The 230,867-nt window shown below is 43.0% G+C and overlaps 8 protein-coding genes and 1 non-coding gene across 24 annotated transcripts; 3 read left to right on the top strand and 6 right to left on the bottom strand.

Annotated features, from left to right (window-relative positions):
• Positions 1-12,695: 12,695 nt before the first annotated feature.
• Positions 12,696-28,847, bottom strand: DERL1 (derlin 1). The gene is made up of 8 exons (XM_066176611.1): positions 28,546-28,847; positions 26,398-26,509; positions 23,128-23,192; positions 20,539-20,565; positions 18,475-18,570; positions 17,713-17,765; positions 16,415-16,525; positions 12,696-15,333 (listed from the first exon to the last, which is right to left on the bottom strand). Exons 1-8 carry the CDS (start codon positions 28,696-28,698, stop codon positions 15,195-15,197), a joined length of 756 nt encoding a protein of 251 aa, XP_066032708.1. The 5' UTR covers positions 28,699-28,847; the 3' UTR covers positions 12,696-15,194.
• A 482-nt stretch (positions 28,848-29,329) lies between these two features.
• On the top strand, positions 29,330-52,961 carry TBC1D31 (TBC1 domain family member 31). 2 transcript variants are annotated; one of them, XM_066176589.1, is made up of 22 exons: positions 29,330-29,438; positions 31,747-31,893; positions 32,479-32,594; positions 34,443-34,621; positions 36,983-37,134; positions 37,553-37,712; positions 37,949-38,149; positions 39,325-39,501; positions 40,459-40,538; positions 40,642-40,788; positions 41,054-41,187; positions 42,195-42,328; positions 42,909-43,088; positions 44,063-44,295; positions 44,904-45,056; positions 46,206-46,341; positions 47,263-47,355; positions 49,052-49,192; positions 50,032-50,226; positions 50,643-50,793; positions 51,803-51,919; positions 52,609-52,961. In XM_066176589.1, the coding sequence occupies exons 1-22, from the start codon at positions 29,362-29,364 to the stop codon at positions 52,743-52,745; spliced, it is 3,240 nt and encodes a 1,079-aa protein (XP_066032686.1). In that variant the 5' UTR covers positions 29,330-29,361; the 3' UTR covers positions 52,746-52,961. The 2 variants fall into 2 exon arrangements, with proteins under 2 accessions (XP_066032686.1, XP_066032694.1); XM_066176597.1 differs by lacking the exons at positions 29,330-29,438; positions 31,747-31,893; positions 32,479-32,594; positions 36,983-37,134 and having other exon boundaries at positions 34,512-34,621.
• Positions 52,962-55,035: 2,074 nt separating this feature from the next.
• Positions 55,036-55,108, bottom strand: TRNAM-CAU (transfer RNA methionine (anticodon CAU)). Its single transcript has one exon. It is a non-coding gene; the product is annotated as a tRNA-Met (tRNA).
• A 488-nt stretch (positions 55,109-55,596) lies between these two features.
• Positions 55,597-68,952, top strand: FAM83A (family with sequence similarity 83 member A). 2 transcript variants are annotated; one of them, XM_066176575.1, is made up of 6 exons: positions 55,597-56,727; positions 56,829-56,870; positions 56,956-57,565; positions 60,364-60,531; positions 61,992-62,116; positions 66,807-68,952. In XM_066176575.1, exons 3-6 carry the CDS (start codon positions 56,990-56,992, stop codon positions 67,351-67,353), a joined length of 1,416 nt encoding a protein of 471 aa, XP_066032672.1. In that variant the 5' UTR covers positions 55,597-56,727; positions 56,829-56,870; positions 56,956-56,989; the 3' UTR covers positions 67,354-68,952. The 2 variants fall into 2 exon arrangements, with proteins under 2 accessions (XP_066032672.1, XP_066032664.1); XM_066176567.1 differs by having other exon boundaries at positions 55,597-56,870.
• Positions 68,953-76,041: 7,089 nt separating this feature from the next.
• CUNH8orf76 (chromosome unknown C8orf76 homolog) lies at positions 76,042-85,023 on the bottom strand. 3 transcript variants are annotated; one of them, XM_066176534.1, is made up of 6 exons: positions 84,879-85,023; positions 84,316-84,411; positions 81,753-81,896; positions 80,437-80,954; positions 77,448-77,580; positions 76,042-76,331 (listed from the first exon to the last, which is right to left on the bottom strand). In XM_066176534.1, the coding sequence occupies exons 1-6, from the start codon at positions 84,990-84,992 to the stop codon at positions 76,155-76,157; spliced, it is 1,182 nt and encodes a 393-aa protein (XP_066032631.1). In that variant the 5' UTR covers positions 84,993-85,023; the 3' UTR covers positions 76,042-76,154. The 3 variants fall into 3 exon arrangements, with proteins under 3 accessions (XP_066032631.1, XP_066032640.1, XP_066032648.1); XM_066176543.1 differs by having other exon boundaries at positions 80,437-80,888; XM_066176551.1 differs by lacking the exon at positions 84,879-85,023 and adding an exon at positions 84,628-84,758.
• A 2,697-nt stretch (positions 85,024-87,720) lies between these two features.
• ZHX1 (zinc fingers and homeoboxes 1) lies at positions 87,721-119,218 on the bottom strand. Of its 6 annotated transcripts, XR_010719444.1 has the most exons (5): positions 118,934-119,218; positions 118,007-118,112; positions 98,740-101,904; positions 90,043-90,163; positions 87,721-88,118 (listed from the first exon to the last, which is right to left on the bottom strand). XR_010719444.1 is itself a non-coding variant. In XM_066176524.1 (4 exons), exon 4 carries the CDS (start codon positions 101,894-101,896, stop codon positions 99,272-99,274), a length of 2,625 nt encoding a protein of 874 aa, XP_066032621.1. In that variant the 5' UTR covers positions 101,897-101,904; positions 102,025-102,152; positions 118,007-118,112; positions 118,934-119,218; the 3' UTR covers positions 91,478-99,271. The 6 variants fall into 6 exon arrangements, 2 of the variants coding, with proteins under 2 accessions (XP_066032621.1, XP_066032594.1); XR_010719442.1 differs by lacking the exon at positions 87,721-88,118 and having other exon boundaries at positions 90,026-90,163; positions 91,307-101,904; XR_010719443.1 differs by lacking the exons at positions 87,721-88,118; positions 90,043-90,163 and adding an exon at positions 91,478-92,337.
• Positions 119,219-120,354: 1,136 nt separating this feature from the next.
• On the bottom strand, positions 120,355-151,377 carry ATAD2 (ATPase family AAA domain containing 2). 4 transcript variants are annotated; one of them, XM_066176452.1, is made up of 29 exons: positions 151,299-151,377; positions 146,590-146,729; positions 146,022-146,071; positions 144,541-144,694; positions 143,417-143,513; positions 142,931-142,979; positions 142,482-142,592; positions 141,933-142,011; positions 140,899-140,991; positions 139,856-139,964; positions 139,498-139,613; positions 138,608-138,782; positions 137,885-137,973; positions 137,382-137,541; positions 136,011-136,101; positions 135,267-135,581; positions 134,215-134,320; positions 132,748-132,931; positions 130,785-130,970; positions 129,366-129,501; positions 129,018-129,214; positions 127,570-127,729; positions 127,089-127,211; positions 126,852-126,992; positions 126,179-126,277; positions 125,337-125,684; positions 124,530-124,654; positions 122,713-122,841; positions 120,355-121,273 (listed from the first exon to the last, which is right to left on the bottom strand). In XM_066176452.1, exons 2-29 carry the CDS (start codon positions 146,676-146,678, stop codon positions 121,235-121,237), a joined length of 3,750 nt encoding a protein of 1,249 aa, XP_066032549.1. In that variant the 5' UTR covers positions 146,679-146,729; positions 151,299-151,377; the 3' UTR covers positions 120,355-121,234. The 4 variants fall into 4 exon arrangements, with proteins under 4 accessions (XP_066032549.1, XP_066032532.1, XP_066032539.1 ...); XM_066176435.1 differs by lacking the exon at positions 151,299-151,377 and adding an exon at positions 150,808-151,048; XM_066176442.1 differs by lacking the exons at positions 126,179-126,277; positions 151,299-151,377 and adding an exon at positions 150,808-151,048.
• Positions 151,217-162,947, top strand: NTAQ1 (N-terminal glutamine amidase 1). 3 transcript variants are annotated; one of them, XM_066176472.1, is made up of 6 exons: positions 151,217-151,488; positions 151,660-151,759; positions 152,419-152,469; positions 154,438-154,586; positions 154,910-155,034; positions 162,658-162,947. In XM_066176472.1, the coding sequence occupies exons 1-6, from the start codon at positions 151,415-151,417 to the stop codon at positions 162,789-162,791; spliced, it is 633 nt and encodes a 210-aa protein (XP_066032569.1). In that variant the 5' UTR covers positions 151,217-151,414; the 3' UTR covers positions 162,792-162,947. The 3 variants fall into 3 exon arrangements, with proteins under 3 accessions (XP_066032569.1, XP_066032576.1, XP_066032584.1); XM_066176479.1 differs by lacking the exon at positions 162,658-162,947 and adding an exon at positions 156,809-159,333; XM_066176487.1 differs by lacking the exon at positions 151,217-151,488 and adding an exon at positions 153,938-153,995 and having other exon boundaries at positions 151,543-151,759.
• Positions 162,948-176,668: 13,721 nt separating this feature from the next.
• FBXO32 (F-box protein 32) lies at positions 176,669-200,792 on the bottom strand. Of its 2 annotated transcripts, XM_066176415.1 has the most exons (9): positions 200,456-200,789; positions 197,296-197,405; positions 195,554-195,603; positions 194,791-194,883; positions 187,879-187,972; positions 186,861-187,045; positions 183,742-183,924; positions 182,413-182,556; positions 176,669-181,741 (listed from the first exon to the last, which is right to left on the bottom strand). In XM_066176415.1, exons 1-9 carry the CDS (start codon positions 200,569-200,571, stop codon positions 181,652-181,654), a joined length of 1,065 nt encoding a protein of 354 aa, XP_066032512.1. In that variant the 5' UTR covers positions 200,572-200,789; the 3' UTR covers positions 176,669-181,651. The 2 variants fall into 2 exon arrangements, with proteins under 2 accessions (XP_066032512.1, XP_066032521.1); XM_066176424.1 differs by lacking the exons at positions 176,669-181,741; positions 182,413-182,556; positions 183,742-183,924 and adding an exon at positions 183,942-185,375 and having other exon boundaries at positions 200,456-200,792.
• Positions 200,793-230,867: the final 30,075 nt, after the last annotated feature.

Here is a 230,867-nt window from a genome sequence, read left to right as displayed (position 1 = left end):
GCCTTTCCTGGGCACGGGCCCCAGCACCTACAGTCCCTGGTGCTCAGGTGGTGTTCGATGTCTTCCACTATGCATTTTAAACCTAAGTGTTGAAATTTTTGAATCAGAAGAAACGTAGTTAAAGACAAAATAAAAATAAATCCGATTTTTAAACAAGACTAAAAGGCAGCGTGTAGAAAAATCCGTCACTGGGAAGTCGGTAACGAATTAGGTGGCCTCTGCTTTTTTAATTTTTTAATTCTGATTTTTGCTGACAAGAGGATGGATTTTCATTATAAACACACATTACTCTGCTCGATCCATAAGATGCTGGGAAGCTCTTTACTGGTGTTAGAGATCTGGGGGCTCCAAGTGCGTAATGACGCACAATTTAGACACGTCAGACGTCAGAAGCCTTATTAAATGTGAATAGTGAGAGACCACTCAGACAACAGAGAAGAGCGTCACAGAATGGTTTGGATCACAAGGAACCTTTAAGGATCATCTCATTCATCACAGCTGCACTGGGCAGGGACATCTTTCACTAGATCATGTGGCTCAAAGCCCAATTTAACCAAGTCTTGGGAACTTTTGGGGCAGCAACTTAAACAACTATAAACTCCCTGCAGTCCAAATAATTCAGTTTGATTTTCACAAATACTATTTTTTTAAGGAAAAAAAAAAGAGAAAAAAACCCTTTTCAATCACAATTCTGCAGTTGCACCATTTCTAACCTCAAATCTCTAATTCTGACCTTTGGGAATTTCATTTAATGTATCACTCTGAAAGTCAGCCAGTGAGTAGTGCAAGAAACCTGCACCTGCAAGGTGAAACTCAGCAGTTGCAGGGATGACTCTGTGAAGAGGGAGTGTCCCAGCACCATGTGGACCAGTACAAACTGGAAGGAAAGTTCTGGGTTATACAAGAAATCTGAGTGATTATGAGCATAATGATAATTATGTGACGATAACTTAAAAATCTAGAGAAATAAACACACAGGTAAAATGGTAACCAAGGTAAGTAATATTTATGCATTCTATTTGCTATCAGCAGAAATTTTATCACTTAAACATTCTTCATGTTCTTGTAGCCCTCGGATATTCTTAGGTAGCAAAAAGATGCATCATGAAATTTTACCAGTTTACAGAAGGAGGAAAAGAATAAACTTCAGAAGCACATAAGGCAACATTGTAGGAAGTCTGTTTGGCATCTTGTTAGCAAGGCAAGAGCACGCGAGCGATAGAAAGGAGCATCTTGCTGTCTGCTGGGTAAAAAGAGAAACGTGAGTGGGAAATCTTCTATACTCATTTGGTCAGAGACTCTTGGAAAGCAGTTATGAACGGGGCCTGTGGCTCTTGAGCATAACTCTGAAAATATCAACAATACAGCAGGAAAAGTGAATGTATTCAGGTGAAAGTAAGGGAATGTGAGATATACAGTGAAGGAATGAAAAGCAGCGTACAAAGCACCAGGCAGGGTTTCTCTGGTGTTACGCAGTTGAACCATGTCCCAATCAGATTATTGCAAGCTCTGGCTAGGACAGAGGTGAGAGCTGAGTGACCGGGTAATTGTCACAGCAAATCACACAGCATGCCTTGAGCACAGCAGGCAAAGGAGGGGGGAGGCGGGGGGGGAGGGTGGTCTGTGGTTTTCTTTTTTCCCTCAAACTGATGCACCAAAATGGTAATTTCAATTATATTAAATATCTCATCATTTACATGTACTCCTACACATCCAACAAGCTGGCTCAGGCACAGTTAAATGGGACATCTTTGTAGTTTCCTCAGTACACAAAATCACCCTCACCTTCCTCTTTTTTTAAAAAATCTTTCTTAAAAGTCTGGATCATCCCAGAGCAATATATCATGCAAAAATTAGTGTGCAGCAATTTTAATCTAAAAAATAATTAGTTTTGCAAACATCTATAAGACAGCTAAAGGAATAATAACATTAACCCAAGTTTATGGACAGAGAAACTGAGATGTATGTAGGTATTCATAAGACTGCTGAATAAATGTGTTAAAGGCAAGAGCTGAGTTCAGCTTGGCTAGTCTTGACTTTCCAGCAAGGAAGCGTCATTTTATATTTGTATCAAATCATTGCTGTTTCATTGGCATTTCTAAGCCTTTCACCCAAAGCCTTTCCCTCTACAAGGGGCAAAGGCACAAGGGCAGAAATGAGCAGCCTGGGACTGGGGATTCTCAGAGACCCTCATCCCACACAATCCTGCCAGGACATAATGTCTTTTCCAGCCCAACTCTCCAGGCAAAGATTTCACCTTCCTGCCTTAATTCCTTCCACCTTTAAGTGTCTTCCTGAACATCCTCCATCCATCTTCCTTTCCCAGAGACCCATTTTTGGCAGTGGTGTGATTTAACCCCAGCTGGCACCTCTACCCTACACAGCTGCTCCCTCACTCCCCCTCAGCTGGATGGGGAAGAGAATTGGGAGGGTAAAAGTGGGAAAACTCGTGGGTTGAGATAAAGACAGTTTAAGAGAGAAAACTAAAGCCACGTACACAAGCAAAGCTAAAAAGGAATTCATTAACCACATCCCATGGGCAGGGAGGTGTTAAGCCATCTCCAGGAGAACAGGGTCCCCCCACATGTTAACAGTGACTTGGGAAAACAAACACCATCACTGAGCATCCCACTCTTCCTCCTTCTCCAACTTTTATTGCTGAGGATGGCCAAGGGTTTGGGATATTACAGAATCATAGAGTAGTTTGAGTTGGAAGGGAGCTTGCCATATTCAACACAAATCCAAAACATACCCCCAAACCAGCTACTGTAAAGAAAATTAACTCTACCACAACCAAAACCAGCACAGGGGACCCCAGGGGGAGGTGCCAGGTGCTCCCCCAAGCCTGGGTAGCATTTCTGGCCATTGCTGCCACTGCTGTCTTATTCCCACACAGAGGGAATTCCCTTTTTCATTATAGTAGGAAGTCACAGCATGCCAAGGGGTGCTTTATAAACACATCAGCACATGCAATTAAACCCCTCATGGTTTAAGGAGCATGGTTATCTCCTCAGACCAAGAAGCCAGTCAGGTTCTTTGGTCTCCCTGAACCACTCACACAAATCCTTAATACCAAAAGGCATTTTGCCACACAGTGGCACGTAACAAATACCTGTACCGAAATGTTCAGATTTGACATATTTTACTTTTTAAGTCCTCCCATAATGCCAGCAGTGATGTCATCTCAGCGCTGGGGCAGGGATTTAAATCAGCACTAACTTTGATTGATTGGTATAGTTATTCATTATTGTTTGTGACACATTTAGAGATGGCCACTGCACATGCTAAGAGCAAGGGGACACAACTGGAGCATCTGCAACAGAAACAGGATGCCAGAGGTTTTGGCACTGTCAGCCCCATTATACAAAAGGTGAGTAGAAATACCCCAGGTTGAGCAGCACAGCTCCGAACCTCTTCTACAGCCCTCTTCTTCAGCTACCACCATTCTTTAACCACAACTGAGCAAACAGCAGGCAAAGAGCACTTGTGTTGGGGTGAGGGTCCAGAGGTTTCACCCAGCATGGCCCAGGTGAAGAGTCCAGAGCCAGAAGTGCAAGCCAAGACCTATCCCTGCATCATCTGATGGCTGGCATGCTCTAAGGCTCCCTTATTAGGGATTTAAACAAAAGGAATTTTAATCTTTTTCTTTTTAATGCCAGCATTTAAATAGGGAGGGTGAATGGAAATTTTAACACAAAGCACAAACACTGAAGGTCATGGAAAGGCAAGGAAGACATTGTCTCCATTAATATTAAAAGGAAGACCAACCCTGCTGTATCAGAGCAAAAAAAAAATGAATACTTCTTTTGATTGGGAAGAAAGTTTCTCCATGCCTGGTTGCAGTGAAGCACTGCACATCGGAGACTGCTGTGGCTGAGAGCAAGGAGAATTAATTACTTTGCTTTTTGAAGCATGGACTGTTTCACTCTGCTGTGCCAGCTTCAAGAATGATAAGCACTTATCCAGAGAGCAGAGTTTTGTCCTCTGGTGTGGGAGTTTTACCCACCTAAATCACAGGAGGCTGCTGAATCTTTGTTTTGTTGTCTTCATACTTGGCCTGCACTTGAACCTGGACATCACTGCTCTCTTTTCAGACTCACAGGGCAATTGTGTGGCATCTGAGGGAGGGACACTGGACCGAGCACTCTGCTGGCCACAAAGTGCTGTGGTATCACTGTTCTCAGCACTGTCCTAGGTTGGGGCTGCTGCCACCACCAGCCCACCACGGCCCCACAGCCCAGACAAGGCTTTGCCAAATGTGAATGTGTCTCCAAATCACCTCCTCTCAGAGGATTTTGCTTTTGTAGGATCATAGAATGCATTGAGTTGGAAGGGACCCATCAGGATCATTGAGTCAAATTCCTGGCCCTGCCTGGGACACCTAAGAATCACACCCTGTGGCTGAGTTTCAAGGGCATTTCAGCATCTAAACAAATGTGAAGTACACCTCTCTCTGAGGGAGCAGGTGGTGGCAATGAACAATGGCTTCAGCACTTTGTCCTCAACTAGGCAGCAGCAGAATAGGCTTGTTGATAATGTGTTTGGGCTTTTGGCCTATTTTGTTGAGTCTGTTACACTTACCACTCCTACTTATTAATTTAGATTATTTTTTTATACAAGTGGCTTGAGAACTGAAGTCATACAGGTTGATGAAGCTTTCCTCCTGTTGACACCCCTCCTGAAAAAGAGCAGTTCCCACCTCTCCCAAAGCCACTGTTTGTGGCTATCTGAAGCTTCAGCTTTCCAGAATCATAACTCCTAGTACTCTTCCTCATCCCAGCTTTTTGGCAAAAGCTGTTGATTTACCTAAGCAATTGCAAAAGCACCTAAGGACACAGACATGTGGCATTTTTTAAATGAACAGCTCCTGCTGGCCTATTTTAAACAGACTCTTCCAGCAATACTCAGTGAACCTCATTTTCTGTACAGCCAAAACCAGTGTCTCCTCAGCATTCTGCACACTGAAGTTCTTAACTCTTCTTCGCAGCTACAGCATTAATAATTTTTAAAAAGAATCCAACATCCAAACATAAGACTACATGCTACTTGGAGCTTATCAGGTTTTATCATCCATTTCTTGATGCCAGCTAGGACTGCCTGATTTCCATACCTTGCCGAACTTATATTAATTTGATACTACTGAAACATGGTCACCAGCACCTCAGCAAGTCAAGGATCAAGCTGACAGGCAAGAAAAATCACCATTTCTTTTCAATCATGTTCTCCCTGAACTATCTTACACAGGTAACCATTTCTTAATTGACACTCATACTGGTTCAGCACTAGATCAGTCCTTCAAATGTGACCCCAGGTTAAGAGCTTCTTAAACCCATTCCCATTCAGGCTGCAAGACAGATGTACAGGCATGGGTAAAAAAACCCAGTTATTCCCAAAGGGTCTCTGTTGTAACTGCTATTCAAAAAGAGGGAGTCCAGGTCTAAGGCACCAATATAATTTTTCTTGTATTTTATATATATATATATATATATATATATATATAAAATAAATAAATAAACAAATAAATAATTTTCCCTTCCCACCCTTATTCCCCAGCTCTTTACCAGGGCTGCAGTGCCAGTCAGCGGCTTTTTTTCTGGCAAACACATAGCAAAGCTGAAGCCTGACACACAGTGGTATACTCAGAAAAAAAATGCAAATCTACAAAATTGCCCTCATTTATTGGCTTTACAATTCCTCTCTGCCTGGAAGCACCTAAAAGCAAGCTTACCTTTTGGCATATACTTAACAAATCTTGCAATTTCAAGATACTACTCTGAAAGGGAAAAAGATTAAATTTGCATAGGTCAAAGAGTGAGTGATTTGGCCCATAGATTAATTTACACCTCAAAATCAAAGGGGAAAAAGAAAAAAGGAAAGCAGTGATACAGCGAGGTATGTATCCAGCATAAATGATCTTGGCAGTGGTGACAGTGCTGAGTTAAAGAACACCGAATGTGAGGGAGATGCCATGTGCTGTCCTGCCCCTTCCCTGGCGGATGGGGACCCACAGCCCTACAGCCCTGCCCCCTGTCCCACACCGTTGCCCAACTGGTACCTCCAGGGCAGGGTGTTCCACCAAAGTCCCCAGAAAGCAAGCAGGAATGAGCCCTTCTTCGTGCATTTAAAACCAGATCCGACCATAGAGTGTGACTGAATTCCCTCTTGACTTTTCAGCCATGAGGACAATAGGACTAAACTACTCTTAGACAGCCTTCCCCGGGGTCAGAGTGCTGCCTTCATGGTCACAGAGGAACAATCACTTTCCTGCTACCTACTCTTTTCGTCGATTCCTCCTGCTTTCCCTCCCCTTCAGTAACATGTCCATGCATCCTCTTCAGCAGGGTTTTTCCTCTAAACAATGCAGCCAGGGGTCATGATTAATCACAGAGTTTTCCATACTCCATTTCCCTGCTCATCGTCCCATGCCACTTGTTGGGAACTTTATCTTTTTTACCTGGTCTTATCCTGACTCAATTACACATTAACAGAAAGTCTCCTTACTCAGCAGGATTTCCTTGTGGCAGCTCTGTGGAATGAGCCACCCCACTAGAGCCAGCCTTGGAAGTCATTGATCTCATTCAAGATGCAGGAGGGGACACGGAAAAGTCAAGGAGAACTTTGAGGAACTGGCAAGCGCATATTTAAAGGACAAAGACTTTCTATAGGGGAGCAGACACGTTAGCTTTTGTTGTTTGTATTAAATTATACAGTAAATATTTGGGCCCAATGAGCTGTGCTCTAAAAGCAGCTACAGAGCTGTCTGAGATCCATTGGCACAGAAACTGCATCCAGCTAAAACATCCCCCTGCCCACTTAGCTACTTAACCAGATAATACTGCCCTAGGGCCTGTTGTCATCTGTCTGCTTTCAAGAAATTAGATTGATACAGTTCCTAGAGATTTACCAGACCTTCAAGGTGCAGTATCATCACACCTACACCTCCAATAGAAGATTTTCTCCTTTAATTCTACTATCACCTTGCCCAGGAAGGTTAAATGACATCAACTCATATCCATGTCTCTTACTACTTTTTCTTTTCTTAAAAGATAAATTATACAGAGGAATTTGCTATTTGAAAATGACAGACAAATGGGTGCAAGGTGGGGGGGCATGCTTTGTTAGAGGTGAGAAAAGTAATTCCTTAATGAGTGGATCTGTGAACTCCACGAATCCATTTCTTGTGAAGGCAATGGCTCATCCAAGGAGTTACAGCCTGGTGAGATCTCCCAGTGTCAGACAGTCCAGGTGAGAAGCAAGCAGAGCTCACCATTTGGGTAATCACAGCTTCCCTTCTGTTTGGGAAGAGTGACGTGTCTGCAATGACTGCACACTCGCCTCTGCTTCCAGAACAGTGCGTGAACATCTCCATGGGATGGCTCTGAAGTACAGAAACAAAGATACGGTTTGGAGAAACCATTAGATGCTCAGTTACAACAGCTAGAAAAAGATTGGGTAAGACACCACAAAAAATCTTCTTCTGAAGTAGCAATTCCAAAACCTTGTGTGGAGTTGCTATTTAAGTTGCTATTTAAATTTAAGGACAAGAATTCTTGAGTTAAACTAGTTACATTTGTTAGATCATCCGAGAGAAAAGCAGCTGATATCTGGAAAACAGAGATGGATGTAAACAAAGGAAGAGGTATTAAACCGGTTATCACCTAAAGAGGTGAAAAAAAAATAGAGACTGTAATTTACTGCCTGCATGACAGCCAGCAGAAGAGGCAAGAAAGATCATAAGTTTTTGTAAGAACAGTATTGCTATTGGGAACATGATTTTAAGTTGCAAGGCTCAAATTCTGACAATGGTTTGGAGTTCTTTATATATGATGGCTGTCACAACAGGCAATGGGTGAAGAGTCCCTGTTACAGCCTGGCCAGGCTCTCTAAGCTAATAGGATTTGCATTCTGCAACTGCATCTGATGGCCCTGTCAGTCTTGTCTGCTTCTGCAAAATGCAGGCAGCGGGTGTGGGTTCAATGCAGTAGAACTGAGGATATCCCTCCTCTTCCTCCTGTGCTATTGTGAAACGTTAAATTTGGCCCTAATGTTTTGAGTGCAGGTTCAGATGAAAAAGAAGGTAGGTAGGTTTAAATGAAATAATGCTGCTCTAACTATTATACACAAGAAAACTGAAAATCAGGTTGTAACTACCCCAGTGAGAGCAACAGACACGCTAGGAAGCTTTCACCATGAATGCGGAAACTGCCCAGAAGCTCAGGTTCTTAAACCCCTTCAGGTACTCCCGGCTCAGGGAGCAAAGGAGATAGAAACCCACCGACCCAATAGTTCAAGTGAGGCCTTTTTCCAACATGCAAGTCTCATCTCAGACAAGAATCTTTTCCTATTTTAAATTTTATTGCAGTGAAAAGCCACCACCACCATAACAGTTCTGGAAACAAAGGCTGCAGAAATGTTCTGCCCCAATCAAAAAGGTTGGCTCTCATTTCAGCTTTTAAGGGTTGACTTGAAATTTAAAAGCAAAACAGAAAGCCCATTATACCTCCTAAGATAACTGAAATGTCATTTTAGAAATAAAAACCTGAAGCATTTCATCCTCATCAGTATCACCCAAATAAAATACTCTCATGGTGCAACCTCACCTCCCCCCATACACAATTTCTTTGCAATCCTGTTCCAGTGAAACCTGTAGATGTTGCAGGCACACACAGTTCTGATCTCCAGCTAAGAACCTCCCTTCTGCACACACCGAGGCTCTTCCCCTTTATTTTCAGATTAGGAGCCTTCCCTTCTACAGCCTTCAGGAACAGCAGTTTCCATTTCAAGAGGCTTTCTTGAAATACCCTGGGAAAGGCTGTACCCAAGAGATGCCAAACCACGACCTCCTCAAAATGATACAGCCACTTCCTCCTCCTTGTCTGTCCTATTCCCTCCGGGGTTGTAAATCCCTCCCAGTTCAACCCAGCCAACTAAGGAAAGTCAAATAAATCAAGCTTACTGTCAGCTCACACCTCCCACTGTTCCCATTCCTCTTAGCTGCTCTGGATTTTTTTGGCACACTGAGGTGTGCTGGTCTCCCTGCCCTTGGCTATATTCATCTTGTACTACCAAAGCCAAAGTCGATGTTAATACAGCTAGAAAGGAATCTCTGTCCCTGTGAATGAGCAAGAGCTCCACTTCAGTTTGAATATTGCTAAGACAGAGCTGTAGAGTAGAAAAAGCGCCAAATATTGCTGTGCTGGATGATCCAGAGCACTTCTAATTACAGCAGAAGTTTGAACTCTTATAAACCTTTTGCACTCCTGCTTGTAGATCTTGACCAAGTTCTTCTAAGAACATCAATCCCTAAAGATGTAATCTGGTTCCTGAATTTACACAAGTGCTGAAAGAGCAATAAAAGCTCTTTATGCCATCAGCTGCATAAAGCTTTGGGGTCTTCAAGCTTCTTGAAGCTGCCCCAGAATCTTTGCCTTCCTTTTTCAACATTAATTGGATTTTGATCTTACACACCTTGGGGAAGAAAAGCAAGAAAGAACAGAAAACATGACAAGATTAACTTTCCTAGACGTTTATACATTCAAAACCCCAAACCCTCTAGCAGCTGAGCTTTGAATCACGTTTTAAGAAAATTATTCCATATGTAAAAGCTCCAGAGTGAAAACACCAAAACATTAACATAGTTAAAGTTGCTCCTTAGCTTAAGCCCCTAAAACAAATAGGGCCAATGCCCAAGGCACACACATGCCATTTTCTTTTTGAAGTTGCTTATATTCTTAACAGCAGTAAGCACAGGCAGTTCAGAGTCAATGGACAACTGCTTAGAAAGACAGGTAAAGGGGAGTAACAGGCACATGATCAAGGCTTCCTTCCAGTCAAAAGGTGCACCCCTGAGACCAGCTGGGGGCACAAATACCATATATTTGTATTGTAAGCAGTGTCTCTCGTTGCCCCTTCACCTTCTGTGGGGTTAAGGATTCAGTAGATGAAGACAGAGACAGGTGCTGCTTTTCTTTGCAGTCTGAATGGAAACTGCCACTTTCTGAGCCCATATTGCAGATAAAGCACTTTGAAAAACATTCTCTGATCAATGAATACAATCCCTAATTAATGTTTTTCTTTCCCATTCTCAAGTCCAGTTAAAAACACAACTTCTCAGCAACTCTAGATCCCTTCCTGATTAAAAATATTTCCTCACCTGGCAAACAGTACCTTGGGCTTCTCTACCTCACTCATACACCAACACCACAATACTTTCCCAAAAAATAAAAAGAAGTCAAGATGTAACCCAAATTGCATTTCTCCATCACAGTACCTGTTCCCCAAAGCTTGGGGCTATGAGCACACCTGCACAAGCACCAGGAACTGAAGCAGTTTGGATTACACTGATCGAGATCCTCTGTTCTATAGGAACCACACTGTGCAGGAGGGGCACTCTACAGACTGCAGAAGGAGGCAGCAGCCCCTGCAGCCTAACTCTTCATGTCCCTTCTGGGAACTCCATACCCCATGGCCTGAGGGAGGTTTCACAGCACCAACACTGAGCAGTGCCAGGCCAGTCAGTCTTACTGAAGACAAGTGCTACAAAAAGCCTTTCCCCTTGGAGTAGGTGAGGGAGCTTTGATTTTAAGAGGCTGAGGGGTCTGTTAGGGTTAACCACTAACTAGCCTGGGGTTCTTTAGGAAGGGCTAACTGATACACTAACTTGAAACCAAAGAAACTTTCTCCATTTAACTAAAGGCCACAGGGTGACCTGGACTCTAGTGTGAAGAGATCTACCAAGCAGCTTGACAAGCCCAAGGGTTGGTAGAGGCATCCTCACACCTCCAGGGGCAAAGACAAGTCAATCAAACCATTAACAGAGGGATCCACCTGCTGTCCTTTAATCCATGCCCTGCCAAGGACTAAATACACACACCCTCTTAGGAAATACTTGTAAATATTCAGATGCAAGAGGACTACTTCCACTGGTTTTGAATCTGAACACACCTCCAGTGGCCATGATCCTCATCACAAAGGGCTAGGATTGGTCTGCCAGTCACAGAAACGTGGCATTAAAATCTGATTTGATTCTAATGGCATTTTGGAAGTGCTTTGTCCTTTGGAGAAGGACATTTAAAAAAAAAAAAAAACACCACCAGAATTAAGGTTTCATCATCACTTTCCCCCTCCCCCCCCACCCAACATCAACAAGATCCTGCAGAGGCCTTGCCAGCATCCCACAGCTACAGCTCGTTCACGCACTTTTGCTCCCAAGTAGCGCAATCACGCCTAGATCCTGTTCCAGATGATGAAAGGGTGAGCCATGGCTGCAAATGAAATTCCTTTCATCACCTGAACAGTGTGCTTGAAAAACACAAGCAGCTGAAGGGTTCTCACCTTTCCATTTCCAGAGAACAGCACATCATCACCTCTTAGATGTAAGTACTTCTGCTTAATATGCACACATTACAGTATTTAGCTTAATTAATCAAATCATGACAACAGACTCAATTCTGAACTTCACACTGTTACTATCATCCATGGCAAAATAAGAATCTAGGGATGCTTAGAACAAGAAAATCCATTTACTAGTGCAGGTGATAGCAATGCTAAGAACATCTTCACCAAAATTAGTGTTCTGCCACACTGGCAAGTACAGATGGATCCATCATCCTAAATCTAGCACAGAACAAGGGAGAGTATAAATCATCCTAATTTATGGATGCAGAACAGGATTACAAAGTCATTACAAAGTGGCTTGTTGTATCAGAAGCTCCAGATTGTAAATTGGAGTGTATCTCTCCAGCTCACTACGTGAACCACCAAGACAAAGCAATCTTTCTCCCTGGTAAGGTACACAGCAATACATAAACACAGAAAGAATCTTATGTTGCAGTGCAAACAATATGCTCCCCTAAAAATGAAAGGCTCAGTTTTCCTAGTGCAACCATTGGATGACAACAGATAATTTCTTATAAAGTCACTGGAACACCACATCACTAGTTGTGCTGAGAGAGAAGCTGTTGCCAAGACTGACAGGAATAACAGATGAAGCATTTGATTTCACGTTCTTGGCTCTTCTGCTGACTCTTTATGCAGCTGGAGTAAAATCAAAAGGCACACACTTGCCACGCTCTTCTATTTAGTATGGACCCAGTACAAGGAGCACAGCTAATCCATACAGTGCTTTAGGTACCAAGTCCATGATTTTCTTCGATGCCACTGTGGTAACAAACAGGAAAAGTGCAGTCAGATGAACGCTGAGGGCTGGAAGAGTCAGAGGATGCCCAATATTTCCATCTCCAAATCAGTTATGGGAAGAGCCTCAAAAGGAATTCTGGTAGCAGAGCACATCAGTCTGGACAGAGAGGGTATTGCAGAATTCCAAGCTTACCTCTGGAAAAGTAAGTGATCTGTATCAATCGCACAAAGTTTGAGGGTAAGTAGAACGATGCTTTCTCCCAGATGACAAAGGATTAGTAACTAAGTATATAAAAAACAATGGTAAAATGGTAATAGCCCAGGAAGGACACAATCTGTCAAAACTCATGATGTAAATAGAGACAACGAAAATGCCTTCATGATTTTGCAACTGATCAGAGAAGACAAAACTCCCACCCAAAAGCAGGTCATTTTCGTGAACACTTTTATCAACAGCAGGAGATGGTGTCACAGTGCAGCTGTCAGACAATACCCACAGACCTGCAGATCACAAGGCTTGTCTTAAGCTGAAATATGATTTAGCAAAACAAAGACAGTAACAGAGATTAAAATTTTAATTTAAAACTTTGCCAACAAAAATTGATTACAAAAAGGGAAATTATCTGTACAAAATAAGAAAGGAGGTACTCATTTTAACAAGAGACTGCCATTATCAATGTATGTGGGAGGACAAACAGCAGTTCAGGTCAAGTGACAAACTGAGGAACAAAGTAAGCTTGTAATATGGAGTTATGAAGTGAATTTTCCATAAACAAAGTAAATTGACCTGAAGCAGCTCAGAAGCTCATCAAGGTTCATAAGAAGTCTATTTTCCTCGCAAACCTTTTCCTCTTAATTCAGAGAAGGAGGACATACTAGAAAGCAAGACCCCATGTAGTGCAGTAAGGCCAGTACAATGCCTTTTGCTGTGCTTTCTCTCACTGAAGCCTTCCTTTGGGCCTTCTGTACAGAGACAGTCTGCAGTTCGAGTGTGCCAGGGGTTTAATTGAGTCACAAACTATGGCATCTTCACTTAAAAGTTGGGTCCTGACTCAAAATGAAGACAAATGCTTTGGAGATTGTGATATTCCTATGACTAAAAAAGGCTCCTATCAAAATGATGATTCGCAGACCATTCAAGTCCACATCAAATAACAGCTGTCGGTCAACAATAAACCTGTATTTACAGCACTGCACTCCTCTTTTCTATCTAGCATTTTACACAAAGAAAGAGACAAGAACGTCTTTAAAACTCATCACCAAATAGACAAAAATGGCAGCTGATTTCTAAACTCCACGTTCCTGTAAAACCTAAGCACACAGTGTGATCATTGCCAGTTTTCTACATTTCTCCATGAGCCGAATCAACATAACTGAGTTGCAGTGAAGACACTGAACATGCATTTTTAAAAATTTCCAGTCTAACTGCTTATTTTCCACTCAGCTTTTCATCACCTAGTATTTACAAGTTTTCACACCCTCAGAACCCAAGTTTAGTGAAGAAACAAAGAAGTAATAAAAATGTATCAGCCCAGATTCACTTCACCTACTTATAGTTACCTGAGATACCTAAGTTGGGGCAGAACAGCATTCTGTGCCCCACCTACCCAGTAAAACAACAAACAAATGCTAAAGGTCAATTCAGTCAGACTTGAAACTTGTCCTAGTCACAATGCTCTTCCTCCTCCAACTACAAAATAAAAGTGAGCAACTACGTTCTGACTTACAAGTCTTAGATAAGCTTAGAGTAATTGTGTTCCTAGCCAAAGTGTTGGATTTATGTAAACCTAAGCCTTACTTGCTCACTAGCAGCTCCCAGCTAGGGAGGTCAGGGACAGCTGTCTTGTAAGAATGCCGTGAGACATGCACGAGTCCTCCTTACAGCTGGGAAAACTGAGATAAGTAAGAAGTTTGCTCAAGAGCATGCAGTGAGTCAGTAACAAGCTGGCATTACAGCTTCCTGGATCTTAGCCACGTGCTCTGCCCATGGGAACCCAATGCAAGGAAAACTACTGTACAGAATCATTCCCTTTTTCATGTCAAAAATTTTTACCAAAAAAAAGTACAGATACTAATAAACAGTGTATGCAACTTCTTATTTGACAATGAAAGAGTCCTGCAGTAACCTGTTATATTGTATCTTCACCCTGCAAAAGATTATTTCCAGCTTTGATTCTTAGACGTCTTAAAGCTTTTAAGATAAAGTTGAAGATTCAGTTAAACAATGCTGCAGTCAGTACCCTTAACCACAACAGTGTTACATTTGCTAGTTTAAGCAGTATTTATGCTACCCAATTTGGCAATCAAAAGAGAAACCTTGAAGCCAAGAATTCACAGATCTGGAAGGGGAAAACACATGCCAGACTTCAGTTTCACCAGAACAAGCTTTCAGAGATTTCAGTTCTGTGAGGATCGGTTATTGCCATTTCAAACAAAAGCCTTCTAATCTTTAGACCTGCCCAGCCCATGATGTAGCAGGTAGGACAAATGCTGCATGGCTAGAAACAGCTCTGCTCAAAACACAGCTTAATAATGGAAATGAAACATTTGCAATTTGCTTTACGAATGCAGCAGAGAGATAACACTTAAATCACATTTCCGAAGACCCTGCGACTTAAGCACAGCTATGGAAAAAGTCAGCTTCCTAAACTTGGGGGCTTGTTTGAGACATCTGCCTCACACTAGATTCTTCTTTACTGTGGTCAACAAAGCTTTTAACATACCAGGCAAGACTGAACATCACTAGCTTGTTCCATCACATCATGGAACAGGACAGCCAATGGATCCTGTTGCGACAGACAATACTGTAAAAAGAAGGCTTATTTTTAATGGCAGAATCACACTGGACACTACTGGCTAACCTGGAGCAAGATCTACATTTTTTCCTTCTGGAGTTTTTAATTTGCTCTTGAACTAGAAACATTCTTTCTTTCTAATCAGTTAAATCCAAGAGTACTACAGAGAGCTCAGTTCTTAAGCATGCTCTGCACCAGGAACGGTCGGTTCTACGTCCAATTGAAACCAAAGAGTTGCTGTTTTCCAAGCGGAGGAATTCTTCACTGGTCCCCTAGCCGGAAACCTTGGCCCCAGTTGTGTCTTCCACCACCCTGCTGATCTTCTGCGGCTCTCCTCATGCTGGCAGGAGGGACACCAAAGCCTGACACTCCTCCTCTTCTATTTGGCAGCCAGCGGTAACTAGGACAAACCAGAGGAGGAGTTAGAGAAACAACTGTACCTTGTGGGTCAATGCCAAGGCTGTGCTTTCTACTTTTCCATGCACTTCCTCTTAGCTGATACCCTTTGTAATAAAGCTGACTTTTCCCAGTAGAACTTCGGAGAATCCTTTCCAAATCTAAGCCCTCAGCACACTAACAAACAGAAATACTGGGAAATTTCCATCTCTGGGATGTGTATGGTAACAAGAGGATTGCACAAAACCAACAAGATTGGGGCAGTTTCAGAGTCGTTACCACCTTGAAAGACATTTTTAAAAACAACTTTGTCTTCTAATCTTTATGGAAAATTAGGTTTACCAGGTGGGCTTGCAAGCACAGAATTAGAATAGCAAGCTTCCCTATTCATTGAAACTTGCACAGAAAGTATAACTGTAATTCAACACTTTATGCTACAAAAAGTGTTAACTGAGTTACTAACGGAAGTTTGATAGAGGAGGAATATTTGCTGCCCAAAACAAGGCAGACAAGGGCAACTGAACTACAGACTTTGGCTTCTGATCATATGATTTCAATGCCAAAACAATGAACATATCTCAAGAAAAAGCACTTCAAAAACCAAGACCTGCAGTCCCTGTGAGGGTGACTGGTACAGACTGTGAAACAGAATCATTTATAGCCCAGAACAAGTCTAAAACTGACTATTATTGTTAAACAGAACTGGTAGCTACTATAACTATACATGGGGATACAGAAAACAGATCATTTACAGAATAAAACTTTCTTAAACAACATCTGATAATTGTCACGGAGTTCTCTTTACTGCAGCTCAATTCAACAGCAGAACTATGACATTTACTCTCACTCTTAAGAGTGGGTAAAGACAAAAGCCATCCCAATGGGCAACAAAGAACTCTCACATGGGCCATTTAAAAGTAACTCTACCTTATTTATGACTCTCCAGCTCAGTCAATACGAGAGTCTGAAGAAGGTTGACTTAGCAAAGTATTTTACACTGTATGATCCCACCAAATACATGTCTGACAAACCATACAAAAAACTGGATCAAACAAATAGTGAGGTAAAGAATCAAGTCAGCTTACAGGAACTGAGGTGTGGACAGAAAATTCCTTCCTCCCAAATCCATTGGATATTTAAACATTAAGAAGAAATACAGGTGTCCAACCAGATTTCCTATCAGCTCATTGATGACTCTGTAAAGCAAAAGAAAAAGAATGGTTTCATATGCTGTCTTCTCTGAAAATAAATGAGTGACAATCTTCTGTTCACCTGCCACCAGGCTCGGCCAGGGTCGTGACATGGAAAATATCCCTTCCCTCAGCAATTTGCAGCCACTTCTTTAGAAGGGCCAACCTCCTGTGCCAACACATCAGTAGTCTGTTCCACCCACCCTTCCAAGCCTTCTCTACATTCTGTATTGAAAACACAATTAAATACTTGCTTACACTGGGGAATTAGACCGTATAGCGATTAGTGCACAAAATAATCATCTGTAGAGCTACAGAAGTTACTGCTGTTTTCACTGGACAATCCCTGTCTCCTGCTGTACTGAACTGTTTTGTTCCGAGTTCTGTAAAGGCACCGCTGACTGGAGGCCCTTGAGTATCTTCTGTCATGCATAGAAACAGCAGGTATCTAACAGCACGCAGTTTTCACAAGTGACAGATGAGTCAGTAGGAGGCACAGCCAGAAAAGGGAATTTGGTTTTGCTGTACTATCTCCTCCTTTTATAACTCAACCACAAACTTGTTATTGTCACTAATTATGTTACAGCGGCACCAAGAGGCCCCAGTCAATGCAGGGCCCCAATGAAGGGGTGCACACTCTGCACAGAGGGGACTTCTGCATCACGGGGTTTGGTCAAAAAAAAACCCAAGAGAGACCAAAAAATTCAACAAGTACTAGTATGGCATGCTGTGGGCTTATTGCCATTTTCCCTTGTTTAATAAACTGAAAAAAAAGATCAGGTTGGACAAGTCTGTGAGGGAAAGAAATAACAGCACTATCAAAGTCAAGCTAAATTTGTTTCTAAAACCAGTAATAACAGCTGGTTCCAAGGGATGACATCTTTCTCTAGTGTGTGTTACTTTCTCAGTATGGAGAAGGCCTAATGCATAGAGAAAATACACCAAAGGCCTAATGCATACTAGAAAATACACCAAAATCTCATTACTCTCGCCTACCTTCTATTTCCTAGTTCCGACATGCACATCTCCTCTTTGCTTTTATGTTTCATTACCACCATGTGACACTGAGCATTATCAGTCAGATGATATGGTTTTCAGCTACTTATTTTAATATTACTCCTAAATTCAGCAGCAAGTTAAATAACTGTAAAAGCTTTTTTAACTTCAAATTGGCCATATAAGTAAATACATACGATCCACCAATGATGTAGTTGAATCCCAGAATAACCCATGGAAGGTAACAGGCCTGAAAAAGAATGCAGTGGAGAGAGTAAGTACAAGTTAAGGATGTAAATATGCTCTCAACTTCCCACTGCACTAATAAGCATGATCATAATCTCAATGCTTTAGGCATTACACAGGTCCTGATCTATTAACTTAAGCAGATTCAACCTAAAAGGGTTACTCTAAACTGAGCAACTGCTAACATTTTTAGACAAAACATACTCATTCAAACATTATAAGCAAAACTTGTAATTTTTGAATGAATAATTCAAAATGCCATATAATGCCTTTTGCACCCTATGTTCCACAGCAAGTTTGCATCTGGAACAAGGTCCTAAAGTTTTTGCTTTTGAAAAGGTCTAGAAATTATCAAAAGAGTCTTGTCTACAAGATCTGATAGAAAGAACCAAGGTTACACAGAAAAAAAAAAAAAAATTAAAACACCAGCATTTTGTCACTATATTCAGCTTTTATCCAGGCTAACTAATCTTTATCGGAATTTTTTTCCTTTTTTTCAGAACGATGAATTGTCAGGACATCTTTTCAGAAGAGACACACACTGAGTGATACCACGTGGAAGACTATGAATTTTGTCTTTGCTGCATCTCAAGGAGTATTCTGTGTGAGAGTACAGGACACCTTTAACATGAGAAAATATTTGTATTTTGCCCCTCACCCACTACACATGCACCTTATCGGCAGAAATCTTTCCAATATACTGTCTGACATACCTTAAATCTTGTTCCAAACCAAAATGATACAATCATGTCTCTGTTCAGCTGGGCCCACACATACAGTACTGACATGATGAGTGGAATCATCAGCAACTGCAATGTTTAAAAAAGAAAAAGTTACCATTACTTTCACAGAAGCACAAGAAACTCAAACAGGCAGGAGGAGCTATGTTTCAGAAGTTGTTTGTAAGCATAGTACATCACTTAAAGTCTTTACAGACTGCCCCAGAATCTCTTCCAATCCGTGCCCTGGATCTGTTCAAAAACCATTGAGAAAGTTAAGGAGAACCTACTTGGTCATTCTCCTTTGCACGGCCATGCCAAAGCAAAGGGCTCCAACTTGTACTAAGTGAAAGAGCAGCTGCAGGGAACTCCTCTGCTCATACCTACACCGACAGCAGTGAGCCCTGCACCTGTGCCTCAACCATTTCAGGGCACTAACCCCAACACTCTCATCTGGGGGCAGGCTAACATGCCAGATGAAGTGTTATCCATCCAACTGCCACCTATGTCCCCATCCTCCTGACAGCACCACAGGGGGAAGGAGCTCCAGTCAATCCCCATTTCAGGGTATCACAGCCACCCTTGGCAGCGCTTGGAGTTAACCTGTGCTCCACACCAGGAGCTGAGGTTGTTTCAAACACTTCCTTACATTTGACTCCATATTAGCTGATTGGACTATTTCTAGTGAAAGCAATATGAAGCACTGCTTTAGCTATCTGCTGATTTCTGAACTGAAGGCAGGCTGCACCAGCAACCTTTCCATGAACTGGTTGAATTCCATAACCAGCTCCTGTGTTTGGAAAAGAGATTAAAACTCATCCCTTCAGGAGTGCTGCTATTTAACAGATTCCACATTAAAGCTGGCATCCAGACATCAGTCCAGCCTTTCACAAGCCCCACAGCACACTGACTCCCCACACAAGAACCTTAGGGTCTTTATTAAAACCCTTTTTATTTGACTGAAAAAAAAAGCAATATCTAAAATCTGAACACATTTGACTTAGGAATAGAGGCCTAGCTATCCTGTTCTTCTGAATTTCAACAAAGGCCACTCAAGACAAGTAAAAACACCCTTATTTTTAAGAAAAACCACACTTTTACATCAAAAAACTGATTCTTCTTTAATCAATACTTTGTATGCAGATAAAAAAAAGTAAGTACCTCTTTAAAAATATACAAATCAACACAATCAGTCTAAAATTTGTACAATGTGTGCGTAACTCCAGCACACTTCTCAAAAATTTGTGGTATCTTCCCCACAGAAAAGTTCGAGTATAAAGTTATGGACAGCCCTTAACACAACTCACTCCAGACCAGAGACGCACGATCACTGGCTTTGTCTACCAGGGAACCAGAGAAATGATTTAATAAATGCTAAGATAATTCTGTATGGGATACTACAGATATTGGTGCAGGCTTTTGGTGGAGACAGATGAAGATGAGAATAGCAGAGGCAGACTGAAGATATGCAGTTATCTGACACTCACTGTGTCCAAAACACACTTCCCAATTTTCACCCTTAGTATTTGGGGAGATCTGAATTATTTCCCTAGACCACTATCTTAATCATCCCTGTGAGGGGTTTGTACTTCACAGTTCTGGTTTCAAACTGAAGCTGTGTTTTTCACCAAAAGAATCTTCTGTTGGCAAATAAAAGGCATACTGGACTAAATTTGAGATTAATAAACCCAAGAATCATTTTTAAATACAAAAGTAAGAAAGCAGATCCACATTCATTAAAGGAACTAGTGCATAGGTGACATCTTGTGTCCATTTTAGTAAAAGTCTGAACACTTCCTGACTGTACAAAGACACAATTTTTACTTCTTGGCTTGCTAACTAGGTTAGGTGTGGCAGTCAGATCCATGCTTATGCCTTCCGCTGAGGCTAACCCAATCTGAAAAACTAACAATACACACACAGCAGTTCATTCTGATATAATCTTAACAGCCTAGCTTAACTATGTTCTGCAGTTAAGTCAATAATGCTCTCTATAAAGTCATTAAGTAGTCATAAAGTTTTGTAAAATTATCATCTAAGAAACTGCACCACACTTACCTGCATGTCCATTACCAAACCAGTTATCTGTCATCGCACCATGAAGGAAAATGCAGAAAAACCTGACAGACTACAACAATAAAAAGCTGCAGACACACAGAACACACATGCAAAGATCTTTAATATTCAAGACTAATATTTTTAGGTTAAATTTCCAATGATCCAATTTCCAATGATGTACAAACTTTGTTTCAATAACTGCTTTTTGGCAGCCTTTAAGGTTCCCACTTCAAGTCATTAACACAAGGGCTGACAGGCGCACTGGCTTTTCCTCCCTGATGAAACTGGCTAGCTACAGACCCAATCAGTCCTTGCATAAAGGCACATTAAAGTTTAACAACTGGATTCTTTCATTAGTTTAACACTGACATTCTAACTAAAGAAATACCAGAAAATTTAAAAATACCAATATATTGCCAATGAGTCATAGAAAAGAAACAACTTCTTAAAGTGCATCAATGCAGGCTTTTAATACTCCTCTCCCACCCTGGAGCTTAAAGAACCTGTTATAGTAACTGCTGAGTAGAGATAATCACTGAATGATTTTAATACAATCAAGATGCTTTTAACAGTTCATAAATACATATCAAATGACACCCAGCATCTTCCCAGATCGTGCATCCAGGTTGGTCCTTACATCACACAGGGAACAAGCAACTAGCTTTTATATGACAAGTTCGAAAGTCGCGTCACAATTAGATTAATTAAATGCTCACAGCCAACAGCCTGCAATCATAAAACCTTCATCATCATAACAACGTAACTAAATGCACCTTGTTTCAGTGTGGCTGGACAGGACTAGCAGGAACAGCAATTCCCTCCACATAGTGGAATGCAACTAGAGATAATGTATTGATAAAGCATTTCTACACACCAGCTCTCCTGGTTCACACCAATGTCACCGCTCCCTTTTTTCCACCTGCTGTGCCACTGCAAATTGCTACAAAGAGGCAGCAACAGCACAGACAGAATGGGAGCATTTCCAAGGATGGAGGTTCCACACCCTGTCTTACCAATCATGCCAGTAGTTCACTGCCCTTACAGTAAATGGAATTTCTTACACTTAAATGGAATTTCCTGTGCTTTGTTTTGTGGAATTGAATGTCCAGCTCCAGAGCCCTCAGCACAAAAAAGACATGAACCTGTTGGAGTTTGGAGTGGGACCAGAAGGCGGCCACACAAATTACTGGAGGAATGGAACATCTCTCTTTCAGAGAAAAGCTGAGAGAGTTGGGGGACAAACTTTTTAGTAGGGCCTTTTGCAAAAGGAGAAGTGTTAATGGTTTAAACTAAAAAAAGGTTGATCCAGACTACGTGTAACAAAGAAATTTTTTACTATGAGGGTGGTGAAATGCTGGCACAGGTTACCTGGAGAGATGGTGGATGCTTCACCCCTAGGAACAATCAAGGTCAGGTTGAAAGGGGCTCTGAGCAACCTGATTTAGTTGAAGGTGTCCCTGCTCATTGCGGGGGGGGGGTTGATAACCTTTCAAGGTCCCTTCCAATTCAAACTACTCTATGATTCTATGACCACACCACAGGCTGCACAATCCCAGCTCTCCCAGCTTCTCATGTGACAGATGCTCCAACCCTTTAATCATCTTCATGACCCTTCACTGGACTCTCTTCAGTATATCCACGTCTCTCTTGTACTTGGGAATCCAGAGCTGGGTGCAGCCCCCAAGCATCTCTCAAAGGCTGAGCATAGAGGAGCAATCACCAGCCTCAACCTGCAGGCAATCCTGTGCCTAGGGCAGCCCAGGGGGCTGGTGGCCACTTTGGCCATAATGGCACATTGCTGGTTCATGGTCAACTTTGTGTCTCAGCTGGACACCCAGGGCCTTTTCTGGAAGATGCTTTGCTTTGTCAGTCCCTGGCCTGTCCTGTGCCTGAGGCTGCTTCATGCCAAGAGCAGGACTCTGCACTACCTTTTGCTGCGCTTCATTCCTGGCCAGCCCATTTATCCAGCCTCTAAAGATCCCTCTGAACCAGGTACAACCACCTGGTTTATCAACTCCTCCTAGTTTTGGATTCAAGATGTAAAAGAAAGTTCAGGCAGTAGAGCACAGCTCACAGAAATGTTTCCCAGCATTCCCAAACCAACAAGCCCAGCTTCTTCAGGAAGTTGTCTCAGTGAAGATATCACAAGACTGCTTTCACAGACTCAAATGACTTGTACCCAGCAGGTAAAGGATCTCTCCATGAATTCCAGGGAATAGCAGTGATCAGTCCTTTTTGCACACGGCAGCTTGAACACACTAAATTCAGTGCTAGCCCACACAAGAGCAGCTCAGCCAAGCAACCCAGCCAGCACCAGGGACACTCACCCAGCAGGTGCTCAGCTCTGTGTAGGCAGAGCTGGAGTCCCTCCAGGCTGCACATCCCTGTGAGCACATTATTAAGTGTTCTCCCTGCAAGCCACTCACTACCTTTTCACAAAGGTTACACACTTACAAACTCCATAAACTCGGCTGGGAACATTTGCTACATTTTAAAACTGTTCCTTGATAAAACCTGGTCTTTGAACATATTTCAGGCAGAAACAGGAGAACCAAAAGATTTCTCAAAGTTTGATGATGAGAAGGATACAACAATGCAGATCCAGTTAAACAGGAGCATGAACATGTAATCTGCCGGCCTTCCATCAAAAGCCCCTGAAAAGAAAAAGAATCATTATGAAAGGCACTGAAATTTTGATTAAAAACTAGGACAAGTTTAATTTTTCAGAGTCTAAGAAAGCTCAGTTAATAACAGTTGCTTTGCATGCAGTCTGTGGTCTGTGAATTTTTTTTTCATTAAAAAACCTTAGAATAGAACAACCTACAGACTGAAAAATAAGACATTCAGCCTACTACATTAGAGCACAAGCAGTGTCTATACTTTAAAAAGAACACTCTGGAGACAAGTAGTTCTAACTACATAAGACTTCAAAAATGGAGCTGGACCCCATCATTCATATGAAACTGTGGGTTAGAAGCACAAAATAAGGAAACACACATGCACAGCAAAAGCAGAAATACCAAGTTTGATGACTGAGTCACATGAAAACCAGCCTTCACTTAGGCAAATTGCATCCTCTTTGCATCATCTCATCAGACTCGAGAGAAGCAATGGTTTTTATACTCCAGAAAAAATTAACACACATGACAAGGAGGGTACCCATGTGCAGCACATTCTGTTCCTTCTAAGCTGTACTGCTTGTCTAATTCACCATTCCAAATATGTGTCAATTTTTTCAGGACACTGAAAACAAAAATAACGGAGTAACATTCCCTGTAGATCATATTAAATGAAATGCCCATATTAAATGAAATGATCTTTAGCTGCTCAGTTGAGTTTGGGACCTGACAGAGACAAAAACTAAAAAAATAGTTTAGCAACTCCTTGCAAACATGAAAAGCTGAAGCTCTCACTCTTGTTAACTGTGGCAAAAGGCTGATAGAGACCTCAGCATCTATGCAAGACTCCCATCAACTTTCATATAAACCCAGGCGGGAAAGGAAGGCCTGAGAATATTGCTGAGAAAGAGCCAGACCAGTAGGGGAGACACACGATGACAGTGGGAATGACAGTGACACACACAGCACATCACAGACAACCTGAATCACATGCTCCTAAACATCAAAATACCACAGAAAGAATGTCACGGCTTAATGTGAGCACTGCTCAGCTTCATACAAGTATTCTTAAAGGAAGAAAATCTACTTTTAAGGATTAGCTTTTTAGAATAGCCTATGTAAAGCAAAATTACTAAAATACTAGCTTTATTGTTTAAATTCAGCCATGCAAATTGCATGACAGGAAAAAAAAAAACCCTCTTTGAAAAATATATCAGAAAGTTTTAAAGCTGTAAAACTACCAAAACTGAAGGGTTTTTTCCCTACTGTTGCCATACAACAAATAAAAACAAATAAAGAGAAGAAGCTGACTAAGGCTGCAGAAATGCCAGCTCAGGAAACCTTCCAAAACAGAAAGAAATCAAAGCTATTATTATTCTTCTAAATTCTTTTGGTTCTTATTATCTACGAGATTGCTAACGAGAATATTGGACAAACCATTTAAGTTGACTTTTAGATGAACATCTAAGCAAACTGGACTACAAACTGCCAGAAAGCTCAGCACAGGTATGGGGTGAGCTCTATCCCATGGGGCCATCCACAACGCCTGGGGTATAATCCTGATATCTGGGAAGAGCTGCAGACCCATAATCTCCTCATTCATACAGCTGGGGACTGAACTCTGCATATTCTGCTTACTCTGTTGATATTTGTTACGTCCTTTTCCAACCAAAGCAAAACAAAACCACATCAATCTCCCTTTCCTTTGAAGCTATACAGTAAGCCTGTTAGGAAAGCACAAGCACAGTACAAAACCATACAGATATTTCTGACAGCTAAATCTGAAGCTGGCAGCAGCAGCAGTGTATGCTCAAAAACCATGCACAATGCTGAAAACAGAAGTTTCCCTTTCTCAGTTTCACAGACAACAGAAGGCATAGACCAATGCAGACCTCCATCTGCAAACATTATCAACAATTCATACACCTTCCAGCTACAGAAGGACTCAGGCCTTTTTCACAGAAAGAAGAGCCAGCCTAACCAAAGACTTCATTTATACCCAGAAAAATGACTATAATATAAAAGAAATGCATTGGTTCAAACAACACAGATGACTTCCCAGTTTCAAAATCTGGATCTGCCGTACAGCAGAAATTTACTCCCTTTCATGAGATTTGTGCCACAGCAGAGACAACTAGAGCATTTTGTAATTATATCTACAAGAAGTGAGATCTTTTAGTTTTCATAATTAACCAGGAACTCTTACTACACCTACCTTTGCCTGGACAGCACTGCCAGCACTCTCATGTGCTCATAAACTATTGCAGAAAGGGTTAAAAGGAAGCAGGAACCATTTCTAGCTATTAAACTAGTATTTAACTTTCACTAAGCTATTACTAGCTATTAAACTAGTATTTAACTTTCACTAAGAAAAACAACCAAATATAATCTGGCACCACTCCTCCCTTTCTCTGCTACTCTTCTTAAGACTTAAATGTGATTTCACAATACTCTCTGGATGGGAATCCTCTCTAGTGGGACTTTCCAAACATCACCCTCCAAGGTATTCCCCTTTACACCAACACTTCTAAGACTCCATTAGAACTACACTGAAAGTCTTGTTCACAAAGGCTTTCAGGAGTCATCAGGCTTTGCAAATACTTTAATTATTTATGGCAATTGAACCAATTTTTGTCTAGGTTTAATGAACTGGGCAGTGCAAACGGAAACCAGTTTTGAAGCTACCTTGTACCCAACAATCCCTTTTTTTGAGAGAAATTGTCTATTATATGACCTCCTTTTTTTGCACTTCATTTTCCCCCTTAACTGAAAATCCTTCTAGTCTCTTAACTTTTGCACGTATCTGTTAGGCCGAGGGGTAGAGGGGTACCTTTACAGGAGGTATCTCTCAATTCAACACAGACAACAGAATAACACAAATAAGCATCCCTACAAAACAAGAAAAAAACATCTTATTTTCTCACAATGGAAAAACCCATTCTTACATTATGCTCTATCATCCTTCTCTGATAAAAAACATCAGATACAAAAAAACAGAGTTCAACATCATCTTTTAATCTGTCTCACTTCCTTAAATTCAGCAACCAAAAGCATCAGGCCCTCCTACTGAAACAAGTATCAAGTTCAGATCCTAAATGTCCAAAGGGAAGGAGCCAGTCACAGATAATCAGTTTTCAGAGCAGTTTCACATTGACCAGCACAGGCTGGCACAGAGATGAGCAATCTCTTGTCAGCTCCAGGCAGGGTTCACCAGGTGCATACAATTTAATGGTCAACATACCTGTTTCTAATCGTGAGGAATATTGATACAAGAAATACAAATTGACCAAGTAGAGAAATCCTGTTCCGGGTCCCACTGGGAAGAAGAAAGTTGCTGTTATTGGCCGCCAGATCTGTCCAGATCAAAAGAGAAAGACGTTTATAAATTGCAGAATGAACTCATATGCACAGGCTTTTTATTTACATTCATTACTTGCTAATGAATGAAGACTTGGAACATCAAGAAGAAGATTAAAAATACCCCAAGTATCAATTGCTGCTGCTTCAGCAGCTTTGATAGTTGTGGTGTTTTTTCCTATCTAGTAAGCAAAGCTATTAAGACTACACCAGAAATAACTTTTCAAACACAACTTTTCAAACTGCTTTCCATCACATCTTTGCAGCAGTGAGTCTTCAATACAGTGCAAAAGAGACTCACTGGCAAGGATGCTACCCTGTTTAAAAAACAGCCATGCAAAACCCATTCTTCCCTGTTGAACAGAGGCCAAGGAATTCACAGCCTTCAGTGTACCATTCCACACAGCATGTGCTTCTCTGAGCATTTGGGATCTGCTCTGGGACAGTCTCCCAGCTAGGAATACTGGGCATAGCCAGCTGCATGGCAGCACTTAGCAAGGACAGTAAATGTCTGGTCACTCATGAACGAGCTCTTTAAGTAGCAACATTTCCAAACTGAGTATTAGGATCCTGGACATCACAGTTCAAGAAATAACAGAACTAGAGTAAAACCCAGTCATTTATCCTACTAAATTTTGGAAACAATACACGAATCAAGGTACAGAGAGCCATGGCCTTAGGTGTTTTTTCTTCATTGAAGATATAAAGATGTAAGACAATATAATGGAAATTTAAAAATTGAAATTCCTTCTCCTTCATTTTCAGCTCCTCCAATGAGTGCTCTCCCTCAACACTGAACCTGTAACATCACAGTGCAAGGAAAAATATGTCTAGTTTGAGCCCACTTTTGATATTGCTGTTGCACCCAGAAACACTGCATGTCTGACACCCCAAGGCATTAGTTATTAGTTTACATGGACCACATCCAAGCACAGAAGTTGACAATCCCAAACAGAAGTTTTTTTCAAATTCCAAACCAGAAGGTGCAAAAGATGCACTCCGTTACAGAGTCATGAAGTAGGTCATGTTAAAAGGGACCACAGTGGGTGATCTGGGCCAACCTCCCTGCTCAAGCAGTCATTCTAGAGCACGACACAGGATTTCACTCAGACAGTTCTTGAATAACTCCAGTGAGGGAGATTCCACAGCCTCGTTGGTCAGTCTGTTCCAGTGCATGGTCACCCAGTTCAGGTGGAACTTCCCGTGCACCAGTTTCTGCCCGTTGGCATTTGTCCATCCTCTGCCACCTCCCTTCTGGTACTTAAGAGAAACTCATGAGGTCCACTCTCAGTCCTCACTCCTTGAGGCTGCACATGCCCAGCTCCCTCAGCCATTCCTCATTAGAGAGATGCTCCAGTTCCTCGATCACCTCTGTTGCCTCCGCTGTACCCACCCCAGGAGCTCCACGTCTCTCTTGTAGCTCAGCCTCAAAACCTCCTGGGCCAGCTGCAGTCTGGGATGTTTGCACACCCTGTAAGCCCAAAGTTACAGCTCCCAAAGTCACGGCCACACGATGACACAGAGCTGGGCAAGCCACCTAGAGCCACAGCCATAGAGCTCCTTGGCGCAAGAACCAGCATCCACCAGAACGATTCCCACAGAAAATGTTATAAAAACCACACCAGAATGAAGCATAAGACGAACCACAGGGCTGCCAGGGGCAACAGCCCTCCTGTCACCCTGGCAGGGACGCGCAGCCCGTCACCGGGGTGGGGGCCCTGAGCCTGCGGGCAGAGCACCGGGTAAACCCAGGCCCAGCCCGCAGGCCCTGGACAGGTTGAGCGGGAAGGCGGCTCCGCTCCCGCGAGAGGGGCTCTGGTCCCCCCGGTCACCCCTGGGCGCTGTCTCGGTGCGCGGCGCCTGCAGCGCGGCCGCGGAGCCGGGGGAGCAGCCGGCCCCGCGCGCAGCCCCAGCGAGGCCCCGCAGCGCGGCCGTGCACTACAACTCCCAGAAGGCCACGCGCGCAGCGAGCCACAGTGAGCAACTGTGCGGGCGCCGCGAGGCACGCCGGGAGCGGTAGTGCGGCCCGTACCTGGAAGCGGTGGATGAAGGCGTCAGGCCAGAGGAAAAGATTGACGGGGCTGACGAGGCCCAGTTTGCCCACGAGCGGCACCGCGATGGAGCCGGCGAACCAGTAGCGCGTGATCAGAGGGATGCTTCGGAACCAGTCCCCCAGGTCCGACATGCTGCAGCCGCGCCTGGAGGCCGCCGAGGCCTCGCCACGAGCCGACCGCCGAAGAAGAGACGAGACGACGGCGCAGCCGCTCCCGCCGCCCGGTCACGGAGGGGGCCTCGAGCCAGACGTGGCGCCACCAAATTCGGCCGAGCCGCTGCCGCGACTTCCGGCCCCGCCCCGGTCGCTGGGAGTCCCGCCCCGGGGGCGGAGCGGGGAGAGAGCCGCCGCTGGTGGGCGATGGGGCTGCCCGGTCATGCTGCGTTCTGTTCCTCGAGAGACGCTTGTAATGCGGGGGCGCGGGGCAACCGGCAGCAAGTCCTGCGCCTGCGACAGTCTGAAAGAACCATGTTCTGAGTGGCACTGAGTTATAAACGTATTTTCCTGCGAGGACGCGACGTTTTTATTCGCTTTTACTTCTCTGCCCGGCTCTGGCCGCGCTTCGCTCTCTCGTTCCCACCCAGGCCCGCGAGGGAAACTACAACTCCCAGCAGCCCGCGGGAGGCCGCAGTTGGAGCGGTTCCATACCCCGATATCTGGGGGGAGCGCTCGCCCCCCTTCCGGCTCCTCCCCATTGGCGAAGCGGCTGCGGGCTGTACCACGCGTGCGGCGCCCCCGGCGCGGAGCGGGGGCGGAGCTCTGAGGGCAGCGCGGGAGCGGCGGCGCCGGGCGGGGATGGAGCGCTGCGATCTGGGCGAGCGGCCGCGGGGGCCCATCTGGACCCGCAGGGCCGGGGCGGCCGCACCGCGGGGGTAACGGGGCCGGGCCGGGGGGAGCGGCTGCCCGAGAGAAGCGGGCGGACGGGGCAGGGCCGGCCCGGGCCCACCTGAGCCTCTGCAGGGTGGTTGAAGGGGCAGCCCGGGGTCGCCCGATTAGATAACGGAAGGAGCACGTTCCCCATGAATTAGAGAATCGCTGCGGTTGGAAGGGGCCTCTGGAAATCATCCAGTCCAACCCCGCTGCCAAGGCAGAGTCACCTACAGCAGGTTGCATAGGAGAGCGTCCAGGTGGGCTTGGAATGTCTCCAGAGGGAGACTCCACGACCTCCATTGGACAGCCTGTTTGGTGCTCTGCCATCCTCAACGTCAAATTCTTCCTACTGTTGAGGTTAAACTTTTGTGTTTTAGTTTAGGGCCGTAGCTCCTCGTCCTGTCGCTGGGCGCCACCGAAAAGAGTCTGGCACCATCCTCTTGGCACCCGCCTTTGAGATACTTACATGTATTAATGAGATGCCTTCTTGAAGGCGGAGCAGGTCCCCAAGGAGACTGTGAGACCTCCGTGCCCAGGCTGCTCAGCTTGGCTGGGCACTTTCCCCAGTTCAGTGCTTCCGTTTTAGTTGCATTGAATAAAATGCCATGGGGGAATTCTAAGAGATTAATCGCAGTGTGATATGCTGTGTAAATACTGCCTGGTCTAAGCTGAAGAGCAGCAGCACAAATGCTGCTTTGGGGGCCTCTGCCCTGTGAACTCCCAGCTGTGTTCTCCTGGCTTAGTTTAGTGGCAGGGAAACTTTTGAAAGGCAGAGAGTGACATTGAGAAGATCTTGGAAGGTGGTGTAGCTGCAGTGATAAGTATTTGTGTTTCAGGGTGGTTTTAGAAGCAGAAGTCATACTTCATTTGTTAGGGTCTTTAATGTCATAATCCCACAAACATCATTGGATTTCAAATACAGTTTAAAATATTTTATCTTTCTAGTTTTGTTTTTGTGGCCTTTTTATTGAAGAAAACAATGGGCTTAGTGAGGTGCACTTCGTTTTATCAGTAGTCTGCACCATGGCTGAATGACCTTCTGGTGTTCACTCAGACTTTGTAATATACCCCCACAGCCCCATGAAGGTGCTGGGTAGCATATTCTGTGTCTCAGAGAGCTATCAGCATCTCGTATAACCGTGCTCAGAGCATTCTGAAAGTGCTCTGCAGTCTTTAATCAACCTGCCAATATCTGACACAGTTTTAGGTGTTTAGTTTAATTGTGAACTTACATCCAAGTGATAATACAAAATGATTGGCTTGCTTAGTGTTAGGCAATAAATCCAGGATAGGCAGATCTTCCAAATCTTGATGTCCTGCTTCCTGGAAGAACATTCCTCTTACAGCTGATTCTGCACATTTCTGCATCTGGCTCCATTTTATGTGGACAGCATGGTACAAGGATGGAAGTGGAAACCTGTTCTATAATAGCTCAGATGAAGAGTAATAAATAAGGCTTTCTTCATAGAATCATGGAGTGGTTTGGAGTGGAAGGGGCCTTAAAGATCATCTAGTTCTAACTCCCCTGCCATGGGCCTGAACACCTTCCCCTAGACCAGGCTGTTCAGAGCACCATCCAACCTGGCCTTGAACACTTCCAGGGATGGAACATCCAGAACTTCTCTAGGGAGCCTGGCTGTCTCACCACCTTCACAGTAAAGACTTTTTTTCCTAATGTCTAATGTAAACCTACTCTCTTTCAGTTTGAAGCCATTCATCCTTGTCCCAGAATTCCAGACCTTTGTAAAAAGTCTCTCTCCGCCTTTCTTGTAGGCTCCTTTCAGGCACTGGAAGGACACAATTAGGTCACCTCAGAGCCTTGTCTTTTCCAGGCTTAACAATCCCAATGCTTTTGAAGACTGTGAAAAGAAGTGATATTAAAACTTATTTTCACCACATCTAATCAGAGTGGTTTCTCACAGTAATGCACAGCTTCTCGGTTTTCTAGAATGTTTCTGTGCAGTGGTAATGATGAGCCAGGTTCCTTGCTGAGTGTTGAATTGGGCTTTCAGATACTTCAGCATATATTAGTGTTAATCATTAATAATGGAAATCAGGTAACCAGGAGCCGCACAAAAGGATCATGAATGGTGAATTTCCCCCATCTGCTTTACATGTCTCCTACCTGCCTTCCAACCCAGTGAATTACTGCCTTTGTAGTATATTTTTTATATTCGAAATACATGGGTTTCACGTGGAAAATCAGAATTGTAAAATCATAAGGTAGAAACATTTTAATCCTATGTCTTGCAGATGTAAATGGTAATAAAATTATTCTAAGCGTGGTTGTTTTGCTGGCTTTGTTCACAGACTTATAGTGAACATCATTCACAGTGTCCAAGGGTACCATTCAAAGACAATACATTTTCTGAATGTGGCTTTTGACAGTTCTGGGGATTCTCTCCTCGCTGGTGACCGCCAAGGGAATATATATGTTTTTGACTTGAATGGGAACAGGTAAGAATATTTCTATCAAGACTTTTTAGTTGTCTGAGACATCTGTAGCATTCAGGGGTGTGGAACTTGCGTGGACAGGATCCCACAGGTTGTGCTTTAACTAGATAGTTTTAAATAGGTAGTAGTTTGCTCAGGGCTGAAACTTCAACCCAGTGTCGTGCGTGGACTCCTTAAATGTTATTTCATTAGTTTAGCTGCTCAAAAAGATTAGAGGCTTGCAACTGTAAACTGAACAGCAATGCCATAGAACTTAAGTGCTACCACCGGAAGTTATCCTTGGGCCAATACAGATCAATGAGTGAGCTATGAACTACAGTAGACTAGACCTAGTGTTTTCATTTGCAGAAATACATCCATCAGTCTTTTAGCATTTTAGTTTTAAACTGAGTTTTAAAATACTAACAGTTTTAAAATATTAGCACTGATTTTAAGATCTATTATACTTGGATATGATTTACTTACTCCCTTCTTTTGAGTTTATTTTTTTTCTCTGTGAAATATATTGAAACCAGTTAAGTTACTACTTCAGTTGACATTAAATGAACCAAGTTTCCTAATACAATGAAAATGTGTATTTTTAAATAGGTTCAACCTTGTTCAGAGGACAATGCAGGCTTGCACTGCTTTGGCATTTAATCTTCACAGAAAGACAGAGTTCCTTGTGGCTTTGGCAGATTATTCTGTTAAGTGCTTTGATACAGGTAAGGAGAAATTTCAAGGCTTAAATGCTATCTGCACTGGCATGAAAACTTACATAATTTTAGTTTTAATCTTAAATTTTTGGATAGTTTGTTTTATGGAAATTATATGATGTATTTCATGCCAACTGCCTGAAAAAGAAAAGTTTGGGGCCATGTTGGTTATACTCCTTGGGTAATGAACCTAAATGAACCCTTCGAACCACCTCAGTCTTTATTCTGACTGAGTCACACGGGCATCTGTTTAACTGAAGTCCACCACAGGATTGTATTTAGGTATGTTACCTTTTTTTAAAGCAGTTTTTAATATGTTTACTTAGAATGAGGTACTCTATTAAAATAAAGCCAAAATAAAACCAGTTGACACTATGCTAGTTTGCAACTGAACAAGTTCTTAACTATATTTACAGTAAAATATTTGAACAAAGTGACAATATGCTTGAAAAGAAATGTTAATACTTTTGAGTATTCAAGTAGTTCTATATCCTTACTCAAAAGCAATATTAAAAATTAACATCACAGCTGTGTGTCTCTGTCTTGATTAGAAGCTAAATGGTGAAGGGCAGTGACAATTCATTCTTCATTAATTATTCTCTACTTATCAGAAAATGCAGTTGTAATATCTCCATTATATCCAAATATTATCTGGACTTAAATATTTTTGAAAAGCTGTAGGAATTACTCATTATCTGTGAAGATTTTAATGTAGCACAATGTTCCTCAAAACAGAGGTAGAGTCAGAGTTAAGGTCTGACATCCTCTGCACTTTTTCTCTTCCTTTCAACAACAGCAAGGCCAAACTTAGATGTTTGGATACACTTAGAGAAATCTTTATCACTCCAGATAGTACTGCATGTTTATATGGTGCTGTTTCCAGATATCAAGTCATATTGAAGAATGGTCTAAAATTTGAATGGTACTCACCCAAGTTGGCACAATTCCTAAGGGTGTTAGACAGTACTTACCTGATGGGCTCCATCCCCTCCTTTAGAAGACAAACTCCCTAATCCCATGTCACCTCTCTGGTGATGATAGTTTTAAACACTGCATTGTCTGTAAGCACAGCAGAAAGTTTGATTGTTAGTCTTTATGAGCTGCTTTATAGCCATTTCCTATCTTTGATGCCACAGCAGTAGCTGGAACCACCCCATGGGCTGCCAGGCAAACCACCCAATGTAAACAGTGTAATTGCCACCAGTGCAGTTTGGTTACTGAGGAAAGATTAGTGGTCATGCAGTCACAAGTGGGAGACATTGTAGTCAGAGGAACCATTTCCTTAGAATGCCGTGCACAGCATAAAAATGTTTGGGGTTCTAGAAGAATTAATGAGCTGCTGCTTTCTGACTCTGCCTTTCTATAGTCATAGCCCGTTGTCATTAAAACCTTTCTTCTTTGGACCTGTAAATAGTTGTGTAATCATTCACACATTCTGTCCACAAGTAAAAACAAGTGCAGAATTCTAACTAGAACATTCAGTTTCAGCTTCTGTGGGTGTTCATATCAGATACTCTATGAGGCATGCTGAGCTTAACTGATCACACTGACTTTTTAAAGATTGATTTTAGGCTAAATTAAACAAGTCTGTGCAAGCTGGCTTTCTGTGCAAAACTGAGCATAAACTATAAAGCTGGTTACTTGGAGATGAGGAGAAGGTTGTGCCTCTCTAAGGTATAATAGCTATGTGATGACTGATACCTTTGTTTCTTGTGTGTTGGGCTGTAATGGCAAATGGTTATATACTAGTTGTGCTTAAATGTCTCTTTCACAGCAGAGTGTTGACAATAAAGACTAAAGTAGTACTAGCAGTTCCACTTTGAATGACTTTCATATCTTTTTCATCAACTTCTGCAGGAACTCGGGAGCTTGTTAGTTGGATGAGAGGCCATGAATCTTCAGTGTCTTCCATCTCTGTCCATGGCTCAGGCAAGTATGCCATCACTACTTCCAATGATACAGCTCAACTGTGGGACTTGGACACCTTTCAAAGAATAAGAAAGCTGAATGTTCGTCAGTCTGTGGGTATACAAAAGGTGAGTAAAGAGCAATTGCTGAAGGGTGAACACGCACACCGCAGAAGGTATAACATCACATATTAAAATCACATTACTTGTTAATAGTCTTTAAAATACAGCTGAATCTTTTTTGTCATCTTTGGGTATCTCAGCTGTCATCCTATCACATCACCCAGACCACTGAAATCATGATTCACTAGTTGCAGAGATCTGCTGGGAACTTTTAAAGAGTCTCCGTCTTCAGAGATACTCAAAACTTGCTTGGACGTGACCTTGACTGACCCAATTTAACTTGAAAATTGGAGCTGTCTTCCAGGTTGACCTTTCTTTGGCCTAGAGTGGGCTCAGAGGACCTGTGTACATTGATTCCAGCCTGAATGATAGTGGGATTTAAGGGTGTTGTAATAAAAACAGTTTTGATGTCATAATGGTAACTTCAAACAGTCACCACCACCTGCCCCATTCAGCTTCTTATTCCAAAGCTCTTCTGTCTGTGCATGCAAAGCTCTGAATGTGGGAACAAATGAGGCTGAGAAGGAACTCAGCAAAAAGAAATCACTGCTTTTCAGCCTAGTGGTTTCTTTCCTTCTATTTGCTGCACAGACACAGGGGAACAGCATGGGATGAGAAGGATGACATATTTATGTCAGGGAGTGGTTAAAGTAGGTCTCCCTTAGCATTACACTGCTTTAAACAGGTCTGCCTGCGCCACCAAATGTCACACTTTGGTCTAAGTACTACAGAAAGTCCTGACCCAATGCCTGAGCATGGCTTGCACACGTGCTGCCCTGCAGTGAATAGTCTGACAAACACCACTTCAAACCAAGGTTCTCGTCAGGCTGGCCACTAAAAAGCAGTGATGCTTTTGCAGAGAACAAGGCTATTCATTTGAGTGTCCTCACCCAATTCTGGGTCAGGCAGAAATTCTGTCAGCTTAAAATAGTCACCCAGCAATTACTCTGTGAAAGATCATCCATAAATATTTGTTTGTTTGTTTTATTAAAACTGTTGTGTAGATCATGTTGCTAAAATAATCATAACATCTTCCCTCCAAAGATGGATGCATTTCTCTAGTGGAGACAAGATTTTTCTACTGCTCAGTATCTTTCTTTGTGTAGGCTATGTGTAGGGACTTCTTATTGGTAAGTGGCTCTTGGAATTTAGTAGAATCAGGATGTTGCAGTATGAAAACAATCTTTAAAGCCAAACACTAGTGATTATTTTTGACTTAATAGATCACATTTGGGAATCAAGAGCTTGCTCTCTTGCTTTGGTGGTACCATTTCTTACAAGATTATGCAAGTCATCTAGATTGCACTTTCCTGTTTTTAGAGTAATGGTATTTATTCTCATGCCATGATCTAAGACATACAAATAATAAGTGCTTTACTGAAGTTCAAATTAATTATCAGAGCACAGGCCTGACACTCAGTGTGCAAAGCTGGATTCTTGCTTGCTCTCTGAGCCAGTGTAGCAGTGTCACACCAATCATGTGTGCTTTTTGATGCCTCTTAAGCCCAGCTACACTCCAACACACACCTTCTGTTAGATTGGTATGGGGCAAAGCTAATTTAAAAAGATAGAGACTGAAGGGCAGAGTGAACAGACAGCAGGTGAGACAAATGAGAATACAACACATCTACAATGACCGTTTCCAAAGCATCACTGTTCAACAACTGCTTGTGACCATCCTGTGGTATTTTTCTGTAGCAAGGCAGAAAATTAGCAACTATTCAGTACTCCAGTTCACCAAAATTCATCTGCTCTCAATTCATTGTCTGGTCTTCCTCAGGGTCCCTGAAGGAGGACAGAACAGCTCTGTCTGTCTGAAGATAAATGACTCTGGTAGCTGAGATGACTCTTTTCCCCATAGGTTACTTTTGCTCACTGTCAAGTGACTCATTTGGCCTGAATGTCCAATTTTCAGTCACTAAAATGAAACCCAACCCACATATCCATATTTCCAGATTTTCAGGGCCCCAAGAGATCATTCAGACCAAAACTATGAACTTTGTAGCACTGACTTAATCTCAGCCAGTGATGTTCCCAGTGTTTGTATTGCGCCCTTTCTGCACTCATTGGAAACAGTAGAGTTTAAACAGTTATAAAAATAAGACACATAAAATTTAACAGTTATTTCAGTGAGCTGAGCTGGCTTAGCAAAGGGTACAACAAGTTTTTAACCAGTGCAAGGAGAGCACACCTGCTCCTCTCTAGGCTGTCACAGGGGACAGGAACTGGCTCCCTGTGGGATCTAAGCCTTGCACACTTACAGTAATAGCCACACCTGCCATGTTTTATTTTGTCATGCACTTTGGTTAATTTAAAATATACTTCCTTGACAACATCCCACTTTTTTTCTTTTCCATATTCTTCCAGGTTTTTTTTCTTCCATTGAGTAACACCATTCTCAGCTGTTTCAAAGATAATTCTGTTTTTGCATGGGAATTTGATACTCTTCACTGTAAATACCAGTTGCCAGCTCGTGTAGAAGGTTCTGTATTATTTTATAAGGTGTTTGCAGTTACCAGGTAAATTGCTATTTTAAACATTCTAAAGGCAGACTATAAAAATTGTTGTTTTAAACAGGTTTTCTTTCTTCATTTATAATATTTTGTGGAAGTACTGACCTATATACTATGATAAGCTTTTAAACTCTGCTATGACTGATACTTTCAGCAAAAATCAATAGCAGTTTTATTATAGTCCCATAACGGTTGAAAGAAATTAGGTTGATTTTTAGTGACCACTAAAATAAGGTTTAAACTATCCTTTACTAAAGCAAATTTTATTATTTAGGAGCTATTTTGTTCTTTCAGGGGAGTATCACAGGAATAATAACTGATTCAAAAGTGATTTGAGGGCATAGAACAAAATGAATAGTCTCTCTTTTTAGCTAACACTAATTTAAATCATAGTATACTGATGGAAACTTTACCTGTGATCCAGGGATAGTCGGACTTTGGTAGCTGGTGGGAAATCAAATCACCTTCACTTATGGTGTTTGGAATTAAAGCGGTTGATAAGAATAATCCAGATGCCCGAGAAAGTGCGAGCTGTCCGTCACCTGGAATTCCTCCCGGACAGTTTTGATGGGGGCTCCAATCAGGTCAGTTTTTCCATCAAGCTTAAGACAGGAGTATTTGGTTAGTGGATTCAACACCTACACTTGGAAGGCTTTTGGGAGGCACTGGGAGTACAGAGGTGTACGATACAAAAAGAAAGTTACTGTGCTGAATCTTTACTCAGTTGCTCCTTTAGCTTAATGGAATGTCGTTGCTGAATTGGGTATTCCACTTGGTTTTGCACTGGCAGCAGTAATGGATGAATCCTTTTAACTTATAGGTCCTTGGAGTGTTAAGTCAAGATAATATTATGAGATTTATCAACATAGAAACATGCAAACTTCTTTTTGATATTGGGAGTCCTGAAGAGGGAATTAGTACAGCAGTGATTAGCCCCAATGGACGGTATATTGCCTCAGTAATGGAAAATGGAAGCCTTAATTTATACAGTGTCCAAGCTTTGACTCAAGAAGGAAATAAGGTAGAGTATTTTACATTTCTTAAAACAGCAGTAAGTCCCCTTAAAGATGCTATTTGTCTGCATATGTTTTGCATCAGCAGTAGTTTGCAGACGTGTGTTGAGGTGCCGTATTTAACAAGACAAAAAAAAAAAAAAGTGATTTGTACAGTTTCCTTTACAGTCCCTCCAGCCTGTCAGGTAATCTGATGTTTTTAAGGTATATATATCACTGTGCTACTGGTGTTGAAAGGGGGAGATGGTATTTCTTTCTATACCAATTTTTAGGCATCAATTTCTTTTTGTAATGGTGTTTTGGAGGAGATGGAAACAGAATAATTGTGCCTCTTCTGGTCCATTTCCTATAGGAAATGTTTTGCAACTAATGCTCTCTTAAACTGTGGGCATGAAGGGTGTTTTTGTTACTGTGATTTTGTTCTTCTTACTGTGTTATTGGATACCAGGCATCATTTATGGCATAATCATACACTCCTAATCCTTCCTAAATAACAAACACTCTAAATACCAGTTCTTATTTTATTACATTAATTTATTAATGGGAGTGAGCTTTCTAAATGCAGAATTCCATATGTCTTTAATCACCATGTCTTTGAAGTAAACAGTAACCAGCTGTGGATAATGATGGAGCTGGTGCTGAGGGAGGTTATGTAAAGATGTCACACTCATTCCATTTGCACTTTTGCTGACGGTTTGACATGAACTGGGATATCCACTTTGTCACTTGCTTTCACAATCTCCAGCATTGAATTAATTAATACCTGCCTGACACTGAAGACTAATTAAAGTTAGTAAAGGTCTTCTGTATTCTTTTAACTGGTGCTATAGAAATGCAAAGTATTTTAATGACATTGAGAAACACAGTAAAGTAAATAACCTGAACAGTATGTGATACATATCCATACTATCCCCATTACATTTTTACTGTTTGTTAAGCAAGGAAATAACATGATGTTTGAGTTAGCTTGGGAGCTACATAAACCTCATTTTGTTCATGGACATTCTTTTTCAGAAGTATACAATCTATATCTGTTTATTTACAGTATAAATGTGTTTCTAGTCTTCTTTTTATGGCCATCAAACTCAAAAATGTGGCATGTAAAATAGAGTAAACAATAAATTATTTTTCTGTGTAATCTGTCTTACATGATTTTAACCAAGGTATTCATACTTAATACTAGCCTCCACCATTCATGTTCAAACTTGTAGAAGATGGGCCCAAGTACGCATCAGAGGCAAATAAACTGATCAAAAAAGTGACTTCAGAAAGGTCAGAGGGACCATGGAAATCCAAACAAAGCAAAATTCAAAGCAGATTGCTAAAACTGCAACCAAATACATCACTTGAAAATAAAGAGGTAGGCAGAAATTGAAAATATTTTGTCCTTCATTCTGCAGTGTTTATATTTCATTACCATTTGCTTTAAAAAATGAATTCAGGCACTGATGCACTTGGATATTTGAGCAGAGCAAGGATTAAGGAAATTTTAGTACCATTTTCTCTCTCTGTTTAGCCCATACTCCTACAGTATGTGACACAGCCAGAGCTGCCTCCAGTCTGGGATATCTCTGCAGTTGTTCAAGCAACTTGTGACACATTTGGTATTTGCTAGATCTGATCTGCTTCCCTGCAGAAAGCAGACTGCCACCTCTAAAATGTCTGCCTAGAATCCATTTCCTTTTTTTCTTAGCTGTTTAGAAGATGAATTACTGTTACATTTATTCCCCTCTGTCATCATAGGGCCATTTTCTCTCTCTGTCTTTATCTCATGGCTTTTATGTACATGTATATATATATATATATATATATATATATATATATATATATATATATATATATATATATATATATATAAATATCTGTATATATCTATATGTGTATGATGTGTATGTGTATATATATGTGTATATATATATGTGTGTGTATATATATATATATATATATATATATATATATATATATATATATATATATATATATATATATTTTCCTATTTACGTATCACCAAATGATCTATTTCTTATGTTAGTATTCCTTATGGTTTGCTATATCCATCATTTAAAGGTACATAGTCAGTTTGGGTCTGATTTGCTTCTGACTGAAATCAATGGCAGCTGTTCTTTGAGTTCAGGAGACAAATGATGTTTTGAATTATGTTTATTTTGTTGTTGAAGTTCCTAGGACAATGTAACATTTGTTGTTTTGGGGTTTTTTTTTGACACTGTGATAAACTTCAGTATTTAACCACTCCCATTGATTAGAGTGCAAAGAAAGAGAAAATGGTTACTTTTATTGTTGATCCCCTGTTTTGTAGAATGAACTGCCAGGTGGATTAAACAAGAAACGTCTGCGGGCCTTACTGAAAGGATTTGGAGAATATCCGGCTAAGTACAGGTGTTTTTTGTGTGCATGTTCATGCTTGTACAAAATAAAATTGCTAGTGTTTACTGGCCTGTGAGAAAGAATTTCCTTGACTAAGGCTGCATTTTAATTGCAGGATGTTTGTTTGGCGTTCCTTATTACAACTTCCTGAAAACCACTTGGCATTCAACAGCCTGATAGACAGGGGAATCCACAATGCATTCGTAAATATTCAGAAACAGTATCCTATCAAAAGTAGGAAACTGCTGAGAGTTCTACAGAGGTAAAATATATATTTGTATTTATTTAAAAATTACAGATTTTTATTTTCATATAGTCATCTGTATCCAGTAGCTGGAATCATCTGTAAGAAAAATTCTAAAATGACATAGTAATGCCCTTGTGCAATTTTGTTTTGGCAACTCATACAATCCTGCATCTGTCTTGAAGTTCACAATCTTTCTATGTTGTGGTTGCAAAATACACATTATATTTTTGTTTGGTTTTGTATCAATATTTTCTACACCTTTGTTTGCTTCTGTGTACAGGACCTTGTCAGCTCTAGCTCACTGGTCTGCTATCTTTGCTGAGACACCCTACTTGCCTTTGCTAGCATTCCCATTTGTAAAATTATTCCAGAACAACCAGCTGATCTGCTTTGAAGTTGTTGCTACAGTCGTAGGTAAGCAGTGATTTAAAAAACTCGAATATGCTGCAACATGTTTAAACTTTCCAATGCAAAAGAGCTTTTCCTGCTGAAATCACCAAGGTATTGCCTTATTTAGAGGTCACCAGGGTGTTGCCAGGAATTAATATGGAGCTTAAAACAAAAACCTCAAAATATGTGACTTCCTTTTGCAGTGTTCCTAGCAAAAAGTTAGCAGTTTTAACAGTGTTTGTAAAGTGTAATTGAAATATATCTAGCATTTGCAAACTCAAATGTATCTAGCATAATTATATCATGATAATTAAGTCTCTGAGACATGGGAAAAGAAATCACAGCCACCCAGCCCACCTGTCACCTGCTCCCAGTTAAAAGGGAATGATCTCTTTCAAGGTTTTACTCTGTTTAGTTGTCCTGAGCATGTGGTAACTCAAACCTAGACATTTGTCTGAATGCTGGCTGTGGCTGTCTTCTGAAGAAACATTCTAAATTAAGTGCTTTACACTTAAATTAGTTGTTGCAGCTGCTGCTAAGTCCACAGAGGATATGTGCTGCCAAACTACATACCCACTTTGCAACCACATGCTGTTGGTGAGCAAGTATCCAAGTTTACAGAAATTATCCTTAGTACATTGAAAATTACTTGATCCAGGCTGTAGTTTTGTGAGACAGAAATACTGGTTTAAGTATTGTCACCCTAGGACAAGTATTTCCATCTGCTTCCCATGCCTTAGTCCCGCAGCTCACAGATTTTTTTTCACTTTATATTTGAGCCAGATTAGTTCTTCAGTCTGGTTCACAGTGTACTGACACAAAAACTCATGCCAGTGCAGCTGGAGTAGTAGTGTACTGTGGGAATGTTTTAGGAGTACTTGGAGAGAGAAGAGATGGGAGTCTCTTAAATAGGTTTTGCTGCCTGAAACAACATCTTAAATGCATCAGCTTTATAACCAAACTTCAAGGTTGTCATGAGTCTTTCACTCTGGATTACAGTGGATTGTGTTCAGCTTCTTGTTCTCTTTCAGTTAATTTTTGTCAGCACTGGTTTGAGTACTTTCCCAATCCTCCACTTAATGTCCTTGGTATGATAGAAAATGTTTTGGCACATCATGACAAAGAACTACTTCAGCATTTAATGAAATACAATGTGACTTCACAGGTAATATTCTAGACAGCTTTTGTATACAAAAATATACTGCAGTGAATAATAGTGTGCTAGTCTTTTATTTTGATGTATTTCTAGTTCTGGGGAGTTTTCATTAAATAACAGTGAATTTTGTGGGAGTGTAAAGAATATATCATTGCTTTCCTGTTGTTTCTCCTTGTCCATGGTCAAATACATGCTACTTTAGTTCTTTAGAAGTTCTTTGCTTTCAAGTACACATTGCTTGAAAATCTGCACATCATTGTAAATGTACCCTTTTTTTAACAAGACATAAGTGTGATTAATTCATTTTGTAATCCCTCTTTATCATTAGGGATGATTGTAGCTTCACAAATCTAAGCAGAACATTTAGACATCCAGTGAAATAAGAAATGTATTTGTAATCACCCCAGATTAACTTTGACTATTTAGAGTGGGTGATGAAACTTACCTTGAAATGTTCTGGTTTATTTCCTCTTTCTTTCATAAATAATTAGATTCCTGGTATAAGGCAAGAAAAATCATATTGTTTCTTTTAAAGGGATGGTAAAATCATTCTAATGGATTATTTTGTCAATTTTCCCAAATAATTTAGGTTTATGCTTGGCCTCTCCTAGAAACACTATTATCTGAGGTTCTAACAAGAGAAGAATGGCTGAAAGTCTTCGACAATATTTTCTCCAACCATCCTTCATACTTTCTAATGATTGTCGTTGCCTATAGTATATGTTCCAGGGCTCCCTTGCTCCACTGTCATCAAGCTGCAGATTTTGAGGTAAACATCTTCATATTTAAGTCAATCATGTGGAAAAGATGTATAAAACACTTTATCTATTGTTAGACAGGTTACAAGGAAATCCATTTTCACATTAATATCTGGTACTTGACAAATGCACAATAAATGAGTAAAACGTTGAGCAATTTCCTCCTGTTTCATGCAAGGAGAACTTTAAAAGCTTTCATAAGCTTTCTAATGTCACTAAAACCATTTTTTAAATTTCAGTAGTTCATCGAGCACAAAATAATTGTCTCTGTTTTGAGGATCTGGTATGGACTTCTGCCTCTGGAGACAATAATTCTGTGATGTTGTTTCACTATCCTCTTGTCAGATTTTCAAAATTAGGCAGTATTATTGGATATTCTCTAAAGTGAAATTAAAGTGTTTCCTTATGTTTAGTGTTCCATGAAAGATTCTTTTTCTTATGAAAACATCTCTGTAGCCAAACAAAGGGTTCACCACTAAAATGTGTTTATGAGCAGTCGTTTGACTGACATCAAGAAGATAACATTACTGCTATGTTTAATAATGACCATTTAGAGATTTTCTTGGTGGAGAAGATTTTTGACAAGAAGAATAGTCCTCCAAGAGGAGAAACTTCCAAGCTTCATGGCTGACCACTGAAGGTCAAGGCAGGTTGATCCAGTGGTAGGAGTCACAGTTGGACACTCTAAATTGACACTCAGCTTCCCAAATCCCTTACACAGCTGCCATTTGAAGAGAAGGAAAAGAACCACAGCATCCTTTCCCACCTTGAAGAAGTTTGGCTCAAGTCACTTGAGCTGGTGATGTTTTATGAATTGGTAGGGAAAACTTTAAAAACTTTTTAAATTAACTGTTGAAATATAGATCTTGCTAATTTTCCGGATTATTCCCAAATATGTGTATTAAAAAGAAATATATATTTATGTAAAAATACATAAAAGTGCATAATCTTGTGTAGAATGTAAATGGCAGCATGTCTCTTACAGTATTTCTTTCATCATCGTAACAACGTGGACATCAATGTTGTGATTAAGGAAGCCTATCATCTTATGGAGGCTACACCACTGGATATCCATCCACAGCGTATGCTTGATGACTTCACACCACTTACAAAAGGACAGTACCCTGTATTTAATAAATATCCCACATTCATTGTGGATTATCAAGCTCAGGAATGGCAGAAGATCAGACAGGATGAAATTGAATACTTGCGAGAGAGGTATTAGTGGGAAATTGAAGACAGTCTAACACTGGGAGGGACAGGTGGACATAATTGCCTTTGTATATTGTAATGTGTATGCTTGTGAAGAGAGAGAAGAAAATTCAGGAAAAGGACTTGAAATAGCTGCTAAAGGTTGAGAGTTACTTGGTTTGATGTTTTTGCATTAAATCATTAGTCTTATCTTAAATAATTTTTTTTACTAATTAGCAGAAGATATTGGGCCACAGGTCACCAAACATGGAAGCTCATAGCCAGAGCCTAAACCCCAGCTGACCTTGTGAAGTCCAACTTTTGAAGGGCCAAGGAGTTCTTAGCTTGCTATTGAAATCAATGGATACCATGAAGCCAAGGCACCCTTAGAAACCAGTTTTTGTTAAGAATGTGAGGAATAAAGTACCTGCACTCATCTGTAATGCCCTGTTGTCTCTAACAGTCAATATGGTAACTCGTCCTCATGTACTTTGTCACTACGAAGGGGATGCCATACTCTTTCATGTCGTCTCATTTCAACCGTTCTTTGCTAGTACTGTCATCAATTTCAAAGTAATCAAGTAATTTCTTGATATTTGGTTTGAATGATTAACATGTGACTTCCTTCCATGTAGACAATTAGCACATGAATCAGAAGCCAAAGCACAGCAACAGAAAGCAGAAGATGAAGCCTGGTATAGAAAGCAGAAATTACTTCGAGAAGCTGAAGAACAGAGGCGAAAAATCCTACTGGAAGAAGAAGAGAAGCTGGCAGAACAGAGGCAGAGGTATTAGAATATAGGAAGCATTAGGGGTCTGGCTACTGTAGCCTGCTATTCAATTTCAACCACGAGTAAAGGAGAAATAACCACTAATTTGTATAAATTGTAATGTGGGCTAACTGTGGTCTAGTGGGTCATGTTTTGGTGTGGGAATTAAGTGATCTGGATTGTGTTACTACTTCACTCCCTGGAGGGAATACAGCAGATTAGAGGTCAAGTCACTTCATATTTTTGTCTCAGCTCCCAGCCATTTGTCTGGTTCCTTCTGATTGGGAAGTCTCTTAAACAGTCAATTGCTGTGTGTGTGCACACTGAGACTTCAGACTTGCATTGTGGGCAGACCCACACTGCAGATATGAGTCAGTTATAGGATCAATGACTGTACACAGTCTTGGATTTCTAGTGGATCTAGAAAAACGACTGCTTTGTGTATCAGTTGATAAGCAAAGAGTTGTAACAGAAATGAAGCTGAACTCTAAGTTTGTATATTTTGCAGTTGTGAAAAAGGTTTAAGCTTCAACGTCTCCACAGTTTCTTAGATGAACTACAGGTAATCATGGAATCATTTAAGTTGGAATTTAACTTTAAGATCATCAAGTCTAGCAGTTAACCCAGCACTGCCAAGTTCACCACTAAACCATGTCCCTAACCACCATGTTTTTGAGCACATCTCCTAAACCTCTGTAACCAACAGAGCTTTTTTTAAAGAGGACAGCAAGCCTTTATTTACAAACTAATCCCTGAGTTTGTGGTTTTGTTCCTTGAAAGAGTTTGATATTTACCAAATGAACTTGGGACTAATTTTGTGCAGCAAGAGGTACCAGGACACTGGCAGTTATTCTAAGGAGTAGTTTCCAGTTTTGGATCATAGCAACATTAAACTAGTACTTATTAAAGTGGAGCAGAAACAGGACACAAGACTTCAAAGCTTAACAGGAGATATTGCCATTAGAAGATTTGTGTCCGTGAATTTAATTTTGTCTCCTAAATGAAAACTGGTCAATTTACAGGAATGAAAGCAACTCTCCTAAGCTTTGTTAAGCTGGAGATGAGCTCATAGTGATTAATAGCTAACTGCATTGCATATTTGTGCTCTTTGGTATTGCCCTTTTTATTTCTATTATTTGCTTATTTCTGTTTATTTTGGCTTTGAAGGCTTGCTGCTTGGAAAAGAGAACTGAAAGTAAAGGAACTGCAACTTTTAGATGCTTCAAGAAGGCGTTTTCAGAACTATCAGCAAGATCAGCTTCAAATGAAACTGAAACATCTCGATGATGAAATTGCAAGAAAGGTTGAGTATTGCTCAAGCAATTCTTTTCTATAAGGTTTAAGAGGGAAAGTAAACAAGGAGAAAATGCATAACTAAAGGTTTAGCTGATAGACTGTGATTTGTGAGCCCAGAGATGTATTTAGCATGAGGTGAACTGCTTTAAGTGGTAAATGCGTAATTTAACAGTTTTATTTGGCACTTAGTATGTACCACTGGCTTGCTTTAACTGGCAAAATTCCTGAGAAAAGCCAGATTCACCTGACTAGTGGCAGTGTTGAAAAATGTAATGAGCTCCTTAAAGAGCTAGTGAATTCTCAGCTGTCTGTGGGCTCTATGTCCAGATTGCAAATTAACTCTGCCATTGAGAGGCTCTGCAGTGGCCTCTGGCCAGGCCTGCTCTACTTCCAAATCACTAACCCGGGCACCATGGCATGCAGGTGCTGAGAATGGAAGCTTTTGCAACTCATGGGCGCAAACTGAGCCTTTGCAGGGCTATTCCTTGTGTCTGAGCAACACACTTTGCAGAGCACAGTGCAGCTGGGTGGTTGTTTCTGCAGCCAGGGCACTGTAACACTCCGTAGCTTCAGCTCAGCTCAGGTTCTGCCAGGTGCAAAGCAGCCACTTCCCCTTCTGCCTTACTGTCCTCCACAGCATTCTGGCTTCACAGACTTCTTACTTGATTGAGAGCTGCATCTGGCAGGTTTTTAGAATTAGTTCAAGACTGGTATTTCCCTAACATAGCTTGGCGGGATGCAAAACTCTTCCTATGCCTCTTCTCCACCTCACCCTGTGCTTTTGTTATGCAGTATTTTCCATTCTTCGTGTGACAGAAAGTCAACCAGAACTTAGGGGCCTGGGGGTTTGGACATTCTTACTGATAACATTTTTTTAAAGCAGAAGAATTTCTTTACTCTATTTTCATGTGTTTCTCTTCCCTACAAGGCATCTATGAGAGAGCAGGAAAGAGCTGCTGCTGTTCAAGATATAGAACTACAATGGATGGAACTTGAATCACAAAAACAGCTTTTTGAACAGGTAATTATTGGGGAACTTTACTAAATACAAATATTTAATGGTTCTGCCTTTGAAGTTCTTGGATTTTTTTGTGTTCATTCAGCCAGACCATGTGAGGAGAAAGGTGAGCTCTTTCTTTTCTCTTTAATAACTTTTTTAGAACAAATCCTCTGTTGATAAAAGCATTAACACAACTCAGTGTGGGTTGTTTTGGATGAAAATACTCATATCCTCCCCATTTTATTCTTCTCCTGTGCTGAGGTATCATTTGGTTGCTGCAGGGTTTAGCTGTGGGCTCAGCTGCTTGAGGGAAGTGAGGAACATGTAAATAAGAAGGAAGTGTGTAACAATGTGCTCCTCATCCAGAAACTCCCCCTTTTCATCTGTGATATCCAGACATATCTGCATTTTCTAGAGAGAAAAGTATAGCAGATTGATGTAGGTGATGAAAAAATGTCTAGTTGCCAAAACATTAAGCAAAAAGGAGCGGATGGTTCATGGGGAATGTGCAGTTCCTTTCTGAAATGACTGATTTATTCAGAAATATGGCTATTCAGTAATAAACAGCTTTAATCAGTAATTCTATCTAAAGTTAAATTTTAGTTAATTAGAAATGACTGCAAAGCAAGGATGCCAATGGAAGGCTTTAAAAAGGTTCATTTTGATTAAATACTCATTTAAGTGTTTAGAAATTAAAGCTACATGTACCTATCTTGAGGTTGTGTAGATCCAGTAGAATAAAGGAGAAGTAGGCATCCAGCTCTCTGACCCTCATTTTGAAACATGTCAGCTCATATTTGGGTTTTTTAAAGCTTTTGGTCATAAACTTTTTATAATCCATACTAAGCATGACTGGGCTAAATTTCTGTTAGCATTTATTTATTCAATACGCAGCCAACTGTATTGTGGCTACATAACACAAACCAGGCTAAGCTCATTGGTATTCCAGTACATGTAAAGTCATCTCTCTAAGGGAACTAATTCTACAGTGATCATCCTCTCTAGGCTAGAAAGGTAGCAATTATTTAAGTAGCTGAGGATCTCTGTTTGCCCACAAGAGTCTATGCAGACAGTCTTTCCCTGCGCTGTTCACTGCCATCAGCGAGGGTCCCTACTCCAGCTTCAAAGGATGTTGACTTTGCCTCAGTTGCTCAATAGATTCCTACAGGCCTGGGAAGGGGTTATAACTTTTGCAGAAAATTGTGTAGATGTGCTCTGGTGAGTGTGAAGAAAAGGTGGTAAGCTCAAATGCTGTTTCTAGACCTGCTGCTGGGTTGTACTTCTTCGGCAAATCATCTCTGCGTTCCAGCTGCAGATGTGTTTATTACAAGTCCCAGGGCCACGAAACACAGTTTATAGCTGTGAAACATTTTGGGGTTTTGGCCAAAATTTGCCATAAATTGCAGAGTATTTTCATGATTAATCTAGTTCATTTAGGTTGGAATTCTGAGTTTATTCACCACAGTAATCTGGAGAATGGAATTACATCCCCTGTCAAAACTCAGGCCACTGTTATGACTCATGCTTCATCTAGTTCCAAGCAGATAAAACAGCAGGGTCTGTGACTTTCTTGGACAGTTACAATATATAGTGGGATGAGATCTGTGGATATATTCAAATACTAGTTTAATGAAATTTTAATAAATGTTAAAGAGATGGAATTACCAACGTGAGCTAGTAGCTTAGCAACAATAATTTTTGTTTGTGTGCTTGGCAGCATCTAATCAAAGACCAAGAGGCAGTTACAAAGGAAATGAAACAAGACATGGAAGCCCATCAAAGAAAGGTGGATCTGGAAGATCAACGTGTTCAGAGATTAATAGAAATAGATAGAGAAGAAATACAGAAAGCTCATAGAGTAAGATGATTGGATCTTAACATGTTCTGGGGAGTCAATATGCTAAGTTATACAAGTAGTACTGGTTAATAGTATTTTGACTGTAATTAACTAGTCCAAGTTCATATGTGAGAATTTTCTAAAGAAATCTAATTTCTAGATACCTATATTAATAGATTAAGATTCTGTGTTTAAAATTTTGAGATTTCCAAAAATCTGACTGAAGTGTCCAAACAGCCAAATAATACTGAAATTCTCTGGACCTGCCAGAAATACTACCTTTTTTTTGGTTGTTTTTTTTTTACTTCTCAAGACTTAGAAAGCGTTTAAGACTCAACAGTGCTTTTCAAAACAAGTTATCCTCCTGTTAAGGAACATGTTTTGTTTGTAACCATAACAAAATAAAAGATAGCCTCAAAGGAGATTTCAGTTGGTAGTGCTTGGCAGGAAATTCTGCTGTAGAAGCTGTCTTCTAGATCACAGTAATTAATGTGTGTAGCTTGACATTAGGAATTGCTCAGATTTTCAAGCTCAGAACTTATAACTGCACAGTTGGAATAATAGTTGCAGCTATCCCACTGCCCATATGCTTGGCATCTGCATTTGTATATTGTCTAGAAATAAACATATGGGTCTGAATTTTTGTAAACAGCATTTGATTTTTGGAAGCAGATGGATGTGGGTGAAAGTATTGGCATTCAGGTATCAATCTTATGTCAGCTGCACCTGTTAGTGAGTGGCTCTAGTAGGGACATCTGACAGGGATACTGGAGAACACCTCAGTTTGTCTTGCCTGCTCTGTAGGTAACGCTGTGCAGTTGGAATAGACTGAATTTCTGGTAAGAAAGGTGTTTTATTAGGTGGCTGAAGAAAATTTAGCCAAAGCTGAAAAGAAGCACATTGACGCCAACCGGAGGCTGCAAACGCAGCAGAGATTCAGGCATGATGACCAGGACAGGGAGAAGTGCTACAGAGACATTGTCAAGCTCCTGCAGGACAACAGGGTGAAAGAAGCTGAACTGCTGAAGGCCATGAGGGAGACAGAGGAAAAAAAGGTATTTGCATAATTTCTTTTTCTAAGTGAGCCTGGCAAAAATGTAACCGTCTTTTACCTGTAACAGGGAGTGCAGAAAGTTGAAATGTATTAAGAGAAATACTTTGTTAGAACTCTCCTTTCTGTTTTCACTGGAAGTTTCTGGAAGCACAAGAGTGAATTGGTAAGGATGTTTCAGCCTTAGGAAAGCATATTCCTATTTCTGTAAGTTCCTCTTATTTTTATTCTCTGACCCAAGACTTTTACCTTTCCCCAGATGTTTGAATGAGACACTTTTCAAAATGAAACCTTCACACAGCTGACTAACATATTTTGATTTTAGGGTGAAGTGTAATCTGTAATAATCCAGATGGTTTTATTTGTTGCTTTTTTCTTGCAACACATCTTTTGGAAACATTGAATATCTCTGTTGCACAGTGGGAAGATGTTCTACACAATAAAGCTCAACTGGAGGAAGAGCAGAAGATGGCTGCTGCTGCAGATGGGCACAGGAAGCAGTTCTTAGATGGCAAAATGAATGATGCATTAGAATTGGCTGAGAAGCTGCAAAGGGAAGATGGCTGTTTTGGTGAGCATGTAGATAATACAGTTCTGTGTGGATATTGGCATGAAGCATTCAATGACTGAATACAAATGAACTGCCCAATATTGGGGATAGACTTAGGCAAAACTCCTTTACTAAGCACTCCATAAGTGCTTTTTGGCAATATTCTTTCATGAAACAGATATATTTGTTTTCCAAGGCCAGACTTGGAAAGAAATCTCAGTTTAATATCTATCAAATGCAGCAATATAAATGGCATTTTTGGTAGGAGCACAGGTTTAGCTCATCTTAAAACAATTCTAAAATCGCATCCATTAGAAATTTTCTGTCAAATAATGTCTTATGATGACATACAGTATTAGACCAAGAAGTGGCTTTTCCAAGTGTTTTTTCAAAAAAAACCCCAAACGAACCCAAACATATTTATGTGCTTCCAGAATTGGCCAGTACATCCTTCTCAAGTGCTGCATTTGTATGGTTTTGCAAGTATTTCTCCTATCCCCCCACCATACTTCCAAGGCTCACATAAAGTTAGTGATTAATATTAGGGTTAGGTGATTAGTATTGCTTTGGGCAAACTTTTTCAGCCTTTGTCCTTATTTACCTAATGTTTTAGTATGGAGTAATTTGCAACTGTGCATAATTAAAATGGGTGGCTCCTAAAACTACAAGCATGAGTAGACATATTCCGTATGATCTTAGTGGCCTATTTGTCAGAAGATTAATTATATAGGAAGAAACAGCACATGTAATTTCTTAAAAAGCTGTAATTTCTTAAAGGGAATTTTAAGAAATTAATGAAATTACAGAGCTGTAATTCCTTAAAATGAAATGCAGTGATGCACAGCTTTGACCCAAAGAGTAGAAACATTGACCTCTAATTCTGAGCCAATTGTACTTGGCATTAACTGGAGTGGGTGACTGTTCTAGCTTTGCTTTCTAGAGAAAAACTGTTTTACCTCTAGGTAGAAAAATTCACTAGAAACTTCAATATTTTTAGTTTACAAAAAACCTTTCTTTCCTTTTCCCACAGAGAAACTGCATGATTTAAACACCAGGTGTACAGAGAGAGGGGTAGAAGTCCAGCAGGTGCCAAAGTCTGGAAGCATCTGTCTCGGTGATTTGTCTACATTAGCATCATCACCACACAGTAAGTTTCTAAGCTGGGAGTGAGTCTCTTTCACATTTAGTTTCAGAGCATTGCTGAAACACCTGGCTGTGTGATTGAGTCATTAGTTGTGTAGGTGTTTAGTGGATAGTAAACCAGTTTATTGTTGTGTTCTCTTTCACACCTGCAGAAAATGTCTTTGCTACCAGGGCTGGCACAGGTAGGAAGTGCCTGAAGTGTGTCACATTATGAGAGTGATCCTAGTAAACTTCAGCCTTGTTTAGTTGCATTCTGACCTGATCATCTTGCCCATGCTTTTCCTGTCTTCATAGCTGTTTATGATTTGGGAATGTTGAGAGGATGTAGAGCTGTCTTTCATCAAAATCTGACTGGGAGTTATAGTCAAGAATTAGTGTAATTTCCTCTGGTCTGTCCTAGCTACTCTGGCAGTGAAAGCACAGTTTAAATTCCAGTGCACCTTATGTACAAAAGTCTGCAGGCAATGGGAACCTCTGGACCTGTTGTAGCCCCCATTAGCATCTGACCTGGTAGCCAACAGAGGCACCGCTTTCAAACAACTTGCTCTTACCAGTCTGAGGGCTGCCTCATATCCAGTGGTACTGAAAACCAGCATTTCTCTGCCAGAGATGTCTGTTTTCCCACAGGTATTTGTAGTGTTTAGGGAAAACCACTGGTTGCAATGTTAAGTTTCTTGCATTCTGTGTCTTTAGGCAGAAGACAAGCGGAACTGGCCCGCCAGGAGCGGGAGCTGATGGCAGAAGTCCGGCGGCTCAGACAACGGCTCACCTCACAGGCCCGATCTAGGCACCCTCCAGCTCATGTCCCAGCTACAACCTCATCACCTTGACATGATTTGCTCTGGACTTTAGCTGTAATTTCAAATTATTAATCAGTGAAAAGCTAAATATGTATAGTGTGATTCAGGATGGATCATAGACTGTTTATTAAAGGCTTTTGGAGATATTTTTATATAAGAATAAAATCCTAGCTAGAAAATACGTCTTTTGTTTGTAGTCTTCTTGTTATTTTTTACTTCTGAAATAAACTCATTTTTTACCATTAAGTTACTGACTGTGCAGTATTTGTATGTTTAATTTTTTCTGGTGGCTCCCCTGACTTGAAGAAACAAACCACTGTAAAAATGTTGGTTTCGTCAATGATGAGTAAGTGGATTCTACAAGCTGCAGCAGGGAAATTTGCAATTAGAGAAAAAAATCCTTTCCACTGAGAGCCAAACATTGAAACCAAGGCCCAGAGAGGGAGTGAAGCACCTGCTGCTGGAAGTGTGGGTAGTTGTTACACATATTAGCAGGTTCATTTCATGAGAAAGAATGGGAGAGACAATCTAAACAAAAAACATTGCTCTTCATAGTGCTTGTGGTACTGATGGCTGTTGGGGAAGATGAAGCAGGGAAACCTTATAAATATGATTGCTTGGCAAAAGATTCTGAAAATATGAAACCGAAAATTGAAATAGAAATGAAAGCTAGCTTTGAGTTGTAGGATACTGAGCCTTAGTTACTATATAACCTGAAAACAATAGTCTAGCCACCTGAAGGAGAATCCCTCTTGATTGAACAATACCCTCCCTGCTGGCTGAGGGATCCAAAGGTCAAGGCAGCAAGAGAAAAGAGTCTAGAAAGTAACTTCTAGAGTTTAAAATGTAACACAGTATGGTAATGTAGTAGTTCTTATAGGCTGTATGGAAATTCCACAAAATTTGTGTCTTGTACTGGTTGGTTAGCGTAAATTAGAATATTCACCACAGAAAGAGATATAACATATTGTCACAGAAAGTGATACAATGTATTGTAACAAGAACTTAGCCCACTGGGCACACTCCTTCTCTCTTACCCTCGCTTTTTTAATCCTCCCCTCTTAGCCCGCTCTTTCCCTCTTGCCCCTGCCCTCCTAGCTCCCCCTCTCCCTCTCTCTCCCGCTCTCTCTCTCATTGGGCACGCTTATAGCTGTGGCTGGCAGCTTAAGCAGAGCTCTTGCACCCACGACCTGTGCAATAAACTGCATGATCAAGAGCTGCCCTGGGCTCCAGAGATCTCTCCTGTTGCCATCCCGTCCGTCCAACAGGCTCCTACAGATGGCTAAAGCTTTTGACCCGAGAGTCAAGAACATTATGTGGTGTTACAGTAAAAAAGAATAGGGCAAAGTAAATTAAAGTTAATCATCCATAATTTCTACACACACTGCTGATACAGGGGTAAACTTGGCCCCGTGAAAATACGAGGACTGGGATCTTAATTTGTTCTGTTTCCCCTGGGGTTTTGCTGATGCTCTGTGGGGCAGCAGTATTGGAGCAGGACTGTTCGTGCTGGCGCTGGGAGCTGAGGCACCAGGCAGACCCAGGATGATACCTCTAACAAGCAACTTTTTGTCACCTGGGGCTGGGAACAGCCTCTGCTTCTCGTTAAATTACATGAAAACCTCAAAGCACAAAGGTACTTGGTTATCCCTGCCTTAGCATCCACTGCACCTGGAAGTAGAAAGAGACACATGAGCAGCAACCAGGATCCATGGAAATCTCAATGCAGCCCCCAGCTCCGTGGAGAAGAGGCATCATTCCTTTTCAAAAGGGGGAAAATGAATCAGGCCATGATTATCTCAGAGGCAGAGGGAGTAGATGAGAAAATTTGTCTTTTTCTGATGATTGTCTTGGAGTTTACATATGATTATTTCTATATTTAAAGGGAAATAATAAACCCACTGAGGTTTTGGCCTGCACCGTGGGCTATATGAATATGTGCTTATGGTTTGTAAAAACGGTAAAGCTGTAAATGTGCATAAACTGGAGTGTTTCTCGCAGCAGCTCCTGGGCCCTGGCCACAGCCTGACCCCGGGTGTGCCCGCTTCCACCGCAGGGGGAATTTCCCCGTCCCCACAGCCCTGTACGAGCTCGCAGAGGGCCCAGGGGCTGAAAACCGGCTGCCAAAAGCTACAATTGCAGAAACCATTCCCGCGAGTTCTGCGCCGGGACAGACCCTTGACCTGGACCTGCCGCTTCGGAAATCACGACAAGCACGACTTGGAAGTCACCGACCGGCCCAGGGCGCAGCGTCGTGCGATATTGTCGCCGCTAAAATCGCGGGGGGAAGGCAGCCGAGAGCAAAAGAGCTGCCCGCCTTTGCCCCGTGTGAGGATCGAACTCACGACCTTCAGATTATGAGACTGACGCGCTACCTACTGCGCTAACGAGGCGGCTGTTTCGCTTTTCTCCGTGAGGGCACTCCACCCTGCCGGCGGCCTCGCTCCCCGCCGGGCCCACGGGACAACACGGCCGGGCCGAGCCCGTGTCCGCCCACAGCGCTCCCCTCGGGCGGCATCCTGTGCTGGCCGTGCGGGGGCTCGGAGTGATCCTGTGGGACCGCAGGGTGACAGCGGGGCCTCGCTACGGTGACAGTGTAAGGCCCCATAGTATAACCTGTGAGGAGCCCCGCCGTGCCCATGTATGGGACCGGGCTGACCATGAGAGATCCTGGCCGAGGAGGGAAGGGCCGTCCCTGGCCCCGATCGGCGTTGGCAGGGCACAGTCCTGCATGTCAGGGTAATTAGATGGCATCATTTTCGGCCTAATTGCGCAGAACAGGTCAGGAGATAATTAGTGACTTTCGGCCGCGTCTGGCAGCTGCGGGCGGATGTTGGGGGTGGAGGGAGGGACGGGGTAGTTTTTAAGATCACCCCAGAAACTCAGGACGGCCCCACCACCGCCCCTCCTCGGCCCCACGTGGTTGCTCCGGGATTAATATCCGAGCCACTTCATACTCTTCTGTGTTTCGTACATCTTTGTCTCGTCTTTACGTGCGATCATTTTTTTTTTTCCCCACCCCACCTGACATAGACCGAGAATCTGTGAAGCTGCCCTGAAAACCTATCCCTGTGCGTCCCTGAAGTAGCCGTGCTCCCGAGGCCAGGGCGGCGGGACCCTCTCCCTGCCCACGCACGGCCTCAGCAGCCCTCACAGGAGCCCAGGCCGGCTCATGCCCTCCATCCCGCACTCCCTCTGGAGTCGTGGCACAGGGGAGCACGGACCCGGAGCTGCCGGGGCGAGGGCCAACCCACCCGCGTGAGGGAAGTGTGTCACACGTGGCGCTGCACCCAGGCACGCACACAGGTATGGGCACCTCGGGCAGGTGCAGCCGCCCCGCCTCTGCTCTCCTCGGTCAGACCGGCCGGCCCGGCTGCCCCCGGGCTCTGCGCTGTCACCCCGCTGCAACCCGCGCCTCCATCCACCTAATGACACAGCACGGAGCTGCCACGGGGGCAACGTGACTCCAGAAGCTGCAGCCTGGGAAAAAAAAAAAAAAAAAAAAAAAAAAAAGCCCTAAATGTGCACAATCAAGTGATGAGTGTTTGTATTTCTGATGCTTTGAGGCCAGCTCACAACCCACCCTCCACGTAATATTCAGGATGTTTGGGAAGGGGTATTTTTCTTATAATAGGATGGCGTAGTCACAAAGCTTTAAAGAAATAAGAGAGTGAATCGTCTGTGGTAATAGCAACGTACTCTGGACGGGGCACAGTGACGAAGTTCACATCTATTTTTAAGCCTGCCTGGCAGCATGTAGGTGCAGAACAGAACCCATGTCTCTTTTCGCTGTTTTGAAGCCATGGACATGGCTGCTGTCTCTGTTCCAGTTCAACATCAGGGCTGTTTTTTCTCCCTAACGAATACTATGGGAAGACAGAGAAGCCTCAAGCTGTTTTGAAGATTGTGCAATGATGCTTGGGAGCCTACCTGCTTTTGCTTGAGTGTTTTCCTCACTCATATTTCACAGGATGCGACAGGAAGGGAAATACGATCGAATCCGACGGCCGTGGTAAATTTGGCTCGAATCCTTCGTATGCCCTGGGGCTGAGGTGGGTGCCTTTCAGATAAGCAATCTAATCAGCTTTGCACTTGTGTCCCATCTGGAAACAGATTGTTGCCGGAGTACACCACCACCTGAGAAACAAGCTTCAGGTTCGTTTTGAAGATAATTGTACAGACAAATCCAGGGAGTGTGAATTTGCCTGTGGTAATAAGATCTCTTTATTTTTATTCATAGTTAATTCGTTCAGCCGAGGCGATTTCATGCCAGAATGCAGTCCTCAAACAAGAAGGACGATTGCACTGCCCGTGGCACGCATATGCATGGTGCCTGCCCGGCAGATCGGCTGCTGCGACAAAGAGCCATGAACCACCCCAGACATATGGGCAAGATAAGGAAAAGGCTGGAGGATATCAAGAACCAGTCCCCGAAGTTGACAAAAGTGGATTTCAGCCACAACGAAAGCATAAGATTGGCCACCGACGCCTTCTTGGATGGTGGGACAGACTCTTACCTCGAAACTCTAAGCAAAGAGGGTGAGGTGGATTTCCTCTCCTCGGAGGAAGCTCAGTACATCAAGGATAACGCCAGGGAGTCTTACTATGCACAGGAGTCCCCAGGTGCCGACGGGGCAGCCGCGCCAAAGCAGAACGACGCCGGCTCACTCCCTTCAGGGACCTACTTCCCCACCATTTCTGACAGCAGCGAGCCAGCTCTGCTCCACACATGGATTACAGCTGAGAAGCCCTATTTAAAGGAAAAATCCACCGCCACTGTGTATTTCCAAACGGAGAAGAACAGCAACATTAGGGACATCATACGCCGGTACATCCACAAGACCACTCAGGTATGAGGAGAAAACTGCTGTTCCCTCTGCACTCACTTGTTTCTTGCTCTTACAAGCTCAGGTGAACGTGGTGTTCAATCCAAGCCCTGTGCATTGCAGTGTAGCTTTGCTCTAGAAAATGGCTGTGAAGAACCTGTTGTTGAACACAGGCAGTGCTTTTTAAAATTTCTTTTTTTTTAACTCACACCAACATTTTTTTTTTAATGTTGGTGGCTTAAAAAAAGCGTTCCCTCTTCCCTCTTGTAACCTCCCATTCACCCGGTGGATTAAATGTGCTGTGGAAAGGACAGCTTGGCTCTGTCCCTTCTCATGTACCCCCAGCAGGATAGTTTGATCTGTTCAGACCACTGCACCATTAATGAGAATTAATCCTAAGTGAGCTCTCAGCGATTAGGAATTGTTGGAGGGGATTTATGGGAGATGTGGGTGAAGGGGGGGCCAAAGAAAGGCAAGTATGTCTGGTATGTCAGCAGCCATCTGCAGAGGAAGGAAATTTTTCAGAAAATATACCTTCCATCCCTAATATGTTGCCTGTAGCAGTTAAAATATCATGTGGGTTCCATACAGAGACTCTGCAGCATAACTTGGCATGTGGGAAACGTGCAGATGCTGCCCCTGACTACATACAGGTGATGGAGGCCACAGAGGTGCCAGCCGCAAGCCAAAGCCAGGCTGCCCACACTCTGGGAAACCAAGAACTGAGTGGCTGGAGGGGGGGACAGAAAACTTATGTCATGTGTGTTCTAGCAGTTCTCTTGTTTTCCTGGAAAAAAAATAAAATATGATACTCCAGAGCTGTATTTAGCATCATCCAGGAGTTTTGCCCTTACATAAATTCAAAAGAGCAGCAGCAGTTTCACCCAGGAATGGTCAGGAGCCAAGCCAGGATGCACTAGTGCCGCCCAGCACAGACTCCCGAGCCCTCTGGAGCCAGAGGATTCCTCCCGCTTTGTGACTCCCCTGCAAGGGCAGGTGCTGGCCCTGAAAACACAGAGTGTAATGGCACAGAGAAGGATCCCCGTTGGCAACTGCTCTCTCAAAGCCTACAAGTGCTTACCACACCAGGGGAATTACAGATCACTCATTTTAAGTTGGAGGCATCAGAAAGATGCAGAAACAGATTAAATGTCTCTGGAATAATAAAAGAGGCATTAGATAAAATATCAACCCAGAACAATTTTCTGTCCCAACAAGAGAAAACTTGTAGGCAAAAAATTGGGAAATGTAGTATAAACCCATGGTTCACATGACCCTCTTAATCATCTAATTTACATTAAGAGAGTGTGCAGAAGCAATAGTATAAATTTGTCAACTGCTTTTTGAGCATGGTTTTCCAATGGCACCAGTTATTAATTAGCTTCTTGTAGGGGTCCGTCCTGGAGAGCCTAGTATTTGATATATGCATTACAAAATTAAAAAACAGAATAATGACTGTGTTAATGGATGGTCTCAAACTGCAAAGGATTGGCAAGTGATACTACATTTTTAAGACCTTTGTGGAATTGGTGCAAATCACAGAATGAAATTCGGGCAAAAGAAATGAGAAGTACTGCAAGTAAGAGACGAAAGTCAGGTGCAGAAATATAAATTGGGAACAGGTGGTGAAAAGCAGTACCAGAGAGAATGGTCTGGAGCTGGGGCATTAACAGGATGGGTGAATGGGAAATATTTGACATAATAGTGCTCACCTAGCCACGGCAAAGCTCTTTCTGAAGCACCAGGCTTTGGCAGCAGGAGGAAGGTGTGGGATCCTCACTGCTCCACAAATAGTTTGGCTGCCTGAAGAGGACGCTGGCTGCACAGGATGTGCCTGGTCTTGTAGGATATCCTCACGGTGGCAAGGGGAATAAGCTTGCTGTCAGGTGTGGGCATAGGCTTTGGAGTAAGATTCAGAAGAAGCTGGAAGCAATTAGTAAAACAGATCTACAGAGATGCTGTGAAGTTTGCTCTGATTGAAGTTGATATCCCATAAACACAGTTATCAAAGGTTCCCTCTCCAGTCAGTGGAGAAACAAGCAGCTCCTGAAGATAAGTCAGGTAGTAACTGGGCTGAATTGACCCTTTCCATGGGCAACAGCAGACATCAGACAAGACCAGCACTTTCTCGTATGGAACTGGTTTTATATCACATTTACAGTTCCCTTGATCCACACTGGCTGCAGGGTGTGCATTTAAATGGTTGTCAGGACTTTTATGCCCAGTTCTGAGACTTTTACACACTGTTCGGCTAGTTGTGAATTGGGGAGCATGGATGTGTGGTCAAATTGTAATAGTTAGTTTGTAAATCAGTGTTTTAAAAAAGATGGAGCTGTTGGAGTCTATCACCCCACCACCAACAATGGGGTGAGGCTTTTTAAAGCTAAGGCTATTCTGATGTAAATAATAAAAGAGAAAGCATCATCCAGGGGTTCTTGCTGAATGCCTGTGGCTTATGACATCTAGTGAGCTGTGTGGCAAGGGCTATGGTCTTTCATTTAGCTACATCCTTATCATTCTCTGATAAGTATTTCAATGTGTTTCCTAGTGCTGAAATTTCACCTACAAATTCATGGATCATTTTGGGCTTTATGTTGTGTGTTTTATTGGCTTTACATGAGCAATAAAACAATGAGGCAATGTGTTTCATCAGTTTAGTGATTCAGGCACTTAGGGAGAAAACCAGAAAAAATATCCACACATAACTGAATATGTGTTTATTGGAATATTGTTTTAAACAAATAAACTACATCACAATGTCCTCATCTCAACCTTAAGTCACGTAAATTGACTCTGCTAATGCCTCTGCTCTTTTTCTGAAGGTGTTAGCGATCGTGATGGATGTGTTCACAGACACTGAGATTCTCTGTGACCTCCTTGAGGCGGCGAATAAGCGCATGGTCTTTGTCTACCTGCTGCTCGATCACGGCAGTATAGATCTTTTCTCGGAGATGTGCGACAAGTTGCAAATTGCTGAGGATCTCTTCAAGGTACTGTGGCTCTGTGAAGCTCTTAGGCTGAGAGTTGTCTGTCTAACTGCAGGCACTCTGAGCTAGAAGCATGGTTATGCTACGGTCAATCCACCTTCTAATTAAAAGGAAACAAAAGATTTCCTGAGGTAATGTTAGCACACCCAGTTCCTCTTGGAAGATGCCTACATTTTCCCATGGATATTATAGGAAGGTAAGGTATTTCCATTAGGTCCCTAGATAAAACTTATCTTGGCCCTGAAGTCTTAAAACAGGACTTAAATTTCCCTTGTAGAGTTATCTAACATAGGCATTAGAGCTGCTTCTGTTTAATAGCTCTGCAGCAGCTGTGGTCTGGCAGCCACAGGGAGAAGGTGCACAAAACTCTTTTGCATGGCCACAGCTTGGTTGCACTGTGTGGTTTCTGTGTGTGTTAAAATGTGTTAAAGCTCTTTTAAAGATAACCCCTCAAATTTAGGTGGCTGTTAGTTTAATCTGCCTTCATCTCTGTCAGAGGGAACTGGCTTATAAAGAAGCCCTCCTAGGGATTATCTCAGTTGTTGCTTGAGATGGTGTAGAGCTCCTATGGCATCTCCCTGGGGATGAGTGATACTGCAGAGGCCACAGACCTCTGGAATGGCAGCTGTGGGCACACAAGAGACCTGAGGGCATCTTACATGCACCAGACACCTGGTATTCTACAGCTGAATTCCATCCCAAACATATAAAGAAGCTAAAATTAATAATGCATGTTCATAACTGTTTGCATGCCTGTAAACCCTCACTCCTAAGGAGAACAAGCCTTTGCTATTTGTTGTAAGTCTCCTGCTCCAGCACATGGGCTTCCACAACGTGAGTCAAATCCTTGGTGCCTCTCATTTACTAAGGCCTTGAATCTGCGAAGTGTGTATATATGGACAGCAGAATCAGGGCCTGAAAGGCACTTGCTGAGGTACAAGGACAGTGCAGAGCATCCCACAGGCCAAACTGACCTGCATCTGATCCCAAAGGACAGCATTTGTCTGGGCTGCTCCAGCAGAGCAGCATGTGTGTCCTTGCAGGCCCAGATGGATTGGAGAAGCAGAAGTTGTCATGTCACAGCCAATGTAACTCAGGGGAGTACAGCTACAGCAGACTGTGCCTGAGTGTCAGTAGAAGGCAACAGGCTGCTTCCAACTATGGACAGATCCATGCTCCTTTTGGCTGGGGTAGGGTCAGTTACTGTCCCACAGCACAGCTCCACCTGTGTGAGCTTCCATGCAGGTTTATGTCCCCAGTGAACTAAGTAACCCTGTGGCAAGTGAGAGACCTTGGCTAAGTTTCCTCTGGACACAAACCTTCAAATATCACATCAGGTAGTCCATGAAGAAATTTAAATTTAGGGCAATGAAGATCTAAAGGCAGTGGGGGAAAAGGGCCCTCCCTGTCTGATTTTTCGTTAAAAAGACATGTAATTCACTCAATTTTATTTTTATTTACAGAATATTTCAGTCCGGAGTGTTACTGGAGAGGTTTACTGTGCCAAGTCTGGCAGGAAATTTTCAGGACAAATTAAAGAAAAATTTCTTATCTCTGACTGGAGATATGTGCTCTCTGGATCTTACAGGTGAGATAAGCCATTGCACTTCATGTCTTGGTACTCCTTTATGATTTTTAATACTTCTTTCCCAAAAAGTGCCATGGAAATTTTTGTAAGGTAAGAAGCTTTTGTTTAACAAGAAACACCTCATGTTTTCAAATATGTGGCATTTTTCAAAAATGTACTTACCCTGCTTTAAAGCTGCTCTTGGTTCATTATGGAGCATGGGTTTTAATTTAAATGTTTAGAAACTAATGTAAACAACTTTGTCAGTGCAGCCCTAGGGCAAAACTAGAAATGTGTACAGCTTAACATTATGCTTTCCTCATTGTTTGGGTTCTCAAGTGTTGTGATCATGAGAAATGATACATTTCTGTCTCCCTGGGGATCCCTTAATGTAGAATATGTCACTCAGCGTATCTGAGGATTTGTTCTTCATATGACAAATTTAGTGATTAAAGGTAAAACAGAAATACTTCAGAGACTTACTGCTTTTCCCTGTGTTTCATTGACAAGTAGGCAGTATATATCTACATAACTGCTGTACCTTCATTTTTTCCCTTTCTTAAAATTTTGTTTGTTTGTTTGTTTGTTTGTTTTGTTTGTGCTGCTATAATTATTTCAGGTAGTGGATATAGCATCTCAAACAACTGGATTTTTAAGTAAGATCTTAGATCCTCTGGTCAGGGAATTTCAGGAGACTCTGGGCTTGCATCAAATAAATGAAGTTTCTGAGCATCATGGCTACATAGATATGTTTCACAAATGACCAGGTGTATCCTAGTAATCCAGATGCAAAAATACAAGAGGTGATTATTTAATTTAAAGGATGTGATTCTTTTTCTTAATCCCAGTTTACGATTTGGAAGAGTAAATGCCTCTGGTGTGATAAAACCGTGCCACTAGGAAGTTTACAGAACTATAGGAATGAAGGAGAAAGTGAATTTGTGGGGATGGGCTGCAGGAGCTCAGATGTACACTAACACAGGCACCCACTTTTCATTCCATTTCCAAATGAACATTTCCAAATGGTTATCAGACAAAATTCAGTGGACACTCAGGGTTGGGGGTTTTTTACTGACTTTTTTTTGTTTTGTTTTCTAGTTATTTTGGGCGTTTTTTAGTATCTTGCCAAAGATGTTTTGAAATCCAACAGCAGACTTGGACAGAGTAGAAGTGAAGGATGGGTGGGAGAAGGACAGAACAAGATTTATTTTCTTTGACCAGGAAGCTTCCTTTTGGCTTCTCTTCAATACCAAAAAAACCTAAAAACACCTGAAATCCTGTGCAGTCACTTCTGTCTTTCACTACTGCTGTCAAATATCTTCTAATTTCAAGTACCTTGTCAAACTATGTAATTTCATATCCAGCACACAGAGAGGCTGGTGAGAAACAAATGTATTTAAAACTATAAAGAAACTATTTAACTTCAGCACGTTCAGCACCAGTTTGCAATTAACACGGGTTATAACTGGCTACCAGTATGTGGCATTTCTTGCTAGCTCTCACTTTATTCATCTGAAAGATATTTTTTATTTTGCCTAAATCTTATCCACCAACCTCTTCAGGTATAAACAAGAATGATGTTGAGTGAAACAGACTCAAACTCTTCTGCTGTGCATTTGTTGGAAATCACATTGGAGTAGATCTTGAAACTGATACAAAGTTTTTAAAATACAACACCAAATTTCACCAAAGTGCTGAGCTCTGCATGATGTTGTAATAGTGGTGGGGGAAACAAGCTGAGGAAATAAAATAGCCCTTCAGGACATACTCTCTATTTTTATTGCCAGTGTCTATGGTGAGGGGTTAGAATGCAGTATTTCTTTTTGATGTCTCTGTGTCACTCTACCTCATCCTATAATAATTGTTATTCCACTTTTTAAAATAATTTGAAATTAGATAGTGCATGAACTTAGCATTCCAAAAGAAGGCAGAATGAAAACAGCAGACAGTACAGACCTTGATCCCCAGGGGCAGCTGAGTATCTCCCTGGCTGCCACTCTGAAAGCCACTGGCCTCTTCAGAGTCAGATCTAACAACTAACATGGACATGCTTTGCCAGGAGCATCAGTTCAGGTAGGGCAGGTTTCTCCCACACAGCTTATCCACCAGCAGGCAACATTAACATGCAGGGCAACCCAAACCTGTGCCCAGCTGAAAACCCCAGCCCGTCCTTCCTTCCACTTCAGATTCCATGTGTGTTGTGCTGCACGTTGCTGCAGCACTGCAAACACAGTGATGAGAACATCCCTGGTGAACTGCAGCTCCAGCAATGCAGAGAGGACACCCATTAGAAAATGAGTCCAGTGCTGAACAGGAGAGGTAGGATTTGATTGAGACAATCATAAGTGAGAGGGTCTGTAACAAGACATAGGACAAAGCCCTGGAAAGATGGCTGAGATCAGTGACTGAATTTGTCATACAGTGCTGGCCCCAAGTCAGGCATCACCTCTTCATGCTTTCTTTTCGTTTGATGGGCCTCAGCCAAAAAAGCCTGGGAGAAAAACAATCCCCCTGGGCAGGTGGTGACAATAACAGACTCCTCTGAGCTTGTCCCAAAAGAGCACTCAGAATTGTATACTAAGGAGCAAAACTAGGCCTAAACCCTAAACAATGCATTTTCTCTCAGAATGGAGCCAATGAAAACCTGTTAAGTCTTTTATGCCAAGTTCTGTTTTGTTCTTCAGAAAAGTGCACAGACTGTAAATTACTGTGACTGGCTACACAAGACCACAAGTGTTTGTCTAAAATCACAAAGATCTTACCTTGTAACTTCAAGCTCACCCATCTACCATCAGTTCTTGGAGAACCTCTAGGCTGTTCAATTGATCTAACTTTCTCTGTTTACAAGGGTTACAGGTAAAATAAATGATCTACAAACTGTAGTATCTGTCTGTCAGGTACTCCAGGAAGATACATGTGGGAATAAATTATCAAAATTGGAAAGAACAGTTTGGGGTTTTTTTTCCTCTGAATTTTTTGGGCTTTTAAAAGCCATTTACAAGTGTAACTGATTTTTATTTCTCTCTAAATTTTCTTCTACAAACTAGATGTATTTCTAGCATATAAAGTATAAACCTGATACTTCAATGTAGATGACCTCGAAAATTTGTGTGCATTTTTGTATTTATTCCTGACCTATTTAACAATTGGATGAAGGACATGAGAAAGTTTAGAGAGCACTCCTTAGTGAATAAAGGCAATATTGAGCTGGCACAGCAGATGTTACGCACCCAGCAGGGAGTTAGCTTGCTGTGCTCTTTACCTTGGCTCCGATGGTTTTGTCCATATTCAGAATGGTTAGAACACAGTGAATGAGAAGTACCTCTATTCTGGTAACTTATTGTGTGTCCTCGTGTCCAGTCATTAAATGTACAGTATAAATTGTGTGGGTGCCCGGTGGCATTGAACAACCAATTTCTTCACTCCTCCCCTTGCTCTTGAAGCAACAGTATAAAACCACAGTATACCTCAAACCCAAATCTCTTTAGGAATGCTCTGGACAAGCAGATGTAAATTGTCTGTCCTACTGCCTCAGTATCAGCTCAGGCTGTCAGTCCCACTGAGCTTCACAGGAGTTTTATCAAAACATGACAAGATTTTAAGTGCACACACCTACAGTCAAATCTGGCTCTCAGCAGCCCTTGTGCAAATCCAGCATAGCTAATAAAGTCACACAGGAATAACCATGGCAGAGTTTGGCCAACACAGAATAACCTCAGATTCAAATCCACCAGTGCTCTGTAACCTCTGCTGCACAGCTCAAGCCCTGGTCAGTTCAGGGAGTAATGACATTTCATTCTCTCAACTATGCTCATTTTATTGGTGCTGCTGCTGCTCAGACATGGCAGCCTGTGCAACACAAACAAGCTGGCTTGTGGTTTTACAGAAGCACAAATTTATGTTTGCTGAGTGGATTAGGGAAGCACATAAAAGAAAAATAATTAACAAACTGTGGGTTATCCTAAGGTGTCTCTCTGAAATACCAGAATTAAAACTATTGTGGTGTTTCTCCCTTACTTTATAGCAAAGTATTTGATTTATTTTTGGAAATGCTGTAGGAAATGTTTGTAATTTCATTTTCTCTGTAGTGAAGATAACAAGCATTTGTCAGGTGTGGTGGCTTTTTTTGTGGTGTGGGACGTGACAGGAAGGTTGGGGTTTTATGTGTTTCTCTTGACCAATGAAGAAAGATTATGGAAAAAATTAAAGTATGGTTCTTTTTTTCCTAGTCTTTTTGATGGCACTTAGAGTGACTGAGAATTACCAAGTGGCATAGCATGCTGCAGGGTACGAGGTACAATTTATGTGTGTGTAAGACGTGGCAATACCTGAATTTAAGCACTGTGCATGAAAGAGAGGTCCCCAAAAGAAGGGTCTAAACTCCTTTCCATGGAGTAGACAATACCTGGGGTATTTCATCTGACATTTATCCCTGAAGTGGATCTGGATCGCCACGCCCTTCAGGAGGTTGCATAACTTTACAAGGTTTCTTGAAGGTTTTTGAGGCAGCTGCAATAACAAAGATTGATCCAAGTCAAAGAGCGCTGATGTGAACTGACCTGAAATTCAACTGCGACACCATCTTCATCCTGTGTTTAGACAAGAAGCTTCAGCAGTAAAACACATTTGCCTTTCACATCACCCCTGCGGGGGATCCGCAGTTCCTGGTGGCCGGCGTTAACTCTAACCCTTCCCTTGTCTCTCCTTCCAGCTTCACGTGGCTGTGTGGCCAGGTTCACCGCAACCTCCTCTCCAAGTTCACGGGCCAGGTTGTGGAGCTGTTTGACGAGGAGTTCCGGCACCTGTACGCGCTGTCCAAGCCCGTGCGCGGCCCCAAGACCCCGCCGCGCAGCCTCCCGTTCCTGTTCAGCCGCAGCTGGGCCGCCCCGCGCAGCCTCCCCTACAGCGACGAGGGCAGCGCCAACACCCTCTCCGACTCCTTCAGCAGCCTCTCCGCCGGCAGCACCCACCACAGCAAGCAGACCCCAAGAACTCCCATGTTCAACAGCAACTTCTCCCCCCAGTCACCTCTCCACAGAGTCAATTCCTTCCACAGCTATGTCTCACTCACTCCCCCGCCTGCACAGAAGGCCATCCAGCCTAACTACTATCAGCCACACTACATGGCCGAAAACTCCACAGTTCCCTATAACAACATGAACATTTACAGACCTATGAGGCTCAGGCAAGAGGAACCGAACAGGACAGGGTTAAGCTCCTCCTGGAGATGCCTCCACAAAGCTAACCTGTTTGCATAATAACCACCTTGTTTAGAAATGCAAGTAAATGTAGTGAGGACCTGTTTAGCAATCGCTTGTGTACTGATGAATATAGAAGATCTGTATAATACAAATGAGGATGATTTCAAGCCTCTTGTTTTGTTGCTTATGGATGCTTCATTTCCCTGATTAAAAAACAGAGGCTGCTAATGTGTGAACCTCAGGTGCATCAGGATCCCAGGAAGAACACATGTGAATAATGCTGCTCACAGTGCAACACTGCTTCTACCTGTCACCTGCCCCTGGCAGTATATTCGTGTACCAGAGGGACAGTAACTGTGTTTCTTACGTCCAGGCAACTGAAAGGGGTAAGGCACAGTTTACTACTATGCATTTTATGCACTTGAATAAGGAGACTGAAGGCTGCTATTTCTGTGGCAAAGAGACCATGCTGGCAGCACCAGGCTACCTTTGTGCTCTCATCAAACCTTAATCTGGATTTAGGGGGACTGCCTTCAGGCTGGCAGTGAAGCACAAGTCCTGCCACAGCACTGTCTTAGAACTCTCTCTGCTTGAGCTGCACAGCAAGGACAGCTGTTCCCAAGGATTCCTAGGAAGGGGCCTGGTACCCTTGACATGGACTGAGACCAAGAGTTCCAGTTGTGCAAGATGCCTTACATTCACCGTACGTTCACTTCCACTGGTCAGCAACACGGGTGTGTGCCAGCACACTTGGTTACAAACCTCCAATCCTACCAGCTCAGGGCAACTTTCCTCTTGCAGAGCAGCTGTGAAGGTTCAGACTGAAAAATGAAGCTGAGTTAAAGAAGCCAAGTCCTACTAGTAACACACCAGGACTGAGTTCCAATTCATTTAATTGCACATGGATCTTTGAAATCCTTTCTGTGGTCATCTGATTGAACATGAAGTTAGAGATATTGCCGAGTTCTTCGTGGCCTCTAATTTTTAAAGATAAACTGGGTGTCTGTAGTACCCATGGACTACAGCTACAAAGGGAGTTACAGAGGTTCAGCAGCTTGAACCAAAACAGAAAAACTTTCTGCCAAATAATCCATGAAATCTAAGGAAGCTTTTGTAAGCCCTAGTAAGAAAATTCATGAAACAAAGGACTTCTATCCAGAGTTACCAAGATGCCTAACAGCTGTTGATTTATCAGTAGATTTTTTCCCCCACACCTGCTCTGTATAATCTTTTATCTGCCTCCTAACAGAAAACAGAACCCCAAACACACTTGAACTTCTCACCTGCCCAAAAAGGAATACAATTTAATTATGTAGACTGTGGACAATGATAATTGTATTCAGGTGATGAAGGTTTCTCATCCTTGGAAGAGCAATCCTTTTGGAAGCATACCTGTAAAGTTTAAAAAACATTATGAAAGTTAAAGGATGGACACATCCTGCTCTAGCTTCAGTATGGGTGTTTTAACCAGTAATACCAAATTTTGGAGTCCATAATAATAATCAACTATTGCATATAATTGTAAATTCTGTACATAGCAACATTTTTTGGATTCCTCAGGGAGAAGGGAAATTTGATTTTCATTCTTATGATAATTTTACTTAATTATCTGAATATAGCAACCATTCAAATAAAAGGCTTTTTTTTTTCTTCATATTCTCTTGTCCTGTACACCTTACTCTATTCTCTTTCAAAAGCTGAATGAGTCCCATGCAGTCAAAGCCCAGATGAAGAAGCAGTATATTTTATTTCTTTTGAAATCAACAGGAACAGAATTAAGGTGTCCTAACAGATTAATTAAGATTTTCCTTCTCAGTGTGGTTCATTTCACTGATCCTGTTGTGGCCCAGCTGGGGTGGTACAGAGGGGAATGTAGGGAGAAGTTTGTAGACCTTGATTTCCTCAGGCCATGACCTGTGAAGTGCATGAAGGAGCTCTTTTCACCTCTGTGGGGCAAGACAGTTTTCCTACAAAACTTTTGGAGAACATAGCTAGTGAAAAGTAGGTAAGGGTCAAGCTAGTAATCCAGAAGGACCACTGTGAGTTAAGAGTTCATTTCAGCTGGATCAGGAGAACAGCTTGTGTTGGTTCCGACAACATCTGAACTTGAACATCAAGTGAATGGAATTTCAGTTTTGATAGAAAACAGTCAGTTTACAATTTCAGCAATGAGTTATACTAAAAATCCTAACAGGCCCCCACAACTTAGTGATAAAGGACAACATTCATAGGCAGCTGCAGAAACTGTCACGAAGGCCATGGCAGGTGCTGACCTGCCCTGTCCATCTGCCTCTAGGGAAGGGCTCAGATAAACTCGGCTACCACGCCGTGCATCGTCCTCAAGTCTGAGGATGACAGCAAGCTGAGTGCTGCGGGTGAGTCACTTGAGGGAGGGGACGTTGTCCAGAGGGAGCTGGACAGGCTGGAGGCCCACGTGAACCCCTTGGTCAACAAGGCTGAGTGCAGGGCCCTGCACCTGGGCTGGGGCAATCCACAGGACCTGTGCAGGGTGGAGGATGAACGGCTTGAGAGCAGCCCAGAGGAGAACCTGGGAATACTGGATGGTTTATTGGAGGTGAGCTGTCACTGTGCACACACAGCCCAGAAGGCCAAATGTGCCCTGGGCTGTATCCAAAGCCCCATGGGCAGCAGGGCAGGGAGGGGATTCTGCCCCTCTGCTCTGCTCCGGTGAGACCCCACCTGCAGTGCTGCACCCAGCTCTGGGCACACAGCCTGCAAAGGCCACTAATTACCCTCCCTAGTGACTCAGCATCTCATCTGGGCTTTGCTGAGGCTTGTTGGATTCCCCTGCTGCCCTCCTATTTTGTTCCATTTTGAAGGAAGATGATCTAGGTGGGGCTAAAAATCTTAAATTAATGTAGCCTATGCCAACCTCCAGATTATCTGCAGAAGTGAATTTCTAATTAAAAGTGGGGGTTTTGGGGGTGTTTAGGCTTTCTGAGAATGGGAGGATTTGTGGAGGGCAGCATGGGCCTCCAACAGGTCCCAGCAAAGCCCAGATGAGGCCTTAGAGCATTCTGGAGGGCAGTGAAGTCCCCATGTGGGCCCCTGCAGAGCCTAAGAAAAGCCTCAGGGCTTCCTGGAGGGCAACTCTGCCATGTCAGAGCACCACTGGTGGTGGCAACGATGAGGACACTCTTGTCAGGGCTGGTTCTGTGCATGTCCTCACCACGGGGAACAGAGAGCAGGCAAGTGCCACTACCCAAGGGACCGTCATGCACCAGGAAAGGATGTTTTGCAGGGCGCCAGGAACCCACAGCTGCCCCTGCGTTCACACCCTGGAACTAAGCTGGATGAATAGGCTGGGTGTGGCCAGGGTTTTCCAGAGTGTCCTCATGTCCCCTCCCCAGCCAGAACTATCCCTGCAGGTCTTTCAGCTGGTGTCCTGTGAGCAAGCGCCATCCATTAAGATGGTTTGGAATGCGCATCCTGGTGCCCGGACATACAACTCCCAGCGGATCCCACTGGCAATTGCTCCCGCTAGAGGCACCCAGAGGAGCTTGTGCTCGAGGACCTTCCCTGTGCTTGCTGCCTGTGAACCTGAGAGCATTTCACTGGTTGTTTCTTCCACAGGCTGCTTCCAGTCACCTGGGACTTCACCTGACTTCCATGACTTCAAGTATCATGGAGAATGGCTTGGCAACTACAGCAATCAAATCCCTCAGGACTCTAGGACACGTCTCACCATGTCCCACAGACTTAGGGTATGTTCAGGTTCCTCAGGTGCTCTCGACCCTGATCTTCTCCTATGGTAGGAGGGACTTTGCTTCCCCAGTCCCTGCCTTGAGAGCCATCGACTCAGAAGGTGTGAGAGGAGAGGCTGCCAGTGAAAACTGAGGCAGAAAACATTGAGTACCTCGGCCTCCTCCATGTCCATCGTTAGCAGTTTGCCAGTTCTTCCACAGGCTGCTGCCTTTTTTTTTTTTTTCTTTGTGGGACAGACTGTTCCCTGGTCTTACCCAGTTCCCTGGTCTTACCCTGTTATTCCTCTGAAAACAAAGACCATCCAGGCGTTACTCCTCAACCATTGCACACCATACTTCTTTCTCCTTTTCTGGGACCCTCACTAGGCCTTCCAACTGCACCTCCATTCCTGGGGAGGTGATAGAGCAAGAGATCTTGGAAATAATTTCCAGCTTGTCCTGTGATGGACAAGAAGGTGATGGGGAATAGTGAGCAGGGATTTGCAGGCATGAGGCAATTCTGCCTTACAATGTATCACATAGGAGGCAGGAAGATCAACTGACTCAACAAAAGAACCTCCCCAGAGCCAGTGCTTGGAGGGTCTCCCCTCCAGCATTCCAGCCGCTCATCCTGACACAGAATTACATCCAGCCTGATGGGAGTCCTGAAGTATTGTCAATTTTCTTCTGGTTTTCCAGAATTTCTGTCACCGGTGAACCCCATTTTACCTTACCTATTGAACCCCCCAATGACTGATGCTGTCCCCAGTTTTAGTTACCTTCCCAGGGAGTGTGGATCCTGTAAGGACAGTCGGGTGAACTCACCCAGTACTGGCCGTGTCATACGCCATCACCACACTCACCAGGTGAGGAGCCCACAGAGTCCCACCTGGGTTCCCAGATTGCTCTCAAAATGGGTCTGCTTGCATTTTTCATCTAGCCTTGTGTATGTGTAGCAGAAAGAAGGCAGGAGAAGTTGGCACTACCTAAAACCCCTTTGCTACTGCCAGTAATAAAGGTGCCTCTAAGCTGGGAGCACAAGCAGGACTCCATGTTACAACCCTTGATTCCTCATTTTTACAATGCCTGCTGATGAAAATAGAGAATAAATAAATTTTTGTTTTCCTTTGTTTGCTTGTGCAGCCTTTGCCTTTTCTCGATTAATCTGTTTTTATTGTGAACCACAGGTCTTTTTTCTATCCATCTCATTTTCTCCTTCCCTGTGGTGCTGGGGGTGAGGGGGTGATAGAGCATTGGGGTGGGCACCTGGCAACAGGCCAAGATCAATACCCCACCCAGTGACAGGATGACAGGTTTTAAATTGAAAGAGGGTAGACTGAGACTGGACACAAGGAAGAATTTTTTTATGATTAGGGTGGTGAGGCACTGAACAGGTTGCCCAGAGAAGTTACAGATGCCCCATCACTGGCAAGGTCAAGGTCAGGTTGGATGGGGCTTTGAGCAACCTGGTCGAGTGGAAAGTTCCCTGCCAAGCCCCAGGCAGAAAGGTTGGAACTGGATGACCTTTGAAGTTCCCTTCCAACCCAAACCATTCCATGATTCTGTGATGAAAACTGTGTTAATGTTACTAATTACAGCACTAACACGTTTCCTCACCTCAAAGCCAGCAGCATTCAAACACTCAATAGTAAGGCACATCATGGTGTTTGCAGACAGCAGTCATTTCAGGAGCATCAGAACCAGCAGCAGAGGGTCCTTCCCAAAGCACCTGCACCACAAGCAAGTGTTAAAATAACAAAATCAAACCTCAGTAACTGTTAGTGGATTCCCATTTGCAATTTGCAATATTAAAATTTGCTGCTTAACTCAGAATGGAGTACTGATGCATGTACTAATACCAACAATAATATCATAAAAGCCAAATCATGAAGAAATCTATTACAGGCAGACGTAAAATTATGCAGGACGTAGAAGCAACAATGAAGCATTCAATGCAAAATGGGAATGCAAAACCTCTCTTGAGACATGATCAGAAACAGAAAACTGGAGTTAGAAGAGGCACAAGAAATGGAGAGGGAGGCCACAAAAGGAGGAACCAAAGTAGCTGAGATGAGAGATAGCCAGGCAAAAATGGGACAAAGGAACATTTTATAGCCCCAGTGCAGTAAGTGCTGGTTATTCGGAACGGCAACTATGTGACATATTCAGAACAGCATTCATCTTCTTTTCTTTGCAGTAGTTAAAACCAACATTGTTATGTTCTAGAAAATACTGCCTGTTCTTAAGAGCTACTACCACTTGTTTTTAACTCCTGGAGCCAGTTAACCTTTGAGTTCCCATCTTAAAAGACAATGTCAAGTCAGACAATCTGCACAGACAACAAAAAGTTTCCAAATCACCTTGGCTAGCTGCTGTGTATTTTGGACATCTAAGTCACAAAATGACAAGGTTTGGCAAGTATTTCATTTGCTGCTAAAACAGTTCCAATGCTATTTGTGAAGCCAAATAATTTAGTGAGTTTCCATTAAATGTCTGTACAGACCTGGCCCCACAAAAGCTGTGTTCTGATGTCCTAACAGATGAGACAAAGCAAATTACAGCCTTTTTATGTGGCTACGCATGACCTTCAGTTTAAGAAGAAAGTGGGAGATGTCCATGTTTCGTTTTTTTTGCTGACATATTTAGCATTAAGCTTTCTACATTTGCTGTCTTTGCTGTAAGATTCTCCTGTTGATGCCAACATTGTAATTAATTTACAACACATTGTGGACAGTCTCTTCTGAAGAATTACGACACCTCTTAGTCTTAAAAGCACCCCCAGCCCTTCAAGCAGGCTTCATTGCCACCTGACTATAGCGCTGCACAAACACACACAAAAGTTTCCACCTAGAAAAGCACACACATGACTAAACCAAATCTTCTGTGGTACATTATGAGTGCACTAATGCTCACCCAAGGATACTTGCCAAGTCATCATCTTTTGTAACCAGCTGACCAGGATGTGGTTTAATCGCATTAACTCACCAAACTATCAAAAGCAATTTGACATGGCTGAAGGCAGTATTCCATTTTTTCTGGAGAAGTTTCAGTCAACTTAGGAGAGGGCTAAACCACACCAAGGGTTCAATCTCTTCATCAGTCACACGGACGAAGGGATTGAGTGCACCCTCAGCAAGTTTGCAGATGACACCAAGCTGAGTGGTGCAGTTGAAACACCTGGAGGATGGGATGCCATCCAGAGGGACCTGGACAAGCTCAATAATCTCATGAGGTTTAACAAGACCAAGTGTAAGATGCTGCACCTGGGTCAGGGCAACCCCTGGTATCAATCCAGGCAAGGGGATGAACATACCAAGAGCAGCCCTGCTGAGACTTGGGAGTGCTGCTGCATGAAAGGCTGGAAGTAACCCAGCCAGGGGCACTTGCAGCCCAGAAAGCAAAACCTGTCCTGGCCTGCATCTAAAGCCTGGTGGGCAGCAGGTGAGGGAGGGGATCCTGCCTCTCTGCTCTGCAGGTGAGACGCCACCTGCAGTGCTGCATCCAGCTCTGGGCTCCCAGCACATGAAGGACATGACCCCGTTGAAGTGAGTCCAGAGGAGGCCACAAAGATTTTCAGAGGGATGGAGCACCTCTCCTATGGGGGAAGGCTGAGACAAGTGGTGCTCTGCAGCCTGGAGAAAGCTCTGGAGAGATCTCATTGGGGCTTTCCAGTACTTAAAGGAGGATACAAGAGAGCTGGAGAGGGACTTTTTAGAAGCGCCTGTAGTCACAGGGCAAGAGGGAATGGATTCAAACTTAAAGAGGGCAGATTTAGATTAGGTATTAGGAAGAAATTCTTCTTCTGTGAGAATGGTGAGACACTTGAACAGGATGCCCAGAGAGGTCTAGTGGAAGGTGTTTCTGCTTGTGGCAGTGGGGTTGGAACTAGATGATCTTTAATGTCCCTTCCAATCTAAACCATTCTGTGATTCACGATGGATTCCCTAATCAGTATCTTAAAGCTTTAAAAATCATCTAAAAGTAGCAGGTACAATTCACACATGGTGAATCATCATTCAATTGTGAATTATTTAAGGTTTTGGCACCCTTTAGTACTCCAGAAAGAAAACACAGGAACACATGATAAAAGGGGGCAGCAAAGTATGTCTAAAAGACTTCTAGGTTTAAATTACATCCATTACAGAGCACTTTTACAGAAAGCTACAGAAAAATTTAGTCTTACAGTTTAAGAGAAGATAAGGGAAGAGCACACCATGTATGTCTGAAACGTAAACTATTTCAAGTGAAGGAAACTAGAGGAGGATCTTTGCCCTCTTCTAGATGCCCAAAGCACACAGCGCCAGTGCTTGAGAAAGCAAAGCAAAATGTTGTCACTATCAGCTGAAAGCCCAACAGAAGGAGCTGGATGAGGCGGAAACAATGCTGCCAGTTTTCACAGCAACGATCTTCTTTGCAGGCTTTTACAAAGGATACGATCTGACTAAACGCTCTTCAGTACATATAAACAACCTTGTCAGTTTTTCTCCTTCTCATCCAAGCACACTGAACACAAGATTAGAGCTTGTTTGATGCCTGCAACGAACACTTGGCTTAAAAAAGAGAAAATTTCCTTGTTTTAAGTTAAATATTTATTTCCTTCCTAAAAGATATGGAATCATTGTTATTGACAATTTCTCAGCATAAGTGTATTTGAGATTTCTAGCTATCCATCTCTGAACAGGAAATCACTATATTGTTAATCAAGAAATATTAAAGGAATTACTTAAGAAAATGGCTAATTCCGTGGATCTAAATGCAACAACATCAAATTTGATACCAAGAAACTTTCAAATTGGACATCAGAAAGGAAGCTTCCATTCCACCATCACTGCAGGCCTCAAAAAAAAAAAAATCACAGGCACTTCAAGCACAAATTGGTGAGGATTATGATGGAAAGCTACCTCTGAAAGCTGAAAGCTTGATTATACACTGTGTTCCTTGTAATTTTTAATCAACAAATCAGTGAACAAAGAAAAGGATGCAAAGTTAAGTGGTTAAATAGAGGGATTTATACCTATTCTTGAAAGAAATACAGTAAGAATTCTTAAAAAATGTAATATGAACTTTATTGCAAGTATCATGCTGTAAACATTTGGAGATACAAGAATAAATAGAACAAAACATCTATGTTACTGAAGGTGGGAGATATATATCTCAATAAAATCGTCTGTCAAAGTAACATAAATCATCTTGGAGATTACCAAACCATTTGATTTCAAATTCCATGGCTGAAGCAGTTACCAGTGATGACAATGCTGAAGGGCCTATGCATTTTACTTCACCCTGAAACTCCTCTTTTAGTTTTTCTGGTACAAGATCCTGCCCCATAGCCTGCAAAAGAGTAAGAAAGAAGAGAATCAAGAAAATAGCTTGCAGAAAAAAACCCATCAAACATGGCATTAATAACAGATCTTTACAGGCCGTTGTCACATGAACCACACACCATCCTGGAGACATTTCTAAGACATGATGAAGTTGCCTGCCTTGGCATCCTGCATTCAGGGAGAGCTGAAACCAGAGCTCAGCACTGCACAATCCCTCCAGCTTCTGGCTGCACTTGCACAGGGGAGTTTCACTGTGAAGAGCAGCAGAAATCTCAATGCCAGCTGTGCATTCAGTGATCACCTTGCATCAGCATCAACACTGAACTCCTCCTGGGCATGTCCGAGCAAGGGAAGCAAAGAGAGGAGTTTCTTTTCCCAGCCTTTCCCAACCCTGAGGTAGCCTGTGTGCTACTGCCTGCTCATGAGTGCCATCCCTCCTGCCTGCAGCCCAGCAGTGGCTTGGATGTCACTAACTTAAAGCTGTAATGCTGACGGCAAAGTTAGAATCTCGCTGGCTTCATTTTGATCCTTAGGATAAAGGAAGCTCTTCAAATAGCACTAAAAATATTTAATCTCTATGAAGAGATTAAATGCAACACTGCTCTCCTCTGTTGTTTTTTTAAAACTAGAACCAAGTACATTAAACAAAACAAAGAAATGCAAAAGAAAGTCTTGACTTTTTCTGAAAATATTTAATACTTTTCATACAAATGTTTAATACTGCTGTGGCCATCAAAGTAATCTTCACTTCCACTTCAAACTAGTGATTCACTTTGGGGCATCTAAAACTCCTGAGATAAAATGTGCATCCCAGGAAATGCACAGTGCTGATGCCATCTGCAAATACAAGTCCAGTGAGAAACTTAGCAATGCTGCACATTCCTGAAAGCAGGAAAAAATTCCTCAGCAGATCAGAGATCCACCTGTGTGACGCAGGCCAGGGCTCTAGAGGCACCCGTCAGTTCCAGATAACACCCTGCCAGCAGCCCGCCCCAGCTCATTTCCCCAGCTAATTTCCCGTGCTTCCTGGCACAGTTAATTAGCTCAGGGGAGTGTCATGCTTTGAGGACAACCAGTCCACAAAAAGAACTGAGACCCTGCACACAATGAAACATCCTCTTACTTTGGTCATCCACAGCAAGGAGTTTTCATCGAAACCAAGTAGAGCCACTTTGTCATCAATTTCTTTTTGACCTTTTCTGTTATTATCTAGCACAAAGGACAACTGTTGTGACTGGGTAAGCTGAAGTAAAAGCCTGGAATGAGAGAGGCAGTTAAAAATTGGCACAGCTGGAAAAAGAGTAAGTCAGCAGACCTAAAAACAAGCAAAATGTTTAATACTTAAATTAACACTTTAAATACTCTAAAACAGCTCTTTCTCCTGACTTTTGTCTACTGCAAAGAAGTCAATACATGTGTATCAATCTACCATGGATATTGTGTATCTGTGCTACAGAACTCCTGAGAAGCATTTTTGAAAAACAATATGTCAACAGCTCTGGTTGCTATATGCAAATATTTTTGTCTCCATATATTCATACCATTCAAAAGTGAGGCTCAGACCTGTGAGTCATCAGGTGTCCCATGTCCTCACTATGGTCTAACAAAACAGCAGCACATTTTTGCCTATGGAACCTGAAAAGCTACAAATGGGAGGCTTTGGACAAGTATCAAACATACTCCCCACACAGGCCAACCCTGGATTATTTTCCAAAAGCATTCACCAGTTTTATGTTCCAGGCAGTGCCCCAGAAGTCACAACCATGAACTGGTGAAGGTTCCACACTCTGCTCACGACAGAGGCTGATGTCACGCAGGGCCCCAGCACCAACTGCTCCACCAGCAAGAACAGTGGCAGTTTCCAGAGTCCTCCTCATACAAGGACTGTAAAACAGGCTGGCAGAAGAAATATCCAGGTATCTATACATTTGTCTCAAATCCACTGTCAGACAGATTAACAGTATTACGCTTATTTTACACTTCTCAGAACATAGAAACATTTCCCAATGTCCGGTGAACTCATTGAAATTCACCATGGGCATTATTGCAGAGATAAATATCAGTTTTAGAGAATTCATAAGAGTCTAGAGAAGGGCCACAAAGGTGTTCAAAGGCCTGGGAAGCCTGCCATTTGGGAACAGGCTGAGAGAACTGGGTTTGCCCAGACTTGAGAAAAGAAGGCTTAGGGGAGACCTCCTCACCATGTTTCAGTATTTAAAGGGCAGCTACAAAGAAGATGGAGACTCCCTTTATACAGGGAACCACCTGGAAAAGATGAAGGACAATAGGTATAATGTTAATTCTGAGGACATTCCAACTGGACACAAGAGGAAAGTATTTTACAATGAGATCGGTCATTGGAATGATCTCCTCAAGAAAGGAGGATTTCCCAGTGTTGGACATTTTTAGGATTCGGCTAGACTGGGTGCTGGGCCACCTTGCCTAGATCATGTTTTTGCCAAAAAAGGGTGATCCTTGAGGTCCCTTCCAACCTGGCACTCTATCATTCTACAATATTTAACCGAGGGACCATTAACAGTGTTGTTACTGAAAATGTGTTTAATTCAAGCTTTATGCAAAAAGAAAAATTACAAACTTTTTTATCTCCCCCTTACTGAAGTGAAGTTGGTGTTATAATAATGGTGTGCGTTTTTAAGGAAAAGACTCAAGATCTGAGATGAAAACTTTCATTTGCACACTATAAAAATTTACAAATCTGAATTTCTCAGTTGAAACTTCACTGAATTTACAGATGGTTTTTTGGTTCCAAGTAAAAATGGAAAGTATTTTTAATTTACAAAGTATTTTTGTTCCAAAATTTGCATCAACATAGTATAAAAAAGAATGAAATTTCAATGAAAATTAAAGAAAAAGTACTCCAATTTTTTTTCAAAACCATGAGAGTCAATTATTAACAGAGATGTTTATTTCCTACAAAAAGCAATACTAACATCCCTTTTCCAGGTGCAACTTATCCTGCACATACATTTATACAATATCTACATCCCACCTAAAATCCAACAGACCTGAAAATATTCGACAACCTGCATAAGCCTTGGGCAGGGGAGAAGTTTATCCGGGACAAGGGTATCTGCAAACATAAGCCACAGTAACACTCTGTGAAACTGCAGCCAAGTAAGGAAATGCCACCAGTTATAGCTGTCTCAGTTCTGAACACTGAAACAAGCAACAAAAATTATTAATATAAATGTACTTTCAATATTCAATATCAGTACTAAATCAATGAACTTCTTCTGAGTAGCAATTGAAGTCTTCATCTCTTAGTCTGAGTACAGTTAAAAGCTACTATTTGGGCTTTTTTCATTTCGTAAATCTTGCCACAGTAGGGCAGTTATAAAGTGTTCTCTGTAACCATTTCTGGACATTCATAACATATCTTTAAAAACATTCACTGATACATCACTGAGAGGCAAAAGGGGGAAAAACCATCCAAGATTATTTTACAAAACCAGTTCCTAATTATCTCCTTGAAAGATTATGTTTTGGGGATTTTTGCTGTATGCAAGGGTTTTAGGAAGAGGGAAAAGAAAAGGAAAGAACATTTTAATGCAGCCCTGTCAATCAGTTGTCACGGAGTTCATTTTTCAGCCTCATCCATTATGCAGATTGGGGTATTATTATAAAATACATTTTCACTCAAGCATGAGGCTTCAAGCAAATAAGACAGGTGGCACTCACAGAAGGAAGACTGGCTATGCCTTCCCTTTGGGGCACTTCTGCTGCTGCATCTTTAATACCGGACCAGGGAACAGCAATGGTCTAGCAGGAGCATTTGTTGTAGAACAGACCCTTTTGTATATAATTACTTGAAAATATTCACATTATAAGCTCATTAAAACACTCCTTACTTCTCAACTGTGCGTGACACTGGTTTACTCTTTCCACTCAGATTCAAATTCTTCACAGTCACCACGCTAAGTAATTTTGCTTTTTAGACCTGAAGCAACACTAGGGTGCTTCTAAGTGTTGCTAACTCTGAAACAAACATTTAAATTGAAAATGCAAACTGAAAACAACAACTGAGAAAAACATGTTTTACATTGTTCTTGACGGAGAGAACTTAACATTATTCTAAGAATACATAGAGTTACCTTGCTCTAATAAATGAAGCACATGCTTTTATCCCAATTTTCTTTAACATGCTCTGCTTCCAGGTCTTGGAGTCTGCACATTTCTCTTTGTCTATCTGTTCCAGTTCTCCTGAAGTGCAGAGGAATTCTTTCACCACTTGGCTGCTGGGACAAGTCACTGCATTCTCTCCCTTTGTTTCTGCAGCAAGGCTGAAGCAAGGGCCTTCTTTCTGGCCATCTGATCTGCGAGGTTGCAAATTAATCTCTTCACCAGTTGACGTTTTGAAACTGCTGTTACTTACACAAATCTCTTCAGACTGATTTAGATTTGCTTCTGGAATGACCAATGGAGAGAACTTCTGTAAAAGGCTCATATAAGCTTCAGCAAGTAACTTCCAGAACCAGGGATTGAAAGGATGTAAGCAGATCAGTTGCTGCAGACACATCATCTTTTTTTCTACATTTTCCAGACCCTGGTAAATGGAAAACTGCAGGTTGAGAACTGTTGTTAAGTGATCTGTGTTAGTAGCGCTGTTTCTCTAGAAACAAAAAATAATAGATTAAAACCAGGAGTAGAACAGAATCATCCTTCAGAGCCTAAGAAAATGTCTCCCTAAATAATGACATACAAATATCACAAGGTAATTTTTAAACTGTACATACAAAATGGTGGTCTTAATTTAAAATGATAAAATGGGATACATATCTTGCACAATCAAGCTGACAGCATTCCCTCTAGCTGCCTTGTCCTGGTCTGAGAGGCAAGAGGGTCCTAAATGCTGTGATTTGTTTATTTGCCTTCAGAGTGTTCTACAGCTGCCTTTCTTTGCAGCATAAATACCTTTTATATAAAATAAAAAGCATCAACAATATTCTAACAGACTTCAGAGCCTCTGGACTTTTTCCTTTATGGGAAAAAGACTCAATTTGTGGCTAGATACTTTTCTTGGTGGCAGTTTGGCAGCAAGTATATGGAAATAAAAGGGAGTTTTGAACTGTCACTTGTATAGTGGAAAGATTTAAGCGCTCATTTATTCCCTTTCTTATAATTCCTATTACGTTGCATTAATTCTGCCTGGCAGAGCATGATATTTAGTCCCTTCCAGGACTACCAGTTTCCCTGCACAGGGAGCTCATTGTGGTACAGGGTGTTCCAGTTTCTAAAGAGTGATTATATCTACAGTGACAGTTACCCTCTGTTTACCAAATACTCTGAGCACTGAACATCCTGAAGGATTATACACATGAAAATTATTTTTCCAGAAAATGGTCTGTATAAAAGAACTGCTGGCAATGTTTTCATGTTCAAAGCCTAAAAGAAAGACTGCATTATTTACCATTTTTTCTGCAATATCCAGAGCCTCCTTGTGCCTTCCTAGGCGAGATAAACACCGAGCCTGGCCCTCCTGGACATCCCTTCTCATTGCAATGTTGCTGGCAGGTAAGAGTAGCAGGCACTCTGAGTATTCACACAGGGCTTTCTAGGAGTGTCAACAGGAAGAAAAGCCAACAAAACAGGGAGAGATTTGCATTTAAAAGCAGGGCTGACAGCACATTTTCTTCACTACTACAGTCACAAAGGGGATTCAGAACCTGAGGTCCACATTTGCATTTCTCCAGACTCAGCTGCTACCTGTGTGAGCTGAGACAAGGCCCCAGTACTACACAGCCAAGTCTGGATGGTGATGAGCAGCCTCAATTCTAACTCGTGTAGGCCCAAGCAGGAGTCACCACTCATCTGTCCACCTCTCTCCCACCATGCTTGATCCAGAAGGGATCACCTACTGACCTGGGTAATATGTGACACAAGGCACCTTTCTCTTCAGCTCAGTGATCTGAGTGCTCATCCTAAATCTGTGGGACCTTGTTTCAAAACCATGACATTCTCCATGGGAAGGTTTGAACCTCAAATAATCAGCAAGTCAGAGAACACCACAAGGAAGGTGGATCACCATTGTTCCTGTAGGCTGGTTTTAATGTACCTGAAATAAATATTAATTGGGCTAAGGAAAAAGGCAAGAATGAGCAACATTTCTGCAGCTTAATGCTCAGGGCACTCACCAGGACTCCAATTAACATTTAAATACATTAAATGAAGTATTCAGTGAAGCTAAGTCTGGAATCTTGATTTCTCTCCCTTTGTGTAAGTGCTCAGAGAGAAGACTAAAGAGCAGTGCTCATTCTCCCATCTCTCAAAATGACTATTTAATTATTCCTTGCAAACTTTAACGATTCTAACAGAAAGAGCTTCTAGAAGACACACCCTAAATACTTCCTAGCAAAACAGCTGAAATATTTTTCTTTCCTGATGCTGAACTCACATTCATTCTTAAGCAAAAGATGGAGCTCCCCTCTGCCCAGTGCACACAGCAGCCACTGGTGAAAATGGATCAGAGGGTTGAGGACAACCCTATTTGCCTTCTTATGTGATAAAGGGATATAACCTGGCAATGTTCAGGTATTATGAACCCCACGCTGATTCTACAGTCATCTATATCCTGAAAATAGGCACAGCTTATTTCACTGTTGCCCTTGACATTTCCTATCAAGTGGCCTATCCTGAAGTAAAAATCTGACAATGAAAGAAGAGATTACTACCCCTGTTTACATATTTCCATCCTCCTTTCTGAGGTCAGTGCTTCCAAATCAGTAATTTTATGTGCAATCAAACTCTGGTTCTTGTTCCACCAGTGATCTAGGTTAGCAGTAAAACTGAAAACATTTCTGACATGAATCACTGCAACAGAAAAGAATTAAGAAGCAATGATCTGTTTTATTTAGCAGATTTGAGGAGGTGGTTTTTTCTCCTGATTGGGAACCATAGCAAGGAGAACTTTGCTTTTCCTGGGGGTCAGCAACTAGGTCTGACCACAGCCTGAGGCAGCTCTGCTATCAGCACCCTTTTATGAATCCCTTCAGGGCATCTCAGCTGAGACTAGAAAATATCTGTCAGGTATACACAGGGTTGCAATGATGCTGAAACAACATTAGGATAAGTGCCAACTGAGGTACAAAAAGATCTACAAATCCAATGGGCAAGGCAAAAGGAGCAGAGTCAGAAGTCAGCTGGAGGGCTTTGAAATCAGGGAGCCTGTTATGCAAACCATAGGCTGAAAGAAGAAGCGACACCTGCAACAAGGCCTGGAGATGCTGATTTCAACAAGGAAACAAAGTAACGAAAGACTAGATCCTGCAACTAGGACTGCAAGAAGCAGGAGAGCATCGCTGATGAGAAATGCGGCTCAGGACCTACACAGTGATGAGAGGGCCGGGACCACCGCGGGCAGCGCAGACAGACACGGGCAACATTCACAGGCGGCGAAGGCACAACCGGCCTTCCGGAGCGAGCGGAGGCGGCAGAGACCCGGCACAAGTCCTACAGAGGCAGCTCCGCGACCGGCAGGAGCCTGACGGCCACAACAGCTTTCATCTGACAGCGGGGGGAGCTCTGAGAAAGGTGACCCGCAGCTACGTGGTGCCAGCGATGTGACAGCCTTAGTGCGACACGGCATCATCCCCGGGCGCTGAGGATCCCACACGCCGAACTCTGACCACGACTTCCGCGGCCACGGACACCGCTCTGCCCGCGGCTGGACTGCTGAGATGCGCCCGCCTGCCGGGGATCAGTTCCGGGGCAACGCCGCGTTCCTGCCCAGTTTGCTCCAGGCTGACTCCCGGAGGGATCGTGGCAGAACGCAGATCTCCGCGGCCCGGCCGCAGCCGGCCCTGCCCGGGGCTCAGCACGAACCAGGAGCGGGATTAACAGCGGCACGGCCGCCAGACCCGCAGGCCGCGGGTCCATGATGTACGTTCATTCTGGCGCAGCACATCGGGGACTTCAGGACCACCCCAGTCTGTGTCCCCACATTTTCCCGGCCCGTGCGAGCGCCCTGGAAATACCTCGAAGTCCCGCTGCCGGAACGCCCAGTCCGCCCGGAATTTGCTGCTCGTGATCCCGCCGGCGCCTTCCCCGCCGTCAGCCGCGCTGTGGAACCACTGTGGGCACAAAGAGCACACACAGGGCGTCACGGGCCGCGGAACCACCGCGGGCACACAGAGCACACACAGAGCACACACAGCACACACGGAACACACACAGCACACACACGGCCGTCACGGGCCGCGGAACCACCGCGGGCACACAGAACACACACAGAGCACACAGAGCACACAGAGCACACACAGAGCACACACAGCACACACGGAACACACACAGCACATCCAGGGCGCACACAGAGCACACAGAGTCCAGGGCCGCGGAACCACCGCGGGTACACAGCACACCCAGAGGACACCCACAGCACGCACGGAACATACCCAGAGCACACCCAGGTCCGTCACGGGCCGCGGGACCACTGCGGGCACACAGCACGCCCAGAGAACACACAGAGCACACACAGAGCCGCCACGGCCCGCCCCGCCCTCCCGCCGCCCCGGCTCCTCACGCCGCCCCGGCTCCTCACGCCAGGTTCGCAGTGCCTGGCGCCGCACGGAGCCCCGTCCCCGCCGCCCTCCCGCCGCTGCCGGCTCGGCGCGAACAGGGAATCCTCGAACTCCGGGCCCAGCGCCGGCTCCATCGCCGCCGCCGCTCCCGCCGGCCCCGCTCCCGCGGGGGGAGGAGTTCGGTCACCGCTCACCGAAAGGGAAGTGCTTCCAGTAAAGAGCTGAACTGGAGTCCCGAGCCTTGATAAATTAACTGCGTAATTGTGGAGGTGCTCTGTTAGCATCTCGGCCTGGTGACTGTGCATACGGTGAGTGGGAATGTGTTTTGGTAACTTTTCCAGTTGTTTTCAGTTCTGTCTCAAAGCAGAAGATGTGTAACCTGCTCTAGGTGACCCTAGATGGTGGTGGGACTAGATGATCTCGAGACATCCCTTCGAACCCTAAAAATTCAGTGATTCTGTGAAATGTCAGACTTTCCACGACAGGCTTTCCCAGAACATGACACTGCTATGGGAAACGGGGACACAACAAAGTGAAGACTGATCCTAGACCTCCTTCAGGATGTCAAGACTCAGGCACCCGGCTGCTCTTTGAGAGCTCTACATGCCCCGGCTGCCTGCCCTGCCTAGTGGCGCTACTGTGCACAGTTTTAAGGGTACTGCTGTGCTGTTTTCTCTCTCCAGTCCGTCCGTCCAGGAAGGTCCATTTTGTCCCATCTAATCACCACACAGGTTTGGAGAAGGTGAGCTGAAAAGTCCTCCTTGTACTTCCTTAGCCTGCAAAATGGACTAATGAACTTGTCTATACCAGAACAGCTTTGAAGCCAAAGCACTCCTTGTGTAGATGATTTTAAAGGTTTCCTTCTAGTCGGCATGTAAAACACGTGGTTTGCTATTGTTAGAGGGTTTTTTTTCTTCTTATGTGCTTAAAATACTCTTCCATGCCATGGATGTAGCATGACCTGGCATAAATGCCAGGGTAGAAACTCAACTTTGGTAGTTGGATTTGATCAGAAAAATAAAAGCAGATTGATGTTTCTTTTGCTTGTAAACCTGCTGTTTGGCAAACAAGCCCTCCAGCACAGAGGAAACTGTTCAGCAATTAAGTCTCGAGAGAACCAGGAGTTTGCTTGACATGTCAGCTTCAGTGTTTCTGTTAAAAGTATCAAGGTAGGTGAGGACAATCACTTGTATATGCACATCAAAACCATCTGGCTTCCTCCTGCCTGCAGACCAGGGTAGGCAAGGCACACGGGGGTCAGACTCTGGAGGCTGGCACAAGTGTCTGAACAGTTTCAGCACCTGTAGTGCTTTCTCACATACACTGGACACACGTTCCCTTTCCCCCTACTCCAGGTCACACTGCAACACACCGGTCTGATGAACAAGGCACAAAAATCCAGAAAGAAAAATAAGCACAAATCAAAAAGAACCCCCCCCCCCAAAAAAAAAAAAAAAAAAAAAAAAAAAAAAAAAGAAATATGAGTAATCAAAGTCAAATGTGGCCACAGCTCAAAGGAAAACACAAAAAGCAAGGCATCCCCAGGGGCAAATCCCACAGCAGCTGGTTGGCTGCCAGCTTTGGATTGCAGAGCCCTCCAGGGCTGGGGGTTTTGACCATCGATTCTTCTGAAGATACCAACATGGTCTACAAAAGGCTCTGTGTTGCAATGCAGAGAATGCCTTTGTCTGGTAAATCAGTGATAGGAGAGCCATGATTCCCGAGTGCCACACAGGGGGCCTAGCAGCTGACTGTGTGGTTTCAGTTGTAAGTCATGGGCAAAGTCTTGCCTCTCTTCATTTCTTCTTTGCCTGGCTCTCCCCTGATCCTGCCTCCCCTCAAGACATTTAAAAAGCTCCTCATATATTAGTTGCAGAAATGAAAAAATGCAAATTTAAGAAATCCCTCTGCCTCGTCAGCACTGGAGGTTTGCTCAGTTTCTCCCCTAAGATCCAAATCATCAGTGTAGCTGCCAGAAAAAAATTTCTCACTCTACTTAAGTAAAGCTGTTTGCTCAAGTTTGCATGGCATGATTTGCCTTGATGCTGTTAGCCTTGGCTTCACAGAGGAGAAAACATCATCCCTGGAAGAGGCAGCTTTGAGGGGGCTCAGATATATGAGCCCTACAAGAACCTGTGCTGCTGCATCTGCTCTGTGTAGGTGGCTTCAGGGATAAGAAGCAGCTATAGATGAATCTCTCCCTAAAGGCAGCCAAGGTCTTACTCCATTGCCAGCCACCAGCTTGGCACATGAACACTGGACCAATAAAAGTGGGCTCCAGTAAGTTGTGGCCTCCAAGCGAGTTCCTGTGCATCAGCAAAGCCATTGTGGCTGCTCACACGAGTGTGCCTCATTACAGCAGCAGTGAGGGGCTGTGACCCAAGTTCACCCTGGGTGAGCAGGGGCAGGCGAGCAGGGGAAGGCCAGTGTGCTTCATCTTGCAGTCAGGGTGAGCCCAGAGACAGCCCAGGTTGTGAACACAACTCCAGGGTTCGGATAGGCAGGGTTTTTCTACACTGTCCTATTGCCTGAATCTTCTGGCCAGGAAAAGAAAATGCAGCATGGAAGACAGTGTTTGTCTAAAGCCCCTCTTCTCACCATTTTCCTGTCTACTCTGAGGCAAAATTAATTCAGAAGAGTTCCCCTCCAGTGTTTCTTCAATTACTGATGTTGTTATTTGTATTGTAATAGCCTCCATGGGTCCTAGCCACAGTCCAGCCACTCTTACGCCAGCACACAGACACACCACAAAGGCTACAGAGACCATCAACCACACACAGCAGAAACAAGAAACCTCAGTCGGTAACCAGGGTCCTATCTTGGTAGGCACTACTCACACACATTGGCCAGCAATAATAAAGTTCACATGGCTTTATTAAAATACACTGGAAAGCAGCTGCCTTTGGAAAAAAAAGCAGGAGAGAGAGTAGTTTTCTCCTCAAAGAAAGAGAGGCCAAGTAAGGCCCACGGGCAGCATTCCACAAAGGATGGGGTGGCTCCTGAATTGTTAAGTGGATTCTTCCAGACATTGTGAAATATTCGTACCTTGAGGGAAGGTTCATTTTCTTGTTGGATAGTCACAACATACGCTCTTCCCTAAACACACCATGAAAAGAGAAGAAGAGCAGCTCTTTATTTGCTGACATTGTCTCACTGTGTCCTTGTCTCCTGCCTTTTATTTAGATTAAAAGTTCTTTACAGCAGAAACCATCTTTCATCTTCTTTGCATGGTGTCACACGTAAGGGGATATTGTCCACGACTGCTGGGAGGGTAATACAAATAACATTTAATGGTTTGGGGCAGAGAGACGTTATCACTACTACAAACTGCAAACAAAAAAAAGCTCTGATGAGCTCTGATGAACTCTAGTATAACTAGCATAACATGATGACAGTAAGTTCTGGTTCTAGACAGACACAACAAAAGTTGTGTGGGGAGGTGAGGGGTGCACTGTGGAAATCAAAGAGAGTGAACTGTTTATTGTTAATAGAAGTTAAAAGCTTCTTAGGGGTCCTTATGACAGACAGGAGAAGATGCATCCCCCAAAAGATGGTTCATTTGCCTGCTCTACCTTAAGATAGTGCATCCTTTCAAGCCCCTGGCAAGCCATATTAACTAGGCCATAATCCATCCCCCTCAAGCCTCATAAAACCCAATAAAGTTGTTATTGCCAAAAGGGTGCACTGCACACAGGTGTGTTCAGCTATTAATGGGTTTTGCAACTATTTTCTGTCTAGTAGGATAAATGATGAGCAGAATGAGTACACCCTTGGGTTTGACCAGAAAGCTGTCAAAAAGAGGAAAAAAGCTTTCTGGAAAGATAGAAGAAAGTGACCAAGTGCTAGAAAGAATCCTAAAACAGTGATCTTCACAGGCAAGCTTGCACATTTCCAGTACCGATGTGATCATGTGTCTGAACTGTTTCACTCAGCCACGTAGTACAAGCACTGAGGTTGTACCTTGATGATAGGTGAATACAAAAGTCATGGCAAAGGGTGGTATGTCCAATCTACTGCTCTAACTGGAAAAACAACCAACAGAGTCCCAGGGTTGAGCATGGTGAGGTTCGTATGCCTCCTTCTACACTTTTTTTTTTCACTTTTATCATTTTTTTCTGAAAACTCAGTAACTTGCCCTGGCCATTCTTATGCTTGTTGCTTAATTGCTACTTGTGATGAAACCAGGCCACAGAGACCACAGTGGATTCCTGACTTCTCTAGGTTAAAACTTTCCTACTGCAGTTTTCAGGACTGGGCAGCACCACGCAACATTGGTGGCAACTCCTCTAGGTCACAATTTAAGACCTTTTTTGTAACAACATTGAATAAACTGAGCTGACTGACTACAACATTGCTGTCCAGCAGGAACAAAGAGAAACAAATCAAAATAGTTAGAAAAAAATAAGCTACACTGAAGAAATACACCCAGGACTTTAGGCCTGCCCTTCAGTGACCCTCACAAATCACAGGCTTTTTCAGGCCTTGCTCAGTTTTTCCATATGGAGGCTGCCTCCACATTGGAAACAACCAAGCTGTTGATTCTGCAGTGCCTCGTTTCCCATACAGCTTTTGCACTGCTGGAGAGGACTAGTGGAAACTATTAAATTTAGCTTCTATGTCTTCTTACTGCTTTATACAAGTAGCAATGCCTGAAGAAAGTGTGAGTCACAGCAGAGGGAAAGCACTGCTCAATGAACACATGCAAACAAAATGCAAAAATCCAGAATGGAATTTGCTCACAATTGCTCCCTTCCCCCAATAATTGCACATCAAATGCCTTTAGAGCAAAGAAAACTGTAAAACATACATCAATGATGCAGATTTTTACTTTGTGGTATCTCTAGGAAAAATGAAGAACCCCTTCCATAACAGGGCATCTATGGGGCTCCAGCTCTGCATGTTGTGGGTGCCAGGTGTGATACTTGCACAGAAATTCTTGCAGCTGGACTTCATCTGGAGGCTCTGGCCAGCTGCTGGAAACTCCAGAACTGAGAGCAGTTACAATTGCAATATTATTTGTACCATCTCTGGTTCAGAACATGTCATTGTTACAGGCTATTTTGTGGGCTCTCATCCTTGTTAGTCCCTTAAGACAGGCTTTGCTGAAGTTATGTTTTTTTCCTCTTTGGCTCTCATTTAGGAAAACTGAAGATCACTAAGGGGAGAATTACTGCCAACACTGACCTTTATTTTCACCCAAAGACACAAATCAACTAGGTGTGACACACACTTTCATTCCCTTTTTCCATCTTTTCTTTCTTCTACCAAATATTTTAAGGTAATGAGGACCAGCCCAACACTGAACCTGTAAAGAAACACACATGGGAGAGAAATTAATCACAATGCTAGTAGTTCAATACAACAGCAGTAGAACCATATATTCAAGTATTTCATTTTACAGTATTTGAAGTGCAACAAGTCATTTAACCACCAAAAATGTTAGAAACCACCATCTATTTGAGACTAGGGACCTCCACCAGCAATATTTCAAAGCAACGCCAAGCCCACAGGGAACAATTTATAGAGGGGACTTTCTGGCATACAAAAGAAAAAAGGCATTATACAAAGTGGCTTGGTATTTTAAATTTGCAAAAATAGTAGTTGATAGTATTGTTACGAAAACAAATGCAAGTTGAAAGATGGTGGGAAGAAGGGGCTGGGAAGGGGGAAACAACCCACAAGGCCAGCTGATCTCGTGAAATTATCTACTGAATTACAGCATTTTGGAATTGATGATAACACTGTAAACAAAAAAGGTACATTTAAAAAAAGGTGACTGTAGGCATTATCTGGTGCTTCTTATAACTCCCTCATTTAGCTGATGGATTCTTGAATAAGCATTCCTTTTTTTTTACTCAACCGAGAAAACTATTTGGCTAAACACCAAGCTGTGGTGACGACTTGTGCTCATCTCCAGTCCTGTGCTTAGGTCACTACTTCAGCTAGAGATGCCATTTTTCAGACTAACATTACCTACAGCACAGGAATGACTCTCTCTCTTTAGGCATCTTTTTCTTTGCTGGGAATACATGTGTAGAGCACAATGCCAGGTCCTGCAGGAAAATCTCAGACTCAGGTTCCTCCAGTTGCGGCTCACCAGCTGGAACAGAGGGTGTGATGGATCACACCAAAGCAAGAGAGTGGCACTGCCTCCGGCAGGGAGCGGCTGTGAGCGTGTGCGCTCAGGGGATAAGGGCCCAGCTCAACAGCAGCTCTTTCCTCAGACCCTTCTCATCTCAGGAGAAGACACATGTTAAAGCAGCCTGTTCAACTGACAGGGACTTCAGTAAGGAGGTGGTTCCTATTCATCCCTACTCTCCCCACCCTGAATATTTAAAATAAAAAGCATCTGCCGTAATGAGAAAAATCACATGAATGGCCCTGGGCTGCTGACACAGCAGAACAGTTCAGCAACAAGCAGCTGTACTGACTCACACGTGCAGCTGACCTCACAATGCCTGTCCAGCCAAGTCAGTTCTCCAAATTCACTGCATCTGAGGAACTCGGGAAATTCTGTTTTGTGTAACAGGGAAAATGATATTTGAGAAGATTCAGTTTGTGACATCTTCATACAGACATGATTCCTGGTTTCCACACCACTTCTTTAAACCACACACACTCAGTAAGGAGACATTTATTCCATTATTTCTGTTCTCAAATTTTTGGTACAAAGTTTATTTTCAGAAGTTCTCACATGATCCTTTCTTCTACCAGCGTCTTTAGGATTTTTCTATCTCTGATTTATTTTCTTTATCTGTTGAAGCAAAAGCAATAATTGCTACAGAAAGAAATAATGGCAATATTACAAATATTTTACAGCAGCATCCATTCGTTTCTTTGCCTCAAAAAAAATAACAAAAATAAATCCAAAGACAAGATCCATACAGCCACAAAGGCTTAGGTTTGCAATATCCAGAAGTATGCTGCGTTCCCATATATGAGTTGTACAAGTCCAGCACAACTTCCCAAGTTTGTGCAGAGCCTGATAAATAAGACACAGAAATATCAGTTACATTATACTGTTTCTAAGAACTTTTACTCTGTAAAATGTTTGGTCACTCAAAGCTATAAGCTTAATCACATATCAAAGAACACAGGCAATAAAGCCCATCTTACTAAAACATATAGTATTAGGCCAAACAAAATATAAGAGGACAAAATCTAGTGGTCACTGAAGCCTCTTCAAAAAAGGTCTGAAACAGAATGTTTCCATCATGTATCAGAATAAAAATGTACTGTATTAAAATTTGAATTTTTTTTTTACAAGCTGTCTTTTAATCAGTCTTCTATTTACAGTGCAGAACTGCCAACTGCAGTAGTTTAACTTTGGCACAACACTAAGTTCCAATCCTTTTGAGTATTCAAGTCCCGTGTGTGTCCAAAAATTTTCTTGGTTTCACGAAAGATTAGGCCCATTCACAGTTAACCAGTTATCTTGAAATTTTTCAAGAATTGCTTCCCCTTCACCACACTGGGCAGCTACAAAGGAAAGACATTGTAAGCTATTGCATCATTCAAAAGAAACTCTTCATTCTAAACAGTGACAGTATTGTTGCTTCCTTTAATATCACGTACACCAGACAGTTCACACAGACGGCTACATACTGGACACCTTTCTAAAAACCTTGCTGGTCGTTAGTGAATCATCTTCCTCATACTTCAAATACATAACAATGCATTAACTTAATTTCATTTCACATGTCAAAGAGGACATTTAAATATATTGCAATATATTATAGAAAATTGCAAAGCGCCATCATTTCTGTAAACGAGACTGACACCTGTTAACTCTCCTGTGCACATGAAGAGCAGTACCTAGTGCCACATTTTCTATACAATATAAAGCCTTCCCAGGTAGGGGAACTCATTTTAGTGCATTTCTGTACAGACTGTAAGCATACATACAGATAGCCAACTATGCAGGGTTGGAAATACTTTTGTAAGGTGAAACTGGAAGATGGGGGGAACATTCTGAAATCACAGCAGAGCTGGTTGATCATTTCATAGCATAGATCAAGACTTGACTCTTCTGTCATTCTAGCAGATTCTTTAGGGACAGTTTCATGATAGATATCTAGTACTGAATAAGTAAAAGGAAATACTTCAATCAACTGGGACACAAATATTATGTGTCCTAACACATTCTAGGTTATGCACAGTCCAATGTTCACACAGTAACCTTATCTCTAAAACACTTGAGAAAACCCAAAGCATTTTTATGCCACAGTATTATAACCAAGGATCAGTTACTTTATCCACCACTGTAGTGCTACCTGCTCTAAAAAGAAGGAGGAAAAAAAAAAAGGGGCCTCATTTCCCAACAAACATCAAGTTGGAAGCAGAGGTCAGTACCATTGCTAACCACAACACAAAGATCAGTGCTGCAATCCAGCCAGAAGATCTCTCTCTACAATGCCACATGTCTGCAGTGTCAGCCGCTGCCTGCAAGTCAGGGTAAGTCAATGGATCTGGGGTGTAGTTCCTCTGAGCGACTCCAGGCATGCAGGATGAGCAGGTTTGCATTCCTTGCTGTGCTGACTACCTACAGTGTCTTACCCCAGTGCAGACATCAACATACATGAGACAAATCTCACCTTAATTCATGAAAAGTGCTACAGGATGCTCAGCTATCCCTCTACATTCTCAGTTATCCCTCCACATTTTATAATGTTGTGTGAGTTGGTATTGCAATGACTGGTCACTGAAAATGTGCAGATGCTCTTCCCCACAGAGAGAGAAAAATCCCCAAGAACTCCAACCATTAAACTTGGAAATACTGGCTATAACCCACCTGTGCTTCAAAATATCCCTTTTTAGAACTGGGGAAAAATGCAGAAATTTGAGTTATTGTGTGTTAGTAGCCAATAAGGGGATTTTTCACTTTCTGTTGAAATTCTGACTTCAAAATATTTTCCTACAGAATTTTAATACATCAGCAAACCTCGAGTAACTTGACCTGGTAAGTTTGTGTCATGCTTCCTGGTAAATCTACTTATCATAGGATACCACAAGCTGGATGGAGAATACATACGTAACCCAGCACTGTTCAGTGTAGAGAACTGAATCCTCTACTAGCCCTTTCCATCTTTAATTTACACCATCATTCCAGGTGTTATAAACAATTCTTAAAAGTTTTACTGTACTCTGGTCATTGATACTATCTCTCTATTACTACTGAATGCAAGCAAAATTGTTTTCAAAGAAAAAAATAAATTAAAGAAAATAGCTATATTTCATTGCACTCTACTTTTGTGCCTTCAGGTTAGGGCAGGGATATTTAACACTACAGAAGCTTAAAGATTATCTTCTCTCCTTGGGAGATATGAATATAGACAGGTATTAGACTCAGGTGGAGGATGCAAATCGATACTAACATATTTACAGAACCAAATACTGACATCCAGCCTGAATACACAGTACTCCATTAAGTGCAAAAGGGAAAACGCTCCCCACCTTAAACCACAGCCTGGTTACTCAGCAGCCAGAGATCAGCTGTCAGAGTTACTGCTGTGCTCTCATTTCAGAGGAAAACAGAGGAGGAGAATGTCTGCATCTTTGGGCTTTCTGGCCTATGGGGACCGTGTACAGCCATGAATCACTTTGCACGGGATCCAGAAATCCTTTCTGTGCTCTGTAGAGGGGAAGGGAGTGCATTTGCCTGCCTCAAGCATTTCTTGGAGAGCAAAAGAAAATCTGCTTTTGTTCAAGGTGAGCAGATCATCCATTAGAAAATTATTTCATGTGTAGACATTGCATGAGTTTCCCAATCAGCAAAGTTACAGACAGTAACTTTGAATTATGAATTACAGTTCATAATGTAATGAAAAAGCAGCTTTCAACATGGCAGCAGACAAGGTTAAAAAAAGGAATGGCCTCGTTTACTGTAGCGTATTAGAGATAATACACTAAATTCTAATAATCAGGTACTAGGAATCTTTTCTCTGCTTTCAAACAAGAGATTTCTATGTGCTAAAAAGGAGTGACTATAAAAATTTACTCTTTCTGTCAGAACAGAAGGAGTTAAACTTGTTTTGCTTATCAACTTCTAGAAAAGCAAATTCTGCAGGGCAGGCAAAAGTCAGAGCCTTCAAGCTTCTGTGTTTTCCCTTCTGTTCACTTCTTACAGGCCAGTACTTAGTTCATTCAAACCTCCAGGGGAATATAGGCCTGACTTTCTCTTTTCCAGCACTAACTTCGGGGTCATTGAGAGGTGATACTGGGAAAACAGCACTGTTTAAGATGGAACTGTGCTCTTTCACTGCACTTGAAAGTGAGGGCAAAACATGCCACGAAGAAGGACAATGCTGTGATGGTGGATGTTGTCCCTGGTTGTAACTGCTTTATTTCTTTTAGCTCTTTTCCCTCTCCATTCTGGCACAGGATTCTCTGTATTCTCTCTCTAGCTAAATTCCAGAGACAGCACAACTGCCATCATGAGAGCAGGAAGTCCTGGCAGAAACAGCAGATGAAGAGAAATGCACTAGCTTAGCTCTAAAGGAACTGATGCTCACAACTGAATTCTGATGTAGCAGTCCCAACAAAGACTGAGAAACCAGCCAGCCAGAGGTAACATCTAAGCAAGATTAGAGTTTCTTCATCTCAATGTCAGTGACAATCACTGAAGCCTGGCTCAAACCTACGAGGTGAAACTCCACAGAAGTACAGAACACATATCACAGGTTCATCTAGACACAGTCCTTACCATGCAGGAAAATCAAGAAAGTCACATGGACACTTACTCCTGGGCCAGATGTATTTTCTTTCCCCTTCCTTTCCCACTGCCAGTATATGGCTTCCAAAACAGTTTGCAGGTGTGCATAAACTGTAAGAGGCAGCCAGGCTTGCAGGGGTGCATTGCTCATGAGCATAGAAGTGCTTGGAATCATAATAAATTAAGACACTTGCTGATGTGCTTAAGTTCAGGGAGTTTCCTGGATGTGACTGGTAGAATGAGAAGGTGCCTTAATCCTTTCCACCCACCAGGCCGTTCCTGTTTCTCTCAGTGCCTGTACAGGGCCCACAGCAGCCTAAGGGTAGCTGAGATAGATCTGGGCTAAACCACTGTTACAAGTAGCTTTGAGTTCCCACCAGCCATGACCACAAATGAGAGATACAACTGACCACAGCACTTTCCAATGCTTCCCATGCCAGTCCTGATGTGGGAGGCCTCTGGAAGGAGTTTGCCTCTCTCCCAGTACACAGCACAAATATACACATGCTTTGAACATGAAACAGACTGGTAATTAATGGACTGTTCAAACAGGGATAACAGTCAGACTATGGGCAATAATGAATGCATACAATTTCTGTCTTCAGGCTGAACCCACCAAGATTTTCCTCATCCTTGGCAGAGCTGAAAGGCTTAAAATGCGCATGTAGCCCAACGTGCTATGTGTACACTCTGCATCTCTCATTAGCTGATCCACAGCACATGGTTTAGTTTATGTTATGCAAAGAGTTAATTTTCCCATCGGGCTGTAAATACTGGTATAACCACTGAATACAGGCAACTCTACTATTTACAACAACCGAAAATCTGGCCCAGTATGCATCAGCCACTGTCTCTGACCATTCTACTGAAAGAAGACCTCCAATCTAACTACATTTAGTCTGATAAACAATGTATTTCCTCTTCCTGTGTTTTTCATACCAGATGTGCTAAGGCCTACCACTGTAGCTGAGTGTTACTTAATAGAACACTGCCAAAGTGGAAAATATCCCAGTTTAATCACGTAATTAACTTGGATCTTTGTATTTTTCCTCATTTTTAAAGACAGGGTTCCTAGCTAACCTAAATAAGTCTCTGCTAACAAAAATGGAGATATTTATTTGGAGAGGCTGCTTGGTTGTTTTGGGTTTTTGAATTTTTTTAAAGAAAATTAATTCTGGGTCAACTTCAAGGATTAAGGCAACTCCAGATTTTGCTTGCTAGAGGCATATTCCCAAGGATTTGGTTTAATATTTTTGGAAACTTAAAAATAGCATGTTTTCCTTCTAGCTTTGTTCTTTCCTACTCAGCAAGCACAGATTTTTGACCCTGTATTCCCAACAGAGCTTGAAGCTAGCTTGAGTCTTTCTTTTATCTGCTGGCATGTACAACAGCACACTATTACTATCATCCACACTATGGCCAGACAAATGAGAATCCCTCCCAACCCCATGCTGAAAAGGCCATATCTTGATCTCTCTTGTACCACCTCACATGCAGAATCATAACCATGCCTGTGAAATATGCTGACAATATGGGTTTGCTTCTGCCCCCACTCCAAAGTTAAATTGAGGGATTCTTGGCTATTCCTCTCTAGCAATGCTGGCCGCTTTGTGTCTCACCAGCTTGAGCCTTGGAAGGCAGAGAGTAGTTTCATCATCAAAATCATGACATAAGCTATTGCCTTTTTCTCTCCAATAATCTTAAAACAGTCAGAAGAGGTCACCCAGTAAATGGCTTTCATATGAAACATCTTCCAGCAGATGAGGGAGCTAATTCAATCTGTGAGCAGAAGGGCAGCTACAAGAGTCCAGAGAAGAAGGTCTGGGAGGGTAACAGTATTTTTTGTCAGACACTATTCCCTTTCTTACCTTAGCCTGGGCTTCACCCACAATCAGACATGAAAATCAGATCTAACATGGACTCCTTTGCTTCAGAAAATGACTAAAAGGGCTTTCTTGGTTTTTTTGGCAGTTATCACAGCCCAGAAGAAAGACTAATTTTAAAATTCTAGAATAGGTTCTTGGAGATGGGGAGACATCAGGTCGCATTTTCGCTGCACTAATCTGTCCTCATTAGTCATCAGATGCAGAAGCCTACAGAGAAGATGCTGACAGACGAGCAAAAGGAGATTGCTAGTATCCATTCCATTAGTGCCAATGTAAAAGCAGACAATGATGGTGACAGCAGCACCAATTCATCACCATCTCTTGACATCTAAATATAAAGTAACTTATCCCTAAAAATGCAGGCTGGCAGTAGCAAGAATACCAACTACTCTTCCTCAGAGTACCAGTTCTCTAGGATGCCAAACATCTGCCAAAACTAATTTGTGGGAATTTGGCCCATTGTTTTAAGTTGCTAGTTTAAACTGCACCATGACTTCACCGTATTGAGACCAAATAGCTTTTTTTTTTTTTTTCTATTTTATATACACTTATTTAAGATGGGAATGTTTTATATCAGATTAAACTACTTCTGGAGTTCAGTTCAGGTAGATCAAACCACCTCCAGAAATAACTGTGTTCACCCAGCAGTCCTAGGAGCAATCAGCACAGTGGTGAGTTCAACAATTAGGATGTTTTACAGTTAAACCTGCACACAAATCACTTGACTGGGCAATCACTAACGAACAACTCAACACTAATGTGTTTGTAATTACTAAGCATCTAAAAGCCATATAACTTCATTTTGTTTGTGAATTAAACACCATGTCATTGCCACAACTTACTTGAAAACCTTTCTTACTAGCACCAAAAGATGCTTTTCATCTCTGTATCTGTGTATTCTTACAAATCCCTAAGCAACTCTGAACAACTTTTAGACAGTTTTTGTCTTATGTTAACCTTAAAACTCAGTGTCAGATTTCAAGAAATTATTCTCTTTTGCCAGAAATATAGATACTTCTTTTACCATTTCCAACAAAGGAAAGAATGCACAAGGTAGAAGTGTTACTATTAACTGCATCAAGTCTGTCAGGCATTTAAATTAGATTGATGTGGGATACACGGATTAACTGTAACAAAAAGCATCTTCTAGCATCAGACTCATTCAGTTAGCTCCTAATTATCAACAAGGAACATTTCAGTCCAAATTCTGTAAACCCAAGACACTCTGAAGATATGCAAAAGGTGCAGATATCACCTTATTTTCTTAAACCAATCAATCCTCACCCCTAGGTTCATTGGTTCCTTTTGTCACACTTTTCCCCTTCTGTTTTCAACGCTTTCCTTAAGAAATTAACCCAGGCCTTGAAACCTTTCAGATGAAGTGATGTTTGCAAAGAGACATCTAATGTTTTTGTGTTTTCCTCCTTCACAAGCAGGCAATGTTCTCTTACAGCAACAAAAAAAAGTGTCTGTGTTTTTTTGGAATTAAACAACATAAGGCAATTAAATATTGAGAAGCAGTCACATGTATGATGAACATGAACCTTCCCATCGGTAGTGTGGAAAAGGAGGAGCTGAACTTGATCTGATTTGTAACCCCCTGTCCCAGGCCAGGCCTGAGGATGTTCATCTCCTGTAGCAACAAAGCAAACAGTTCTTGCCTGCACAGGCAGCATCTTGCCCTTGTACTCTTAGGTGGAAGGAAGATGCTTAGCAGCTGCTTGCTGAACTGAAGGCCACGAAAAATCATTTGGCTCTTCACCATAACATCAAACCTAATTCGTAGGTTTTTGGCCCCCAAATTCCAAATTGTACATCAGTCTGTTTTTGAAAGTTTACGTTTAACATGTCTGGGGGGTTCCCAGGTATCACTATCATCTGTTTCTTCCTCATCCTCCTGATCATCCAGCATTTCATCTTCTTCCTCATTCTCATCAAACAGCTCTATTCCAAGTTCTAATCTTCTTTGCCTTTCTGCAAACCATTCTCTGACCTGCTCATATCCCATGTGAGATTTGGCTACCAGTTCATCAAGGTCTTGCTCATTAAGGAATTTGTGCTTCATATAATAGTCCTTCAGGATTGCTGTTCCAGTTTTAAATTTTATGACAGACACACCTCTGTCCCAGCAATTTACCCTCTTGCTTCCCCGAGGCCGCCCCCGAGGCCTCCCTCTCCCCCTCCCTTTTGGTCTTCCTCTCCCTCTCTTCCTTGCAAAGCCTTGGCCATTCAGACTGTTTGCATTGGCACTCTGGTAATAGTAATACCATTTCAATCCACCATTTTTCCAGGCATAGCGAGTATCTCCAAACCAGCTCACAATTTCTGATCTTGGAAGTCCAGTTTCTTCTGCCAGCTTGTTGTATTCTTGTGGAGATGGCCACTGAGTACGGACAAAGGAACTTTTGAGCATGTGCAACTGCTCTGGTGATTTTTTGCCTATTTTGCTTGAAGTGGAACACCCTGATTTTGTTCCTGCTGTTCCATCTCCCACAGATGTTTCTCCAGACTCCTCTTTTGAGCTGCCAGCATTGCTTTCATTCATGTCAGCTCCCTCTTCCTTCAAGACATTTGATTTCCTTTTTTCTGTAAACCAGGCATCAATTTCTCTCCTGGTCAGTTTTGTTTGAGCTCTTAACCTATTCATCTCTTCCTCAGTAAGGACAGGGTTATTAAGAAAACTTGCTTGGAGGACTTGCAGCTGTTCAGAAGTCTTCTCTTTGAATTTCTGAGGGGTGAAATCAGGAAAAGTACCCCAAGATGACTTGCTCTGTGGCATGACTCCAGTCGGAGATTCATTCATTTCATCACTAGAATCAATAACAATGGTGGCACATGAATCATTGTTGAGATGAATCCCATGATTATTCTTTGAGTTTCTCTGATTGTAGCGTGTATCACTGAACCACTTTTTGATCTCTCCTTTAGTGAGGCCTGTTATTTTCATAAGCCTAACAATTTCTGAGTCTTGAGGAAACTGGTTTTTAAGGTAGCTGACTTTCAATTCTGCCAGTTGTTCCTTAGTTTTTTTTGCTCGGATGCCAAAGGAGTCAGGATTCACCAGTGTGGATTCATTTTTGATAGGCTGCGGGGCTGGAATGGCAGCTACTTGTTTGGTTTCTGCAATAGGCTGAGCACTGTGAATCTGACTCTTCTGTAACTGTGTTTGGTTTGGGACTCCTGCTACAGTCAAAGCTATTGGGGCTGTTACTGGTAATGTATTTGTACCTGCAACTTGAGTGAGAACAAGTCCTGGCTGACCAACTATTTGGCATGTCTGTAAAATTGAAGGTAAACCATTGCTAGCGGCCGAAATGTGTGCTGGAATAACAGTAATTGTCTGTGGCACAGTATGCACTGTGCCATTAAATTGTTTCCTCCTTGCTTCCTCCACCTCCTCTGGCGTCCAACTCACTCCATGTTTCAGACGCTGGGCAGAAAACCATATTTTAATCTGTTCTTCTGTGTACTTAGCTTGGGAGGAAAGAACAGTGATTTCTGACATGGTTGGATATGGGAATTTGTTGTAGGTGTTAAGCAAAAGAGGATTGTTATCCAAAGCAGAGTTATAGGCTGGAATGCTATTTACAGGTATTAGTACTTTTGGAATCAGGTTTGAGTTCTGTGGAGCTGTAACAGCTGTTATAACCTGTGCCACCCCAGGCTGAAGCACTGGTGCTGGGGTCACTACTGCACCAGCCACATCTGCTGCACTGCAAACAACTGAATGGCTTGGTTTTGTCTCAGAAACTGCCGGTGGGGGGTTTTCTACTACCTCTTCAGAGTTTGGCTCATTTTCAGTTCCCTTTTCTTCACCAGGAATGTCATCAACTACATTGTGGAAAACAGCAATACGTTTAGCCTCGGTTTTGTTTTTCATCATTTTCATTATAGGAGTTTTGCTAATGGAGATCCCTGATGAGGGAACCTCAGAAGAGTCACCCTGTCCAGCATTTTCTTCTCTAACAAAACTCCCATCAAAAGTGAGATCATTTACTGTCTGTTCAAAGATTGTCTGGTTATTACGTTTCACCATAGTCAATTTAAAATTCTCCTCTCCAGGGTGGTGCTTCAAATTATGTTCTGAGAGGGCATCATATCTTTTGGTAAGGAAATTACATTCTAAACAAACGTAGGATGAATTTAGTACTACGTTGGGGTGTTCTGAATCCACATGAAAAGTAAACATATTGAGATCTGGAGTCTGAAAAGTACAGTATTTACACTCATAACCACCTTCTACTTTATTTGTGTTTTTCTTGTCGTCGGAATCCACATGCTCATGAACATCCTCATCACTTGTTACACTCTCTGCTGTAGGGTTATCTGCTGGTGTGAGCACAGGTGGTCCTTCCTCCAAGTCTGACACCATTTCTAGATCTGGATCCTGCTCATTGGCTAAGACCATGCAGGGTGTTGTTGATTTTCGTTTACTTGCCATGACTGTTACTGTAAAAATGATAACAACTGGTCAGACACAGACTTAGCTTCAAGCTCTTCTTGATTAATAACAGTAATAATATTAAAAATAATAATAATAATAATAATAATAATAATGGCTTTCGGTACTTCAAGTCAGTTCTTGTAAAGTCTCAACATTTATCCCATTAGCAGCTTTTCTTTCGTAGTGCAATCAGATTAGAAATAGTTGAGGATGAGATGTTGAGACACACTGTTTTAAAGTCCACATCCACCACCTGTAGTAAAGAAGAGACAGTGGAATTAGTTTAATTTAAATAATAACTTCTATTTTGCTAAATATTATGGTTTAAGTTAATTCAGTCCTTAGGGGTTTAGTGTGCCACTGCTCATACCCTGAAGCCAGGAGACCCATTCCAAGAAGAGATAGTTGAAGCAAAGATAAGAAAGGCAAAATCCAATCCACTTATTATAGGTTGAAATTTGTTTCAGTTCATGTCAATACAGTGACAGAACTAAACAACAGAATGGTGTGAAACAGGTAACTTCCTGACCGTTTCCCTTGCTTCAGAAGCCTTTTTCCTGGGACAGTGCTGAGGTCAGTCCTGCCCTTGGACTGCTTTGCCTAAGCTATGACAACTTCTCTCAACTGTTTTGTGAGCTCAAGTCCTTCCTATCACTAACTTGAGCCCAGTACAACATCTCCACTACTGGCTCTGTCATGTCTTTCATGTCAGAGGCTGTGAAGTGTCCCAGAAAAGGCAGGTTTAGAGTATTTTTCTACTGCATTATACAAACAAGCACAATCATGTGCAAGGTCTTTCTTCCGTGTCTGAAAGCAGGCAAAACAATGTTTTTTTAAGGCACTCTGACAGACAAAAGACAATTATCCTTTCTTCCTAGCTTCCCAAATGTCATTCTCCAATTGAAGACCAATCCCAAACCAATAGAGGTTGATTGCTAGCATGTGGCAATTAACTAAAATCTGTTTTCATGCCTCTATGCATTAACAGAGACATGACTGATTGTGTAAACTGTAACAGAGAGAGAGAAAAAGCATTGAAGACAGATATCCCAAGCAGAAGCCTTAGCTTCAGATTTTTTCTTTAGGCAAAAGGCAAAAGTGTTCATCCATAGTTGCCATGCAGTGCTGCCCCATATGCTCTGTTTTTGAAGCTGTGTGTCACCTTACTGCTTCATAAACATCCTTCTTAAATGTTTTTAACAGTCACCCTCTGCCCTACATCTGTGACTACATCCAAAGTGCAGAGCCTCACATGATCTGCTTTTTATGCAAGGATATGGCTGCATAGCATTATGGACACTGAAAATGCTCAGTAAATCTTGGGTAACCATCATTCCAGGATGACAATTATTTAATGGTACTGGAGTAGAAAGATATCCTTCTTCCACAGGTTAATAGTGGCAGTCTGTAAAAGTGAGCACACAAGTGCAAAAGATATTTATTTTCATGCATGTACAAAGGACCTATTGCAGGCCATCTCATTTCTCTTTGCAGCAAGAGAACTATGAAGGAAAGCTAAATAGATCCATTTGTCTCAGTGCCCCAAGGGACAAGAGGTAGAGCATTATTAACTGTGCTGCTTTACTGCGGGGCTGGAGGGCTCTTGACAAAAGGGAAGACAACTGCCAAGGCAAAGCTGAGCAATGCTCTGGGGGAAGAGCTGGGTGGTATTACCTGATGTTTCTGCAATTTTGAGTAAAATTTCAGAAATGCCAGAAATGCCTATTTTATAAAGCAACTTAACAGCTAGTTTTGCTGACTGAAGTTGCATTTTGAGAAGTGACTGTGTTATTCTGCAGTGCCTCATCCCTAGTACAGCACATGGGATGTGTACACAGGGCAGTCTGAGAGAGTTTAGGCACCTGCCAAGGGTCCCATTCTGGGATGGTGTGAAGCCCAAGTGAAAACATTTGATCTGACATGTAGTACTGAAGCATGCTGAAGGCAAGGCTGGAGATAAGGAATAAAATGGGAAACCTGTTCAGAAACCAATAAATGTTCTTCTCCAGTCTCCTCATGTACCCAGTAGTGTTCACAGTGCCTGTAAGCAAACGGGTTTATGTGCAATTGCAGCACCTGCAGGCTTTTAGCTAAATCTGTATCACATCTCTGCTGTGCTTCAGTTTTGCTATGGTGCATAGGCAGATTATCATGTCCCTCTTCTGTTTACCAAGACAGCAACATGTTTTTTTGATGCACACAGGACTAAGAAAAAGAAAGCTGCATCTGTGCTCTTCTGACTACACTGTGTAAAATGTTGTGGTTTTTTTTTTTTTTTCTTTTAAAGGTTGTTGTGATGTCAAAACCCTGTTTAATTCATGGCTATGAAGTGCTATGACAGCATTCAGTAAAATCTCAATAAAGTGAGATGCCTGCAACCCTTTCCAGCCTTCTTTCCTCTACAGACTTTACAGAAACCTCCATTCCCTCCTCCCTGGAGCTAAAGTGACTATTCCACCTGTAGCGCCCTGCTTGACAGGGGTGTATGTAGCAGGGGATTATGAAAACTCACAGTTGCGTAGTTTACCCAACCAATTATGCATCATCCTTGGAATCTTCACCTCCTTTAGAACACCCCTCCTGCTTACAGGACTGTGTAGGACCTTGCATGACTTCAGTAAGGCCTGCAACATTCTGAAAGCATTTCCCTTGGTTAAGACTGGGCAGTCTTCTGCCCAATCTTGTGCTTGCCTGTCTCAAGGCCACTGAGATCTCCCTCATATTCCGTGAATTCCTGAAAGGCATCACTAATGGTTCAGAGAATTCTTTTTTTTGTCCCTTACATACCTTAAGGTCAAAATATGTGACAAAATATTGTGAAAGATTTTCTCTTTTTATCCCTCCTTGTGAATATGGACACTGAATTATGCAATTTGGTTTGCAATTCAATAATCCAGGTGTTTATGTCAAAAGCAGCGTTTTTTAATAAAGGAATCTGAAGAAAAACCTTCAATTATTTGCACTGCAATCCCCTTCTGTAATTTCACCTCAAATTTTCACAGAATCGACATTCCTAGCAAATCAGCCCACGAAACAGATGTTTTTCTAGGAACATGAACCAGCAAGTGGAGGCATACTTTTTGCAAGTCCAGAATCTGATATTTTATCTTTCACCAGGCAATTTCTCAGGACATTGATCTTCTGAAACATAAACAGTTAGCAATCCCAATAATTAATAATTATATTAAGACAGATTAATTCCTAAGTGGAATTCAACATTTAAAGTTATCTTTAAATGTGATTTGGATGAAGGCTGATATAAATATTTTCTAAATGGAGGCAGAAACCTTCTGCCCATTTGAATACAGTTTGGGAGGGAGAAGACATAGAGTTGACCACAGAAGACACACATGAAAGAACATGCTTCCAGAAAATTTTTTTACTCATTTCCTCCTTCCCTCCTCCAAACAAGAGTACCTGATGCAGCAAGAAAAATAAATCAGTTAACAGAAAATGTTGACTGTGTGTTCAGGGTGTATGCTTTGTGAAAAGGCATTGCTCCCTGCTTGCTGTATGACAATTCCATCCAGTGTGCAGGAAAAGCATGCAAAGAAAAAAAAAACAAATCCAACCTCATGTAATGTGATTTTAAGAATATGCAGAGTGGCTCAGGAGAAGATGAAGCAACAGAACCTGCTTCTAACTTTTAAATCCACCTAGATTACAAATTGCCTATGACTTCACACAAAAAATGCTGCCTTCTTATAACCCATGACAATATGAAGTGGTTGATCCTTTGTTTAGCCTCCTTCTATTACCATTTATTCAGAGTAGATGCACCTATGTCAGAAACTCTTCTGCAGAGCTCAGTGTAAGCTAATACACTCTGATCTGTGCTGCCTCTCAGTGAGAAGGGTGAAGGACTGTAGCAGTGCCATTTTCTTTATTTGTTCATTATCTGCAAAGTTCAGAGAGCCTTAGTGCTTATGACTCCAAAATAAAGTCGTATCTCCATTAATCCTGCAATATTCACATTTGATTCCTCTCTTAAAATAAGGCCTGGTACTAATCCAACACAGGAGTGAAATTTGTCAAACTGATTTCAGCAGAAGTTCTCGTGTATTACAAAGATATGGCCCATTTAGGGTCCTTGCTGCATTAGGACTGGTAAAGAGGAAGGCAAGTACCAAAAGCTACCGTAGTGCCCACGCAGAGCTCCAGGCTGTGCCAAAGCCAGAGCTTTGGCTTTGGCAAAGTGATGTAGCACTGGAAAGCTGACACAAAGCCCAGCAGAGGCTGAAAGGAGCCTGCCACAGGACACGTGACTGGACTTTCTCAGTTACTTCCTCTTAGTGCTGGTTTTAATGGGTAACAAACAGTTCCATCAGAGTAAATGTCAGAATTTCATGCCAGAAGTGACCACTAAATGACCTACATTATCTTTCTCTATTGCACAATATACCCCAGGTGCCTCTGTGGAGAGTACAGTAACCTGTGCCCCGGCTTTTGATACAGAAAGCCATAACCACATTTTGTACCTGATCATATAAAGCAAATGACCAAACACCTCGAGTACTTAAAAACCAGGGGTGCACTGGCCAAGAGGTACCTTTAGCATGAAGGGTGCATGTCTCTGCTCCTCAGACACGTAGACAGGTATTTTCTGTGTGATGCAGACACCTTGGCATCTACTCACATTGGCAGACCTTTATTTTATTGACTCTGAAGCGTCCAATTCAAACTGTGAGCACTCAGTACTTTTAATGTCAGACATCTCTGCATGACTGTTTTTGAAAGTGAGTATCAGACTTGTGTAAATGCTTATCATACTCAATAAAATGGCAGTAGAGTCGCGGAATTTTTTTTCTTTGCATAGTTACAGCTCTATTTTGTTTTAATTGCTGTGCTGTTATATACAAAACAGAAAGGAAGAATAAATAAATTACTGATACAAAGAGAAATTTTAATGTGTTTTGCATTGAATAAACATTTAATTCAACCCACTATATGTTTCATGTTGGCTTTAAAAAAAGTAGAACAGTAAGAAATTATTAATTTTAAAAACTGTTGATCAAAAAAGTTTCTCCTTCAAACACCAAAACAAAAGGTTTTATTATCATACGATTTCCTTCTTTAAAATGAAACAATCTGGCACACATATGACTTCACAAAGTGCTCCTTCCAACTTCATTATGCTTTTTTTTCTTCCAGATGAAAAATTTCTAGAGACATTAATTTACCCAGGCCCTAGTCCAGTGCTGCAAGTACAAGACCTTCCTTTGACTTCCTGGAGATCTTGTCCCCCAACACCTCTCAGCTTCTCCAGACAGCCAAGCTGCAGTCCCACAGATGGTCTCCTGGCGAGACAGCCCAGCTCATTCCCGAGTCATCGCTGGTGCTGAGCAGGAGCCCCCGCGATTCCGAGGTGACACAGCCCAGCACAGATTGTCTCACTCTCCTCTCCCCCTCCTCCACTGATTCCGACAAACCGTATGAGCCTTCGTCACACCACAAATTACATTTCACATTGGCTGCTTTCTGCTTTTATTAATATTTGGCTGCCACCACTCAAAACGGTACTTCTCAACAGCAAATAAGAGTATTAGTAGCACTCTACCCTTGAAAAGTAGGGCTGGGTCTCAGGGCTTACAGCTCCCAATGCTTTTCTACCTTCTGCTAGGCCAGTGGCATTTGCAGAAGCCCAAGGAGCAGCAACAGGTTAAGAACAACCTGATGCATGACAATACAGGAACATAGACAGACAGAGAAAGAGGTGTCTATCTACATCTATCTATTTCTACACATAGGTGGTTTAAAGCAGTCTGCAGATGTGCACGACAGGCATAAAAGCATGATCAAGAGCAGGTGATAAAACATCCTGCAAATTCTACCGTGGATACAAAAAGGTAGTGATACATTATGACTCATAATTCTGCCCTTTTTTTTTTTTTTTTTTTTTTTTTTTTTTTTTTTTTTTTGACAGCGGAATGCACTTCTCAGACCTCAAGGCCAGATTGTTGCCAAATTTCAAGTTCCTATGTCAAATCCCTGAGCAGGACAGAGCTGCTCAGAAAAAGACAGATAGTAGGCTTTTACATGGAGACTGCCTCTCTTCCTCTCCTTGCTTCCCTCCTTACTCTGTTAATTTTACTCTTGAACCAGCTAATGTTCCCCCAAAACTCCATGAACAGAGAATAAAAGCAGCCTCAAGGCAGAAACAGTGTGAGAAATTCTCATTTCAACTATCATAGGAAACTGAAAACAGGGACTTGGAGTGAACTGACCAGGTGACACTAATACATACTGCTACATGCTCCACACATGCACACAGACTTCCATACACTAGAACACAGACTCATCATTTAAATAACTTCTAACGGATCCCAAAATACTTGAAACAAATGTATAAACACTGTTTGTATGAACCAGTGTTTTATGAACGAGGAAGAGGCAGGGACTTCCGAGTGTCAATTGAAAAGCAGAAAAGATCAGTTCTACTGCATGGACTTACCTAATGCCATGTCAAAGTGAAGACCATAAGGCACATTTTCAAGGTTTCTACAGCTCTTTACAATCTCCTCTACCACTTGGTCCACTATGAGCTTTTGCTCAAATGTGCTTGGTTAGAACTTTCCTGTGTGCCTTGGATCCACTTGGTTGTTTCCCACCCCATGTTCTCCTCAAAGCCTCCCCCAGCCTTGCAGGTCTGCTTCCACTTTGTGAGAAGGCCAAGGCGTGCAGAGTGCATAAAAAGTCCTTTATGTTCAATGGCACGTGATTTGTATCTCCACTTTGGATGCAAAAAAATTGACTTCAGACACGGTATTTTATAAGGTTCTTTTTAAGGTGCTCCAGAGTGCTTCCAGTGTCATATAACAGCTTTACAATTGTGAACTGGATCACTTAAGAACAGACAGAACAAAGAATTGACCTAGTCCCTTACTGGAAGACTCCTCCATTGTGGAAAAATGCAGAAGAATTTTATGTTCATGCTTGCAAATACAGCTGATCTTATAGAAGTTCTCCATGATGCTACCTTCTGACCTGATCCAAACAATGCTGGCCATGGAACAGCATATTCACAACTCAAAATACAACATCTTTGAGACGGCTAAGTTCCCCTCTATGTATTCAGAGTACTTGGTCTAAGTGCAAGTATTCCCAGTGCAGCACTAAATGACTGCCTCAGGACCAGGGTGAGATTATCAAGCTCACTCAGGCCTGTCTTTCCTTAAAACACCAACACACTCTCCGTCTGCTGCAGATGACTTTAGGGGCATAGTGACAGTGGAGCAACAGCACTTCAGCACTGGCGAGGAATTTTAACTAGCTGTCTGGGGAGTTTGTAAAAATCTGCTTGGGATTTTAAAGGAATTTCCATCCTTGCAAATTTTCAAAACTTGGTAAGACCCTGAACAATCCTATCTACCATCACAGATAACTTTGCTTTGAGCAGGAGGCTGAAGTAGATGATCTTCAAAACTCCCTTCTACTCTAATGTTTCTCCTCAGGATTTTGAGGAGCCTCAAAATTTGTTTGAGCCTGTAACAAAGAAAAAAAGAGGACAGTCCAAGCTGCCTGCATAAACACTCTCTGCAGGTCTCGATTATCTAGTAAAATACCACTGTGTACCAAGTTAACCTTCATGAAAAGCAAAGCATTTTTATTTGCAACAGTGACGTGACTCCACGCCCCTGCTGAGTACTGTACTGTAGTCCTCAGATACTCCTGCTGATTTCTGTGGGAGATAATGTCTTATTCTATGTGTGACAAGACCAATTCCCTCACTCCCCACCCCATGCCTCCATCATTCATCCACAGAGTGGATAAACATTGTTTACTGCCTATCAGCCCAGTGACAAAATAAGGTAGAAGACAGAGGCTTTCAAGTACACGGTGTGGATTGGAAAGATAAATCCAAGTACAGCCACTGCAGAAGCCTGAGAGATGACTGTGTACTGAAGTTACCATGGGGTAATGAAGAGTCCTGAAGAGTCAGCAGATCAGAACAAGCATCTCTGCCCATGGCACAGGGAACAGGAGGTTTGCAGTTACAGCATTTCACAGGCTCCACTTCACAGGCACTGGTGGGCCTGGCGCCCAGCAGTCCCACACTGCTTCCAGCTCACCTGAACAAAGGCCTTCAATGCAGGAGCAAAGAATCAATAAGTCTTTCACCAGGCTGGTTCCCTGTTCTACCATTTCCCAGGCTAATGCCCTGAACCTTGACTGTGAACCTGACCTCTGTGATTTACTCTGTGCCGGACATGTGACCCCTCTCGTCACTGCCCAGAGCCCTGCAGAGGACAATCCCAGTTTGGGAGCCACTGTCTGAGGAAAGCTGGAGGCTGCACCTTTTGCCCTGCTCTGCTGGAACTGCCTGTCATGTGAGTCACTCCTGCAGGAGAAACACAAACCTCCCGTGTTCAGCCCTGGCAGGGAAGTAAGAGAGCAGATCACAGACAGACTGCCCTCTTTCACTTTCTGTCTCTCCAGTATAATGGTGGAAAATTAGCACAACATGATATAAGTGGAAAATATGGAGTTAACTAGAACACTGTACTTTAATAGCTGTGGAGCTGCTTTTTTATTCTTTGCATTAGATTTAAACACTGTAAGAAAAATTAATTAGTTCTGTTTTAAAAAATACAGGTAACTTAAAGCTGTATAAATGTCCTAGGGTCAAAATCATACTCTCACTGATTTAAATGAGAATGAGCAGTAAAATTTTTAAAGGAATACTGTAAATGTTGATAAAAACATATGTAAGAGGTAACAGAAAAGCCTAAAAAACATTACACAGGACAAAACAGCGTGACAGTTGGGGGGGGGAAGAAGAGAAGAATCTGTACTATGTTTAAACAACCTATTATTTAGACTGTAAGTTTTAAACAGAAAGATTTTGTTAATTTATATTAATGTTTCAAGAACATACTGAACACATTCCCTCGTAGGAGAAACACCTATCTTATTTACTGACATTAAACCAGACATAATCATCAAGAGCACCAATTACTGCCAGAAATTCTGTGCTAATTGTAAACAGCTAAGTTTTTATTAATGGAATAAAAGGACTTAAAAAATCAGTATTATGACAGATAATTTTAGTTCATGTTATTACTTTTTTACTTAACTAAGTTGGAAATTTTCAGTGAAAACACTGAATTATTGGTTGTTAACAACTAACCTTATACACGGAAATTCTTTGTAGACATCTGCACTGAGTGAAGGTAGAAATTACTTCCTGAATGACAGAAATTCCTGCCTCAAACTTTAAAAAGCAGGATGGCTTTTTTTCTGTGTAAGATCTCCAATTCCGGCTTAAGGATAAACTCTGCCAGGGCTAAAATCTTAACAGACATGGATACGTCATCACAGAAACAATAAACTTACTCAAGGGAGTATTAAAAAATATCATAATTTGTCTCACAAAGTCATGTTTGAATAAATGTACTCTTAGATATGCTACATATTTACAGTAGTTTAATAATACAGACATGTTATGTCATTTAGGTGCATTTTAAGTTCAATTTTAATTTCCAATCAAGTGCAGTTAGACAAATTTGGGAAAACGGGAACTAATAATTAACTCAAAAACAAGATATGCATAATTCACTGTTTTCCAGGAAAATGACAGAAGTAAAAATTAATAATCTGAGTGTATGTTGAGATAAAGTAACAATCTCTGATATAATTTATCCCTTTACAAAAAAACCTCGGCAAACTACCACAATATCAAACAATGAGAATCACCTGCCATTTACAACAGTTATAGAAAGCATAAATTCAACTCAAAATGAGGAGAAATCATTTAAATCAGGGTTCCCTAGGTTCGGATCCAAGCTATGATCAAACCACCAGCTTCCATTATTCCATTATTAGGACTGGTTTTGAATTAATGCATTAGTTAAATGATTTCTGGGAGAGACAGGGAAATACAAAGACTGGTCAGGAGAGGTAGGACGAACATGTCTGGTATCATTATTCAATCAACCAAATCAGAAGAGCCCAGGATACGACTGGGGTGTGGTACTCAAAGAGAATGTTTATGAGAGTGTCCAAGTTTAGCACAGAAAATAGGCAGGCCTGGAAACCCCATGGGAATAAGATATATCTGTTGTTGTAAGCAGACCCTGCAAAATGTTACTGGTTCACTAGCCTGGGGCAAGCTTTTTCTTTTTTTCCTTCTTTTTCTTTTTTGACAGCCAAGGACAATATTAGCTTGCTTTTTTTTTTTTTTTTTTTGTCATCGTCAAGCTGAGGCTGGGTGAGAATATTTTCTGTCTAGACTAATAAATGTTTGTAAGGATTTTGCAAGACTGGTTTATGGGAATAGAATCCTCTTTTTGTTTTTCTGCTGGAAAAAGCAGCATTAAAAACAAATGAGCACCATCGTGCATTTGTTTTAAATTGCATATTAGAGCACTGCTATTTTGTGTGCAATCAATACATAATTTGGAAGAAAGATGCTTTTAAAATTCAAAGCTATCCCTGAGCAGCTAAGGTTCTCTTGGAAACTGAAGGAGGAGTCTGAAATTATTGTTCTTTTGTTTGCATCCCCCAGTGGGAAAGGCAGCACACAACTAGAAACCATCGTGCTTTGAGGCTGCACGAATCATTAAGAATAAAGATCAATCCCCCCTCCATTTAAACATTAGATATTAAAACTGAATCTAGGATGAAGATAAGCTAAACAGACTGCTTTTCAAGCTGTTATTGGGTTAAATATAATATCAAAGGGATTACATAAATCTTGTAACTCTCTCTACGGAAATTGTAAAAAGGTACTTACTTATATTTTGCAAAACACCGCCTGTCTAGACCCCAATTACAAACCTCAGCTTAATCAGTGGAAATCAGTGGGATATGCATGGGCCAAAACTACATTTTCTTTTTAATATTTGTTTCGGAGGGCGGGGTATCTCAGGATGAAATGGCTGACTGAGCTTTTTATTTCATTGCTTTGGGTGGAAATGACTGAATCTTTCCACACAAAGTAGTGCTGAAGAAGCTGCTCTGGTGCAAAGCAATCTTCAGTCCTAAGCCTCCAGTGAGTTCTCACGCTCAGCCTCTCTCCCTCTCAGCTCTCTGCAGCAACAGGGCTTAAACCCTGCCTGGTGAAGAAGAGGGCTCCTGTTCAGTAAATCACAGATAGTAATTACTATCTGTAACAGAGCATTACATCTGGAAATAGGACATTCACTCATATACAGCAGCATATAGCTGCAAATTCTGAACTTAGGACTACTTTGTGCCCACATGCATCTGGCTTAAACTGCAAAGTATTCCCCACTCTGTCAGTGTGTGTGACATCAGAGTATGGTACTCACACTGTCACCATCCATGCAAATATTAATATACTGGAAAGCTTTCAAAACAAAGGAATCTGAATTTCAGTGTACACAGTGACGTAAAACTTCTCCCTCTGTGGACTTTATGCGCAATGATTATATGTTTCTAAGGAATTGGGCTTGTGATTATTTCTTTACTATGTGTAGAAAGAGTAAACTTACTTTTCTTCAATACTACTCTTTTCTTCCATCTCTTCCCTCCTTCCCCCCTAAAGCCCTAAAGAAACAAACAGCTGATATTAGCAAGGCCTTATATTTCCCCTGGAGGAAACCAGGAAATAGAGTTTAAAAAAAAAAAAAAAAAAAAAGCCACTTGTCAAGAATCAGAGTTAAAATGATTGGTTTCGGACTGATACAACACCCAAAATTGTAGGCATCTCACAAAGAAACTCGCCAAAGGTAATCTTTTTCCATGCTAAATTACTGCTTTTAATGCAATTAAAAAATTGTTCTCCATTCACCAACAAATTCCTCCAACAAATATAAGTAAAATGTATTAAGAAGTCAAAATTGAAAACCACTCATAAGCTACAAGTAGTGAAGCTGTGTGTGTTTGCATCATATTTAAGCAAATACCTAAAATGCCAGCAGGGATCTCGTATGGGCATCAATTCTCAAACTGATCCATGAACAATAAACCCAAACTCACATGACACTCTAGGTGTGGTGACCTTTTGTCAGACCAGATCCCCCTGAGAAGTTTGGAGGACAGGGAGCCAGTAAGTATTCAGCATGGCAAACAAGGCTGAACATTGTGCAGGGCTGAACACTCCAAAAATTCCACTCTATCTACCTTGCTGAAAATCCTGCTGAGAAACAGAAACTCCTGAGCTTTCATGCTGCTCCATCTAACTCACTTGGCAACTGCTGCCAAGTGCCCAACTCCTCCTGATACAACTTGGATTTGCAGAGCACTCTCAAATCCCGCTGATTTGCTGAAGGCATCTGATCCATTTATAAAAAGGCAGTACCTTTCTACTTTGAAGGTATTTTAAAGATTGACTAGAAATATGGAGTTCTTGAGGAAGTGCACAGCTGTAAACTAACATTTTACTTCCAGTCTTCTACAGTCAGGTAGTTAATAGCTGTTCTTTCCTGACTCCTTCCCCACTGTCTCCCCTTTACTCTTCTTTGGACAGACAACATTCCCAGATCTCAACTAACCTAATTACCAAGAGAGCATTACACCCATGCACAGAGCCAGTAGGAGAGTTCTAAAATCATCAGCATTTTGACATACAAACCAAGCCTTTCCATTATAACGAAGCAATCACATTAGTACCATATTTTGTGTATATTAATCTACTCTACAGCTTTAAGAAAGGCAAGCTTCGAGACCTCTACCAAGATTGCCTTGGACTATACAAACATGCACTTCCATCTATGAAGGTCTCAGCACCTTTCTAAGCTAAGACAATGTTAAAATAATCACAGTCCTAACATATAACCAATGATTCAAGCCCTAAAATCTCTATGATTACCCAATTCACAGAATTAATTGTGAGCTAACAGCTATTTTCCATCTAATAAATGTGGTTTGAAGAAGCTTTGGAGATTCAGAGTGCTGAACATGTGGAGCTTTTACCCCAACCATCAGAAAGTTCAAAAGCTCATTCCTGTCCTTCTGTCTGCTGAGGTGAATTTGGCACTCAGAGACGATGCTGGCTTTGCCAAGCAGTGAGGGCTGGCGTTACACGCGCCTCATTACACAGTTCTGTCTGCCCACTCTTTAAACAAAACTGTCAGCCTTCAAGCCTTGCTTGAGCAATGGTTTTCGAATTGTGGGTCCCCTCAAAGCATGTGAAGTTCCTCCAAATCCTAGTGAGACCATTAGATAAGGAAGGTGAGCAGCATACTGCAAAACGCCACCAGAGACGACCAAGTTGGTTAGAGTGAACCTGGAATACCAAAGTCACTTTCTTAAATGGCTCCAAACATGATGATGAACCTGTTCTTTTGAAGTAGAATATATAAAGTTCCTTTAGACCTATCAGGCACAAGGAGAGGCTATGCTAAAGAATGTCTGCAACATTAAGTTTTTTGCTACCTTTTAGATCTTTTAAGAAGTGCAAACAGTTGCATATTGAAAGTTCTTTACAATTTTTCCTGAAGGTTCTCCCATCACACTACATCTGTTCCTCCTTTAGTCGTCAGCAATTTTCTTGTCTTCTGTGCTTCAGCATGACAATGTGTCTTGTAATTTTAATGGTATAATAAATGTAGGCTACATTCTGCCCCTTTGGATTATACTCTTTTACAGTGAATTATACTGAACTGTAACATTTACTATGATCTGAAAGCTCTTAAGGATGAGAGAGTGGTACACACCTTCTAACAAGTGACAATAGCTGACTTTTGCTCAATTTGGGCTGATCTCTGAAGCTGGTTTGAAAGAATCCACTGATAGTACAGGCACTGTTCTAAGAAATACAGTACAGTTCACTGAACTCTGAAAGACAGGAAAAAGACCAGAGTGGACCCCCTGAAGTTCCATCCAGTTCCTTGACGGAAAGACCACAGAACTGGAAATGAACCATCAGTGGAAGTGGTGTAAGGCACAGAATTATGAAATGCCATCTGGTTGGTACAGGATAAGGAAATGCATCATTTTGGTGGCTTCCACCTCCAAAGAAAAAGCAAGAACTTTATATACAGCGAAACGGTTTGACTATTTGGGAAAGCCCTCAACTAGCCATGAAATTTGAAAAAAAAAAAGGACAAAAAAGAGAAAATAGAAAAAAGAGAAAAGATGGATCGGAATAAAAGAAAAAAAGACAGTAAATTTGAATTAGTAGAACTAATAATGCTGAAAACATAAGCAGTCACATCCCTTTAATGCCTAGTTTGACAATATTAGAAACTCTAAATAATAACAGAAAATTGTTTTCTTAGAGGTGGATATCCAGCAAAGGTGACACTACTGACAGGTAGTGGGGAGCTACACAAGTAAAACGCTACACTCACTACTGCTGCTTATTTAGGAAATAGGAAGTAAACAAAAGGGAAAATGGGACTAAACTGAAAATTGCATCACTTGTTTACAAGTCCCTGACAACTCAGAAGCAAACCATCTTGGACATTTATGGATCAATGACCCTGCATCTAAAGCACAAGGAGAGAGAATATTGACCATTTCTACACAGAAGAGAACAGCATGTCCATGCACTCAGCTAAAAATGTTCAGAACACTCCCTCACGCCATGACCCCAAAACTGTTATCACACAGGATTTAAGCAAACTGATCATTCTGAAAAATTTACAGCAAGTTCAGGATTTATAAAAATTAGAAAAGATAAAAGTACTGAATTTGATACTGTGAAATCTTTACTAGACCTCAGCTTGATAGGTAAAGAGAAACTGATCACCAAAATAAAGATCAGCCATACCTTAGCTGCAAGTGATTGTGCCTTGGTTGTATATATCATTCACAAACAGAAAAAAAAATCACAGTTTACATGTACTTGGTTCTTTAAACGTTCCAGCTTCGTAAAGCTGCAAAAAATCCTGAACTCAGACTTAAGGAAAGAATCTGACTTCAAAGATAAATGACTGTTTTTCAAGTAAGACTCTTAAAGTTACATACAAACAAACGGGTCACCAATCACGACTAGATGAGAAAGTTAACCCCAATTTTTAATCTTTCCTTCAGACTACATATAAACAAACGGTGGGAAACCCAGAGGAAAATCTCAGCGATAGCAATAAGCTTAACTGAAGTGCTACAGACGGCCCAGTGAAGCCAAAAGACACAAGAAACAGCCTTCTGGGTACATTAGGAACAAAAGGAATCCTAGCAATATTACAAAGTCTATTATTTGATAGAAATCCTTCAGTGTGGAGAATCTACAAAAGGAAGAACTGTTCAACACATAGCTCAAAGTCTCCAACGGTAAGGATTGTGAGAAACTTTGTGATAAATATTGTCTATTCCTGTAATAAACAACAGTTATAAACAACAGCAGTTAAGGCTAGATATCAGGACACTGGATCCCGCTAAAGCACTCACATCAAGAGAGGTATTACAAGAGAGGAAATAATCCAGAACAGAGCCATAAGAAACATTAGGAAAGTAGAAAAGTAAGCCTCACAAAGGAAAGCTCTATCTCAAAGTACTGTGTTTTCCCAGGACAAGTTTGGGGACTATCATAGTAAACATACACATTATCCAAATATGATAGCAGAGGGTTTTTCAGTCTAGCCAAGATACAAGAACCACTAGCCTAAATTTAAAAGCAAGAAATTTCAGTTATACAAAATGGCATCTACTTCTAATCTGCTCAGGGGAATTCATTTAACACCACCAGTGGAACTGACTGCCTTGCTGGCAATGTTTAAAGAAAGTAACAAAAGGGTTTCTAAATTATGCATTTTTGCTCCAAGAGGTCTTAATTCAGGGCAGTACTCTAGTCTACATCACACAGGTTGCTTTAAACAGGGTTTCTGTAAGTACTCCCAAGCTTTCTTTTTTTTGGCGTGAAATCCTTCTGAATAAAAACAAAAAAACAGACCGCTGATGAAAACCAACAGCACAGCTTTTAAATTTCCCTTCTCATTCCTATATTTGAGGGAATATTTGTTTTCATGTACCAAGTTTCATACAAAATCCACTTTTTATTTACACAATGTTTATATGCACTTTGAAATGCTCAATATACTCTCTGTACATGCCTTATTTTAAAAGTAAGTGGCAGCCTGCAGACCGAGACATCTCAGCCTTCACTATTTCACATGGCACTTTGTACACAGTAAACTTCCCCATCTTTCCATTAACTATTTAACCTACCGAGCAGCTCAGAAATAAAGTGCAAGTACCTACCAGATAACATTCACTATTGCAGATACTCTGAGCCCTTTCAGAGATCCAGAAGAGCCTCCATTACATGGTTTACTGAAGTTGGTGTTGGTTTTCAGTGCTGCACATCCTGGTATAGGGGAGAGCTGAGCATCAGAACGGACCCCAAAACCCAGGCACCCCCAGAGGATCAAACCAGATATCCTCCCCAACTTTGCCTGCAAATACGCTGTACTGTTCCTTCACGCTCGCCCCCGCACCGCAACGCCACGGGATGCAAGATAACTCTGGAGCCACAACTTCATGGCTCGCTGCTTGCCGTCAGTCTGTCAGTCCGTCCGTCCGCCTGAACGCCAGCGGTGACAGCGGGCAGGAACTCGCCGACTCCTCTGGGCGCATCGGGATTGAACTTCTTGATTCTCCTTTCTGACTGACGAGTCAGACGGATTTTCCTCCGCCCTGAGGCGAGCAAAGCCCCGTGCAGGCTCCCGGCACGGGGCGGAGGAAGGAAGAAAAGGGAGAGGAGCTCGTCCTCGGAGGGGTCTGACCCCACTGCGGGCTGGGTCGGGGGCGGGGGGGGCACGCACAGTCCGCTTCCAGGGGATGCCACGGCTCAGCCTCCCCCAGCCCGCCCGGAGCCCGCCGCCCCCGACGGGCGATGACCCCCGGCCGCGGGGGCAGCGCCGCCGCCAGACAATGGGGAGGCGGGCGGGGCGCGGCCGCCCCACCGCGCCCACCCCGCGGGCGCCGTCCCCGTCGGGCCCGGCCCGCCCGCCCCCGCTGCCCGGGAGCCGCCCCCGCCCCGGGGCGGCAGCGCCGTCCCGTCCCTACCGGAGGAGCGCCCGGCCCGCTCCCGGGGGAAGCGGGGGCGGGCGCAGGGCGCGCCTCCCCGGGCAGCGGGGTCGCCCTCCCGCCTCCCGGCGCCGAGAGCCGCCCTCAGCGAGTCCCTACCTGCCGGCGCCGCTCCGCCTCGCCCCCTCAGCCCGCGCCGCCGCCCGCCCGCCGCCTGCGCTCACGGCCGCGCCGCCATCTTGCGCTTCACAAACTACTGCACTTCTTTCGGGGCGGGGGGGCGGCGGATGGGCCGGGAGCTCGCAACGCCGCGGCCGCCCGCGCCCTCGCCTCGCCCCGCGGCGCCCACTCGCATCCTCCCGGCGCGGCGCTGCCCCGGGGCGGGAGCGCGGTGAGCGCGGACGGCGCGGCCGCTGCCTCAGCCGCCCTGGCAGCGAGCGGGGGCGGAGCCGCTCCCGCCGCCCCGCCCGTCAGGCGGCGGACACCGGGCGCGGGGGCTGCCCCGGCACCGCAGCGCCGCAGCCCGGGGGCACCGGCGGCTCCTGGGCCGCCCGGGGAGCAGCGGGGGCGGCGGGGTCGGAGCTCCCGGGCGGCAGCCGCGCCCCCGCAGCCGCTCCTCCGCTGGCAAACTTCGGCTCCGCGCTCGACAGTTCTGCCGCGCCCGGGACGAGCTGTAGGGACAGCGTCGCCCCCAGCCCGGGAAGAGTTTTTCTGCCACTCCCGCCCTGAGCTGCCGCCGAGGGAGGAGACGGCCGCAGGGTCCCGAGACCCAAACCAGGACGAGTGAACGCAGAAGTAGCGGCTCTAACGAAAAAAACATTTCCCACACCTCGGGTTGTTGGGGTTTTTTTGTTAGTAAGAGAACTTTGAGAAAGGAGACTTCTCTCCCTTTACTACATACAAAATATTTTAATCAATATTTAGGTTTACCTCTCACTGCCCAGTTCTCAAAAACATTGTTTCCCTACACTATTTTTCTCATCACTGTGTGCTATTTTGGGTCAGGCAGCAAAATGTGACCGGTTCCCCGAGAAAGGAAAAAGAAACATGTGGCTTGTGGGGAACCCTTAACTGTTCACAGGTGCTGACAGAAGCTGAAGATTTACACAGTTGGGAACATTTTTTTAAATCTGCCTAGGTACAGGATCCTGTCGAGCCTAGTGACAGGAAGACATTTGCTCACAGCAGAAGTTTTGATCCCAAGAATGTTTCTGGTTCCTCAATTCCACACTGTCAGTTTTCCACATAGTGCTCTTAGGGGATGCACTCAACAAACTGCCTGCCCCAAGTCACATCGAAACTGGCGATGGCAGCCAAGGAGGAGATCTAAGTTAAGGCCATTAGTTCATTTATTACATTTCCAATGTCATAGAAAAAAAATAAATTGCAAATTTGCATTTTAATGTAATTTTTCTCCTGAACTTGTCTGCTGTATAATCTGTACACTGAGTAGAGAAAAAAGAAGCTGAGCACATGCATTTGTTATTTTAAAATCACAGGATTTGTGCTGGTGTCTTAAATGCAAGATTATCAATGATGAAAATTCTTCTGTGATTAGAACAGAGCAGACAGCGCACCACTAAAAAGAGATGAATTTTTATTTATTAATATCCACCAAACAATACAGAGGAAAAAAAATAGCACACTCATGTTTGAACAAACACAACAGAAGGACACAAGAAGAGAACACGACTGACAGAGGTAAGAAACCAAACACACACAAAGAGGGATTGCACAGTTTGGTGTTCAATATTGCTACACATTGCGTATGTGAGGTGACAGAAGAGCAAAGGGTCATGCCACATATTTTATCATGATTTATATAAAATTCTCATATAGTTAAACTTTGTCTTATTTTTTTAATTTAAATAACTATCAAATTAACAGATAAATTTTCTCTGCAGTTTTGAAGAGAAACTATTCTTCAAAACAGTGTACTGCTTTGCTTTTACTTGAATATATTTATCACCAACAATATATTGACTTTTAGGTAATAAACAGATAGAATTCTTCCCAGGTAACTAGAAAACTATTTACAACTGAATTCAACTACAAGCCATCTGATGACTTAACAATTTGTATTAAAATGCTTTTCTCCAGTATTAAGACTGTCATTATAACAAGAATGATTAAACTTTACCTTAGAAACTTACAGTAGTAAATCTTGTTTTGTTTCAAGTTAGGTTTTCTTTTTAAGAGAGGTACTGAAATTATCTATTCAGATCTGCTGAGTTCCAAAGGCAATCACAGCAGTATGTCACATTAAAATATACATATCTAGAAGGAAAATATCAAATAGAAGTCATTAAATTACTTTATTTGAGCTTTCTTAATAAATTTTAAGATATATTTGTATAAATATATATGTAGACCTAGTATTTATCGAACAATGCAAAGAAAAAACAGCATGCAATAAAAAGAAAACATTACAGAGCGTGTCAGCTAGGCTGAAATCAAGTATCATGGATAACTGAAGGCTGTAATTTCTTTCTTCATTGCCTAAGAAGAAAAAAAGACAAATTAGGAGTCAGTGTCAATTCAAACTTAAGAACCCGGTTTGCTACTTCTTCAAAAGCAGCAAGAATCTGTGCACACAATTGTTAGTTATGATTTAGCCAATACACGTGCTACCAGCATCACTGTTCTATACTCACTGGCTCCAACACATCCTTATGCACCCAAAATAAGAGTAGGCTAGAAAGACTGCAGGGATCTGTATCAGGAGTATGGATCAATGGTGCTTTCAACAATTAGAGAGGAGACAGTTCCCGAAGAGCCACAGCTAAAAGCGGAACTGTTCTTTTCTGCACTCTGAATAAATACTTGTTAAAGTCTCTGTCTTCATACAATAGAACTTACTCCTGGACTGACTTGAGCAATTCCTCTGAATAGGAAATATTCTTTGGTTAAAGCTCAAAGAAGCAGGAAATAAAGAAAACAAGTTCTGTCACAAAAGCTCACAAGCCCCAAGATAACAAACATGCTAAATCATGTCATCATGATAGATGAGAGAAGGGTGCATTTTTCAGGAATGGCATCCCTGAATCCAAATGATCCTCACTGTTGCACAATCAGAGCAAGAGCATCTGATCTGACTCTTCATCAGATGTGGAAGAAGAGATCAAGATGACCAGGACCCAAGAAAAGAGGTTTCCTCACTTTTTTAAGGAAGACTGAGGTGCATAAAGAATTTTATCTATTCTTATGCATGACCACGTGGAAGACAAATGGATTCAAGGACTGTGAAGCTGAAAACTGAATATCCAGCCTATCTAAATCAACTCAACACTGGGAAAGTCACACTGGGACCATGGGTTCCTGTGGAATGTTTCTGCCAAGTTCTGACAACTTGGAAATCTCTTAGAGGAAGAGATTACAGAATTTGACTCATTACCATTAAACCTTCATAGGCAGGAAGCTCCCCATAAATGAAATTAAAGATGCTTGAGCCATTCTAGCTGAAAAGGAGACTGGTGAGACTAAAGTCTCTTATTCTTGTACACCTCATACTTAGTTTCTTTTCAGGAATGGAGTGAATACTATACAAGTGTTACCATGTGTGACTGCCCGCAGGAGAAGAACGAGGAAGTGACAGACTGAGAAAAGCACCCTCCTTTCACAGCCCCCCCAGCACTGAAAAGGTTCTGGAGCAGGAGTAGTGACAGACTGAGGTTAACTCCTTTGAGAGGGCTCTGGGGGGGACCCATCGACTTCAAGCCTTTTCCTGCTGAAACTGCCAACAGCTAAACCAAATGCAACAATAGTTTAGCAATATGGAGAAATGTCTTCCAGACTGTAATGAACAAATCTTGTAACACAGGCAACTAAGCAGCAATGAGTAATACTAAATTACCATGATGTTCACAGGGCACATGTACATATGCATAACACACACACCTGTAATAATGACAGAAAGTGCTACAAGACAAGAAAATTACCTTCACTAATTCGTTTTTGTCACCATCTTCCCGATGTTGGTAAATGCACTGGCTAAGGACAGCATACAGTTTTTCCATGCGAAATATACTGACGTTCTCGGTTACCACGGCAATAGAATGCAACACTTGCTGAAGAAAAAAAATGGAAACCAGAGTTCAGAATAGCACAAGATAAGTTGCAAACAGAAAAGGTAGGACATGGCATAGGTGTGTGGCCAACTTCCCATGTGAAACTTTTGAACTGCTGCCATGTAAGTGACTGTATGCTCTTGTATGTATTCATTGAGTTCTAGACCTATTATCAAGCAAATAAACAAAAAAACCCAAAACCCAGAACAAAAAAAAACAGCCCAAACAAAACCAACCAGCTACAGTTTGGAGGTTCACCGAGCTTACTGTCTGCAAGTAAATTCCAAAGAGGCTTTCTAACACAAGCAGCAAGCTCCAGTGGCACCCATTTTAAGGAATGAAGTTTTCTAAAAGATCCATTTCATGGCTGTAGCTCTGTCCTCACACTGAAACCTCTGTAAGGACTACAGTACCATCTCTCCAATGGGCAGTACTCTGGAGCACATGCTGTTGGCACCCTGACTCTAGAGAAACCCATGTGGAGTCCCTACACAGGCAGACATTAACAACAGCTTCCTCACAAGGGGAAGTGGAGGGGCAGGCACCAACCCATCTCTGCTCTTTGGTGACCACTGACAGGACCTGAGGGAATAGCATGAAGCTGTGTCAGGGGGAATTTAGGTTGGATACAAGTTCTTCACCCAGAGGGTGGTCAGGCAGTAGAACAGGCTCCCAGGAAAGTGGCTACAGCACCCAGCTTGACAGAGCTGAAGAAACATCTAGACAATACTCTCAAGCACATGGCAAGATTATTGGGGGTGCCCTGTGCAGGGCCAAGAGTTGGACTCTATCCTTCTGGGTCCCTTCCAACTCAGGAAATTCTATCATTCTATGAACACAATGCCATGAAATTTGCTTGCTTAGGAAGCCTGTCTTAAAAAGTTAATTTCTCTTTTCTCACTTTTTATCATTTCTTATCATGGCAGGTAAACAGCAGCCCTCTCAGGTTTGACTCAGCTCTAGGACCTCAACCTGGCAATTTCCTGAATTCTCCTCACTGCAAGATTTCCTGAAGAAGGCCAGGTCGATCTACCCTCTCCAATTCATGCTAAAGAACTTCTTTGACCCCCTGCAGCTAGGCACATTTTTGATCCTTTCTCCAACTCTATCACAGGATAACAACTTCTCCCCTACAGGGGACTGGAAAAACCTTGTAATACTGTGCTATATGAATGCAAAATTCTGTCGCTGGATTTTGAAAGAATTTGAGAAGAGCAGGTATTAGAATTTTATCTAGGATGACCTTTAAGTCAACCTGCTAACTTCAAGTTAAAAGTCATCTCTGCTAAAAATCAAGGTATTCCTCCAGTTCCTAATAAATGAAAACATGCAAACAGCAAACCAAAACAACCCTCCAGTCCATCATACTAACTGCCAAGACATCAATACCAACAGCACTACCAGTTTGTCAGTGGGCTATTTTAAAATCTAACAAGCCCTTTTACATTAAAAATAGAAGATAATTGAGTCTCCTAAAATTTAGAGCACCAAAAGCAAGAACAGCAGTCTACACCAGATGTGGAAACAACAGTCACAGTCCATTACAGGTTGAATTATTTCACCACCTATATAGCCCTCCCATACTTTGTCTGAATTGGCACTGGTTAACAACTGACTTAATTTACAACTCTGTATGTAGACAGAAAATGTCATACTTGGGTATTAACAAAATTAAAATTTAAACTTACTTTGAGCTCACAGTAATCCACAAACACTCTCTGAGTGCCAATTCTCATTGCTTTCCCAGCACATCCCAGCTGTTTCTCTTCCACCTGAGAAGATCTTGCACGCGTCATACGGTGTACCCACAAATCTGGAACAACATGAATTTCTTAAGTCAGGATTTCTCTTTCTCTGGAACACAGTATGAGTGAAGGACCCTGTACTTGGAGAAGAGAACCCCTCTGCAACAGAGACAACTGTTACCATTTTTCATTGATAAATGCTTGATACTTTACCTCCTTTCTGGCAAAAATCTCTGTTCTGTCAAAACTAGAGACTTGAACACAAAAAAAAACCACTAGACAAAAAGACAGGGGAAAACCAGGGGAAAAAAAAAATCCTGTTGCCATTACAGCACTGCACTGTAAAACTTCATCTTAATTTAGGTTAGAAAACACACCATACACTGCAAACACCAGGACATAACTCTTCTATTCCACACATAACCCTGGGTGCACACTGCTTGAAGTACAGCTTTTTAACTTACTCTTCTAACTGCTGGGAAGAGCCTCATGCAATAAAAGAAAGCCCATTATTGTTTTTCAGTAGGTACCATTTGAAAAACAAACTGCAGAACCAGAAACGCAGCAGCTGCAGGAATACACGAGTTTGGTTGGCATAACTTGAGGGGCAGCATCATTATACAAGAAACACTGTGCACTGATCTGAGAGACAACCGAGAGCAGAAATCAAGGTGGCTAAAACCTGGTAGGTAGTGTAACCCTCCTCAGGAAAAAGAAGGGGGTAAATGACCTGTTTGATCCTTCACTTACCATTTGAACCTCCGTCTTCAGAAGTACCGGCTTTTTGACAATCTGGCATCTCACTCTGCTCTCTTTGGTCTGAATGTTCTCTCCTTTTTCCAGGAGATTTACCCACAAGGGGAACTCTCTCTCTTTCATTTTCTGTCCCATTTTTCTGTCGTTCTTGAAGTACGTTTTCTTCGATAGGAGTATCCTGAGCAGATGCAAATTCAGTGCAATCTATGTTAGACTCTTCATTACTCTCGACTTCATTTTGGTCTTCAGGAATTTTATTCTCTTTGTTGAACTGAATATTCCTCCTCTTCACTGCAATACTTGAAGACTCTTTATTCCTTCTGCGTTTTCTTTTTGACTTATCTACAAAAAGATACAAGCAAAAGTAATCCAAAACATTATCAAAACAAGAAGCATGCTCATCTTACTTGCCTGACAGGGACAATGACCAAATGAGTTTAAGTAGCACTGCCCATCTCCCCAGACATGTGTCTAGGGACAAAGTTTCATTTTAATAGGGTCAGCTAACTAGTAGATTTTAAAAGATCCAGCCACAGAATTTAATTCACAAAACCATCAGCTTCGAGATGTTATGAACACAAAAATCTGACTTTAAACAGGAAATCTTACTGCAAAGCAAGATTATTAGGTGACTTAGTAAGGGATCTAATATATGGGAATAACAGAAACACATTTGGAGATGAGCCCTCAGAATCTGTAAACTTCACAAAAGTTAGACACATTGGGGAGAGCTGAAGAGGCACTTTAAAGGGAGTATTTGCTGGAGAAAAAAAATCCTCCATAGATATTTACACCTCATAAGCTTTCTGATTCAGTTAACCTTGTTCAATACAAACTTGTCATTTTGCCTTCCAGAAGACCCCACCATTCTTTGTACTCAAGGAGTACCACACAAGGCCTGCAGGTCAAGTCAGTAGCAAAATTCCCAGATATGCCTGCAAGACCAGGAAACATCACATCACGTCATGTGTTTTAACTGAAAGAGACCCAAGGCCCCTTTTCTTTTCCGTATCCTTTTCATAAAGGAAAAACCTCCTTCAGGTAAAACTGAAGAAATAATGATCTTTCTTTTACATGTCAATGATTATTGCTCCCCTTTTTTAAACCCCTTCCCCTTCAACTGGAAACCACAGGAATAGAGTTTAATGTCTGAGGGCAGGGAAGTTATATGCGCTATTTTTAGTTATATGCACTGTTGCATATAACTAAAAACTAGGTAAGCATTCAGAAACTGCCATGTACAACTTTTTTGCCTTTAAGAGGTAGCAATGTAGGAGCCAATATCAGTTGGGCCACCAAGGGCAGTGTATTACAGTATCAACCAGCCATTGTACTTGGACTTTACAATCATACTGAATAAACACCTCAGGATTTATCCCATGTTTTGCAGCATATTGAAAATTTTAATGCCTCTGGCATGAAGAACCAGACATCACAGGAACCTGTTAGGTCACAGGAACAGAGGCTTCAGCACCTTCTCCAGTAAAGTCTGAGTAAAACACAACTTGCCTTTAGACCAGGGGGTACTGGCATCCACAGGCCCTGCTAGCATCTGCAGTTTTTCATTACACTTTGGATCTGTTTTCTTACATCCAGGAGTAGAGTCCTCCTTTGGCATTGCACAGAAGTAAGAAGCAGCAGAGTCTGAACCTTGAAATGAAGAAGAGAGAGCAAAGAATGGTGTCTTGCATGGCTAGTTACAAATACTGAGACAAGTCTTTAAGTCCTCAGTGTCAAAAAACGTACCTCTTTGCTTACGAGATTCTTTGATTTCTTGGCAGCGTTGTTCAAAATCTTTATCCATTTCCTCCCTCACTATGGAATAGGCAGTATCTCTCAATGCACAGGCTCGGTGCCTAAGGAGACGATCTGAAATTTTACCGTCAGAGTTAAGTACTTTCTATCAGCCAATGAACCCCCTTCACTTCGTTTACTTAGAAAGTTTCTCTTGTCATAGGTAGGTTCTGAAAGGGTCTCAGTCAATCTTTTCACCATGCCAACTGATAAGTTAATTATTAAAGCAAAAGCAGTAGATTCCAATCAACATGACTACCACAATTTCATGCCCAAGTAAGTTTATTTGATGCTGCAACATTCACAGCCTGGCCAGAAATGCTCTCTGGGGATCTTTTAAATGATCTAATCCCACACCTACTGTACACAAATAACATTTATCAACTTGTACATTTAAAATTTTTACAAATTAATAATAAAACCACATCCTCACCTCCAGGATCTTTAACTGGATTGTACTCTAAAGCATTGCTACAGATTAGATCAATGTCTTTTAGAAAGTCTCTTGCAGTTGGGTACTGGTGCATGTCAATCTTGGACAGAACTGTGGAGAGGTCCATGGGTTGTTTAATAACAGCATTGTAATCAGGTACCTACAAAGAAAATATACATGCTCAGAAATTTAATGTAGCAGCTACCAAAAATAATTATTTTCATAAAGTCAAATAAAGGACTTCTTAAAAATCCCAATATGACACATCCAAAGACGCAGAAATTACCCACTTAGTTTCTTGAAAATAGAAGGACTATTTTAGCTGGCTTTGAAGAGACAGACTAGAAGAGGGGAAAACAAAGCAAGGAGATCAGAAGAATGTGTGGGGCAGAGAAGGGAACTAGCACCCAGAGTGCGACTCACTTCACTTCCTTTCAGAAAATAACAGCAAAAAAAAACATTTCTCAGTAAAGTTACCTGAGATTCTCTTTGTTTTAGGCAGCAAGAAAAAGGTTGCAGGAATTGCACCTTTGAAGCACCTGTCCTAGGCACCTATAATGAGACAGCTGACCGACCCAGAGCTGCCAAATTCTTTATTCAGACAATAGAAGGAGCCTAATGACTAGTTCAGATGAGGACATCTATGTTTGTTTAGATTATTCAGATCTAGAAACTGCAAGGAAAGGAAGTAAGTCAGTGGACATTTGGGGGAACAGAACCTTGTGAAAATGCAAAGCTATCTCAAATCTTCAGCTTGGAAGTCTGTGCCCCAGCCCACACTTATTTAATGAATTAAATGAGAAGCATGTGGGAAGAAGAAAAAAACACACAGCCTTTATGGTTGATCTTATACCAAGGAAAGCCCCCTGAGAACAGAATCTGAAAATCTGACAAATTGCTGCTTCTACTCCTGTTCTTGCAAGAAACTATTGACAGATAATTAAAGAGCTTTAGGCTTTATTAAAAAAACCCTAGAAGTATTGTTTATTATTACAGAGAAAAAGAGAGAACTCTCCTTTTTAGAGCTATAACACACATATCAAAGCCTTTTCACAAGCAAACTGTGTTGGTATTTGATATAATTTGCACTTGGACTAGAAGACCCTTGTTGGATGACCCTTCTAATGGAAATACTCTAATTTATGGAAATTTCTAATGGAAATAATGGGAAGTTTTAAAGAGGTTTCAGAAGGAACACAGGGACTTCAGCAAACACTCAAATAACAGACATTTGAGTGCCCCAAAGAGTCAAAAAAAGTAAAGCAAAACAAAAATTCACTTCCTGTATCCTAGAGATCCATAATACTAAATGAGACATATCATATACTACAGTAAAGACAAAAATAAACCTTCCTAGAAAGAACACATGAACACCAAGAAACCTGCACACAGAGAGAAATTGTGAATACACACAGGTATAATGGTATTGCAGATCAACACTAATTTACCTCCTCTGGGTCAACAGGCTTTGTGAATGCCCTGAAACGCCTGTCAATGACAAGCCTGTGAGTCACATCCCTTAAATAAATCCTCAGTTCACGCAAGGTATCCTCTTCCTGCTCCTCCAGTTGTTTTATTTCTTCCTCTGTCAGCTGTCGAGGCTTAGGTGGTGGAGCTACAGGCAGAACTTCCAATGGCTGCCGAGCTTCAATTAATTGGAAAATTTTAGTCAATTGATGGTACTCAGATACAAGCACATGAAAATAATTGATAGAAAATTATCCCCAAAGGAAACGCTGTATTGTATTAGCTGTTAACTTACTGCTAGCAAAGTTTTATATTTTGAATATCCTCACCTGAGCTGTTTTTTGATGGAGGAGGTTCAGCAGCTTGCTTCATAACTAAGTCCTCAAAAAAACTTTTTCTTTCAGCACAGGTAGGCCACTGGATTTTGAAAACTTCTTCACTATCATTATTAAATAAAGCTTTTATCTAAAGCATAAGGAGAAATGATATTTCAGATATAAGGCCACACACATTTTTTATATTGTATTACAAAAAGGTGAGTACTTTCTAAACTAAACTGAATACTTATCCGGGTAAGATTAGCTATCTAAAGTCACTTTTGGCTTTAAAAGGCTAAATTTTCACAGCATTAATTAAATTAATTCAATTAAACCACCTGCTCTAAGGAATAATACTGTCTAGAGCTTAGGCTCCATGAAGAAAAAATGTGATAAACCTCTGAGAAAAAGCTGACAGTCACCACTTCCAAGGCTAGTTATTTTGTATTTACCTGCCTTTCTGGTCTTTAGCTCAAATCTTCATGGCAGCTATAGAGGGAATGGGCAAGGTTCAACATACAAGTGCCAGCTTTTTGTTAAGGTGGCTTTTAAAATTTTATTTTTAATTAACTTAAATGAAGTATCTAAAGTTGCATATTTGCAGGTTGTACTCTGTTTTTCCATCTCTGTTAACAAAGGGTATGCAAGTAATTTCATTCCTTATTTTGGAAAGCATTTATTAACAGCACAAAAACTTCTGCTACCAAAGCAAAATAATCAGAGCATCATATTTACATTTTGAACATCTTCCTTTAACACTCTGATGTTGTTCCTGAAATCCCAGTGCAGCTTGAGGGGAGTGGGGAAGAGGGTAGTTGTACTACCACAAATGTCTAGAAAGCTCAGCAGGTATAGTCTTACTGACTTTTTTTAAAGGAATACAACTAAAAATTGATTTCCAAGTTACTTAAATGGAAGTTGGACTTTATCTTTCCAGTATGTCAAGATTTCACTTACCAGATGTAAAAAGAAACTGAAATAATAATGAAATTATTTAAATTTGAAATTACGTTCCATCAGTAACAGTGCGACCACTGTACTTTTTCAGTAAAAATATCTTTCACTTTTCAGTAAAACAGTCTTATTCCTATCTCAAGCACTGTATATTCTTCACTAAGCACACACCTCACCATCTTGCAGTCACCAAAATGATTGCCTGAAGCAAATTTGTACATCTGTCTAACAAGCATCAGTGTGTGAGAAGGGTGAAAGAGTTGGGTTGAAGTCAATCTTTTTACTCAGAAAACACTTCAGACAAATGCTTTCAGCATTATTTTGTCTAAGCAAGTTTTTAAAAGACTTTAAGAGGGCTTGGGTGCCTAAATAGTAACAGTATGAATTCACTTGAGAGTGGCACAGCATTCCCATGCTTCGAGGAGTTATAAACTAACCAGCAAAAAAAGGAAGAGTAAAAAAAGTATTGATAAATACCTCTTCTGGGAGATCTCCATGTTTCACATCAGTTGTTGCAAGGAGCAGAACCGGAGCAAATGTTGGAATGTTCTGCAGTAGTGTTGTAAAAACAGCTTTCACTGTAGGTCCAACAGTCTCCCACCACAAAGGGATTTGTGGGACATAAATGATACTTGGTGCTGTTCTTTGAGCTTCTCGCATCAACTGGCAAAATGAAAGTTCAGATAAGAAAACTACATCCTGTACAACAGGATACTAAATAACTACACATCAGACTATCTTAGGAAATAGGAGTACATGAGGCTAAAACATCAAGACAAACCAATAAATTAACTGCTCCTCAACAATAAGGTAAAATTTTCACTTTGACTCAAACACAGACATGGCTACACAGACAGAAACAGACTTGAATCATTGCCCAATTTCAAAACTGCTTAGGTGCAAGAACTCCTAAAGAGCCTCAGCACTCAGCCAATCTGGTGGTACGCCCAAATAAATAAGACTAGCCCTTCAGCAAGATGTATCAGTCTGGAGAAATTGCCACACAACTGCAACTATACCAGTATCAGTTCAGAGCAGGCACATACCCAACACAGACTCACCCTGATTTTTCAGCCTTCTGATGTTGTTTACATATTTCTAGTAGAGATTGCCACACATGTACCATAAACAAAGAACATTGTTTTCATTCCAGTCTGTGATGGACTGCTGAATTGACCACTGGAGTCAGAGAAGTGTTCCTCTCATCTCCCAATCCTTAATCAAATCCCAAATCATATTTAAACCCCAAATCATAATAAACTGTCTGTCTTTCTCTACTCATCTCTCAACCTGAGTGAGTGTGGTTCTTTCGTGTCCCTAACAGTGACAGACTCCGGAGCACAGACTCAACAAACAAAGACCTATGTGAGAAGCCTGCTTACAATGCATAATTTCAAGCATATTTTGTAACAGGTGACCATTCTTTCGTCTGCCTGAAGAGCTAAATCACAGCTTCTTACTACCAAAGGATCCATCAGACCAGATGACATGCTTTGGAAGAGCACAAGCCACTACTTACAGATGGCACCTCAATCACAGGAGACAAAATACATCTACTGCCAGAGGGAAGTGACAAATTTCTCCATGTGCCCTCTCAGATTAACAATATTCAGAGAGTTCCTGTCAAAAGGTGGGAAGCACATATGGTATACCCAGACATTCACTACACAGGGTTGTTACATGTCCACAGATGCGACCATCACATAACAAAAGGAAAACTGCTCCTCCTATGTGACAAATGAGCCATGAAACGTGTCTGTCCTGACTCCTACAGCTCTCCAGTGCTGCGACTAAAGGTCAAAATATTTTAATACAGTGATGCCAAACAACAACATGCATTCCCCTGCCTAAAACTAAAAATGAAGGAAACCAGCACTAAATCTGGTTATATTTAATTTTCCTAGTGATGGAAAGCACACCAGTGTAACAATCTAAGTGTTACAGGGATTTTAATTTCTTTACTGCATGTACTGCAGTGCTGCAAGCTGTGTAGGTAAAAAAAAAGAAGCCCTTTTTCCCCAAACTTTGAGTGTCCTACAAATACAATTAAAAAATAGGTCTTCAGAAAGTGCATGATGCCTTCAGGATGATGCAGAGCCATCTACTGAGAGCACAGAGGCTTAAGAAGCAATGAAAACTTCCTGGATCCAACACAGACCAGCAGGATTTTTTGCCACAGAGAGTGCTTTATTAGCAGCACCTCCCATCTTCCTGAGCTGCTAGCAACACCCTCCCTGCTTGGTTTCAAAAGGAAAACATGACTATGTATAACATCCTTATACAGTATCATTCCATCTAGAACAAAAAGTGGATTTCCAGACAGAAGTAAACATAACAGCATATTCCAACCAGGCCTCCTCCATTAACAATGAATTGTGCTTATTACACAAGTTTATATACAGTTTATGAGTCCTACCAGATTAATGAGAAAAAAAGATACCTGTGCACATGTTTCTTCTGGGGATGTGATGCTCACAAACAAAGCAGGCAGGTCTAGTGTATAAACAGGAAACTTCTCCAGGGCATGGATTACTGCAGGTGCCAGATGAAAAGCTTGCCCACATCCTGGATCTTCAACTAATAAGAATCGTGGCCTGAAAGATGTTGGCTGGCAACGAGGATTTCTACAACAGTAAGAAGAAAACAAGTTTAAAAAACAAGCGATCAATAGACACGCATGTTGAAGTTTTTTCCTATATGCTTTTTTTTGTATATACAGTCCATGTTCCACCAAATAATAAGCTGGTCTGTGATCAGGAAGACTATCAAAGCCTATTTTCTCAAAAACTGGTACCATGCCTCCACTAAGAAATCCTGCCAGTTCCCAGCATATCTGACATTCCTTTAAATGGGTTAAGTAAGAGCTCTTAAATCCTTCAGGGAAGCTGTCCAGCCAAATACACACACACAACTGGTCAGTGACCCGATAGGGGGCAGAACATCAACTCTTTCTTTTCTGAGCACAAACCAATCTGGGTCTCTTCACTCCATGCACACAACCATTTTCAATGGGTCTTGACTTTAAGTAACTGGGATCTCTACACCTGCCAAGTTTAGCTAAAATTTGGCTGTAGTGCCTGGAGATGGCAGTATGGAGGAAGCAAACCAACATTTCCAGGAAAAAAATTAACATAGGCACTGAAACACATTAGCTGTATCTGAAGAAGCACACAATTGGATTGGCTAAATTATTTCTATGGTTTCCTCTTTGAATTGTCTATTAATTTCTTAATCATCTTGTTTCATGAGCATGAAACACACTTGTGAAGAGGTTTGTGGGTTTTTCTACCTCAAGACTGTTGTACCTTTACTCACTGAAGTCAAAGATCATAGAGACCAAGCTCAGCAGGTCACATTTGACAGCAATAGAAAGGGGAGAATAACTGACCCAACAGCGACAACAATAATCTACTGCTTCAGCTGTTGATTTATACAACTTCCACAATAAAACATCAAAATATGAACAAACTCTGTAGGTTAAAGGTACAAAACGCAGACGCTGTTTTTCTCACAGTGTTTTAACAAGCCATTTTTCAATTTTATTTCTGATTTAACAATCTTGGAAGGCAGAAGGGCAAAAGATGGCTACACAGATCCTTAGGGGTTTTTGAAGCTAAAAGGGCAGACACCACATTTTCTGGGTCTTGAACCTTTGGAATAAATCAACACGTTCTAATAATCTGTGGACCACTCTGACTTAGGCAAATAGGGCTGGGCCACCCAGTTTGATGGGCCAGGGCAGTGTATTTGATTAGAACATTAGTACCCAGCTGGATCTTCACATTTACTTTTTGCAAATATTGACCAACCCCCACACACCCATCACTCCATCCAGCACCTCTCACAACAAAACAGTTTACAGACCCGGCCATCTTAAAAATGTAAACATAAAGGGGACAGATGAGACCTGTTTAAAGTGAGGAATTCTGCCTTTTCACGATCAGGCATTTTATGAGTTGGATTCTCTTCAAAGATTGATGGTGATTCCTCTTCACTGTCAATCACATCATTTCCTACAATAGAATTTAAAAGATGAGAGCTTTGTTGACTTTCCTGAATAGTTCAAATCTCACTCTTGCATTAATACATCTTTGAAATCAGTGCAGGAAATCATTCTCTTGTATTTCATTTGAAGGCAAATGATGAATGCTGTTTTCTGAAGGGCTCATTCTACCACAGATGTAAGGAGATTGCACAGTCTCCACAAGGCTGTCCTATGTTCCACAATTTGCATCAGGTTTCTCTGTTGACAAAAACTTGGGAGGTTTTTTCCCCACTTGGAATAAATTTAATTAGAAACAACTTCTGTACTTCCCAGACACCTGAAAAACCCGATGAGACCACTGCTTTATGGAACAGGTTCTCCCACCAGATGTGAGGGAATTAAGTGAATGTAATGACCACAGACTTCCATTTGTTCAGAACTAGTCAGAGTATAAAGACCCACACAACTTCTAAATAAGTCTCCTCAAAGATCACAAAAGGAAGAGATAATGGGAGGTGGAAAACAGAGGGGGGCACAATTGTCCATTTCCCATATCTCACGTATTTCATTGTGTTGGTGGGTTTCTGCTTCTTTTTCATCAGTGCAAACAATCCCAGCTCTACAGGGAGAACACTCTCCAGAGATTAGCACAGTAACTAACTTTTCACAGACCTCCATCTATCAAGAGAGAGTGTATCAATGTCGATTTCTTCTCACCAACTGACACACTAAACCTGATCAAGGCTGATGCAGTCAGGAGCATGAGCTCACCTATGCCATGGAAGCTAAGCCCTAAAGTACAACTACTAAAACAGTGTATATTGCAAGTCACTCACAGCTCCCATCCAGCACTCTGCACATCTAGGTTATGAAACTGAACTGTCATTATGGCTGAGAGGTTTATGTGTGTTATTGCATGCATCAGAAGCTTTTGCCTTGGGAGAATTTTAAATGAGTGGATGTTGTTGTTATACCTTGCGGTTGGTCTTTCTTCAGTGCAAGCTCTGCATGGGGAAATACTCTCTGTAAGGCTTGTAAAATTCTCTCCAATGTGTTTTCTAACAGTGGTTTTAAAATAGGTGATAGTGCTCGCCCAGGTGAAGCCACAGCCCTCTGTGAAGCTGGAACAGTCTTCTGCATGGCCATGACAAAATCCTTGGCTGTTATTTTAATTGAAGCGATGTCTAGCTGCAGCTTCTCACTTCTTTCATAGATCTGAGGATAGCGGCGGCGCAAAGCACAGAGTGCGGCTTCAGCACATAAGGCTTTAATATCAGCACCACAGTATCCTAATAAACAAAACAAGAATCAAATGTTTTGTCAGGCTCAGGCAACACCAAAGTCAAGGCCAAGATTTCTAAAGTGCAACAATGAAAGACTTTGCTTGCAGCCAAAAATTAACAGGGTAAGAGATAATTTAAAGAATTACTGCACTGCAGAGAAGTTTAGACATGTGCCTCACAGCCTCATATCTTGCAGTAAGGAAGCAGCCCCCTGTCAAAATTTTAGTCCTGGGAAAGATGGCCTAAACTCATTCAGTGTTCTGAGAAAAAAAAGAAAACTGAAAGCAGCATCTGTCTTGGTGTGCTCCCAAGAGATGCCAGATGCATCACTGCCTCACTCTACAGCAGGGCACAACAGCTCAAGTACTGCCTGGAACAAGCTCCAGTTCCCCACAACTCAAATTGTGCAGTAACCTACAGTGTTTTCAAACTCACCAACACATTTCTCAGCCAGCTCTTCAAGAAACTTGTCCAATGGCTTCAGGGTCCAGTCTCGTGTGTGAATTTTGAAAATCTCTTTTCTCGCCTGAATACAAAACACTTACATTTTAGTTTGCTCTAAATTTCCTCCTAAAACAAACACAGCACAAAACCCCCCCAAACCCTCACACTAATACAAATACTTTTCTTATCTGCATAACTCTTAAGTATTTTAAGGGTCAGTTAATATGCTCTGCTTTTTCAAGCAGGAAATTTCCTAGTTCTAAATTTGTTACATTGAACTCTTGCTGAGGGCTGCAATGAAGTAAAAGGCATTTACATCTTCCATAAAAAGTGAGTTTTCTAAAGTGTGAGATCCAGAAGAAAACACAGGAGTAAAAACCCCCCAACTTAACTGCAAACAGATTTTTAAAAGGGAATTCTCTCAAATTCAGCAAAATTTCATGGTGGCAGTCCCACTAGTTCATCAAACTTGATCCTCTGACAGCTCATGCAAGGAAAACAGCCCCAGCACTCCATTCCCAGTTGCTACTGTTACTACCAAGCAGAACAATAATTATGACTCAAATTACTGTCACTCATCCAGAAAATGTCAAATGCTGCCTATCCCCATCTCTGATCTTAGCAGGACTTTCATTGAAGCATTTCATGGTACAGACTAAATATGGCAGATTTCTAAAATTCTTCCACAATGGGGAAGTGTGTATTAGATCTGTTTCATGGCACCTCTTCTCCTGTTCCTGAGAGCAGATAAAAATGAGAGAAAAATGTTTGTGTTAAATGCACTGTTTAGTGCACTTTCACCAGCATTCAATTCAGCACTTTCCAAAAAGCGCTAAGAAAAAGAACTATCAGCAGTAGCCAGAAAGAAACACTGCATTCCAGTTTTGCTTGCTAACCCCACCCACAATATTTTTTTCATTACCTAGTGTCATTGGACTAGAAGCTTCCCTAGCCTTGCACCTGTGCAGTGACTTCACATTTTTGTCCAAGTCACCAAAACCGAATTCTTTTCTGGACGCCATTTCTTTCAATTTCACAATGCTACAGCAGTACTTCTTAATTAATTCATAAAGTCATTTTTAAGCACTTTGGTGAGTAGCAGCATCCCATTTTCTTCGCTGGGTGCAGAGAACCCAAAACTAATAATTAGAGGACTAACTATTACAACCATCTTAATGATACATATCTAGTGCTAGGTCTGCCCTCCACAGTACAGCACAGTCTCTCCAGAGAGCCCTCTTTTGTCCAAGAAGTACAATTCTGAGGAGACTTTCACTGCTCCACAATCCTGCTGTATTCAGGGGCTTGTTACAAAGACAGACAGTGCCACATTAAGCACTGACGTTGAGCTGAAGTTCTGACCTCTTTGTTTGGCAAGCCGAAAAGAAACTCTCGATCAAAGCGTCCTGGTCTTCGTAAAGCAGGATCTATAGAATCCAACCTGTTGGTGGCTCCAATTACCACAACCTCTCCTCTGCTGTCTAAGCCATCCATAAGTGCCAGAAGTGTTGATACAACAGAGCTAAGAGAAGAATACAGTTTTTACTCAGCAGTTAATTTCCTTCAGTTCCACATAATCACCAATGCTCACTCAGAAAGGACAAGCTTTTAACGATAAAATGCTGACTAGAAAAAGACAAGTCATTCTAAACATAACAAAACAGATAAGGTAACACAGATCTTGTGCTGTTATCAAATTTAGTGAATTGTTTTTAATTACTATTTAAAGATTATCTGAAATTAAGTAGTACTGGATTACAGGTGGTTTTCAGGACAAATGAATATGTCACATCAGGTTAAATAGGTTGTGGTCTTCTTTTCACAAAGAACAAGCAGCTTCTATGTTGATACAAAACATGCCCTACCTATGAACTTGGTCTTGTTTACTGGACCGTACAGGAGCAAGACCATCGATCTCATCAAAGAAAATAATTGAAGGTCGCATCTGGTAGGCCTACAGTGAAAACACAGGAATACTGACATCAGGAAAACAGCACCATTTGAGGAGAAATGCCCCAACAACACTGTGGTTGCAAAGTCACTGGAAGTAGATTTTTCAGACCACCATCAGGGATTTCTACTCATTGATCTAAAGTAGTGGAGTGTCGTGAGTAACAGAAGGCAGGAGCACAGGTCAACCCACTGAGATGGGTGACAGGAAACAAATCACACCACTGGTTGCCAAATAGCTGTAAAAACCACCAAGAACAGAGACGGGGCTTAATTCAATTACAGGTTCTGGGAACAACCTTTGTTACCAGTTTCGAAATAACCATGCTTTCAGCCTGCATTTGTTTCCCTCTGATCAAAAGTCACCACTTCTTGAAACATTTTTTGCAGCTGTTTGGATTTTTCTTTCCTGAGGCAAGGAGCTGGGGGTATGTGTTGCTTTGCAAGGTCCTCTTGACTGCTTTACTAATTTTTCCTAATGCATCTCAAGACTTCAAGTCTCTAAACACGTTACTGAAAAAGGAAACACTGACAATCCCACTTCAATGGAAGGAGTTGACAAAAAGGAAGAAGAATTGTTCTTGACCACAGAAAGTTAGTTACAACTCAGACAGAACCTAATGCACATTTCACCGTACCTGATCAAATAACAAACGAAGCTGTCGCTCTGATTCCCCGACCCATTTACTCAGGCAGTCAGCACCTTTTCTCATGAAAAAGGCAACTCTCCTGTCACCTTGGCTACATTCATTAGCAAGTGCACGAGCAACCAATGTCTTTCCAGTCCCTGGTGGGCCATAGAATAGACAGCCTCTGCAATTAAAAAAAAAATAAATTCACATTAAAAAAAAAATCACAGAAAAGTACCTGTTACCATCCTCATCCCTGAAGCACACAACTGTTCTCTCCTAAACAAAGCTCTCTTCATTGTTTGTTATACTTTTAAAGTTACTGAGACCAAAGAATCCAAAGTCCTATTTCAATATACCATGACTCAATGTTGATGGCCCAGAATATATAAATCTAACAACTAAATCTCTAGTCGTTTCACTTCTTAACACAAAACCCATTCAGCTGTGTAAAAAGTGGACAGATGCATTTTTTTAGCCCAAGCACAACCAGCACTGCAAGGTTCTAGTAACAAGTCCAATCAACTGTAAAGCTGACACTGGAACTCTAGAAAAAAGAGTTGGTGGAACAGACAACTGGACTTCCACAAAACAAACTGCAGTTGACTATCACTTACATTCTGATCAAGTCCACTTGCATGTCAAACTCAAAACCATTCCAGCTCTCCCTTTTTGAAGGCAAGGCACTTTTAAAGCAGTCTCACCACACTGCAAATCTTTGAAGCTACATGTATGGTGGATTTTATAATTTTTTCAAAAAATTACTTTTTTCTGCTGCTAAAAAGACCCCAAAAGCATCAACACTTTAAATTGTGAAGCATGGAAACATAAAACTTCAGCTGAATATTTTCCTGAAAATAGGTGAATTAGAATTTACAATTTTAAATGGCATCCCTTACCTTGGAGGTTGAATTTTGAACCTTTCAAAGACTTCTGGATAAAGCAATGGAAAAACAACCATCTCTTTTAAAGCTGAAATGTGGTCAGCAAGACCACCAACACCATCAAATCGTACCTAAAGATGAAGACAACAAAACACATTTTCGATGTTAAAGCTGTAACTTTGATAAAGTTCCATCAGAAATTAGATCTCAGCACAAAGGAAACATTCATGCCAATTTTCAGAAATAAAACTGTAAATAAAACTGCTTGCAATAAAACTGTAAGCCAAGGCAGTTATAGACAGCATATTACAGTATTAAAGCTTTCATAACTACTGCAAATGTCTCACTGACACAATGAAGTAAATATACTTACTGAACAATCTATTTGCACTGGATCAACATCAGCCAGACTTGCTCCGATTTTCATGCGATCTTTGTGAACTCCCTTTAAGTCACTTTTCCGAAAGTTGACAGGAGGAGACCTGATTTGAATTAAGGAGAAAAGAAAGGTGCTTTCTAACTTAGATGTGGATTTTTGATTTTCTAACAATAACAAGCGAATGCAGAAGATCTTCTAAATGAGTGTAAACTTCCTGAATTGTTAAATATTCATTCCAGCTGTTTTATATTTAATGTCCATAAGTAAAGAAAGGAAATTGGTCACTCCAGATATTAAACTGAGTTAATTATTTTAACAACTCTTAGCACTTATAAATATCCATGCCAGGCAACAGAGCATATGTAGGAATACAAGCTTAGAACAAGTTACTCCTTATGTGCAGACCACGGACTGACAACGATTCGTGTGAGGAAAACTGCCCCTCCTGACCCCCAAATGTACTAATATTTTTCAAACACTTTTAACTTCAATACTCAATTCAATAACTCAAAAAGTTACAGCCCAAGATGGCACTTATTCCAGTTGGTTTTAACATTATAAAGGCTGCCTATCACTGCCAATCCTTCCCAAGGCCCCTGGAACCTGTGTGCCAGTAGACTACTCTGAAAGACACCTGAGACATCAGGCTGAAAACGTATTTGTTAGACTGTTACTAAAATAGTTTTTCTGGAGCATTTGTTAAGAAACCAAATCTTCGTCATTTCCTTTATTTATAACATCCTCTGTTACAGTGGCTTTCTCTCTGAATCAGCTACTGTAAAGCAAAGGAGCAGCTGAATTTTACATTAAGAAATTTCCCTTAAGTGTTGCTACCCCCACTGCCACCTCGAAATCAAACTGCTTATTAAAATAAATTCTAAAAATCCAGTTGTAGAGAGTCCAGTTACAGTTGTATCAACAGATATGATTGCCACAATTTAGAAACTGAACAAGAGGAAGATAACATTTCACAGTTAGGAAGATGTAAAGTCCCCCCAAGCAGTCTCCTTCCTCCCCTGTTCTCCAATTGCATTAACCTTCTTAAATTTCTGTTCTTCCTCTGCCTCTCAAAATCCTCTTCATCATCAGATGAGGAAGAGGAATCACTGCTGGGGACTGTGTGTCTTCGTCTGCAAATATTCAAACAAAAAATTAAAAAAAATTAAAATAAACACTAAGTAATACCAAAATTTAAGTAAACACTATCTCAGTTTACTTTGAGATCTAGTAAATTTCCAGATTATTGTACTCCTTATGAATCTGATTTCAAACTACATTATGTGATTTTCCTCATGACAGCAAAATTTGATTTTTATTAGGAAGGGAAAAAGTTTAACCAGCGTGCAAAGAAATTTCTTAACCAAGTTATTCCTCTTTTTGTCCGCAAGCTATCACACACAAATCAAGTTTCATTTTGCATTATGTATCTCCTCTGTGAAACACCGACCCTTTAATTTCAAAATTTGTTTTCAAAACTCCCTCCTTCCATAACAGCCGGCTTTCAAGGATGCTAAATAAAGTGCTCCTATCTAGCAAGGAATGGCATTCAACACTTGCAGGATGCTAAACCTATTTGTCATTACTACTGCAATTTGTAATTTAGAATTTCATTCAGCATTTTTCTTGCTTTAAGTTTAGTTTCATACAAAAACTTGAACTGGGTTGCAAAGAGAAACAAGAATCAGTATATGAGTGATTAAAAAAGAATTCATTAAAACTTCCATACTCTAACTAAATTGTTTTTAGTTTTAAGAAAATAATTTGCATCCTTCAAGATAAAACAGTCTGAGATTTTCAGAGGGAGATTTTGGCTTCGATTCCTGAACAAATTAATTCAGTTATATAATCTCATCATCACCACAAAACCTACATTTTCTAGTTAAGATCTAATGGCCAGTAAAAAGGATGGCCTTCCCCCCAGTATTTGCTTTCTTTATACCCTCAGACTACCACAGCAATAACCATACTGTTAATACCTAATTACCATGAGTCCAAAAACCCTTGAAATCAGTATTCAGTCATAAGACTGCCAGTGCTCCTGAGAAAGAACTACCACTAACCAAACTCATACCTGTTAGTTCCCTTGCATGAATCTCTCTGTCTGACAGGCGAAGACCTGTCTGAAAAATACATCTTACGTTGTTTTGGTTCTGTTGAAAGCAAAGAAAAATTGGAATAACGTTACAAACAAGTTGAAGAGAAAGCAGGATACTAAAAGAGGCAGAGAATGGGACATGTATCACCCATCTCTAAGTTCTGGGGAAGTTTCAAGGGTGGGGAGAAAGAGGTTGTTTTTTAAAATCAGTGCACAATAAAAGCAAAAACACACACACCTGAATTTTAAGAACTGAAAACCACAAGAGTAAGGTCATCAAGCCTATTTAATTACTATTGTTTCAAGGATCCACAGGTAGTATTTTTATTGCAAAACAACAATAAGGATGCCGAAAAGCAAAGAAATAGAATGTGCACAGGATATATGCATTTAACAAAACTGCAGGTAAGATTTTAAATAGAGGTTGAGTGTGTGCACCTATTTTCATACTTAAAAAAAACCACATAACACTTGCACTCCCATGCAAGAAATGAGCATGTAAGAGAAGTTGTGCCTATAACCTACTCTGCAATGGAGCTTGATAGCGCTCAACAGTTTTCCTCTGCCGAAAGGAGTAACGCTTTCGAGTGTCCTCACCATCATCTTCTTTGGCTTCACTTTCTTCTGAGGAACCCCCTGCACATCAACATTACATTGCACTGTTTAAGTACTGTTGCAAGTTAAATTAAATTCAAAATGTACTACATCACGTGTATTCCCACCAGTCCACAACCTTTTCTGCTGTAAGTGCTTTGGACAAACAACAGCTTCTCTTTTCCTCTGAAAACCTGTTCTGAGCTCACTACAGTACAGTCCTAGTCTGTGACTGTGGGTTGTAATGCTAGTACCAGCACAGATTTTTTTTAACAGATGAAAAGTACTCAATAGTTCATCCCATCTCAATTACTCAAGACAAAGCTTTTGGCTAGAGCAGAGTCAAGAAAACTTAACACAGACTTATGCAACAATGCTACCTTGATTATCGGCTATTTCTTCATCAGTCCTTTCCATATCGAGGCTTTCCTTGAAAAAAAAGGAACATGAAAGACCAGTCACAAATACGCAGAAAACCTGCGGCCATAATTGGTGCCTATACAGTACCATTGTCAAGGCACTCCATATACAGAGAAGATTTAATTATTATACAGCAAGAGAGAACAAGAACATCATTCTGGAACCCAGGATTAGTAAGATTAGTAACAAGGGTTTCCGCTCTAAGATAGGAATGCAGATCCAAACAAAAAAATCCATGAAAGCAGGCTATGACAACGTTGAAAAGGCAAAGTGACTGTCATTCAAAAGGACAGTGGACTAACTTAATTTAATAAAGCAAAACTAAAACAGAGGAAATATGACTGCTGTCTATCATTTTAACAGGAGTTCCTCTTGAGGAAGGGAAATAATTTCCCTATGTGAAATATCCTACTTATACAAAACCAGCAAAATAAATCAGTATCTACTTCTTCTGTGTCATGGAACTCCTCCAGGTCTCCCATCCTTCGCCGTCTACGCATCTTCTCCATGTCATCCATTTTTTGCAAGACTGCTTCTGCAGTACTAAAAGTAGTGAAAGGCATATGAAAGTAAAAATAAGCAAGTACAGAAAAAGCCCATTTAAAACAGCACACATAACCATCATATTTTAATACAGTGTGAAAAACACAAATCATTGACACTTAGCCCAGTTTTTCAACACTACTTAAAATTAGGTCAAATGTTTACTTCTTTATAGAGAATTAAGAACAAATGTATTAGTATTGGCAAACATACATTGTTTTCAGGTTTGTTTTCCCCTTCTTGCTGAACACAGTAAAAAAAAAACCCAACTACTTTAGTAGGATAAAAGAATTCTGAAGATCACAGTAAAGTAACAAAGAAATTATGGCAGTTTTTCATAGCTCTTAGGTTGCTCTGCATGATAGCATTGAATCACTTGGTTCACAGCCTTCTTCAGACAACAGATTGCTTCGCTACACTGCTATTTAAATTTCATGTTGATTTTCAATGACTACTAATGCTACTTATGCTAGACACAATGTCTTACTGCTGTTACACTGCAAATCTTTCAGAAAACAAATTTCAGTTTGGCTTCACAGAGGGAATTAAGCCACAGACAGGAAGAAACACTTGGATTGCTTCACTTTGCCAGCATCCAACTTTCCTTAGTATCTTAAGTTAAATCCACTGAAAGTCACAACATGCATTTTGGTTCACAACATACAAACCTACCCAGCCCATACATACCAGACCAGGTTGCTCAAAGCCCCAACCTGACCTTGAACACTTCCAGGGTGGGGGCATCCACAGCTACTCCAGGCAACCTATTCCAGTGCCTCACCCCCCCTCACAGTAAGCAATTTCTTCCTAACACCTCATCCCTCAGATACAGCACATACATAGCAGCTCATAGGAAGTCTTAGCCTGACCAGTGAATGCAAACAGCTCTTGCTGCCAGGAAAAAATTACCTTTTCCTGTTGTCAAAAAAAGGAGAAAGTCCCTAGCCAATATTTTGCCATAATACAAAGGGTTGCAAATAAGGCTCATCATAGTAGCTTTACAAGATGGTCAGAAAAACCTCCTTACTTTGTTATAAGTTTGTCAAACAAAACAGATTCATTTGTCGTGGAGTAACGGCTCTGTCGAAGTCTGCAGCTGCGGCGAACCTCCAAATCCCCATTTTCTTCATGGACTTGCTCTGCAGCTTTTGCATCAGCTCTGGTCTTCAGTGTCCTGGACACTAAAATGCAATAATACATAAAACTGTGAAAGAAAATATGTCAGTCCCTTTATTTCACTCCTGCTCTAGGAAAATGTAAATGCCTTTTATTTTAAAAATTTAAATACTGAATTGAAAGTTATTTTCATGATCACAGCATTCAACCTAAAGTTTTTGCTTAAACTACATATTTGTAAGTGTGATTTGTATAGGAGCTTTTTAGTAGACTGGAAAGCCAAGCTGATGAAAACAAACACACAGCTTTTGTTCCATGTAGGAGGCAAATTTATTCCAGTTAGCTCTCTCTGGGAAAGTGAAAACAACAAATGCCTACCTCTAAGGTGTTGTCCCTCCATTCATGTAAAAGTGTATCTAATAGTTTTTTCTAAAAATTGCTTATGTCTCTTCTAAAAACACATGGTTTTGGTACACTGTCTAAGCATGCATCATTTTCATTTTCTGCACCATGACACAAAAGCCCTGGAAGACAAGAAATGCCTGAAGATAAACTCCCAAAGAACTCAAAAATGCTTGCTTGCTTTAAAAGAGATCTGCCCAATAATTATCAGACAGCATCCTTTGCTCTAGGTTCATGACTTGTACTATCATTAAAACTGTTAAGAGAGGCTGTGAGAGAATAACAGATGTATTACCATTCATTTTAAACAGAGGCAGGTTTGATCTCATCCTCACCAACTCTAAAACCAACTTTGAGCTCAGTAAATAATAATTTACATTGCTCAAGAAGAACTTGAGTTACTACACACAAAGTGCATTTTGGGTCCCTTCCCACACTCAGCCTGTAACTGGCACAATGCTCCCTGGAGCTACAGGACCTTCCCTGCCTCACAGCATCAAGCCTGCTTGTGTACTCAGCATGGCAAGTGAGTTCAAAGGTGAAAAGCTCAACTTCAGGGATACCTTCCCCATGCCAGCGTGCATCTCATGACTGAATTACTTTTTAACTGACTTGTGTTACAGTACTGCAATATCCCCTCCTACCTGGAAGACTGATATACAGTTAACATGTAAAGTTAACCAGTTCTGCAGACTCCAGAAAATCACTGACACAAAGAAACATGAGCTAAGAAACAAATTCAGGAATTCACACTGCATTCTTTCTAAGCCCGAAAGGAATTAATAGCATATCCTCCTATTTGCAGCTACCTCTTTTCATAAAACTCAGTGGAAATTCCTATCTTTACTGTATCCATTCTCACAGCTTCAAGTGATTCTGGCTGACGAGTTCAGAAGTTTCTGGGGCCAAGTTAAATGGACAAAGTGACCAAATGCAATCCTTCTCAAAAATCTGGCTAAAAAGGAATCCTAAGGAATTATCTCTACTTACCTTCTTTATAGTCTTCCTTTTTTGGGCCTGATTTTGGCTTTGCCAACTGCCTACATTAAGAAAGAGAGAAGAAGAAAGGAGAACAGAATTAGAAGTATTAGAAGTACTGCACAAAAGTATTGAATCACATTGCATTGCACATTTCCCCCTCAGCACTGGCAAACTTTAATCTGGTACTCCATGTCATGCAAAGCAGAGCCTGGGGACTCCAGGGAAGATTTGGATCCCAAGTCTTCTGTGTACCATATACACACAGCTCTCTAAGGACAGGTACTTCCCAGCTTGTTCATCTTCATGTCTCAATAGGGCAGGTAATATCTCAGTAACCAAAGTGGAGGAGAGGTCTCAAAGGACCTTGGAGCAGATACATGTCTTTTATAGAAGCAGAACACTTTTACTAAGAAGAGTGATTCTAGTTCTAAGGCACTGGCACTGACATTTACATATTCATTTTCCCTTGTGGGTTTTTAGCTGTAGATTTATCATGATGTGACTCACTGTGCACTCTTTCACTTTTCCTTTTCATTCTATGACTTAAATAAAGACTGAACACCTAGAGATACAATACCTTGAGAAGTGTCGATTGACGTTTTCACTTAATATTTCCATGCTTTTGTCAAAGCTCGAGTCTGAACAGTGCGGAATGTTTTTCCTCATGGATCTTAAACAGTGTCCATTGAAACATTCAACGTTGCCAGAGGAAAATTTCTAGGAAAAGAAGGAAGAATGCATTAATCAGAACCACTTATATTGCCTCATTTGATCAAGTTTAGTCTGTTACACTTCTGATTCAAGAGAGTTGCAACTAATGGCAGGTAAGCCTCAAACCACTTCTGCACCAAGAAGTAGCTCTGATGAAAAAAGCCACACCAGATTTCAAGGAAAAAAAACCAAAATCTTTGATTTCAAACTTGGTTCAGTGATCCCAGTAACCAAAATCTCACCTATAACAGGCAATTGTTCCACCCCTTTGAGAAGGGCCAAAAATTACACAACAAAAGGAGGGGTTTGGGGCAAAAAAACCCCCAGAACAACAACCTAACAAGTAAAACAATAGAGAGAGGAAAGCTTCTCTACTTGTTTTGGATCAGCTGATGGACTGTGTCATTCCTGGTCCCTGAAGGGTCACCTTTAGGTGAGCTTTGTGCCTCCCAACTGTCTTGGAGCAGACCTGGGAACTTAAATCTATTGCTTTTTTTAGCTATTCACTTAGATCTATTGCCAATAGATCTCTGTCCCTATTCCTTCTGTAACAGCACATTTACCACCAGCAATTCAGCATCTACCTTCCTGTTGCTTCAATTACCTGCACTGTTTGGGAATCTGGATCCAGTAGGTTCCTACTGAACTCAGCCAGGCTGAAAGTGTCCAGTGGGCTACAACCAGAACGCAGGCCCAGCTGCACCCAGCTCTTCTGATCTCTGAGGAGCAGCTGGAACCCTAGGGGGTTCCTTTTCTGCTAGATTTCTGTATCTTTAATGCAAGAGAAAAATTCCTAGTAGTGGGATTAAAATCTTTTTAGAAGAGTTTTCCTCCTGTCTTTGCTGCATTTATAATAGCATTCAGAGGGATATAAAAAGACTTCCTTCAGGAGGGTAGCATTTATCCACAGAAAACCAAAGGGAACTCAAGACACAGTTCTTCATGGTTGTTCATCTTGCTCACATTCATGTTTCTGCAAGGAGGATGCTATTGAATTTTACAGTGAGGAAAGCTGTGATGACCACTGGAAGCAGCTTCTTCCATTTACAGCCCAAGGTCTCATTACAAGTATGCCAAACTAAATCTCAAACCAACTGAAAAGGGCAGAACACAGACCAGATTATTCTACTTCTTCACACTAATGTTACCAAGAGGTAATGCCATTCATTGATGGAGATGATGAGTGAAGAAGGCCCACAAGGATGTCATGAGGTTATGCAGGGAGAAAATTGCAAGGGCCACAGCCCAAACAGAATTTAATCTGACTACTGCTCTTAAAGACAACACAAAACATTTTTACAAATCCAACAGCAAGAAAAGGAAGACTAAATAGAACCTCCACCCTTCACTTGATGCACAGGCAAACATAGGACAATGGACGAGGATAAGGCAGAAGTACTTTGCCTCAGTCTTTAACACCAAGACCAGCAGTCCTCATGGTACCCAGACAGGGACAGAGAGCAGAATGAATCTCCCAGAACCCAGGAGGAAACAGTCAGTGACCTGCTATACCACTTGGACACCCACAGGCCCCAGTGGGATCCCACCCGAGGCTACAGAGGGAACTGGCAGAGGAGCTTGCCAAGTCACTTTCATAAAATCATTAAGGTTGGAAAAGATCTCCAAGATCAAGTCCAAACTTTGAATGACCATCACCTTGTGAACAAAACCACAGCACTAAGTTCCACATTCAGTTACTTCTTGAACACTTCCAGGGGTGACTCCACACTTCCCTGCACAGCCTGTTCCGAGATTTAAATACCCTTTTTTGTGAAAAATTTCTTCCTGATGTCCAACCTGAACCTCCCCTGGTGCAGCCAGAGGCTAAGTCCTCTTGCCCTTTTATGGGTTGGTTACCTGAGAGAAGAGGCTGAACATCTACAACCTCTTTTCAGGGAGTTGTAGAGGGTGATAAAGTCTTCCCTGAGTCCCCTTTTCTCCAGGTTGAACACCCCCAGATCTCTCATCTGTTTTTCATATGACTTACTTTCTAGACCTTTCCCCAGCTTTGTTGTCTTTCTCAGGATGCATTCCAACACCTCAATGTTGTTCTTGTCATGAGAGGCCAGAACTAGACACAGGACTCAAGGTGTGGCCTCACCATTGCTGAGCACAGCCATCACTGCCCTGGTCCTGCTGGCCACACTGTTTCTGATACAGGTCAGAATGCCCAGACAAAAAGGGAACTCTGGAGCACACTGCCCTGAAATACAGGTAACAAGAACAAACTTGTTCAGCTTGGGGGATTACACTAGGGCTAGAGACCTGGAGATACACAGCTTCCAAAGGGATAGCAGCAACTTTGGATCTCTCTGGGAGACTCACTCATGAAACTTACTGGGACTGGAGACCTGGAAGAGAATAAACCCAGCAGATGTTGGTTTACCTTAGATCTCCTGTTGTACGCTTCTTACTGTCTACGGATGAAATGAGCTGTGTAACTAAAGATAAACCATATGCTGATACCAGAAGAAAAAAAAAAAAAAGCGCAAAAGCTGCCATGACCATTCCTTGCACATCAACAGGACAGGAAAGAGGCAGCAGGACTTGAACATGAAGCCAGCACCAGTTATCATGATCTCTGTCAGGTAGAGCACCTTCTACATCACTCTACAGTTCAAACCTCCAGCAGAGCCCAGCATACTACAAATCAGGTAATGACTTCATGCTCAGTGCATGGGAAAGGTCTACAAAAAGGGAAAAAAAACCAACCAACCCTAAACCAAAGGCAACCTTACAACCAGTTTCATAACAATGATTCTGCTTTGGTTTCAGGGATGACTTTACATTTAGCTTCCTCATTCCTGTTTACCACACTGAGAACACATGCCAACAGTGTTATCTGCCTAATGCTGCTCAGCCTTCCCTCATGTGCAAAGGCTGAATGAGCCTCCAACAACCATTTCTAGTGGAGACTGCAAAAACAAAGCAGTGATCTTTAAGCAGATTCCATGACTCTTCGTAAGGGAGGGAGAAAATCCCACCACCGCAAGGACCTTTTCCTTCTTAATTCAGTAGTCTTGAATATAACGGCAAAAATATAAAAATATAAAATTAATCCATACAACTGAGGCTCCTGAAAGACTTCTGCTTGAAGGAAACAGAGTCTTTGAGAAGCATCACTCCAAGGCAAGGCTCCCCTGAAGAGCAGACCACTTCTGAGTCAGATCTGGTCTGCCTTTATGTGTCACAGAAATGCAGGACAGCCTGCAGAGTAAAGTATGACTTGGAAATGGCAGAGGAAAGTTTTAGTTTTTTGAAGGTTATGTTAAAAACAATGTAAATTGAAAGGATTTAGTTATTACAGTTGTAATACTGAGATGCAGAAAGCACAAGCCACTTGATACCTATCCTTCACCATCGTGCAAGTTGCCGGTCTCTCTTCTAGTAGGGCAGATTAAGATTATAGAAAGCTTAAGTAACATTTTCACCGGTTTAGGTTATGCACTTTAATTAAGCACAAATAAGTCCTGATTTCTTAATAGTTACTTTTTCAGAGTATCCAAAGTACTATCTGGATACACTTGACTAAAGAGTATTTAACAGCCCCTTGGGGCCAAACAGAACTCGTCCATGTATTTCATGTCGCGCCGGTTTTGATGTATTTCTGTCATTTAAACACAGCACACTCTATAAGCATTACTGAAACTAATGCAAAGAGGTTTCCAAGATCTTTTCAAGGTAACTTTTTTCAGATAAAGAACTGAACCAAAATAAACGGGGATAGGGAATGACATACAACACACCAAACCATGAGGCGATGCAGGTTTGTATTCCCAGAGACTGGCTCTCAGCACGCTGTTACAGCCCCCGGACCCGGGCTTGTGCCGAGCCCCCTTCAGCCGCGGGGCGGCCGGGAACGGGGGGCGGGCCGCTGCTTCTTCACACACCCGCAATCGCAGCCGCTTGCCTCAAACACTCAGTTCTCCCCTTTTTTACCTCCACGGACCACCACTCCCCAGCGCTTTCTCAGCCCCTCCCAGCAGCCCCCGGCCAGCACCGGCTCCCCCCCGCCCCCTCTCCGGGCCCGCAGCTCAGCGCTGCCCGCCAGGCCCTGCTCGCCCCACCCCCACACGGCACTCACGGCCTCCTGGGCTCTCCTGGTCCCCCTGGATAGCGCGGCCCTGGCGGACCCGGAGCGCGTCCATACGCGGTGGCTCCTGAGCGCGGGGGGCTCCAGGGAGATGAACTCGGAGCTGGAGTCCAGGAGGTCGAAGGGTGGCCGGCGACAGCGGCTGTCGCGGGCGGCCATACGGGGCGGGCGGACGGCGCTGCTCCGCAGGACCACCATGGCGAGGGGGACCCGGACCCCGACCCGCGCCCGCCCGGCCGTACGCGCCGCCCGGATCCCTCCGCCGCGCTCCCTCCCGCCCCGCTCTTCCCTGCGGCCGCTACTCCCGGCCCGCGCGGCGGAAGGACACACGGCGCAATGCGGCGTAGCGCGCCACACACGTTTGGCGCCGAAAACTCGGAGCGCTGCGCCCGGCGGAGCGGGGCGGGGTTGGCTCGGCGGCTCCGCCTCGTCCCGCCCCGCCGGAGGGGTCCCTCCGCCTCCAGCCGCCGCTCCCGCCGTACCCGCCAAGTGTCCGTGCCGAGCCGGGATGGCCGCGGTTCCCTTGGGGATGGCGTAGCGGCTGCCCCCGCCGAGCCCAGCGCGTCCTGCGCCGCCCTCAGCCCCGCTCGGGTCGGCCATGGCGCGGCCCGAGGCCGGTTATGAGGCGGCGGTGCCGCCCCGCCCCGCCTGCGCCTACACCAGCTGCTACTGGTAAGGGGGACAGGGACGGGCGGAGGGGGTGCCCCCCCCACAGCACCGCAGGCCGGGGTCGCCGGCTGTGCTGGCGCGGCCGCGGGCCGATCCCACTCTTGGGCTCGTTTCTCGTCACGAGAAATGAAGTTGGAGGAAAACAAAATAAATAATCCATTTTGTGTTTTTCAGCGAAGAAAATGTTTGGAAGCTTTGTGACTACATCAGGAGTCAGAAGAATTACCCTTTAGAAGAATTTTATGCAGTTTTCATATCCAATGATAGGAGGATGGTGAGTTAATGGGATGTGATCAGAGTCAGCTGTGGAAAGGCTTGGGCCTTCAGACCGCAGCCCAGTGTAGGTGGGACATGGTCCCAGCGATTTCCAGCCCAGTGTTGGGGAGTGAGCCTTTAGCCCAGCCTGTAAGTGAGACACAGTCCAAAGCAGTCTTCTAGCTCACTTTGGCTCAGAGGTGTGCCAGCCACACCGGATGAGATCTTTTAATTATGCACCGCATTCAGTACAGTGGAATGAGGCATGGTGTCCCTGTGAGCTGTGGGAGTAATTCTGTAATCTGTCAATTTAGGAGAATAGTTATCTTTACAAAATCATAGGATTATTAATAAGGTTGGAGGAGACCTCTAAGACCATCAAGTTCAACTGTTAAACCTGCACCACTATGTTCACCACTAAACCTTATCCCCAAGTCTTTTGGATGTTTCCAGGGATGGTAATGCCATCACTTCTCTGGACAGCTTTCTTCAATGTGACCCAGAATAGTATCTCCAATTTTGTGCTCGTGAGAGAGAAACTAGAAAAAAAATTTTACTGGAGCACAGATGTAGGCTGAGGAAGTTGATAGGTTAGCAAAGAGCTAATCAGTTTACCTGAAATTAATCTGTATTAATCTGGAAGATGTTATTTACTTCAGGTTCATTTGTAACTTTCAGATTCCACTCTGGAAGCAGAAATCTGGACATGGAGATGAGCCTGTTGTCTGGGTAAGGCACTCATTACTCTCAATAATTTTGAGTGTGTGCCTCTGTAGTTGACAGCTGCAGGATCGCACATGGGCATGTAACAAACTGTTCCATCTGAACTTAAAGGAGCACTTTAGCTGGAGCAGGTTGCTCAGAGGGATTGTGGAATCTCCATCCTTGGAGATTTTTTAGAAGCTATGCAGGCACAATCCTGGGCAGTTGGTTGTAGGAGAGTATCCTTGAGCAACAGGTTGGACCAGATAACCTCCTAAAGTCACTTCAAGTGTCAAACATGGCAGAGTTTTGCATTAATATTTATAATTCTTTTACAACAGATTTATAAATAGCCTAAATCTGGTCCTCCTTTGACCATCCCTCATAAATTAATAGCAGGACAGTCAGTAAAGTCTACAGGTGACAAGTCTTAATTATAGTAAGAATGCATAATAGATTTGTGAAAATTATTATCTGGGTATTGAGGCTTCCAGCCCTGTAGAATTGTAGGTAGATGACTGTACTTGTAAGAAGTACATGGATGAAAATATTTATGTAGGCCTGCCAGATGATAGAAAAGTATGAGCTATATATGTATTCAGGTGTGAGCAGTTAAATTGACCCACAAGCAGTGCCTTTGAAGTGCCATTTGATCAATTAATGTAGTTCAGTAATTGCTGCTGCAGAATTCCTTGGTATCATTATAGAGTTCTTTCAGTTATCTGGCACAGAAAAAACTTGTTTTTGGCAATTTCTGTTCCAGAAATTCTGCAAAGTAATCTGCAAACTTCTGAAGTTTTCTAATTTCTGAATCCTTCACTTTCTTCCAAAATATTGGTATCTTTACAGTACAAGAAAAAGTTTGGTTTAAAAAGAGATCCAAGTTTTACAGGCATGACCTAAAAGGGAATAGCAGAGTCAGGAAAGGCCATGTCAGAATGTGGATTTCTCATAAAAAATCATGGATTAAAAGGTCTTTTAACTTCAACATTTCAGTGGATCACAGGTTGTGTAAAGCTTGTAAGCTAATTTTTCTTATATTCTCTAATAGGTTTTTCTAAATACTGTTGAATACAGTTGTGTATGTGTATTGGTCTGGTGAAGTATATTGCCCAAATCTTTTTCTTTCAAATTTCTTTGCAGTTTTAATATTGAAAGTATCAAAAGACAGTGCTCAACCCTCTTTGTGAGTGGATTCAATGTAAATTTAAGTAAGTTGTTAAGGGCTACCTTCATTTTAATTGTGGAAAACAGCAGTGTACATACCTGACACCTAATGCCAGAAACTGCAGCGTCCCCAAACCTCCACCTGTGGAGTAGAACTGCACTGCATAACCCAAATGTCTTGATAAAATAGTTGCCTTGAAAAAGTGTGATATAGTACCCAAAGATACTTTTTCCCAGCCTCAAGAGCTGCTACAGGAAATTGTCTTACTCCTGTGGTGCTCCTGATCTGAGCTGTTTGCTGGTTTTCAGTGGTGTGCTGGTTTTTCAGGTGCTTCTGGCAGCTGAACACTCGACACTCAAATTCCCAGACCGTGTTACTGCAACAGGTACAGAATCTCTTAATAGAAGAGATCACTAGGTAACTTTAATGTTAACCTATCATTTATCTTGTGAGTTTATTTATGATTGGGTCTAATAAAAAAAGTGCCTAACCAAACAGCTTCTGTGGTTTGCTGGGGAACATGAGAGAGATTTTCTGGTTTTTTAGGAGTAGTGTACACTTTAATTTGCTGTCTTGGCTTAAATCAAAGGAGGCTGCAAAGAAGTGGGAAGAATAGCCAGATTTCTGGAAGAGCAGATGGGCAAGATAGACATTAGGAAATCTCTCTCCTGGTGCCAGAAATGTTACAGGCTTATTATTCAAATACAGCAAGCAGGCTTTAAAAAATGGATCTGAACTTACGCTTTTAGGAATATTTTTTATTCCACTCTCTTTACCAGTTTCTCCTTAATTTCTGTTTAACTAATGGTAATTACCCTTCTTCCCAGGACTACCATGTTATTCTACTTCATGTTGCCAGTGGGGAGCAGAACTTCATTTATGATCTTGACACAGTGTTGCCATTTCCGTGTCCTTTTGATGTGTACAGTGGGGAGGCCTTTAGGTCGGATGACAGTCTTCGGCCAGAGTTTCACAGGTGATGACATGAAATATCAAGACTATGGATGTTACTTCATGAAATCAAAGTCGAAGTTCTCTTTGTGTATGCATAGTGACAGAGGTTTCTTTACTATACTCCAGTAAAATAAATGCACTGTGTTACTTTTCTTAAGCTCCTTACCTTAGTCATCAAAAGCCCTTTTCATTCCTACTGTAGCTTCACAACTTGGCCCAGCATTGCTGGTTTGTGTTTTTAATAACATTAGTGCTCCTTGATGAGAGGAAAGTGTTCTTATTCTGAGTGGTGAATGCAGCATTGTGTACCTACATCTTTTAATACAATTTTGCAATTTTTTTTAGAAAAATCAGAATGATTCGAGCAGATTTATACTTGAAGACATTTGCTTCAGACAGATCTCATATGAAGGATGCAGATGGGAAATGGCAGAAACCTCCTCCTCCATACCCTTGCATTGAAACTGCAGGTGAGCTCCCAGAACTCCTTCTTCCTGCTTACAGTACTAAATGAAGTAGTCCAGGATGCACATGGGAAATAAATAACTTCTGTAGCATTTTTCCAGCCAGCTTAATTACTTCATGTGGGAAAAAAATCGGGCTATGAAGCATTTGGTACTCTCTTTTTTGAACACATGTCTTCTGGCATTTACTGGTATCAAACTTTAATTACTGATATTCATAAACTGAGCAGAGAGTGAGCGCTAAGTAATACTGCTCTGTTGTTAGAGTAGGGAACTGAAGCAAACAGGCCAAATAACTTGCTTAGGGGTCACAAAGTTTTTCACCCAGTGATTATACCACACTCTAGCACACAGATCTCATTCTCACAAAGTAGTGTTGGCAGGAGGAAGTTTTCAGGCTCTGCTCAGTGTGGTGGGTTTGCCTGCATGAAATGTCTAAGGTTTCTTTACCAGGTGAATGGACTCCAGGATGTTTTAAGTCACTGGCAAGTTGGCAAGTTTTTCCCTAAGTCTTAAGCCTCTTTTAAATGATAGCTTAGCTAATAGCTTCTAGGCCAGGCAGAGAGAGAGGTGAAGACTTGGCATCTGTTCTGTAGAGCTGCTTAAAGCATTCTTATCACCCAGCACTTCAGCTTATTCTAATCATGTGTTTTGCAAGCTGAGTAGCATTTGCCATGTGTGTGTTTGTTCTCTCCTTTTCTTCCAAGGAAAGCATGGTGATGTTTTGCTTTGAAAGAGTTTGAAAGAGTTTCCATGTTACTGCTCCACATGTTTGGTTTTGTTGATTTTTAGTAATGCAGTGCTGCTATGTGTTTATGTTAGAGAGGGGAGGGTCAAAGAAATATGTTCTGTCTTTAGGTCCAAGTGGTTTTAAGTTGCTGGGAAATTAGTTCTCAATCTTTACTTTGGCTTCTAAGGAAGCTTGGTGTTTCACATGAGAGTAGAAATGAATTATGAGAGTGAGCAGGAACACAGACATAGTCTTTGTTATGAGGCTTTAGGTGTTTTCTAGACAATCCAGGTTATAAAGTGCCTTGAATTCTAACTCTTGGTTATTATTTTCAGCAGAATTTTATGCAAAGGTGTTGTAGGGAGTATAGGATTCCTGAACTACAGTGAATGGTTCTCTGTTGGCTGGAGCCTCATAGGTGCTGAGAACTTTGTCTGTGGAAGCCTTGTTGTTTTGATAGCTCAGAGCTAATCAAAATGTGAGGAGTATAGATGAGGTCAGACCAGGAAAGCAAAAAATTCCATTCAAATCAAAAGAGTAAACAACCATTACTTGTGGGTAGTAAGTCACATAATGACTCAAGCAGTTGCAGATTTGTATACTCTCTAGCTGGTGTAAATGACTGTAGCTGCAAACCCGGTAACTTTTCCCCTTACTTGTCATGTCTAGCTGTGCTTTACCTCACTGGTGAGCAGCAGCCACAGGCCTCAGCCAGCCTCCAGATTGTCTCTGTGATGCTGGTGGATAGTGAAGGATATGTAGCTTTTACTTCCTCTTTTGCTTTCATTCTTTGCTCTGTACCTTGCCACGCTGAATGAAACATCCATAGGATATCCAGTCCTATGGATCTGCCAAAACCAGGGATTCCTCAGGGCTCTGTCCAGTCTGGTCTTGAACACCTCCAGGGATGGTGATTCCAGCACCTTTCTGGACAGCGTTCCAACGTTTGACCACTGTCATGGTAAACAAAAAATGAGTAAAAAGTCCTAGTATATAACCTGAATTTCCCATGTCCCAGCTTGCCTTTTTCATTTCTTGTCTTGTTGCCAGGCTCCTCCAAGAAGACTCTGGCTCCATTGTCCTACCTCTGATCAGGTAGATAATAGGCAGCAGTAATGTCTCCCCTTCATCTTCTCCTTTTAAGACTGAACAGACCCAGTCCTCTGAGCCTCTCCTGGAATAAATGTTGTCCTGCACCAAACAGATTGATTTTCCTCTTCTACGTCTGCTTCAGAATGTTTTGGGGCTTTTTTGTGCTGAGGAGCTCCAAATGGACACAATATTGCAGCATTGTTCTGATGTGCTCTGGTCTCCTGGTCAGTTGGCTGAAAGAAATTTATTACCCTGCACCCACTGAAGGTGAAAAGTCATTCACTAGGGAGCTTCAAGGTCTGAGTCAGAACAGGACTAGATTGTCTCAGATCTGGGACACCCAGTTCAAGTTGTCTTTCATTTAGTACCAGTTCCTCCAGCTTTACTTTTTGTCTTCCCTTTGTATTCACTTGAGATACTTTATAATGATGTGTGCTTCAGTGTGCACAGTGCTGTAAGTCTGCGAAGAGTCTGGGTCCAAGTGTAATGTCTCAGCACAGTTTTATCAGGCATAAAGCTGCCTTATTTTTAACTTGGTGTAAAACTGGGTGGCAGACCTTTTGTTATCATAAAAGAGCCTTGGGGTATTAATGTTGGTGTCCATGCCAAATTCCATTGCAGATAACTGTTCTCTCCCTGCCGTTTCACTTAGATAGAACATTCTGCGTTCCATGTTGATTTGTGTTTGTGTAAGATTAAATTACTTACATATTTCGTGTTAGAGGTGACTGCAGTATAATGGCTGACACAACTGACCCCGTATTGTTTCAATACCAATTTTTTGTGAGGCACATTTCTATTAGAGTGGGTTTGTTTTGATTTTATCTTTTTTTGCTTTCATTTAGAGTAGCCAAATTCCTAAGCTTTTGAGAAGATGCAAGGTTTTTATATTCCTTCTGTTTCCTATATGTCTTCTTTGATGTTTGTGGCAGTTTGATCCTGCCTGGATGCCAGGTGTCCACCAAAGCTGCTCAATCACTCTCACCCACAGCTGTACAGAGGAGAGAAAATGCAATGAAAACTTGTGAGTTGAGATAAGGATGGGGAGACATCACTCACCGATTACTGTCATGGGCAAAACAGACTCGACTTAGGGAAATTAGTTGAATTTATTACCAGTCAAAGTCAGAGCAAGATAATGAGGAGCAAAACAAATCCTAAAAACACCTTTCCTCCACCCCTCCCTCTTTACCAGTCTTAGCTTTATTTCCAATTCTCTACATCCTCCCTCCCTGCTCAGTGGAGAATTGGGGTTGTAGTCATCACAGGCTATTTCTGCCCCTGCTGCTCAGGGAGAGGAGTCCTTCCCTTGCTCCAGTGTGGGGTTCCTCTCATGCAGTTCTTCATGAACTTCTCCAGTGTGAGTCCATCCCATGGGCCACAGATCTTCATGAACTGCTCCAATGTGGTTATCAAAAACAAGTTTACATGGAGTCATAAATTCAAGTCTATGCCTAAAAAAATTGAAGCTGGCACCAGGTGACTTTTTAAAGCATTTTTCTAAAAGACAAACTCCAGTCCAACCAATAAAACAACAATAAAAAAAACCCAAAAAAACCAAACTCTCTCAGACTCCTCAGTATCTCCTCAGAATTCACATGCTCAGCATTAGCCTCTTGGAACTGGCTCTGCTCTAGATGTTTCCCAGAGTTAGGCCTCTATGTTTTTTACTGGCATTGCTCTGACCTCTGTTCTGCTCTGCTGCCATGGGTGGCAGGAGAGGCTGGCCAACCTAACTGGCTGCTCAGTGCTTTCTCACCTTGTCCTGTCCTCAAAGCTGCTCTGCTGGCATAAACATACCTGAGATGCAGCACTTTACCCTGGTCCCACCTGTTTGCCAGTGACCTCCCATTAAAAGAAAACAGGGTATTTTGTTCAAATTAATAAAAACTAAGAAAATGTGATTTGGTGAACAGATTAATTATTCTAGAGCTGGTGAGCCCAACCTTGGGTTTTCTTTTAAATTTTCTTTCCACAAATTAATGGGGTCTGATTCTGTTTAGTTTATGATTTGGGATGAGATCATCCCTCCTTACTGGAAGCCTGTGTAAAGCTTGCTCAGTGCATTTCAAAATGACTCTGAACAGATGGTTGTATGGCTTGTGTACAAGTGTTAGCAGCAACTCTACCACTGAAGAGCACTGGTTTGAATTTCAGTTCTCCCAAGGTGTTTGGTAACACACTCACTGGATTGATTTGTAAAAGCTTTTTGTTATTTTTATTATTAATTAAATCCCTGATAGTCAATAATGATGGGGTTTTACTTGGGTTGTTTGTTTTTTTTATTTTGAAGAGCATGAGCAGGACAGCCGAGCAATTCTGGAGACACTGTGTATCAAACATATATGTAAGAGGAAATCTGTTAGAGACCTGGCAGATGTCTGCAGTTGCTTTCTCTATCTCCTCTCTGAAGTGGTGGCAGGATCCTAGTGAAAGTGAAAAGGCACTGATAGGGATACAGATAGTCCTGTGCACTTCCTGGGAACCTTCTGCTGCTCTCATTTGAGAATAAAACTCTATTCTGTCATTTAGGTCCTTACTTCATAAGCTTTTGTGGAAGTAATGAATCAAGTCAGATAGATACAATAAAGACACAACTAAGAAATATTTAAATTCCCAGAGTGGCTTGTTGAAATTAGACCACTTTCTATAAAAGATACAGTGTGTTTTACATTGAGATCAACCAGGATGGTTTGTACAGTCAGTTATATCTCGGCTCTGGAGACTGCAGCCCCCAGCTGAGAGTGGGAAGAGTCCTTCTGACTTATCTCCCTGCTCAGACAAGGGAGGAGGATCTGAAGAGAACTGTAAACATCTGCACAAGTCTGTGAAGAGTCCAACTTTCTTTTAGGCGCCTCCAAGGTAGGTTTCCTTGCTGCCAGCAGCCCCTGGGCAGCTGTCGTTATGCTGAGTTAGTCCAAGGTCTGTGAGCCAAGCTGAGGCTTGGCTTAAGTGCTGCTTTCTAACTACTTTTGGCAGAAGCCACAGGTATCATGGCTAACAACGCCTGAGATAGTGCCTGGCCTTTTATTTCATCCCTGCTCAGAGTAAAAGTGACAGACTTGATTTAAACAAAAATAAAGTTATGCAGGAATCCCAGAATGAGCCAGATAGGTAGGTTCATTTGTGAGGGGTTGTGTGTAACAAAGTGTGTTTGGTCAAAGAGGAAGATGAGCTCTAAGCATGCACTAATGGGAGCTAGTACAACAGTCACAGCACCTGAAGGGGACTGCAAGGGTAATGTAAATCTGAAAAAAAAAAAAATTGTGCTGCTCTTGGTCTTGCAAAAATGTTGTAGAATACATGCTCCTTGAGTTGTGGAGAGATCATCTTGGTTTGCTGGCTGTAGCATCCAGATGTACCTTTGGTAAATTCCCCCATATCCACAAGAGCCAGTGGCCACCAGCTCCAGGATGGACCCACGTCTGGCAAAGGCTGAGCCCATCAGTGATTGTTGTAGTACCTCTTCCTTTAAGAAATTAAAAAGCTGTTGCACAGAAGTAATTGTGGCCAGTTTGTCACTCTTATCTGCGTCAGGAGGAGGACATTGTGGTATTTTCATGCATTTTGCCAAGCTGTTCCTAGCGCTGTCAGGTCTAGCACAACACGCACGGCCTTCAGGTAGAGCCCGAGAGGAAAGAGCAGCACAGAGGGGCTGTTATTACACCGATAAAACGGGAGAGGTCTCACGAAGTTCTTCCCTATGGGTATCTCCCGTGCTGCTCCAGTGCCATCTACCGACAGGTTCTTAGGCCATCGCTCTTCACAGGAATGGACTTGTTTGCTTTGGTAAAACAATCTGCCACAATCCTTCTGAAGTTAGAGAATATTTCATTTCCTACGGGCATTGTGATAGCAACTTCCAAGCTGCGAACAGCAGCTGTGTTTGTAACTACTGGAACAGTCTCCTTTGGACTGCTTTACCATTCACAGAACAGTTTTTATTTTGAATTATTTTACTATGCTCAATGCACATAAAGCAGAGATTTATTTATTTATTTATTTAATTTTAAAGTATATGAAGAATTACATTAATTTTGAAAAAGCATCTGGGAGGAAAAGACAAGTTTGGAACTGGAAAACAGACTTGCCACTCTACCAGCAAGCAAGAGCTGTTTTCCATTACTAATTTGTTCTTGAGCTATGACAGCAAATTGCTGCGCTTGTGATATTTTAAATTCCCACATAGGCAGAAATTGACCCTGTTCTGCCAGACTCACTTCAGCAGTAGGACCATGCTTGGCTGGACATAAGGATTTTCCATATGCAGAGTACAAACAGGTTAATAAGAAAAGATTTAGGAGCCAGACCTCAGAAGAGGTGAGAGTTGGGATTAGGCAAATCACAAAGCTGTGCTGTAGTGTAGACATGGTGCAAACCAGAGGCCTCCAGGGGCTGGATTATGCCTCAGACTCCTGGGTCTGGGGTTCCTGAATATCACCTTCCTTTCCTTGCTTATCCTGTCCATAATGGTAAGCCTAGTTACCCAAGCATTTTACACTGAAGCAAATTCCATCCTTTGGATTTTATAATCCATTCACTAGAGCCTCCTCTTATTTGATTCTTAATCCTTAAATGCACACATGAACCATCCATGGTAAATACTTAATACAGTGGAAGAGCTGTTAATAGTAAATCTGTAAAGTAAACCTGTAACAGTGGCTTTACCACTCTGTTTCTTAAACTCATTCTCTGCCAGTTTTCTTTTAATGGGCATTTAGAAAGATTATTTGCACACATCATCCGTGAGAACCTAAAACAAGAAGCTCACAGATGTTTGTCATCAGAACTGAACCTCTAAACAGCGTGGTTCTGAGTCAGCGAAGCTTGTACCAGGCCAGCTCCAGAAAAAGGGTGTATAAGGCACCTAAACCCAAAACTGCACACCAGCACTTTTCCAGTGAGCTCTCTGGGATCCATGAATGGGACAGAATGGTTTCTACCCCTCCTGCAGGGAACAGAGCAGACTAAAATCCTGGCCAAGAGCAGTCATGGTTACTTTTCTCTTGAAACCATGGCAGTTAAACTTTTCACCCTGACTTCATTCTGCCATTCAGGATTCACAAAAAATAAGTATTTGCCCCCAGCCTAGTTTGAGTTCTTCTTCACCTGAGCATCCCTCTAGGCTGGGTGCTGGCTTAGGTCACACATCTCCTCCCCTCTGCATATTCTGGCCCTGCAGTGGGCCCATGTTCAGTGAGAACAAAGTTCAGGGCTGGAGGGAAAGCAAATCCTGTAATCCAGAGAGTAACAAACTGCAGGTTTGCCAAGGGGCTAATCACTTATGAGAGACAGTAGGCAACTTGCAGTTCTAAATACTGCTGTAAGCCCGTCCCTCTGTGCTCATGGCAAAAGTTGACTGTGTTGACTTTGGTTCAGAACTTCAATGTGTGAATAATATCTCCCCTGCTTTTGAGTCATCCCATTTGTGTGAATGCAGGAAGACTGCATTGCGCTTCCCTGTGTTGGTTGTTATTTGCACTCCAGTTCTCTGACACTACTTGACCCTTCCAGGCTGCTATTGTAGGGAAGAATCTTACCCACACATGCTAGTTTCTAGTGACTTACTGGATGCTTACTGATCCTGTATTGTGATTATTGCCATGGGCAGAGAGGGGAGTCGGGGCAAAAGCAATGTTGGAGTGTGGAAATAGATGTTTCTGTGCCACCATACAATTTGCAGAATCTTGCTGGAGTGAACTGAACTACTGAAGAGGGGTTTGGAATGTTTTCTTGAAAGATGTATACCTGTGCTACAGAACCTGCATCAGGAACCTAAATATTTCCCTTTTCTGGTCCTTTTTTAGATTCCAAGATGAACTTGGATGATTTCATCAGTATGAATGCCGAAGTGGGATGGGGCTCAGTGTTCTCCCTTCCAGACTTTGTGCATCGATTTGGCAGTCAGACTGATTACAGCTATTCCTTGGAAGGACAGTAAAGTCAACAAAGTTCTGGTTCTGAGTGGATGTGTTTTGTTTTGCTGCTTTTACACTGTATTTATGGTTTACATTTCTGTACATGGAATGGGTATTTGGAAAACCAGAACACCCAGTCAGAAATATCATGAACTGAATAAAAACCTTTATTTTAATTATGTAAGAATGCACTTGGTTTTTAATGTCAAATCAGAAGCAGACATGCCATCATAAGCATATTGCTTTTCTAGCTACTGTGCCCAAACTGAAAAGAGCTGCAAAAAAATCTTTTGGAAAAATATGTGCATAAAATATGTGCATGCTGAACATTGTAGCCTAAATTGCTACATGTTGTCACATTTTAAAAGTGAGATACGGTTTTCTTCATGTTATGATTGCTGTCAATTATATAGAAACAGACAGTGCAGCTCAGTTTCCTTACTAGTTTTACTGATTAGTCCTTATTTAGCAGAAGTGTAAAGGGAAAATTGATTTAGTAGTTCAGTTGTGAATTCCCATGCACTATGTAAAACCAGGTAAGTATCCAGATTTCTGTGCTCTACAAGGGGAGAATTAAATCCTGCCATTTCAGCTAGATGTTCTAGTGCTGACAGTTCCTGGAAGATGCAGTTGCTATTTTTGCTTTTTGTGCTGGCTGTGCATTCTCACCTGCTCCCATCTTCTTGCACTTGGTGTTTGTTTGGCCTTGTGGTAATTCAGGGTAATTCTGACAGAAAGCAGGAAGTTTTGTTGAGGGTTTTTTTTCTTGCCTCTTGGTTCCTTGAGCTGGCCTACCATGAGGTCAGGCAGCTGCTCCTGCTGGTGTAAGGAAACCAGCAGGGCCATATGGATTGGGGGAGGGGAGTGAGAAAGCCTCCCCCTTCTGAGTTGTCTGCTGCTGAATATCCATAGAGGTGATACCAAGCTGCATCCCTGCAGGGTGTCCCGGGAAAGCCATCATGCTGACTGAGGGTTTGGAACAGTCTCACACTTCTTAGAAGAATGCCCTAAACATGGAATTGCAGAAACAACCTAAAATGAGGTATTTAATTCTCAGTTTTGGACCTGTTCTGCTGTATACCAGCACATCATAGACTGAGAAGAACAAGGGTTAGAAGGGTCAGGCAATCACTGGTCCAATCCCCTGTTCAAATCAGGTCAGACCAGGCTGCTCAGGGCTTTAGCCTCTCAGGCCTTGGAAACCTACTGGGACTGAGGCTGCAGTAAACATTTGTGATACACTTCATTCCTGTGAGGAAAAGCACAGTAAAGATTTTAAGTATTAAGGGATCATTTTATTTGTAAGTAAAGTAAAATATCAGAACCTGTAAGAATCTTGTATGTGTTACATAGGTTTATTGTTATATATACGTATTGTAGTGTATTACTGTATCTCTCATCAGTTCTGGAGAATTTACTCAGCATATTAACAGCAGAGACAGCCAACTGAACAACTGTGGGATTGATTCACTTCATCCAGACATCTCTTTCTGTATCATAAGGGCTGCTGAATATAGGGACTTTCTATTGCCAGATGCAGCACAGTTGGCTGCTACTACACATATTCCTTGAGTGCCATCATGGACTAGTTAGGAGGCTGGTTGTTGGGACACTCCCCTCTGGAGTGGGACAGTTCATCAGTGACAGTTTCTGTCACTCTGAACCAGCATCACCAGAAGAAACTGAGATGAAACTCAGGATTTCTGATAAACTGGTGCACAGAACCCTCCCGAGAGGGGATGGCTGCATTTAACCAGATACTCCTGTGCAAAAGGTCTGATGTATCCTGTCTGGATGAAATGGCAGCTCTTTCTGCTTGATGCTGATGTAGCAGGCACACTCTGAGGAAATGAATATTATGTTACTTACTGGTTTTGAGTGATGTTAAGGCTGGCTGGGACAGTGCAGAGCAGCAGCAGTTTGCCTGCTCAGCTCTGTGTAGCTGCCAGCGCACTGCGTTAGACACAGCAGGAGTGAGAATGGAAAGATCACGTTTCAGATGAACGGGTTGTGTTAAGCACTTCTTACCCTTCAAGTGGTTAAATCTCATAGACACACTGTTCCTGTGCATTGCTCAACAGGCCCTTTAAGCTGCTAAAGAACATGAGGTTCTCATCCCTCCCTACTTGAGTATGTCATTTGATTTAACCTCAGCTGGTTTCCGGTGCCTGAAATCTGTGACACACTCCCTTTAGTGGAGGTCAAGACACAAGAATCTGCCCGGTTTAATCTAGTTTCAGCATCAAGGCTGTTAAGAAGAACAGTCACAACCATTATTCAGAATATGCAAGTTTAAAAAAAAAATCAATGTGAAGAGTTAGTTCTCTTTCTCTGTAATCGTTCTGAACAGGTGCTTAATTTTACATGTAGCAGCCTGGGTGCGTGTGATTATAGCTTTTCTATAATTAACCACCTTTTTGTGTCTCTTGGAAAAAGTTGTCATTCCAGAGAGATCAGGAGAAGCCAGAGAATTATTCAATTCAGTGCTGAGGATGATGATAGTGTGGTGCTGTCTCTCTAGCCCATCAAGTCTGGGGGCATTTCATCACCTTTCAGGTGGCATGATATCAGAAGGAAAGAATTCAGGAATACATCAAGTGCTCATTTAGGGCTCGAAATACAAAGATAAGCTACTCACTTCACTGTAATTATCATAAACCAGCTCTTTTCTGCTGCTGATTAGTCTTAATGTCTCATCAGAGGGAGTGACTTCCCTCCCCTCTTTGTTCCTTTCTCCAGGTAACCCTAGTGCTGACTATTTTGTGGAACTTGCTGTGTTTAACCTCTGCTGTCAACCCATATTTGATGCATGAGGTGGCCCCACCAGTGTGGTTTCCCCACTGAACACCACAGTAAATTGCAGACAGAAAATCAAAGTTTTCTGAGAGCCACTTTGCAATGTACCTGCAGAAGTACAAGCAAAGAACTTCCACTGTAAATCTGATGGCAAGGAGGCAACTTCATTGCCAGACATCATTAATTGTCAGCTCTGTGACCAGTGATGTATTTAAACACCTAAGATTCAAGCAACTTCATACCACAGTTACATGTACATGTGTGGGGTACATTGGATGGCAGAGCACAGCTGCTGGTCCTCAGGTGCAGCTCCAGGCTGGCCAGTGCAGCCACCCAGCTGAAGTGGTGCTTAGGGAGAGCCTCACTCCTTGATGCAGGGGAACTGGCTCATGCCACTGAGAGATAAGGAATAATAGGAAAGCATTGATGGCTGACTGTCTGGGGTGCACTGGCACAACAGGATCGGCCTGTGCTCACTTATACTCCATGCTGTCCATAGCCATAAAATTTTTAATTTTTACTGTGTCCAGATGTTGTCCCATTGTGTCCAGGACAAAGATGTGCTGCTTATGCACTTTCAGTACAATGATTCCTAGTGCAGCTTAACTTCCCATTCCCTTTCATCCATCTTTGCCTTGTCCTTTTCCACAGTGATGTCTTTCAATTGTCCAGTTATTACAGTTTTTATGAGCTTAGAGCCACTAAGTGGTGGCTTTTTGGGCTAGGTGATTCTTGAGTCAGTCATTGAAGAAAGTGGGGAGAAACTCTCCTGCTCTCAGGCCAGTTACTCACAATCCCATGGTCTCCCAACTACGGTATTCTGTTGATCACTGGAATTTCTCCAAGCCTTTTATTTCTAGACATCATAGGGCAAGATTCTGATAGCCTTATAATGGGGATGTATCCCATCTCACAGGTGGTTCCTCCCATCTCCAGCAGGCTATTGCAGCAGTAAGCTGCAGCATGAGATGGAACACCCACATCTCTCCTGCCTTTTTCTCTTCTTTGCTGCCTCTTTTTACCTAAGAATATAGTTTATTTGATAACTAACTGCTTTTATTCAGCTGTTTGTGGCTGTAGAAAAATAGACACTTTTTTCTGGCATGCATTTGCTTGGTCAGTGCATTTTTACAAACTTGAATGTGACCAGGTCTGTCTTGAGAAAATCCCATTTCTCTGTTGGCCAGCAGAGAGAGCAGTCAGCATTCAGTGGATGTGCAGGTTGGGACACGGACAGAGGTGGTCCCCTGCACACTCAGCCTTGCCAGTTGCTGTTACAGTTAAACGTGAATCATTCTGACAGCATTGCAGAGCTGATTTGTATCTTGCAAGGTTGTGGCTGAAGGCTGAGGTATTGCCCTCAACTTGCAATAATGTCAGTAATGTCACTGTAATGTCAGTGCAAGCCCTTCCTGCACACCAGGGGCTATGGCAGCATTGTCACACCACGTGCCAGTTTGGAGGATCTGGTCAGCAGTCCCAGTCCCTACCAAAGTGGGCCTGTGACACCTTAGGATGTCAGACCAATTGGTTTGCTATCAGTTTATATTTAGATACCTGGGGATGCTGCAATCTGATCTGGCCTATTCAGGAAGCAAAGGGGCAATGCGATGCATTTGTATGAATCAAATTCCAGGATGAGAGCCTTGGTCAGGACGTTATGACACGTGTGGCCTCCTCTCCTCATACCCTCATTGTCCAGCCAGAGCCTCATGCATGCTCTGAAGCACCATTGCTCTCCAAGCTTCTACTGTAAAATGGCCATCTCTGGTTGGTCGGGTTTGACTCGTTAGAATGAGTTTGGTCCAAATTTTCTCATTTTTCACTTTTTTTCCCCCTACCTTTTTAGGAAACAAGGGTTGTAGACTAAATGACTTGAGAAAACTGTACCAGGGAGTAAGAATGAGGTGTGAAAATACCACCATGTCCCAACAGTAGTCACAGTTACCTTGCACTGGCTGACTGGGAGAACCATTACCAAGACACTGTCCCTGACCCAGGTGGTGGCTGTCCCCCACACCTGGCATGAGTCACACTGTTGGAGGGGAGGACCTGCAGAGCATCACTTCACGTGTCACCCAGCAGAGCAGATGGCTCCAGGTTTGGTGGGGTTGTTCTCCTATGACGCTAGACTCACAGGCTTGGAGAATCTCATCTCCTCTCGAGGCGAAACCTGTCTGGATGTCTGTCTCTCTTCAGGTAGTTACCTTCTCAGAAATTTGAGGGAGAGAATGCTGGTGATTTTCTTATGCCTTCTGGCTTCCTCCTTATGCAGGACTTGGCCCAGTTGATGCCAAGGTTGATGAAGCACACCTGAGGAGGGAGTGTCTGGAGAGGGAGTGTCTCTGAGACACTCTGAGAGGGAGTGTCTGCCCAGGTTTGTGTGCACTTCCCTGTGGAGCTCACCTCTTTTCGTTATGATCATGGAGTCAGAAGTGAAGCACTCTATCAAAATGCAGCCTTTCAGCAAGTTAAATGCAGCTGCAGTAGTGGTTCTGGAAAACCTCTTCAGTTTGACCTAAGATAAACAAATATGGTTGTTTAAGTATCCTCAATGTTTCCTTATACTTACAGTAGGAAATTCCTTGGGTACTGAGGGCAGTTAAAACAAATCTTAGTTATCTAAGGCCTCTGGCAAGTCCCTGAGTTTCTGAGAGAGCTAAGCCACTTCCTAGGCATGAGGTGTCCCAAGCTTCATTTCATAATCATAAAAATAAGCATTAAGGACCTGAGCTGTGAACTGCCACTCACAAAGTCTAACTGAAGTGACATTATTCACCTGATACTCATGACGAATGTCTGCTTCCTGCTCTGGAAAATGAGCAGGATGTTTCCAGTGAGCTGGATTCCTGACATTATATTACTTAAAGGCAGGAAATGCTCATTTTGCTTGGTTCAGCATCATACCAGCCTTCCCATGCAAGGCTATATCTGGAACCCAAACACTGCAATAAGGCAGGAATCATTATATGTTATTTTTTTTCAAACAGCCTACACAGTAAGAAGATGGTAGTTATCTCAGCCTTCCCTTCTTTTTAGCATGCAATTGTGGTGGCGTGCTTCCCCGTCTCAGCTTGGCTGCTGAAATGGCAGCGCAGCAGCTCCACGCTTGGAGCCATCCCGAGAAAATGTTCTGCCACGGCTTTTAACCATTTAGCTGTAAAGCTCCCGCCACTTCCACCGTTCTGACTGCTGGGGTGAAGCAGGGCTTGCCAGTCCTTGTTTATAGCAAGCATAATCAGCTCCACTATTTATACTGTACTCGTCACAGAGCACTTCGCTGTATGAAATGGTCACAGTTATATTTATACCAGTACAAAAACAAAGTCATCACAAGTCGAGGAGGCGACATTCAGAGTAGTTTTTCCTTGCTATGTGAAGCTGTTTCTTCAGCTATTCAAACTTTTTTTCAGGCAGAGTCACTCTCTTAGGAAGAAAATACAGCCCACTGTGTCAGGAATCCCACCAGTATTTATCTGCACTTGGGTTTTTGTCTTGCACGAAGGAAATGCAACTATTCAGTCAAGTAACCTCTACCAGTTGCCACCTCGGTACAAATATGCAGGGCTGCCAGCAAAATCCATGGAGTTGTCTTAGTATAGCTAAAAGCAGAGTTCAATCTGCTTTGCCAGAAGTACTAAAAATACCTTTTAATATGCTAAGGTATGTGTCTGGCCAGGAGTTGTTTTCAAATGCATTGTCCATGGAGTTCCAATAAAGTAAACAGAGCTCGATACAGATGGTCCTGAGATGCAAAATAACCGGTGCTGTGGGGTCCAGCTGTTCTCCTTGCTGGCATCACCAGCAGGGTGCTCCCCCTGCCTTGTTCCCAGCAGTATGCCGGGAAGAAGGGACTCGAGAGATTTGCAGTGCCCTGCCTGCCATATTTGTCAGAGATCTTTTACAGGGTAGATTGTTTACTTGATTGTCATTTTCATTTAACTTATTTGATAATTGTTCAATAAAACACGCCAGGTTAGGTGCTTTTGAGATCTGAAAGACCAAGTGAGGGACTTCGCTGGCAGCAAAGAAGACCCACGCACATTCCCAGCATTGCCTGCTTGCCAGCCTTTCCATGCTCTCATGGTGCATGGAGGTCAGATCCATGCACAGAGGCAAAGCCCCAGCCTCCTCTGAGCTGGTGCTAAGGGCTATGTGAGCAAGGGCACCCTTTCCAAGGCACAGAGCCTGATGAAACCTTTCTGCCGATGTTCTCTGTGGCCCTACTGCTTTGAACTGCTGTGGACATCCAGGGCTGTGGAACGGCTCAGCCTGGCCCTGGCCACATGGGGGCAGGTCCCCAGCCCTTGCCAGGGACCATGGGGACTCCTCTGCTCACTGCCTGCAGGGGCAATGCAGACAGTGGAGGTTGCAGGACATTACCACCCCACTCAAGATCATAGAATGGTTTGGGTTGGAAGGGTCCTTAAAGATCATCTAATTCCAGCCCCCCTGATGTGGGAGGGACACCTTCCACTAGATCAGGTTCCTCAGACCCCTATCCAACCTGGAAAGGATGCTTGCTGGGCTTACAGACATCCTCAGAAATGGGGATTATTTGTGGTCATTCAAAAAGCAAACATCCTGGTTTAGCATGTGGAGTCCAAAAAATCACACACGGAGATTGTCCAGTGCTGAGGACATCTGAAGCCTGACACACGACAGAAGTACACGTGTTGGGTCCAAAAGAGGCGTCCCCATCTTCACTGACACTTGGTCTCCTCTGAACTGGCATTGTTGTGTCTCACAGCAAGGTCCTCTGCCTGGCCTGCACAGTGCAAAAGAGCCTACTCCCAAATACTGTTAGAACTGCTCCTTGCTGCCTCTTAATGCCACTGGGAGAGTGCTCCATGGAGCTCCAGGGCTACAGCCCTTGGCATGGCTGAATCAGCAAACGGAAGCTTTGTTTTGAACTTTCTGTAATAAAATACCATGTTGCTGGGACACACAGGCTAGCTAGGGTTTCACTGCCCACTTAAGAAAATGAGGGCAAAGGGTGATTAAATATTAAATGGGATGCAAGATCTCAGTGCATGAAGTTCATCTGGTAACCTGAGCATGGGCTGGAGGTAAATGTGGCTTCCAAGATACCTGAGAGGGTACTACTGCAACCTGTCCTGGCCACCAAGAGGAGCTTTGGGTTCTTCCATCAGTCTCCAGTGCCAGGAGACCTTAGGGGTAACAGGTGTGGCCATGGAGACACACCAAGATGAGGATCCTGTATGTGTTTCTATTTAGCTTTCCACATCTTCTGTAAATCAAACACCATTTCTGGCAGCAGTAGACTGTCAAGCAGGATACACTGACATCAAGCAGAAGATACTAATGAAAAAAACAGAAAAGAGATTCATGGTTGTCTTGGTTTGGGAAGACAGGTATCTGCTAGGTAATAAAAAAAAACAACTGCAGTTTCCTTTGGAATGGAGAGTGTAAACCCCCCCCCCCCCCGCCCCCTTTTTTTTCTTTTTCAATTATAAATTACAATCAGAGGCTCTTAGGCAAAGATTTGGGAAATAGGAATAGCAGTTCTTTACCAGTATGTATTACAAAGCAAATAAACACCAAAAAAAAGCCCCCACCAAACAACTACAGCAGTAATAACAAACGAAAACAGTACCAAGAACCTTGAGGGCTTTGTTTCACAAAACCCAGGGCGGTTTGGTTTCGGTGTCCCTGCAGGATCCTCAGAGCACCAAGCTGGAACAGTGGAAAAGTCCCGGGCTGGTAGCTGGGATGGCAGGGTGTCCCGGCAGGCAGGGGCAGGATGTCCCGGCAGCGCAGGGGGTGCAGGGTCACGCTGCAGCAAGAGGAGCAGCGCTGAAGAAGCCGAAGGTGAGGCAGAACCGGCCCAGCACCCGTGGGTGGCAGAGAAAACTCAGGATTCAGGCCGAACCGGTGATAGTAGATTTCCCAGGACTGGATCCCTTTGGCCACAGTGAAACTCTTCCAGCCAGCAACAGCCGTTCTCTCTCTCCCCCCGGAAAAAGAAGAGCAAGATCCGAGCCCGAGCCGAGCCCGCAGCTGCCTAAAGCTCTGTCTTTTACCTGCATTATCTCCCCCTTCCAACTTTGTCCACCTCTTTGTTTCGGTTAAGTACTCTCAAGTATCCAACACTTGGTCTCCTTGGTAACTTATGGGGAAAAAATTCTTTAGAGAAAGAAGGAACAAACCTAACCCCCAACAATGGTTAGTGCTGAAACTCCCTCCTACCCCCCCCCCCCCCCCACCGCCACCCCAGGATGAGCCATGTTCTAAAGCTTCTCCTTCAAGCAAAGCTGCTGCTGACAAGAAAATTATTGTCCTTCCTTACACTGCTGAGCAAGACTTCTGAAAGGCAGCTTTTACTGTGTGTCCATCTGCAGGCACGGGCCCGTGGGCCTCCCCATGTGTATGGATACCAAGGCACAGACAGCTCCTTCCACAGCAGCACATTTGGCAGTGGGTGTTGGCTCCCGAGCTCACTTCAGCCTTAGCGATGGGCAACATTGAATTGTTTCCTCACCACTCCTGTTAGCAGTTGGCTTTTCTTGAGGGAGATCCACACCTTGGCTGCTGAAACCTGGTCAGGTGCAAGTGCTACAAGGGCTCCTGCTCTACTCCCTCCCTCCTTCCCTGGCACAAGCGTGGGCAAGTAAATCTGGATAAAATGAGGCTCTTTCCTTTCTGAGACCCTTAGGCCAACATTCTACAGCTCTTCTAGTGATGTTAACTTCCGTAATCCCCTTTACCCCATACCCCCTTGGAAACAAAGATGTTATCTTTTTCTGATATAAGCTGTGCCAAAGCTTGGTTCCTTTATGAAGACAAACTGGCTGTGGAAACACTGACAGCTATAGAGGGAAATACTGTATTGCTTAAAGAACTTTATTTAGATTGCTCCATTGCAGGGAGAGTTGTTCGTTGGTTGGGTTTGGGTTTTGTTTTCATTTTGGACAGTGCTAAAGACGCCATAAAATTAGCTACAATATTATTCCAGTGATTTGTACACGGCATGTTCATGTGCCTTCGAAATTAAAAGAAATCATGATAAAACTAAGCAAATAAATAGTCTTGAGAGGACTAATCCCTTTCCTCCATGCTCCCAGCAGCCACCAAAGCCAGCGGGGATCCCAGGAGGGCAGGATCGGGCTGAGCGGCGCGGAGGATCTTTGGGAAGGCTTTGTTGCTCTGCCATAGGGATATTAATGTTTCTGGCCTGCTGACAGCATGTGTGGTGAATGTAAACATTTGGCTTCAGCAAGGAGATGCAGACGAAGGAGGCAAGTTGTACCTTGATGAGAAGGGTCCTTGCAGCAGCACCTGGCTGGTCACGGGCCCACAGCACGCTCAGGGAGAAGCGGGCATGGGCAGAGGGCACAGGGAGATGCGGCCATCTGGGGATGGACAGTGCTTTTGCAGTGGAGCAGGCACTTGCTTGATGCTTTTGCAGCCTTCTGGGGTCCAGGGAGGGTTAAGAAACTGTGGAAATGCAGCACTGGGGGCACATTAGGGGGCTGAGGAAAGCACTCAGAGCAGTATGGAGGATGCTTGCGGCACCGCTTTTGACCGTGGTGTGTTTTGCATCAAAACCGCAGCCATTTTGCAGGGGATGGGGGGAATAAGTGGGTAAAGTGCACCCAGGCCTCTGCTTTCCAACTCTTTCCAAGCAAGCCAGTTGTCCGCACTGGTTCAAGCTAATTTATGCTCTGGGTTCATTACAGCTATTTTTTAAAGCTGGAGCCTCACCCTGTACATCCTCAGCCACAGCAGTATCCCTGTGTTGCTGCCTGGGGCCAATGAGCCTTTGAGCTCCCACTTTCCTCAAGGGCCAAGCAGGGGAATTTTGCATCTTTTAAGCCTCTAATCCAAAGAAACGAAAAATAACTTTGTAAATATTTCAAAAATACCTTGAGACATTAGGCAGCCTGAGGAGAAGGGGTGCAAGGTGCTGTTATGCCCAGGGGTGTTACAAACCTCTCTGACTGGCTCACAGTGCTGCAGGATGGGTGTTGTGTAGTGGCTGCTCTCTTGGAGCTGCCACATGTGCCCATGCACGTGTGTGAAACAGGCTAACTTGGCTTTTCCTTCTTCTGAATGTTCAGCATGAGCAGGGAATAATAAAATGCAAATTTTCCACAGGGACCAGAGAAAACAAATTACTGCCCGGGTGTAGCTGAGTGCAGAGTCTGGTGTGCTATTTTCTGTGTAATAATTCCCATGAGGCCTTGTGGAAACCCAGTTTTTTTTTTTCCTTCTCCTTTTTCTACTTCCTTAAACTTTCCAAAATACTCTGCTGTAACATATTTTCCTCAGTCACATGTGTTAGTGAGCAGAGAAAAGGTTAAATTCTCCTTTCCTACTATAATGTAATTCATTTCCTGTTTTTCACAGCTGTCTAGACACAGATCTAACGAGCATTAACCCTGAATCCCACCATTGGGTTAAAAATAGAGGCTTTAAATATAAAAGTGTGTGGTAAGATTGTAGGTTTCTACCTACCACCAGGAGACAGCGTTTTTAAATGAGAACCATTTAATTAGCTTTAAGTAACAAAAAAATTACTTCAGTTTCAGAGGTTTTAAAAGGCTCCTGGTTGCTTTATATATACCAGCAGTAACACAGGCCCTGCTGAGCTGTGGCATGAACAGGTTGATTCCCCCTCAGGAGTTATATTTGTCTGGATTTACACCTCCAGCTATATTAAAAAAGGAAAGAATAAACTCCACTTCAGTTGGAGAGCTATAAAAAGATTGGGAGAAAGTAATTTAAGAGAGGACCAATGTTGAAAACCACGGTCAGCTTCTGGTGGGAGACCCATGGAAAAAATGTGCCCCAGGCCCAGCTGAGGAGGGTGGCCCAAGGGAAAAGTGACGGCCATGGTACCAAGAGACACCTCGTGCTGGGAAGGCAAGGTCACAGTGTAGGGTCCCAGCCTAGCACAGCATTGGAACGCTTGCAGTTATGACCAGACCCAGAGGGGCTCTCATCAGTTTGGGCTGGAGCATGTTTGGGCTGCAGGCTGGCCCCAGGCTGAGCCAGGCAATTGCCCCCCCGTGGGTGTGCAGCCTCCTCTGACACTTCCCACCAACTGGGCTACTGCACTGGAGTGGGAGGAAGAAGAAAAAGAGATTTCTGAGTTGGAACATGAGCTAAATCCCTCACAAAAGTGAGAGTTTTGCCTGTGGAGGCAAAGCAAGAAAAAGCAAAACTGTAGCCCACCCCAGCTTGGCACAGGCTGCAGACAGGGAGTGAGGCAGCTTCTTGGCTGACCGTTTATTACACACACCTTTCACATCAAAGATTACCCACAGAGACATCATCTTTTATGTACTTCAAGAACAAAAATAAATGCTGGTAAGATTTAGCTTAACCCAATGCTCAAAAGCCCTGCTAAAATAAGTCAAAATTCCTGGTGTGCTCTGACAAGGAGGAACTCACATTTCCTGCACTGACTGCATTTCTCTATGAACACAAATCCCACCGGGTGGTTTGTTTATTTATCTCTTGAAGCTGGCAGTGGGTGTCTTTCCTGTCCCACCATCCACTTCCAGCCACTGCATGAAAGCAGCAGCACCTTTGGGAGCTCTGGGATAGACCTGGCACCTCAGCTGCAAACCTGTGTGTGCTGCTGTTTGTATTCAAGGTCTGTTCTGACCAGAACTGAAATTGTCCAAGGAAAACATATTAAAAGGACATTTGTTTGTTTTCAACTAAAAAGTGCAGTATACTATGCATCAAGAATGGTGAGGAGTGAACTGGTGTCCTTCCAGCTTAGGGAAGGCCTTTGAACCCAGAGGAGTTATTTATAGAGCCTTTTGGAAAACAGCTCTTTCCAATTTCTGCAATTTTGATCACAGGAACAGCTCAGGTTTTGTCAAAAATAAAGCAATCCCCTACATGGTTCACTGAGGTTAACTCCTGTAAAGCAGAGAAGTAGAAATGAGGATTAGGAAAAGATGGGGCAAAGCAGAGTCATAATTTTAATATTCATTGTGTAAGAGGTTTTCAAAATGCTTTTTGGCCAAACTCTGTTTCTTTTATTAGGCTCTAAGACAGACAGTGAGGGCAGTCAAAGGAAGTATACAGGATGACTTGTTATCATTGATCAAGGCAGACCCTCATCCATGTTTCAGGATGCCTCTCCCTCTATCCCTGACTGCACTTTAAAGGGTAGAGGTGGTAGCAGCAATAACATGAAAATGGGGCTCAACACACTCCCAAAAAGATCCAGTACTCCCCTTAAAGGATTTAATCTTTGCACGTTTAGTCTATTAAAATAATTAGAGCTTGCTATTTTCAAAAATGTTTGAATAATAAATATGTCTTAACAACAGCTTTTTCTTGTTTAAAAAGCTTTGTAATCTTGTCCCATCCTATGTTTCCAGAGACTTATGTCTGGGGGGGTGCAACCCTCTAACTGCAGATCCGAGTTACAGCATAGAGACCTAGCAAACCATGCAAACATACCTTATATGACAGTGCAAATGAGACTGAAAACAGAACATCTGCATTTTGTGCTTACTTCCAGAGCTGGCATAGCTTTCATGAGGCAAGTAATCCAGTTTTACCATGATAACTTCTGTTCCAACCAGAGGCACATTGCATTTGCCTTCTCAACTAGTTTTCCCCAATTTATTAGGAGTCACTTCAGTGGGCTCCTACTCACATTCCCTCTGAGCAGGAACCTGGGTCAGACTGCAGTCCTGACACTAACAAGATGCAATTGTTCCCCACCCCCCAAAAAAGGTTAAAGAATAATCACTCAGGTAATATGACTAGAAAAAAACCACCAATATTTTGTAAAGCCATAAGTTGTAGCTGAAGGTCTCAGACCAGCGTGAGCACTGATCTCTTTTGGGGCAGCAATCACTCCTGTGCTGTGGGCAAGCACAAATACATGAACACAAACTCCCTGTGAGCACTGTTTCTGTTAGAAGTGACGGCTTATTTCCCTTTGAGAAATGGGATATGATACGATGAAGCAATAGCTCTATGTGGGATGTTCTGCTGGGACAGTGAGCCAAGTTCTGGATGTTCCTGCAGAAGAGTCTTTGCTTACAGTCATCAGAAGCTTAAGGCTGATAAGGTCACCACCTTGGAAGCAATGAGACAACCAACGCTGTGGTTCACATTGTTTGAACATTTATTGCAATTCAGTGTCAAAAATGTTTTACAAAAATACTGTCTGCACAGAACAGCTGTAAAAATCAGTTGAACATGCAAGGAAAGAGGAAAGAAGTGTGCAAATTTATAATGGAAGGATTTTAACCACACAATAATATTAAACAGAAGTTTTACATAAGGGATGCCTTTCACTTCATATCATCTCTAATTACAACTTCAAAGAAAAAAAAAGCAGAACACACGCTCTCTTCAATATATAAGTAGGTATTTATAATTATTGTGGATTAATTCCTAAAGATGAGCATATTTTCTATTTCAAATTAAAATGTTCTCTTGGTAGCTGACATGTTAGCATTCTGTGCAGCACAAGACAGCTAAAGAAAGGCAAATTCCACCCTCAGTTGTCCTCCCAGGAGGAGAGGCAGCAACACTTGGTCAACAGAGAGGGAATTTCTCTGGTGTCAAGAGTATCTATATACTTGAGACTGCACATGTCAAGGACAAGATGGATTTGTTCTCCTAGGGCTAGATCCTGCAAAGCTGATTTCCTACCAACAAAATCACTGGAGCAAGACACTGGATAGAAATTAGTTGCTGGTAAAGACACAAGAGCCCAGCAGGCACGTGCTGACAGCCTTGTGAATGGCTGACCATGGCTTCAGAGCCTGGAACCAGCATCACTACAGGCAGTGAGCTGAGAAAGCAGCACAAGCAGAACACCAGAGTCCCAAACCTTGAAGGAGAGAGTGAGTCTATACCAGCCTGATCAGCCATCAGCTCCACAGGGCCTGCACTTGTGCAAACAGGCCAGCTACAAAGAGGGGCATTTTAATTTAAAGCTATGTCTTTTTGGCAAGGTGCTGATCTACAGGGAAGATGTGCAACACGTTTGTAAGGACAACCGCAGAGGACAATGCTGGTTGCTGTACCAAGCAGGAAATCAGTGTGAAAAGCACATCTGATTTATTTGCCACACAATAGGATTTGAAATGTTTCCTGCTCTAAATAAAATTCTAGAAACTAAGAGCCTAGGAATTTTCTGGGCAGGAAAAGCTGGTTTAGTACCTGTGTATGTTCTAGAAGGTGACAGCTTCACAGAAGTAATTAAAGTCAAACAGAAATGGGAATACAAACAGTTTAAAACCTGGGGCAAAGAAAAATAATATAAAATATATTCCCATGTACAGAAAGTGGCAGGGTGCAATTAAATGTTTACATACAAAGCAATGTCTTCAGAGCAATACACATTTTCCTAATCACTTTACATAATAAAGGATCTAGAAACTCCCCTAGTTAAAAAAACCCCCAAAAATATAAGAAGAGGTACACACACTTTATGATCAAACTTCAGCATACCATAATGAGTATAAATGGCTTAAGGTATGTACAGCTGAAATCGTGCCTCTTGAAATGGCCACCACATCAAAAACTGGCCTCTTCTAGAAAGCTGAAACAGATCTCTGGGAGCTCTCCCTTCCTATGCCTCCTCCCTTGCATGGATCTATTTTTCCTCTTCACAGCACCATGTTTCTATGCTGTTGCACTACTTAATACATCCTCTAAAGACAATAAGATTTCCTTGGATATTTTGGCAAGAGAAAACCCCAAAGAGAGGAAAAACTCTCCCTTCCTAGTATAAGAACTGATGCATATCTAATGGAAATGCATCAACTAACTGGAAGGTGAAATGTCATTTGAAAAGAACATTCTATTTCCAAAATACAAGCAAAATTGTTTTCCCCTTCACAACAGCTTTGCCACAGTTGTCTTAAAATAAAGAGGTCCTTTTTGCCTGAGAGCAGCCTTAAAGCAGCCTGCCCGGAAGCCCCTGATATCACTGTCAGTTTTGTTACTCTGCCATCCTCAGCCAAGCAGATGTCTCTGCACTGCTAAAATACTGTTTGCTTTGTCTGTAAATGGTTAAAGTATTTGGACGCAACAGCATTTTGTTTTAAATACAAACCAAGAGTATTGAATTCACTGCACCATCTCCCCATACTAGCCACTCAAACAATGGGTGCCCAAAGAGACCAAGGCCATCTTTGACAATTGCTGCAGCAGGAGGGTAATAACTGAGGCAGTAACTGAATAAGGCTTATTCTGTTTCTTTTTGTTTAGTCTGTTTTGTTCTGCTCAGTAGTTGCTCAGTTTGCTGCTAGTTTGGACACCAACAGCAATATGCCAAGACCTCACACAAGCAACTGACAAGTATCTACATATAACAAATAATTTTCAGCACTTTGACCCTTACAGTCATAAGAAATAAAACACACAGTAATTGCAATAAGTTTTATAAACAGGAGCCTCAGTTGCACATTAAATCTGTTGTCAGTATGACCCATGGTCTCTGGGTAGAAGAGGCCAGTGAAAGGTTGATAGAGGCAATGGGTGGAACAAAGACATTCCCAAATCACAGCTCAACGTTGAGAATTTCCATCCTCTTATGCAAGGAATGCAGTAGGCCAGATTCAAACCTGAGCTTAAAATCCACTCAGTATCACAATCTCACACAGGGTAAGTGCTAAGCACAGATGCAGAGTAGGCAGAATGCTGCAGCATTTCATACCAAAATACTGTTGCCTCCCCATCACAACAGGTTGGCTCACCATGGGTGGCAGAGGCAAAAATACCAAACAAACCAGCCCCAAGTCAGAGCAGGAAACAGAAGACACCAAGGGGGACAGGTCTTCTCACTGCTGGAGAAAGGAGCTACAGGATTCTCCAAATTCAGTGGCAATGCTTCACTCACTTCACTTGCAAGTTTCACTCCTTAATGTCCTCACTCACAAAGCCAGACTTCAGCCTTGTCTACCCGCTGCCATCAACACAGGAAGGAAAACACAAACTGGCCTCCTTTATTCACAAACATCCCCCAAACAAGCACAACTGTATTTTTCCAAGGTAGCAGTTGTTAAATCACTTTCAGTTGACATGAGTATGATCAGGAGGCTTATGCTTTCTACCAGCAGTCAAGCTGATGAATGGGGCATCAACACCAAGATAAAGCTTGTTATCCTGCATGTGTTTTCCCCTCATCTCTGGAGAGTGACAAGCTCTGGGCCATGGCTAAGGGTGGTACAGGCTCACAGAACTCTCTGGAAGAGCAAAAACTTGGGATTTGCTGTTAGGTGGCTGGAGAAGGGCAGTTCTTGTCAGCATTTTCCTTGTTTTCCTCCCCTCTTCCCACTACTCCATCTACTGGCAGCTTTTTTCCCTTTTCGCATCTCTTCCAAGAATATGCAAAGTGATTTAGTTTGCAAAAACGCAAATACTGTCATTTTAAAATACAAAGAGCTGCAGAAAAAGTTCAAAGTCAGTTATAAAAATGTAAAAAAAGGAACAGCATATTTAACAATAATTAACTCAAGTAGTTCTTCCTGAATTGTCCTGAGTACTCCTTTTCCTCAAAATTTTTGTACATAGTCACACACAATCCACTAAATATTTACCCTTACGAGATATCCTGCTTACATCATACACAGAGAAAGTGCTATAGAGGAAATCTACTGGTAAACAGCAAATACTTTCCACTGCAGATCTTCAGATTGCTATGTATAAGCTGGATTCTTCAAGCTCCACTGTAGAGAAAAGTGAAGCATTGCATGCAACAGAGGAGACAGTGAGCCAGATCACAGCCACAGTGAAGTGGCCACTTACTCTGTAGGACTGAAAATTTACCTCTGGGTTAGGGTCAGAAGATCCATAAAGCAGCACTGGAACGGACTAGGGTCCTTGGGTCTTTGAAGAAAGAACCAAAGATATCCAAACCAAATATGTTGGAAATCCCTTGCTTACCCAAGTCCTGACTGCTAAATACTAATCACTCCCTAAGCTCCAGGGCTCTGAAACTATACATCTGCTGCCAGTCTTCCAGTGACTAAAAACCGCATCATTTAATGAGATTCAATGGCCCAGTTCTCCCTATATTTTACCAGCTCCAAGATGACTGAATTCACTTGACATCAGTGGGAATACAGAGCAATGTGTATGTTGGAAAACATGGCCTTGAAAAAACAGATTCTAACCTCACTTAGGATTTCAACTAGTGCAGTTAACCTAATGAAGCAGATAAGAATTTACCTTGTGAGGTTAAATCCAGTCCTTTGTTTCCCTATCATAGAATTTCCTCCCTTATAGATAATGCTCATCCATTTGTCTTCTCTTTTCATATTTGCATAGTCTTCCATAAAACCAACAAATTAAAAGAGGATGGAGTAAAGTCTTAGGTATTTGTATGGTGCCTATCATCTAGGCATTCAAGCACTGAGTAGAGCAGGAAAACTAATGTAAAGAGGTAAGCATTAATACAAGAAAAGATGCTTACTATCACAAACATTTCCCTTTAAATCATTGTACAAAATACAAAAGTTCACATTGTACACTGGATTTTTGTTTGAAAGGTACTCAATCTATTGGAGGTAGAAAGTGGTATGCTGCGATTCTGTCTCGCAAGCAGGCTGGAGTTCTATCCTAAGTATTTCAGAATGTGTCCTTTTAAAAGTACGAAAGTATTATTAAACTTGTCACAGGGATATTTTTCATAAATATTTCTAAAATGTCATACTTATAAATATGTATGCTAAATAAAACCAGATGGAAGAACAGTTCAACAGTCCTAGCCTCATATTGCTTTCTCTCTATTAGAAACAAACCAAAAGAGTTCTCAAATGGATGCGGGGCAAATTCATTTTTAACTTCTAGAAACAAAAAATGAGGTTTTTTTTTGCCCTGTATCTTGTACTCTGATCAGATAAAAAAGGGACTCTGTACAACATGCTGTATTTATACACCAGTCCTGTGGAAGTCTGTATTCTTTAAGTGCTGCATGTCAGTGAGCAACTTCACCTTTCTTCTCTGAGATTCTCTTGTTCCTTGACTCAGGAGCTTCAAACAAACATGAATATTTACACTATTTACATATGGAGTGTCCCAGCTCTGTGACAAAGTGTCCTGTAGGAATTGCATAAGCTTCGCTGACCCAAGTTCAGAACCTGAACAAGTTGATAAACTCTTGTGGTGAAAGAGAGGTGGAGCAAGTCTCTGGGTTGTTGGCTGTGCAGGGGTGATCAGTACCCTGGGAAAGGAGAAAACAATTCTATTTAGAGAGGCTGCAGAAAGGGTGCCAAAGCATCAGCCAGCTTAGCACTGCCCCTCTGCCAGACATCCCATGTGCTAATAGGTAGAGCAGAGCCCAGAATAACAAGACAGCTCAGAACTGGGCTTAGTATCTTAGGAGCAAGTCATCAAAAAAAGAAGCAGCAAAGATCCAATTAATTCTTTTCTCCTCTTCTGAGGGAAGAGAGGCTAGAGCCTACTATCAGCTACTGGAGTTTAAATCCAGAGACATGCCTTGCATATCACCACAGTGGTCAGCAGATTTTTGTCCTGAGCTGTTTTGCAGCCATCAGCTTTCATTCCAGCTAATCCTGTTGCCAAGACTTCCATATAATGGGTAGAGGAAGCTGCTGGCAGTGCTAAAATGATTTCTTGCAGGCAGCCCAAAAACATACCCATCTTCCAGCCCTCTGGCCCCAATGGACACTACTCATGCTCAAGATAAAGATGGAATCTCTGAAGCACAGAGAAGAAAGGGTCTTAATAGCTGAGGGAGAATTAAGATGTAGGAATTCACTAGGCTATGCAGGCAAACGAACTGCAATACCCTAGGCCAGCTGCAATCAGCGGAAACACTGGATGCCCCATGGCTCCTGCCCAAATCAAGTCTGTCCCACCAGCACTTCATACCTTCCAGGAAAGGATGTGGCAGTGCCTGCACAATTGCAGTGTGTCACCATACTGCTCCTTCCGTGGATAACACCTTATGAGCTTGAAGTACATCTTTTTCCAATCCAGCTGTCCTTTGTCAGATAAGATCAGACGTTTGCGAATCTTAAAGAAAAGATACAAACAATTACAGCAGGTCAAAAAAACAATTTGTTCTGTTCAGCTCATGAGGTTCTCCCCCTCACATGTCGACCTTGCCAGTGCCATAACAGTTCCCTTGCAACACTGAAAAAGTTCTTACTGTGAAGACTTCTGAGAGGCTTTGAGCTAAGGAGCACTTACTTTCTACTTATAGCTGAAAAAGCTGTAAGCATTTTCCTGATGGGAACAGCCTCACTCATAACCATTATGAAGGTTTATTCCCACTTCATCAACTTCATTGTAGGAAGCCTGAAACTCTGGGAGCTATTTCATACTACTTTGACCACTGTTTCTGGTTGGCAGCACAGCAGGTAGAGTTGCATTTAACAGTTGTAAAAGTTGAGTTATTTTTCTCTAAGAGTCAATGATCTATTGTATTAGCTTGGGAGACACCCATCTCTCTTTTAGGGTTCATTAGTTGCAGAGGCTGGATTTGAATTTATTTAATAATAGAAATAACTCCTCCAGAGTCACTTCCAAAGTGAGATTCAGAGTGAGTAAATAAAGCCAAGTCAGCAGAGAAGTCTGGCATATGGTTCCTGAAGTGCAGAAGTCTAGTATAAGCAGCCCAGACATTAACCTATAAACAGAGAGGGATTTTTGTTTGTTTGCTCTTAAGTTTAGATGATCCCAGATGATTACCAGCCTGCCAGGGATGTTTACACAGGTACAAACTGGGCAGCAGCAGGGCTGCTTTCCACATACCATCCCATTACTCACAGAACATCTCAGAGGGGATTTCTTTCTCCAAAGGGCAAGAGAGTACAGCTCATGGACCACACCCACAAAGATTCTCTGCAAGGGTGTCAGTCCCTGGGACATCAGGGTGATTGCTGGAGCTTGCCTGCACGTTTTCCCTGCACACGTGGGGCAAGGAGCAACTGCAAGTCATGCAGTTGTTCCCACCTGGATTAGGATCAAACTTCAGTGTATGATTAATTCCTCAAGCTCCTATTTCAGGAATCATTGCTGTGGCATGTAAAACCCTCTATATAAATCATCTTCACAGCCATTCTCATGCCAACCTATATAATCAGCTTGCTGCACGTCCTCAGATCCAAGAGACAGCCAAGTAAGAGAACACGCAAGGCAGACACTTTCTGGGGGGGTGCACCAAGAACTGATGGCAGTTTGCACCTCTCCTCATACCTGTCTGTCTGTGAAGTGGTACTGGCACAGTTTCTTCCACAGCAGCCTGTCTTCACTGAGCACCTGCAGGTCAGGAGCCACCTGACCCAGGCTAACCAGGTCCCTCCCATCGCTCAGTCGCTGCATGATGTTCAGTTGTAAACACAATGGCAGGTCAGTGAAAGTGGTTCCTTTAAAGGCAGGCTGGAAGAGACAGACAGGATTGAGCTCCCAGGAAGCTGAAAAACTAAGAAATTCTAGCTTGCTGCATAGCTACTGCTTTTCTAAAACTTCTTCACACAGAGAACAAAGCAGCAGTTCCCTCTTCTAAATAAAGGAGACATTTTACATAGAAATATTTGACCTTCTGCCCCACAACATTTTGAGATAACCTCAAGGAAGAGGACATGTATCTGTAGTACAATATTTAGAAGAGTTGCAGTCCAAGTCTCCTTCTCTCCCTTTTTGTCCACCCCACATCCATACTCATGAGACTCTGCTCCCCGAAGCATCACCATTAGCTTTCACTACAGCAGGACATTGGCTGTATCATGGTATCAGCTATTGTCCACCCAGGTGTCTCCACCACGAGGCACATGGCCATTAGTTCTGAAGTTCAGCTCTGGTTACACACAGTGCTGGGAATCTCATGCTCTTCTGACATGTTTTAGCTTATGTCATCACAGGATCTTGCTGCAACCACAGCAGTGGCTGGTGAGTACCCACAGCATGTGTTCCCAGGTCACTGCGGGCAGGGCTAGCTTTTCCTCTGGGAACACTTGAAAGACTTGCCCCTCTCCCACAGCCCTGTTTTCCAGGCTGTTCAGCCACAGAAAAGCAGATCCTAGCCTAAAGAGACAAAAGGCACCCCCATCCACCTTTGCTTAGCCTCCACAGGGTCCAGGACTGTTTTGCAAGTCCACATGGGGCACAGCTCCAGGACAAATTGACCACAGTAGATCTGCATGTCCTGCACTCAGGGGAAGTCCAAGGTATACACAGGAGCAAGGCATCAGCAAGGACCAAAACCTGGGCTCCAGCTGCAGCTTCAAAACCAGCCCCAGCCTTATTAAGGCAAAAAGCAGCTTCTAGGATTGGGCTCCGAAAAAGAAACAATGTTAGACAGATGTGCCAAGTTCATCCTTTACCCTGCACAGAGATGCTGCTATTTTAAGTTGCAGAGTCACAGTACCCGCCTCATCTCTGGCAGAGCTATTAACTGTTTCAAACAAGCAGCACACAGCCCACCAGCAGCAGGGGAACTCTGCAGGAGGCTGCTTTTAATCATATGGTCCCATCTCCAGGCATCCCACGGCATGGGAGACTCCAGAGGAACAATGTAAGTATGTCTGCACAGCAGCAGCTTCTGCCTTCACTCCAGCACCTCAGTGCCGGCCTGCCCAGACCAGCGACACTGCCCGGTGCCTGCAAGGACCAAAACATCCATTTCTGCACCACCACACGCCAGGCAGACCTGACACCATCACTCTAGGAGTGAACTGTCTCTGCAGTGTCCAAAGGACATTCTTTTCCATGACAGCCTGGAGCATTTTTTGGGGTAGGACAAATGCACTGGATCCCTGGATCCTGTCACTGCTCTTCCTTGCCATCCTTGTATTTGCATTCTTCTGAACTATGTCTACATATAAGCTTTCCTAGGGCAGAATAGGCAAGAATAAGCTCAGAGATTCTGGGGTCAAAAAAAACCCAAACCAAAACCAACAAAACTATCCAAAGCTCACACTTGTACCTCTTTCCAAAAATACTTGTGTGACTGAAGCAAATCCTTACAGGTTTTCTGGATCAGGCCAAAAGCTTACCTGCTACTACTTTTCCCTCAGTACTCTTTTCCAGAACTTTTCAAGCATTGCTTTTTTTTGGAGAAAGAACACAGATTAGACCAGAACAGACCAGTATGCTGTCATTTGCTGGACAGAAGATTGTCTTTTTTAAAGCAGCTGTAGCACATACAATGTTTTGCAAGGTTGATTTTTGTTTTTTTTTTTTTTTTTTTTTTTTAATGATTTAGGTCTTGGGTGCTGCAAGACATTTCCCCCTTTAGAAACACCAAAAGCTTACTGCACTGTAAGTAACTGACTGCAGACATAAGCTTCTTCCTTTCTCTGAATTCATCTGGTTTTGTTCCAGCTTGAACTGAAGTTATCATCAGTGGTATGATTTATTTTTTTGCAAGCTCTAAATCTATTTTATTTACTTTAGAAGTGTCTGCAAACCTACACAAGTATGTACAAAAGGCAGTTTCTTTCACAAGCAATGTTTTGATGCACTTTTGTCTGAATAGGCAGAGTTCTTCAAGAGTACAAGGGGAACACCAACACATGGGGGGAAAGGTTTAGCATTTCAGTGGAGAAAGCACCCATTTGAAGTAGGAAAAAAAAAAAAAAGGTGCATATATAATCCTGGGCAACTTATTGTATCCCTGTTTGAGCACAGGGGTTTGACCAGATGACCTCCAGAGGTCAACATCAAACCTGCTGTGATTGTGTGAAATGGAACAAGTTTGGATTTGATTCCCATGTAAAGCCAGTTTAGAAATTTATCATCTAACACATGCCCACAGATGCTGCTGAAAAAAACCCCCAGATGTTGTGAAAGCAGGACTCATCCAGCTGGAACAGGTAGCTCCAGACTACTGGAAGAAACACTGGTATTTTCGGCCAAGAAACATGAAGTTATGCAGCTATTTGAAAATTTGCGTTTAATTTACAGATTAAACAAATCTAAAAACCTCAACTGTCTGATAAGTTTTGAAGGCAATTGCTCAATTTGAGAAAGCACAAGTTGACTTTTCACACTGAGGCCTGGCCTCTGAGGACTGAAGAGGGGGACACCACTTTCTGTCCAGCTCTATTCACACAGCACTTCACAGCTGTCATGGAGTCAAGCCACAGTCTGTGACCAGCAGCCTCAAGCATGATCCTGGGTTATATACATTGACCTGGAATTAAGGGAGTCAAGTAATGCTAGGAATGCATCCAATCATTTTGACAATTCCAGGTCCTTACAGTCTGTGCTTGCCCTGGGAGTAGAGTGGGAAGCAGTCACCCAAACAAGAGCCACTAACACAAAAAGGTTTCATGGTGGAGACAATATTTTTAGCTTTCAGGATTTGTGCTTACCCTGGTGATCTGAATGTTGTTCAGTTGCTGCTGCCAGTGGAGAATGCTCTCCATCCTGTGCACCCACATGTTGATGTTTCCAACCAGGACAGACTTGCCAACTCGTTGAACTAACGTGCAAAGGGATGTGTAGAGGGTCTGCAGTAATTCCCGTATTAGCCTGATGTTCTGCTGATCTTCAAGGACTTCAGAAGAACAGGAAAGGTTAAAAATGGAATTGTCAAAATCCTTCTCTGAATCAACATGTTTCTCAGGCAAGTCAAATTATTTGCTGTAATTTCACAGGCCAAGAGAGCCAGCCTGTGCTCTTCTTTTTAGAGGAAAGCACTTAAACATTAGCCAGTCACAGCAGGTTAGACAGCAGATGGAAAGAGAGCCTCCCAGGATAAGCAGATGAGATCTGCCATTTCTGCAGCACTTCCCATTTCCAGCCACTGGCAAATGGCCAGTTTTCCCCTCTGATATTGTGCAAGAAGTTCTCTATGTGCACCTCTTTCCCATCTACCCCAGCTAACATGCATTTCTCATTATGTGTAATTACAGGCTGCTGTCAATGCCCAGGCTTCAGGGACAGCTTAACATCCATGAGGAAAGTGTCACATCTCAACCACAATTCATTCCCCTGAACAGGTGAACACACCCCTCCAGAGCCGTGGGAGCAGCAGGGACAGCACACTGCCAACAAGGCGGCAGCAGAGACTGCACATATGCCTGGCTGAGAGCAGGAGCAGCCAGATCTTCTGCAGTCAGAAATAGGACTCAGTAGGATGCAGAAGGGGTGGTAGTGAGGAAAGCTGGGAAAGCAGGAGTCACCTCTCAGATACCTACCAGACTAGAGACATTTCTTCCCCTCCCCACAAGTCCTTCATCGAGGGAAAAAAAAGTAGAACTGCACTACATAATTAAGCAGTGGTGCCCCTCTTCACCCATATTGCATTGCCTGACTATTCTCAAGGATGTGGCTCACCAAAGTACATCAGATTAAATCAGACTCCCCTTCACTGTTTTCGTTTCTTACCTTTCTGAACCACTTTTTCCAAAATGTTCATGTAGTTTTTCTGGGCAATGCCGCTCAGTGACGTCAGCTGAGACTTCGCTATCAGCTCCAACAGCTGTGGATAAAAATAGAAGTCGCAAGCCTTAGAGCACAGAGATACCTTTCTAATCTTGACTCCTAGTCACATGACACAGCAAAACAGTCCAGAGACTTGTTTGCTGCTTGAAAATAAAAAGGAGACAGAACAACAGAGCAAAGTAACGCAAAGGGGAAGGAGAGCAGAGGCCAAATAATTAAACTCACATCAAAAGAGGTGGGGGGAAAAAGGCATTTTAATTCCTTCAGTGTGGTGGGAGAGGGAACTTCACTTCATGGTTCAGAGATGCAGAGAAACCACAGTGGTGCTTGGACTGACAGCCGCTATTCACACGAAGGGAACAGCGAATGGCCAACGTCACCATCCTTCACTGGGGCATAAACAAGCAGTGTCATAAGGGAACACGAGCAAATGCCTGTTTGGATGGGGATATTATTGATGGACCATTAATGAGAATCAGACTCCACAATTTACGTCAGCTCCTGGGTTGCATGGGTTTTGTCAGAGCACAGTCGCTACGACAGAAAGGTTAAGTACTGTAGGAAGAATAAAAATCCTCCCCACAAGAAACCCCTTTTCTCCCAAAGTTTCCTCTCCTGTTCAGCTCTAACAACCACAGTAACAAACCACCTTTCCCAGTCTACCCTGTTTACTTGTTAACCTCCCCTAATGAAGATCTTGTTTTTACTTTCAATTAGAATTTACTTCCCGTCACTGACATCCTGACTCTTGAGCAAGCTGAACAGTGAATTTGGGCTGCAGCTGTTAAAGGAGGCATTTCCCACAGGGAAGGACGCTGTCTCTTCCCCATCTTTGTGCCACAAGAACAGCTGGGGAAGTTTCCTATGGAACATACTCTGTAGAACATGTGGCCTGTGATCTTACAAGTCTTTCTCCCTTCCCCCAACATTATATAAATGCACAGACTGCCCACGTGTCAGTCCATTTGTTTTGGATGTACATAGCCTTCTGTTTTAATTTAGAAAGGAAAAACCTTTTATGCTACAAATCAATCAACATGTTGCCGCATGACCGGCTTATTAATCCTTTATCATCTGCAGCTCCAGTATCCCATTGCTGGCACCACAGAGAGTCCAGAGAAGGTGCAACTACTTGTGTCAAGTAACTAAGATGGCTTTTGACTAGACTTGATAAGTCATGAGCTGAACTGTTTGCCCTGCTACAAGAATGACAGGAATGTATCCAAAAAGTCACCGGCAGCTTGCCATGAAGTGGGGGCTGAGGGAGAGGTATTACTGCAGCCTGCTCTGCTCATCTGGGGCACTGGCATGTGACTGCCACTTAGGAGCAGTGAAGTCTCCTCGAGTGACCAATCTCTTCTTCTGTTTAATATCCAGGCCAACACCACCATCAGATGGCTTTGAGTTTACATTCTATTAATATCTTGCACCTCACATGACCAAAAAAAACCCCAAGATGAAAAAAGACCTGCACTAACTCCTGTCAAGGGCAGGCTGCTTGTTTTCTTGGCTTGTTTGGAGGAAACAGGAGATGCAGGAGAGTTGGGTAATATTTGGTGCACAAGCATCAGTGGATTTTCTGGCTATATCAGCTAAATGAGACCAGAATAACAAAATACTCCTAAAAACAAGGTAGCTTGCAAGACGCTTGAAAAGCTTACAAAAGGTCTTTTCTTCATTTTTTGAAATACTGGATGAATAAGTAGGAAAAAAACCCCCAACCAATGTTCCACAGTAGTCTGTAATACTCTGCTTACCCTAAACTGTTTAGCCTTCAGACCTTTGATTATAGTGATCAATTTGCCAGACTCCATCTGTACACTGGCCACACATGCACCCAGATCAGCTTGTCTGTGCACAAACAACTGCCATCTCCAGATTGCACTGCTTTGGAACTGGCACAGAGACAGCTTCCTCCAGGCTGGGTGTTAGCAATATTGTGCCCATTACTAAAAATGCCAAAACGCATGCAGCAATAAGCATCATGTAATGTAATACCAGAGGAGTTGGACGCCAGGGCTGTTCTTTCAGAAGAATGAGGATAAAAATCTCAGTTCCTTGAAGAACATTAGATCAGTACAAAATTAATTTAGCCGAAGGAACAGATTCAAATTTGCCCTGTGTTTATCAAGGTTCAATTTATGTTCAGTGAACCAGCTCAGATATCATGTATCACCTCCCTTCTCCTACAGCAATAAACACAGGATGAAATTCCATATGAAGACTATGTTGTGAATACTTCTAGGGCTACTCCACTCCCCAGGGACCACTCACTGAAGAAACTAACTAGTCCTCCAAATCAAAAGACAAATTTTATTCTTCTGTGCTCATATAATACACAAAAATCAGGTAAGCAGTACAGTTCATCTGTGCCCCACATGCTCCAGTGCACTGGGGGTCTTCTAGTGTTGGCCCAGGCCCTGAGTATGGTCTCAGTTAATGGATAGTCAAACTGGTGTCTACAGCAGTATAAAAAATAAATCAATGTTGCCACTTACATAATACAGACTAAAGCAGACCAATGAATTCAGATTAATGCTGAGTAGGGTAAAAAGACTGGAGCGTGTGTTATGATGTGGCTGCATTAAGTCCAGCCCACACTCAACTGAGAGGGACAGATGGTAGGAGAGAGTGCACAGGGAAAGGTTAAGAGCAATTTTAAAAGGTCTGCTTTTCAAATACACTAAGTAATTGCATTCCAGCCGATTTTAACTGGAGCTGGGAAGTCTGCAACACCTCTGGAAAACAGGGTATTAGATCCAAATTCACTCTTCCAACTCCTCAGAAGTTGAGAAAGGTGACCTGGTAGCTCCACTAAAAAAATCCTTTCCTATTTTCTTTGCTATCAGAGGTTTGCCAGAACTAGAGAGAAGAGGCAAGAGATGCAGGAGGTATCTCCCAGAGCCTCTGCAAAACTGGCAGGAGACAGCATCTCCCACAGCAGGGCAGTAACCTGCTCACTTCCCCTGAGTGCAGTGGGGGTCCTGCTCAAATCCAGCTGGAGCAGGCAGTGCAACACAGCCTCCCAGCTTCAGCAGCAGAGCAGATCCTTCTCCTCCCAAAAGCACAAGACAAAATAGCAAACAGAACAGTGTCACGTGGCAGGGACCTAGGGCCCCTGTTTCAGGGCCATGAAAACACTGCTGTGCACCCATGACTACTGTGTGCAGCATTGCTCAGACCTGCTACAGCCAGATGGCACTTTGGCCATAGTCTTGGTTCAACCCAGGGGTGTGCAGGCAATCCATACCCCAAATAACCACTGCTGGGGCTTACAGCACACAGAGCCAAAAAACCCTCAGCAGTCCTGCTGTGCTAAGCACAACCTTGACTCAAAAAGGGAAATGCTCTGTAGTGATTAAAATCACAAGTTTTAAACTACTGAAGTGTAAATTCCCCACTGAATACATCAAGCCAGCTATATGAAAGCTGGACTGCACTGTGTGGGGATCCCTAACTTCTTGACAGTTGAAGATGTGACTCCTCACATCTGGACTGCTTAAAAAATTAAAAATTCCTCCTCCAGCCCCACCTTGCTCTCACAGCCCTTCACTTTCAGTGGCTGAAATGTCACACTGGCTGTCAGCTGACAGGTGGAGCAAGACCAAGGCGAGTTATAATGATTTACAGTGCAGGTGCTGACAGATCTCCATGAGACAGCATCCAGCTGATATTCTTTCAGGACAGCATAAATCCAGGACCCCTGGAGCTAACCGCTATTAAAGCAAATTTAAGAGACTACTTTAGAAGGTTACACACAACCTAGATCATATTATTTAGGAGAGTTGTGCCCAGGCAGCTTAACCTGACCTAAGCTTTTATGATCAGAAACAGCACCTTCTCTTGAGACTACTGAGAAATTTCTTTCTGAAGAAGCACTCTGCAAAACCTGTCATCTGAACACAGTGTTCCTGAAGGAAAACCAGCTTCTAGGCTATAGGCACCTTTGTCTCTGCTCCCATTAATTATGCTTACGGAATGCTTCCAGTCTTTTCATTAAATCTCTAAGACCAGAGAAACCACAGCTGCTTCAGACTAACAGTTAGGGTCCTCTGGGTCAAGCACATACCTCCTTATTAGCCCTAAAAAGGGAGCACTGATTGTTCCATAACGTGTAAGCAGATGCACTAATTTGACGGGTCAGCAAGGACCAAGTCATGGCACCAATGCCTGTAACTAGGTACTTTCAGAGCTGTACCAGCAGATCAACAAGATAAGATTGATGTTAGAGGAAAATTTCTTCTGCTTCACTTACATGGACTCACCAATATTCCCATGAAAAACATCTGCAGCTTACACCTTCACCCCACCTGAATGAGGTGCCTATTTTATCTGTGTACCATTAGAAACTCCAAGAACTTAGTTTGGGTATATCTAAAGCAGAAACTTCTGTGACAAGAAAGCAAGCACCAAAGACACCTAAGCACTGTTCACTTTAGTTCAGAGAAATTCAGAAAGTAAAGTTTATGTTAAGCCTGAAAGCGCATTTTGCTACCAGAAAGTGATTGGGTGTAGCCAGCAGAACCTCAAACCTACAAGTGTTTGTCTCCTTTCTTCCCCTACAGACATAGTCATATTCCTTCCCAGACTCCAAGTCCAAACCCTCCTCAAAGAGCATTTGCTTGATGAGTTAAGTAGCATGACATTAATACAGGTACCCTGACCAAGGAGTGGAACTAGAGAGAACAAGGAGAGGGAAGGAAGGGAAAAATGTTTTGCCTGCCAATATTCAAGGCATTTTCCACGTGACAGATTGCCCATCTGTGTGCTCTAGGAGGCCTGTGACTTGCAAAGGACCATAAACATGATCCACATCTAGGCAGAGCTTTTAATGAGTAAATCTGGCATATAAGGCTTTTTATGAACTACTATCCACTGGAGACTTGGCTGATACAAGCCTTTCATTTTAAGAAGTCAATTTTACAATTTGATCCATGGCACCAGGTTTAATATCTTCTTTCAACTGCCAAACCACAAGTCAACCTCAATTAGAAAGCTTCATACTTCTCAGTAGTACTGTATCTGTAAAACTGCTAGGGAAAAGCTACTCTTAAAAGCTCAGAAGAGAGGTAATTTGTAGAAACAAGGACACATGTCAGCTTCCATAGCTTTCAAAACTGTTGTTTTTGATAAAAGCACTCCAAATGTGCTGTGTATGAAGTCCTCATGAGAAAAAAAGAGAAGGCCAGCATAAGCTCCCCGACCAGATCCCACTGACTTCACTTAAATTTAAGTTTGCTCTTCAAAAAATTTAGTGGGACTTCTGTTCAACCATTGCATGAGACATCTATCACATTGGGCCAAGCAGCAGAAGTCCATCATGTGGCACAGCACGAGCTGAGGCAGGCCATGCTTAGCAGCGGTCTTTGGAGTTCTTCACTGTCATAAGAAAGTTCGCCAAAGGGATATCTGCAGCACTAAACAAGTTTTATTTAACATTCCTTCTTTATATTTCACTGAAGGGTTATGGCCTTGGCATGAACTGTTCCTTCTCCAGTAATCCCCCTGAAGATGACACGGCTATGTGTGTGTGTGTGTATATATATCTCTCTAATATCAGGAAACACCAACTACCTCAACACTGATGATCACTTCTGCAAAAGCAGGAAAACGAGCTGTCCCAAGATCAGCAGAGCTAGGACAGCCTGAGTTTACATGACTTAGATCCTGTTTTGCCTCCCCCAAAATCCCCACACCCTGCCACCACTCCTACAGTGCAACATCCAAGTGCCCTTCCTACACAGCCAGTGGGTCATGACCCCAATGCCTGTACCCTTCCCAGGGTGACAGAGTTTTCCACAGGTGACTTATCACCTAGATTACCTAGGTGAACAAATCAAGGTGAACCTGCTCAGATAATTTCTTCCTTAGACACTTTTCATTACACTTGACCCAGAGGGAAAGCAACACCACTGCTGCTTGCTCCAGAACCTAACACCTGAACAGCTGTTGCCTCACAAGTGATCAGCTGCTCACAAGACATGAAAAGGAGCTGTTCATAAACAGCCTCAAGTTAATAACTTTTTTTAAACCTTATTGAATTCCAAATCTTGCTAAGCATTCTGAAATTCAAGATCAATTTGCACATCACATGCAGATAAACATACAAGTATCCACAGCCCTCAGGACAGTACGTGCCCCAACCACTACCACCTCCTTGGCCACCCTAAGTCAAAAGAGAAGCCCTGACCTATCATGCAAAGCCAGAGCATGGGAAACATGAAGCTGATGACTCCTTTATTAACCAATGTTGTCAGGACTAAACAAATGTTTCATCCACTGAAACCACTGCCAGTCACAAAGGATTAAGAGCAAACATGATCCTTAACAGAGAAGTTAAGATCAGCACCACCAAGAGGTTCAGCCCAGCCCCTCATTCCCAAAATGCTCAGCTCCCCTGAGTCTCTCCTGTATCACCTCAAGGGAGACAAAGCTCCACAGACCTCAGACTTGAGCTTCTGGAGCAAAGAGGTCTCCACTTCCCTGTGGCATCTGCAGAGAGCCCATGTTCTTTTTCAGAAGCTGAACTGAAAACTCAGGAATTAGAAGCCAAACTTTCTAGGTTTCAAAAGTGAATGACACAATTGAAAAGTAGTAGGAATGCTAGGCTAAGGACAGCTCATCTTCCATGTTATCACCACTTTCCTCCCTTTCCATTTTAATAAACTAAAGACAAGATTTGGGCATCTATCCACACACAAAACTTCCACAAATTACTTCATGAAGAAAAGCCCAACACACCCACTTGCATGCTCAGACAACTCTTCTTTGCCAGTGCTTCCCATTATACAACTGGTGCTCAGTTCAGAGCCTGCACCACCATCACATCAAAATAAACCCTGGACTTTGACTCACCCTCACAACGTAGTTGAATCGCCTGGAATCCAGGATAGCACTGGAGAAGTCAAGCCGGTTGAAGGCTTCTCCCAGGGTGCAGTAACCATGGCGCTGAGAAGGAAAAACACTCTGGGTCATGTTTCAGCAGACTTGAGTCCAGACAGCACTAGGCAGACCTGACCCAAAGCAACTGGATTTAGTAAGCTGATGGGTGCAAACCATGGGAGTAGCCCACAGCTAGAGAAGGGAGGCCTGGCTCCCACTGAGCCACACTTACTGACATCAAGAGTGGGCATGGCCCAATGTAGATTATGGTGGTTTCCCAAGAGAGACCCATGCTCTGCTCATGACCCATGAATTTACATGTGAGAATGACCCACACATTCCTGGGGTTCAATATACAGTGTGAGTTCAGAGCAGTCTCATACAGCCGCTTCTCTCCATGAGTGCAAGCGAGCTGCTGTGATAAACTCCAATGATTTTTCCATGTTAGGACTGTACTGGGTGAAAGCCAAGAACAGTATTATGGCTTGGCCTGCAAATGGCTGTTTTTCTTAAATGAGAGAAGCAAACAAGCCATATTTTAAACACATGTACAAAGCCTTGTACATCAAGCCCTGGATCCCTGATAGGGGCTTAAAATCATTACTGAAATTCCAACCACAAGCCAGATCTTCCACTTATCTCTTAAGAGCTTCTGCTGATTTATATCAGCACAGGATCTTCCACTGCTGGTAAAAATCAGTAGAAAAGAGAACAAAGAACCTGTAGAGGCACTCACCTCTTTTGTGCTTCCCTTGTGAACATAGATCCACTTCTCCTGGTGGAAATCTGTTTGGACAAAGACATTTCATTCAGTTAATCTTCCAGCTCAGTGAATGTTATGAGCAGAACAGAGATACAGCTCTCTATCTTTTAGTATAAATTATTTTGTTTACACCATCACACTTGAAACCAAATCTAGCAACTTACTGAGCTGCTTTGTTTTTGTACAGCTTCATTTGAGACTGCAGCCCTAAGCCTCAGAAAAGGCTTCTGTTTCATTGACACAGCTCAAGACTGTAAATGTTTAATCTACCCACCACAGATATACCATAGCACCTCCTCTTCTTTGGTCCCAGACAGTAAGTGTGGCTGACAGCCAGGTTTTGTTGTTATTGATTTTATTAACTATTTATTACCTTGGTTACAGGCTTGGGATTGTATGTCAAATTTGAAGTTGAGCAAAAATGTCATGAGACACCAGGCATGTAAGAGAGAGCTTTTAGCAGTGAGGTCAGGCTCAGAGAAGCATGCTTATGCTTGCAGCTAACTTGCTAAAAAAGAAAAAACTATGTGGGACCAAAATTTTCCTATTTCTAATTGCCCCTCCCTTCCCTCAGAATGGGAGTTGTCCCATCCATTCCCCAAAATAACTTCCCAATACCCAGCACACACTGCTAACTCTGTATGCAGAAGAGCCTGTATTATTAGCAGTCATGCTGCTCAGTCCTTCTCCCACTCCATTTTCACATGGGCTTTTGACCCTACTTCCACCACACACTGGCAATTTAACTGCTAATATAAAATAAATTCTCCTCCCCACACTGCTGGACTCCTTTCCATAAAGAAAACACTGGGCTCCTAGAGCAACCTGTAAATTAATGAACTGAAGCTATGGAATGTACTCCTGCCTGGTACTGTAAGTCCAAGGACAGACCCAGTCTCAGTTACAGGCATGCTGACCCTGCATCAAGCCCCTTTTAATGGTAGGTCACTGCAGAAGCCAGCCAAAAATTGTCATGGTAACATTTGTTTGTTCAGAGAACACATACACCGAGGGGCCAACTTTTGGCAACAGTTTCCAAAATCCTGGGGGATGCACAATGAGTTAATAGCAGTGTGGGAATTGTAACTCATTTCCTCTGGGTGTGTTTATATTTGCAGCCTTCACATGTAACTCCAGTACCTATCTTGCAATCAGCCCAATGCAGACCTTGCTGTCCCTGCAGGCTCCCCCAGGGCCCCATCCGAGACCCCGGCTGCTCACTGAGCACACAAAGATTTCAAGCCTTCTATTGTTTTGAGTGAGCTGAAATCTTATTTCATTTTTCATGCACTCTGCACACAGAGATAGGATCAAAGCTTACATTCAAGCTTGTAGCCTCCAGTAATGTAGATTAGTGCTCAACATGCATATGGAGGGAAGAATAAATTTAGCCTGTTGTGCACAAGAAAGTCTACAGGGGGAAAATACTGGAACTGGTTCATTTGAATGTACCATAGGAAAAAATTACCCTCCTGACAAACAAATGACAAAAATCTGAACACAAAAAGCACAACTCCTCCGAACAGGGATTACTAAGGGGGCATAAATCTTCATGTTAAATTGTATCCAAGTTCTCTACTTAGGTCAAGCATGGGCGCAAAGCCCTTCAAGACTCTAGAAGGCTCTTCATGCACTGCGCAAAAAGCAGATATGAAGCATTTTCCATTCTTCTGCAGCAACTTTTGTTTAAAAAGAAGTCCAGAAAGATGTCTTACATTGAGTCTTGGCTTTGTTATTCAGCAGATCTTTTTTTCTCTTCTTGGCAGCAACATCATAGTTTATGCTGTTGAAGAGATTCTCTTTGTTGTGATCTTTTTTACAAAAGCTGTGAATGACACAAAGCAAGGATTTTGTTTATTTCTGCATTTTGTTGAACACTGTGTTTCCTGCAAGGAGAGAAAATACACAGGTTTTTATTGTGGCCTCCAAAGCTGCCTCCTTGTAGGCTGCCCCTGAGAAGTAGTCTGCACACAGTTTTAGCATCCAGTAATGGTATTTTTAAAGAAACTTCTGGTACCTCAATTCTGGCCTAGCCAAGATATCCATGACAGGAGCAGGTAACACAGATTACATAGTTAGTGCTGGGACACTGCTGAGCAATGTTCTTTTCCACTCTTTAACCTATTTCTATCCTTAAGTAACACCATATCCTCCTAGTGTAGGAAGCAGATTGCTCTGAGCCAGTCAGACTGCTACAGGAGGACATATTTAGACATCCCTGAAGACATATATATGTACTCAAAATACTTATTAACAAAAGAGTTTCCACAAAATACTATTTCAAGCTTACAGGAAAAGCTTAACTGAGGTTCAGATTTTCATGATGGTTTTCCAGATCCCGCATAGTAGTGACTACACAAGTTAACAGCTGGGATCTCTTGTACAAGACGGCCCATTGCCTGCTTATGCTGGAGCTCTGCTGTAACTATATTATTAGTGAAGGGAGCTAAACCCCCTTATTTCCTTCAAGGGCAATGAAAGGCTATTTATAAGGAAGCTGTGCATCAACATCCCCACATTCTGCAGACTCAAGCCACAACTCGAAACTGAGAAGCCCCCAGGCAGCCACAGCACTGCTGCAGAGATCCCTGGGGGTGGCAGGGGAGGGCAGCACCACCAGGGGCACTCAGCAGAGGCCCAGCACACAGCCTGCTGCACAGAGCTGCAGGCGCCAGGGAGAAGACATGCCATGTATCCAGAACAAAACAGAGCTGTCCTCACTGCTCTTAGCAGCTTGCAAGGGATGAAGCATGGCTGCAGGCCTAAACTCGAAGAAGGGTCCCAGGCACCTTGCTGCACCTCTCAGCTGCTGTGGCTCAGACACCCCTGGAGCTCTGACAGGTGCCAAAACATGCTACTGCTGCTTGCAGCCCTGGGCAAGTTTCCTCTGAGACAGCCACGAGGACCCTTACACAGCCAGGAGGCTTCCTGCACAGGCCATGTATTTACACTGCTTAGTCTCAAACAAAACCCAAACATGAGCAGCATACCAAACACATTTCTGACAGCTATTCAGCACAGACTCCTGCAAAGGAATGAAACCTGTGGGACAAGACTTCTTGTTTCCCTTGTTCACTGGCTTCTGCATGGCCACACCATCAACATATGCAAAAGTGACCAAGTCAGAGTTTCAGCCCCAGGAGGAACTCAGACCCCCTCTGGCATGATCCAGATGGGTGTTCTGGTTTGGCACCTGTACATAGCTCCAGAGGTGGAAGAAACCTCTCCCAGTTTCAGAACACCATGAGCCTCAGCTCTCCCTATTCCACATCCCCCTTGCAGGGCATCTGAGCTGTGGAGAAGGCACCACTGCTGTGGGGTCCACCACAACACTGCAGAAGGGGAAGAGCAGCAGCATTGAAGGTGAACAATATTCACAGAAACAACAATTTGGGGAACCAGACACTTCTGCCACCTCCAGATTGCTCAGAACCACCTAAACCTGAGAACAGAACATCTCAGCTACTTATGTACTCCATTCCATGTTGCTCCCTGCTAGGGGCACCAAAACCTGACAACAGAAAATGGCAGCAAGGAAGAGGCTGTTTTGGAACATCCAAGCTCATTTTTTATCATGGTTGCACAAAATCAATAGGGGGTCAGGTTAACACGCCCATGCAGTGGCAGAATCTGAGCCCAAGAGCACAAGATGGATCTGCTTTAAATCTCACATGTCAACAGCACACCCTTGCCTGTTGACTTCCTACTGAATGACTCTGTAATCTGAAACCACCACAACAGCAGTCGTGGACGAACTCCAGCATGGGAGGCAGACTATTTCCCTGTTTATGTACTGCCAGGTTTCCACCCACTTCTCCAGGGCATCTTGACAGGTTGAACAGTTGGGCACCTGGACCTGGCATTACAAGGACCCCAGTCCGGGGCCAGTATGTCACCTCCTTGCATTTCAATGGGAAAAGGGATTTTTAAACCCATGCTAAACTCAGTAATCCCAACACACTACCATCAGCCAGACGTTTTTCTACTCGTTTATAAATTAAAAACCTGAACTTGATTTTTACTTGCAGCTTACATAAAAAGGAGCAGGAGACACCTGCTACATAAGCCTCCTTGCAAAATAACATCTCAGCAGTGGCCCACAGCAAATCCCTTCTTACTCCAAGTCCCTTTGTCATGGGTATTTCTGACCCATCCCTAGGCCCGGTGGCAGCAATCCCAACCCTGGCAGCACACAGGGAGAAGATGCAGCTCTGTGAGAAAAGTTTGGTTTTGACAGGAGCGATCTGGCCCGAGCCCACGACACCCACGCGCTGCAAAGCTTCCTGCCCGCACCATCTTGGGGGTTTGTTGATGTTTTGCAGCCAGATTAGTCAAGTAGCACGTAAGGTACATTACTCATGGCCTGGGGAGGAATTATGGCTCCAGACACATCCTCCTTTTCAGCCCGAGAAAGGAGGGAAGCCCCAAGCAAGGTTGTTTTTTGCGGGGGACGGTGGGCAACCACCTCCAGAGTCCCCAGGAGACACCCGGCGATGCACCCCGGGGGCTCAGCCCTCTGGCCGCGAGGCAGGCGAATATTTCAACTTCTCCTCCATTTTTCGTCACCCTCGGCAGCCGTAAATGACGACCCAGCCGCCCGGGGAAGAACAGCCTCCATAGGGATGTGGGGACCCCGCCGGCGGTTGAGTGACCCCCGTTCGGAGCTTCCTTTAGGCCCGGAGGGGCCGCCGAGCCGTTCCGCCGGCAGGGCCGGAGACACCCAGACAACGACCCCGCTCCGCCGACACCGGGGCGACCCCCGAGCGGCCCGGGGCGAGGGGCCCCGTCCGCCCCTCACAGCTCCCGCCGCCCCCGGCACCGCGCCCCCTGGCGGCACCGCCCGGCAGCGGGGCCGGACCGCGTCGCCGCCGGTACCTGCTGATGTCGCCCACGAAGCCGCCGCTCTTCTCGTCCAGGAAGCGCGTCCAGCCGTCGGCCGTCTTCACCCAGCTCTGCCCAGGGGAGCGCCAGTCCTGCCCCAGGAACGGCATGGCGACGGCACGGAGCGGGACCAACACCGGGACTAGAAGCGGCGGCGGCGACTGGAGCGGTGCGGGGCAGATCGGGACAGTAGCCGGGGTAGCGCAGGGCAAACCACAGCAGTACCCGGAGAGGTGCGGGGCAGATCGGGGCAGCACCCGGAGCGGTGGAGGGAGCAGCACAGTGTCTGCGGGCGCGCTTCGCGCTATTTATGCGGCGGCGGCGGGCGCGTGTTGCCGGAAGCGCGGGCCGGCCCCGCCCCCCCGCACGTGGCCGTGTTTATCGGGGCAGGCCCCGCCCGCGGGGCAGAGGGGGCGGGGCCGACGGCGCTGCGCGTGCCCGGCTGAGCGCGCTCCCGATCCCCGCGCGGGTGCGGAGCTGCGGGCTGTGTGACGAGCGGTCAGCGTTGAGTGTGGAAAGCTTTGAGTGCGGAATACAAACAAACGTCAAAATAATGTTTGATGCGTGTGTCAATGCCATGTGTGGCTCCCATATTCGAGTTATTGGTACAAAAGATATTAATATTTATGCAGGCACGTTTTCATGGGCTTATAAATATGCTTTAGGTATTTACGTGTTGCAATGCTGTACCATATAATAATGTAATATGTAATATATATATTGCAAAGTTGTCTTTATAGAAACACACGGAATCGAAATCCTGCCCTGCGAAGGGGGTTAAGCCAGTCAGATCCGTGTCACTGAAAATGTCATCCTTTTAATGAGGATCACTCGGCAGCTCTGCAGCGCAGTTGGGTTCGATCTGAAGAAGCAGATATACAGAGAAAGAAGTGCTAGGGAAGGCAGACACAGGATTTCTCCTGTCTCTTAAAAGCCATCAATTTAGAATCTTGTGAAAACAAACTGAATAAATATAATGTTACATATTGGATCTATATAGAGAAGAGTGTATTAAAAATACTGTATTATGGAATGTTTTCTAAATGTATGCTTTATATGTATTTATATTGTGCTTGTAATGGTTCATGTATATAGAACATTTTATGCATCTGTTTTATATATTCATGTGATATGTTTTTACATTATATATGTGTATATATAATATATATGCATCTAATGTATAAGTATATAATATATATTATATATACTATATATGATGTGTATATATATATATATTATTATATATGTGCTATGGTTTTACATTCCGTCCTATTTATTTTTACATTTTGTAGATAAATATGTATGACTGAAAGCTATATAAGTATTTATAAGACAGCATTATATATGAAATGTAAATTCTGTTTACACATAGATTATTTGGTGCATGTACCAGCACTTTTTAGTAAAACTATTATTTGTTGAACATTAAAAACACAGGTTTTTTTACATCCAAGCGCAGGCTGAGGGAGCACCTTCCCAGCTAAGAATGTGCTATGGCACATTCTGTAAATAAAGGACATTTTGTATTAGGATTATGACATATTTGCCCTGTGCTATGGTATATGCATGTCAATACATATATTTTGGTTTTGCCAAGTCAGCGTTACTTGGGGACGCTGTGCGTGGGGTGTTCTGGGTGTCTGGGAGCAGCTCCAGTCCCCCGGGAAGGGGTGGGTGGCTGCCAGGACAGGCACGGGCAGCCTGTGCTTGGGGCTGAGGGCTGCAGGGACGCGGGGAGCGGGGCCGGGGGGATAAGCTGTCCTAATCCCGTCATGTTGCAGCCGTGCCGTCTGTGCTGCCACCGCCGGGGCCTTCGGCAGCGTCTGCTGCTCGCCAAGGGACAGTGTTATGTATTTACCCTCAAAAAACCAGAAAAGCCCTAATAAAAACGAGTCCTGGAGGTGTGGGGAAGGTTGCAGGTGCACGTGCAGTGCTGCTGGGGCTGAAGGCAGCGAGTGGGAGCTCTGCAGGCAGGAGAGCTCCATGAGGCATCTACTGATGCAGGAAGCTTCACCCCACGAGTGCTGGCTGCCCTGGCCACCCCATCGCCCCGTCCTGCTGTGGCTCCCTGGTGCGGGCGTTAAAAAGGGTCAGTGGGAGGAAGAGTGAAAACCCAGCAGCTAAAAGCAGCTATATCTGAAGGGTGCTTGCAAGCCCCATGGCACAGAGTGTTTGAGAGCAGTGGTGAGCCACAGTGCATGTGGAAGTTAAAATCCAGATACAAGAGCCCTGGGGCTGAGGTCTCTTCCTTCCGCCCAGTTAATCCACCCCCACAGAGATGTGGTTTCACCTTCTCTTTCAGGCAATGCCAGCTGTTTCTTGAGTGTCAGGAGATATTGTTTGAGCTGTAAGATTGCTTTGAGCTGCAAAATCATCTCTAGCTTTTTTTTTCTTCTGCAATTTAAATGCCCTAAGCATTTAACTTTCAACAGCATCACTGCAGGTGACACCATCCTCCACAGATCAAGAGACTCCAGAGGGGATCAGATCTGCAACAGTGGAGATGCTTGGGGTGAGACCACCTCTTGTGTCCCTGAATGGCTGTGGTCACCTGTCACCACGTCCTGCCCTGCAGAATGGGTGTGCTGGTTTTGGCTGGGGTGGAGTTAATTTTCTTCACAGTGGCTGGTCTGGGGCTGTGTTCTGGATTTGTGCTGAACACAGGGTTGATAGAGTAGTGATGTTTTTGTTATTGCTGAGCAGGACTTACACAGAGCTGAGGCCGTTCCTGCTTTTCATACAGCCACACTGGTGAGGAAGTTGTGGGTATGTGGGAGGTTGGGAGGAGACACAGCCAGGACAGGTGACCCAAACTGACCAAAGGGATATTCCAAACCATATGCTCATGCTCAACAAAGAAAGTGGGGGGAAGAAGGAGGAAGGGGGAGATGTTTAGAGTGTTGGTGTTTGTTTTCTCAAGTAACTGTTTCGCATGATGGAACCATGTTCCTGCTCTCCTGGAGATGGCCGAACACCTGGCTGCTTATTGGAAACAGTGAATTAATTCTTGGTTTTACTTCGCTAGTGTGATTGGATTTTGCTTGCCTTATTAAATTGCCTCTGTCTTAACCCACAAGTTTTCTGGCTTTTACCCTTCTAATCCTCTCCCTGATCCTGCTGGTGGGGGAGTGGTGAGCAGCTGCCTGGGGCTTGGTTGCTGGCTGAGGTGAAACCATGACAGTGGGTTCAGCCAGCAGATCCATGTCACTGAAAATACTGTCACATATCACTCTCACTGAAAATACACATCATTAAAAATGTGGATCACTTGGCAACTGAAGTGCAGTTGGGTCTGATCTGCAGAAGGGGATGAAGAGAAATGAGTGCTAGGGAAGACAGATGCAGGGTTTAATTTCTCCTGTCTCTTTTAAAAGCCATTGTGATCTATGATGATAACTCACAAACACCATCAGCCCTTGTGAGCAGCCAGGGAGCTGCCGGTGGGCTGCAACAGGCAGTCAACTGCTGACTGAAGCACTGTGTCAGACCATGACCCAGTGAGAGCTGCAGGTTCAACAGAGCAGGTGGTGTGTTAAAACCTTTAGAGATTTTCGCATGCTTTGGCAGGAGAGCTTGCCACCACTGGTACTGTGGTGCAGCCTGAGTCAATGGTAAAAAATTTTATGACTGAAGAAAACCCAACAAAAAAACCCAGAGTGAAGCTCACTGTGCAGACATACAGGTGCAGAGCCAGGATTGGCCAGGTTGGATCCACTGCAGGTACTGACATTGTAGAATGGTGGCACAGAAAGAAATTGGAGATACTGCTCCAGAGCACAGACCCTTTTCCCACAGGCCAAAATAGATCCTCTCATGGCTGAGCTGCTCTGCTCCTTCTCCTCTTCCTCCTGCTTGGCATAGTAGCAATGGTCTGCAAGGAGCAGGTCATGGAGGGGCGGCTTTCTTGAGGGCCTCTCCAACAGTGTCCTTCCACACTGAGCGTGTTGCAGGGCAACATCTTCCTTTATTTAGTTCAGCCTTTACTTAGGAGGACCGTAGGTGCTCAGTCTCTGCCCTCAGTCCTCCACAGACCATTGGTATGCAGAGGTTAAGGAGCAGGGCCAAACCCACGTGCATGCCTGCGAAGATGCAGGGATTTGTAAAGCAACTGGTGGAGGCATCGCCCTCAGTTTTGCCCGAAGTTGGTATACCTGTATCCAATCATGGCTCTGTGTTTACAGACCTGGGAATCAGCAGCAGAGGGATTAAAAGCAGCGTGTTTAGCTGTGAAAGGAGAACATCCCCGCCCTATGCCAGTGTGGTAGCTCATGTGTGTCCCTTGCTGCAGCATGTCCATCACAGCCGGCAACTGTGGAAGCCAACTGCATGAGCTGCCTGCTGTGCATGTGTGCAGAGACACCAAGTGTTGCACAGACATCAAAAGCAGCCCCTTACACGCCCACCTGGAGTTCAGCACACAACCCACCACACCCACCCAGAACCCCTTCATGGTTGGGCTCCTCTTGCCAAGGAATGAGTTTTATCGCAGGGCACGTGGAATGCCTCCGTGTGGCTCTGCCATTGCCCAGTGCTGGTTGGAGCCAGGGGGAATTCACCACACCACAGTTTCAAAAAAAACCCCAAAACCCTGTTATTTTTGGGACAAGGTGGTACTAGGTGACATTGCAGAATGGTCATAGGTTGCAGCTGGGAGTGGACACAGTCCTGGTGCTGCCAGTCTGCATGGGGCAGTGCATGGGGGGTGGTGAGGAATTTATTCCAGCAGTATCTCAACTTCAACCTTTATAGCCTCTGGTTGGCACATACAGATACCACAGGTCAAAGCGAACTGTGCAAATCAGCTCTGGTTGCAGAAGTGGGCACTGAGGCTGGGGGTGAAGGGTGCTGCACTGGGCAGTGCAGAACGAAACCTGGCAGCATTGGTTTGCAGAAGAGCTATGGGTGATGTGACCTATGTGGGTTCCCACAGGTAAGTGGACATCGGGAGAATTATTGATGTGGTCATCGCATTATCAATGTATGCATTAAATGATACATTTCCCATATAAGAATAAAGACAGAAACGTTGCTTCAGAGCAAACTGGGCAGCAAATCCTCATTTGCCACATCTTACAGGAACCTGCCCATGCAGGACTCAGGCCATTCCACCATCTGATGCAGAGAGGTAGGGAACCCATGTTTGGCTGTGGCAGCCTGTGCTCTCAAACCTCAGAAACAAACACCTTACCTAAAAAATGATCCAGCTGACAGGTACTTCCTTAAAGAGACAGATCTGGTAGCCTCCATGCCCTCGTCATTCCCAGCTAGGCATGCTGGCAGCTGAGTTAAGTGCTGCTGCAGGAGGTTTTGCCATCTGGGAAAACCATGTAGTGATGATGAATGGCATCTCACCTTGAGGACAGTGAGTCATGGTATGGTCCAAGCTTTATTTTACTACACCTCTGTTCCCTGAAAGTAGCAACTCACTGACTGAGAGCAAATGCCAGAAATAAGCTTGGCTCACTGGCCTGTGTGCTCCAGGGATGTGTTAGGGGAGATGGTTTTACCTTGGGACTCTCTGGATGCCCAGAGGTGTCCTGTGGAGCCTTATCTTTCAAAAAATTCAGTAGCTGTACCCTGGATCAGGCCTTCCTTTGTCCTTAGGCATGGAAGGGAACCCACATGCCCCTGCCCATTAGCCTCCTGGAGACTACCTGGTAGATTTGGGTCCTTTGAAGCACCCAACAATGGATCTCTTTGGGATCCTTTCAGGACAGGGATGTCGCACAGACACCAATGGCATAAATGCTTCTCACCATGCAATCCTGATCTGAGCATTACCCAGGCCTGGGCTGAGCACAGGTCTAACAGCAACAACAGCACCCGGCGATATCTGCTATTCTTCTCATCTTCAAAGCATTAGCTGGTGGGAATTAATCCTCATACCAGGCAGGCAAGTCTCATGACTCTCGCTCCACAGAGAGGCAGAGTAAATGATGTGATGAAGGGTGAATCAGGTCACAGCTGCGATGAAATCACAGCAGTTCCTGCCTGCCCATCCCGTGACCATTAGACCTTATGTACTCATCAAGGAGGTAGCTGGCATGCAAGGATGTGCAGAAAGCCAGCCTCTCCTCTCCAGGCAAGTTGCACAGCCTGCAGGGAGGTGCTGGGCCATGACTCACCTTTGAAAGCAGGTTTCAGTGTCAGATGAGGTCGAGGAGTCGCTGAGTTCATCCTCCAGTTACTCACTCCAAGGGTCTGGCAGTACAAGGGCACCCAGTAAAGGATGCTGAAAGACTGAGGGAGGCGTCTCTGGGCAAGGTCAGAATGCCAAACTTTTCTTTGTTGCCTTTGAAAGTCTGAGCTTAAAATTTTAACCCTCTGAATGGGGTCTTGGCTGCTGATACTGGGGTGAGAGAGGCATTTGTGTTAGTCACTAGTGGGAACTTAAGCCAGGACACTGGCCCCAAGGGCAGCCAGCTGCTGCTGTACCTTGTGTGAGTTACTTGATCTCCGGGGGAGAAGTGTGCTCAACACTGAAATGGGAGCAGCAGCTCCTTGAGAACCAGAAGGAGAGGAGGAATACAGTTTCTTTGGCAAATACCTGGAAGGGAGTTTGGTGTGAAAATAAAAAGCATTTAGGAGAAGTAAAATGATGCTTCTGTGAACCTCGGTTCACAGAAATGTACTCCTTAAACACAAGGTGATGTGCTTAGACAATAGAGAGGAGAAAGCCACAGTAGTACTGGCAGTTCCCCATGCACAAAAGACAAACAGTGAGGTATTGTCTGAGAGCCAACTTCTATGTTCATTGCACGCAGTGGGCCAGCCCATCCTCCCTCTTCCCTGTGCCATAGGTAGATCTAAAGGAGGCAGGAGGCAGGCAGCAAATTAATATCAGCAAGCCAGCTGAGAAGAGGAGCAGCCCAAGTATCTTGTCAAATTGGAAGTATATCTGGGAATTATTCCTTGCTTATAGTAAACTGTGCATGATGTACCTGCCGGCGCATGACAACAGGCTGTGAATGACAACAGGCTTTGGGATATGGTTTCATTGAAAATACATATTTTTCATGTGGAAGTGTGTCTCCACCCCCTGCTCACTGCATGAAGCCCAGGATTTTGCAGTCAGGAGCTGTTAGTACCGGACATTCAGTTCCACAGTGCAGAGGATATGGAGTACAGAGCTACAGTGGGCAAGAGGCCAACGGTGTCTGAAGCGGCTGTGGCAACAGTCCTGCAGGATGGAGGTTTCTCTGTGGGACGGCAACAAACCAAGCCTAGAGCTGGATCAGCATCAGGGCCTCCCCAAGGTCCACAGAAGTGTGTGTGCTGCGCTGCCAGTGCTGGGGAGAGCAGAAGGCACTGAAAGGCACTAAGCTTGAGGGTATCACACTTGCAGAGATCAAGTCAGCAGTGGGGTTGGCTTGGCCTGGCTTTGTAGTGCAAGTGAGTGCTGATATCCTAGAATAATCAATGACCTATAATTATCCTGGGGACATCAAACAGTGGCCATGCCTCTCACCTCTTCTGTCCTCTCTGTGGCAGATCATGGCTGTGGCTCTTACAATAAGTCTTAAGTTTGTTCTTGGTGCTGCAGTGTTATGTGTGGCTTTTGTGGCCCCTGTGTAACAAGCATTGCTGCCTGGTTGCCCAGAGCCTTAGGACACCCAATTTGGTGACCCAAATTCTCCATTTTTTACCCCAACTGCTTGTATTCTCTGGATGCCTGTTGCATGGAGGTGGTTAATGTCAAATACTCCCTTTTGCAATTTTGTTGCATTTTTATTTTCCTTGTCTCTTAAAGTGATTCAGAGCCTTCCGAGGTTGAAAGATGGTGCAATCAAGGGCAAGCCTGCTACAGAGGACAGATGTCCCTGGAAGGGAAGGTAAGAACACAGATGGAGGGAATGGAGTATAAAATTTCCACCCTTCTGTCCCTCCAGCAGCCTGCAGAAAGCAGCTGTTTCCATCGTGTGAAGAGTCATCCCTGGGCAGGGCAGTTTCTGAAGGTGAGAGGTGGCCCCAGGCGAGGTCTGGGAAGGTGCCAGGGCATTACAGCCCTGCCCATCAGGCATGCTGCCTGCTCCAGGCCTCCCTTCAACATGGTGAGGAAGAAAATCCAAAGGTAACCCCTTGCTGTTGGACCACACAGCACATTTACCCTCCCTCATAGGCTCTGAAAAGAGCTATTTCTCTCACTGTGCACATTTCATGGTCATACTACAGGAAACAGTGTGGGGGAAGCAGCCTAATAAATTATTCCTGGCTGGCTTGGAAGGAGCCCCTTAGCTGACCCTCCTTGTCCCTTACATGTTTCTAACCCAGAACTACCTGTTTTACAGAACAGCTTATTTTTCCATGTGTGAGAAAGCCCTCTTTTGCACCAGCAGGTGCTTTCCATGAAAGCCAGAGCTTAACTGCTCAATCTCAATGAAGACCCCACAGGAAATTCTCTGGATGCTCATCTCCGTTTCTGCAGAAAGTTCCAGCCTGGGTTGCTCTACATTTTGTTTTCTACAACACCACCCTGGCAGTGTCAGTGGGACACAGTGAACATCGCTGTCTGGGAGGGGAGCTCTGGATAAAGCTGTGCTGGGGTAGCTGCGTTTCATGGGTGGCCAGTGCCCCGTGCAGCCACAGGAGCAGGTTGCAAGGGGCAGCAGGGTGATTTGCTGTGTAAAAACCCCTGTGGTGAGAGGAGCGTGGTTATTAGAGAGTTCCGATCCTCCACCCTGTTGGTAGGATACACAACTTTTCCTAAACACAGCCTGTCCAGCCGCATTCCTGAAGCACACATTCCTTGCCAGCGTAGCTCACCCAGAGTGTGTCCAGGAATAGCACTGCAGCTTCATGTGGGACCTCTCCCAAATACATCTTTAATTGAACGGGACTGCTTGGCCCATGTGCTTGAACTCAGATCAGGACCAGTATTGTAATTACTGGTCTTCTTGTCAGTTTCTATCCAAGGCCATCTATTCTTTCTCTCTCACATCTATGACTTACAGGCATCACTATTTCAGCTTTGTTTTCTGTATCACTGCCCTCTTTTGGGCTGCCCCTTGGGGCAGCATGGGTGCCAGTGACCAGGGACACTGGTGGAGTCACCTTCTTGAGTTAATGTAGTCAAGGCTTGTTGTTGTGCAGCTGGAGGTATTAATTTCTGTCTCTGAAGCCACATAGCTGAGATTCAGCTGGCTATTCGTAGCCACAAAGAATGCTTTGCTGGAAGGAGAGTTGCTGGCTTTCTGATTTTTATCATAAGCCTTGTGATAGCTGGCTTTTGCTTGACAGCACCAATATCTGGAGCATAGTTTTGGGGTGAGAAGCTCAGCTTTCAGTTTAAATCCAGAATCCCATTTGGAGCCCTGACAATTGCAGAGGAGATACAAAGTAACTTCCAAGCATGCTTCCATGACTCAGAAAATGCAAATTACCCTGTATTTTGGTTAAGAAGACAGTCAAGAAGGAATATTATGTTTTTTAAGGCTGCACAGTGGTCCTTGAGTACTTGGCACTGGCAATCTCAGGGAAAGATGCCAGTGTATCAGGCCTTTTTGTTATGGAGAAGTTTATGCGTAATTTTGAGAACCAGGACTGCAGGGATTTAGGTGTCCTGGAATAGGTGACAAACTCTTCCTTTCACTACAAGGCCATGCTTAAAAGGGCACACCTGCTCAGTGGGTCACCTCTCATGCCCAGAACCTTTCAGAGAAGCAGGTAAGAGGCATCAGCCTAGGCTGTCTTCTTTCCCTTGCTCTGCTTATCACTGCCCATAGGGAACCTTAATGCATGCTCAATCTGAATGCATACAAGATACTTTTGTAATACTTTTCTTTTCTTATGCACAATTGCATGAAAACTGAACTTTTTCTTACCAGACCTCCTGCTAAAGGCTCACTGCCTATCTGAGTTTTCCCTTTCCCTTTTTCAGTAGGTACTGAAGAAATTAGGGGCTTTGTCTTCATCTCTCTCAGACTTGGTACTGCTCCAGTAGAGTCAAAGACTCAGCAGCAACAATTTTGAATACTTATTTTGTGCTTCTCTGTGCTGTGTGCAGACATAACCACAGTAGTCAACCCCTGCTTTCAACTTCCCCTTTGGTGCCTTGTGATGTTTACATGATGTGTAGTGTTCTGCAAGCATCAGACAAACAGAAATAAAAATCAGTGTTGGTTTGATTTTTAAGAGTAACCCCTGGAGTCAACAGCCACTCACTCCTTGTAACCTTTAATTCTCTCAACATGAAGGGGCTTTACAGAAGAAATAAATAGAGTACCAACTTAGGGTTCCCACGTGTTTTCATATGAAAGCATTAAAAGTCTAACTGTAGCATGAGAATGAAGCAATAAAGTATCTGGACTTTCTTGGCCAGGCATGGAGTTGAGCATGCCTGAATTTTCCAGGAAGCAAGTGGATTTGCAGAGACAAGTGCCAAGTAGTCACAGCAGCATCACTGTTATTACAAGGATAGATTTTTCAGCACACACTGTGCTGAAATGATGATGGGTGGCTACTGCATTTTTGAGCGCTCTTTGTTTTTCTGCACGCAATGGGAACTCAGCTCCTAGAAGACGCTGGAAAAGGGGAGGCAGCCCAGAGATAGCCCAAGAGAGGTACACTGCAAGATGTTTTTAATCAGACCAGAGCCGGAAGCTGTAAAGAAAGGGCACAGTACTGATACCTGCAAAGGGAGGAATGAATTCAGAGTAAATACTTCTTTGGCTGCAAAATCTTTTCCAAGACCTAGCTGAGAAAGAGGCAGTCTTCTCCTTGTAAAATAGAAGATCTAAGTAGTACCAGGTCTATCTTTATAAATAGGTATCTAGTGGCTTGTTTTTTTAATGTTGAAAATATCATTAAAACCGCAGGAAATAAGAAAAACCTGCTGCTTTGAGAATCTTCCCATTCAGAAGACAAGTTCTGTCTCTTACTAGAATTGTACAGCCTCGTGCCAAGTTGCTCATCTCAACACTTGAGTGATGGGCAGAAGCTTTTTTGAGAGAGTATCGCACCTTCCTTTCACAAAGGTTGAGGAACAAGCCATGGTAATAACTCAAGGTCACAAAAAGGCCCCTTTATATTCTGCAGGGGTTCAGATGGTTGGGGTTGATGAAAAAAGTTATTCATCTGGACCATAAGAAAATTGTGGTACAGGACTGCAGGATGCTGAATAACTCAGCAAACTCAGTGGGTTCATAATTCAGATGTCCAAATAGGCCACCTGCATAGCTGGAATATAGATTTTGGGGTTTTTTTATTGGCAAGAGTTGTTTCACGCTGAGAGCCTCTGAGCTCTGCAGAAGCAGTTAGGTGCTCTACCCAGCCATTGCAAACCAATCCTAAAGGGAAAAAAAGTTACCTGTCATTCTTTATTTGCTCATGGTAAGATATGTGAGCTGCCGCATTACAATTAAAGGCCAGTTGAGGAGAAAATTTTGTTCCTCTGATCCAAAATGCATCACCTGGCCCAGGAGAGGACTTTTCTTCTGTTTTATGAGAGCCAAGATGCAAAATGGCCTGGGTTTAACAAGTCTCTGGGCACAAGGAGAGCTGGAGGAATGCTGTGGCTCCATGCTTCTTGTGTGCACCAGCTGTAGAGTGAAGGAATCAGCCTCCCACTCAGTCAGATTACCTTGGCTCCACTGGAGTCAGAAGTCTGTTCTTAGGACAGTTATCCTGACTCAGTTCAGAGGCAGGAAATTCTTAAATTTCAGTAATTAACTTCAAGAAGAAATTTAACACCTGAGCCTATTCCAGCCTGCTCTTTAGGTTACAGGTTCCTGGAAGAAGGAGTTGCTTTTTTTCAGACCTAAATTCTCTAATATGATTTCCAACTCATATTACATTAAAAAAAAACCCAAACAAACAAAAAACCAAAACAACAAAACAAACAAACAAAAAAAAAGTGAGTCCCTCTAAGTTTGCATTTAGTTTTGAGGTTCTCCTGCTCTAACTCACCAGACATTTGCCCAGGCTAGATGGGACACAATGTCTGTATCTATCTGAGAGTTCAAAACAGTCTTCTCTTCTGCTGCCAGAACAACTAATGTGGCATCTGCAGCTGTTGGCAACTTTCCCACTGATATCAGTGCAGCAGGTTTTGATCTTAAATTTGCAGTGTATGTCCCTAAAGAACACTCTAGCTTGAAACTTTATGGTGGTTCAAATGAGGCTTTTGGTTGATGGCTGCAGTCCCCTTCCTCCAACCCTGCTGCTAGAGGCAGAGCTGGTGGTCAAGAAAAAAGATCTCCCAGAAGATATTGTGCTGTTTATTGGAGGGTGGTGAGCACTGTGCAGTGTATGCTGACTTTTAAAGCGTGATCACTAAGTTCACCAGCTGGAGCACAGGGAAGGGAAATGCTTCTGGATCCAAGTTTAGTGAACAGCTATTCCATTGAACATGAAACTCATGTAAGTGCTCATAGCATCCATCTTTTGATTGAATATCCGGCAAGAATTGCAGAAAAATTATTTTCAGATAACACAACTGAGGCTAACTCAATGGAGAAAAAGCCTGTAAAACTTTTCTGGAAGGGGATGTGTTGCATGTACCTATATATCTATATCCATTACGGGAAGGACATTAGCTCTGGTGTGGGAGGGTAATGACAGACACATGGGCCCTGACGGAGGTCCTGTCATGTGTCTGTGGAAAATACGAATCATCCAAGGCAGTGTGTGTAGTGTAGGAGAATTAGGAAACCTTGAAGAGGTGACAGCTGATTAAACAGCTGAAGTTTTTAGATCTCTCTGAGCTATTTGATATGCAAAGATACATCATAAGACAGCTACCTTAAGCTGCCTGATACCAGTTTTTTCCCCGTTCCAGGCACTGCTGCTTACCTTGTACAAAGCTGTTACTGTTTAGTCTGTGCAGAAACAGCCTTTGTCATCATATTAGAGTCTAACTCCTCCAGCTAAATTAGATCATTGTAGCAGTGTAGACAATATACAACCCTGCAAGCCAGAATGTAAATTTATTACTTTTCCCATAAAACTAATTTCACAATGTTTTTGGAGCAAGCCTCCTTGCTGTCTTTTAAACAGAGCATTTACATTGAAGAAAGAAAGGGAAGGTGAATGCAACTTAAAATCTTCAGACCCAAGATTAGCCCCAAAGCATTCATGTCATCAGAGTAGGAATTATCTTCTGGTTTCACTATAGCTGAAAGCTCAAAGAATGACTGATACCATGAGAACAGTTGATCCCTTTTCACCCTTCCCCAGTGCTGGGATTTGTGCAAGATTGCAGTCAAATGTATTTCTCAAGAAAAGTCAACTGGGGATACCACTCAAGTCCCTTATCTTGGTGGACCTTCAAAGGCATTCTCCATCCCAATACTCAGCCTTATCTGGATATAAACAGATATGCCCAGTGCATCTCTAGGCCATCTTCCCCACATAGTCACACTGTACAATCATCAGCTGTTTCAGCAGAAGTCAGAGTAAAACCAAAATGGCTGAAAGATTTGTAGGCTGTAAAGAAGGGACAAAATGCAAAGCACAGATGGATGCTATTCCCAGAGAGGAGGGGAATGCGTGGGAGGGAAACTTGTGCTCTGTGTTGATCCTTCTTTACTGAGGTGTATGGGATCTGGATGGATTTTCCTTAGGGAGCCTTGGGTAAAGACTTGAGGATTTAGATGATGTCAATTATGCCATGAATTTGTGAGCCATTGCATGCTGTTAGAAAAATCACAGTCCCTCTAGAAAGGAAATCCATTTTCTGTCCTGGTGGGAGCTGAGGTATGAAGAGCACAGGATTCCTGCACTGATCTGACTGACTAAGCCGACATAATAGGCTTCACATCAGTAAGTCTGAGGCAGACAGTAATTGCAGAAACATAGACTTAGTGGTGAAAGCACAGATCACCACAGGTACACCCCAGCTGTGAAGGGCATTGTCTCTTTTTTTTGCTCCTCACCATATAGGACTTCATTTTATAATTTAAAATTGTAGTGTGATTGGCACCACAGGTCAGAACCAACAGATGAAACGAAACCTGATAGCCCCTCTCTGCTTTTTAAAATAATATTCCAAAAATATCCCCGTTTCCCAGGCACAGATATCACAAAGGGCAGAAGAGGACATCGTCTCCCAGATTTTCTCCTTCTTCCATCTGTAGCCTATGTGTTGTCTACACAATGTGCCTAAATATTTCTATCATTAGCAATAGAAAGGAAAAAGAAAAAGGGGCATTCTCTCAGCAGGTAAAATGTCTGGCTGCAATATTTCCACCAGGAAAAGGTTAAATTCAACTGTATAACATTCTTCATGAAGTTCCTGCTTTCCAGGGAAACTCTGGAGTTAGAAACATTAAGAGGTTGCTACAATTGTGATGTTACCTCAGTGTGCCCTAGGAGGCAGGATTTTTGTTTCTCTGCTTTTCTATCCTTTTATCTGGGCTGTCCTTATGAGCCACTTAAAGTCTTCTGTGGTGCACCAGCATCAATTACTCTCATAACATACCATTTTTCTTCTCTGGGAGGACAACTTCAGTGCTTCCTGGGGATTTTGTTCCTAACCAGTGAACTGTCTCATACAGTTGGCAGCATAAAATGCATTAACAACAGGTTCCATAATGTTAAATGGGGATGATAAAAGGCAGCCCTGGAATTATGCCTCTTTACATATAAACCTAATTTTCTGACCAACCATGTTCATGGTTTTAATTTTCTTTATCCTGCACAGCCTATCAGCAGCAGTCAGTCTGGTGGCAAGCTGTAGGTTTTTAACCTTAAAAAAGCCACACAGAGATGACACACAGGACTGGGACAAACTAACTTGATGCAAAGGACATTCAAAACAACAAAAAAATGAACCTGCACATGAAAGTTTTAAAGTATGCAACTGATTCTTGCAAATAAACTTTATCAGTCAGACTATTGTTCTGGTTTTCTGGACTAATGGAGTGGGAAAAAAATTCAAGTGGCAGATACCAGATTTTTGGCCTAAACTGTGCTTCTTGGACTAAATTCTAAGACTAAAGTACAGTTCCAAGGGCAGGAGCTTATCTAGTAATGGGTTGATTTGTTCTTCTGGAAAGACTTTTACCAGTGAACCAGAAGGACATCTTTTCTCAGAAAACACTGCTGTGAACTTCAGAGGCTTTGTGTTATATCCAGTGTTCATCTCTCTGACATGTTGGACAAAAGTACTCTATCCAGAATAATAAGGCAATTGTAATTTAGCATATTAAGCAATCTGATCTTGAAAGCCATCAGACAGCTCATGAGAAGACTTAGGCCCTATTACAAGCAAATATGGTGTGTGTCTTAGTGGTGCAGGTAACACTAGAACTGTCCCCTCTCAAAGAAGATATAACATTATGCCCCATACAAAATTGGCACGAATCTACTGAGACCAGTATTTGGAGAAGAATCCTGCTAGTCCTCCATTATATGTTCCAGACATTTTTCATTCCCTCCCAGATAAAATGCCCTGCTGATCTAATGGTAGAATTTGGCTCTCAAAGCTAGAAAGCTCCAACTGTAGCCAAAATAACATCCTAAAATAGAAAGAAAAATGAAAAACCAGAAATATTGTTTTCCTCTTTCAAAAGTTTCAGCAGGAAGCTAGCAGTGAGAAACCACTGAAGTGGCTCTCTCCCAGCTACCTCTCCCAGTCTGGTCATTGCCTGAAATACTCAAAAGATCCCTCATCCTAAGGTCCAAAGGCACCTTGGTTTCATGCCTGTGTCTCCGGTATCACTGGAAACCACCTTAAGTTAATTGAGCTCAGGAGTTGGTCTTTCTGTATGAATCAGTTTTAGGGAAGCTGACAGCTACAAATCCCTGTGTTTTTGTTCTGATGAAAACAGTCTGAAGATCTAAATTTAACAGTTGGTTTCACAATGCTCGCTTTTGACTGTAAGTAAAATCACCCTGGAAAAATAGCTTAGAATAGGAAGAGATATGTTTTCCGGATGCTGGAAAAGTGAATCAAAAAAAGCAAGCACAACAAATTCATCCTCATTCACAATTTAGATTGCTTTTTACTCTCTGCTTGGTATCTTTGGATAAATACTGTGGATAAAAATGACGCTAGTTACAGAGGAGATTCATAATTTCTGACCCCATTTCAGAGGAAGATGTAGCACATATCTGTGGTGTTCGGGTCACGGGAAACAGTGCCTGTAGATCAAATCTGTGTTGTGAATGTTTTTTTTCACATGAGGAAACCAGAGAGAATATTTTCCAAGATGAAAATGATTCTTCATGCACACATTTATTCTGATTAATTTCTTCTTGTGGACAAATTATCCCTTTCACTTACCCTACGGTCACATTACAACACTTTAGCAATATAAAGAGACCATAGAGTGGATGTAAATATAATTTATAGTTGTAGAACGGCATAAATCACCTGCACATTATGAGGCAATCTAGTGCAAATAGGATTGGGGCCTCTACAATGAAAATCTGCTCCCAAGAGTGACTAATGGCATCTTCTACTCAGCTTCTTGTATTTGAAACAATGTCTGCTTTCAAATAAGCCAGGATGGATTCCAGAGGATGACCTGATCCTGCTCCTCCTAGTGCCTTGTCAGCAGTTCACCACGTTCCAGCCATGCAAATTCATGGAAGAAAGGAAGATGCCCTTGGAAACATGATTTTTATTTGGGAACATCCTGAACCTCGGATGCCAGCAGCAATTTTTCAGTCTAGCAATTAGGGAAAAAGGCATTGCACTTGTAAACCGAGAGCAGCAGAGACCAGCTACTTGAGAAATTACACACAGGCTTTCCTAATACAGTGCCACAGCCCCCCCTCCCAATAACAGGAGATGTGGAGAGTGGACCCTTTGTGGCTCAGGGCCTGCCTTTGGCCATGTCCTAGTGATCTAGGTGGTGGCAAGTGTCCCTTCTGCCTGTGCAGGTGCACATCTGCATGGACACCTGTGAGGAACTGGTTGGGAAGTGGGTGCCAAGGGCACAGGCATGGTCTAAGCTGTTGTCCTGGGCTGAGTCCTGTGTCTCCCTTGTCCTGGGTTTCTTGGGGTTTCTCCCAGGCTGGTAGATGCTCAACCATGAGTCATCATCATCTTGCCATTCCTTGGAAGTAGTTATCCCAAAACCATCTGCCCACAGATGGGGAGTGACACCACCTGTCCACCACCTCTGTGAGCACCTTCTCTCCTGGAAGAGCTCCTCCTGCATTCCCCAGGAGAGCTGCTGGTGGGAGGGTTGTCCCTGGGATACGAGGTGACTTGGCAGGCAGCTGGGTGTGGCCGGATGAGCCGCACTCACGGCAGAGGAATGCGAGGTGCCTCCCTGGGCTGCAAGGTTGCCCCTGGGCAGGCTCAGCACCATTGCTCCACAGCCAGTGCATTGTTCTGCCTTGCATGTGACAGGTGAGCAGGCAGTGTGGCATGAGGCTGCTCTCTGGCCATTGGTGTGGCCCACTGGAGAAGTGATGGGCTGGTGTCAAGCAGGATGTCTGGATGGATGGCCCAGTGGTCAGGTCTTTGTAGCAGTCTCACCAGCTGTCCCACCCACTGCTGCTCTGCCCCAACCTGCTCTCTTACATCACATTTCCGCTTTAGTTAAGTGTTTGGTCCTCAAAACAAAAACAGCAATAAATAACTCTTTTTATGTTGCTTCTTTACCACAATTTTGCCAGTCCCTTGCACCTTTAGTTCAGAGCAGTCTGGTCTGCCTTGTGGCTGGCTTGAGTGTCAGCTTCCTAATCCTGCCTGGCTCACTTCTGACCCTGCTCTTTGGGCTTCACTCTGCTTTGCCCTGTTCACACTTACCTAAAAAGAGAAGGTTTTTCTCTGTTGGGCCTCCTTGGCTCTTTCCTTGGAGGACAAATTCTTCCCACTCTAAGGACTTGGTATCTGCCTTGGAGAACCCACAGGTTCAGGTTGGAGCTGCAGCCACTGGCAGCCCTAGTCTGCCAAGGACTGCAAATTTATAAGGTCAGGAAGTCTGGAGACACTCAACAGTGGACCTGTTGTCTTGGGTATTTCTCAGCCCATGTTGCCGACTCCTTGTGCCAGAGCTATAGTTTGATTCCTCTGAACAATCTAAATTGAGGCTGTTAATGAAAATTTTAAAATATAATATCCCATGAGGGACTCCTTACAGTACAAGAACTGTTTCCGATGCCAAAGGCCAGCTCATCAGCAGAATTAATCAGTGCAGCATCAGTTTAGCATCAGTGAGGCTTTGTTGATTTGCAGATGCAGAGGATTTGGCCTCAGTGTCTGGTCTATATTATTTTACAGCAGATAATGAGTGCAGCATGCCATGCTTGCTTTTCTTACGCTTCTTTGAAACTGCAATTTTACTGACCTGAAAGTATTTTCCCACTATTAAACTTTCAGTCAGGACATCAGTCCTTTTTAAGATGCTGAACACCACAGAATGCCTTCTCCCTGTGTGGGAACAGCTCTGCTGTACCAAGAGGAGGTGTGATCTTGACTTATGGGATAGAGATTCCTTGTGGCACTGACTCATACACTGTAAATTTGTGCTCATTTTCACATCTTCCTCCTGATCCTGTTTTAGGCTGCATTTCCATTACTCCTCCACCCTGGGGGAGGAATCCTCAGCCAGCACAGCTCTAACCCGGAAACCACAGGGGATGAAAAGACCTTTCATAGCAATAATGGTGCCATGTTCCTCTCCTCTGCAGCTGCATTTTGAAAACAAAAGATCAGGAGGCAAAGTCTCCACCCACAAGCAGAATTTGCAGCTCTGCAGCCATCGGGGACTGGTGCAAACGGGCCTGATGCAGATGCCAGAGAACATACTTCCTATTGACACCAGGGAACAACAAGAACTGAAAGTATAACCTAATCTAGGGTGAGAACAATGTCTGCTTTTGCATATTTAGCAAGGACAGCCTTGGGCCACGAGCTGAGGCTTAACTTTGCCCACACCATAATATATCTTCATGTAATCAGCTGTTTTGGTCAATCTATTGCAAAGACCACGTAATGTCTGCCAAATCAGATGGATGCACTTCCAGTTTGATGCCCCTCAGTAGATACCCATGCCTGTGCACATTCCAGCTGGAGTTTCCATGAAAGATTTCCCATAAAACAGATAGGAAGACACTTGGAAGTAGCTCCAGTAGTTTGGTGAGTCTGTAGTTCAACACAAAGTGTAGAAGAACAGATTGAAGGCTGTGGACTGTTACTTCTCTCTACTACAGCATAATTCTTGGCCTGCTTTAGCTCTGTGCTCTGGGCTGAGGCACTCCTTGGAACTTGCCTTTCCAGCACGAATAGCAGTTTTGAACTGGCAAAGGGTAGGTGATTGACATCAGACAGAAGGCCTGATTTCATCAAGGCTTTGGCATGACACTTGCTGGAAAATGTATTCCAATAAGTGCCACCCAGAGTTATGAAATGTGGCACCAAAAGGTGAACAAAGTTCCTGCCAAGGAACTGCCACTCTGGACTTGTTTGGTCTCTGCTCATACAGGCAGGCCTGATGTTAGTCTTCAATGGGAAAAGGTCAGTGGGACTAGGGAGGGTCTGGCTGCACCTTTTGAAAGCCCTGGGCACATGGCAGCAGTATAAGCTTAGTATGTTAAAATACAGCTCTTCCTTCTCTTGGGCAGCCTTTAGAACATGAATTGGAGGTAAACAATGACTACAGTATTTTGTGTTTACTTTACGTGCCAGTGCTCACGTGCGGGGTAGAATGGTGGAGAACGCAGGTCAGTGTCCATGTGAGACACTGAAATGCTTATGGGAAGTCTTTCTGAGCTTCCCCAGAGACTGTTTCAAACCTTGTGCTAATTGCTTTCTTCTTGACTGCTCTGAGTTCACTCCTATAGCTGCCAGGGCTTGATAATCTCTGGATCACAGTCCTCTGCTTGGATTTCTGTCACTCTCTCTGTGTGACCTGTCCTCTGCTGGGCAGAAACTTGCAGGGTCACACGAGGTGCCTCTGCTGGGCTGTAAATGGGAATGGGTTATTTCTTCTGAGTTGAGTGGGCCCCTAAAATACAAACCTCATTTCAAATAGAATTTGACACAGATGAGTGCATTTGTCTTCTCCAACATGCAAACTAGAGAGCAACTATTTTCTGCTCAGCATGGAAAGGAAAGAGGAGAACTGAGACAGCAACACCCACATCTGTGAAGGTATTTAAGCATTTGCTGGGATCCATGCATTGTGGTCAAACTATGTCAATAGTAAGACATAGTCTGGGCAGCAGGTGCCTATATCCCATTTTTACAAAGTCCTAAGGTACAGTCTTTATCACTGGGTCAGGTTTCTCCAGAGTTCCTTGCAAGACCAATTACAGAAAAGGGCTGCTGCTACATGTCCAGGTTCCTCTGTTTATTTTCCATGGTGCCCCATGCACATGAAAAAGTGCAGACACTTTTCCACCCCGTGTTGTGCAGGCGTCTCAGCAGAAGTTGCTCTCAGCATCCAGCACCACTCATTTCTTGTGGATGCCACGAAGGAACCACCTGTTACTCTAAATCTGGCAGTGTTTCCTCATCTTCCCTGCATCCCCGTTTCAACTTCTGTAACTACATATGTGTGACCTGTTTTCTCCTGCTATGTAGAAACTTGGGCAGTCACATGGGGATATGTGGGGTCACTCGTACTCCCCTGACCCTGTAAATGTAGAAGGGTTAGTTTATTTCCAGAAAGTATGGTTTACATATGGTTTTCCTTTCATTATTTTAGATGTCAGCTAGAAGGGCTCTGCTTGTTCCCTTCAGTAACAGCAAGTAAATAGCTGACCTGTTTGGAAAAACTTAACACCAGAGACCTGGAGGAATCTTTGGATGCAAGATGCGTGCTGAACCATCTGTGACCCTCTGTAGAGAAACATCAGCTTAATATATTAATAAATGTTTTTTAGTGAAGATGAAAGAATATTAGAGAAAATATACAAGTTCCCTGTGCAATCCATTTCCCATTGAAATCAAATGGCCAAAATGAAGAGGTCAGCAAAAGTTTGTTTGAATTCTGACTAAGGAAAACAAGGAAAGCTCTTTGCTCACTCCAGGCAGTGCCATTATCAAGAGGATCTGGTCACAAAGACCAAGGCTAGAATTTTCAAAGGCAGTTGCTTGATTTGCTAGCCCCACTTGAAGCACACTGAGTGGAGCTGCTTCTGGGAAGGTGTGAAAAACAGGGAGATCCAGGGACTCCTGTGCTAGTCTGGGAGACTTAACCAATGCCACAAGGCTGCTTTGAAGCATTTGACCGATCTACTGTCAGATCAAGCTCCAGGGCATAAAGTAGGAATTCTGACTTGCACAAGTGCTGACGAAGCTCATGCTGTTGAGTCTCCTGAGTTGCCAGCTTGGGCATCTTCACACTGTGTCCCCTTTTGTACTGAGACACACATGCAGAGGCCAAAGAATGAAGATGTCTCATGTTAACTGTAAGCTTTCAGGCTGAGCTGAGCTTACCAAGACAGGTGGCGAGTGCAGGCACCCAAGGAATCATACTTGGAAGACAAGATTGAAGGACTCCGGCAGTTCACAAATGCTACTTGGGAACTGGATGGTCAAGTACTGCCAGTTCCTAGGATCAGCTTAAAGTTAATAGAGTGATGGCAGGTGCCCAAACATCTCTGCAATCCTGCATTTGCAAAGATGTTTTCATCACAGAGCAGACAAAATAAAATGGTTTTTAAAAACAACACACCCTGCAGGTCTCTGTCCCTGCCACTGAGTATATGAAATTTTAAAAAAAAAAAATCCTAACAAAAAACCGGAATGAATTAATATAAATAACGTAACTGGAGAAGCTTGAAAGCAGCAAGAATGTGTGAGACTTTGATGCATTTTTATCCTTTTAAAATAAAACAGATGCTGAGGGGATGTTACAAGAAGGCGTCTCAGAAAGGCTGGTGTAAAAATATTGAAAGAATAGAGAAACTTACTTTTTCCAGGAAGACAAGCAAGGTTCTACAGACCTGGGATGTAGAAATGCATGCTGGAATGCATGTATGGAAATGCTATTTTTTGGCATGATCTGAAATTTCAGACTTGGAAATTAAATGTGTGTGTGGAGTGCTCCATACATCCATATATCATTGTGCTGAATTTGGAAAAAAGTTTCAGATAACCTCAAAGGGATGATTTTCAAATCATCAAACTTACTTGGGAGACTGCTTCCAAGCAAGAGAGCCTTTAAGTGAAAGCATCACTAGTCCATGGGCCCAATCCACCTGCCAATCCTGCTAGTGTTTGTATCCTTTTGATAAGGTCCTGTTTTCCCCATGGGTCTATAAGTTCATAGTCAATACATCCTTGGTTTCTATGGAAAGCAGTGTTAAAACCCCTATTCTTTTTTTTCCCCCCCCCCCCCCCCGCTGTGGTGGTTAGCCTCAGTCAAAATCAGTCCCATATTCTTTTCATAAATCTTTGTGCTTATCCAGATGAATAGCCATTCATTTAAGATCATAATTATATTAATTAAGAGCATTGTTTCTATAGGTGTGGTTACTTCCTAAAGAGCAAGTAGCTGCAGTAGGATTGTACAAAAGCAATCTTTAGCAATTCGCAAAAGGCAGTGTTTTTTTGAGCTTTAGCAAATTCATTTGAAATGCCCTTATGGGGTAGGTATCATTGTTATTTTAATGGTGTGACATTGGAGACATGAAAGATACAATGTTTTACCCACAATCACTCAGCAAGTCACATCCTTTCTCACTTACTAGTGATGCCACATAACTGCACTGCTGATACCCACTAGCAAACTAACTCTCATTTTCACCATTAGTGATAACCAAGAGGGTTTCCTCGAGTTAGACTTTAGGCAAATTTTGAAGTAGGCGTTGAGCTGATTCTGCTGTGAGACATAATCCACAGGCAAATGACCAGAATGAGAAGGGGTGTGATCAACCACAGGACTGTAAGGCTAATAGTTCACAATTTGTCTGTTCAAGAATGTTTGCCTAATTTCATGTCACTAAAACAGCAAAATGTTGTCCCTTTTAATAATAAACATTTTATTTCACTAAAGAAGAAGTAAGAAGACAAGAAGTGATAACAGAAATTTCTCTGAAAATAAGCTATTTGTTTCCTGGCAGATGCAAATCCATTCTGTCTCTCCCTGTTTCCCCCTTCAAATGCACTTGTGTGGGTCTCATCTATGCACCAGCCAGGGAGATCAAGGTCTGACTCCACAGGGGTGCTTTGTACTGTCCTGAAAGCAAAACTTAATCCAGGCAGAGGATAATGAACTCTTGAGTTACTGGCTCCTTCGACTCCATCCTTGTCTTGGACAAACTTCCCCTCATCTCCAAAGAGTTATCTGAGTACAGATCTCAGTATTTTCCTCCCTAGAGTTTATTATGAATTTATTGAAAAAAAAAAATACAATCCCTTCAGCTATGAAAATTACCCTCATTTGTCTATAAATAGGCTTAACCTCTTAAACTGTGTCAGATGCTGCAGATTCACCAATTTGATCTAGATCTTCAGATCTTCTCTGCTCTTAGCGCTCCAGGGCAAATGACTCATACTGCTTGCCAGTGCCATATCCCACTGAGCCAGGCAGTGTCAGTGTGTCTGAAGGTTTCTACTAAAACCGGGGCAAGGATTTTCTCCTGATCAAGCTGAGCTCACCAACATACTGCAGCCACAAATCAGTATGTTGTACTTATATGAAAATCCATGTATTTGCAGTAGTCCAGCCACAAATCAGTAGAGGAAAATATATTTGAGAGTCAAACAATTATGATAAAGGCAAAATCCTATTGATCCAGGTAATCATTTCCCCAGCTGCATTTCCCTTCACCAGTGGCAGTCCTAAGTAATTTGGTCTGCACTACCTATTTACCTTACCATTGAAATTGCTTTGGAAATATGAAAGGGAAATGTCAAAGTATTTTCAGGCAATCTAAATGGCTTTTATAGCTTGTTCCTGGAAATCAAAGTTCCCTGAGCTGTCTGAATGTTCTGTCCTTACTCTATAAATCACTTGTTTTTAAAAGAAGAAGGGATCCGATTTCCCAGGTGTGTGCTCATTCCTAGAGTTGTCCCAACCCTTCTGCTACCTTTCCTGGAGAAGGGAAAAATCTTGACGTGGAAAATCAGGGGAAAAAACTCTTCTAGGTGAAGGGTAATGGTTCTCTTCTGGCTATGAGGTACCTGGGGATAGAAAGGTTGATGCAGCTGGTTTTGCTCAAGTTCCAGAAAGTCCTGAGTCTTGGCACTTGTTTGATCATATTTGTGTGCTGATCTGAGGACCAGGGAACCATGGGGAAGAGCTGAATTTTATTTTATTTTATTTTATTTTATTTTATTTTATTTTATTTTATTTTATTTTATTTTATTTCACTTCTACTTCAGTTATCCAGGTTACGGCATAAGATGTTGCTCGTGCCTAATGAATGAGCTGGATGCTTTGAAAGTCCAGCTGATGGTGCTTTGAGGGCCATCTGTGTCCTCAGCTCCCAGTTTCTCATAAGCTCTTTGGAGTGAGTGCCTGTGTATTTTACGTTGCCATCACAAATAACAGACTCTCAGCTTGATATCCGTGATCGACTGTGCATGTCACATTGCATGCCATAAAAAACATATGCTCAAGGTTGGAAGGGCAAACATGCTTTTGGCTTCCCTGCCATTTGTAGTTCAGTTTGCCTGCGACCTTTCTTTCATTGTGTGTTGCTACTTTTCTCCTGAAAAAATTTCCAGAGCCCCCTGGAGGAAGAAACAGGCTCTATTTACTGACATTTGTACCAAGTTACTATGAGCAGACAACTCTTGTAGGCTCGAAACAGGATCTCTCAGCCAGAAGCCTTCAGTCAGAACCTACCAAGCTCAAAGACTTCCTTCATTTAAAAAGGTCTGAATTAGCCATTAAATATCACAGCGTCTGGAAGAACATCCATAGGAACTCTCTGCTTTCCTCCTTGGTCAAGGTTTGAGCTGGCACTCAGTTAAATTGCTGGGAGTCTTCTCTGTTGGATGCCATGGCCCTACGTGCACCCATGGGTTAGTCCACATCATGAATTAATGGGTAATTCAGCTGCAAGGGAGTGCCAGGACTGAAATATGGCCTGAAGTGCACTGAGGCACTGTTGACACAGCCTGGGCAATGAGAAGCCTTTCCATGTTTCTGCACAGGATGAGCCCAGGGTCAATACGACAGGGAGGAATCATTCTATGCCATCTGCTTCCTCTCTGGCAAACCTCATTGCATGGCAGGGGAATGTCTTCCCATGGCTCATCCCTTTGCGTGTCTCCAAGGGATGCAGCCCTGACAGGCAGCTGTGGGCAATAGTCATGTGTGCCCCAATGTGCTGGCTTCCTGTCTCACATTTGCTGATGGTCCTCATGCCAGAAGCCAAGTTTACTTCACAGAGGCCATATTCTGCAGTGCTCAGGCTGTCTCTAAGATCCTACCCAGGGAATAGATAAACAGAACTATGCTTGAGCCTCTGGTACATTTTAATGTCATTTTCAGGGAAATATATGTGTCATAACAACACAAAGCAGGCACAGTTCCCTTGCTTTTGATCTGCCTGGTGCCAGGGTCCACGTCATTTCAGCATTGAACCATATCCAGCAAGTTCATGGTAACTTTGCTCTCTGAAGAAGTGCCCCTTTTGCCCCTTGGTCTGTACTTGTCTCTTGTCTTTCAGCAGTGTTCCTTACTCCTGTCAGGGAATGTCACGTACTGTTATGTTAACATCTGATTTTTGCTGGAAACCCTAGGGAATTGGGCCCTTATCTCCACATACCATACACATCAAAATAGTTTAATCAAGCCTATTAATTCCAGGGCTTGCTGCTGATCTGGATAAAACACTGCTCTTTGCCAGCACTGAAGTTTTCTAGCCAAGTTTCACATTGCAGCACTCTCCATTAAGTTTGTTCTCTGCTCCTTGGGGCTGAACATGTTTCCGTACAGTCCCCCAGGTCTTACAGAGAGGTGCCAGGGTTCTGTTCTAAGGCTTAGATTCTTTTGGGCTGATTTTCCAGACCAGAAACATCCCATCAGTTTGAAAATTTGGACTTGATAGTCCTTGGTGTCACTTCCTGGTGCTCTGGGCTGTCATTGCCACATCCAAACGTTAGTTCAGGGCAGCTGCAGAGCCTAGGAAGGTATCCAAGAGCAGAGAGAAAACTCAGCAATGTGCCAAGACCAGGGCAAAACTCAGGGGATGTCATTACAGATGTGGCACTGGGGGATCTGAGGAAGCAGACATGCCTTTGTCCTTGTCCCAGCATGCCTGCTTTAGGGAGGGGTGGTGGGACATGGCTTATTCATCAGAAGGCACAGCCTGGTCAAGAAAAAAACTTCAGGGAACTAGACATAGGAAGATTAGATATAGGAGGATGGTTACAAGCATCTTCCTGACCAGATGAAGAAGTGGACCAGATTCTTCCACCTTTTCCAACCTCCAGCAGTGTTCTACCTCATGTCTCACCCCTGACTCTTAAGGCAAAAGTCTCCAACAGCTGTGGGGATGCCTTGTGTTTAAAGCAGCCACTAGACATGTGCCTATTGGCCCAGGGCTGCTTGAGATGTGCTGCTGCTTGCTTTTCTGGGAAAGGGTTCTTGTGACATGAAAGAAGTGTAGGCAAACAAAGAGCTCTGGGGAGAGAAGTGACAGGCAGCAGCTGGAGCCAGTGGGTGACTTGCCGAGTGACAGAGCAGTTGGGCTCCTCACTACTCTGCTACTATTTTGGAAACATTAATAAACAGAAGAGGCCAGATCAATCTCTCAGGGCTCCAACACAAACCCCCAGGAGCCCTATGGACATTGATGGCACCAGCAGCCTGAGACATCAGTTTGTCTGTAAGAACTCTGCTTCATTTGGACTGTGGGAAAACTCATTTGATTTAGCCACTGAAAACATTATTAGCAGTCCACTAATCTGCAGATCTCAGCTCCTTTGCAGGTGCAACCTTGCACTGAGGAATTCATGGTCATGGTGCCATGGAGAATATGACTTCAACTTCTGTGGGGGAGCTTTAAAGCAGCTGGAAAAAAAGTATGGATGTTTATATTTTTAAAAAGGGATGGTTTTTGCTGCTGTCAATTATTAATGGCTCTCAGGTCAGGCTAAGGAACAATGCCAGGGATAAATTACCCTGTACGCTATTCATATATGCTTTACCCAATTGTTTCCTTCTCAGCTAGAGGATTCACCTCACAATGAACTCCTTGGCATTTGGAAAAAGAGGACTGACAAAGCAATGAACTTGGTGTGCCCGTTTATTTATGCATTGACATCTTTCCTACTTTGTCAGGTGTGTTTAATCAAAAAGAAGCAGGAAATGCATTATAATTATAAACATATTACTGCAGAAGAAAACGGCTGCCCTTGGAAAGGACTGCATTGTTTGATAAACAGTTACAGTGAAAAAACACAGGCTTAACCTACGACTCTTTGCTGAGATCAAAGCAAAGTTGCTGCCACAGGTTGCCTGTGCAGCAGGACTCAGCTCTGTCTTGCAGCAAGGCAAGGGGAAGAAAGTTGAAAAGGAAATGCAATCTTCTCCATTCCTTTTCTTTTCTTGCCTGAAACTTTTCCCCTAGTACTAAAAAAAACCCCAAACAAACAACACCCCCCCCCCCCAAAAAAAAAAAACAACAGATGAGAACACAATAATTAGGGGCATGTCTAAAGCCCCTTGTTGAAGCCATGGAGAGACATTGTTTTCAACAGGTTCTGACTTGGGATCCTGATGAGCCAAAGCAAAGATGGAGTTAGGGAATAACCCTGGGAGAATCTGAATGTCCTGCAGTCTTTTCATGTGACCTTACCCAAACTTGCAAACATTCCTTAACTGCGATGACAGCTGAACCCCAGTCAGTATTGTGCTGCTGCTGTGAAAAGCAAAATCCTTCTGGACTCTGGGACCAGGAATGCTGTAGGTAAGATGCAGAAAGGGTTTATTGCCCTTCTCAGCACTGAAAGGCTGAGCCATGGCCCTGCACTTAATAAAAAAACTACCAACAGACAAACTGAAAATTGTCCAGAGGAGAGCAACAAAAATGATCAGAGGTCTAGAAAACATGACTTATGAGGAAAGATTGAAAGGGCTGGGTTTGTTTAGTCTACAGACTTTGAAACACCCTAATAAACTCTAAAGATGTAAAAAAATATATGGCATCTAAAAAGGGTAATCAATTGCCCTTTATCTCTGTGGCAGAAGGTACAGCAAAGAAGATAAAAGCTCTGAGGCCAATAACACCTCAAGTATGTTACTTGGGGAGGGATCAGAGCATCTCATGGCAGATTTTCAGCGTTTGGACAAGTACCATGACGGACTGGGTAACTCACTGTCCCATGGAACAGACTGGTTTCAGCCATGTGGTCTTGTGGTTTCCATGATCTAGAGACTGTGTCAGGGCACCTGAGAACAAGGCCTTGGAGGTGATGAACTTTTAGAGCACTCCCTGATTTGAAAAAATGTGGCAGGTGCTCAACTCTTCTAGAAGTTGCAAGAAGAAATCTTTTTAAAAGTCCTCTTTTCCATGGCTTCCATGGTTATTAAATGAAGAGCAACAAATTCCCACTTTTCCATGGGGCCATCACTGTATTTGTGAAGAACCTTGCTGGTCTCCCATGGGGGATTCCCATCTAGGTGAGTACTCAAATGCTTGAAAATTTAGATGATCAGACCTCTGAAAAAGCACGTAAAAGTGTATCAGGTAGTGACAGCCTTGCAGATCCTGCCACAAAATGTCCTCTCCTGACAATGGAGAAAGATGCATCTTGGCCAACTCTTGCTAGGAGTACCTTTACAAGTGTAAAGCAGTGAGGATGGTATTAGGAACTGGTCTAGGTGGGTCAGGTGGTGGTCAACACCTGATTAGAAAGGCAACATCCCTTCTTCCCACAGTGCCTACCCAGAGCTGAGTATCCCATCCTGTAGCTGCGTGTGCTGCTCCCTACTCATGACTGAGCAACTTTGCTATCCTTTGTCTGTCTTGAAAAGGCTCAACACTGTTTTCTGATTTCAACCCCGCTTCTTCAAAGGGCCCCAAAAGCTTTGTCAGAGTTTGCATCAAAACTCCCAACAAGACAAAAGCGTATTAGAAACCAGGTTTTGAATTTAATGCCCAGCAATCCCAAATTCCTTGAATTACGGGCATGAGGTGAGAATTTTGTGAAGGGAAGGAGCACAGGGTTGCAGCCAGAGCAGAGCTGGCCATAGTCCTTGGCATCTCCAAGGACCTGGGGGTGAAGTGAGGGCTTCCCAAGAGATGGGAGAAAGATGCTGTGCTCAATCCTGCTGCAACCCTGCATCTTTTTTGTGCTCCCCATTTCCTGCCCAGCTGTGCAAGGTACTGCGTGGTCCCACATGAACAAAGAGAAAATCACTAGTTATATGATATGTGAATTAAAAGAAAATCTGTTTGCTTCTAAGGGTAAACAAATGACTGTGGCAAAGGTTTGCAAACATCAGATTATGGCCCCAAGACAACTTTTTTTCCCCCTCAGTTTTGGGTACAGTCACGAGCCTGGCAGGAATCTGTGTCAGCTAAAATGCATGGCAGCAACTGGCGTCTGCTGGAGTTTGGAGCTGAGTGGGGTCACAACAGGATGGAGTTTGGGAAGGCAGCACTGCAGGGTTAGGAATAAACATCTCCCTGGGGCAGACTTTCCATAATTGGCCATGACAAAGCTTCTTTCTCCAGGGAGCTGGACTGTAAGGAAGCAAGGATGAATCACTGCTCCAGCTCAATTTGGCAAGTGCCATGATTTAGTTCTGCTTTGCACAGGGAGGAGATGATGATATAGACTGAAAGACAGAAGAGAAATCTAGCCAAAGGCTTCTCAGCTGGGAGAGGAGTTTGAGTTCCCACTCATTTTTTTTCAGGTTTACTTAGATCCTTAGAAGGAAACGCCGGCAATACCACTGGTGCAAAACCAATTCCCTTTATCAACACAGGGAGGGAACAATGGGGACTCCTGAACACAAAGCTCATGCAAACAATAATAGCCCTTTTATTTTGCATTGTTAAACCAGCAGCTGATACTAAATGCTTCCTTCCAGCCCTCTACTTTGTTAACTATTCCTGTCACTCTTCTGCTCGATTTATGTGAGGCGATCTTAGTGTCTGGAGCTGGTTTTCTGCAATGTGGAGGTGACCACATGGCTGTGCAACCCTTTGTGAAGAGGAAGGTTGAGCATGGTTTCCTCATACCATCCTGTACCCTTTGAAAAGTCCCACTTTCTCTCAAATATGAAGAAAAAGGGGTGTTGTTTCTGCCATCCTTTCTCTGGGTAGTGGTCATCTGTAGAGCTCCTTGCTATCTCAGCAATCTTACCAAGCCCAGTGACCTAACAGCAGTTCACAGCCTGTTCAGCGTCTGATGATTAATCCCCTCCCTTTGAAAGTATGCACTTAGTGGCAGAACCCCATGAAAATATTGGTGGAGCCAGAGCTGTTTTGCCAAGTGGCAGATTTAGACTTGCTCTTCTTGGAAAGCTGGCTTCCTGTGACTGGCTTTGTCTCATGGGCTTTTTTCCAGTGGTTTGGAGAGATGAGAAAGGGAAAAAGA

The sequence above is a fragment of the Chamaea fasciata genome, unplaced genomic scaffold, assembly GCF_029207755.1.
Source record: "Chamaea fasciata isolate MVZ Bird 193981 ecotype frontalis unplaced genomic scaffold, bChaFas1.0.hap1 SCAF_1, whole genome shotgun sequence".
Lineage (NCBI taxonomy): Eukaryota > Metazoa > Chordata > Aves > Passeriformes > Sylviidae > Chamaea > Chamaea fasciata.
This window is presented reverse-complemented; position numbering and strand designations above follow the sequence as displayed.

Bases quoted from the DNA above. Each gene is read 5' to 3' on its own strand.
- FBXO32 (XM_066176415.1), bottom strand. From the start codon at position 200,571: ATGCCGTTCCTGGGGCAGGACTGGCGCTCCCCTGGGCAGAGCTGGGTG. The intron at 182,557-183,741 runs GTATGAGGAGAG...CTTTTCTTTAAG, and splicing joins ACCACTTCACAGACAGACAG to ATTCGCAAACGTCTGATCTT. The intron at 181,742-182,412 runs GTATGAAGTGCT...CTCCTTTCCCAG, and splicing joins GCCACATCCTTTCCTGGAAG to GGTACTGATCACCCCTGCAC.
- FAM83A (XM_066176575.1), top strand. From the start codon at position 56,990: ATGCAGTCCTCAAACAAGAAGGACGATTGCACTGCCCGTGGCACGCAT. The intron at 60,532-61,991 runs GTACTGTGGCTC...TTTTATTTACAG, and splicing joins TTGCTGAGGATCTCTTCAAG to AATATTTCAGTCCGGAGTGT. The intron at 62,117-66,806 runs GTGAGATAAGCC...CTCTCCTTCCAG, and splicing joins GTGCTCTCTGGATCTTACAG to CTTCACGTGGCTGTGTGGCC.
- CUNH8orf76 (XM_066176534.1), bottom strand. From the start codon at position 84,992: ATGGAGCCGGCGCTGGGCCCGGAGTTCGAGGATTCCCTGTTCGCGCCG. The intron at 81,897-84,315 runs GTATTTCCAGGG...TGACACTCCTAG, and splicing joins TCCGGCAGCGGGACTTCGAG to AAAGCCCTGTGTGAATACTC. The intron at 80,955-81,752 runs GTAAATAATGCA...TTTTGTTTCTAG, and splicing joins TGGATATTGCAGAAAAAATG to AGAAACAGCGCTACTAACAC.
- DERL1 (XM_066176611.1), bottom strand. From the start codon at position 28,698: ATGTCGGACCTGGGGGACTGGTTCCGAAGCATCCCTCTGATCACGCGC. The intron at 26,510-28,545 runs GTACGGGCCGCA...TGATCTGGACAG, and splicing joins CCTTCATCCACCGCTTCCAG to ATCTGGCGGCCAATAACAGC. The intron at 23,193-26,397 runs GTATGTTGACCA...TTTTCTTTTCAG, and splicing joins TTCCTCACGATTAGAAACAG to GGGCTTTTGATGGAAGGCCG.
- ATAD2 (XM_066176435.1), bottom strand. From the start codon at position 151,014: ATGGTGGTCCTGCGGAGCAGCGCCGTCCGCCCGCCCCGTATGGCCGCC. The intron at 134,321-135,266 runs GTATAACAACAA...ATTCTATTGTAG, and splicing joins GAAGAAAGACCAACCGCAAG to GAAATGATGTGATTGACAGT. The intron at 129,502-130,784 runs GTATTTATCAAT...CTTATGCTTTAG, and splicing joins ATGGAGATCTCCCAGAAGAG to ATAAAAGCTTTATTTAATAA.
- TBC1D31 (XM_066176589.1), top strand. From the start codon at position 29,362: ATGGAGCGCTGCGATCTGGGCGAGCGGCCGCGGGGGCCCATCTGGACC. The intron at 29,439-31,746 runs GTAACGGGGCCG...CTTTGTTCACAG, and splicing joins GGGGCGGCCGCACCGCGGGG to ACTTATAGTGAACATCATTC. The intron at 49,193-50,031 runs GTAAGATGATTG...GTGTTTTATTAG, and splicing joins AAATACAGAAAGCTCATAGA to GTGGCTGAAGAAAATTTAGC.
- NTAQ1 (XM_066176472.1), top strand. From the start codon at position 151,415: ATGGCGCGGCCCGAGGCCGGTTATGAGGCGGCGGTGCCGCCCCGCCCC. The intron at 152,470-154,437 runs GTAAGGCACTCA...CCTTCTTCCCAG, and splicing joins GAGATGAGCCTGTTGTCTGG to GACTACCATGTTATTCTACT. The intron at 155,035-162,657 runs GTGAGCTCCCAG...GTCCTTTTTTAG, and splicing joins CCCTTGCATTGAAACTGCAG to ATTCCAAGATGAACTTGGAT.